The 288358-nt window shown below is 41.5% G+C and overlaps 2 protein-coding genes across 6 annotated transcripts; one reads left to right on the plus strand and one right to left on the minus strand.

Moving 5' to 3' along the window:
* Positions 1-2180: 2180 nt before the first annotated feature.
* LARGE2 (LARGE xylosyl- and glucuronyltransferase 2) lies at positions 2181-7158 on the plus strand. Its single transcript, XM_052652967.1, has 13 exons — positions 2181-2489; positions 2823-2905; positions 3086-3209; positions 3417-3588; positions 3715-3819; positions 4283-4395; positions 4466-4591; positions 4683-4838; positions 4980-5140; positions 5556-5834; positions 6069-6218; positions 6320-6515; positions 6949-7158. Exons 1-13 carry the CDS (start codon positions 2181-2183, stop codon positions 7156-7158), a joined length of 2184 nt encoding a protein of 727 aa, XP_052508927.1.
* Positions 7159-11908: 4750 nt separating this feature from the next.
* On the minus strand, positions 11909-198164 carry PHF21A (PHD finger protein 21A). Of its 5 annotated transcripts, none has more exons than XM_052652709.1 (18): positions 197950-198164; positions 169415-169455; positions 162394-162536; positions 158522-158554; positions 156323-156388; positions 53749-53952; positions 47432-47680; positions 45278-45367; positions 41042-41335; positions 29178-29276; positions 26555-26606; positions 25667-25806; positions 25213-25273; positions 22510-22673; positions 15765-15920; positions 14437-14512; positions 14025-14128; positions 11909-12494 (listed from the first exon to the last, which is right to left on the minus strand). In XM_052652709.1, exons 3-18 carry the CDS (start codon positions 162445-162447, stop codon positions 12228-12230), a joined length of 2109 nt encoding a protein of 702 aa, XP_052508669.1. In that variant the 5' UTR covers positions 162448-162536; positions 169415-169455; positions 197950-198164; the 3' UTR covers positions 11909-12227. The 5 variants fall into 5 exon arrangements, with proteins under 5 accessions (XP_052508669.1, XP_052508671.1, XP_052508667.1 ...); XM_052652711.1 differs by having other exon boundaries at positions 25727-25806; positions 47432-47683; XM_052652707.1 differs by having other exon boundaries at positions 47432-47683.
* Positions 198165-288358: the final 90194 nt, after the last annotated feature.

The following is a 288358-nucleotide window of genomic DNA, read 5'->3' on the forward strand; positions in this document are numbered from 1 at the left end:
GCCTTTGGGCAATTTGGACCTGATCCTGTCTCCTTCACTCTGGCCCGAACCACAGGGGAAGACAGCTAGACCAGTCCAACAGGTATACCGAGGTGGACACCGAGGCCCAGAGAAGGGGCCTGGGTGGTCTAAGGTCACGTAGAAAAATCCTGGTAGAGCTAGGTCAAAGGAGGCCTCTGGCCTAGAAGACCAGCATCCTTCACACGCCCATGCCTACCTCCCTTTCCCCGCTCCACACCCCAGAGGAACTTCTTGGAGGCCCAGCAAGGATCTCAGCACCTCAATATCCCCCTGAATGATAGTGAGGGGTAGGGCCAGTACCGTGAGTGACTACTGTCATTCTGCAGACCCAGCTCCCTGCACAGACTCCCCGATCAGGCCCTCACAGGGTACCCTATCCACTCCCCCGCAGTCTCTGCTGAGGGGCCTGGGAAGGGATTCACTCACACTCATCCCAGCTCTAGGCTAAAAATGAGGCTCAGGAGACTGAAGGTTAGAAGCTCCAGACACATCAGCAGACTCTACCTCCCTTCATCGCTCAATTCCCAGATGTATGAGGAGCCGCATCAGTCTCCATAGTAACCACTGCCCCTGGCCTCCAAAGGCCCAAAGCCAGCCCTTCCTTGCAGACCCCCATTTCCCAGAGAAAGGCATCCTGGCCTCACAGAGGGGGGAACTTGAGGCGAGGGGGGGGTGGTCTCAGGCTGGGCTGCTCTGCCACGACTTCTTCCCGGGCTGCGGCCTCTCAGACCCTCACTTGTTACAGCTGGAAGTTGGGCTGAAGGACACTGCCCCGAACCCTCCCTTTCCAGGTCACACTGCGGCCCATCCGTGTTCAGCACATACTCACAGGCCCTGGTTGGGTGCTAGAGGCCCAGTCCGATGAGCAGCTACCTTGTAGGGGAGACACAAGCTATAAACAAGTCAGTGAGGTTTCCTTTCGAGAAAAACTAGGAAAACAACAAACCAAGGAATGTGGAAGGAGAGGCCTACCTTGTGAGCATCTGATAGAATCCAGGAGCAGGAACCTCAAGGGCAGGTGCTGGGACAGGAAGCCTTAGGGAGGAGCGGTGCTCTGCAGGGTAGGGCCTCACGAGGGTGTTCTAACTGGTCACTTCAGCTCTGCGTGGAGAACCCCGCCGGTGTCACAGGACTGACATGGTTGATCGCTGCGAGGCAGGGGAACCTCAGCACAGGGCCTAGGGCAGAGGACAGGCATTCCAGCTCCATCAACTGTGATGGGTTGTTGGCGGCCCAGAGCGCCCCCCAATCCCTCCAGGGCAGGAGAAGACAGAGATCCAGGCTGGGGGGTGGGGGCCTGGCACAACCACGACGGTCTAGGCGAGGGCTGGGGATTCTCGGCGCTGCCCAGGAGGCCCCTGGCCAGCTCCTGGGCGGGAGGGGACCTTCACAAGGCGGGTTTCTGCCGCCAGGCCACCTGCACTGAGTGGGGGTGGAGCAGACCCGGAGGAAAGCTGGGACTCCAGGTGCTCCGCGGCTCCTGGGCGGGTCTTGGCCGCCGGCCCCGCCTCCACCCCCAGAGCAGGTGTCCGGACCCCCCCTCCACCAACCCCCACCCCGCCAGGCCCTTCCTTCCATCCCAGTCCCCTTTCCCTTATTCTGGCTATTCCTTTGATCCTGGGCCTGGGGACCCTGCCCCTCCCGCAGGGGAAGGTTCAAGGGGCAGGGAAGAGGGGGATGGGCTCAAAGCAGGTAGTTTTGGACTGGTCCTTCACGGGTGGCTGCCCCCGAGCCCTCCGGCCACCCCGAGGGTTCCCGCATTTCCTTCCCCGGTGTAGGGGCTCCTGGTAGCGGGGGCAGGGCAGCCCTCCCCTCCTCCTCCCCTTGGGGGGGGTCTCCCCGCCCCTTCGGACTCAGCCAAGCGGAGGTGAAACCTGAACCCAGGTTGGGGGCGGGGCTGGCTCCTGCTCGGACGGGGCTGGCCTACCCTCCACCTCCCGTTTCCCTGCACCCCAGCCAGCTTCTGAGAGAGTAAGGTTGGGGACCCTACGCCCCTGGAGCAGGTGAGGTGGCGACTCAACGGCGGGAGAGAAGACCGGGTGGCCGTCGGGCCCCGCCGCCCAGGGCTGACCTCTCCTCTCCCTCCCTGGTCCACAGGGCCCGCGATGGAGCCCACAGCCCGGGGTCGCGCCCCGCCGTGAGGACCCCTGCCTGCAGTCATGCTACTCCGAGGGCGCCCCCGGGCGCTGGGGGCCGCAGCGTTGCTGCTGCTGCTGCTGATCGGCTTCTTCCTGTTCGGCGGGGACCCGGACTGTGAGCTCGGCGGCGAGCGGGAAGCGAGGCGGGGCGGGGGTGACCCGGGATCCGTACCCGGCTCGCCAACGCCACGTGTACCTCCAGACGGGCGGCCGCGGTCACGGGGGGCCGTTGCCTTCGATGGAGACCCGCCGGCAGACCCCGGGGGCCACAACAGCTCGGACTGCATCCCGCCGCCGCCGCCGCCGCCGCCGCCGCCGCCCAAGTGCGAGGTAGGTAGGTGCGCACGGCCCCTGGCGGCGGGAATGCCAGGGTCCCCCCGCGCCCCCAAGCAGGGACCTGGACACCTGTGGGAATCCCAACACCTGGGTTCGGCTCTGACACTGACCAGCCAGCCGGGGGCGCCTCGGGTTCACACCTGCCCTTCTCCTGGCCCTGGCCTCCCTGTTTGGGAAATGAGGGGGGTGTACCCCGGCTCCCTGGAGCCCCCCTCCACACTCCGGCCTAGCTCCGATGCCAGGTGGGGCTCCACTGCCCTAGGCCGGGTCAACCCAACCCCAGGTCCTTCTCGTCTGGAGCCCGCTGACCTGCTGTCTCTTCCCCAGCTCTTGCAGGTGGCCATCGTCTGTGCGGGACATAACTCCAGCAGAGATGTCATCACCCTGGTGAAGTCCCTGCTGTTCTACAGGTATAGCCAGGAGTGTCCCTTTCCTCCCTGGAAGGAGGCTGTAAGAATACCCTGAGCTGGGCAGGGAGAAGCTCGTGATAGCAATCAGTGCTTCCACTTCTGAGCCCCTCAGGGCGGGGCTCTCGTCCCTTGTAGTTCCTTCTGGGGCCCATCAGCTTTCCTCCCTTGTCCTTCCTGAAGGAAAAATCCACTGCACCTTCACCTGGTGACCGATGCTGTGGCCAGGAACATCCTGGAGACGCTCTTTCACACGTGGATGGTGCCTGCTGTCCAGATCAGCTTCTACGATGCTGACGAGCTCAAGGCAGGAGCCCCAGCCTTTCTGCCCCCTCGTTCCTCCCAGGGTTGTGGGTATCAGTGGGAGGGCAGGCTAGAGCTGCATGGGACCCCCAGTCCCATCACATCTACTGAAGCGCCAATCCTTCACCCTCCTGGGCACGTCACCCCGAGTATGTCCGGACACTGGTAAGCCCTTCTCTTGCGGGCTCATGCCCTGTGCTTCCACCCACAGCCCCAGGTCTCCTGGATCCCCAACAAGCACTACTCTGGCCTCTATGGGCTAATGAAGCTAGTGCTGCCCAGTGCCCTGCCCCCCGACCTGGCCCGTGTCATTGTCCTGGACACAGATGTCACCTTTGCCTCCAACATTGCAGAACTCTGGGCACTCTTTGCTCACTTTTCTGGTGAGAGGTCTGGAACCCCACCCCAGTCAGCCCCCTTCCCTGGCCCATCCAGGCCTCCCTGTGGCCTAGCCCTGAGCTGAGGTCCAGTGGCAGCCTCAGACAGCTCTCTCGTGCCCTCCCTCCCAGACAAGCAAGCGATTGGTCTCGTGGAGAACCAGAGCGATTGGTACCTCGGCAACCTCTGGAAGAACCACAGGCCCTGGCCTGCCTTGGGCCGGGGATTTAACACAGGTGGGGACAGTGTTGGGGGTGGTGCAGGAGGGCAGCCACTGGTCCTTGGGCCCCTGGGGCTGGTTAGAGCATAGAACGCATGGGAGGCCCCCAAGAACTGTTCTGTAGAAAGAACACTGGGAGAAGAGCCAGAAATCACAGTTCCAACCTGGGATGATGATGCTGGATGACTTTGGCCAAGTCACTTGATTCCGCTGAGCCTGTTTTCTCATCCTGGTGATTTTCCCAGCCCTGGGACCACTGAATCTGAGAAGATGGTTGTGGGGGTGCTTTGTAAACTGTGCTTTGCCTCCCCTTCACCCCGAAGAGGGTTAGTTGTGGACCCAGCGAGTCCACCTCGCGTCTGAGCAGTCAGAAAATATTAACACGGCACAAAAACAAGCATTCAGAAGACACCTTCAGGAGCCTCGGCCCCAGGAGCTGGTCATCCCAGGTGGGCATGACGGCCTCTCCCCCCGAGCAGGCGTGATACTCCTACGGCTGGACCGGCTTCGGCAGGCTGGCTGGGAGCAGATGTGGAAGCTGACGGCCAAGCGGGAGCTCCTCACCCTGCCTGCTACCTCGCTGGCCGACCAGGTCTGGGGGCGCTGGAGGGCGGTGGGGGCGGGCTCTGGGCCGAGGTGTGACGGCGACGGTCTCTGCCCAGGACATCTTCAACGCCGTCATCAAGGAGCACCCATGGCTGGTGCAGCCCCTGCCCTGCATGTGGAACGTGCAGCTGTCAGACCACACACTGGCTGAGCGCTGCTACTCGGAGGCGTCTGACCTGAAGGTGAGCCGGGCAGGGGCGCTGAGTGGTGGCGATGGGCTCCCGTCCCCTCTCGCCACCCCCCGGCCCCTTTCCATGCCCTCCCTGATCCCAGGTGATCCACTGGAACTCACCAAAGAAGCTTCACGTGAAGAACAAGCACGTGGAATCCTTCCGCAACCTCTACCTGACCTTCCTGGAGTACGATGGCAACCTGCTGCGGAGAGAGCTCTTTGGGTGCCCCTGCCCGCCCCCTCCTGGGGCCGAGCAGGTGAGAGGGAGCCACCTTCCCTTCCCTCCCCTCGGGGAGGCTCTGCCCCACCCACCCCCTGCTCCCGTGGGACCTGGCCTTGTCCAGGGCTTGTCCGCCTGTCCCACCCAGCCCGCCCTCCTCTCCCCGACAACCTCCCAGCTGCAGCAGGCCCTGGCACAACTGGAGGAGCAGGATGCCTGCTTTGAGTTCCGGCAGCAGCAGCTCGCCGTGCACCGCGTGCATATCACCTTCCTGCCCCACAAGCCGCCACCCCCCCAGCCCCATGACGTCACCCTGGTGGCCCAACTCTCCATGGAGCGGTGAGGAGCCGAGGGCAGCCACACGGGGCCCGGTGCGCGGTCTGGGAGTTTCGAGAGGAGGGTTCCACTTGGTGGAAGGGAGAGCTCTTACTGCCTGATGCTTGAGGAGTTCCAGGAGCTGGAGACACTGGAGAGACAGTAGAAGGAGCTCAGGCTGTGGGGATCACCCAGATGTCAGGAAACTGCCCTCTGTAGCTGCGGAACCATGAGCAAGGCTTAATATCTCTGGCCCTCAGTTTTCTCATCTGTCAAATGAGAAAGTACCCACCTTGTGGGGTAGCTGTGAAGATGAAATAAGAACAGTTCAAAAAGTGCTTGGAAGGGGCTCAGCAAGCCACTGGAGGGGGCTGTCCGTGGCCGCGAGCACGGGAGGCAGCCTGGTCCTCCCCTGGGCTGACCAATCCCCTCACCCCAGGCTGCAGATGCTGGAAGCCCTGTGCAGGCACTGGCCGGGCCCCATGAGCCTGGCCTTGTACCTGACAGACGCAGAGGCCCAGCAGTTCCTGCGTTTTGTGGAGACCTCGGCGGTGCTCTCTGCCCGGCAGGACGTGGCCTACCACATGGTGTACCGGGAAGGCTCCCTCTACCCCATCAACCAGCTCCGCAACGTGGCCCTGGCCCAGGCCCTCACGCCCTATGTCTTCCTCAGCGACATCGACTTCCTGCCCGCCTACTCCCTCTACAGCTACCTCAGGTGGGCCGGGCCGGGGGAGAGCCACGGCACATGGGTGGGTGTGGACAGGGTCGGGGGCACCCATGGGCCCTGGCAGGGGCGGCTCTGCTCCTTCCTGAACCCCAGCCCGCGCTTCAGGGTGCGCTGGCCCCAGAAGCTGGGTCCTACATCTAACAAAAAGAGAACCCCTGGGCCCAGTGCTGGAGGCAGAGCCCCGTCCAGTTCTCTCTGGTGCATGGGGTGCTCCCTCCTCAGGGCCTCCATCGAGCAGCTGGAGCTGGGCGGCAAGCGGAAGGCGGCCCTGGTGGTGCCTGCGTTCGAGACCCTGCACTACCGCTTCAGCTTCCCCAGTTCTAAAGCCGAACTGCTGACCTTGCTGGACGCTGGCTCTCTCTATACTTTCAGGTGGGAGAGGCCACTGGCCTGCCCCTTCCTCCCAGTGCTGCGGTTCCCCACCGACCCCCATCAGCCTCCAACTGGCTCCCCGTCCTACCCTGCCCCCACAGGTACCACGAGTGGCCCCAGGGCCATGCACCCACAGACTATGCCCGTTGGCGGGAGGCTCAGGCCCCGTACCGTGTGCAGTGGGCTGCTGACTATGAGCCCTACGTGGTGGTGCCGCGTGACTGTCCCCGCTACGATCCCCGCTTCGTGGGCTTTGGCTGGAACAAGGTGGCCCACATCATAGAGCTGGATGCACAGGTAAGGGGCGCCCTGCTGTCTCCAGCCTTGCTCTGAGAATACCTCTAGGCCCAGAGAGGGCTGCCCCGTTCCCGGGTGGCTCAGGGGTAAAGAAACCCACCTGCCAATGCAGGAGACACAGGCTCGATCCCTGAGTTGGGAAGATTCCCCGAGACCTGGAGAGGGCAGCCCACTCCAGTGTTCTTGCCTGGGAAATCCTATGGACAGAAGAGCCCAGCGGGCTCATCTGTGGGTTCACAAAGAGTCAGACGTGACTTAGCGACTAAACAGCAGGCCCAAGGGGCTCACTAAACAGTGGCACACTGTACCGTGAAGGGCCCTCTGCAGAACTCAAGTTTCTGACTTTGGATGAATCTGCTCTCCCTGCCCCAGAGCTGCCACCCTCCCCCAGCCTACACAGTGACTGTCCCCGCGCCCTCCCCTGCGCCCCCAGGAATACGAGCTCCTGGTGCTGCCTGAGGCCTTCACCATCCACCTGCCGCACGCCCCAAGCCTTGACATCATCCGCTTTCGCTCCAACCCCACCTATCGTGACTGCGTCCAGGCCCTCAAGGACGACTTCCACCAGGACTTGTCCCGCCACTACGGGGCTGCTGCCCTCAAATACCTCACTGCCCTGCAGCAGCCCCGGGGCCCTGTCTGACCTCGCGGCTGCCCGCTGTCGTCTCCGTGGCTCTCACACACACTCCCTGCTGACCTCAGGAGCAACCCTGCCGCCACCCCGCCCTCCTGCTATTTAAATTATTTAAGGTCTCTGGGGAGGGGCTGTGGGGGGGGCATCTGTGGCGAGGCCTGGGGCCTCCGTCTGCTGCTGCTATTCAGGTGGGTCTAGCGTTCCTCGGCCCCAGCTGGTCTGGGGCTGGTTTCTATACCCTCTCAACCGTAACATCCCTTTTTCGTTAAGTTTTAACAGTTCCTTTTCTCGTTCCTCTTGGTTTGGGGCGTGAGGCAGTCAGTAAGCCTGGGGAGGCGCTGGATCTGGCAGAAGCCCAGCAACGGGGCCCCCCCTGGAGGCTAGGGCTGGAGTCTGTGTGTCCTGTCCACCCTCCCCTGCCGCAAACCCAACACCATGAGTCTGAGAGACTTTATTTGGCTTTATTTAGTAAAATGTTAAAATAAATAAATACAAATTGATCAGCTGCTCTGTATCCCCCCCACCCCCTCAAAACAAAACTCAAACAAACAAAAACAAAAACTTTGAAGCACAAAACTCCAAATACAAGTTCTACCAAGACTGAAATCACAAAGGGCTTGGACAAGAGACAGGTTGGGAGCTGGCTGGCACTTTTCTGCTCAGAGCTCACTGACCTCCGGTGGTCCTGCCTGACTGCAGCGTACCCTGGGCTGAGGATCCAGCAACCCCAGAGAGAGGGGCAGGGGTCAGAGGCTGCTGTGGGGCTGGTGGAGTCCTCAGGGAACAAGAGCCTTTGCGAGCGGAGAATGCAGAGAAGTTGTGAGCCCTGCTCTTCCTTTACAAGGGCTATTTTCAGGAGCTCCAGTGGGGCTCTCTAAACAGGGAAACTCTCGGCTTCTTCCCCTGTACTCTGGTGGGAGGGTCACCCTTTGCCTCCTGGAAAGGAGCTGACACTGGGGACGGCTCTAAATCGGAGAAAAGTGGGTCTCCTGTTTCCTGCCAAGGGTGCCCAGCTGAGAGGTGGGGGTGAGGTCCACGGTCTTCCTTTCTACATAGAGCAAGGTCACCTCCATCCAACAAAAGCCACCGAATCTGGAGAACCCAGGGACTGGAAGACGTACCCGGGCCCCCATTCTTCCTCCTACCAAAAAGCTTCCTTCTCCTGGGGTTAAAGTCTCCTAAATTAAGCCCTTTGGATAAATGAGAAAGACTAAGCCCTAAAAGGGAATGTAGGGAGGAAACTGCTATGAGTGTGCTGTGTGGGTCGTCGTGGTTGGGGATGAGAGCCCAAGAAGGCTCTGCTGGCCCCAGGAGTAGGTGGCAGAGATGGCTAGAGAGGCGACTCCACACGCAGAGACTGCAATGAGCTGGAAATGTGGTCGCCCGCACGGGAGAGGCGTGGGGCGAGGAGCTGCGCCCCACTCACACGCCCTGTTGAGCCTGAGCCAAGAAGCCACAGGGACACAGCAGGCCTGCAGGGACACTGGGCGCTGGGTGCGAGCCAGAGGCCGCCATGGCCAGGGTACAGGCCCCACAGGCCAAGGCCCGTGAGGGGCTGTCTTGAGGGGGGCCTCCCTGTCAGGCATGACCGACAGCCTTGCCCCAAAAGGGCCCAGTAAGGAAGGAAGGAAGAAAGCAGAACTCTGGATGAGCTCAGCAGAGGTGAGACAAGACCCAGCAGGCTCTCAAAGAAAAAGGGAGCTGCAGGCCGCACTGGCAAGAACACGAGCAGGGAAGATGACAGCAACATGACCTCACTGCCTCCAGGGCACGTCACCTTGGCCCGGGACTGACAAGAGGCCCCTTGATCCAGCCCAAGCTGGCAGCTGGATCAGTCCCAGCCCCAACCAGTCACTCCCCTGCCCTCAGAAGTTGTCAGTAGAGGGAAAGCAGCGGAGAGGAAGAGGGAGGTGGGGCGGTCATGAAGGTATGTCTCGGGTGGTCACAGGGACCCTCGGGTCTGGAGGGACAGGGAGGCTCTTCTCTTGGCAGACCATGAGGAGGAGGACACTGGTGACCAGGGCCTTTTCTCTGCAGTGAGGGGTGTCTGGGAATTTGAATCCAGAATGCAGGTTTGGGGGCAGGGCTGCAGTTTTTCACTCCGTCATCCTAGATGACTAGCGCAACAGCTTACATCTTAACTTGAGAAGAATCCGTACCCTCAAACCCTCGGCAAGGTCAGAGTGTGACTGCTCACAGCAGCCTGCAAAACCCTGGTCAGTTAGTTCCTAGCCCGGCCACCCACCCCTGAGAATCCCCGGTGGCTCCTTCCTGAGCAAAAGCCTCTTCTTTCAAGAAGACAGGTATTAAGCGGCCACCTCCTGTTTCTGGGCCCAGACAAGTCTGATGGGAGGGCTCCAAGACAGGGCGCACAGCCCACCTCTGGGCTCTGAAGCTCCGCCAACCATTCCTCCAACTAGTCCAGACATCTCCCAAAGCTCCCTGACTAGACATAGCACCTTGGTTTTTGCATGAGCAACGGGAGCGCCTTTCTTTCCCACTCAGGTAACCTTGCAGCCAGGCCCTGACTCTCAAAGGGCCGGTGCAGCCCCCTTGTCATCCCCTCTTCTAACAAACATCCCAGGAAGAGGAACGGAAACTGTTGGTAGAGAAGAGACACGTTTTTACATGAAAAGGACTGCTCTGTGGCAGTCGCCTTCAGGGTCCATCTCTGTCTCTCTGGGCCTCACTAGGTGAGGGAGAGATGACTGGTCCCTTTCTGCCCCCTCCTAGACTCTGGCCCTTACTGGACACTGGGTGGGCTTGGGGGAGATGCTCTGGGAGTGTCCAGGCAGAGTCTCTGTTTCTCTCCTGGGGCCAGATGTGTGCCATGGGCAAAGGTCTCCAGCAGGAGGGCACATGTGACAAAAATTATTTTCCCCACAAGGCAAAAATGATAGAAATGGTCCAAGCCTTTCAGAACCCTGGTTTTCTCAAGAAGGCGACAGGCCAAGCAAAGGCAAGCACAACGTTCTAGCCAAAGGTCACCCAGGAAGCTTGTGGGTGGGCAAAGTGGGGTAAGACTCCCATCTCCAGTGACCGGAGCCAGCAGGCAGAGAAAGCAGCTGGCGATGCAGCTCTCTCTTCAAAGGTGTGATGACACGAAGGCCGCCCAGGGACTCCCTCATCTCAGAGACACCCTGTCCCCTCAAGACATCTCACTCTCTCGTCCTCTCTAAGCACCAAGGGCTGATGCAGCCAGCCTGCTCCCTGCACCTGTCAAAGCCGGGGTGTGTGGGCACCAAAGGGCTTCACTGGCCATTTCCTTCAAAGCTGTCCCCCAGGCACTCGAAATGCTGGTGGCTGAAAGACCAAGAGCAGCACCAAAGGAAGGGATCTTATTTAGGCACCAGCCTTTTGCTTCAGCAAAACCCGAGGAGACAAGAAGCAGGGCCCTGACACCATCCGCGCTCCAAGTGGGCTCCAGAAACAGGAGCCCCGCTCCCTGCACCCAGCAGGGAGGACAGTCTTTTCCGAGGAGGGGAGGATGGTGGGAGAGCTCAGCCCCTGCCTATCAGGGCTGCAGCCATCTGAAGGACAGAAATCACGGAGACTAGCCCACCAGTCTTGAGACACAAACACAGCAAAATGTCATCATGATCAGCAGGTTCTGTGCTAAAAAATTATAACTACACAGCATTTTCTCCAGTTCTGACACCTTTTTAATAGAAATCACTGTTTTTAGGAAACAAATAGCACTTTTGTAATTTTTTTTTTACAATGTTTCTTACCTTGATCTTAATTTAAGTAACACTAGGAAGACCTCAATATCTTTTATTTTCCTTTTTAATTAAAAAAAAAAGAAGTTGTTGTTGTTGTTGTTTTCCCCAGATACAAAGATTTTTGCCCTTGCATAAAAAAACAGTGCCCCGAACGATGACACAAGGACTCACACAGACTCACTGGACCTCACTGACACTATGATTCCTATTCTACCATGCAAGGTCTCGACTACCCTTAATTGGACTGTCAGCCTGAAAAACAGCTTTTCTATTCCTTATTTTAGTTTTTGTTACCAAAAATGTAAAATAAACAACAAAATAAAACTTTTTTTTTTAAAGAAAAAAGGAACAAAAACAAAAATTTAAAAAAAAAAAAAGAGAGAAAAGAAACATCTCCATTCGATTCACACACACCTGGGTCGCGTGCTGCTTCACTCAGGATCTTCTCTTCTTATAAATATAGAAAAGGGATGGAGCTTGTTTTCAAGTAAAATCACTGATCCACCGTTTTTCCTTCCTCGACACACACACACACCCTTCTTCCCTGCCCCGGGCAAGGGCCACCTGAGGCCTGGTTCTGCTTGTTCTTGGAGAGGGAAGGTAACCGGCTCACCCATGGGGATGGCACCAATTTGCCAAAGCAGGGAAGGAACCTGGGGAGTATGGGGGCGCCCAAGGTTGGGAGCGGGGTGCTCCGGAGAAGAACCGGGTGGCTGGTTCTTGGTGTCCGTCTCTCCGGGCACGGTGCCCCCTCCAGACACTATGAAATACTGCTTATTCGGTACACTGTTCCCACCCCGGCTCCCTCCCCTCCCCTCCTCCACCCCTCCTCTGGGCACTGGGGTTGGTGAAATCTCCCTTTCCTCTTTTTGGTTTTATAGTAGTGAGAGTTTAGAAACAGAAAGCCCACGCACTCTTTGGACTTGTCTCTCCACCCAGACAGACGGCTCGGCAAACAAGGGTCTGAAACCTGCTCTCCCTCCGCCCGGCCCTGCTTCCCCACCCCGACCAAACAAAAACAAACCCATCGTGGCTGTGGAGGCTGCTGCAGGCACACACTGGTGTATAATAGAGAGAGTAAATATATTATTTCACTTGGCATGGTGCTGGCAAAGAACCTCCAGCTGGCACTATTTCATGTAACATGGTCCAATCTTTGCATGTACACACAGAATAAGAAGGATCAATTGGCAAACTCTGGTGCCACCTGGCACAAGCATCTTCTCTCTCTCTGGAACCAAAGAACCAAAAGAATTCTGTACTTTCCAGAAGAACTCCGGCTCGGCTCTGCTAGAGTCTTCAGTGTTTTGCTCTCCTTGCCGCCGGGATCTCGTGGCTTATCCTAGCGGGGCTCTGTTATTTAGTCTCTTCCCCCGGGTTACAGTTCGCTGTGCAGCTCTGGGAGGAGGAGGAGGGCGGGGAGGGGGCCGGCGTGGAGGTGCTGGCGTTGGCAGGGGGCGTGCAGTCCGGGCCGTTGGAGAGGGCCCCCACAGTGGCCTCAGAGTCTACAGGTTTGGAGAGGTCGATGCCATGGATGAGGCGGATCAGCTGTTTCACCTTCTCCAGGGAGCTGTGCATCTCCTTCTGCCGGGCCAGGATGGTGTTCTTCATTTCCATGCATTTCTGCAGCCAATGAGAAGGGCAGCGGCACTGAGCCTCCGGCTGTCCTGACAGGCCCAGCAGCCCTCTCCCTGTGGGCTAGGGTGCAGCCCTACACCTCGCTTTGCTCCACCTCAAGCGGGCAAGTGGGCGCTGCTACCCAAGGGAAGGAGCAGGCCCGAGAAGCGAGAGAGAAGGAGCGAGTGAGTGGTTTCAAAGCCCACTACTTGACACGAGGACTTACAGCCAAACATGAATCACCGCTATAATACTGTAAAATGAAAGGCATTTAAAACAAAAGGGCTCTCACAGCTGAGCTGAAGCTGCTTCGAGCAGGCCTGGGTACGCTTCTACCTTGCTGATATGCTCCGGACTGGGGTGAGCTTTCCAGGATAGACACAAGCCAGTGGTATCCGGATTCAGTTTAAGGGCCTACTGAAGACCACTGGGACAGTAGGAGTTCAGAGGCAGGGCCCTAAGGCGGGATATTCACTGATATTTAGGAGAGTCAAAGACTCCAGCCAAGAGAAGGCCTTCTGCTCGGTCATGGACAGGTAGCTGTTTGCTGTGTTGTATGAGGGCAGGAGGAGAAGGGGACGACAGAAGATGAGATGGCTGGATGGCATCACCGACTCAGTGGACATGAGTTTGGGTAGACTCCGGTAGTTGGTGATGGACAGGGAGGCCTGGCGTGCTGTGGTTCTTGGGGTCAGAAAGAGTTGGACACAACTGAGTGACTGAACTGAGCTGAGCTGAACTGAACTGATGAGGCCTCCCACACCTGCTGGCTTCTGTTCTAGGCAGGGAAAGTGATGTGAAACCTGCCCCACAATGGGCAGTACGATGAAGAAGGACAGCAAGACTGCCACCTGGCATCCATGAAGGCTGGGGCCACATCACTGCAACAAGAGGACCTACTCAGTGGAAAAGGGACCTACTCAGTGAAAAAGAAAGCCTGCTCCGGTCAGGAGGAGCCTCTGAATCTCTGCGGCAAACACAGCTCTCCTTCCCACCTGGTCAGCCAGGCTGGGTGGTGTTTACTTCCAGTACTCATCTCCAGAAAGCGCTCCTTCTCGAGCTGTGCAGGGGACCCTAGAGAGGCGATCAGCAGGGCGTGGGAGAGGGGACAGGAGGGAAAGCCCTGCGGACGGGCCCGCTAGCTAGCTAGAGCAACTGGGAAGAGTTACACATGGGGACCTGGTCTGCTCAGGTGGCTCCACACTCCTCCCAACACGCTCAGGAGCTCACTGGGGTGCTGGCTATGCTCCTATAGCTGCTACTTGACCTCTTCAAGTAACAGAGAAAATATGGAGACTGAAAATCTCTCAGATCAAAGCCAAGAGGATGCTCCAGAGCTTGGCTACGGCACCATGCACCAACTGGCCCCCTGTACCTGAGGACCAACCTCTAACTGGAGGCAAACTGTGACCGCCTAAGGTAGCAGTGTCAGTAAGCTTGAGGAATGCATCAACCCTTGAGAGCCACACATCCTCTGACGCACATGTAAAGTTCTGCATCTCTGTACCTGTCACTGAAGGCATGAGGTTGACTTACACTTATAGAACTGCTGAGCTGTTTCACCTTCTGCTCTAATTGTTCTCGTTCTTGTTTTAAATCTGAACTCCATTTAAGTAATTTCTGTTTCTCTTCTTCTTTTGCTGGGAAGGAAAAAAAAAAAAAGGAACTTAGTCCCATGTGCCATCAGTACACAGAACCTGCTCACCTGGACTTTCTGTTCTACATGTAAAAGGACGCTAAGAAAACTGTCAGTGGCTTGGGCCTGGCATTACATATAAGATCTCACTTCAGTTTTCCTTCCCCAAAAGTACTATAACCAACTTTTTATTTCATTCAATAAAGCTTTTCATGTGTAATTTTAAAGTTCCCTTTGAAAACATAACAAATACTGTCACTACTTTTAAACAAAGGCAGGCTCACTCAAAAGGTAGTATGGATAATTCTTTACCTGCTTTATAGGCGATATAGGAATGAACAATTGCTAAAGTTCCAGGCCATGGAATTGCTTCTTCCTTCTTCAGCATCTGAAAAGATTTTCAAATTTTATCCTTGAGAAAGAAGTATAAGCACACATCCCCTGTGTAACAACAAGCAACAGTGTCTGTCGCTACTGGCAAACAAAATCCAGGAAGGATTTATGGTGGCAGTATGGCAAAACCCATGGTATAGTTTCTGGACTACGAAGTTCCAGTTTACCAGCATGAGAGAATAAAGGTCACTGGCAGGAAGAGCCAAGCCACCTGAGCCCCAGCATAGGCACAGGTGGGGACTGCGCTGGGCGTTCCCAACTTTTCAGACCTGCTGCATGACCCTCAGCTACGGCCTATGGTCAGAACCATCAGCACACAAGCTGCACATCTGCGTGATGGCAGCACCACAGGTAGGATCATCCCTGACCTGACACGGGCTGCCTATCTCAGTTGTAGCTTGTATGTCCCTCAAAGACAGCCTGATCGAGGAAATTAAATATCAACCCCAAACACTGAAGTATAATCTAGAGCCTATGAAGAAAATTATCAGAGGGTCACAAAGCAGCATCAGTGTGAGGACTGTCTCTACTACATCATGGAGACAGGAAGGACGAAGACCAGAGATTTAAAGGGGGAGACCAGAAGTCTCTCGAATCAGGATTCCAAAAAATCAAGCAGGGCTCCTAAAGCTTGCTGAGTACTGGGCTTATTTATTTACTATTTATATGCTTGCCTACTTTCAAAAAGGTCTCAGGACAGCTTATCATAAAAACATAAAGACATACATGAATCATTGAGAAAAAAAAATCAGAAACTAAACAGAAAGGGGAGGGAAGGAGCACTGTTTCTCTTCTTTCAAGTGCATTAAATATTAAGACAGTACTGTGCAGTTAGTGCTCTGATCCTGATGAGAACACGGGTTAAAAGTAAAACTGTTCTTATTTGAACTAAATGATCAATTGCATATTCTCCTTTAAGGATTTTACTTCCAGAGTTTCAACCATATGCTAAGTTTGGACCGTTTTTAGAGAATGAGGCAGACAGTACTGTGGAGTTTTAAGGGTAACGGTAATAAAAAGATACATCATTTCAAATAGAGAGAAGCAGTTAGGGCTTCTCCGCCTTACATGAGTCACTGCCTCATGAACTGAGGACCTCGGAGAGGAGAAGCTATGCAGGTGAGGGCTTGTCCTGTAGGTATGGCAGACGTGGCCTGGAGAGCTACCGGAGCAGGAAGAGACCCCCTGTCATCTGGGGGTCTTTCTCCTCCTCTGTCTCTCGTCCTCTCTGACCCACCCCACAGTACCTGGTCCTGACATCTGGGACAGATCCACATGCCCTTGGGAATCGTTTTCAGAGGAGGGTCTAAGCAGTCCAGATGATATACACGGGAACACGTGTCGCACATCAGCAACTGGCCACTTTTTCTGCAAACACTGCAAAAATCTTCATGGATATCACCCTATGACATTGTGAGGAAAGGTAAAGAAAGGACAAAAAGGTAAAAGCTGAATGTTAACATGCACGTTCTGAATACACATAATAAATGTTTTAGGACAATCAGCTGTGTCCCTCCAACTCATTACAAGAGTGCTCAGGAAAAGCAGGAATTACCAATGGTGCAAGCCCTGACCTGGTCCATACAGTTGGGACTCTCCAGGTGGGGCCGGTATTCTTAAGAGTTTACAGGAGACTGTAACTCTGTAGTCACCCAGGCCAAAATGAGCTTTAGAGGCAACAGCTCAGCATTTATGTTTTAGTACAGTCCAACCCACAAATCATAAAGTTGAAAGACCTTGAAATCCGTTCATCAAAGTGTTCCACAATACGATAGCAAAAATTCCAATTACCTATCGTTTTTCAGGGGAGTTTAGAAAAATTGGAAAAGACAGACAGACAAGAAATGGAGGCTTTTGTTAAACACTTTGGTTGTTCTGGGAGGAAAACTACAGTCAAAATTCACACGGGAAAGGATTAAGTCAGGAGCATGTTAAACTCCTATGAGCATTCTAACACGAAGAATTAAAAACACCAAACACCTGACGGTGTTCTCTTAAAACCAGCACTTGGCATCTGCTGTGCAATGGCCCATTCTATTCCGGGAGGCCTTATTTCTCCCTGTAAGATGCTTCACCAGATGGAAGAAGAGGAGCAGCCTCAGTGCGCTCTGCTAGTCCCCCCTCCCCCCCACCAGCGACAGTTCTGGTACTCAGGTGAGTCTGCGGGAGCCCTCACGACCAAAGGCACCATCAGGAAAAAGCAGATCTATTTAAAATTCGGAGAGAACACATTTTTTAAAAATGAGGTATTAAAGAAGTGGTCTCCAGCGAGTCAATCCCTGGCCCGTTCTCTGAACAGGATTAATGCTGCTGCTAAGGACACCAGGGAAGGGAAAACCGAGGGGTCATGCCAGAGGTTAGCTAAGAAGGCAGTGCCACAACTTGGGGCAGACTCCTTTTCACTTCCAGTGTGTTGTTTTAGAATTCCAGGCTATTCTGCCAGAAGGTCTAACACAGAAACTTTGCACAGGAAGCAAAGACAGAGCAATGCTCAGTTCTTCCTTTCTGCGATATAACCTTTCAGCCACCGCTGCAGAAAGGGAAAGTCGCTCAGTCGTGTCCGACTCTTCGTGACCCCACGCACTATAGACTCTGTGGAACTCTCCAGGCCAGAATATTGGAGTGAGTCATCTTTCCCTTCTCCAGGGTATCTTCAGGAATGTTATCTTCTCAGACCTACAATTTCTCTCCAAAGGAAAGGAAAGGAGACTACCTGGCAGTATCTACATATCTAGGGTATCTGGTGAAATAGAAAACTGGGTGCAAAAAGTTGTAAGATACATCAAAGTGTGGATGGATGCTAATCTTTTTTAGTAAAACAATGTTACCTTTGGATAATTAAAAAAAAGATACTTGGTACATGTGCAAAAATACTGCAGGAGAAGGCAGCCAAACAGTTTAATTTCAAAGGCACTGAAAGACATGAAGGTTTCTCTCCTAGATTAACTGCGACTTTCTTCTTTTGTTCTTAAGATCAGGCTGAGGGGAGTGCTCCTCTAGACAGCTCATCTTTCTTAAACCACAGCCACATGCTTTAAGTCTGTGACTTTAAGGAGTTTAGACAAATTTTAAGGTTTCTGAAACTCTTTTACATGAACCACAGGTAAAATTATCAGTGATGAAGTAAATGAGGCAAACTGGACATCTTATCCCAAATACCTATCTTATTCTTTGGGTAGAGTTCTTGTTCACTTCCCTTTGCTACTGAGTAAGGAGACCATCAGGAAGTGGAAGGTGGAGAGTACATAAAATAAAGGTTAAGTAATTTCTTTCCAGTTCCTAAAGCAAAGAAAACTCTTACCTTATTTACTGCTATCTTATCCTACAGCAGCAGTCCATAATCTTTTCAGTGCGAGGACCCCTTAGTAATTTTAAGAATTAATAAGCACTTCTGTCTACCTCAAACTGCTCTTGTTTACTTCAAAGTGCTTTTTTTAATGTGAGTTCTACCTATTGCTGTTTATTGTACTAAAACTTTTAAAGCTTTTTAATTTTGAAATAATAACAGAATCACAGAAAGTTAAGAAAATCATGTACTGAAAAACGTTAAAACCCAAGAACACACAGGTACACCTTTGGTTAGCCCTCAGTGATGACGTTATTACTGATCACGTCAGATGTGGAAAACGTCACTGTCCTACGCTTGAGAGAATGAGAATGAAGACGGCAAATAACATTTTAGTGCTCTCATGAGAACACTTCTGATTTTATATTTTGATTGATACTATATTTGAAAATACGTATTTTGAACCCCTGAAAGAGTCTCAGGGACATGCAGACCACACATTGAGAACTACTGCCCATCAAAATGGAATATAAAATGCTAAGATATGTATTTCAGCCACACAAAATTGATCCTTTGCTTAAAGAAAGCAGAGGAAGTCCCACAGAGGTGCTGCCCCAGGTCCAAAAGCTTATTAGGCTTCGGTGACTGACCAAATTACTACCATAAACCAAACAGCAAGCTGAATGATGGCTGACCCAAGAGTCTGCTAGGAGCTAAGGGGTGTATGTTTTTGGGAAACACCCTGGCTATATCAATCACAACTTCATCATTTGCTAAAAGAATTTTCAACCATGTCAACATATCTTTTCTTCTCACAAAAACGATGACAGTGGCAACAAGTATATCCTAAAGATTAGTGACCGGCTGGGTCTTATATCACTAGCTCCTTCTGGATGATTATTGATCCCCAGGAAAGGCTTGCCTCTCGACCGTGATTGTTTAATTAACGTTGTTGGGGTTTACGCTACCTGGAGGCAAACACAGATAGAGCCCTGTGTGCTGATTTTAATCACTGCCACTGTTGGGACACTGAAAAAGTAGAAGTCAATTATCTTGAAAGAAAACCCATTCCACTAGGGTTTTTATTTACTTGGTTTCTTTGGGTCTTAGTTGATGCATGTACGATCTAGTTCCCTGACCAGGGCTTGAACCAGGGCTCCCTGCAGTGGGGAGCATGGAGTCTCAGCCACTGCACCACCAGGGAAGTCCCATTCATTCCACTAGGTGTAACCTAGAAGGTTCTCAAAATATTTAGTGGTTTTAGAAAAGCTTTATTTCACCTTTAGTTTCCTGGAAAGAACAAAGTTTGTATTTTAAGATGCAACTTGGCAGAAGCTTTTCAGTTTGTGATTTGATCTGAATGGATCCTTTGGGTTCAGTCAAATAAAATCATAAACGCTCTAAGTCAAAAGTCATAAACATAGCATTCTTTAGCAATGGTAACTCAACGGCAGATCCACAGTCGCCTGTTCACCACCATTTGTGCACCACCTTGCGAAGGATCCCTACCACGAAACTGTGAGCTGGCAACACCTTGGCAATGCTTCAACTGAGGAAAATGGAGACCATCCTTGGGGCCAACAAACGGCTTCTGCCAGTCTCCTGGTACTCGTTAACAGGACAGGCAGAAAATCTGTGTCAACCAGTAATGCCAAAAGCCAATGCTGAATCTTGAGAGTAAGTCTAGGCCTGTAGCCTTGGTTATGTCCAAGGAAGGAAACCTGCTCGAGAAGACGACTCCTCCATGACCCTGGTCCTCCGAAGACAACGCTTACTTTGCTGCTTCTGGAACTGTAACTCATGCTCTGCATACGGTATTCTTTTGCTCTTTGGAGAGGAGCAGACCACTAATAGAGTAGGGCATGGCAACCCACTCCAGTATTCTTGCCTGGAGAATCCCATGGACAGAGGAGTCTGGTAGGCTACAGTCCACGGGGTCGTAAAGAGTCAGACATGACTAAAATGACAGCATGCATGCGTGCAGGTCATTAATAAGTACAAAGAGAGACTTCAAGCTGAAAGGACATTTTACCTGAAGATGTAGCTTCAGGTAAAGACAAGCTCTGTAATCCACAAAAGAAACGGGTCATGTACAAGATTAACTCCTTGGTCTCTCTTCTCAAACCTGCTCTTGTCATTCCAGTAAACGGCAGCGTCATCCTTTCAGTTGTTTAGGCTAAAATCTTTGGCTATTCTCTTTTCTCTTACATCCCCTTATCTAATTCTGCTCATTCTTCAAAACAGACACGGACCCTATCAGTTTTCTCCACCTCTGCTTCTGACACTCAACTGGGCCAAGCCATCGTCAGCTCCTGCCAGGACGCCTACAACGGCCTCCTACCTGGTCTCTCTCTGTGCTTCCACCCTGCCCTCCTCAGTCTCCTATAAAATCCAAGTAAATTCTGCAAATGCCTTAAAAATAATAAATGCAGGCAAGCACCATCAAAAGACGCTAAAATCACTGAGTAAGACGGCTGTCAAGGCTATGGTTTTTCCAGTGGTCATGCATGGATGTGAGAGTTGGACTGTGAAGGAAGCTGAGAGCCAAAGAATTAATGCTTTTGAACTGTGGTGTTGGAGAAGACTCTTGAGAGTCCCTTGGACTGCAAGGAGATCCAACCATCCATCCTAAAGGAGATCAGTCCTGGGTGTTCATTGGAAGGACTGATGCTGAAGCTGAAACTCCAATACTTTGGCCACCTCATGTGAAGAGCTGACTCATTTGAAAAAACCCTGATGCTGGGAAAGATTGAAGGCAGGAGGAGAAGGGGATGACAGAGGATGAGATGGTTGGATGGCGTCACTGACTTAATGGACATGGGTTTGGGTGAACTCCGGGAGTTGGTGATGGACAGGGAGGCCTGGCGAGCTGCAGTTCATGGGGTTGCAAAGAGTCAGACACGACTGAATGACTGAACCGAACTGAAGACTGCTGGGGTATTTTTACAGACTCAAAGCTATCTGCACTTAAGGTAACAGGCACCTTTACGAGTAGAGACATCTGATGGCGTCTACCTTAGAGATGAAAGCTAACATCAACAATGAGATAGATGGACAACAAATGCCTCTTGAGATGCACTGAGAAGGGCTCATCAGCATGTATTTAGTGCTCCTGCAAAAATGCACACCTGGAATCTATTCTTGAGGAAACAATCAGATCATCCAAATGGAGGGACACTATACAGCACGTGGCTTATCTTTTAAAAAATGGTCATGTCATGAAAGACAAAGACGGGCTGAAAAACGGTTCCAGAGTAAGGAGACTAAAGACAAAGCACCATAAAAATTAATGTCAAAAGTGATCTTGGATTGGATCCTGGAACAGAAAAAAACAAAGTGCCACTAAGGCATTTACTGAGACAATTGGAGAAGTCTAAAGATGGGCTGTATATCATCATAATAATGTTTTATCATATTAAAGTTCCTCAATTTGATAAGTTTATTGTGGCTATGTCAGAGAGTATCTTTGTTTTTAGGAGATATACACTGAAGTATTTCGGGTAAAGCTTCATGATGTTTGCAACTTCTTAACTAGGTCGGCAAAACAAGTGTGTGTGGAGGGGTGGGGAACAGCAAACGTGGCAAAATTGTACCAGTTGGTGAATCTAGGTGAAGGGTATACATTTGTTCTCTGTATTGTTATTGAAGCTTTTCGGTAGGTTTGACATTTTTTCAATATAAAAACTGGAAAGTAATGCCACTTTTCTACTTAAAACCCTCCAGCATCTCCCGTCTCGTTCAGAGTTAAAGCTGCAAGGCCCTGCATGGCGGGCCCGGGCCTCTGAAGTCTCTTCTCCCACAAGCTCTCTTGCGTGCTCGCCAAGAGCCTCTCTATGCCACGCGCACTTCCTCCTGTGAGCAGGGCTTCTGCTCTGCTGTCCCCTTGGGGTGGAATGCCTCCCCAAAGATGTTCCCACCTACCCCATTCCCATCAGAGACTCTCTCTCACTGCTCTCCATAAAACAGGACCTCCTGCCGTAACTCTGATTTTGTGCCCCTTTTCTTCACTGCACGTTTCATTACCTGACATTTAAATGTTCATTTGCTTAGCCGCTGCCTCTGGCCTTGCAATGTGGAGTTCCCTGAGGGCAGGGATTGGTTGTGTTCCCTGTTCTGTCCCCAGCCTCAAGAGCAGCACCTGCTCAGCAGAGGGTGTGCAGTATCTGTTAGGTGAGGGGGGGGGGGGAGCGTGCAATTTACACGCCTGCAGCCTCAGGGGCAGGCTGATGCTTTCTCAGGAACCTGTTTCTGATCAATTCTGCTGAATAAAGTTGCTCGAAGGAAAAGTTTTCCATGCCTTAAATTCTACTTGAAGCCAAGAAACAAGGACTGCTGGGGGAAATGTGCACCTTTGTCCATTACCCCCACTCCCCAAAACTGATGACAAGACGCCTGCACACCTCTCAGTTACAGGAGCTGACTTCCCCACCCCATCCCTCTTCCTGAGAACTCCTTCACTGCGGATAAAATCCAGACTAGAGCCCTGACTGAGCTTCCTGACGTGTTATTTAACATGATTCTGAAGTTCATGGCAGGACCTGGGGCCCTAGCAGAAAGCTGCCTCACATGGCACGTACTGTCCTGGAGGGATGACTGCTATTCCAGGATTAGTCAAGGAGATGCAGCTGGTAAGGAGACAACATATGATAACGGTTTCCCCGATTTCACGTCTGAGAAAGAGAGTGAGCTTTCCCCAAGTTACTTACGTCTGTGGAGGTGGGGCTGGGCAGGGACACAGGCTGAACAGATGCAGGGAAAGTGAATGTGGTCTCTGTCTTTTCATTTTCAGGGGAGTCAGGATGACTGGATGGGGGGGATGTTGGGGTAAGGGCTCCAAACCCCAGCACTGCATTGTATTTTGGAGGACGACCTATATACCGAGAGAAGGGAACAAAAGGGGAAAAAGGGGGGAGGGAAAGAAAGGGGGAAAAATGGTCTTACATACCTTTGGCCAGTGTTCCTCATTGGCTAGCATGGAAAAGGAAGTGAGGTAGCAGACAGAAAGTTAATACAAAGTCCCAAAGAGAGGAAGAGAAGCAAAGATTTAAATGTCATTAGAAACAAATGCATGAGTCTCGAAGGGAGGATAAGAGAGCCTCAGAGAATGGCAGGAGATTCTGGGTCATATGTTAAAGGTCTTCAACTTGGGCAGATTATAGAGACACTCCTCAACTATTACAATCTGAGATTTCTAATGGGAAAACAAGATATCAAAGCTCAATGGGAGTCAAGGCCAGGGATAAATATTTATTTTCCTGTGTCTTTTGCACGTTGTTCCCTAAGGTTTTTCTGCAATTGCTATCCATATAATAATATTAATGATTCTCAGTTCCGAGAGATATTCTCGAGGATTTCTGATTGTCCTTTTCTCTCCTATACACATTTTGGTCACTTCACTTTATGAGGGTGGAGAAAGGCGAAGGGAAGAGGCAAAATTCAAGTTAACTACTCTGCCCCTTGCTGGCAGAGCTAGTAAGAGATATGTTCTGGGAGCAGCTGAAACCTAACACCTAAAAAGATGTTGTGGGCCTAACAATGACTTTAAGTATGTCTGGACTCAGATACCCTCCCCAGTTGATCAAGGAGTGCTCCCTGCTTCCATCACAAACATTCTGGTGAACTACCTGTTCTAGCGTCTCAGGTAAGGCCCTGTCATCAGTAACACTGCTCACTGAGAGAGCTGGTCTGAGCAGGAGCATGTTGCATCAAACTTCATGGCTACAGAGAATCTACAAATGAGTCCTAATGGGTGTCAGAAGTCCAGGCCAACCCCTCTTGCCTTATGATATATCAAGTCAGGGTCTTTGTCTTCCAGAGGCCAAGGTCATAGCTTCTAAGATGTCATGTGATCAAAAGTGTACACTCAGCGTACCACAGGCAAAAAAAAAAAAACCAGGTACACAACTGCCTACGAGTACTGGTGAATGGTATATGGCATCATGACTTTGCCAACAGTTATTATTTATATTAGAATTATGTACAAGAGTCATGATTCTGTCAGATATTACACAAACATTACCTATCTGTGTTAAACCGGCACTGTCTGCAGTACAGAGACAGATCATACGGTTTGTCTTTTCTAAGGTATTTAGTGCTGCTAGAAGGGAAAGTGGAAGATGAATGCTCTTTGTTTACCCACAGTAGGCACGTCCTAGGTATTGTGAATGCAGGCTTTCATCCTCTGACCTTGGCAAGAGATGCCAAGGTCTTTCTGGCTCATTTAACCCCTATCCTCTTAGCAGATACTGCCCACTGGCAGGCCAATTAACTGTAGCTTCTGGCTGGGGGCTCCTCTCTGAGAATTATGTCAGAGGTCACTAAAAATTGCCAAAAACAAAACAAAACTACAGAAAATAACCCATGACACTGTGGCCTAGGGATTAATACGAAGCAATCCCAGTGACTCCGGGACTCCCATCTAAGTGTGTTTTGGCTTCCAGAGGAGGGACTGATGAAACACTGGAACGGGTCACTAAGGCGGGTGTGCTATCTCTCTGAGGGGAAGAGGTGGGCATGGTATAGTTGGAGCCCTGCCTAAGGCAGACAAAGGGTCGGGGTGACCGCCTCAGCTTCCAGCAGCCCTGAGACAGCGTGTGCACGCACACAAATCAGCACACTACTCCACTCGCTCTGCAACCTTCCTGGCCTAGAAGTGTAATTCAGGGCCACATTATCATGTGGAGAAAGGGACCTTGGGCTCTATTACTGCCATCAAAGAACAATTCCAGAGCCCTGTTTATGAGCTCGAACTCTGAGCCGTTAAGACCTATTCAGGCCTCCTTGTGCTGAGAGTAGAGACTGCCCTGAGGGTGAGGCGGGGCGGGGGGGGGGGGGGGGGGGGACAACTGGGGGATGGAGCTCTTCAGGAGTTTCTGCTTTGGGGAGCCTGTTTTGACAGTGATCTTTTCTTCCTTAGTTGGAGATGCTCTCTTCTCTCACATTCTAAATTCTCAGTGTGGCTACCCCCTCCTTCCTAGGAAGCCTGCAGCTCACAGACGCTTAAGAGTGATGCTCGGTCCTCACTGTGTCAGGACCATTCAGACACTACTAAGAACACCTTGGCAACAGCAGCGTTCTGTTTGGCTCAATGATGCTAAAACGCTTCCTCTTACAGGGTGTTCTGTTCACTGTGCTATTCATCAACAGCCTGGTGGGCCTGGGGCAGAAATGCTGCATTAAGCCATTCCCCTGAGCCAGCTCTGCCAGAACTCCAGGAAGGCAGCTTTGATCCAGTCTACAGACCTCTAATAAGAAATCTCACTCTCTTTTCCCCCCATTCTCAGAGAACAGCAACAAGACTATTTTCAAGGGGTACAGGAATTAAGACAGGACAATGGGAGGAGGGAGGGGAAGGAAACACACACAGAAAGCAAAAGCAGCAGCCAGGGGAGACACAAAAAGGCACTCACCTCTCTTCCGGGTCCCGGGATGCATTGTACTGTTCAGGTACGTGACTGCACTCTTCTTGCGCTTTGGGGAATGAAGATGGAGAGGTGACTGGCTGGACAGCATGGTTATTACTAAACTGGCGCAAGCTAAAGACCAAGCACTGCAGGCCCGCCAACTTGCCAGCCAGTTAGTGCCGGTCACCCTAAGATGCGGGGTTATTACATGTGCTTGGCTCTGAGAGAATACTCCAGAGAAGCCTGTCTCTGCTTCAGGAGACAGTCATACTCAGATGACAGGATGAGTTAAATTTTTAAGGTAGGTTTGTAGCTACTTGAACTTCGGGAAGAAATTAAGGGGGAAAACAGTGAGAAAAATGATATAATGGGATCGGCCAGAGAAAAATCCACCATTTTACAAAGCTGGCCAAGCACAATCTGGGTACTGCTCTTAAGCAGGTTTTCAGAGGGGACGCACCGAACGAGTTGTGAATAAAACTGAACGTGTGAAGGAAGGGCCGAGTGTTGACAAGAGTACCTCCGGCTCAAAGACCGCACCACTGTACACCGGATTCGCTGTTGTTCTTCTTTTCCGTTCTTGCCTCTTGCTTTGGATTTCTTGGGAAAGCAAAAGGTTTGGATTAGAAGAGAGGCACGGAGAAGCCCACCAAGCTTGACTTCCCTGTCTACCTACTGGTCTTCCCATGACAAGTTAACAAATGAGAGCAAGTCTCTTGGTTCCCCTGCAGCCTCAGCCAAGGCCACCACGCGGCTGGGAGCAAACACGTGGGACCGTTTCCTCTTGCCTCTTGGAGGGCAAGGCCGTGCTGTCCTACAGGGTGGTTCTCTGTGGACTGAGAGCTTAACAGTAGACCACACTTGTCAACAGCTGTCCTGGTCTACTTTTAGGTCACTATAATACAGGTGTGGATGAACTTTATCCACAGACCTAGACTGAGTAATCATAGTTTACCATTCTTGAATTAAATAACTAAGAGAGGTACAGCTCTGCAACTATTCCTAAGATTCTGATAATCAAAAGGGACAGAAATTCCAAGACTTGTCAGAGGGCCATTTGCTACTTTGTGCTGCCAGGAGAAAAAAAAAGTAGTTTCTCTAAGTGAACAGCAGTCCCCTTAATCCAGGCAAGTAGGGAATTTCCCCAGGACAATAGTGTGGATAAATAAAGACAGGAGAGAAGCTGAACATTAGCTAGAAGGAAGGTAGTTTACTCCAAAAAAAAAAGTCCACACTGGTTGAATCACACTGTGTTCCAATTTTCAAGTCTAACAATAAATTGAACACTGTTTTTGAGAACAAAGCTCTAGGCCAGAAGCAAGGCAGCACCATGAATGTCTTCTCTTACCTTCTAGATGGTCATGTGTTACCAACCCTAGAGACACCATGAAGGCAAGTTTCTGTGCCAGAGAAACAAAAGAAGAATATACTTCAGTTTGGGTTCTCACAAAGCCAACTGCATGTTCCCAGTTAGACTCCTAGGGAAAGCCACCCAATGGCTGGTGGCAGGAAGAAAGCCAAGTTCAGGTGAGCAAGGAGCAGGCACCCTCTGCTCTGAGAAGCTATGAAGCTGCCTGGGAAGCTTTCTGATCTTACAGGAATCAGAAGAGAAGGAATGGGGCCTATATCTTCTACTTTCTCAATGGCAGAAATCACAATCTTGAACGATCTAAGTTTTCCCAGAAAAATTCTCTAAGAGAAAAGAGGACTCCACACTGAAAAAACAAACAAAAAAACACACGGAGAGTGTTCCACAGAGCTTCCCATACAACAAGCTCCAAATTCTAAGAACTTCATTTGTGATACCGGGTCAAGAGTTCTTGTATTTTTATTACCACTGACTGGACAATGAAAGTTCAGTTCAGTTTTCAGGACACTGAAAACTCAAAGCTAAGAGTTTTAGGAATGATAGCAAGTGGTTGTGCTTAATACTGTGACTTTCCAATCAACCATGGACCTATAAATTATCGAGTGATGATTTCTCTCTGATCACCACTCTCAATGCTCCATTGGAAGCTAAGCTGATGAGAACACTGGACTCCAAGTCTGGAGCATTCATTGCTTAAACATGGAGTGAGCAACAGATTGATTACTACTTTGGTGTTTGGTTGGATTTGAGTCTGGAAAGTATGTCTTCATTTTCTGCTATAGCACTGCATGCAGCTGCTAAATATGCCAAATGATAAATCATCAATTTCTCTAACTGATGAATAAGGAAACATCATTAGTTGACACTCCTGCAGAATTATTAATACCACAATTTGGTCTTTGAAAATCCAGACATTTTACTCTCAACATTAAACATCATGATATTCTGGCCTGAACTGACAGGTTCAGGCTACTCAAGTTACTGAGTGTTTTATAAAGATAATCTTGAACAAGCCACTTGAGAACACAGAAATGTCCTTTACTGGTATTCTCAGCATCCTGAAGAAATGTTATTATTTTCTTATTTCAAAAGCAGGTGGGCACTTGTCCTCCCAACAGCCTGAGTGCTTCAGTAAGGAAAGCCTTGGACTTGGTGCCCATTCTATACACTGCATACACTTTGCAGCTGCCAATTAGCTGCATTCCTAATTTTCACTTATTCCTTCAAAACTTAAGATCAGAAGACTGTCTCCCAACTGTTCTGTTAATAAAGCAGTGTGTGAACTAACATTCTGATGCACCTTCTTTTAATCAAGTAACAGCACCCTTCTTGGCCACTCACGTCCAACTCCTCTTTGCCAGTCTAGATCAAGCTCATAAAAGAATTACTACATGGGAAAAAAAAATCTCTTCCATAGAGCTGATTTTTAGTGATAAATAGAATAAAAAGTCAAGAACTCTGGCCTTACCTATGTATCACATGTGTACCAAAAACTAACTTATCCTCTTTATGAAAGTGATTCTGTCCAATTAGAAATACCTGTTATTATACAAGGGTACTTGCCTGTCTCCATGGTGCTACTGACATAAGATATCCTTCAGTTTCTTCTGATAAGGGAATTTTGCTAATAATCTGCTCTCTTTTTCACCCTTCAAGCCTAATACTTGACACTAATTTTGCAGATGATTTTGTAAGTTTCTCAGCAACGTGCGTGACTAGTACTTCTTTTTGGTTCAAGTTCTGGTCTCTTCTTTAAAAAGCAGATTAAAAATTAATTCATTTCATATCATAAAGAATTATAATTTGTACTTGTAGAAAAATCTGAACTGGCTTGATAAATCATTGCTCTAAAAAATGACATGAAGCTTTGATGGCTTCATGCCACTATCTGACATGGTTTCATTACAAAGAATGCACTGAGGACAGAAGGGAATGGACTGCTGGTCTAGTAACATCCAGCTATCAGACATTCGCCATCATGTCCACATTTCTCTTTTAGAGCTGCTTGTACAAAAGCATCCACTATAATATTCTATTGTCCAAGGACACACAAATTCACAATCTGTGTTTGTACCAGAGTTCTGTTTGCTATCTAAGTTTATAAGTCTATATTCAGTTGCAGCACAGATGTTACTGTTTTCATCCCTACTTTTGCGCTTCAATGATCTACTTTCGAGCTGCTGATTCATCTGGGATTTGGGGATCTAACAATACAACAGTAATAACAAAAATGCACATGTAACAAGTGTAATCAACAACACAGATAGACGTTAACTGTGAATGGGACAGCTTATAGACGCTGGCTGAGACAAACGGAACAGAATGATCATCAGGAATGCAGGGGGTACCTGGGGAAATGGTCACGAGCCACACAATTCAAATCTGTGACACAGCTATGGAATCTCTGTCTGTCAGCTCGTGAACCCTACAGGCCACACTCTTAATCTGTCCCAGGCCGACCTGATTTGGCAATAACATCACTGAAGAGTGAGAAAGCACAAGAAGAGGAAACCAAGTGATTCAGAAAGCAAGGGTCCCCCCTGATGTATGAGAGTAAGTCACATCTCAGAGCCTGAGCCATGCCCTGGAGGGCTGGGCCTACCTGAGGGTTCTCCTCCCGTTTTGGTTTGGGTGCAGCAGGCGGAGTGACGGTGCGGCTCTCCGTTTGTTTTTCATCTGTTTCTGTGTGGGATTTAACCGTCTAGAAGAGGAAAATTAAATGAAACTTCAGAATTCACTTTTTATTAGGAGAATAAAAGCAAACATACTTTGTTGCCAACAAGAAAGAAAAGAACATACTCAAACCGGAAACATTAAAAAAGGAGGTAATATGGACTTCAGGTTAGAAGGGGGAGGGACTTCCCTGGTGGTCCAGAGGTTAAGACTCTGTGCTCCCAATGGAGGGGGTCTGGGTTCGATCCCTGGTCAGGGAATAGATCCCACATGCTGCAACTAAGACCCAGAGCAGCCAAAAAAAAAAGATTACAATAGTCTATTTCTATGTACTTTAGGATGCAGGAGTAGTTTCCCAGAAATAAGTCCATTCTTGTTACATATAGGTCAAGCTCTGGTTCACAGTGTGCTTAAGATCTGAATGATGTTAAAAAAAAAAAAACTCTTACATACACACTTTTCTATTTCAGAAGAATTCCAATCACAGCCTTAAGAGAGGTTGCAGAACTCCCCTTACTCAGGACACTTAAAATCTGCCTGTATCATCCATTAGAGGAGAGATGCAATCGCCGAGGAAAGACTATACGGTAAAAGGCTGACATCCTGATTGCAGCCAACCTCACCTTCCAGGTGCATTCATTCAAACAAAACACCACCAGTAGCATTACCATCTTCAGACACAAGAGGAAGCTAGCAAATTGGTAGACTGGGGGCTGGGTTGGCCTTTCTATTCTTATCATGACCCAATGGCTAATTCATGTTATGAAACCCTCTGTAAATACTGAAATGATATTAGAACAGTGGATACAAAACTATAAACACAAACCTAATTTACTTTTTCAAAATTGAAAACAATGCAGATGCAAGTGGTCTTTTTGTATGGCGACAAGTAATTAAGGAAAAGTGAAACTCTCTGATTACTGATGAGAAGGAGCCAAACAAAAGCCCACTGTAGAAAGAAGGTTCTACAAGCAGGATATCAGAAGATCTCAGAAATCATTATGTTGTGAAATATTTTACTAGATCTGAAAAACAAACATCATAACAAAGACTTTTCACTTTACTTCCTGGCCACATCCATTATTTTCCTCTGCTCCTCACATTATTCCTTTAGGAAAGTTTGAGTTATCTGCCTTATCAGAACTGTGGCAACCACTAGGGGCATAAATGCTACTTTGTTGTTTTTTTTTTTTATCACTGTATTATTTCCACCTCTGGACTATACAGAGGCCACTTGAGAGCAGGATTGTTCTACACACTTCAGCATCCCTCTGCACCCAATACAGGGCCTCACCATAGAGCAGGTATGCTGTAAAGAGGTGCTGATCTTCTGAGTGGGGAGTAGAACCTACCGGGAAGAATCACTTGCTCTCCTCTCTCACACACTTTTTGTTTTAACCAAAAAGGACACATTTCCCCCATAAAACAAACCACCAAACACACCTACAAAGGAACACAATGGGAGAGTAGTTTCTAGCGGTAGTTTTAAGGTCCTGCGTGCCCAGGAAGCTTATTTCATAGCTCTGTGGATCGGAACAACAGGAGTCTGATGGGGGAGGGAGAAGGGGTCAATTACAAGGGTTTGCTGTTCTACTCCAAGGCTGTGTGAAGTCTCTTGGGGTTTCTTATTTCCATCTCTAGGGCTGAATAAAGCAGGTAGTGGTAATGCCTCCAGGGAAGATCAAACCAATTCCTCTTCGCTAAGGAATTATCCAAGGTTCAAATTTTCTCTCGTGTAAGAAGAGTGCGGCTATCTCAAGGTTACATAAGGAATACCAAAATCATCCAAGAAAATAAAGATAAAGTAAACGCAACAACAGGAAGGGGGACTTTCCTGGTGGCTCAGCGGTAGAGAATCTGCCTGCCAATGTAGGACACACAGGTTCAATCCTTGGTCCAGGAAGATTCCACATGCCAAAGGGCAACTTGAGCCTTGACATGACTGCAGTTCTGGCCAACTAATCTGAATGCAAATTTGTCAGGGACCTTGAGCCAGGACCACCAAGCTGAGAGGCAAACTGATTTCTGACCTCAAGAACCATGTGGGATAATAAATTTTTGTTGTTTAAAACTGCTTACAAGAAAAAAAAAAATTAGGGGAGGGGAGTGCCATCACAGAAATGGCCGGACAGGGAGTTTTATAATCATTCCTTTCACTGAAACAAACATTAAGCTAGCAGAAACAGACAGAATCAACTTTTTAAAATGTTGGGATCTAACAAAAAACTGAGAACAACCAGTGAGACACATACTGAACAGAGAAGCTGCTAGATTTTGTTAAGAAACGATTTTTCCCTCCCTGCCTACAAAGCCATCCGCTAGCTCAGCAGAGGCTCTGGAGATGGCAGCCTGTGCTCCTGGTGTGTTTTGCTGGACCTTGTTTTCAACGTGTGGCTCTGTATTCTGACCTGTCTGGTAATCCCCTGAGGACTGGTACAGAGGTTGACCTTTGTTTGCCTGCCTAAGGCTGGAGTGGCTTTCCAAGTGCCATCTGATGAAAGCATCTAAAGATATAAGCTACTCGCAGTTATGTGTGCAAGGATGCTGGATGGAGTATGCAGCAGACAGACTCAACGGCCTAGGAAGAAGGAAGCTGAGGAGGAAGATTCTTAGAGGAGTAAAGGCTTTAAATGGCTATCCCATACACTGAGGAATCCAGAGTGCATAGAGCATTACCGGGACTAGATGCATCCTTAGAAGAGAGCTGAGAGAACCCTAAGCTTGTACCTCTGCTGATGTTTGAGCTCTATTCAAGAAGGAGGTGAAGTCTAAGACAGTTACAGGTGGCCTGTTTAGCACTGAAGGAATGCCCCTGCTCAAAGCCAATCAGCAAAGGCCAAGAGAGGGTTTTCTGTTTTTGTTTTAATTTACTTATTATTACCTTTTTCTTCTTTTTGGCTCCAGTTGTTTAAGTAAATCTAATAGGACCAGAGATTTCAATAACCACAGATGACAAGAAATAGTATTTGTAAAAATAGTCTGGAAAAGGCACTACACAGAAAAACAACAGAGGCTCTCAACAATCAATAACAATAAACCCTGGGGTAGGAGGAGAATCTAATTTCCAGAGTTATCACGCTGTAATTTAAAAGTGAACGTTTTTCACAATTAGGAGGCACACAAATAAACAGGAAAGTATAGCTGTTTCACTGGGGAAACACAATAATAAGACACTGGCCTTCAGGAAGCCCAGACATCAGACTCCCACTGTCTTAAATATGCTCAAAGAGCTAAAGCAAACCATGGCAAAGAATGAAAAAATAACCTGGGAGAACAACAGCTTACCAAAAACAAAATATTAATACAGAGACAGAAATTATTTAAAAGCAGCAAATAGAAATCTGTGACTGAAAAATAGTTGAAATATTCACTAAAGGAGTTTAGGCAAAAGAAATAATCAGTGAACCTGAAGACAGGACAACTGAAATTAACCAGTCTCAGGAGCAGACACAAAAGCGAATGCAGAAAAATGTACCGAGCCTAAGAAGCCTGTGAGACACTACAAGCATACCAACACATGTGTCAGAATTCCCAGGGGAAAGGAGAGACAAAGACACAGAAACGGTCTTTACAGAAGCACCAGCTGCAAACTTCCCAAATTTCATGAAATACAGGATCTACAGGCAAACCTTGCTTTATTTACTGCACTTCACGTTATGGGATTTTGCAGATGTTGCATTCTTTACAAACTGAAGGTCTGTGGCAATCCTGCCTCTATGTCACATCTTGGTAATTCTCACAATTTTTCAAACGTTTTTGTTATTATTATATCAATAATATAAATAAAGTGTTTTGCGATCAGTGATCTCTGATGCTACTACTATAGAAGATTATAACTTGCTAAAGGCTCAGATGATGGTCAACATTTTTACCAATAAAGCATTTTTAAATTAAGGTATATGCATTTTTTTTTTTTGGACATAATGCTACTGACACTCAGTAGACCACAGTATAAACATAACTTTGATATGCATTGAAAAACCAAAAAATTCACGTGACTACCTTTATCTGCTTTATTGTGGTGGTGTGGAACTGAACCCACGGTATCTCCGAGGTTCACCTGTATACATCTAAGAAGCTCAATGACCTCCAAGGAGGATAAACTCAAAGAGGATTTGTACTGAAACTGAAACACAACACAATCACACTGTCAAAAGCCAAAGAGAATCTTGAAAGCAGCAAAAGCAGAACGATGCATCACCCCTTAGTAAGGGGTCCTCACTAAGATTAACAGTCAGTTTCTCATCAGAAACCAGAGACCAGAAGGCAATGGGATGACATGTTTAAAGTGCTGAAAGGACCTCCTTGGTGGTCAAGTGGTTAGACTCCACACTTCCACTGCAGGGGCACAGGTTCAATCTCTGGTCAGGGAATTAAGATCCCACATGCCATGTGGCATGGCCAATAATAAATGAATGACGTGCTGAAAGAAAAAAGACTACCAACCAAGAACTCCATTTCCTGCAAAAAGCCAATGGAGTTCATTGCTAGCAGGCCTATCCTAAAAGAACTCCCTTTAGATTATTCAGGATGAAATAAAAAAAACCTTAGACAGTAAACTAAACCCCTTCCCCCAAAACAAAAACTTCAGTAAAGGTAACTATATAGATTAATGTAAAATCTAGTATTACTGTAGCTTTGGTTTGTAACTTTCCTTTTTGCTTCCTATACGATTTAAAAGAGAAATGCATAAACAGAAATTCTAAATATGTATTCATGGCTACACAATACATAAAGATGTAACGTGAGACAGTAACAACGTAACGGCTGTGGGGGGCGGTGAGCAGAGCTTTTGTGCACTACTGAAGCTAAGCCGAGATCAAATAAAATCAAATCACATTGGTCCAAAAAGATGTAAGGCATGTAGGTAACACAAAGACACAACAAGGTATCCATCAAAGAATGGAAAAAGACACTGCATGGAAACAGTAGTCAAAAGAGTACAGGGATGGCTATCCTAATATCAGACACTTAAACTCACTTTAAGTCAAAGATTGTTATAAGAGACAAAAAGGTCATTATATATTGACAAAAGAGTCAATTCATCAAGAAAATATGACACTTTCAAATACATAGGCACCAAACAACAGAGTCTCAAAATATATGATGCATATACTGACAGAACAGAAGGGGAGAAATAAACAGTTGTATAATAATAACTGAAGACTTTAATACCTCACTTTAAATAAAGGAAAGACCATGTACACAGAAGATCAGTAAGGAAATTGAGGACTTAACGCTATAAACCAGCTAGACCTAAGAGACATACAAACAACAACGTACTCAACAACAACAGAATACACATTCTTCTTAAGTACATATGAAACACTCTTCAGGACAGACCATATTTCAGGACACAAAACAAATCCTAATAAATTTTAAAAGACTGAAATCATATGAAGTATTTTTTCTGATAATAGAAGCCAGAACTTGATACAAAGCAATACTGAAAATTTTTAAGTAGGTAGAAATTAAACAACATACTCTTAAACAACCAGTGGAACAAATAAGAAATCACTGGGGAAATTTTCTATCTCCCTGAAGAATGAAAATGATAATCGTACACACCCAAACTGATGAAACACAGTGAAAGCACTGCTTAGAGGGAAATTCATGGCTGTAATGGTCTACATTAAAAAATAAAAAAACATTCCAAATCAATAACCTAAATTTATAGCTTAAGGAACTAAAGAAGAACTAAACCCAAAGCTAGTGGAAGGAAGGAAATAGTAAAAATTAATCTCCACATTAGAGTGGAGATAAATGAATTGGAGAATAGAAAAATAACAGAATTAATGAAAGCAAAAGTCGATTCTTTGAAAACATCAACAAAATGACAAGTCTTTAGTTAAACAGGATAAGACAAAAAAAGACACAAATAATGAAAATTAGAAATAAAAACGGCGACATTACTATGAATCTTATAGAAATAAAAAGGATTATAAGAGAATACACTGAACAACTGTACACCAATAGGCTGCCAAAGGGGAGGGCCTTGCAGAGGGGATGGTTGAGAGGCTGGGGTAGCAGATATATATCCATCCTATATACAGGATGGATAAACAACAAGTTCTTATGGTACAGCACAGAGAACTACATTCAATATCCTACGATAAACCATAATGGAAAAGAATATAAAGATGAATGGCAACTGAATCACTACACTGTAAATCAACTATACTTGAACTTAGAAAATTTTTAAAATTGTACGCCAAAAACAGATAATATAGATGAAATGGATAAATTCTTATGAAGATACAAATTACCAAAATGGACTCAAACAGATAATCTCGACAGAATATACAACTAAAGAGATTGAAACAGTAATCAAAATACTCTCAAAAAAGTAAGTCCAGGACAGACAGTTTCTCTGGTGAATTCTACCAAACATTTAGAGAACTAACACCAATCTTCCTCAAACTTTCCCAAAAAACAGTTATCTATTATGAATATAGATGCAGAAATCCTCAATAAAACACTAGCACACCAAGTCCAGCAGTATATTAAAAGGATGATACACAATGATAAAGTAGAACTTATCTTAGGAATGGAAGTTATTTTTAAAAATCATTGTAATATACCATGTTAATAAACAAAGGCAAAGAAAAACAATATGATCATCTCAGTTAATGCAGAAAAAGCATCTGTGAAAACTCAATACCCATTCATGATACAAACACTGAGAAAACTAGCAAGAGATGGGAATTTTCTCAGCTTTATAAAGGACACTTATGTGAAACCACAGCTAGCACCATACTCACTGGTGAAATACTGAAAGCTTTCCCTCTGAGATGAGGAACAAGAGAAGTATGCCCACCTTCACCACTGCTATTGAATAATGTAGTGGAAACTCTAGCCAGAGCAATAAGGCAAGGAAAAGAAATGCAAGGCATCCAAACTGGAGAGGAAGATGTAAAACTCTATTTGCAGAAGACCTGATCTTACATACATAAAATCCTGAAGATCCACAAAGCAACTACTATAGTTAATAAATGAATTCAACAAAATTGCAAGATCCAAAATCATCGCAAAAATCAGCTGTATTTCTAACACATTGTAACTCATAATAGCAGTGAACAATCCTAAAAGGTAATTAAGGAAACAACTCAATTTACAATATCATCCAAAAGAATAAAATATCTAGGAATAAATTTAACCTAGGAGGTAAAAGACTTGTATATGAAAACTAGACAACACTGCTAAGAAATAAAGAAAACCTAAATAAATGGAAAGACACCCATGTTCAAGTATAGGAAGATTGAATACTGTTATTAAGATAGCAATACTATACAGTCTATAGATTTAACCCAATTCTTATCAAAAGTCCAACAGCCCCTCCCTCTTTTTTGTTTTGTTTTTTTTTGCAGAAAGATTGGAAAAGATAAATTCTCAAATTCATGTACAAGGACTCCTGAAGAGCCAGAACAATATTGAGAACGAAAAATGTTGGACTCATCCTTCCCAACTTCAAAACTACAGCAATTAAGACAGTATGGTTGGTAATAGCATAAGGACAGACATATAAGCCAACAGAAGAGGACTGATAGTCCAGAAATAAACCCATACATCCATGGCCAACAGATTTCCAATAATGATGTGATGATCATTCAAATGGGGAGAGAACAGTTTCTTCAAAAAATAGTGCTGGGAGAACTGGGTATCCACATGGACCCTTGTTTCACATTATATATGGAAAATTTAAGTCAAAATGGATTACTGACCTACATATAAGAGCTGCTGCTGCTGCTGCTAAGTCGCTTCAGTTGTGTCTGACTCTTCGCGACCCCATGGACTGCAGCCTACCAGGGTCCTCCGTCCATGGGGTTTTCCAGACAAGAGTACTGGAGTGGGTTGCCATTGCCTTCTCCGACATATAAGAGCTAAAACCATGCAACTCTTAGAAGAAAAATTAGGGTTAAATCTTTGTGACCTTAGATGTGACAATGGTTTCTTACCTATGACACCAAAAAGCACAAGGAACAAAAGTATATCTCAAAATCTCTCCAACTATCTGGATTCCTGGTTTTTATTTCTGGCTGCATTAAGTCTTCGTTGCTGCACAGGCTTCCCTCTGGCTGTGGCGAGCAGAGGCTCCTTTCTAATGGCAGTGTGCAGGCTTCTCACTGCAGCGGCTTTTCCTGTGCAGAGAACAGGCTCTAGAGCGCACCAGCTTCTCTTGTGGCTCCCAGGCTCTACAGCGCAGGCCCCACAGTCGTGGCACATGGGCCTAGGTGCTCAGCAGCGTGTGGGATCTTCCTAGATCAGGGAGCAAACCCATGTCTCCTGCACTGGCAGGCAGATTCTTTACCACTAAGCCACCAGAAAAGCCCTCTGGCTTTTTAGAGAAGTTTTCCATATGATAAAAATTGGCTACCGTCAAAAAGTAGCTGCCTCCTTGAGACAGAGTATATTACTCTGCAGTTTACCGCAGTCTTTTCGATTTTCTATTCTTGACACCAAGGCCAAAATGTCAATTTTGTCACACTGGTCCTACTATTTCAAAGATAAATTAAGAATACAACTGGGATATTTCTTGTATTCATGTTCCCATTGAAAGTGGGGGGAAAAAATCCATTTGTTTACTCCCAATCTGTCTTATTTATTTTTATTTCCTACTCTGAACCTGTACGAATTTGCAAATCTTGTTCTTTTTTGGTTTTAAAAGATAGAAACCAAGAACTCTGAAAAATACTAGAACTAAATTAGCCACATATACCTCTTAATTACAAATTCACCTTCTGAGGCCATGATGTATGAATAATCAAAGTCAGACACCTGCAAAGGTTTTAAATGTCCAAATGGTTACACCAATCAAGGTTAAAATTTTGATTGAGAGCAAAGCAAAATCCATCTTTTGGTCACTTGGCTCTGTTTTCCCCACTGGAGGGCAAAGAGTCACTTCCTCAAATTTCCTTAAAGGGAAGACTGGGATTTGAAGATAATGTATAGGATAACATTCTCAACTTGGAAGTACTTTTTTTTTTAAAGAGGATACTGCGTAGGTTTCTATATAAAATAATAAATGCAAGTAGGGGAATGGGTAGCAATCTGACAAATTTTCCCATAGAACCTGTGATTTTTTTCAGCAGTCTAGCCTTGGGAAATACACAGAAGGCTTTGCAGAGGATGGGATGGGATGGCATGGATAAAAAATGAACATTAATTCCTGGGAACTAACTGTGCCAGGCACAGTCTAACAGACTTTAAGTGCTTTATGACTTTCTAGCATCCACAGGCGTTTAGCCCCATTTCACAGAATGCTGGAGAGGACACAGACATGAAAGGAAGCAGAGTGGGGGCTCCAACTGGCCTTACCTACTTTTCTGCCTTAAATATGTTTCTAGCCTCAAAGCTCTTCAAATTTTACCACTCAGTTTCTCAGAGCCACAGAGTAATATGCTTCCAATAAGAGGTAAGACAGGGGCTCTTTCATCTGGGGTGGATAAGAAGTTGCAGATGCCTAATGGGGGCGGGGGGAGGAGAAGTGAGACAACTGCTGTTACAGCTGATGTTACCTCTTTCCTTTCCTACAGGGAAGCCTTTGCAACTACCCGACCTGCCGTGCTTCCTCCTGTGAAGGCAGAGTCACAGCACCTCCCCAAATGCTCTAGAGACTGAGTTTTGTGATGGCACAGGCTTTAACTTACCAACTCTCATGTCAGTACATGTATCATAACAGCTGGCATGGAATCAACACATTTTTATTAAGTGACTGCTATCATCCTAAACAAAAGAGCAGAAAGCAGAAAGGAACCTATCTAGCCTGGTCACATACAGAATGTTAGGATACAGGTTTGGGTATCTCTCTGAATAGGCTCTAAGTGGTACTTCCGTGGCTACATATTGCCTATCTATGAGATCTGTTAAACAGCTCTAAATGAGATACTGGAAATGAAATATGAAGAGAAAGGGGGAGAGTAGAAAGATCTGAAGATAATCCTGAGAATGGAGTCTAAAGAGAATCCTTGCTGACGGAGCTTGATAACCTCTAAGACTGCTATGCCAAGTGGTCTGCTAAACTAGAACAGCAATGACTGCATTTGTTTATTAGATCAACAAGAAGGGAGCCCATGGAATTCACTGCTGGAAAAGTTTTTTTAATTTATGGAATTATAATTAACATGAAGAGCTCTATCAATATGTATGGCTGAGGAAAAGATATTCAAGATATTCAAGATCTAATACGGAAAAAACAAGTTACAAAGTAATATATAATCTGATTTTGCCTTTTGCTTTAAAAAGAAAATATGGAGGAATATGATGCGAAACTGCTAGTACCAACTTAGAAGGAAAAAATTATGGGAGAAGTTTACTCTCTTCACAGATCATGAGAAAATGCACTTTCTACCATACGTATCTCTGTAAATGTCTGGATTTTCTTTTACAGTGAATATGTATCATCGTTGTAATCAGAAAAAAATAGGAAATGTAAAAATGAAATGAAATGGAAAAGATTTTTGTCTCCTAAAAATATCTTGATCAAATAAGAGGTCAAAGAGAAATAACATTCTAAAATAATGTTTTGAAACCACATTCTTCTTAACTCTAAGGCTCCTCAGAGGTCTGAGAGCCAGCACAGGATATGACGGCAGATGGTCTACAAACATGACTCCACTCAAACTCCTAAGCTTGGGCATCTTACTTTCCTTATTTCATACTGAAGTTCACTGATAATAAATTTGAAAACTTCTGATCTAAAATGCATGTTAAATCATTTATCTCTAAATGTTCCTCAAAGCATTTCCTAGGGTTTGAGTAGGCTCCCCAGGAATAGATACATGTTTTCACTTGTATTTCCTAATATAAGATTGTGGTACCCAGATTCTTAGTGCCAGATTAGCAGCATTTATGAGCTGCCTGGGTAGAAAGCCGGTATTCCATGCATAAGGCTCCTCTGTTGAAGGCGGCCAAGGCAGCAGGAAGCCTTCTCATTTCCCACCATCTGGCCAGCCTCTCTGAATCATGGTCAGCCACCCAGAAGCAGAAGATTCAGGATCACCAGAGACTATTTTCAGATGAATGAGAACTCAAGCCTGAGCAATTAGAAATAGGTCAATGACTTTTTAAAGCAACCTTCTTAAAAGAGCTTTTCTTTGCAAAATTCTCTCTTGTCATTGGTTTTTCTTTAAATGGAGTATGGTGACTGCCTATAAATCCTTCTTCTTGGTTTTAGAAGTCTTTCTGTCATAGAACCCTTATGTAATCTTGGAGGTTTAGTTCTACAGACTTGGATTTCTGACAGAAAATCTGATTTTAGAAATATAAATGAAAGGCTTCACTATTTGAGCTAAAATGTCTGTAACCTCTGGAGTTAAAAGAACACATTTTAGAAATCTTAATTTTCCATTGGTTCCTCATTATCTGTAAGAGACAGGGAAAATCTTTGTAATGAAATTCTTTTCCTTGTTTTGTTTATTCTTCCTGACTTTTATAGTGATATCCTCATCTGGATTCTCACTGGGCCGAAACAAACACGGCATTTTCTGTTTACTCCTTATCTGTGCTTCCTGACTGAGGGCAGCAGAACTCATCTGTGAATTTCCGCTTCTGAACCAGCAGGGGGAGCTCACTCACACAAGAATCAGAATCCACCCACAAGGAGATGGTGGGTAAAGCAACCCCAACTTTCTTCAGTAAGAATGGCCCTTTTGTACTGTGGATAAATTATCTCCTGATAAGCAACTAACAATGGTGCTGAGATAAAGAGCCTTTGAGAAGATCAAGACCCCTTACAGGCTGCCCAGCCTCAATGGCAAAGCTATTGCCCAAAGCAGGTGCATACTGTGCCTGTACCTGTTTTTCAAGGCTTGGCTTGCTAAGCTGTACAGTCTGAGGTCCAGCGAGTCTGGTCCCTGGAGTAGCTATCACAATGCTGGTGAGCTGGGCCATGGGGAACGTTTTGGCTATGGTTGCAGTCTGCCCATTGACGACACGGACGGGGTGGATAGAATTCTGGGAGGTAGGGAGGGTCGTGGGGGTGAACTTGGTCAACATGACGGGCCTCTGGATAAGCTGAGGAGCTGCAAGCATGGGAGGAGGTGCTGGGGCAATAGGAATGTTATTCTGGGCCACAGGCTTGGGTCGAACCTATGGAGAAAGAAAGAACAATTATCGTATTACTTAAACTTCTCAAGTCCTATAACCTTTAGACACTGCCAGACCTTCTACACTATATATGTGAAATGGTATTCAGTACAAATATTTATTGATAGCCACTTTAGAATTATCAATTCTATAGATCTCAGGATATGTAATATTACAGAGATGCATCAGCTCTTAAGAAGATCCAGATGCTATCCTAGAATGTAGATTTTCTGATTCCAAACCATAGCTCCCTCTCCTATACCATGCTACCTCTTCAGGCTAAGGTCAGATGCCTAATCCAGAGACTGGTCCCACCCAGAACTTGTGCCTAGCGATGGCAATCACACTGCCAGCACCCTGAACTCGCATCCTAACTTTCTTCACGCCCACAGCTTCATCTCTGGTCCTCTAACTCCCCGTTCTCAGCCAGTCCTTCTCTAGGTCTCCCTTGGGGCTTCCTCTGCCTCTGCTCAATCCAAAATATAACTATTTCTCAGGGTTTTGTCCTGGAACCCCTTTACTTCCCAATGTCCTCACTCCTGGGAATTCTCACGCATCCTATGGCTACAATTACTATCTACATACTGAAGACTTCCACACTTGGATCTTAGGACCAGGCATTTCCTGAACTTCAGAATCATTTGTTCATCTCTCTGTTATACATCTCTATTTGGAAATTTCACAAGAAGTTCAAAATCAACATGTCTAAAACTTATCAACTTCTTCCAATCCCTTCTTCTTATAATCATTACCTCAGTAAATGTCCCTTTCTTACTAGGAAAAAAAAAAAAAACCCACTTCAGAATCATTCCTAATGCTTCCACTCTGCCTCTGCTTCCTAAATCCCTTCTCAAAGATGGCTACTTTTCTATCCTCACTGCCACTACTCTAGCTGTGTCATTTTACTGAAACAGTGGCAGAAAACTGTGATTAAAAACATGGGATTATCCTTGCCTGGTTCTACCACTTACTAGTTAGCTGTGTAACCTAAAGTAACATACCTGATCTCTCTAAGCCAGTATTTTTTAAACTTTCTAAATTGTGACCTGGAGGCAAAATCCTTTCTCCTTATACATAAGAATTTGACCTTCAGTTAACTCTAGCTGTACACCCTTGGAAGCCTGATAACAGAAGAATGCCAACTATGTTAGCTGGAACACTGCTTATGGTAAAAATGACCTCTTGTTGCTAAATCTAATCTACTATTTCCATTACTTGCAAAAAGCATAGATAGAAATTTGCTATAAACACTTTTGAAAAAAAAGATCAGACACCATGCTTTGGGTTTCCTAAAATGGGGTGACTCTTGTAACGGGGCATGTCCACTGTGCGGACCTTGAAAGCCACACCTATTAATTGTTGCAAGATACACTGGGCTCTTGAAAGGCATAAGGCTTCTGTGCCAGGCTCTCCCACTGTCCTGATGAAGACCTCATTTGCCTGTACCTGAGCAGTCCCTGGACAGCCAGAGACTGTTGTATGGACGCCTGTAGGGACTCCTACTGAAGAAAAGTGTCTGATGCTATCTTGCTGGCAAGCGCTAGTTTTGGTCCAATATCATTTCAAGTGGACTGGTGCAGAGAGTGGCCTTTAATAGTCTTGTGAGTCTGAATACTTAGCTGCATCTAAGACAACCCTATAGCGTGTGCTGCAGATACATAATAGGAAATATGTTTTTCACTGTAAACATAGACATTTATCTATACCTAGACATTTACCTATACATCTCTATGTTTAAAAAACCTCATGAAACAATACTTATGTGCAACATACTCTTAACATTTCCTTTCTGTTTTCTTCATTTACTTAAAAACTCTGGTTACAGTCCACCAAATTGATTTCACAGTCTACTAACAGGTCATGACCCACCCTTTGAAAAACAGACTAAACCTTAGATTCTTATCTAAAAAAAAAAACACCACCTACTTTCACAGAGTTGTTGTGAGAATTAAAACAGATAACCCATGTAAAATGCCTACTACAATAAGTGGCATACAGTAAGATTCTCTAAATATTAGCTATTGTCATTGTTGACACTGTCCTAATGGTTTTTCCTGCCCCCGTCTAGACAATCACCAATCTATTCTCTACACAGTGTTAAGGGGGAATTTTCTAAAACAAAAATATAATCATGCCAAGCACTTGTTTGAGAATAACTTAATGGATCCTCACTGTTCCTAGGTAAGGCCCAATTCCTATACAGCATCCAAGGTTCCAAAGGCACTGGCCCATGGGCTTCTCCATCCCCATCTCTTACTCTAGCCTGAGTCAGCTGTGTGGGCCACACGCTCAGCCACACCAAATTTCCTTTGGTTCCTTAAGCCTACGTGTCTCTCGCCATTGTGGACTTGCATACACGTTCCTCTTTCTGCCCGGCACGTTTTTATTACTCCTCTATAACTATGTCAAATTAACATCATTAGGACTTTAGGTCTAAGATTGAATGTCAACTCTTCAAGAAAACTTTCTGTAATACTCCAACGATGAGCTGGGTGTCCTTCTCATGTGTTCTCAGACTATATGGTACTTCCAACAATTGTACAGTAGCTAAATTGTATCCAATTCTTTGCAACCCCATGGACTGCAGCACACCAGGCTTCCCACCTCCTGAAGCTTGCTCAGACTCATGTCCACTGAGTCAGTGATGCCATCCAACCATCTCATCCTCTGTCACCCTCTTCTCCTCCTGCCCTCAATATTTCCCAGCATCAGGGTCTTTTCCAGTAAGCTGGCTCTTCGCATCAGGTGACCAAAGTATGGGAGCTTCAGCTGTAGCATCAGTCCTTTCAATGAATATTCAGGGTTGATTTCCTTTAGGATTGGCTAACTTGATCTCCTTGCTGTCCAAGGGTCTCTCAGGAGTCTTCTCCAGCACCACAGTTTGAAAGCATCAGCGGACACAGTGATGGCTGTACATGTGTCGGAAGCTGCATGAGGCTGAGAACTATCTTGAAACCCTCATATCCATAGTTCTTAGGGCCCTTTTGATACCTATAGCATTAAGGATTTACCTGATAAATTACTGATTTATCTCATGTGAGCACTGCCCATCCCCCTCCCCAAGGCAATTCAGAAATCACTAATGGCCACTGACCACACACTTCCTTCCCCTTCTCTCTTTGTCTGAAAGCTGAGGCCTCAGATAAGAATACCCAGTCTTTCTACCAGGCAAGGCAACTCCCCGTCAAAACCCACACTGGGACAATCCTGGTAGTCTGTCATGAGAATGGTGAGCTCAGCCCAGTTGCTGAAAGAGTGCTCTCATGAGAATATGGGCAGTGCTGCTTGGGTCTGGGCTCCCTAGTAGCTCCCTAGTCTAAGTCTTGATTAGCGAGACTTTGGGTTTCAGTGCAATGCTCAGCGCCATCTCTTCCCAGGGAACAGAATGCTTTCTCCTAGTTGGGTTGCTACTGTCTCCTCCCCACTCTCCTCAGCATATGGGGTTCAGCAGTGGGGGAGAGAAGTGACAACTGCATTCCTTCCCCATTGACAGGCAGTTCTGGCTAAGTTCTTCCAGTAAGTCAATGTCATAAGGTTGAAAATGGTGCTATCTTATTTTAAACTTAGACTTAGGACAATTTCCCTTTCCATACATCCCTCTGCTACAGTCTTTTGTCATTGATAAAAAAAAAAACGCCCTGATGACAACATAAGCTTCTTCTGAGGGACTTCCCTGGTGGTCCAGTGGTTAAGACTCCGAACTTCCACTGCAGTGGGCATGGGTTCGAATCCTGGTCAGGGAACTAAGATCCCACATGCCGTGCAGCCAAAAAGAGAAAAACAAAAAGGCTTCTTCATGGTATAGGGATCTGCAGCTAGAATCTCTTGCTAAGTGGGATCTGAATACAGTTGAATTGACAAGTACATTATAGGCTGCTTCAAAAGGGTCCACAAGGATTCTTGTCTCACCTAACCCATCACTGGGCTTGTCACTGATTTACTCACCTGCGGAAGAAAGTTTGGACGTGGAGTGAGTCTAGGAGGGGGGATAAACTGTGGTACTTTGATGGGCTGAGGAGGTGTTGCCTGAACCTGCTAAAAAACATGAGAAAGACAAATCAGAGAAGAAAATAATTATTTAATATAAAATAAAAGCTAGGCATCCTTTTCTTTTTTAAAGAGTATAATTGCTTTACAATGTGTGTTAGTTTCTGCTATACAACAAATTGAATCAGCTATAGATACACACATCCCCTCCCAAGCACCCCTCCCACCCCGCAAGGTCGTCACCGAGCACCGAGCTGAGCCCCCTGTGCTGTGCGCAGCCTCCCACTGGCTCTCTGTCCTATACACGGTCGTGTATGCATGTCACTGCTACTCTTCCGAGTCGCCCCAACCTCCCCTTCCCACGGCCACATGTCCAGTCTCTGCATCTGTGTCTCATCCCTAACGTGTAAACACATTCACTGGTACTACTTCTCTAGATTCCAAATATATGTGTTAATATGTGATACTTTTCTCTTTCTGACTTACTTCACTCTGTATGACAGACGCTAGGCCCATCCACGTCACTATAGATGACTCAATTTTGGTTCTTTTTACGGCTGAGTAACATTCTACTGCATACATGTACCACATCTTTATCCATTCAGATGTCGGTGGACATTTAGGCTGCTTCCGCCGTCCTGGCTATAGTAAATAGTGCTAAAGCTCAGTATCCTTAAAGAATTTTCAGTGTCACTATTCTCTCGACCAGACAATATTTTCTACAAGCTTTCATTGGAGAATTAACCATCTGAATTAACATCACCTTAAGAAACTTTCTTACTCTCCTGCTTGCATGCTTTGCTCCATAAAGTGAACCAATCACATTTGTTTCCTTATACCTCTAATGTAGAACATAACAGACTCAGCAATCTTAGACGATTTCCTCTGACATTCAAGAACTCTTGCACTTATGTATTTTAAAAGTCAAAACTCATTCCAAAGTAAAATCAAATTTGCAGCCTGGACAGATGGGCTTTTTCCTAATATAAGAGTTTTACCTAACAGTGAATGGCTTTCTTCCTACAGAGAATTCTCTAACTCTCAGCATCTGGCTGAGTTATCTGGCTGCTTCCCTAAAGATTCCTGGGTAAGAAGCAGAGCTTCCCTTTAAGGCCCTCTAGCTTCACTCACCACTGGTCATTATTCGAAAGCCACCAAGAGCCCTTAGCTTCCACTTTAAGAACAGACCTTTAAACTGCAATTTGGATATATTCTGAAAACACTGGTTTTCAGACGGTTTCACCCTAGAAATCTCAAGAACAATTTTTGTTCAAGAACTTCTTCCTTCCAGAGGTCGTTTTTTTCTGATGGACCTTGGAATGGACACTGTTATTTGTGTGTCTTAAACATTTTTAAAGTGCCCCAACTAACTCCAGTACTTCCTGGGTGCAATTTCAAGGAAAAGTGAACTAAAGAGATGGAGCATGGCATCTCCCCTGAATCAGCAGTATAGCACCAGCGCACCCAAGTTTCACAGGGAGGACTGGATAGGACAGAGGGAGAGATACATGAAGCCACATAAATGCCTCTGTGAAGGGCATTTTTCCCCTTTAAGTCAAGTCATATTTTGGCCATCCTTGGTGTCAGGACACCTCTACAGTTATTTAGATAGCATGTGTGTGTTAGTTGCTCAGTTGTGTCCGACTCTTCACAACCCTACTAACTGTAGGCTGCCAGGCTCCTCAGTTCATGGGATTTTCCAGGCAAGAATACTAGAGTGGGTTTCCATTTCCTTCTCCACGGGATCTGCCCAACCCAGGGATTGAACCTGGGCTTCCCGCACTGCAGACTCTTTACTGTCTGAGCCACCAGGAAAGCCTCAAATACTAGAGTGGGTTGCCAGGCCCTCCTCAGGGCATCTTCCCAACCCAGGGACTGAACCCAGGTCTTCTGCATTGCAAGTATATTCTTTACGGTCTGAGCCACCAGGGAAGCCCCTATAGATAGTAGGAATGCCATGTTCCCTCGTCAGCCCCAAAGGGTGAGTTTGGTATGGCAGAAGACTGATGGAGACTGAAAAATCCAGCAGGAGCGTAACATGGATATAATTCAACAAATGCATATCCTGAACCCTCTCATGTGGGCACACATGAGTAGCAGCTGCTGGCTTACCAGAGTGACTGTGTTTTTTGCCACAATTTGGACAGCCTCTGCCCCAGGCCCAGTGACCTTACTAGACGTCTGGAGGTTGACCGGTGTGTTCTGCACATCAGTGCTGAGCACAGCCTTCTGACTGTTGATGGCGGTCACCATAGCAATGGTAGGTCTCTGGCCCACAACAGAGGCAGGCATGGTCGCAGTTGCTGCTTTCAAGACGAGAGGTAGTGTCTTTGTGGTAATCATAGAAGCTGTAGTTACAGTCTTCTAGGAGACATGGAGAACAGATATTAGGACACTGAAGTGTCATCCCACTAAACAAAATGCTAACCTCCAGAAGAAAACAAAGCAATGGTTCTCATAATCAGCCAAGCTTTTTGGTGTAACATTTCTTTTGTGTACACAGAGCACAGTTCTTACTACAGGGCAAGACAATATCAAGTTTGCCAGAGTTCTCAAATTTAGCTTCAAGTCTGTTTATAGTAAAAACTGCAAGATAATATGGCTGCAGGATTTTTAACAAGGAAATGAGTGGGTTTACAGATACAGAATATAACTATTTCTTCTGTTTTTTTTTTTTTAATTTTTGCTTGCTCTCAATTTAAACTTTGTAAAAGTTGCAAATCAGTGAGGTACACACCATCTCTTTAACTGTTACAACCTCATCAATATGAAGAAACTTATCATATAATTCTGGTTATCTGCCTTCTGTGACACAAAGGCTGGGATAGAAGGACAGTCAGTGTGTTTTAATTCTTTTGAGTGTCACCTTGAAGAGGAGGAAAGGAAACTCACATGAGAATTAGTACAATTTGTTGCCTCAAAGGCAGTAAATCCCCAATTCTAGATAATGAAAACTATTAACCAACTAGTTTAGTAAATACCAGCTCTTGATACCAAAGGGATATGAGTCACTACCAATCTTCTCTGGAGGACTGCTGCTGAAGTGATTAAAGACCCAGAAAAAGGCGATGGGGTGGAAACAAACACCTGAGTTTCAGAAAGTCTGATAGATCAGAGTCTGAACTAAGGCGAGAGGACTTCACTGATGCTCCACAAGCACTACTGCAGCTTTGGAGCTGTATTTTTCTAGATTTTTCTATTAGCATAATTAAAGGAGCCAGCTACAAAAGAAGAAAATATAAACAATCTCATGTCATGGGACATACATCTATCAAATGCTACTAGTCACTCAATATAGAGATGTTTCAGAAACATGAAAATATACTTGGTCTAACTTGTTGGTTCTCATTTTAATTATCATATTTCATCTTTTTCTTCTTACTCTGTACTTGCCCTGTTCCATTTTGTAGCTAATAGCCACATGTAGCTATTCAAATTTAATTAAAACAAAATAAAAATATCAGTTCTTCAGTCACACTAGCCACTCTGAAAGTATTTATAGACACATGTGACTAGTGGCTACCAAACTGGCCAGTGGCGTTTTCAATACCACAGAAAGTTCTATTGGACAAGCACTGCCCTCAACCAGGGTGAAGGACCCCACTCTCCCTGAAATAGATTTGAACAAATTCCTTTGTGAATTTCTATTTCAGTGTTTATGCAAGTCCTTGTGTAGTAAGTCATTTGGTTCTAAGTAATTTTTCTGCCTTAAACACTCACATGACAACACACTTGCATGTATTATTTAACTTTTTAACACTTTTTTTAACCAAAAAAAAGGTAATAAGCTGACCTCATCTATCCCATATTGAGAATAATTAGCGATCCTTATTGATGCCTACAATTAAAATCACCCAAATGTCTCCTCTTCCCTTAGTCAATGATACAAGATGGCTTATTTTCCTTGCCACTGTCCTCTCCAGTGTGAAACGGGAGTAAAAGGGGGAACACTGATAATTATTATTTATCTTGGGAGGTAGCAGGCCATCCACTGCCTATCAGTGATGAAAACCAAATAAAAGCGAAATGCTATTTATCATCAGAAATGTTACAGTGGTATAGCAGCAAGGACTGACTTTATATTACCAGCTATCTTAATATCTGTTTTTAACCCAGTGTGATATTAGTCCTATCTTTCAATTTAAAACGTTCAAATACACAGAACTTTTGAAGTGGCGGGCAAGTCACACCAGATGGCATTCAATCCTGGTACCACCACAAGTTGTGGAAGGAAAGCTATAATCAGCAGAACTCACTGACACGGATCTTAAAAACGTTTGTGCATGTTGTACTACTTTATAAGAGGGTCAGTATACTTCTGTTTGAAATATGCTTAGTTCAGGTTAAGTCCTTATCAATTTTCTGAATAATTATTCTTAAAAAGTGAGTAAAACCTCAAACTAACCTGAATTATATACTTACCATTAACTGCAACACTAAAAAGCACTGAATTCCAAGTGTGTTCACATGTTAGCATTTTTATTCTACTTTAGAAATATCTAGTTGTAGCTAGTTTCACTCCATGTCTTCTAGCAGCTACATAACTCTCTTTGAATATAAAGGCACAAGACCTAGTACTGTATGTTCTGATGAAAAGCTTTTAATGAATATATTTGCTAACCATTTACTGACACCAGGTACTGCCACAGGTACTGGTTAGCGCTTTACTCCTGGCCTGGTGCTTATTCTGTTCCAAGTGCTAGGGAACATAAACCCATCCTGGAGTTCTGAGTTTAGATGACAAAGAGAATCTTAAAATTCTGATATCTAAACCTAATGAAAATCTCTGAGTCGTTCTGGCAAGAGGAAGAGAAAGACACAGAGAGGAAAGGTGCCCCAAAACAAAGAAAGTTATTTTCATGGAAGCTGTGATTAGTCCTTGGCTGGTTGATGCAGTCCAAGTATGATCTCTTTCAAGAGATGACAGTAGTTTTCCCAGTTTCATAAAGGGGTTCTTTATGGACAAAACCCAAACTGCATGAACTAGAAGTTAATGCAGAAAATACATGGCAAGAAGTACTAACAGCAAAGTCTTTTTATTTTTTTGCTAAGTTATTGGTTTTTTACAGTCACATGTGGATAGTGGCTGCAAAGCATAAGGTACTGAATTTAAAAAGACTGGCTCCAATGTACAAATCAGAACTTAAGAGGGATTATTACTATGGGCTCTAATTAACTTCCACATCTATTTCAGATTGTTGGTTTAGTTTTGAATGGAAGGTAACCATTGTACACTTGGACAGCTATCAGTAGAATTCCACTCTCTTTTGTCTGTAAGGGTTTCTGTTTGGTTTTATTAATTGCATGCTTCTTTATACCTGTATTCATTTAAAATGACAGAGTCGTGAATATAAGTTGAAGAGTACACCTGTGTTCAACTGTTCTTTCATTGTTTTCTATAGATTGGAAAATTTTCAAAATATACATACAAACATGAGCTGGAGTTAGCTAAGTAAAAGGGAACTGGTTTCCTTCCCCGCTCCCTCCCTCTCGCCAGCCTTGGTACATGCTAATCACCCAACTTAAAATAAAACGCTTGCTCTTTCTAGCGTCTCCTCCTTGCTTACACAGATCGCTACATTTATAGTTAATCCTTTCTGGACTGAAACATTTAGTATATGCCATATATTAAACTTCCCATTTGTCCCTAACCTCATGAACCTTTAATGACTCCCTATGACTGCCAAAAACCCCCAAAGTTCTGCCACACTGGAGAGCCTCCACAAGCTAGCCTCTTCCTACTGGCTGGCTCTATCTCCCTCTCCACCACTTCCTGGAATCCAAGTTCCAGCCGCATCAGCCTCCTTGCTATTCCCAAGGCATGCGTTTCCCTGCTGTCCATACTTCTGTTCGCACTTCTCTCTGCACTGTGACACTCTCTCCCCTCTGCTCCATCACTGAACTCTCTTATCTGTCAAGGCCCTGATCAAAAGCTACCTTCTTTATGTAGCACTCTCTGATCCCTCTGGCCATTACTGTCCTCTGGTATTTTCACAGCTCCTCATTGGCGTTTTCATTTTTTTCTTACTAGCTGTTTACATCTTCCTCTCTTCTCAATTTTTTAAGTTCTTGAAGACAGAAACCCTGTCTTATTTGTGAATCTGTCCTCTCCAGTGCCCAGCACTGGGCTTGCATATAGCAGAGACTCAATATTTACATAATTAATGAAAATAATTATCATAGTTTACCAGATTCTAGGCAGGGACATTGTTGTTGTTCAGTTCCCAAGATATTACTACCTCTCTGTATACTAAAAGCTAGCATATAAGGCTGCTGCTGCTGCTGCTAAGTCACTTCAGTCGTGTCTGACTCTTAGCGACCCCATGGACTGCAGCCTGCCAGGCTCCTCCGTCCATGGGAGTTTCCAGGCAAGAGTACTAGAGAGGGATGCCATTGCCTTCTCCGAGCGTATGAGAAGCACCCAATAAATAATGATGGACAGTTTACTATCAAAACAAAACCCCCAAACTTGAAGATCTTTTGGCTTTTATCATTAAAAAAAAAAAAAAAGGCAATATAAAACAAGCTTAGCTAAATCAGTTAAATTATCAGACAGGCTACCAGATGGAGAGGCCACGGTTTTGGGAATAGCTCCAGGCCCCTTACTACTGCCATCCCAAACCAGTTCAGAACTCAGATTACCAGGGAAGGGAATAGCTATTGTTTAAGTATTAGGTAAGTATTTTCTCTGATTTGTGCAATATGGAATGGTACTTGAAGAAACAGTTTCCATGGATTAATAGAGAAAACTCCTAGTACCAGGAAACAATGAATTCTAAAAAACTCCTTCCATGTAAACACTTTCTGATCAAACTGTACTTTGGAAAGATAACAACCAATCCAACTCTGTTAAAAACTCCAAAAGAAGTAAACTGATAGGCAACCTTTTGGAAGAAATGCAAGACCTGGTCAGGGGGGTTTTAAAGTCAGTTTGAATGCCTCATTTCCAAATAGTCTTAGAGATCAGGGTAAAAATGATGCAGGCCACTCTAGCTACCTGATTTACAATGGGGACTCTTCATTTTTCCTTCTTTGGCCTTTTACATAATGTCAGTATTTCTCTTTTGGACATTGTATAGCAGTTTAGAGTAGCAAATGGACAGGTTTTTCAGTCAGAATGTCTGGGTTCAAATCTTTGCTCCACCACGTAACATTCACACGATTTTCGGCAATTACTAAGTTCTCTGTGCCTTAGTTTTCTTCTCCACAAATCAGATATAATAATAATAATATTGTCCTAGGAAGGCTGGGGTGAGGACTGTGCACATTGTACATGTAAAGCCCTTAGGAGAGTGCCAGTATACTGTGACAACCTCTATCAATTGTATCTTCAGTATTCCTATAAGTATTTTTTTGCACTTGCAAAATATTGTATATGAACCAGTCCAATTGTACATAAACAGTGACTAACCAAGTAAACTATAATCTTTCGCTCTATATATAAAAATATGGTAGAGATGGTGTTGGTGGGTGAGCAGTGTCCACGCTTAGGTTTCAGAAGATCCGCAATCCTTGAAACCATGTGCAAAAATGACTGTATTAAGTGTGAATGTGTATTTTTTCCAGGGAGGGAATCCATGGCTTTACAGAGTCTTAGAGGAGTCTGTGACCTCCGAAGACCAGGAGCCACTGTTGAAGAGTCCCATTTTTCAAGGTATACCCACACTACATATAAGAGTGTAGAGATCAAGCTTGCTTACTTCTCTTAATTGAATCATTTCTAAATACATCCTTTTCTGTGTGTCTTGAATGCCTTAATATCCTTACATTATGTGGTAGTATAAATGCCCTTTTCAGTAAAATCATTTGTTTGCACAGCTACACCAATTAGAATGTTCTTAAGCTTTCCACTCCTCAGCACTATTTTTGACTTGTAGCTTCCATTTCAGATTTCCTTCATTGTATGAGAATAAATACAAATTCTCATATGAGATGAAAATGAACTTGGAAGTGAATATTTCATTTCTATGAAATAGATCACCTTCTAAATGCCTCTTTCTACTGGTCCCATGGGCATTGATCCTGAAATATTTCCACACCAACTGCTAAGCATTTCAGAAAAACCATTCCCGAGGATGTCAAGTCACAGAGACATTTAGAACAAGTGTAAATAAACATTTTCGGAAATTCAAAATAAGACTTTAATTCTGCCCTAATACAGAGACATGACTTTTCTTTGATTACCTTCTCCCCTTCTTTGGACACATGGGAAATCATTTTAACTTTTACTCCTTGGTAATGTTATTTCTTTCTGCCGATGAATTCCAAGTGATTGTTATCCCAGACACAGTATAAAAAAGTAAGCAAAAAAACTTTTGTTCAGCGCTAGTTCAGCTTGTTAGTACAGGCTGAAACAGGACCTCGTTTTCTGTGACCAGTGACAATTCAGCCCACAGCACGAAGCGCGGGCTGCCCCGTGCACACGCTACCTGTGACGCAGTCAGGCTGGGGGAGGATGCGGCCGACTGCGCGTGGTGGTGGTGGTGGTGCTGCTGCTGCTGTAGCTGCTGTAGTGGTTGCTGCTGTGCTGTTTGTAGTTTGTTTTCAGATTGTGGCAATGGCTGTATTTGGAACTTGTCTGGTTGTTCTTGCTTTACTATCAGGTTCTTCCGTAGCTGTTCAACTACTCTTTTCTACCAAATGAGGACAAAAAAGAATAAAATCTATTAGAATATTGTTCTATCAGCTGTAGAGAAATAGGCAGCAATTATATGCCCCTGACAACTTTTCTGGAACCAGCTAAATCTAAGATTTGTTACATTTAAAATTTAGACAACAGATAAGACAACTGAGAAGAAACCCATGGCATAAGAAACACTTCATATATAAAGGGAAGCTGAGCCACAGATGAGAAGAAAAGCTAAGGGAGGGCACACAGCAGAGCTGAGACTCCTTGACTATTATTACTTGGTGTGCCGGACTGAAGGACAGTTTAAAGTAGCAATAAATACATGATTCTGGAGACACACTGCCTCAATTCAAATTTCAATTCTGCTACTTACCAGTTATATGACATTGGTCACGTCACATAACCTATCTGTGCTTCAATTTCCTGTTCTGTAAAATGAGGTAATTAACAATAACCTTAAGACTCTTACAAGTACCAAAATGCCTCATGTAAAGTACTCAGAATTATTAGTGGTGTACATTGTTGGTCATCTTTTTTCTTTTGCATCTGATAACATAGATATGAGTCATACTAATTTTTATTAATCAAACAAACATCATGTATGTACCCCAGTTTAAAACATTAAACAGACTTTAAGAAACCTCGATCCCAGCACTATATACACAAGAGACTTTAAATTACTGAAACAGGTAACTCATGTAACAGGATTACAAAAACTTGGTTTAGGCAGAGCAGGGTTTTGAGTACATGGGATGAAATTTTCAAATAAATTTTTTTCCCTGACTTTATTGAAATCAAAGAAAATGGTGTGTTCAAAACCTTCATTACTATAATACTACATTTCAACAAAGTTATGCTCCACGGAGGCGCAGACTTAACTTCGTTTGCAACTAAACTTTGCATCTAGAACTACGTGGCTAAGTGAATGTCTCTTCACATGATGTCTGGAGCGGTGGAACTGAAGGCAAACGGCTCAGAGAAAGTTCACTAACCATTTGGGGCCTAACTTGGGCTCTGACTCTCTGGCCCTAATGGCTGGAAGAAAGTCTAAGCAGCACTCCTCATTTACACTTTTGAGGTGAGTTCACTAGCTGAGGTTTGTTACTTCTGACAAAAGCAGATAGCTATTTTCTAATATAGATTTTAAATAGAGAAGAAGTAGTAAATAAAGATTGCTAAATGAGGGGTTAAGTGAAACTATAAGGGCCAGGCTGATTTTCATATTCCTGCTTATGACGCTAACCAACTTCACTACACAACACTCTCTAAAGAAGCCAAACCTGCAGGTTATGTGCTTAACCTACTTGAACATTAAGATATTTACAAAATGGACTTTTTTAAAATGTTAAGACAATACAAAATACATTCTTGACGAAAAAAAAATTTTTTTTTACTGACTCTTTTTAGGTAATGAAAATACCGTATAAAGGCCGGTGAAGGGTCAGGAGGCTGTACTTTACACTCGGCTAGCACTGCCTCTTTGAGAAGTTACACATTAAAAAGAGAAAAGAAAGATGCAGAGTTCAAAGTATTTCCAGAAACCCATCTGCAGAATACGAAAAATGCAAATTAATAAAAATATAAAATTCTTATAAAAATAACTTTCAAGTCTTCAAAATCCTATTTCTCAAATATAGAAGGCAGAGTAATGGGACGGATATAGTTTAAGAGAAGGGGAGTAATAGCGGTGGTGCTATGGATAATTCTGAGCATCACATGCAATTTTATTATTTGGTGACTGCCACAACATTTAGACATTGAACAATTAAATAATTATTTAGAGCTGCTTTCAGTCCCCCTCCCCAACATATTAATCAGCATTAATTAAACATATTAACAAACTAGCTAAAGTGCAGCACTGGCAGCTAAAGAAAGGGACTAGAGAATCTTTACCAAAACAAAAACAAACCTCCCAGCTCAGATCAGCGGGAGGGGGAGAAACAATACAAACATAAGTGTGATATCTGCCAAAAAATAGACTTTGAACAAAATTAGCACCGGAAACTAAATCATTACTATACCAGGCACAAAAGGAAAGGGTGTTTTTCTCCGCGCCAGCCATCCTTGGGAAATACACTGCGCTCTTCCACTTACTGCCTAACCGGGTTAAACTAGAAGCAAGAGACAAAGCTCAGAACCCACTCCTCGTGTTTTGTACAACAGAAGGGAACAGTAGGGGAAAGAACAAGAAAGGGACGCGGGCTAGAGTACTCTGAGCCATATGGCTAGAGCAAGGTGACGACCAATCAGAACCAGAATCAGGACCGTGGGAGTCAGTGAGTCACCATGCATTCACAACTGTTCCTCCCCGGGGGCCTGAAACAGAGAGAGGAGGGGAGGTGGGATCATAATACCTGCAAACTTACTAGTCTTTGAGAAGAGGGAAAGAAAGAAAAAACAGAGAGCTGTGCAGACTGGACACAGGTCAGATCATATGAGCTGTGTAATGCTTCCTTTGAAAGAAGGCGCTAGCATATTTCAGAGAGCCGCTCAGAAATGCACTGCCCTGGCAGTCCTTGCTGTGTTCACCAGAAGATGAGACGAACATCCAGCATATAGTTGTGCACGTCTATGGATTTTTTTTTTTTAAATCAAGGTTCAGGTTGAGTCTTTACGTCTATTAGTTCTGGAGTGGAGGTGCTCCTTCTTTATGAGCACAGAGACTCTGCACACTCTTTTAACGGCCAGCTAATAAGGGAGAGCTGCCCTGTGCAGTAGTTGGCTCTTCTAGGTTCCACATCCAGGCCTGTTCTAGTTCAGTCTTGTGAAAGTGAAAGGGAAGTCGCTCAGTCGTGTCTGACTCTTTGCGACCCCATGGACTGCAGCCTATCAGGTTCCTCTGTCCATGGGATTTTCCAGGCAATAATAATACTAGAGTGGATTGCTGTTTCCTTCTCCAGGGGATCTTCCCGACCCAGGAATCGAACCTGGGTCTCCCGCACTGTAAACAGATGCTTAACCGTCTGAGCCACCAGGGAAGTGGCAAATAACGATAATCACATTAACTCCAGTAAGACCCTGATCTAGGCCTGTACCAGTTTTGGGTGGCAGTGAGGGAACAGAGCTACAGTGTTTCATAAGTCTTAGCCTGTGGTGTCAAACAAAGTTCTTAAGTAAGTAGTCTCTCATCTTCACAGGTAGTGAGCCTATATACTCTTGCTATTGTGTGTTTTAAACAAAGAAATCATGATTTCTGCTGGTTATAGATGAAGGTTATACTGGCATAAGCAACTAGGTATTTTCAATGTTATTCACGTATATTCAACTTAAACATTGCTAATTATCTTAGAACATTATCCTGAAGCTTCAAGAAAAGGCAAAGTCTCACAAACTGGCTATTCGTCACTCACTAAATGCTGGAAAAGACTGAAGGCCAAAGAAGGGGACAGCAGAGGATGAGATGGTTAGATAGCATCACTGACTCAGTGGACATGAATTTGAGTAAACTCCAGGAGATAGTGAAGGACAGGGAAGTCTGTCGTGCCGCAGTCTTGGGGCTGCAAAGAGCTGGACACGACTCAGCAACTGAACAGCAACAAAAAACAAGTTAATGAGAGCTAAAAAGGAGGGAGGAGAGGAAGGACAAAAGACCTGGAAAAGGAAAAGCTGGGAAGAATGAAGGCAGAAAGGAGAGAGAAAAAGCTAACAATTTGCTATCTTCTCTCCTTAATATATTTTCTATAAACAACAGGCCGGTGTGCCAGACATCCAGAATGGCTAGTACTGCCCCCTTCAATTCATCTGTCAAGAAGTGCTCCAGAAACCCAGCACATGATTCCACACCTCTGATTCCCTTGACATTCACATCACTAGGTTTCACCAGGGCTTGTTCAGGCAGAAGGGTTCAGAGTCCCTGACACGTGAAGTCACAGTTTCTGAGACAGGTAGTCACTGTGATAAATATTGTGATGTTCAGCAATACTATCAACGTGCTCACACGACAGCAAGACAGACCCCAAAGAAAAACACAGAAGTTTATAGGCTCAATTCAACAGAAAATCAGGTTCATTTTTCTGCTATGTAAGTCAATCACTCCAAGTGCCATGACCTTTGTCAATACAGGAGGGAGATGTAATGGGGGAAGAACAGCCTCCTCTTCCACTCAATTCACCAATTTATTCCCATCAAACCCTCACACAAATTTCAGAAAGCTTCACTCGAGAGCAACTCCAGGCACAAGCCCTGCCCTCCACAACTGGACACTGTGCTTCAAGGCTCTGTTTCCCCACACAGCCACTCAGCTCACTTGTGTCCACTCAGCATTACCAGTTCATGTAACAGTTATGAGAGGGCTATGCCCACTCAATCATCTTCTCACACAGCATTGCCTTAAAACTTCGTCTTTTTTCCTCTGTGATCAACCACACAATCAGAAAATATAACCCTGATTCTTCATACCAAAAACTGATAGAGGCACGTAACTTTTCACAAATCCAGAAAGTCAAGAAAAAAACGTTACCCATCTTCATACCTAAAATGCAATGAAAAAACGTTGCAGGTCTTCAGACATACCAACTGCACAAATGAAAACAGGATACTAAATTTTTTGTGTGCAGAAAAACTAACGTGGAGAAATTTATATTTGTTAATAAAATAAGAATTTAGAAAGAGAAAAGAGGATTAAAAGAACCCTTTCTACTGTCCAACTGAGAATTAATCAACGGTATTTATAAGCAACACCAATACTCAATAACAATGAAAAGGTAAGAAAGATCAGATGAGTCTTCAGAATGCTGCCATGTAATTATTCTCTAAAGAACAGGGTATGTTACTGGCATAACATCAATGACAAAATTACAATCCAGAGTAAAAGCTACATGCTATTTAAAGGAAATAGAAAATTAAGTGACGATTCCACTATTTTATCAACAACAACAACAACAAAAAAAAAAAAAAAAAAGGAAAAGAAGCCATAAACACAAAATAAGTTCCTTCTTGATGTTAAAACTGAAATTTAATGGGAAGATACATACTGAAGTTATTAGAGGGAACGCTCAGGGGAGAGACACAGAACAGAATTCTGACAGAGGAGCAGAAGGAGGAATATTGGGGGCAGCAAAGAATATTTTCCTGTGCAGAAATCTCGTATAGCCCAGATTCTTCTACCTCTGTTAGTGGTTCAGGGCCATATTCTGAATATACTTGGGGGAATTCCTTGGTGGTCCAGTGGTTAGGACTCAGGCCTTCACCACTGGGACCCAGGTTCAATCCCTGGTTGTGGAACCAAGATCAAGTAAACTGCAAAGAACAGCCAAAAGAAAAATATAGATGGATAGATAAAATACACACATATATTTAAATATTCATATATACTCAGATAAAAATGATTCCATTTCATTCACTTTGTAAGGCACTAGGAGGTTCCCCCCAAACACTCCGACATTCAGTTACAGCATTAGAATTAGACAAATAGCATCTAACCTTACAAGCCTCTTTTAAAAGGAATATATTCTTGAGAAACACTACCTGTTTGGCCACATAGTATCTACACCTCATCTAATACGTGAACTGTGTATATTGTCTACTAAAGAGGATTTGTTTGGTCTTAAGAGAGTTGGGAACACAGATATTTTACAGTTCTGCAAGGTGTCACAGAATTTGTATAGTACAATTTAGATGAATTAAGGAACAGCAGCAGTTGGAATTATCAGGGTTTTTTCCTGTAAAGTTTAAAATTCTCTACATGGATGCTTAACAGATGGTAGAGAATGCATATGTCATGATAATGATTAGACTTTGGCTTTCTTAATTAAAAAAATATTCTTTGGGGTTTACTCTTCCTTCAACACACACACACACACACACACACACACACACACACACACACACACACACACACTGATATTTAAATCAATAGATTTTATATTCATCCCTACAGGAGATTAGACCTTTTATTCATATCAATGGGATTTATATCCCATTTCCATTGGGGATTAGATCTTTTATTCGACAGCCTGATTGTAATGCAGTTTACTTTTTTCTTATAATAGTTCATTCACGCTCTAATAGGTAAACTCAACCCCACCTTCCCCCAACTCCTTATGCAGGACTATAAAAGACTGCCAAGACAGCTATAGTCAAACTTTGTCTAAATCTATGAACCCTTCTAATAAGAACCTGAGAACTTATCTTTAATTTGCATCAAACAAGAAAGAGTGTAGCTGTTTACTCAAGAGAGAATAGTCCCTGGAGAACTACAGTGTTTCAATATGTAACACACCCAGATGCTAGGACAAAACAGTATCAACAGAGACTAAAAAAGAGCACTGCATGCTGGGAATGGTAGTTATAATATATTTATCCATAATAAAAGAGGAAGGAAGCCAAAACCAGAACCCAGTTAGCTTGCATTTAGGTTCTCTATGTTTCTTTGATGTACTAAACTATACTGTCCTGCCTGCTCCAGAAAAATGCTGAGGATCAAATGAATAAATGCTGGGGAGTGCTTAGGAAATTGTCAAGGGCAATGTGAAAAGCAGAGATGATAACCAATGAATAATACAATTTCTCTCATATGAGTTTTAAGCTCAGAGCAACAGCTAATTAAATGTGATTTTTCTTTTCAATGTCAATTATCTTTCAATCATTTTATTTTTAACATCTAGCCAAACCCTTTATGCTTGTTCAAACTATGTTATTTTCTTAAAAAATGAGAATCAAAAAAAAAAAAGAGAGAGAATCGCCAAACAAAGTACAGGATTCAGAAAGAGAATGCTACCTGTTGCCCTTTTATCTCAGAAATCAAACACAGTAAAGAATTTTTTCCTGTGCAGAGATCTCGTACAGCCCAGATTCTTCTACCTCTGTTAGTGGTTCAGGGCCATATTCTGAATACATACAATAGATGTCCAATTTAAATGTAACCTGACCTAGCAAAGACCCTAGATACAGTAATGCGAAGAGTAGAAAAAAACCCGAAGAACCATTTATAATCTGTACAATTTAGCTGCTTGCTAATATTAAAAAACTGCCTGAATCATTGTGTTTGTACCACAGTGAGATATGACACACAGGCTATTAATCTGTAAATTAAGCTCCAGTTCAGTACAACGCGTAGCCCTCTGTAACTATCTGTTACAAACCTGCACGTACCACCAGCCTGTCCTTCGTCGTTCCACGGCTCTACCCCACAACTTTAAAGGCAGCACTGCCTTGTTAATGTCAGAGTTGTCCCATTCACCATAGAAATCCTCTCACTGCTCTGCCCTGAAGCTGCTATGGTTCTCCTCACAAAAGAAGTATGATTGGAAATGGCTGCACAGTAGCTGTCCCTGACAAGTTGGATATAAAAATACAATTTAAGCACAATAATGATCCTAAGATGGGGGGAGGGAAAAGGAAGAACAAAACCAAAAACCTCTATTATTTTACAGAATACTGCTCAGATAACAAGAGGCTGTTTTGGTGACTCAAGCCCTGGGTACAATTTGAGATAATGCAGGAAGCCTTTTTTTTTTTTTTTTTCCACAGAAACATACGACAGAATCAGATTCTAGGAGAGCAAACCTAACAGGCTATCTGACCAAATTCTGAGCAGAATACGCGCACTGAGTCACAGATCAATCAATCCCAAGGACGAAGATATCTTTTCACAATCCTCAGTTTTGCAGCTTTTTTCTTAAATGAAATAAAAAGAGAAGAGTATTAGAATACTATACTGTGTCAGGCAGGATATATCAGGTGTAAAATACTTCTGATGAAATGTAATGCTTTCCTCACACTGAAACAAAAGTAGGGCATATAAACCACTAAACACTGATATTTCACATTGGTAAGTATTTAATGAAAGTACAACCTGAACAGCGTATTTTTTTTTATCATCTACCATAATAGCATAAACACACAGATTAAAAGATTCCAAAGCTACTAAATGAATATCTCTTAATTTCAAAGTGTTCAGCTTCAGTATTTTATCACCAAGTATTTATTATAATCACTTAAAGAAAAAAATGAACAGTTTATAAATATACTTTCTGACAAGACCCCGAATAAAACAACAGAGGAAGCAGTTCTATCACCTACGTAGGCTGCCAAGATGAGGGACAGTTAACTCCAAGGGATTGGATCTTACAAGACACGTGACACAGGATGATTTGCATTACTCTGTATTTAGGCTGAGTTTTCTCCAAGAGACAGAAGAAACCCGAACTCATCTTTCACAATTTCAGCGCAGGTTTGGTTTTTCTTTGTTTTAAACGGTCAGTACTAGAAATTTTAATTAGACAGAGAGAGATTTAGCAATACAGGAGAAAAGCATGAACAACGCACTTCGTTAAGAAATTTTAATTCGTATTAAATCTTAAGGATGAAGAAAAACATTTTTCACAAGCTATGAAAATGACTAAATCCAATCCACAAATCTCTACACAAGTATTTAAAGTTTTTACACACACACACACACACACACACACACACACACACACACGCAAGCACATAATTCTAAGTTTTAGAAAAGATGGGATGGCCACAGCAGAAATGATTTGTTGCTTTATCATCTGTTAGCATACTTTTCAGTCCTAAAGGTGTAGCTCACTCTTTGGCATACTGTTCTCCAGTTTCCACATCCAACAAAATAGCGAGGGTCAAAAGAGAAGAGGACACTTCACTAAACACAGGACACGTCTCTTGGTTTGTTTCTGCTGTTGTTGTTTGATTTTATTTTTTAATCTTTTTTGTTTGCACCATGCAGCATGTGGGATCTTAGTTCCCTGGTGAGGGATGGAACCCTCGCACCCAGCAGTGGAAGGGCTTGACAAGTTGGATATGAAAATACAATTTTTTAACCACTGGACTGCCAAGGAAGTCTCTCCTTGATTTTCTTTAAATAGACTTAATTTTTTGTTGTCGTCTCATTTATATTTTTTAATTTACTGAATTTACTAAAGTATACTTGATACACAATATTATATAAGTTACAGGTGTATAATATAGTGGTTCACAATTTTTAGAGAGTATATTCCATTTATAGTTATTATAAAATATGTGCTATCTTCCCTGTGCTATACAATATATCCTTGCAGCTTATTTTATACCTAATAGCTTGTACCTCTTAATTCCCACCCCTATACTGCCCCTTCCTCTTCCCTCCTCCCACTGGTAACCACTAGTTTGCTCTCTGTATCTGTGATAGACCTAATTTTTTAAAGCAATTTTAACTTCACAGTAAAACTGAGTAGAAAATACAGAGAATCCCTATATATTACCTGCTCCTCCATCCATAGCCTCCTACATCAACAGTCCCATCAGAATGGTACATTTGTTAAAACTGATGAACCTATACTGATAAATCATTACCACCCCAAATCCACAGCTTATTACCAGAGTTCTCTCTTTTTATTAAAATTGCAGTATAGCTGATTTACCATGCTGGGTTAGTTTCCGGTGTAAAGTCATTCAGTTATATACACAAATTTTTTCCCATTACAGGTTACTGTAAAACATTGACTACAGTTACCTGTGCTCTGCAGTAGGACCTTGTTGTTCATCTATTTTATACATAGTAGTCTGTACCTGCTAATCTCAAACTCGAACTGATCCCTGCCTCTTCCCCTTTGGTAATCATAAATTTGTTCTCTATGTCTGTGAGTCTGCTTCTGTTTTTTAAATAAGTTCATTTGTACCATGTTTTAGATTCCACACATACATGATATCATGTATTTGTCTCTGTCTGACTGACTTCACTTAGTATGATAATTTCTAGGTCCATCCATGCTGCTGCAAATCATATCTTCATTCTTTTTTATGGCCATACATTCTTTTATATGTATGTATATATACACACACCACATCTTCTTTATCCATTCATCTGTCAATGGACATCTACACTGTTCCCAGGCCTTTCTGGATATTGTAAATGGTGCTGCTATGGACATGGGGTACATGGATCTTTTCAAATCAGCGTTTTCTGCAGGTATCTGTCCAGGAGTGGGAGGCTGAATCATATGGTAGCTCTCATTCCAATCATAGGTAGTGTTCATTTCAATCCCAAAGAAGGGCTACGCCAAAGAATATTCAAACTGCTATACAACTGCACTCATTTCACATGCTAGCAAAGGAATGCTCAAAATTCTCCAAGCTAGGCTTCAACAGTACATGAATCATGAACTTCCAGATTTTCAAGCTGGAATTAGAAAAGGCAGATGAAGCAGAGATCAAACTGCCAACATCCACTGGATCACAGGAAAAGCAAGAGAATTCCAGAAAAACATCTACTTCTGCTTCATTGACTAAGCTAAAGCCTTTAACTGTGTGGATCACAACAAACTGAGGAAAATTCTTACAGAAATGGGAATACTAAACCAACTTACCTGCCTCCTGAGAAACCTGTATGCAGGTCAAGAATCAACAGTTAGAACCAGACATGGGACAACAAACTGGTTCTGAATTGGAAAAAAAGTACATCAAGGCTGTATACTGTCACCCTGCTTATTTAATTTATATGCAGAGTACATCATGCGAAATGTTGGGCTGCATGAAGCTCAAGATTGCTGGGAGAAATATAAAAAACCTCAGATATGCAGATGACACCACCCTTATGGCAGAAAGTGAAGAGGAACTACAGAGCTTCTTGATGAAGGTGAAAGAGGAGAGTGAAAAAGCTGGCTTAAAACTCAACATTCAAAAAATGAAGATCACAGCATTTCGGTCCCATCACTTCATGGCAAATAGATGGAGAAACAATGGAAACAGTGACAGACCTTATTTTCTTGGGATCTAAAATCACTGCAGATGGTGACTAAAGCCATACAATTAAAAGACACTTGCTCCCTGGAAGAAAAGCTATGACAAACCTAGACAGCATATTAAAAAGCAGAGACATTAGTTTGCCAACAAAGGTCCACTTAGTCAAAGCTATGGTTTTTCCAGTAGTCATGTATGGATGTGAGAGTTATACCATAAAGAAGGCTGAGTGCCAAAGAACTGATGCTTCTGAACTGTGGTGTTGGAGGAGACGCTTGAAAAACCTCTGGACTGCAAGGAGATCAAACCAGTCAATCCTAAAGGAAATCAATCTTGAATATTCATTGGAAGGACTGATGCTACAGCTGAAGCTCCAATACTTTGGCCACCTGATGCGAAGAGCCGACTCATCAGAAAAGACCCTGATGCTGGAAAAGACAGAAGGTAGGAGGAGGAAACAACAGAGGATGAGATGGTTGGATGGCATCACCAACTCGATACACATGAGTTTGAGCAAGCTCCGGAAGATGGTGAAGAACAGAGAAGCCTGGTGTGCTGCAGTCAACGGTGTCGCAAAGAGTCAGACACCACTGAGCTACTGAACAATAAAGTGAAGTCGCTCAGTTGTGTCCGACTCTTTGAGACCCCATGGACTGTAGCCTATCAGGCTCCTCCGTCCATGGGATTTTCCAGGCAAGAGTGCTGGAGTGGATTGCCATTTCCTTCTCCAGGGGATCTTCCCGACCCAGGAATCGAACCCGGGTCTCCTGCACTGCGGGCAGACGCTTTACCATCTGAGCCACAAGGGAAGCCCTGAACAACAATGGCAGCTCTATTTTTAGTTTTTTGAGAAACTACCATTCTGTTCACCATAGTGGCTGTACCATACACTCTCACCAACAGTGTAGGAGGGTTTAGCATTCACTCTTAAATGTTGTACAGGAGTTCTGACAAATATATAATAACATGTATCCACTATTGTAATATCATATGGAATAGTTTCATTGCCCTAAAAATCCTCTGTGCTCTAACTCTCCAGCCCTCAACCCCTGGCATCCACTGATCATTTTACTGTCTCCATAATTTAGGCTTTTCCAGAATGTCATCTGTTGCAATCATACAGTAGGTAGCCTTTACAAACTGGCTTCTTTCACTTAGTAATAAATATTGGTTTTCCATGTCTTTTTGTCCCCATATATAATATTCCATTGTCTGAATATACCACAGTAGTCTCTTGATTTTTAGATACGGTGTAATGTGAGTGATTACAATAAAAACAGCAACAACAGTATCAAATAGCTATTACCTGCCAGGTAAGACAGTAAGGCTCTGAGCATCTAAGGGACTGGACCTAGGTCTCAAGTTAGGGGCAGAGTCAGACTTAAAAGTTTTAGTTCCTGATACCTAATTTCTATCTTTCCTCTCTCTCACTGCATTATTTAACTTGCTGGTAAGGACCTGAAGTTCTCACATCTATTAATATACAATTTGTTTGTGATCTTGGGTAAGTTATTTACCTGATCTTGGAACAGTTTCTCCACTCAGTATTCAATATTTTCTTCTGTTTATAAATCTGTGAATCTCTAAATGGCAAGAATACAATCTCATTATCTTTACTTTTCATCTCTATAAGCACAGTACACAGAAAACTAGTAACGCTCACAATGATGATCTTGACACACTACAAAGAGGCTAAATCATTAAAGAATAGTTTCATTCAAGGGTTAAACATTCACATGAACAAGGGTCAAGCAGGTAATGCATGTGAATGAAGCAGGCCAGCTATGAGACAATAGAGAGTGTTGGGGACTACAGTCAACTGGAGAGGGAAGGACCTATCTAAAAGCCCTAACGCAAGAATTGCTTTTACACTGTTAAAATATCTTTGTTACTTAGATTAAGCCCATGGGTTACCAGTATTCAACTTTTAGACAGTAATTAGATCTTCCTGGTGGCTCAGAATTACATTCACTGAACTATAGTTACTAGGAAAGGGATCAGTCATTACTTAGGAAATTTTTCAACAGTAAAAGGATAGCAAAAAGAATTTCAGATAACCCCAAAATTCAAATGGCTTTCCTGTTAATCAAAATCTTATTTATCATTGTTAAATGGCTGGGTTGAGGCTTCAGTGGGAAGAAGCGCAGATATAAAAGCAAGTGATAAATGGGAACTGAGAAAAGTATCTTGAGAAACAGACAACAATACACAAAATATAAAAGAACAAAAAATTTAGTAATAATTTGTTCCATAATTGTGGCAATTTTATCCAAATAGCTTCAAGTACTTTGTAGACAATTTACCCTCCGCCCCATCATGTAACACCAACCTAAGAATGAGCTGGAATCGGTTTCTCTACCACTGAACTGCAGCTGTCTCTAGGACTGAAGAAAGCAGCTGTTTAAACAGCCACACTGCAGAGGTCAGAAAAATGGAAACCACCTTGTTGAAGCTGCCCAGGGAATTATAGTAAGCAAAATGCAATCATCAGACTTGGAATCAACCACAACACCAGAAACATCTCCTATACTTAACTGGCTCTCACTTCTGAGTACTCCAGATTTTTTTTTTACTAAATGATTTTTTAGTTTACATGATTAAGAAAAAGGAATCCATGTTATAAACATATGTATTCATTAATAATTTTTCAAGAATCTTACTTTCTGAGTGAACCATAAATGAAAAGTGATTCCATTTTCACAAATATTTCCCTAATGGTGTGCTTCTTTTAGCTTAAGCAATCATACATTCATACAGCACTTTGTATTTGTAAATTCTCATACCCTCTTATCAAATAAGATTCTCACTACTGTGTGGGGTGAATTAAGACAACTGTCTTTGATTAGACAGGGACACTGAGGTGATTGATGGCTAGCCAAAAGTTATGCAGTTACTTCATAGTAAAAAGGGCACTAGAATATGGACTTCCTCTCCCCTAGAAAACTAGTCTGAATGAAGCTCTGTTCACTGAACAAAGAGCTGAAGCTCATTTGTCTGAGCCAGTCCTTCTGGGGTTGACAGGAGGCTGGGTGACATCCAAGTGGACTGTCTAAAAGTGGAGTATCTTTGAGATACTGGACTGTCTAAAACTGGTGTGGGGAGATCAGCCAGGGGGAGAAACGTCCTCTGCTGGGCATCAATCTCTAGATATAGTAACTGCCAGGAAACAAAGACAGGCCATTGAAAGCCAAGGAAGAAGAACAGCCTGCACAACAACCTGAAGGGGCCAAGCAGGAGAGGTACCCGAGGATACGGTCAAGGTGGGAAATGGGACAGTCAGAGATGAGGCATGGATGGCTCATAGGTGGGTCTGGAGCAAACTGCACAGAGAGTGACCCTTCTTAGAAAAACTTCCTATAGGCTCTGAGCATCAAAAGAGCTGGGAATGTTCTTAAAGGGATTGAGATGTCCTAGATAACTTGCTCCAAAAGGCCAGGAGACTGTAATTCTGTCACCAAAGATATTCTCTCTGGCAGCTGAGGAAGGATACATGATGAACAACCCGACAAGAATGACATGCTTCCTTCACCTATGGAGTACGACAGACAATTCCAAGATACTGTTGCTAACCTTATACCTCAAGCCAAAAACTTTAATTCTGGAGCAATGACTTCAATTTAATAAATGTAATGGGCTTCCCTTGTGGCTCAGCTGGTAAAGAATCCACCTGCCACGCAGGAGACCAGGGTTCGATTCCTGGGCTGGGAAGATCTCCTGGAGAAGGGAAAGGCTCCCCAGTCCAGTATTCTGGCCTGGAGAATTCCATGGACTGTAAAGTCCATGAGATTGCAAAGAGTTAGACACGACTGAGTGACTTTCACTAATGGATGTTGGAAACATGTATGTGCGTGCGTGCTAAGTTGCTTCAGTTGTGTCCAACTGTTTGCAACCCTATGAACCACAGCTCACCAGGCTCCTCTGTCCGTGGGTTTCTCCAGGCAAAAATACTGGAGTGGGCTGCTGTGCCTTCCGCCAGGGGATCTTCCAAACCCAGGGATTGAAGCTGCGTCTCTTACATTTCCTGCATTGGCAGACGGGTTCTTTGACTACTAGTGCCACCTGTGAAGCTTGGCAGCATATATACTGGGTAAAACATTGGGTTCCAGAATTTAAGGGAGTAAATCACAGCAAACTTTACACACCAGCCACTAATATCAAGCTAGGTTTAAAATTTTTATTCACTAACAGATTTATCCTACTGCCATTTAAACTATACAACTATTTTGCCTTTAAAATAAAGCACAGATGACCAAAATCCATATGCAAAGGGGCTGGAGAAATAACACTACAAACCAAACAGAGAGGTTTTCAAATCAGCCTCCCTGCTTTCAGAGCTGCTTCTAGGAATCCTGGCTGCCCCTCCCCCACCCGCCATGCAAGACCAGGGCTCAGTCAGTAAGACGGCTGTGCAAGTGACAGAGCCATCACTTCTGCTTAGTCTCCACAGGCCTAATGTATGTGATGCTGAATTTACTTATCTCAGTAGGCAGCACAGCCACGCCAGGAGTGGTAATGTTTTAGACTCGGTAAGAACAAGATGTCAGGGGTTTTGTTGTTGTGGCATCATTCTGCAACACCTTATTTCAACTCTGTGCTGAGCTGGCAAAAACACTCAATCAACCCGGCTCTATAATTCAGCTCCGCTTACCCTTCAGATGTTCCAGTAGCAGGATGGATTCGCTATATTCACCGGCAATGTGACATACGAGTAACACAGATTTGTCCATTAATCACACCCTTTGAATGTCTCCTTGGTCCTTTTCTGTCCTTGTACCTCCCAGCTGTCATTTTCCTTTCTAAACATTTCCTGTGGTATTTTCATCCAAAGGACCTAAAGATCTAACTCCATGGCAAGCCCACAGAAATGTGCGTTGTCACTGCTATATGGACATCCCAGGAGAAAGACCCATCAGACAGCATCCGGGCTTCCTACAGCCTCCTCTATTCAGCTGAGAACGAGAGGAGACGGCCGTTTCCATCCCCTTTGGAAGGACGCAGTTGATTTAAGGACAGCGGTGAGGGCGAGCATGACAGACCTGCCCAGAGAAAGCAAGGATGTCTGTCGTCTGATGGATACAGTGGAATGGACCTAGTCGTGCGCAGGCTGTCAGTCTTGCCACTAATCAGAAGGGGGAAAGCATCTTCAGGAAAAGAAAACGGAACAAATTGAGTGGAAAAGAAGAAGTGACATGAAAGTACAATGTTTAACAAGCAGCTTTTCTTGGTGGTTGAAGGTGCTCCTTTCCCGAGAATTCCTGTAACAGGAAGGAATCATTCCTACACAGGGGTACATGCCTATACGTCACGGGGTGTTTGTGTGTGTGACAGTTATACTGTCATAATTTTAGATGGTTAAACCTCTGCTCCAGGGTTTATAGAAGCTCAGAGCACTTGTCACCCTTGGTGCAGGTAGAGACAGATAGAGTAGTTGAGCAGTTCATTTTTCTTTATAATTACACTCCATTAACCTTCCACATGAGAGCTCCCCTGTGCTTTCATACCAGCAGCACCAACTGGCGGCATTTGATAAGCCTCTACAGAGTCTGCAAGACCAGCACATGCAACAAAAGGAACACTTCAATACTGCAGACTTAAGCAGAAGCTGAACGCGGGTCTACAGCTCCTCTACTTATTGGCACACACATTCAGCTCAATTATACATGTGTAGCAAAAACAAACCAAAATCGTAAAGTCTTGGAACCAGCAAACAGATGATGGGAGCTCATTCAAACCAAAAGTGACTCAAAATCTTCTGATAATCTTTATAATATTAAAACACCAAATTTATTACTATTTTTCTAATCTTGGATAATGTGGCACCCTATAAGAAATGTGCTCGATAAACTAAAGCTTGCAGGGTGACACAATTACTGGGTGATCTCTCTTACAATTAGATCACACTGGTGACTACAAGCTGCCTGTTTGTGACTGTAATTTACTCACTTAAGTATTTCTCCTTAGGTATCTCTCAGTAACCCGTTAAAAAAATTCATTAAGAACTAGCACTAAGTCAGTCTTTATCCTTCTTGACAATGCACACATAAGTGATTTCCTTTTTCCCTTTTTTGAAGACAGAGAGAGAGAGACGGAGACCTAGCCCATTAATAATGCATTCTCCTGCAGTTTTTAATGCAGTGCCCTGAATGCTTCTTTCAATACGTACAAAGGTAGATTAGTGCTCTTCCTACCCTAGCAAAGACCAGGTATTACATGCTTGAGCCAGTCTGGGAAATAGAGGCTGGCACAGTTAATCATGAATCATCATTTAGTCACTCAATCATGTCCAACTCTTTGTGACCCTATGGATGGTAAGTAGCCTCTGTCCATGGAATTCTCCAGGCAAGAATACTGGAGTGGGTTGCCGTTTCCTTCTCCAGGGATTTTCCTGATGCAGGAATCGAACCCAGGTCTCCTGCATTGCAGGCAGATTCTTTACCGACTGAGCTATGAGGGAAGCTCCCAATTATTGGAAACAAAAGAAGCCAAAATTCGTACCTTTGCCCTAACCAATGGCATCCATAGCCCTCACAACATTTCAGAATAATGTTTCCATCATTGTAGCTTGTGTTTCTGGGTATATTCCCTAACCACAGTGATCTAAAGAAGGGTACAAGTACCCTGACGATGCTGCTCACTACTAACTCTCTTTCTTTGGCAAACTTATGCACTAAGGATATTGGTCTATGGTAAGTGTAATCTGACAATCAGAAGACTAAAGTATAAGAATTCAGAGGTACAGCATATTCTTCATCAAATGTTACATTTAAAACACTTTGTTTAGAGGTATAAACTACAGCAAGACCTTGTTTTTGAAAATTAATGAGATTCTTAGTACTTCTCAAAGTATCTGGCAGAGAAATGATTGTTTGCGTTCATAGTCTGAAGATGGATGATTGGATCTGGGTGTTCCGCTACACTTTTTTTCTTCTATGCTTTATATTTGAAACTGAAAGATTTTTCCATTAATATTTTTCTTTTGCTTAATACCATTACAAACACATTACTTTTATATTTGCAGGCCACTTACCACCATGGTATCCTTTTTAAAAAATGCTTTTCTTAGCCCAAATATCAGACTTGTGCTTGCAACTAAATAGTTCATAATTCTTTGAAACCCAGTATCAAAGACATAATTGTAAGATATTCTTGCTGCATATTAAATGCTGAAGTATTCAGCATACTGATGCTGAATGACCAAATGCCAAAAGATAAAGCCAGCCCATGCCTATAGGAAGCAGCTCCAGAAAATGTTGGGTTTCAATGTCCAGATCCAGCGACAGTCAGGTTTCTCTTCTGCTTAATACGCATATTTTTCATTTCCTAATGAGTAGAATTTCTTCCCCCAAGTACTTATATTTCAGTTTTAAAAGTGGTAGACATTAACTACTGTCTATAACCACGCCAAGAATTAGGCAAAAGCCAATCTACCTGCTCAGACCGTGGCTCTGACTCATTGTTGGGCCATCTGTTTATGTGTGCTGCTCGTCTCACGGTGCAAATCAACCTGCTGCTGGGCAGATCTGCCTCACGCTGCAAACGCATTCTGCAGTTTCAGCCTCCCTCACCAGCAACTGGTCCTCTTATCGGAATCTAAAACTACCACTTCAATCAACTAGAGTCAGACCTTATTCTACTGCTCTTGTACCAAAAAATGATACACCACAGGCCCATGTACAAACAGGTCATCTCTGAACACTGGGCTCATGAGGAAGGTGGCAGCACAGGTTTGTTCCTATCAAAACATTTTAGTACCATCAGCAGCAATCAGCCTGCTACCCAGAAATATACATATACGGCTGTGGAGAGGCTAAAAAGATTACTGAATCCCAGTGGACAAGAGCATGAAACACAAATACAAACCATTCTGGGTCTTCTTTGTTTTAAAGATTGGCAACTTATCCAGAGATGGGTTTCTATCTGTGTGATTAACGCACAAATTTAAAGCAGCATTAGAAAAGGTTCTCAGAACATTCTCTGAAATCCACAACTACCAATTTGCTTGCTATTTTGCACACACTTTGCTAATCATTCTTTCATCTTAGATTTAAAAGGATGTTAGGGCTATAATAGGTAGTCAAGTTTTGACGACATTATTTATTGAATATACTTACAAAGTGTGTAGTACAGTATTAGATTTTGTGGCATAATATTAAAAAGCTAAATTCTTTAAGGAATTTATGTAGCTGTTTTAGAAAACAGAAGATGTGTGTGTAAAACAGCTATAACATTTCTTATAGATTAACAAGCAAAATTATTGGAAGACTTTTAAAAATATGTGAACAAAGCAGAGAGAAAATAGAGTCAGTACAAGTAAGAAAGTCAAACCTGGGAGTGTACATTTTGAGCAGTGACAATCCAAATGGCTTTCTTGAGACAAAAACAATTAAACATGGGGTATCAATAACAATTTAAAATTTTACTTTGGAGAAATACAGTACTACTGCAAGTTTAGACGCTAATGTTTGATTTATGTAAAGAATTTGAGAAGACTGTTCTTTGAGAATAAAATATAGAATTAATCTATCTTGTTTCTAACAAATGCACTTGGAAATGCAGGTCTATTTTTAGAAAGGAAATTTTTTAAATGTATATGTAGAGGACTAAAACATGTGTAATTCTGAAGGAGCTGAAAAGTTACTAGATTGGTGGTTAGAGGACATGAAACTATGTCAATGATGTGTAGAAACTGACCTGAAAACACAGACTTGAGAGAACCAAGTATTGTGTTGCTTATTAGCAATAGGTATTTGGGGATGACAAAGCACAGGAATGAGAGACACTGATACCTTCCTGAGAATTTCTGTGTCTTTAATGGGTGAGCAATTCATCATGTTTCATTTTGTTCAAGGTACTACTGTCTCCAATATACACAAACATCTTAACTTTTCTCCTAAGCATGAGTTACAGCAGTGGTGAAGAGAAATATCTGCCCCATCCCCCTGTGCAAAGTCACAGCTTCCTACGAGACTGGCAGCAATAGGACTTCTACTAAACAACTACCAACATTCTTAGTTTTTTTTTTTTTTTTTTTTTAAGACACTGATAAATAGAAACAATCTAGAGAGGATTCTGGAGAAGGCAATGGCAGCCCACTCCAGTACTCCTGCAAGAACACTGGAGTGGGCTGCCATTGCCTTCTCCAGAATCCTCTCTAGATTGTTTGATCCCATGGGTGGAGGAGCCTGGTGGGCTGCAGTCCATGGGGTCGCTAGGAGTCGGACATGACTGAGCGACTTCACTTTCACTTTTCACTTTCATGCACTGGAGAAGGAAATGGCAACCCACTCCAGTGTTCTTGCCTGGAGAATCCCAGGGACAGGGGAGCCTGGTGGGCTGCCGTCTATGGGGTCGCACAGAGTCAGACACAACTGACGCGACTTAGCAGCAGCAGCAGCAGCAGCAATGATATGGCCATTCAAACTTCCGTATCAATGAACTTCTATTCCAGTGAATTACTGCCATGTACTTAACCAATGGGCTTGTAGGTTTTAATGAGATAAAACCACATTCACCTGACCTGAGACCAAATAATGAAAGTCACAGTTGTGGTGACTAATCAGTGCTTCAGCCACGTGTCCCACAGCTTCAACAGAGCAGCTAATAACACAGGGAAGAAAACAAAAACACTGCTAGCTAACACTGCATTTCTGTATAAGAAAAGAGCAGGAAGGGGATTAGCGGTAGTCTCTCTTTCCCCCTGATGCTTACATTTTTAAAATTCCATTAGTATCTTGCCAGATTTTCAAGAGAAAGACTGCATGCATCAGAGTTAACTGCTAAGATAGGCCATGGGAGAATAAAACCAATAAGAAACCTTTCTGTTCTGCACTTCACAGGGCTGTCACTCGTACTAGAAAAACGTCACTTTGAAGCCCTGTTTGCATTCCATTTTTAACTAGAGGGAAGAGGATGGAGGTCTTTGGTTTCTATGACAACCCAGATGGGCCACAATACAAGATACTTACAAATGTTCAATCGCAGGGATGCCAAATCAAATTAAGGCAGAGTTAGCACTACTTCATAAAAACTAGACGGGGGAGAAAACAAAATGCTTACGGCAAAATGATGCCATTTCTAGAGGTGGTTCTGCAAGATTTCATGCAGAAATATAAGAGAAAGAGGGGCTATTTTTAGTAAAAACAAATAAAGTGGCAAAACAATTATACAAAAATAAAGCTCCAATTTACATGAGTAAATGTTTTCATTAAATTTGACTACTGGAAAATTACTACCTCACTTAATGTTTTAAAAAATTCCTCTCAAACAACATGAATTTCATTAGTGATTTAAATCATTACAGTCTGGCACACTGGCTGGGCTTTACTGGTAAGTTGAGCTCCTTGGAGCAACTTTTTCCCTTCCTTCATCCTCAAGATTTGTTTCTATATTTGGCTTTCATAACTAGGTTACTTAGACCTCAAAATAATTGTGGAATGGCTAATGTTTTTCAGAAAGGAACTAATCTGTAACTTGTACTTACTATAACCTGTGAAATTTAACTTTCCAGTAGAACGCAAGAGTAATCTATTGGATTTCTTTCTGTTTATAAATTATGACTCCTCAGCAAACACTTCTAGCTTTTAAAAGTACTGTTCTAAAAAAAAGATATTTACATGTGGCCCTCTTCATTTCAGGAGAAAAAGGAAATGCTTTATATTCAATCTTAGTAAGTGATCTGCTTTAGATCATGTATCTCACCAGTGGGGCAACATTTTTAATACCCTTAATATCATAATGAAGAATTATGGTCCTCACCTCCAAAAATGTCATAAGTACAAGAATATATACACACATATTTTTGCACCTATTTCAGGGTGTTGAGTCCCACCTCACTTCAGACAGCTTCCAAGGGCTAGTTAACATCCTTATTCAGGTACCTTCTTCCCCAAAGCCAAAATCACACACTTGTAATAACAGAAGTCTTCCCTTAAAAAAACTTATTTTCAACAAAAAGTAGACTGATGGTACATTTCTACCTAAAACATAGGTCAAATAAAGTGGATTTAAACAAAATTCATTAGTTTAGTAAATATGTACCTGCTGTAAACATTATGCAAGTTTGAAAACTATTGTTTCAACTCTTTTGGACTTGCAATATCAGGTAAGTTTGTCTCTGGGCTTTTTTCTTCTCCCCCAAATGGCACAGACCCATTTAAAATTATTTTTTAAAATTCTGAGGTAAAAGAAGGCTGTAAAACCAGAACCAGAACAAGTCCCTCAGTAGAATCTTTTTAAAACTAAGATGCTCATTGTTTTGAAAAGAAAAATCTGTATGCGAAGAGCTCCATTTAAACAAAAATAGCCCTGAGAACGTTGTACCTGATGTACTGTACAAGGGAAGAGCTTGGGTTGAAGGCTAAAACACATTACCAGCCAGGATGCTGGCTTCCCTTTCATCCCATCTATATGACTCTGGTCAGTACTCCACTTTAATATTCAGTTCAGTTACTCAGTCATGTCTGACTCTTTGTGACCCCACGACCTGCAGCACGCCAGGCTTCCCTGTCCATCAACAATTCCTGGAGTTTACTCAAACTCATGTCCACTGAGTCGGTGATGCCATTCAACCATCTCATTCTCTGTCATCCCTTTTTCCTCCTCCTTCAATTCTGCAGCAGGGTTTTTTCCAAAGAGTCCATTTTTTGCATCAGGTGGTCAAAGTATTGGAAAAAATCATCAGTCCTTCCAATGAATATTCAGGACTGATCTCCTTTGAGATGGATAGGTGGATCTCCTTTCAGTCCAAGGGACTCCTGAGAGTCTCCAACACCACAGTTCAAAAGCATCAATTCTTCGGTGCTCAACTTTCTTTATAGTCCAACTCTCACATCCATACATGACTACTGGAAAAACCATAGCTTTGACTAGACGGGTATTTGTTGGCAAAGTAATGTCTCTGCTTTTTAATATGCTGTCTAGGATGATCATAGCTTTTCTTCCAAGGAGCAAGCATCTTTTAATTTCATGGCTGCAATCACCATCTGCAGTGATTTTGGAGCCCAAAAAGATAAAGTCTGTCACTATTTCCATTGTTTCCCCTTTTATTTGTTATGAAGTGATGGGACCAGATACCAAGATCTTAGTTTTCTGAATGTTGAGTTCTAAGCCGACTTTTTCACTCTCCTCTTTCACTTTCATCAAGAGGCTCTTTAAGGGTGGTATCATCTGCATATCTGAGGTTACTGATATTTCTCCTGGCAATCTTGATTCCAGCTTGTGCTTCATCCAGCCCAGCATTTCTCATGATGTACTCCACATGTAAGTTAAACAAGCAGGGTGACAATATACAGCCTTGACGTACTCCTTTCCCGATCTGGAACCAATCTGTTGTTCCATGTCCAGTTCTAACTGTTGTTAAACTTTAATATTAGTTTCCTCTATAAAATTAGGATGATAACTATCTATAAAATTAGGATAACACCTATCTGTTCCCTACTTCACTCAAAGAAAAAAGAAAAAAACTTGCTTTTATAAAATTAGAGTTATGAAATACTCAGAATCCCTAGTACTAATAATGACATTAAATAATGAACTGACAGTCTAAAAATGCTGATGAACTTGATTGTTAAAACACCATAAAGCTCCCCTACTGCCCATTATTATGATGACATTTTCACAAAGGGCAATGAGAAAAGGCTGCAATTCTCTCTAGGATGATGACTAATACTTACAGAAGATTAAAAATAAGAATGATATATGGTGTATAACAGTAGCAAAGTGAAAATATAAGCATGGCTCAGTGTACTATGGAGAATACGGTATTTAATTTGAAAACTACTGACACAACATGTAAATCAACTATACCCCAATAACAGTTAAAGGAAAAGCAAGACAGTTACTGGCGAGACCTTGCACAGAGGTCCATACAAGTGCCTTCAAAAGTTGCATTAGACTCTGTGGATGTGTGCCCTTCATCAATTGCTTCCTAGGTTAGGATTTCCTTTGAAGAGTGTTGCAACCGAATAGTCTTCACCCAGGCAACAACAAGCCTGTTTGGAAAGGTTCCCTATTTCAGAAGCCTCAGTGCTATTTCCATTTGGAAAAACACATCTTTATAAAAATATGTATCATCCCCAGAACTAAAATGCTTAGATATATTAAGTTTCAGCTGTAAGTGATATTTTTAGGAAAGTGGTAATTTCAGAATCTCTACTTTAAAATTACAGAGTTGGTTTGTTTTTTTTTTAATGGAGTCACAAAGTAGAAAATTAAAAACATATATCAATGATTAAAGGCCTCTCCTCTCTTTTTAGTACCATTTTACTTAAAATTTAAAATTTTTATTTCCCTTAAATTTTAAAAAAAATCACCAAATTATGCATACTACTAAAAAGTTTAATCAGATATTCATCTTCATAAAACAAAATAACTCACTGAGAAAGAGCTCTTAACAACAGTGTTCTCAGAAATGATCTGAAATTATGGACAGTGTTGCTGTACAAAAGTGAGTCAACCTGAGATGCCTTGCTTTGCATAACGCAAAAAAAATTCTACCTCTAATCAAAGGAAAAGAATTTCACTTTTAATAAATAAGAAATTAAAACACTAGTATCAGTTCAGTTCAGTTGCTCAGTGGTGTCCGACTCTTGCGATCCCATGGACTCCAGCACACCAGACCTCCCTGGCCATCACCAACTCCCGGAGTTTACTCCCACTCATGTCCACTGAGTCGGTGATGCCATCCAACCATCTCATCCTCTGTCGTCCCCTTCTCCTGCCTTCAATCTTTCCCAGCATCAGGGTCTTTTCCAATGAGTCAGTTGTTCACATCAGGTGGCCAAAGTATTGGAGCTTCAGCTTCAACATCAGTCCTTCCAATGAATATTCAGGACTGATCTCCTTTAGGATGGACAGGTTGGATCTCCTTGAAATCCAAGGAACTCTCAAGAGTCTTCTCCAATATCACAGTTCAAACGCATCAATTCTTTGATGCTCAGCTTTCTTTATAGACCAACTCTCATCCATACATGACTACAAGAAAAACCATAGCCTTGACTAGATGGATATTTGTTGGGAAAGTAATGTCTCTGCTTTTTAATATGCTATCTAGATTGGTCATAAATTTCCTTCCAAGGAGTAAGTGTCTTTTGATTTCATGGCTGTAGTCACCATCTGCAGTGATTTTGGAGCCCCCCAAAAATAGTCTGTCATTGTTTCCACTGCTTCCCCATCTATTTCCCATGAAGTGATGGGACTGGATGCCATGATCTTAATTTTCTGAATGTTGAGTTTTAAGCCAACTTTTTCACTCTCCTCTTTCACTTTCATCAAGAGGCTCTTTAGTTCTTTGCTTTCTGCCATAAGGGTGGTGTCATCTGCATATCTGAGGTTATTGGTATTTCTCTTGATTCCAGCTTGTACTTCATCCAGCCCAGCATTACTCACGATGTACTCTGCATGTAAGTTAAATAAGCAGAGTGACAATATACAGCCTTGACACACTCCTTTCCCGATTTGGAACCAGTCTGTTGTTCCATGTCCAGTTCTAACTGTTGCTTCCTGACTTGCATACAGACTTCTCAAGAGGCAGGTCCGGTGGTCTGGTATTCCTATCTCTTTCAGAATTTTCCACAGTTTGTGGTGATCCACACAGTCAAAGGCTTTGGCATAGTCAATAAAACAGAAGTAGATGTTTTTCTGGAACTCTCTTGCTTTTGCTATGATCCAGCAGATGTTGGCAATCTGATCATTGGTTCCTCTGCCTTTTCTAAATCCAGCTTGAACATCTAGAAATTCATGGTTCACATACTGTTGAAGCCTGGCTTGGAGAATTTTGAGCATTACTTTGCTAGCCTGTGCAATGAGTACAATTGTGTAGTACTTTGAGCATCCTTTGGCGTTGCCTTTCTTTGATATTGGAATGAAAACTGACCTTTTCCAGTCCTGTGGCCACTGCTGAGTTTTCCAAATTTGCTACCATATTGAGTGCAGCACTTTCACAGCATCATCTTTTAGGATTTGAAATAGCTCAACTGGAATTCCATCACCTCCACTAGCTTTGTTCGTAGTGATGATTCCCAAGGCCCACCTGACTTCGCATTCTAGGATGTCTGGCCCTAGGTGAGTGATCACACCACCGTGATTATCTGGGTCATGAAGATCTTTTTAGTATAGTTCTTCTGTGTATTCTTGCCACCTTTTCTTAATATCTTCTGCTTCTGTTAGGTCCATACCATCTCCGTCCTTTATTGAGCCCATCTTTGCAGGAAATGTTCCCTTGGTATCTCTCATTTTCTTGAAGAGATCTCTAGTCTTTCCCATTCTATTGTTTTCCTCTGTTTCTTTGCACTGATCAGTGAGGAAGACTTTCTTATCTCTCCTTGCTCTTCTTTGGAACTCTGCATTCAAATGGGCATATCTTCCTTTCTCTGCTTTGCTTTTCACTTCTCTTCTTTTCACAGCTATGTAAGGGCTCCCCAGACAGCCATTTGGCCTTTTTGCATTTCTTTTTCTTGGGGATGGTCTTGATCCCTGTCTCCTGTACAATGTCATGAACCTCCGTCCATAGTTCATCAGGCACTCTGTCAATTAGATCTACTCCCTTGAATCTATTTCTCACTTACATTGTATAATCAAAAGGGATTTGATTTAGATCATACCTGAATGGTCTAGTAGTTCCCTACTTTCCTCAATTTGAGTCTGAATTTGGCAATAAGGAGTTCATGATCTGAGCCACAGTCAGCTCCTGGTCTTGTTTTTGCTGACTGTATAGAGCTTCTTCATCTTTGACTCCAGAGAATATAACCAATCTGATTACAGTACTAACCATCTGGTGATGTCCATGTGTAGAGTCTTCTCTTGTGTTGTTGGAAGAGAGTGTTTGCTATGACCAGTGTGTTCTCTCGGCAAAACTCTATTACCTTTGGCCCTACTTCATTCTGTACTCCAAGGCCAAATTTGCTTGTTACTCCCAAATGTTTCTTGACTTCCTACTTTTGCATTCCAGTCCCCTTTAATGAAAAGGACATCTTTTTTTTGGTGTTAGTTCTAGAAGGTTTTGTAGGTCTTCATAGAACCATTCAACATCAGCTTCTTCAGCATTACTGGCTGGGGCATAGGCTTGGATACCGTGATACTGAATGGTTTGCCTTGGAAATGAACAGAGATCATTCTGTCGTTTTTGAGATTGCATCCAAGTACTGCATTTTGGACTCTTTTGTTGACTATGATGGCTACTCCATTTCTTCTAAGGAACTCTTGCCCACAGTAGTAGATATAATGGTCATCTGAGTTAAATTCACCCATTCCCATCCATTTTAGTTCCCTGATTCCTAGAATGTCAACGTTCACTCTTGCCATCTTCTGTCTGACCACTTCCAATTTGCCTTGATTTATGGACCTGACATTCCAGGTCCCTATGCAATATTGCTCTTCACAGCATTGAACCTTGCTCCTATCACCAGTCCCATCCACTACTGGGTGTTGTTTTTGCTTTGGATCCATCCCTTCATTCTTTCTGGGGTTATTTCTCCACTGATCTCAGTAGCATATTGGGCACCTACCAACCTGGGGAGTTCATCTTTCAGTGTCCTATATTTTTCCCTTTTCATACTGTTCATGAGGTTCTCAAGGCATGAATACTGAAGTAGTTTGCCATTCCCTTCTCCAGTGGACCACATTTTGTCAGAACTCTCCACCATGACCCATCCGTCTTGGGTGGCCCTATGTGGCATGGCTCATAGTTTCTTTGAGTTAGACAAGGCTGTGGTCCATGTGATCAGATTGGTTAGTTTGCTATGACTGTATATTACATGCCAATTACACTTTGATAAAAACTATACCAGTGCCAAATCATTATATCATACACCTGAAATACTGTTATATATAAATTATATTTCAATGAAAATAAAAAAGAGAAAGAAAGAAGAGACATCAGGGTTGGGTGACAGAGAAGAGAGGGAAAATTCTTAAGAAGACAACATAGGCGAAACCCTAACATAAATCTCAGTAATATCTTCTTGGATGCACCTTCTAGAGTTAACGAAAAAAAAGAACAAAAATAAATAAATGAGACCTAATCAAACTTAAAAGCTTTTGCACAGCAAAAGAAACTATAACAAAACAAAAAGAACTCACAGAATGAGAGAAAATATTTGTAAATGATGCAACTGACAAGGGACTGATCTCCAAAATATACAAACAGCTCACACAGCTCAACATCAAAAAACAAACCCAATCAAAACAATGGGCAATGCTATATAGGCATTTCTCCAAAGAAGACATACGGACGGCCAAAAACACATGAAAAGATGCACAACCACAGAACTAGAACAAATAATTTCCAGATTTGTATGGAAATACAAAAATCCTCGAATAGCCAAAGCAATCTTGAGAAAGAAGAATGGAACTGGAGGAATCAACTTGCCTGACTTCAGGCTCCACTACAAAGCCACAGTCATCAAGACAGTATGGTACTGGCACAAAGACAGAAATACAGATCAATGGAACAAAATAGAAAGCCCAGAGATAAATCCACACACCTACTGACACCTTATCTTTGACAAAGGCAAGAATATACAATGGAGTAAAGACAATCTCTTTAACAAGTGGTGCTGGGAAAACTGGTCAACCACTTGTAAAAGAATGAAACTAGATCACTTTCTAACACCACACACAAAAATAAACTCAAAATGGATTAAAGATCTAAACGTAAGACCAGAAACTATAAAACTCCTAGAGGAGAACATAGGCAAAACACTCTCAGACATAAATCACAGCAGGATCCTCTATGATCCACCTCCCAGAATACTGGAAATAAAAGCAAAAATAAACAAATGGGATCTAATTAAAATTAAACGCTTCTGCACAACAAAGGAAACTATAAGTAAGGTGAAAAGACAGCCTTCTGAATGGGAGAAAACAATAGCAAATGAAGCAACTGACAAACAACTAATCTCAAAAAAATACAAGCAACGTATGCAGCTCAACTCCAGAAAAATAAACGACCCAATCAAAAAATGGGCCAAAGAACTAAATAGGCATTTCTCCAAAGAAGACATACAGATGGCTAACAAACACATGAAAAGATGCTCAACATCACTCATTATCAGAGAAATGCAAATCAAGACCACAATGAGGTACCATTTCACACCAGTCAGAATGGCTGCAGTCCAAAGTCTACAAGCAATAAATGCTGGAGAGGGTGTGGAGAAAAGGGAACCCTCCTACACTGTTGGTGGGAATGCAAACTAGTATAGCCACTATGGAAAACAGTGTGAAGATTCCTTAAAAAATTGCAAACAGAGCTGCCTTATGTCCGAGCAATCCCACTGCTGGGCATACACACCAAGGAAACCAGAATTGAAAGAGACACATGTACCCCAGTGTTCATTTCAGCACTGTTTATAATAGCCAGGACATGGAAACAACCTAGATGTCCATCAGCAGATGAATGGATAAGAAAGCTGTGGTACATATACACAATGGAGTATTACTCAGCCATTAAAAACAATACATTTGAATCAGTTCTAATGAGATGGATGAAACTCAAGCCGATTATACAGAGTGAAGTAAGCCAGAAAGAAAGACACCAATACAGTATAGTGACACATATATACGGAATTTAGACAAATGGTAATGATGACCCTGTATGCAAGACAGCGAAAGAGACACAGATGTATAGAACAGACTTTTGGACTCTGAGGGAGAGGGAGAGGGTGGGATGATTTGGAAGAAAGGCACTGAAACATGTATACTATCATGTAAGAAACAAAGTGCCAGTCTATGTTCGATACAGGATACAGGATGCTTGGGACTGGTGCATGGGGATGATCCAGAGTGATGATATGGGGTGGGAGGTGGGAGGGGGATTCAGGATTGGGAGCTTGTATACACCCGTGGTGGATTCATGTCAATGTATGGCAAAACCAGTACAGTATTGTAAAGTAAAATAAAGTAAAAATAAAATTTAAAAAAAAAAAGATGCACAACCTCACTAATTATTACAGAAAAGTGTAAGTGAAGTTGCTCAGTCATGTCCGACTCTTTGTGACCCCATGGACTGTAGCCCACCAGGCTCCTCAGTCCATAGAATTTTCCAGGCAACAGTACTGGAATGGGTTGTCATTTCCTTCTCCAGGGGATCTTCTCGACCCAGGGATTGAACCTGGGTCTCCCACATTGCAGGCAGACACTTTACCATCTGAGCCACCAGGGAAGCTGAATTAGTACAGAAATGCAGATCAAAACTATAATAAGGTATCATCTCACACCAATCAGAACAGCCATTATCAAAAAGTCTACAAACAATAAATCTGGGGAGGGGGTGAGGGTGTGGAAAAAGGGAACCCTCCTATGCTCCTGGTGGGAATGTAAACTGGTGCAATCATAATGGAGAAAACTATGGAAGTTCCTTAAAAAACTAAAAATAGAGCTACCATATGATCTAGCAACTCCACTCCTGGGCACATATCCAGAGAAAACCGTACTTTGAAAAGATACCTGCACTCACGTTCATTGCAGCACTATTTATAATAGCCAAATGTCCATCAAAAGATGAATGAATAAAGAAGATGTGGTACATATATACAACGCAGTATTACTCAAAAGAATGAAATGAGGCCACGTGCAACAACATGAATGGACCTAGACATTATCATACTAAGCGAAGGAAGTCAGAGAAAGGCAAATATCATATGACATCACTTATATGTAGAATTTTTAAAATGACCTGGTTTACAAAACAGACACAGACTCACAGACTTAGAATGCAACTTACAGTTACCAAAGGGGAAAGGTGGTGGTGGGGGAATAAATTAGGAGGTTGGGTTTAACATATATACACTACTACATATAAAACAGATAATCAACAAGGACCTATCGTATAGTAAAGGGAACTCTACTCAATATTCTATAATAACCTATATGTGAAAAGAACCTAATTAACAAAGCTGTGGTTTTTCCAGTAGTCATGTATGGACATGAGAGCTGGACCATAAAGAAGGCTGAGCACCAAAGAATCAATTCTTTCAAACTGTAGTGCTGGAGAAGACTCTTAAGAGTCCCTTGGACTGCAAGGAGATCAAGCCAGTCAATCCTAAAGGAAATCAGCCCTGAATATTCATTGGAAGGCCTGATGCTGAAGCTGAAGCTCCAATACTTTGGCCACCTGATGCAACAGCCGACTCACTGGAAAAGACACTAATGCTGGGGAAGATTGAAGGTAAAAGGAGAGGAGGGCAGCAGAGGATGAGATGATTATATAGCATAACCAACTCAATGGACATGAACTTGCACAAAATCCAGGAAGCCATGCTGCAGTCCATGGCACTGCAAAGGGTCGGACATGACTTAGCGACTGAACAACAAAAACACAACTAGATGAATCTGCTGTGAAACTAACGCAACAGTGTATACTCCAATATAAACTAAAAACTTACAAAGAGGCAGTAATACACAGACAGTGGACTATTACTCAACCATAAAAAAGAAAGAAGTAACGCCATCTGTGGCAACAGAAACGGGCCTAGAGATTATCATACTAGGCAAATTAAATCAGATTGAGAAAGACAAATATCATATGATATCACTTATATGTGGGATCTAAAATATGACACGAATGAACATATCTATGAACAGAAACAAATTCAGATACAGAGAACAGGGAAGGAGGGAGGAGAAGGGAAAAATTGGGAGTTTGGGATTAGCAGATGCAAACTATTATATACAGGACAGATAAACAGTAAGATCCTACTGTATAGCACAGGAAATTATGCTCACTATCCTGAGATAAACCGTAATGGAAAAGAATATGAAACAGAATATATATCTATATAACCGAATCACTTTGCTGTAGAGAGAAATTAAAACAACACTGTAAATCAACTATATTCCAATAAAAAATTTAAAAACATTATTTTGACTCTACTGGCAAAAGTCTTTTTCTCTACTTTAAAAAACTGTAACCAGTGAATAAAACTATTGGCAATCTTCTACCTTACACTGGAACAGTTAAACATTAAGGGACCCATCAGCACCAACCACTTACTCCCCATGAGCAATGAATAAAAGAATAATATTTGTAGCACAATTAAGCTTCTATGGCTCAAGATGGATCATCCCATCAGTTCTGAAACAATTTTATTCTAGCTGCATGAATATGATCATAAAGAAAAAAAATCACTTCTAATGAAATGTGGAAGGACTTCCCCCCCCCACTGCAACATATTCATCATCATTTCTTTAAAAAATTTAATGTCAGAACTCTTAAGAACAGAAAATAAAATATATATGGAAAATAGCTTAATTAATTATTTAGAGCCTACAAACGCCTGTGGAAAAGCACAATTTTTAAACCTTGAAATGAACTAATCTGTAATATAAAATGGTCATTGTAGATAATAAGTACTTCCCATTCACACAAGAGAGAATTAAAGAATTGTGATGTTTCTTTTATTTTACATTTATGACTAAAGAACCATAATAACCCACAACGGACCACTGTTGATCTCATCGTTACAAATAAGAACCAAATGATTTAATAAATCTGTTAGAAGCTATATGCTTTAAGAAGTATCTGTTTCCCGTTTTTCGATCGTTTTCCAGCATTTCCAGAAGCCCAAACAAGAATTACAATATAAGGGCAAAAATATGAGGAAATATTAAGTTCTGAATCTTTTAGCTGGATATACAATTAGGGCAAAGCTAGTATTTCTACAAATAACTTCCACAAATCACTATATAAATAGCAAGGAGTCTAAGAATATACTGCTACACTCAGCTTCTAAAGATACTCAAATCAGTTCAACTACATAGGAGGCTGTCTGTTTAAGTTAGAGGATGAAGTTATCACTTAATGAATTGACGCCATCTAGTGGGATCAGTGAGATTTCAGCTGAATCTGGTTTGCTCCAGGTTACTGCAATCTATTCAACTGGTCAAATATCTTGTTTTAAAATACACATTTGTGGAACTTCCCTCGTGGTCCAGTGGCTAAGACTCCATGCTCCCAACGCACGGGGCGAGGGTTTGATACTTGATCAGGGAACTAAATCCCACATGCTGCAACCAAGATCCAAGGCAGTCAAAACAACAACAACAACAAAATATATATATATGTACACACACACACACACACACCCACACACAGTTGTACTAATAAGTGAACTATTCTGAATGTCTATCGTAAGAATGTGGCAAAGCTGCCTACAATAAAAATAGCACAAAAATATTTTAAGACCTGCAACCCTCACTTAGAAGGGAATAATTTTCTATTCTTTCCTTCAAAGGAACAAAATACAAATCAACATGTACTAACAATATGTATTTTCAAAGATCAGAAAAAAGTGAAGTCAAAATCAAAACAATATTTGGTCATAAAAATGTTTAAATAACAACAACAACTATTATTATGGAAACCGTGTCAGACTTTATTTTTGGGGGGCTCCAAAATCACTGCAGATGGTGACTGCAGCCATGAAGTTGAAAGACGCTTACTCCTTGGAAGAAAAGTTATGACCAACCTAGAGAGCACATTCAAAAGCAGAGATATTACTTTGCCAACAAAGGTCCGTCTAGTCAAGGCTATGGTTTTTCCAGTGGTCATGTATGGATGTGAGAGTTGGACTGTGAAGAAGGCTGAGCGCCGAAGAATTGATGCTTTTGAACTGTAGTGTTGGAGAAGACTCTTGAGGGTCCCTTGGACTGCAAGGAGATCCAACCAGTCCTTTCTGAAGGAGATCAGCCCTGGGTATTCTTTGGAAGGACTGATGCTAAAGCTGAAACTCCAGTACTTTGGCCACCTCATGCGAAGAGCTGACTCACTGGAAAAGACTCTGATGCTGGGAAGGATTGGGGGCAGGAGGAGAAGGGGACGACAGAGGATGAGATGGCTGGATGGCATCACCGACTCAATGGACGTGAGTTTGAGTGAACTCCGGGAGTTGGTGATGGACAGGGAGGCCTGGTGTGATGCAATTCATGGAGTTGCAAAGAGTTGGATACGACTGAGTGACTGAACTGAACTCAACTGAAGCATACACTTAGAATGCCACAAAGTTTTAATCTTTAAAGCTATCTTGCAATATAGTTCTAAAGCCAATTCCCTGTTATGAAAACACTTACATCCTGAGTGACTAATCAAAGTAAGTGATCCTTCTTCCCTCTAAACATGATGTGAATATCCCATCTACTGACATTACCTCACTGCATACCTACTATATGGCCAGAAACATGCCAAGAGATGAGGAGGTTCTAAAAGAGTCCTGGTCTTTGAAGGAGCTCAGGCTTGGCTCTGATTCCAAAAATCAGTAGCACTTTACAGAAGACGCTTACAATTGCCTTTTATCATAGTTTTACTGTTAATTTTTTTCACATTGAAATAAACTATTAGCGTGAATGGGCTTCCCCAGTGGCTCAAGCAATAAAGAATCTGCCTGCAATGCTGGAGATGCAGGATCCATCCCTGGGTCGGGAAGATCCCCTGGAGGAGGAAATGGCAACCCACTCCAGTATTCTTGCCTGGAGAAGCCTATGGACTGGGAAGCCTGGTGGGCTACAGTCCACAAGGTTTCAAAGAGTCACACACACCTGAAGCAACTGAGCATGCATGCACACACACACTAGCGTGAATATTAAATCCATCATTATTTTGACTCAGTGACGTAGTTTAAACCAAAAATCATTGAGAAAAAGATGTGCATCCTTCATATTACCCAACAACAAAAATATCTGTACTTTCACTTCCAGAAATATGATTTATCATTTGAAAGTCTTACGATAATGCAAGACTTCCCCCTACGGTACAGGATCTATTGCAACAATCAGCATTATTCAAGTTATTTACATTCCTAACAGCATATCTGCTTCTACTCTTTGCATTTCTTGGGATTACCACATTGCAGGTAAGAAGAGAAAAGAACTTCAAGTAAAATGTGTTCATTGTTTCTCTGCTCAGTGGTAGGTAGGAAATTACACAGAGTGAAGTTCATGTAAGTAATCTGCAAACTATTCCATTTTCTAAGTGGGAATGTTAATCTTAACATTTCACCATCTTCCCCTAAACTGTGTATCAGTCTACACACACACTCATTCCTACACTCTGCCATGTCAAACATTAGATTAATGTATAATAATGTCCAGATGATAATTCAATTTAATTTAGCAAGTTTTGTAAAATATTTAAGGGTATCAAAAATTTCCTGTGTGTGTTTTCTTATTAAAGAAAGTACAGAGCAGAGTTCCATACTATAACGCATATCTGGGGCACCACGAATCATACATGGCCTCAGTTCTGAAAAGAACAGCTAAATTTAATCAAACTCCCTTTTTTTCCGAAAGAGTCAAGAATTGGGCGGCATATATCTCATCTTGACCCGATTTGCTTCACTAGAGAAGTACCAATGGCCTAAAGACCACTCCATGGGTCAAAGGTAGAAGAAAAGGGCCTACCTGACTGGCTGAGTTATTAAATCTACCTGTACCTCTAGCAGAGGTGGGGAACATCTAGCAAAGAGAAACAGCAAGGTAGGGAGGAACAGGGCTGGGTTTGGGATATGAAAACCTGATGCTGCTGGACAAGCTAAATGTAAATGTAAACTGCAAAATGCTATTTTCAGCCGAATAATCTTATCTACCCTATCCACTCTCATCCCACCACCTATCTGAGCAATATTTACCCTCCATATTACCCAGATCCTTTGATAAGACCAGTCTCTTCTCTGCTAAGTGAACTTAACAAATTTGGTCCCATTTTAAAGCTTTTGTTGATGACATTCCCTGGACCCAATTTACCTTTCTTTCTCTCCTCTGCCTTCGTCCATCTACCCTTGAAGGTCTGGTAAGCACCATCTCCTCTATAATACTTTTCTTGACTCTACCTGCCTAGAATGATCTGTGAAACCCTATTACATCAAGTGTCTGAATCATACATAATATAACATCTAAACATATAATAATAACAGCAGCTGAAAACACAGAAGTCCTTACTATATGGCAGGCATTTCTAAGCGCATTAACCGTGTATTATGTTATTTAATCTTCAAAGCAATCCTATGAGATAAGTTCTATTCAGTTCAGTTCAGTTCAGTCTATTAGTATCCCATTTTACAGATGGGGAAAACACGTTTCCAAAGGTAGTAAGTGGCAAAGCCAGAGAGATTCTAACTCAGGCAGTCTGGTTCCAGAGCCCATGCTGCTCTCCATCATACAGTATGGGCTCGGCTTGCTCAATGTTTTACATGATTTTGTCTTTTGACTCGGAACATATGATTCCTAAGGATAAGGGCATTTCATTTAGTGTAACCTTTCCATAACCTTGTATTTTTCTGGGCTGTACAATTACATGCTCAGTGTTACCTTGAAAGTCGAGATGGACTATCAGTCACTTTACATTCTGGGGAAGGGAGTTCAGCCTTACAACGAATCATTCCAAACTTCAGTGTTTTCACTAAATAAATATACTAATTTGTTAGGCTTTTGATAAAAGATTATTCCTGCTGCTAGCCCAGAACCAAAAAATTTAGGGATGTCTAAGGAAAATTAATTTAGTCACTTAATAAATGACTTTAAAATGGTGAAAAACATGCCTAGTGTGAGAGTCAGGAATAAGGATAATCTTCTAAAGGTGAAAACGAAAGCTCTCTCCTGATTTATACTCACAAAGCAGTCTCTTGAGCATTTGTAAAGAAAATTAATAATGGAGATTTAATAATTCAATGATTAAGTCACCTGAGATCAGGTATAGTACAAGTCTAAGATACACAACTATTTTTAAAATGTCAGCATTCTGTAACTGATATGGTTTTAAAAAGGCTTTTCTTTTAAATATATTGTTATTTATACCTCACAACAATCCTGTGAAGATACTTATTTTAAAGAAGAGTAAAGCAAAGCTCAAGGAGATTTAGTGATCCATCTATAAAATTACACAATTACAAGACAGAAGGGTGAAGTCGCTCAGTCGTGTCCGACTCTTTGCGACCCCATGGACTGTAGCCTACCATGCTTCTCTGACCATGGGATTCTCCAGGCAAGAATACTGGAGTGGGTTACCATTTCCTTCTCCAGGGGATCTTCCTGACCCAGGGATCGAACCCGGGTCTCCCTCATTGGAGGCAGATGCTTTAACCTCTGAGCCACCAGGAAAGCCAGGATACAAATCTATGATTTCTGATTCTAAGGCCTAAATTCTTTTCTGCTTTACAAAGTTGTTGGGAAAAGCAGTGTGGATTAACTCAAAATTAAATCTGGAGTATGTTTTTTTGGGTCTCATCTTTTGGTAATTCATAATGCTGCAAGTCAACAACAATCATAAAGCAAAAATAAAAACAGTCTTGACTCTGGAAGAAACAGCAGGTTTCCTAAGCCACTGTGCAAAGCCCTGGCCCAGAGAAGTTCGAGAACAAGAGGTCAAAATATATATGTGTCTCAGAGGACAGACAGAATGAAAACCACAGTCACAGAAAACTAATCAAACTGACCACATGGAACACAGCCTTGTCTAACTCAACGAAACTATGAGCCATGCCATGTGGGGCCCACCCGAGACAGAAGGGTCATGTGGAGAGTTCTGACAAAATGTGATCCACTGGAAAAGGAAACAGCAAACCGCTTCCATATTCTTGCCTTTAGAACCCCATGAACAGTATCAAAAGGCAAAAAGATATGACCCTGAAAGATGAAATCCTCAGGTCAGTAGGTGCCCAATATGCTACTGGAGAAGAGTAGAGAAATAGCTCCTGAAAGAATGAAGAGATGGAGCCAAGGAAAAAACAACACCCAGTTGTGGATGAGAGTAGTGATGGAAGTGAAGTCCAATGCTGTAAACAATACTACATAAGAACCTGGAATGTTAGATTCATGAATCAAGGTAAAATGCAAGTAGTCAAACAGGAGATGGCAAGCAAAAACATTGACATTTTAGGCATCAGTGAACTAAAATAGACTGGGATGGGTGAATTTAACTCAGATGACCATTTTTATCTACTACTGTGGGCAAGAATCCCTTAGAAGAAACGGAGTAGCCATCACAGTCAACAAAAGAGTCTGAAATGTAGTACTTGGATGCAATCTCAAAAATGACAGAATGATCTCTGTTCATTTCCAAGGCAAACCACTCAATATCACAGAATGCAAGTCTATTCCCCAATCAGTAATGCTGAAAAACCTGAAGTTGAACGGTTCTATGAAGACCTACAAGATCTTTTAGAACTAACACCCAAAAAAGATGTCCTTTCCATCATAAGGGACTGGAATGCAACAAGTACAAAGTCAAGAATCACCTAGACTGTTGGCAAATTTGGCTTTGGAGTACAGAATGAACAGGGCAAAGACTAACAGAGTTTTGCCAACAGAACATGCTGGTCATAGCAAACACCCTCTTCCAACAACACAAGATAAGACTCTACACATAGACATCACCAGATGGTCAACACCAAAATCAGATTGATTATATTCTCTGCAATCAAAGATGAAGAAGTCTATACAGTCAGCAAAAACAAGACCAGGAGCGACTGTGGCTCAGATCATGAACTCCTTATTGCCAAATTCAGACTTAAATTGAAAAGCAGAGAAAATCACTAGACCGTTCAGGTATGACCAAAACCCTTACAATTATACAGTAGAAGTGAAAAACAGATTCAAGGGATTCAATCTGATAGAGTGCCTGAAGAACAATTGGACAGAGGTTTGTGACACTGTATAGGAGGCAGTGATCAAGACCATCCCCAAGAAAAAGAAATGCAAAAAGGCCAAAATGGCTGTCTGAGGAGGGCTTACAAATAGCTGAGAAAAGAAGAGAAGGTAAACGCAAAGGAGAAAAATAAGATATATCCATCTGAACGCAGAGTTCCAAAGAACAGCAAGGATAGATAAGAAAGACTTCCTCAGTGATCAATGCAAAAAAAAAAAAGAAAAGCAATAGAATGGAAAAGACTAGTGATCTCTTCAGGAAAATTAGAGATACCAAGGAACATTTCCTGCAAAGATGGGCACAATAAAGGACAGAAATGGTATGGACCTAACAGAAGCAGAAGATATTAAGAAGAGGTGGCAAGAATATACAGAAGAACTATACAAAAAAGATCTTCATAACCCAGATAACCATGATGGTGTGATCACTCACCTAGGGCCAGACATCCTGGAATGCAAGGTCAAGTGGGCCTTGGGAAGCATCACTACGAACAAAGCTAGTTGGAGGTGATGGAATTCCAGTTGAGCTCTTTCAAATCCTAAAAGATGATGCTGTGAAAGTGCTGTACTCAATATGCCAGCAAACTTGGAAAACTTAGCAGTGGCCACAGGACTGGAAAAGGTCAGTCTTCATTCTAATCCCAAAGAAAGGCAATGTCAAAGAATGCTCAAACTACTGCACAACTGCATTCATCTCACATGCTAGCAAAGTAATGCTCAAAATTCTCCAAGCCAGGCTTCAACAGTACATGAACGATGCATTTCTAGATGTTCAAGCTGGATTTAGAAAAGGCAGAGGAACCAATGATCAAATTGCCAACATCTGCTGGATCATAGAAAAGGCAGGAGAGTTCCAGAAGAACATCTACTTCTGCTTTATTGACTATGCCAAAACCTTTGACCGTGTGGATCACAACAAACTGGAAAATTCTTAAAGAGATGGCAACACCAGACTACTTGACCTGCCTCTTGAGACATCTGTATGCAGGTCAGGAAGCAACAGTTAGAACTGGACATGGAACAACAGACTCATTCCAAATAGGAAAAGGAGTACATCAAGGCTGTACATTGTCACCCTGCTTATTTAACTTATATGCAGAGTACATCATGAGTAATGCCGGGCTGGATGAAGCACAAGCTGGAATCAAGATTGCCAGAAGAAATATCAATAACCTCAGATATGCAGGTAACACCACCCACGGCAGAAAGTGAAGAAGAACTAAAGAGCCTCTTGATGAAAGTGAAAGAGGAGAGTGAAAAAGTTGGCTTAAAACTCAACATTCAGAAAACTAAGATCATGGCATCCAGTCCCATCATTTCATGGCAAATGATGGCGAAACAATTGAAACAGCGACAGGCTTTATTTTGGGGGGCTCCAAAATCACTGCAGATGGTGACTGCAGCCATGAAATTCAAAGACGCTTACTCCTTGGAAGGAAAGCTATGACCAACATAGACAGCACATTAACAGAGACATTCCTTTGCCAACAAATACCCGCCTAGTCAAAGCTATGGATTTTCCAGTAGTCATGTATGGATGTGAGAGTTTGACTATAAAGAAAGCTGAGCGGCGAAGAATTAATGCTTTTGAACTGTGGTGTTGGAAAAGACTCTTGAGAGTCCCTTGGACAGCAAGGAGATCAAATCAATCCATCCTAAAGGAAATCAGTCCTGAATACTCATTGGAAGGACTGGTGCTGAAGCTGAAACTCCAATACTTTGGCCACCTGATGCGAAGAACAGGCTCATTGCAAAATACCCTGCTGCTGGGAAAGACTGAGGAGAAGGAGAAGGGGACGACAGAGGATGAGATGGTTGAATGGCATCAGCAACTCGATGGTATGAATTTGAGTAAGCTCTGGGAGCTGGTGATGGACAGGGAAGCCTGGCGTGCTGCAGTCCATGGGGTCACAAAGAGTTGGACACAAATGAGTGCCTGAACTGAACTGACCTCTGTTTCACCTCTATTTTGGAAGTTTATGGTTCCCCTCCCCTAACAACCCCCACCCCCAACCCAGAGGACGGGGGTGATACAGTTGACCAGTTGATTCTTAGACTGAGTTGCTAGGCGCACTGGAGCAATAGACATAACCAGACAGTGAACAGTATCTCCCTCTTCACTGGCTTCTTTCCCTCCAACTATCAACAAGCACGCTCTGGTCTCGTCTATAAGAAAACAAACACACTCTCTCTCCCCAAGCTGCTGTTCTCTCCTCCTTTCCTGAAAGGTGACAATGAAATGTGTGACAAGTAGAGGGCCCAAAAGAAAATGGGCATCCACTAAAGCATATTTCTCATTCCCCTTTATCACTAAACTCTTTGTTGCTGTTGTTATTTTGAAATACTGATTATATTAGAAAAGCATTTGATAGTTCTATTGGATTATACTGATATAATCAGTCACTTAGTTTTAAAACTATGTGGCCTGAGGATATCTATTAAAATATGGGTTTTTTCATTCATTCAACAAATATTTGAGCATTTTTACTAAATTTCTTCATGGAGTTACTGGGGGTCTTTGACCTTCCCACTAGACTGTGAACTCTTTGAAGGCAAGAATAAACTGTTTCAACTGGTAACTTTACTTCTTAGCTGACCGGTAGTAGGGTGTTTAAGTCAATGAATCACCTACTGAAATAAAACTGCAATTCTTAAGACACTTCCTGGCTCTCGAAGACTAGGATTTCAAGACATCTCCCACTTGGTACTAAGCATTGCTTTTCATTTCTAAAGTCATGAAAGTTTTGGCTGAGATCCTTTTTCTTTTCTGACTTCTATAGAATAGAGATGTTATTTCAGGCAATGTCTTCAGCTAACAAAGTTTTCCCAAAGCAAAAAATGTGGATGCCCATGAGTCTGGCATAGCAGAGTCTTAGAGCAGTTTTTATTCACTGATTGACTTTCAAAATAAAGGAATTACTATGAATTTTTTACTTCTTTTAATTTAAAAACCATATATGCAGCATACCAAAACAAAAAAGAAAGATTAAAGCTTCTTTAGTATAAAATTAATTTTAAAACCTTGTACATAAAAATTAGAAGCAAGCTAAACACTGTCGGTCCTTCACTCTGTCTCCACTGGCAGACACTCGGTCATGGCGTCAGTACTTCCCCTACATCCTGGGATCTACACTGAACTACTTCCACTACACTCTCCCTTGCACTATTTTTTTTTTTTTGAACTTGACAATCCTTATACCTGACCTGCTTATTACCACTGGAAAGAATCCTTAAACCAGGCCACAGGCTCTGCCTGAAGTTCATGCCATCTTTACCCTCACCTTCTGGTCACCCTTAGTGATCATCTATCAATTTCCCTCAAAAGCTATTCAAATCTTTGTCTTCCTTGACTTCTTCGCACAAGTGCACTGTTGACCATGCTCTTCCTGGGATCCTCTGTTCACCGATCACTATTACTTGCAATTATTTAGTTGTTGCTCGTTCCCACAGCCCTGAAAGTTCCTTTAGGCTTAGATCTTTTTACAGTCATATACTTTTTAAAGTTCCTATCCTAGACCCTCTTTATCCCCCTCTCTACACTCATTTCCTTGGTTATCTTCATTCAAAATCAAATTCAAAATCTCCCTTATCAGACAATGGAAGACCATAGATAGAATTTTGGTCCTTACGACTAGCATACTGTATGGTCTCAGGCAAGTTAATTAACTTCAATCTGTTTACTCACCTCTTAAATGGGGACAGCAGTATCTATTACACCTTACAAGGCTACTGTGAATATTAAGTGAGGTAACAGTATAAGGTACCTACCTAATAGTCATGGCCTCTCCTGAATCCCCACACACACATAAATAAATTATATGATAGATACCTTACTGCTTCACCAACACTGAAGAGTTGGCTAGCTCAAGACCAAATGCATCCCTGTCTTCCTGCCTTGCAGTTTCCTATCTTAACAACACCCTAATAGCTCAAGCTGGGAACCCTAACCACTCCTTCACTTTTATGCCTAATTAGCCCTTGCACTGTCTTGCACTTCTATGCCACTGCCGTGAGTCAGGCCACTTACTAGGACAATTTGTAACATTTTCCTAACTGGTATCTCTCCCATCTAGAGCACATAGGTCCCTTTGCTGATAGAATACTTTCTCAAAAAGGGATCTCACCATGTCATTTCTCTGCTTAAAATTTCCCGTATCTTCTACCCAGTAACTATGGAATAAAGCCTAGACTCCTAGGTGAGGCATTAAAGGCTGTTAACAATTGTACTTCATTCATTCCTTCAGCCACTCTGAATTATCTGCTTGATAAATGAAATGCTTGAAACGCTTCTTCCTGCCTCTGTACCTTTGCTTAAATCAGTTCTTCCTTTCCCTCAGACACCTCTCCTACCTGTCTATACACCTCTCATTCCTGAAGACCTAAAACAAACACTGCTTTTTACACAAATCTTTTCCTAATTCCCTACTCGGGATTAATATCTCCTTCTCTATGTTTGCAGAACACCCTGTTTATAACTCTATAAAGGCACGTACCATAATCTACTTTGTATTTCAATTTGTATGTTATACATCTCTCTCTTCTTCTATGCTACCAGTGACCTGAGAACAAGGAAACCAGGTCCTAAGCATTCAGTAGCCCATTGCCTGGAAGCTGGTAGTCCTCACAGATGCTTGTTAAACTGAATAGAATAACTGCATGATTCTATCATCTAGAATGCAGAACCGTAGCACTTAAAAAAAATAACAAAACAGAGACTACCTCAACCGTTCATCAAACTCAGCATCACTGATAATGGGGCAAATGGTCATGCTATGCCCTCCTGTGATAAAGGCATAAAGTAGTGTAAGAAGTATTCTTAAACCAAGAATGTTTAATGTGGATTTAATCATGAGGAGCTAAATCAGATAAATCAAGATCTCAGGACATTCAGTGCTGCAACCAGGCCACAGGCTCAGCCTGAAGATCATTCCATCTTTACCCTCACCTTCTGGTCACCCTTAGTGATCACCTATCATTTTCCCCAAAACTGATTTTTCTTCAAAAATTTCAACAATGTACCTCTCCCCTTTCCCCTCCATGCACCCCTCCCCCCCCCCCCCGCAAAAGGCCATGAAACTGTTGTAGATTAAAAATCAAAGAAAAATGGCAACCAAATGCAATGTGTGATTCTTGACTGGATCTTAGATTAAAAATACAAAGCCTTCTAAAGAATACAGTGGTCACCTACTAGGGAAATGTGATTTTGAGATTAGTGCTACCCAAAAGTATAGTCCATGGGCCCATGCTGATCTGTAAACTATTAATGATAAGTAGTGAGATAAGTATAAAACTTGAGAATGTACATTTAGAAATGTTTAGAGAAATGGGACAGTAATTTTATGTCTGTTTAATAATAAAGCAACTGGGCCTGTGCTTTGTCCATATGATGTTTTTTGAAATTTCATTTTTTCTAGTAATCCATTTTGTCATATATCATAAAAACTTTATTGATGAATTGGAAGTTTAAAAACAGATGCTTTTCCACAGATAGTCTGAGAAGTACGCTATTAGAGAAAATCATCAATCTTAAATTCCCTGAGTGTGATCCTTATGGCTATCTTGGAGATAAATGTCTATAAAAAGCAGCAAAAATCAATTTAAATAAACATGTGTACAAAGAAAGTATACAGCTATATAGAAAAGTTAACTAGACTTTTACATCCAAAACATGTACATCTGGTAATCTTTAAATGATACATTTGCTATCCTATAGCTCTAGTACAGTGACAAATGAGATTTTTATTAGCGCTAAGAATGAAGAAAGAGGCAGAAGATGTCAGAGTATACTGAAAGCTATCAAGACTACACCCCACTGCTTGCACAGAGTACTTGGATTTATTCCCTTCTTGCCCTGTGGGTGTGGACTGCAGATTCTCTGTCTACTCTGTCTGCAGTGGTGGTGTTCTATGAAGCTGTTTCGCAAGATGAAATTCTTGACAATGAAAAGCTCCAGGTTTTTAAGTAACATGTCAAGATTTGCTCTATTGAAAAAACCCCAAAACTAAACTGGGAAAGAAATCATTATCCTTACTATACTATTTTATTTCTAATTTCTATGCAATTAACAAAGATTATACAGATCAAAATGCAAGTGGGTTTGTCCCTGAAAACTGTTAATTATAAACGTGTACTGGTTAGGAAAAACTAATCTTCTCCTTAAAAGTAACCAGGGTTCAAAAGAAAAGACCATCAGATAAAGAAGGATAAGGCTATCAACTGCCTGAATTGTATGCTGCTGTACTTTTTCTCTATAACTTTCAAATCTCAATTAGTGCAAAAAAATTCTTTTTGCTATTTTGGCTAATTAAATTAATTACTCTAGCGAGCTGTAGGGGTTTTAGAAATATGTCCTATGCTTATTCTGTGCTGTGCTGTGATATCCAACTCTTTGCCACTCCATGGACTGCAGCCCAAACCAGGCTCCTCTGTCCATGAAATGCTTTTTTTCAGGCAAGAATACTGAAGCGAGCTGCCATTTCCTATTCCAGAGGATCTTCTGACCCAGGGATCAAACCTGTGTCCTATGGTTAAAGCTTCCTTACAAAGACATCAAAATATAACACCTAAGAATGCCCTCAAGACCTGTTAGTTGGGTATCCTGAAAGTCTGGACTCAAGCTCACTGTTATCTTCAGAAGAATGCACACTGCTGCTGCCGCTGCTGCTGCTAAGTCGCTTCAGTCGTGTCCGACTCTGTGCGACCCCAGAGACGGCAGCCCACCAGGCTCCCCCGTCCCTGGGATTCTCCAGGCAGGAACACTGGAGTGGGTTGCCATTTCCTTCTCCAATGCATGAAAGTGAAAAGTAAACGTGAAGTCGCTTAGTCATGTCCGACTTCTAGCGACCCCATGGACTGCAGCCTACCAGGCTCCTCTATCCATGGGATTTTCCAGGCAAGAGTACTGGAGTGGGGTGCCATTGCCTTCTCACACACTATTACCGTTTAACTTTTTCTAATTGGGCAATCTATAGGGGAAAAATAAATGCATCTTCCTAAAATTGAAAGAAAATTGTCAGAAGACTTCATCTCTTGTCACTTCAGAGAAAAAACAGCTATGCTGAAATGGCCATCAGTGTATAATTTAATTTATGTGCCTTTAAAAATCTCACTAACATATTTGACTCAATTTCTCATGGAAGAGATTTCACAGAATTACAAGTATATATCACATGACTCCGAAAAAGACAATTTGACAAACCTGAACAAAATCCTGAAACAGACACCAAACCGAAAAAAAAAAAAACCAACAGAAACTGAGACAGCAATTGATGCTTGTAGAAAAAATGATGATGCTGTGCTGAGAATGACTGCAGGTAGGAGCAGATGGTGATAACTGGCTTAATGGCACTGCTTACTGCATACCATGCCACACTCTCACAGATGCACACCACCAATCTCTAAAATAACATCTCAGGGCAATGCAATCCAGTGCAAGACGTTTTATGACAAAATCAATGTATCATCACTGTAAGCAGCCGAACACACAAATCATGTAAGAAGCTAAAATTGTGTTTAAAGACAAACTCATTTGGTCAAAAATAAGGCAAGAAAAAGAAAGGGAGAGTAAAATAAGACTTTCCGATTCTGGAAGCTTAGTCTACTTTGGGTTTTTTGCTTAAAAAAAAAAAAAATTTGGAGACTGAAACTCACATACTCCCATTTTCGAACTTTTGTGGATGCTAATTTCTCAGTTATTGGTTTCTGCTCTATTTTCTCTGAAGAGGCAAAGAAAGAACTGCTTTTTAATGTGTTCCAGGAGATGGGAGAAAAGACTGTCAGCTTTTAAACTTGGCAGGAAAGGTACTTTTTGATGACTGTAGGATCTAAGTTTCAAACAAAGTCATATCAAAATTAAGCATAACATCAAATCAATCTCAACTGTTTTCACTTGAGATTTAGACTAACCTAGAAGCTAACTTTTATTGATAAATATACATGCCTGTATACAGCCTTTAAAAACTAAGTAGGAATGAACTAGGCCCACACAGTACTTGGATATGACCAATTCTAGACAACTTCTGCTGAAAGTAGGTATCAGAGGAGTTTAAAGGCATTCTGGTATACTCCCAAGTAAGTTCTTGAGTTGGTACTACGGAGTATCATGCTCTTATTGATGCTATAAATTGCACTTTATCCACCAAAACTAACTTTTTCAAGACCTAAACATTTCACTTTTGTATTAACTTAGGCAGTCAGACTACATTCCAATCCTGGTAATGAAATTGAGTCTCGTCGCCGATTTGGATTTGACTGGCTCTTTTATTTTTTGTATTTCAGCTTGAGACTTAAATAGCACTCTGCTCTGTAAATGCTAGCATGACACTGAAATATGGGTCACATTTCCTAGGTAGCAAAGGATAAATAACCAGAAAAAGCAGGAAAACCAGTGTGCTCGACTTTCAGGGTTCCTGATAAACTTAACCATCATGTCACAGCATTTCAAATCTTTTTCCTTTAAGGACATATCATTAATCCCTACATTTTAACTCCCTTTTTTGGGGCTATCATTTTGGAAGAGACTGCTTGACCTGAATGAGGGGAACTCAAGCAAACTCTGATAAGCAAAGCTACTCTAGTGAGAGCAAGTCTTCTCCAACTCCATTTTATTCATTCTGGTTAGTTACTACTACTAGCAAACAGGCAATTTTGCCATTCATAAATACTCTGATGGGAAATATGACTGCCTTTTCTGGGGTCTGGTCCCTATTTTGTGGCATCAGTGATGTCATTTCCCAATGTCCTCCTGTGTTGTCTGTTGACATTCTCAGACATGGCATTTCATTCACACATATTGCATGTGTAGAGTAAGATCCTGTGACATGTTTGGGGACGACACTAGAATTCCCTGAAGTGCCTGCTGCTATCCTGCAGCAAACCAATTTTTCATTAGAACTGCCACAAGGAGCAAGAGAGCTGGCTTTGACACTGCTTGACTGGTCTGCACGCAGCGGCAGTGGGGAGCACCCATCTCTGCGCAGGAGGTAAGAGTCCTTTCTAGGCGTGGGTGCTGTGGCTGTGCCTTTAAAAGTAGGCCCTTGGCAGAGCTGGCTCCCACTTTCCCTTTTTTCCTGCTCTTCTTGTGTCTCAGACCATCTGATCATCTAGAATATAAAACACTATCCTCAGGACTTCCCTAGTAGTCCAGAGGCTCCCAATGTAGGGGACCTGGGTTCAATCCCTAGTCAGGGAACCAGATCCCACATGTCACAACTAAGCCCCAGTGCTGACGAATAAATAAATGAATAGCTAAAAACAAAAACAAGCAGCAAAAAACTATTATCCTCTTTGGTCCTATTTACCTCCAGAAGTTATGAAATTTCTCAAATATGAACATGACTCCTAGCTCCCTATCTCTTTACCTTATCTCCAGGCAACTGCACCAGCTGAAACTGCTTCCACATTCAAAAGTGTCTTGTTTTGAATGTTGATATGCTGATAAGTGCATGACAGTTATAACTGGAAAAGATTACCCCAAATCTAAGCATACATGAAAGGGACCATTAGATTGGTAATAGTTAGATTACCAATAGTCCAATGATAGACTGGACCTAGGCATAAATCTACCTCCCATCAAATTATTATTTTCTCTGATTTTCCCAATTCTCCCACTGACTTGTCTAGGCTATCAAAACTTTCCTTTCTTTCCTCCCTTTTTATCTTCACTCTCTTCTAACTTCCTTTTCTCGTTAATAGTCCTCTTTCTTCCAAAAAAGTGCCTTCCTTTGCTTTCCATGGGTAATAAGCAGTATCATTTCTCTTTCATTGAAAAAAAAATGCAAGTCACTGCTCGTCACTTAATACTAAGTTTCACTTTGATGTTAACCATCTAGTTCTGCTGCTGCTACTGCTGCTGCTGCTAAGTCGCTTCAGTCGTGTCCAACTCTGTGCGACCCCAGAGACGGCAGCCCACCAGGCTCCCCCGTCCCTGGGATTCTCCAGGCAAGAACGCTGGAGTAGGTTGCCATTTCCTTCTCCAATGCATGAAAGCGAAATGTGAAAGTGAAGTCACTCAGTCGTGTCCGACTCTTAGTGACCCCATGGACTGTAGCCCACCAGGCTCCTCCGTCCATGGGATTTTCCAAGCAAGAGTACTGGAGTGGGGTGCCATTATTTCACTTTGATGTTAACCATCTAGTTCTGCTACTCATCTATTTTTCGTCTGTGATTTACTTATATAAGAGTTAAGGATTTCTCTAAGATTTAACCTGCTGTTCTGATGATTCTCTAATCTCCATTGTCTCTACCATGACTCCCTATCTCCAGACTGGTCTATGAAGCCATTATCCCTTATTACTAAACATCCTTTCCTCATAGGAAGCTGTCCAAGATGAGCATTATGCTATGCTGTTCCATCATTAGATACTATTCATCAGTAATATAGTGGTGTTCTAGACACTTTATGAAAACAAGTACACACTGCTTACGCACAAGTTTTCTTCTCTGAAAGAGACAGCACTGAGGTGGATTTTCTCTCAGACACATGTATAAAGTTTTATTTTTAAAATCTTTTCTCTATCTCCCAATTATGCCATAGATTTATTACGCCCTAGATTTTAAAAAGGAAGGCATTTCCTTATGTCTTAACATCACTAGGTTTCTTCTTCGCCCAAATTTGTGTCCCTTTCACCTGGACACGACCAATCAGTAGGCAAACATTTCAACCGTTTTTTTAGATAAAGGTCAAATTCTTACTGATAAAGTAGATGTCCCCCTCCTTCCTATTTTAGCTTTAAAATTAGACCTTTCATGATAATAGATTAAGTTAGTAAAGATGCCATTCTCCTGGTAAGACAATAATAAAACCCCAATCACTTGTAGTTCTCGGCTACAGAAAATCATTTTATCTAAGGAGTCCTGATACCCTGAGAACATTCTGATTTGATGCATTACATTTTTCTTACAATCTCTATTTATTTTTTCTTTTAAACTTTTCATTCTGACATAATTTCTGACTTACAAATAAGTTTTAAGATGGCAGAGAGTTCTCATATAACTTTCACTCAGATTCCCCAAATGTTAATTAACTCTGACACATTTTATTCTTTTTTCTTTTTTTCTCCCTCACACACACACATACATGCTTTCCCCCTGAACCATCTGAGAGTAAGCTGCAGGCATTATGTGCCTTTCCTATTTTGCAAATAAATAAACACGATAGAAAAGATAGGTAAATAAGATGGATATATGAGCAAAGGTGATGAAGCAACTATGTACAGGTAACGGGCATAGTTAGACGTTCACTATAGAATCCTTTAACTTTTACTGTATGCTTGTATTTTTTCATAATAAAATGTTATGGGGAAAAAACTCAGAAAATAGAATACTATTTTCTTCAGATCTTATTGAAATAAATTTTGCCAATGTCCCAGTAATGTTTTAAGCAAAATAAAATCTTAATTTTATTTAATGTTTGCTTAATGTTTTAAGCAAAATAAGATCATGCCATGTAAGTTATTTAAATGTCTCCTATTTCTCTGTTTCTCTGATGGGCAACAGAGGAAGTCAGCTTTCTAATTATTCATAATTATGTGAGAGACCTGGGCTAAAGATTAACCAAAATGCTAGAATATCCAAAACTCTGTTACATTTGGTTCTTAAATTGTCAGGCTTTTAAATGGTCTTGTGGGGGTTAGATAAATCTATATAATTAGGTTTTGAGCTTTAAAATTAAAATTCCATTAGAATGTTCTAAAACACCCAAGCTCAGCGGCACAGGAAATGTTTTTGTAGTAAAGTATGCCTCGAGGAAAACTGCCTTTGGTGGAAAATGTAGTTGCAGACAGCCTATGACGTAGACAGCATGACCAAGGTGTGTGAAAGCTGACAAGACACGGACTCAAGGATGCCATTCCAATGTTTTACAATCCTTTGCAAGAACAGGTGTTGATGTTATTTTTATTAATATATCTCTTTTTTGGATCCTTAAAATAAACCTAAGGAAGGGTACTGAGGAGGATTTTTCCCCCTTCTCAGAATAAAAATGTGGGAAACCTTTAGCTACCTCTTCTATACCCTGTGTGCCGCTCAAACAAGTTTATGCGGTAAACTGTCTCCATTCTGAATGGCTGACTGCTTTTTATAATCTGAATTTTAAAATGCAAAAAAAAAAAAAATCCTTTAAAGTCAAACAGTGGAATTAACATATGAGCAGAGCTCCCGTGGGCATTTAAATCCGTAATTAAAAAACCTGAGACACGTTGGCTTGGCAATCGTTATTGTCTAACGTGCACAGATAGCCAAAAGGCACTGAAATGCGACATTCTGTCCCACATGACTCACTCACTCAGCAGAGGCAGCCTCATGAAGAATGCCGAGCAGGCCTTACATCTTTAAATGCCTGGCCCACCAAAAGTCTTTCCCCCAGCACTGAAAAATGCCCAGAGGTCCTAGGGAGAAGACTGCTGAGTGTTTAGAACTCAGAAAATCTGCTTCTGCTAGTATGTTCCATTTCTATGCAGGAAAAGGAACCCTTTCCCGAAAAATTGGAAGTCTTAGAGTAGAAACACACGCGCATACGCACGCAAATCATCATTCCTTTCTGATGTGTGAGAGCACAGCTCACAGCACAGCAATCTAGCTACGAGCCTCCTGGATTATAAACAGGCTGCCAATCCAAGCAGCAGCTGTCTCACATCACTCTGCTTTTTCTCCCCTATTTTATTATATGTCAAAGATGAAGCACAGATTTCTACAAGTTTTCTCTGTGTTAACAGGTACAACATGTATAGGCCAAGGAAATTTGTTTTTAAGATTATTCACATCAAACAATATTCCATGCTAATCTGCCATTGTTTACCTTATTTATACATGTAGAAGGGGTTTAACAGGTTTGCACTTCTGCATTTTCTGTTATAAATTAGGCCCTGAGTATTATAATTCTGCACTCAATCGCAGTCAACCAAGAAATTGCCTTTATAAAGGCAACTGAGCACCCTGCCCTTTCTGGACTTCGAAAACAGTACTACCTACACCTGAATGCAGACGCCTGCACAGAAAACACACAAAATACAATGCAATCTGATGAAGTCTTTAACGCATACAATTCTTTCAAGAACGAAGCAAACCAATCAGCTAAACGTACTGCTTAAGATCTTTATACCCAACTGCTGAAGCCATTTCCAGTTCACCTTTCACCAAAGGACTAACAGCCAAAGCTACTGAGAGAGGCCTTTTGTTCCCATAGGGAAAAGCTACGTTCTCAGGAATCAGTATTCAGAGGACCCCTTTTAAAGAATGACTGCTATCTTCTCCTTACACAGTTTTCACCATATAATTCACTTTGGGAAGATACTTAATAGGCAAAATGGCCATTATTTCACTTTCTTGTTTATGGTCAGTACATTAAGAATTTCTACTTGGCTGTCACAGAAATGTCACTCCCCACCCATGAGGGATCCTACATTACACCGAGGGAAAGTAGCCAGAAGTATCATTTTCTTTGTCAACAAGGAATTCACTTCAGCCTAATAACACAAACAGGGTAACATTTCACTATGGCTGGAATTAACAGGCTGGTAGTTAATTCTCTAAATGCTTGAACTGGGAATCTCTGAGGACACTGTTTTTTGAAGGGTAGGCTTTGGAGGAATATAACAAAAAATGATTCGAAAAAGCTGTCTTATCCAAAAACACTTTTATTGTTCATTATCCTGAAAACTTCAACTTTTCAGCGTTTGATGTCAGAAAACAAAATTATTTCAGTTTTCAAGGACATGCACATACAGCTGTCATTCCTGAAATTTTAACTGGAAAATCTTGATTCCTTCAGAACAACCTCACATTCGTTTTTTAAAACATGAAAATACTAGGATTTCCCTGACAGTCTAGTGGAGTTAAGAATCTGTGCTTCCACTGCACGGGGAATGGGTTTGATCCCTGGTTGGGGAACACGTGCCATGTGACAAAAAAATGAAATAAAAAAAAATTTTTAATAGAGTACATCAAAATATTGGCAGTTCAGTGCAAACCTTGCAAGCAATATTTGCTTAGCAATTAATTGCTCTGATAACCGAATTAATGTATTAATTGAATATATTATTTTCATAATTAGAATAATAATTATACTATCTACTATGTTTTAGGAAAGAAATGTTTTCCCCTCCTTGCACTTTAAGGCTTCCTAATTCAGTTGTAAGGCTCACGTTAAAGTCTATATGTTAAAAAATACTTCCTTACACTTTAAAAGCTTGCCTTTTAAACGTGTTTTTTTCACTTGTTTTAAAGTGTGTTTTAATACATCCCTGAAGGACATGTGAACACAGGATGAATCCTATTGGATCCTCAAATTGAGTAGAAGTCCAATGTTGATGCAATCATGGTTTATTAATCTGAACTTCACCTTTCCAAAATAAAACAAAGCTCCTAAAAGAGTGGTATCTGCCCTGATGAACTAAACTTTGAGGATATCAAAGAATTATTTCAGGAAGTCAATGATAACTTCTTGTCCCATGATCATTTGCAAATTTTTTGCACTTAATGTTCTGAGATGCTTTTTACCAGGTAATTCTACTTGATACTGAGTTTCTCAAAGTCTAACAACGACCTGGGTTGAATTTTTCCTCATATGAGAGATTCCCAAAACAATGTATTCTCTATTGTTTAGTATTGCCCAACAAAATATCTGTTTTGAAAACCAACTTTTTCTTCCCACTTAAGGTGCTCTTTTTAAAGTTCAAAAAACTCTTCACTGTCTTCATTATTAAGCTATATTTCCTTAAATATAACTTAAAAACCCAGCAATAAATTCTGTGTCATTTCTCATAGTACACTTGAAATAAAAAATAAATCATCACTGGAGTTCTTTTTGTTAAAAAGTATTTCAACTTCACTCAACCTTACCTATGCCACAGTTACACAGCAAAAATAACAATAGAAGGAAATAAAAATGTGAACTTGTAAATTCTAAGAGGAGATGGGTAAAATATTCTATTTATGAAAATGCTTTAAAAGACTTATCCTTTGAATGGTATTTTACAACTTGATTTGATAATTATCCTTTTCACTGAAACTTATTCTTTTAACTGAAATGTAATACTACCTACTACAAGAAGAAAGCCCTGACACACACAACTGATACAGTGAGTTGTTATTCATATTAATAACAGCCTTTGGACATAGAATCAACAAGAAACAATAGAGCAAACAGCTGGTTCTACCAGGTTTAGAATCCCAGCCTCTGTAAAGAACTATCCAGAGAATATGGCCAAACAACATTTTTGATTTCTATTCTCTGATTTCCTTGAGTGAGTGTCAAACAACCAAAAATTATTTATTCTTTCCAGAAGCTCTCCTACCCCAATCAAGAAAGCTTCTTTCACTAGAAGAAGACATTGAACAGTTTATTACTCTAATCATATTATTTGCCTAGACTTTTAACATTTGTCTAACATGTTCATGAGATTCTTCTTTGAATCAGTGGGGGATTAAAATCTGATTTCAAGAAGAGTCTTAAAACATAATCTGAAAACAGATGATAGGAAAAGCATTCTTTTGTCAGCTGCAAATTATAAATAAATTACTTTAGTCTACTACTCTCTGAATGTTACTAAAATTTAACTTTGTAACAACCTTGAACACAAAACTCAAAAAGATCTTTAAACCCCACAACACTGTAAATCAACAATATAAAAATTAATTTTAAAAAATCTTTTAATGCTAAAAGACAAATTCTTAGATTCAGAGAAACAACCTGCATCATAAACATAAAATTTTATTCAAATAATATTTTGTTTTCATTCAACCATTTTTGCTTCCATTTTTAAATGTGCAATTTTTAGAACTTGAACATCATTTCTTCTAAACTGCATTTTGTGAGTGAGTGTGCGTGTTTGTGTTTATGCAACCAATTTTTACTATTTTGGGGTGGGCTGGGACTGACTAGAAAAAGTGCTGATTTCAAAACGGTATCATCTATCCGTTATTTGCTCACAAGTAAATAAATGTTTTAAATAGCAGAACCATAAGGAGCTAGACACTATATTAGTGAGTGGAGTTCTACAAGAAATTTTTCTAAGGGCACACTTAGTAAAGAAGGGCCCCTGTGCTGTACATTTTTAGCCTCCTTAGCTCAAAGTCTCAGAATCATCTCTCATTCTTTCTTTCTCTGCCTTGTGGCCCAGTTTCAACCAATTCCTAATCCTGTTCATTCTTGTTCTGCATCTGCAGTCCTATTCATTCCAAACCTCTCTTCCTCATACTTCTTGCCCCTTACCTGGGTCAGAAATAATTTCCTTATCCCTAAACTACAATAATATGATTCTAACTGTATGTCTGTACCCCATTTCTCCCTTTCTATACAGTGCTGCCAGATTAATTTCAAGAAAGCATAACTCAAGATTGATTATGTCACTTCCTTGGCTAAAAAAAAATCCAACAGCAAAGAATCACAGACTATTACAGTTGGAAGGGGCCCTGGTGGTCCCTGAAACCATCTGCTGAGAGAGCGGGGGAAGGGAAGGTACGGAATCGAAGCCTGGAAACAGGAACCCGAAGACAAACAGTCCACAGGACACAAGGAGGTGGAGGCCTGGCAGGTTCCAACCTAATTGTTCATGCAGATTGCACAAATTCATTATCTTTCTAGAAAGTTTGTAAGAAAAATGCGTAACAAGGCAGTATATACTTTAAAGTGTTTAGTTAGGTGATTCTTTTCTTTTTAGATTAATACGCACTCTGAGGCAGGTCAAATCAAAGGGGTTTGGCTGGGGCTCTTCCTCTGGTTTTGTCTGTAAAGCCCAACAGTGCCTGGCAAAGGATGAAACAATCTTGTTTCTTTCTGATACTTTATTAACACAATACTCAAAAGCTGGAATTATCTGCAGTTTTCAGGAGTGACACTTACCCACAGACTGTGAAAATGGGGTGAGATATAAATGCTTGATTGAAGTTAGCAGCACCATTGTGAGTCCAAGGTTCTGAACTGGACTGTGTCACACAATTACCCAGCTTCTCCCAATGCGTGTCTTTTTCCTCCTTTTTCCCAAACCAAAATGAAAACCATAGCTCTATAAGCTGATTGCTTACATCACAGTCAAAGCCAAAATCTGAAGTGCTGATTTAAAAAGAAAATTGTCCTAATCTATAAATTCTCCAAGGAAAGATACTAGAGTTTTACTTAGACTAACTCCATTGTAACGTCCAGTGTCCCAAGGATCCTGCTAGACAAAATAACATCAATCTCACAAGAACAGAAAAGGCTGGGGGTGGGGGAATACCCTCATACTTTTCCTGTTTATAAACGTAATACAACTTCATTTAAAATTTTTCAAAATAATAAAATATCAAATAATTACCTGTCTGCCTCAGAGATAAGCACTGTTACTTGATTTATCCTTTCTGATGTTTTCCTAATTTTACATAACAGTATTGGAACTGTGTATCACACTGTTCTGCCCTTACTTTAACAAGTCATGGATGTGTTCCACATCAATATATATTACCTACTTCTTTTTAACAGCTGTACTTACAAATACACCATACTTCATTAACCAATCTGCTACAATGAAGGTTGTTTTCAATCCCCCACTGTTACAAAAAATGAACATCTTTTTTCATTTACCTGAGTCTTTCCTGAGAATAAATTCTTAGAAGTTAGGTTGCTAGGTTAAAGGGTAAGCCAATTTAAAACTTGGATTCCTATTCCAAAACTGCTCTCCCTAGAGGCTGAATATTCTCATCAGTAGTATGTTAACTGCCTGTTGTCTATTCCTTACAAATACATGGACGTAACATCTTCACAATACTTTTACCAGTTTGATACACAAAAATATTTCATTATTGTTCTAACAATTATTTGATTAGTGAAAATGAGTATCACTTTGTATTTACTGGCCATTAATGATTTTAATACAGCGAATGATTTATACAAGTGTGTGTACATATACATTCATATGTATGTGTGTGTGTATATTCTCTAATAAACAGGTCATTATCAATATCTTTGCATCCCTGAGCACCTCTCCAACTGCATCCCTCTCCTTCTGCAAAGAGTTAGTTATTATTGTTTTTAAATATTCTTTTTCCTTTATAACTTTACCACTTATGTAACTATCCACCAACAATCTTTTACCAGTTTTAATATATTTTTCTGCAACTCGTATTTCTTTTTTTGCCCAATATTGTGAAATTCTCCAGGTTGATACATATGCATTTCATTCATTTTTTAAAAACATATCCTATTCTGGAAACTGTGTTGAAGCTGAAGCACCAATACTTTGGCCACCTGATGTGGCTGACTCATTTGAAAAGACCCTAATGCTGGGAAAGACTGAAGGCGAGAGGAGAAGGGAACGACAGAGGATGAGATGGCTGAACAGCATCACCGGCTCAATGAACATGAGTTTGAGTAAACTCCGGGAGTTGGTGATGGACAGGGAGACCTGGCGTGCTGCAGTCCATAGGGTTGCAAAGAGTCGGACACGACTGAGCGACTGAACTGACTGACTGACGGACCTATTGTGTCAAAGGACATCTAGACTGGTTCAATTTTCTGTTATTATTTTAAAAGTTTCTATGACTATTCTAGCCTAAGAGTGTCTCTAGAGCTGCACTGTCCAACACAACATCCACTAGCCACATAGGGTTATTGGGCACTTGAAATGTGTGTTGTAAACAGCAAAATATAAACAACCAGATTTCAAAGGAAATATCTCACTGCCAATTCTTAATATTGATTATATGTTGAAATGAAAATATTTTAAGTATATTTGTATCTAAATAAAATTTAATAAAATGTATAGTTAAAACCTAATTAAATAAAACATACATTTAATTAATCATTATATATAATCACAATTAATCATGTTTATTTTTTTGCAATGTGGCTACTAGAAAATTTTAAATTATATATGTGGCTTCTGTTCTAATAGACAGCGCTGCTCTAGATTTATCTAGGAGTACAACTGGTGGGTCACAACATCAACATATATTCAAAGTCGGTAGAAAACACAAAATTGTTTTTCGAAGTGGCTGAACCATCTTACTTTTCATCCAGCAATGTACATGGCTTCCTGCTATTCTATCTTTGGCAACAGTTGTGGCTGTTGGATATATTTTAATTTTTGCCAATCTGGCAGAAGCAAAGTGGTATCTCACTGTGATTTTAAATCTCATTCCCTAACTACTAGTAAGTACATTTGTCCATTGATACTTCCTTCTCTGTACATTTATTAACATGTTTACTTCTTTTGTGATTTGCCTACGCATGTCCTTTGCCTAATTTCTCTTGGGATATACATCCTTTCCTTAGAGATTCATAAGAACTCTTTAAATGTAAGACTAATATCCTCATTGTAAGACGTGTTGAAAATATTTTTCTTAATTTTTTTATCGCTGCTCTCAAAAATTTTGTTTTTACTATGTTTTTACAGGTTTTTCTTCTTTTTCCCACTTATGTTACTAAGTCTTTCCCTGTATGGTTTCTGTTCCTATCATGAAAGAAAATCTTCCTCACTCCCAAGACTTTTTTTAAAAAATGAAGAAAACTGTTTTCTTCTAGTATTTTTATACTTTCATATTTTATCTCTCAGTTCAGTTCAGTTCAGTCGATCAGTCGTGTTCGACTCTTTGCGACCCCATGAATAGCAGCATGCCAGGCCTCCCTGTCCGTCACCAACTCCCAGAGTTCACTCAAACTCATGTCCATCGAGTTGGTGATGCCATCCAGCCATCTCATCCTCTGTCGTCCCCTTCTCCTCCTGCCCCCAATCCCTCCCAGCATGAGGGTCTTTCCCAGTGAGTCAACTCTTCGCATGAGGTGGCCAAAGTACTGGAGTTTCAGCTTTAGCATCAGTCCTTCCAATGAACACCTAGGACTGATCTCCTTTAGGATGGACTGGTTGGATCTCCTTGCAGTCCAAGGGACCCTCAAGAGTCTTCTCCAACACCACAGTTCAAACGCAACAATTCTTCGGCGCTCAGCTTTCTTCACAGTCCAACTCTCACATCCATACATGACTACAGGAAAAACCATAGCCTTGACTGGACAGACCTTTGTTGGCAGAGCAATGTCTCTGCTTTTGAATATGCTATCTAGGTTGGTCATAACTTTCCTTCCAAGGAGTAAGCGTCTTTTAATTTCATGGCTGCAGTCACCATCGGCAGTGATTTTGGAGCCCAAAAAAATGAAGTCTGACACTGTTTCCACTGTTTCCCCATCTATTTCCCATGAAGTGATGGGACCGGATGCCATGATCTTCGTTTTCTGAATGTTGAGCTTTAAGCCAACTTTTTCACTCTCCTCTTTCACTTTCATCAAGAGGCTTTTTAGTTCCTCTTCACTTTCTGCCATAAGGGTGGTGTTATCTGCATATCTGAGGTGATTGATATTTCTCCCGGCAATCTTGATTCTAGCTTGTGCTTCTTCCAGCCCAGTATTTCTCATGATGTACTCTGCATATAAGTCAAATAAGCAGGGTGACAATATACAGCCTTGACGTACTCCTTTTCCTATTTGGAAACAGTCTGTTGTTCCATGTCCAGTTCTAACTGTTGCTTCCTGACCTGCATATAATCCAGTTTAAATCTATTTTTAAGTATAATGTGAAATAGAGGTAAGAGCAAACAAAAATTAGAGTGACCCTCAATTCATCACAAGTTCCTCAGTGGCTGCGGGTTTGCTATCCACTTCCTTTTTTTTGAGGAGGAGGAGGTTTTCTTCTTACCATCACCCTCCTTCCAACAAACACATATACCTCCACAGAGACCAATACCTACTCAGTGAAGGAGCTCACATTACCTAGACATAGCAATTGCCCAAAGCCTTAGATGGGGATGGAGGGCAAGCAATGTGATCCAAGCCATATAAATCAAAGTACTTCCTCAGGGATATTAAACAGGCAAATAAGACTAGAGAGCACTTTCCTCTGAAAGGTGACAAAAGTTTTGAGCCTGGAAACTGCTGAAGGCTACATTCCCTGCCACACAGTTAGTCTACCTTAGAAACTAAAGCTAAGAACATAAGATGTAAAAGATAGAATATCATAGCTTTCAAGTCAGTGAGGGCTGAAGAGGTTTGCTGCTTCTTGAATTCCTAAAGTTTAGTTGTTCAGCTACTCCTTCCTTTCAGAGGTATCTTTAAATTCTTCCAATAAATCTTTTTGGCTTAAGCTAGTCTGAGTTGAGCTTGTAATTTGCAACCAGAACTGTCTGAAATAATATAGGAGTCTCACTTGAAACTTATCCTTAAGTGGATACCCAACTGTTCTGCTATCATTTATTAAATAATCTATCTTTCCCTACTTCTGTAATATTTTAAATTCCAATTTATATTAAAGTTTTGTTTTTGAGTTTGTTTTGTTCTGATGATCTGTTTGTTCCTGCCAAAATATTACGATTTCACCAATTATAATTTCCTGTAATCGTAATAATATGATTTCACCTATTACGTTTTCGTTATTTATTTCACTGCACACATTTATTGAACACATTATGCTGTGCAAGGCACAGAAAATACCCCCTTGTATAAAAAGATGTCCTAACTCACAGAGTTGAAAAATCTAGAAGCAAGAAAAGATGGTTACAGTAAAATAAAATGAATACTAGAGTAAAGGGAATAATAGGCTGTACTAGGTTAACATCCAACAGTTGGGCCTAACCTGATCTAGAGGCGAGAGAAGGCTTCCAGGAGGAAGTGGTTTTTACACGGACACCTGAGGATGCGTATGAGTTTGCAAGGTGGGAAGAACAGTACCTCAGAAGGAAGAACATTTAAATCCAAAGGCACAGAGGGATCAGGGTCCATAGTTAGCGAGAGAAGCCCCAGATGGCTGGCACTTGGAATGAAGGAAAGAGGAGAATGAAGAAAGGTTGGGAAAAGCAAGTGAGGATCAATATAGGTTTTTAAGTCGTTTTGGGATTTTGGACTTGGTCCTAGGAGAAAAGAGAAGACACTGAGGGGTTTTATGCCATGATTCAGATTTGTGTTTTTGAAGACTCAGTCTAGTTACAGCAACTGGAAGGGAGGAAGCCTGGAAGTAAGGGGATCCACAAAGAGGCACTTTCAATAAGCCAGGCAAGAGATGATGATGGCATGGACTAAAGCAGTGATTATGGAAAGAAGATAGACTTCTGAGAAGATGTGCAAGACGACTGAATTTTGAGATGAGTAAAAGGTAGCAATCAAGGATGCCTTTCAGGTTTCTGGTTTGATTATTACAGTAGATAGTGGTAATATTTACAGCAATAAGGAACATCAGGGGAAACAAACTAGAGAGAAGATAATGAGTTCAGCTTGGGACATCCTGGGTTGGAGGAATCTGTGGGACATTTAAGGGAAGTTGTTCCCTAGCAGCTGGCATACAGGTGTGGACCAGAACTGAAGCATCCCTCATCATTCTTTTCCAAAGTTTCCTTGGTTACATATGGGTGAACTTCAGAATCAATCTGTCAAATTCCTCAAAATATCCACTGGAATTCTGAATGAAATACTATTAAATTTCTAGATTTCAGAAGAATTAACTTCTTTAAGATGCTGACTCCATCCAAAAAGAAGGTATAGATCTTTCTTTATTCAAATCCTTTTATATTCCTAGGTAAAGATAAAGGTACACATATTATACATTTCCTATTAAGTTCACTTCTGTCTTTTAAAAGATTTCTTGCTTTAGTAACTAGAAAATTCCTTTCCATTATTATTTCCTCACAAAATACTGCTGATATAAAGGAAACTTCTTAGCTTTGACTTTGGCCTGTATTTGGCCACCTTATGGGAAAGACTGAGGGCAGCAGAAGGGGGTGACAGGGAATGAGATGGCAGGATGGCATCACCACATCAGGGGACATGAGCCTGACCAAACTCCAGGAGATAGTGAAGGACATGGAAGTCTGGAGTGCTGAGTCCAGGGGTCACAGAGAGCTGGACACAAGTGAATAACAACAACAGTTGTAAGCAGCAGTAATGGCCACTGATTTTCCTGGTTTCTTTAGGTAGACCAGCACATCGTCTGCAAAAATGAAACACACATCTATTGTTTCAACAGTATTTTTCATCTCCTTTTCCTATGTTAAGGAAATACTACCTAGAACTTCTAGAATAATGAACTCTTTTCTCCCCTTTGTCAGAATAGCTAATGATTTGTTAATTTTTGTTCGTAACTTCCAAGAATTTAACTTCTAGTTTTTGTTTTCTGATTCTTTAATTCTGACTAATCTCATTGAAGCACATACAATTGGTTTCTCAGACAAAAACTTTTTTCAAAAGGCTATGTGAAAAGTATGGACGGAGAAACCTGGTAGGCTACAGTCCATGGGGTCACAAAGAGTTGGACACGACTGAGCAACATTTACTTTACTATGTGAAAAGTATGCTTTTTGAATCCAAAAAGGCCTTTCTTTAACCCACACACTTAAATTCCTTTCCTAAATACAAAGTTCTAGTGTCACAATCTTGTATCTTTATGTCGATAAAAAATGTAATGTTTATCTGGTTCTTATCCCCTTATAAGTAACTTTTTTGGCTGTCATTATTACCTATTGAGAAGTCAATGTGATTTTTCTCCTTAAGTAGTTAATATTTTTGGCAATAGGATGAGTCTGTTTTTAACCAAAACAATCTTACCTGATGCTAAGAGCTTTACCTCAAGACCTGAAGTTTTTTTTTCAACTTAGGAATTTTTTTCTTCTGAAAGCTTTTTGATCAGTTTTTCTTTTGAAACTCCTGTTATATAGACAATATATAGTAGATCTAGTATCCATGTTTATTTTACACCTCTGACTCTTCCTATGTCATAGGAAAATTTAATTGGTGGCTTAGTGGTAAAGAATCCTCCTGCCAATGCAGGAGACGCAGATTCGATCCTGGGTTGGGAAGATTCCCTGGAGAAGAAAATGGCAACCCACTCCAGTATTCTTGTCTGGAAAATTTTATGGACAGAGGAGCCCGGCGGGCTATAGTTCACAAGGTTGCGAAGAGTTGGACACAACTTATCACCTAAACAACAACTTCTGGCAGAGTCCACTGTGCTATCCACTCCCTCTGTTATGTTTACTTTTGAATACTCCTATTTACTTCAATTGATCAAAAGCCATTTACTGACTACCTACCATGGGCCAGATGACACTCCAGTCTCTTGAGGGAGGTAAACGAGTTAGCTGTGTGCCTGTTTCAGAGCTTCCCAGGCAGAGAGAATGGCCATTATAAATCCCAAGGGTGTGAACAGCCCAACAGGTACAAAACGGCAAGGAGCCCCCAGTGGCTTGAAGGGAGTATGAAATTAGGACAGGTCAAGAGACCTTATGGGCCATGTTAACTGAGGGTAACAGGGACAGCCTGTTTTGTTTTACTGATGAAATAATATCTTCTCAAACCTCAGTGAGAATACTAATGAAAAACTTAACAAGTTACCTCCTGTTTTCTTGAATTAGCTGTATTAGTAGAGGTGGGACGAGGGGTTTGGTTTGATTGCTCGGCTTCATTCTCCACTTTCAAGCTGTTTATTCTTTTCATATAATTAGCGATCTTTTCTTGTATGCTTATACTTAAAAATAAAGGCTGAGTTAATCGATATATGCGTGGCCATGCAAATCCAGAAGGCGGCTTTGTCCCGGGCACAGTGAGCGTTTGGGGACTCTCAGAACACACATGTAAATACAGGGCCCATCTTGAAAGGAGGCAGTTCACTGCAATTTTACTGTTATATGAATTCTCAGGAAGCACGTAATGGTCCACACCGGGAGCTCTAACTTAAAGTCAGAGACTGTACTCTAACTGTCATATGCTTCATGTGAAAGTGAAAATGAAAGGCGCTCAGCTGTCCCCAACTCTTTGTGACCCCAAGGACTATATACAGTCCATAGAATTCTCCAGGCCAGAATACTGGAATGGGTAGCCTTTCCCTTCTCCAGGGGATCTTCCCAACCCAAGGATCGAACCCAGGTCTCCCACATTGCAGGGGAATTCTTTACCAACTGAGCTATCAGGGAAGCCCTGCATATGCTTCTTATTAGTCAATAAAATCTTAAAAATCAAGATAGGTATAGGCTCACTTGTAGATTATAAAGGCTGAATTCAACTCTGTATCTTCTTAGTAGTAAAGACAAAAGGTCAATATTACAAAGAGCAAACTAAAATTACAGAACACTATCAGGATCTCAGTCAAAACTGCACAAACTGCAGCTTTCTAGAGTCCTTGACTAAAGTCAGAGAAAATAACTTAGAATTTTTCCTATGATTAAAAATATCTGCATGAATGAAAAATACTGAATGCTTATCAATCTGTTTCCTTTTCTGCATCTCCCCGACACTTTCAAGTAACATATCTACGAAAAGCCCTCAAGTAAGTTTATTCTTACTTGATACGGACAGTATTTTCTGGGAAAAAAAGAGATTAGACCTTTTATAAGCCTACAGCACACGCAACGGAAAATGTTCCAGGAGGAGAAATTAACCTTCCGAGTCTTTTTGCGCTGCCTCTGAGCATGAACTATGCCGGATACAGCAGGGTTACTAGACGTGGTTTCTTCTGAACAACCTCTGGCAGTAATCTCAAGTGACTTTTCACTCTACTCTTGTATTTTAGTGGGTAGAACATAATACAAGTCACATAGGAAACAGAATTCTATTAAACCGGGTGGTCCGACCTCAGTGGTGAATGGAGTTGAGATGGAGGCACAGTTGGCTGGTAGTGGAAGAAAATACCCACACTACACTTCTATGCAAAGAAGAACACTGTATTACACAAACTATAATAAAGTCTTTATTTTTTAGGGTTCTTTTATTCCAAAATTATTTAGCAATATATGTAGAAGACATAATTTGTGGATAGTGATCTTAAAAAGGTAACAAGGGAGAAGGCTCGGGATACCAGAGCCCTTGTACCATCTAAGATGATTCTGAGAGTAAAATAGTCAGAGTACTCATTGTAGTATATTAGGGCTTAGCAACTAATACGACTTCAGTTCAGTTCAGTGGCTCAGTCGTGTTCAAATTTTTGCGATGCCACGGACCACAGTACGCCAGGCTTCCCTGTTGATCACCAACTCCTGGAGCTTATTCAAACTCATGTCCACTGAGTCGGTAATACTATCCAACCACCTCATCCTCTGCGTCCCCTTCTCCTCCCACCTTCGATCTTTCCCAGCATCAGGGTCTTTTTTAATGAGTCAGTTCTTCACATCAGGTGGCCAAAGTATTGAAGTTTCAGCTTCAACATTAGTCGTTCCAATGAATATTCATGGCTGATTTCCTTTAGAATGTACTGGTGGGATCTCCTTGCAATCCAAGGCACTCTCAAGAGTCTTCTTCAACACCACAGTTCAAAAGCATTAATTCTTCGGCACTCAGCTTTCTTTATAGTCCAACTCTCACATCCATACATGACTACTTGAAAAACCAAAGCTTGGAAAATAAGGTATGTGCTAAAGGACTATATTAGGAGGCCCTGCTGGTAAACACTTGCTCACAATTCAATACTAAAGTATCTTATGCAAAATTGCATATTATGGCAGGGAGTGGAGGAACCTACATATGTTCAAGTTTAAACACTACTGCAATTTTTTTTCTTATAGTTCTCATTCTCTTTCGATTAAACAGTTAAAAACCCAGGAAAAGCTCCCTTTTTCCTCTCTGGCTAAATGTAAATCTATTTACCCTTAGGACTACATTGATTAGGGATCAAAGCAGGATACTACACACCCATACCTACCCACCTACCACACAAGGGTAAGGTTCTTGATTCATCAAGAGTAAGGATTTCCCACGGTGGCAGCATCCTTGGTCAGTGTACCAGATTTAAACATGCCTGTATTGCTGATTTTTCACGGTGAAGATAATATAGTGAACACTAGATACATGCATTCATTTTTCTCTCTCTTCTTTAAAACACATATAAAAATCCAACCTATTCTCCTTCATTTTTTCATTATCTCTTCCCCACTGCCCCCAACACAATGTGAAACATAAAAGTGAATACACACAGATGCTTTTCTGAAAACACTGCAAACGTCACTAAAAAAGAAAAAAAAAGTCAGAAAGATGGAAAAGACAAGTCGTTAACAAATGAGATCTTAGAAACATTTGGGCTGTAGAAAGAAAAGTACTATGCTGACTATTAATTTGAGTGTTGTGGTTATTTCTTTGGAGCAACGACTTTTTCTGCTGCACACTACTAACCACTCTGAAAATTGATTATTTTTCAGCCATCTGGGTCAAATTTATCTTGGGAACATTAACCAAGGGGTTAATCTGAAATTTAGAGGTTTCTTTACCTTGGTTTCAATTATAGGCAGGCCAAGATTACCTGCTTCTTTCACGGTGGGTGAGTGCGGGTTATGGTCTATTTGGTAAAGTATGCATGTCAGGATTCTGAAGATACGGGTGCTGCCCAATTTGTTGCTTTGTAAGTATACCTAACGTATGAAGACCCAGATTTAAAATAAATTAGGAAGCATTTCTTATTCTTATTTGTATGACTTTTTACTTTGTAAAATTTCAAATATACAGGAAAGCTCAAGAATAATACAATGATCTCTTTTACAAACCAATTATCCACCTATCCTTCCACCCTTCTCCAAATCATGTATTTTTTTTCCCCATGAACTATCTGAAAGTAGACAACACGACACCTACTCCTTGACCAGCTCAGTAACAAGCACTTCTATTATAGAAAGACTGTGCATTATAGTCAAGATACGCTCCAGAAGATCCATGAGAACAGGATTCATCTAGTATGTTTTTTTAAATCTTGTACATCAGTTTAACTATTAAAATGGCCGTTTCCCCTATTATATTTAATATGGCTTTAGATTTACAGAACCATCCTTTGGAACACACAGTCTGAAGAAAGGTGAACAACTAACTCCTCAGAATTACCAACCCAATAATATTGAGGTTATTTTCCAAGGTGTCAGGCAAATAGATACAGTGCTTATCATTTTTAAAAAGGCAAACACATCTTGGGTCTGTGGGAGAGCTACATGACCGACTATATTCCTCAACAGGGCAATTTCAAAATGTTAGGGATTTCTGAACCAAACTTTCAGATCACTGGACAAGTTTGAGGGCATTTTAAAGTGGGGGGCCTAGAATTTGACAATGATCAAGAAGATCCTAGGAGAAGTCATATTAGCCTGTGAGATGAATGCAATTCTGGGAGAATCCACCACTCTGTGAGTTGGTCTAAGATAAGGTGTTAAGACAGGCCACGGACACATTATAAGACTGGACTGAAACCATCTGCTCATTTTTATAAATACTGGAGAACTGAAAGAAGAGACTGGTGAAATGGAGTAACAGTTCTCCTGGGCGAGTAATCTGAATTTTCTCCGTCTCCCTCATGTCCTATGACTAAGACATGGATCTCAGTCACAAGATCTCCAGAAGTTCTCTCTCCCTCTCTAGTACTTCCTATTATTCTAATACTCCCTTTCTCATCCTACTGTCCTATCCCTCCTTTCCATAAAAAAATATTAAAATTTTTTATTTTGTGAGGATAATAAAAAGACATTCATGTTTAAAATGCATTTTGGGTCCCTTTGATATAAGAAACTCAATCAATATAAAGTACATTCTATATAATCATTAAGCTTAAATAAACGATGTAGGAATAGGATTCACAGCCTAACAACGATCCCATTCTCTCCAACAACTTTCTTTTAAAAGTTATCATATTTGGATAGAGAAATAAAACAAATTTATGCAATTATGGAATTTATTCCAAAATATCATGCATCTGAAGATACAGGCTACTGCTGTTTATTTACATTGACACCTTTAACACTCATCTACATCTAAAAGTTTTTTTCTCAAATGAATCCCCTCTGGCTAACATGCTACATCTAGAAAAACATATACAAAGGCAAATAAGCCCATATTATAGTCTTCTGGCTATTAATATCTGCAATGCTCTCTCTTTACACTGGCCTAGTGAAGTCTTGGCCCCCGAAGTGATAAAGATGAGCTCTGCCAAACTATTCCCCAGCTCTAAGGCAGTATTAACACATTGCAAAGTGCCAAAAGGGCCATTAAAAAAAAAAAAACTGACCCACTTTTAGAAGTCAGCAGCTTTTTCCTTCTGGTGAAGTATGAATATTTAAATCAGGCAGACAAGTCAAGGAGCAAACGTTCCATCCTGAATGCAGTGTGTGCATCCCCGGCTCAGAGCCGAAAGGATCCCCGTCAGACACCAACATGGAGATGAATGCTCGCTTAGGACTCCAGAAGGGCAGTTTTCTAATCATTCTGCTGCCTTTCAGATTCAAGGTTCCATATTTGGATGTGAAGGCAGAAAACAGTAAAAGATGGATCACAGCAACTGCTTTAAATTATATACTTAATGATTTAGATCAGGCATAATATAATTTAATTTGTAATAAATCAAGCAAACTGAGAAAAGGTTAGGTTTGTAGTTAACAACTGTAAATTTATTTTTACCTTCATGATATAGTAACAATGCATTAGAGGAATACTTGATTTGAGAAGATGGTAAACTTATCATAATAAAATTGATGAGAATCAAGTTTCAACCTAAGCACTACTGTTTAAATGAGATAAATAATAGCAACCATCAACACAAGATACAGGAAAATAAACTGTAAAATACACTTCTATTCAAAAGCCTACGTACATTTACAGGTATAGGCTCCTTCTGGCTTTACCGAGAATATATTATTACATGAAAATGTACTTTAAACAAGTGGAAAAATAAATGCTGAAAATTTGCATTAAGATAAAAGATACTACTGGAAATTTTAGGGTCATCTGTTCCTATTCAAATCTAAAATACAATTTACAACAGAAATTCCCAACCTTGACACTGCCAGGGCACCCTGAACTACATTCCTCTCTCCCCTTACTACCCCCACTTGGATCTTGTATTTTATCTTTCAAACAAATCAGATTTCTATGTAACTTGTGCAATTTATCGTAAGAAAGATATCTCTTATTCCTTCAGGCAATCCCAGATCAGGAAGCAATGGTATAAGTCAATTTGCTTCTGCAACAGCTATCCAAACTCTTTTAAACCCATTCTTTCACTCACAATCTCATTTATAACCAAACAGGCTAAGATTTCACAACTAGGAAACAAAATTCCTTTCAAGGGGAAAAACCCTGCTCCCTTAACTTTCTTCTACAAGACGGGGAACTGATTTAGTTCTGTGAGAATGTTGTTTTGGCAAAACAAAGAAAACAAGTCAATGAAACCTTGTGTGTGTACTTAGCTGCTCAGTCGTATCCGACTCTGTGCGACCCTATGATCTCTAGCCTGCCAGGCTCCTCTGTTCATGAAACCTTAACTTCCTCCAAACTCATTCCACCCTTCAAATGCTAAAGCATTCCATTCAAAAGATAGATACTGACCAAAGTTCTCTGTGCAAGTCTAGTCCTAGGCTGGGGACAGGATAGTCAATTAAAGCCTTCAGACACCAGGCCCTATCACAGCCACTCAGTCTTCATTTTCATTGTTTCCCAATATATTTTATGAAAAAAAATCTCAGCAAACAGTAAAGGTCTCGTTTGTTTCTCGTGTATCACATTCCTTGCTACATCCCTGCATCTGCTCACGTGCTTCCTCTTAGAATGCCTCCACTCTTTCTGCCTTTCTGGATCCAGGTCTCATCTGGGTTCCCTGCCCTCTCACTAACTCATTACCTATAACACGCTGTTGTTTTAATCACTCAGTCGTGTCCGACTCTTTCGCGACCCAATGGACTGCAGTCCGTCAGGCCCCTCTGTCCGTGGGACTCTCCAAGCAAGAATACTGGAGTGGGTTGCCGTATCTTTTTCCAAGAGATCTTCCTGACCCAGGGATGGAACCCATGTCTCCTGGCACATAGTAACTCCTTTTATGCAGTATCCTGTTCTGCTATTGATATGTATAGGGTTACTCCCGTCTCCCTACTAAAGATCATAAGCATTAGCACACATACTAGAAGTGAACAGAGGAGGGCTAAAAAAAAAAAAAACACTTCCTGGTTGATGTTAAAATCTGCTGAGTGGAGCTGGGATGGATGAGAAAGAACAGAGAGGCTGCCTGATTCAGCAACTACTATGTTTCTAAGACTCCACTGCTACCCCAACCTGATTAACTTGCCTATATTTTACCCAAGAGGAGGATTAGAAAAGATTCATTATTTTCTTATATAACCTTTTTAGGTGCTAATAAATAGAGTCACAAGAAGGATTCAAAGCACAACAAAGTATTTTAAAGAAGAATAGGTGAAAATCAAGATTCTCTCTCTGTACATTTAGTTAATGAAAAAGAGTAGGGGCCTAGCTCCAAAGGAAATCACTATCTGTTCAAAATGTGTCAGTTACTAGACTTTTTCAAAGTCCTACTCTCACATTCTGTGAATTCTCTTTATGCTGCAATGAGCATATAGCACCCATATATCTTAGGGAGAAGACTCTGGACAAGGTTTACCTTCTTGGGAAGTGGTCACCAGAGAGAGGCAGAGAAACTCCACTTTGGGTTAGACCCAGTGGCCCGTAAGTGCACCACTGGCTTTGCTTTCTTGCTCAGAGAGATAAAGTACCATATTAAAACTCAATATATTTGGGGAAGAAAAGATAAAAACACAAAAAGGGCTTGTCTTATCTTCAGAAATGCAATTCTCAGCTTTGTGAGCTCTGGCATTCAGTTAGCCAGATTACCAAGCTTATTTAATAGCTGAAGGCTTTCCCCCAACTTCCTATTTTCCTATTTCCAGGGTTTGTTTCCACGAGTACGCCTGAGCTTGTGTACATGTGCTTCACTCAATTCACACACATCAGTGAACAGCGGCAGCAGAAACCCAGTCCACAGCAGGAGGTTTAATTAACTGTACAGAGGACAGTGCCCACAGCACTGGGGCCACCTCCCCTGGGGCAGCATGCCAACAAAGGCTAATATGAAGGGAAATCTGCTTCTGAGGGGAAAAGGTGTACCCCCATCAAGTAAGATGAAAGATCAATAAGACAAAAAAGAAACTCCTCCAAAAAAAACCAAAAAAACAAACAAAAACAAACAAACAAACAAACTTGCCAGAACAACCTCAGTGAGGAACTAGAGCTTTTCTCTTAACTCAAGAAAAGAAAAAAAAGCCAGAATTCAGTATTTGCCAATAGATGGGTCAGGCTTCACTCTGCTCTCTGGTGGGTTATTAGAAGCGACCCTAAGTCAATCTCTTGCCGGTCTTTCCAATCATCTGACACATTCCTCCCATATATATTCTCTGTCAAAGGGTTGGTAATGGGACTAAGCCGTAAAACCAAAATACCATTAAATGATGATGGCAATGGTGAAGGTCTCGGTTGTAATCCAGATGGTAAATGGGCTTGCTACATGTAAAGAGACCGTAGACCTCAACAACTTGGAAGTCTGTCTGTCTTCACTCTGTTAAGGGTGTCTGGACAAATGAGAGTCATTTCCAAAGACTCATCAGGCTTTCTCCTGTCTACACGGCAAGACACACAGTTGGTACCACACCCCACAGTGAATAATAAAAAGTAGACATTCAGGAGTCTTGCACAGGTTCCTAGTCTAGATGAAGAATGACATAGTCAGGTCAAAGTAAACAGTTTTATACCCTCAAAAAAGTTAAAGCTGATCTAAAATGATTCCAGAGGGATATTCAAGCACTGTTTTCATGTTTAACAAGTGACAAGCTCACAGAGAACATACGTAATCAACCAAATAAATATCACTAGGGGGAGAATAAATGAGCAATTGGTATAGTGTAGACCCAGACTGAAATACAGGCTTCACGCAAGTTACTTCACCTCTCTGTACTCCAAGCTCCTCTGATACCAGCCCTCTCTGTAACGCACAGAGAAATAGGAAGGATTAATTTGATAATGTCTGTAAAATGCTTTCAGCTCCTTAGAGAAAAGTGATATAAGTGGTTATTATAACATCTCACTGAGGCTGTCAGGTTGTACAATATAAAGGAAAGGAAAAAACAAGACTCTTTGATAGTTTATTATGAAGAATTTTTTATAGCTTGGCAAGATATTTCATAATTGGTTTTTTGTTAGTTTTTATTATATGCCCATGAGACAGGAAACATTCCCAGCTCCCTCCTCTAGATAAAGGAAGTTAAGTGACTTTTGAGATGGGAGACATTCTTATCTTTATCTTCCAGATAAGGAAAGCAAGACAGAGAAATGGAGTGACTTTTCTAGTCATATTCAAGAGGTGAAAGGTTAAGCATAATTAAGAAACTGGAAACCATCAAGGCTCACACCATTACTTTCTTTATAGTTCTGACACTGTTCTGACCAAAGTGCCCTGACTAGGACAAGAACGCCTGAGATGAAACATTCATTCTACCATTTACTAGTGCTATAATCTTAGATAAGCCAGTTTTTCTTTATGTGTGTCACTTTCATCTGCACGCTAGAGTTCAGTGGAGATCAAATTAGATGAAGTATGTGAAAACTAAGGGCAAACAAGTTATTACTTTTATTAGACCGATGTTCTTATTGGGAATATGGGTTCTTCTAGCCTCTCCAACTTTAGAGAAGACAAACCAGTGCCCTCACACGAAATGAAATATATAGTAATAAATTTTAAAATAGATTTATTGAGACACAATTCACATACCATACAATTCACCCATTTAAAGTATACAAATCAATGGCTTTAAGTATATTCACAGTTACACAACCACCATCAAAATCAATTTTAGAACATTTCATCAACCCCCAAAGAAAATTCTGAACACATTAGCAGTCATTCCCCATTTCCCCACCACACACACACACACACACACACACACACACACACACACACACACACCCCACCCCCACTGCCTTGGGCAGTCATTAATCTACTTTCTGTCTATATAAATTTGCATCTTCTAGACATTTAATGTAAGTGGAATCGTATAATATGCGGCCTCTTGTGATTCGATTCTTTCACTTAGCATGTTTTCAGGACTCATTCATGTGGAAGCATGCCTCAGTACTTCGTTCCTTTTATTGCCAAATAACAGTCTATTGTATGGGTACACCACATTTTATTTAACCATCTGTCAATCGATGGGTTGTTTCCACTTTTTGGCTATCATGAATAATGCTGCCAAGAACATTTTGTGTATAAGTTTTCTTTGGACATATGTTTTCATTTCTCTTCAGTATATACCTGGAGTAAAATTACTGAGTCACATGGTAGTTCTATGTTTAACACTTTGAGGAACTGCCAGATTGTTTTCTAAAGTAGCTGCACCATTTTACATTCCCACCAGCAATGCTTAAGGAGAAGGTAATTGAAGGGAGACCATTAACTGGGTGCCTGTTCAGGGAATAGCTAAACTATTCACTAAAATGATAATTTGTGTTGCTGACAACAAGGATGAAAATGCTTCGCATCAAGTTTTAGAAAAAAGGGATACTGGCTGGTGGTGTATCTTCCTCCTTTCCCCCACTCTTGCCTAGGCCCAGGTTAAGACCAAGGAACATAAGCAGCTTTTCACACACAGACACGTGGTGCTCCCATCTCGAACAGAAAGAGATGCAGAACTTGCAGAGTCAGGCTTTGACCGGTGTTCTACCATTTCTCGGATTCAGGTAACAAGGTGTGTCGTCTTTTTTTGTTCAGCAAGTAGAACTGGTGCGTAAAATCTATGAAATTTTATATACCGGGCCCTCACCATTCCCTTCAGTTCGTCAGGCCAAGCCCCGCCCAAATACATACGTTTAGTACGGGTCAAGCATACGCTAGCTCCAACACAGTGTATTTCTGTATAGTGGCATCTGCAAGCCAAACAGAACTGGTAGAGGGAAACAGATGGCTTCTAAAAGGGGAAGAGAAGAGAAACAGAAGGTCAGGTAAAAGAGGGTGGGGAAAGAAGGGAACAGAAAGAGGATAAGAGAAAGGAGAAGCATATTTTCTGGTTTTGCTCTTCCCACCTGTCACAGCACTCCCCTTGCTGGTTGCCAGCATGCTCCCTTGCAAACACAGCTGCAAGTGACAAAGAGCAGCCACTGTCCTACGCAGGGGGTCCCTTCCATGTTCCATGTTGTAAACTGTACTGAAATGCCAGCTGCTTACAAGAAAGGGAATTATACACCCATTAGAGCCACGAGTAGCAAACTGCCAACCATATCCAACTAATTAGCATCGAGACCCATAGGTTCCCTACAAAATAACGTTTAAGACTATGTGGAAAAGAGTAAAAAGCAACAGAATCAAGAGATAAAATACTTTTTTTAAATGTGGCTTTTTTTAATTTTGTAGATTTGTCAGACCTGTTATGCAATCAATGTAAGACCATACTGTCATATATTTCCTGTAGTCACCACATGTTCAGTTTGCTGTGGGGCTCTGCTCTTTCACAATTAAAAGAAAATTACCAAGTCTTTCCCCAGCAGAGTTAGGGGTTGCCACTAGGGACTGCCAACAGAGGGAAATGCTCCACACCAAGTTTTACAATGGAGAGATACTGGTTGTCTGGGCACTTTCCTTTTTCCTCCCCCCTTGCCGAGGCCTAAGCCAAAACCAAAGCCAAGGCAAAGGGAATATAAGCAGCTTTTTACACACAGACTAATGTTGCCAGCAGCGTTCCAGTGGCCTTGCTCACGGCAGGAGAAGGCGTAGTGACTAATACCGCTGGGTCTTGTTGAAGAAAAGTGGCTGGCTTCCTTTGATCAACTGAGTGGTGTGCTGATCAGTGTGATTTCCCTGTTCTGCTGACTGTGAGCATGTTGGGGAGAGCAGGAGAGCTGGCTTCTGAGAGGCCCATGCAGGGAAGCAAATTCCATAGCTGCCGAATCACAGAAAGCAACAAGAAATGAAAGAGGGCTGAGCTGGAAGCAGACACCTTAATTCTGCCAGCATGTTCCTCACTGATATAAGGATCTCTGGGAAGGGAATGAAGTAGGTGCCTCTGTAACTCTAATTCATCAATGGCAGTACTACAGGTAACTATTAAACACAAGGTTCAAGATCAGAGTCCAAGCTCCTGAGACTATAATTTAACAGAAGTTTTAATCAGTTCATTTTGATAGGTGAGGGGAAAATTGGGAATTACAATTTTTTAAAAATTAAAATGGATTAAAAAAAAAAAAAACCAGGAACTCATCAGCATATGTGACTCCTGGCACAGTTTTTGAGACAAAGGAAGTACATCCAGCACCTGAACGTGTGTGCAGGACTACAGCTGTATACCCACTCTTCTATTTGCCAGAGACGCAGCTGCTGGATTCACATGAGTTAATCTGCTTGCATGCTATACAGAATTTTCCCTCGTAAATTGCAAAATTTACCTAAAGATAAATATAGCATTCTTCTAGTTCTCTCCTCCATTCAGCTGCTGCTGAGAAACACTTCTGTGATCTCAAGTTTCATCAGCAGATTGTACTCCTTCCTGGGGAACAGCAGCAGAAAGTAGCTTTCTAAAAGCATAGTCAGTCTCTGAGGTAAACTACACCATATTTAAATGACTTCTTCCAAAAAGGGTAACTTCCCACCTTTAAAGTTTTAATTCTTGATAAAGTATGTGATTTCTTAAACTAGATCTAATCATTGCTGCTTTAAAGAGTAAATAGTCAATTGCAAATTGAACAAATTGCTTTGGCTATCCTAGTACCAGAAATTAAATGGATTAGGTCAGCAGGTGGCATGTCATTTCAGTGCTGCCTGGGGGCCCAAAATACAGTTAGGTCATTTTTATTCTAGTGACAAGCAGCAATGAAAACCAGAGCATCTAACAGTACCTCCTGCCTCCATTCTCATAGACATCTTGGACAGAAGAGTTTACAGAAGCCCCTGCATCTCCAATACTTAGCTGCTTCTAAGGCCTCCGAGCTACCTGAGCTGAAGGTTCCCCAAGAAGCCTGGGACAAGATCCTCTGATTGTGGTCCTCAGAGTCACAAAGCTTCTCGTCCACACAAGGAAAATGAGTTATCCTTCACAAGTCTTAATCGTATCAGCATATACTCTCGTTCTGTGGTACTTTACTTAAAGGAGGAGACTAGTTAGTATGTCTCTACTCAGGGGGAAAGGAAATTGTCCAGCTTCCGCTCCCATGGCGGGAACGACTAGACAAAGGAGTCAACTTAAGCCAACAAAAAGAAGGGTGATAGGGGGTGGAAAGACAGGCAGGAAAAGACAGGGTGAACTGGGAAGACAGTTCTTCTGTCCAGAAGTCAGAAGCAACTTGCAACGTTGAAAAATTTAAACAATCCAACAACAGCTTTTATGTTAAGCCTCCTTTCCTCCATATGTATTTCAAACTATTAGTAAAATTCCAAAACTAGTAGCCTTCAAAGCTTGTTCCTCTGATAACAGTCAAAATGAGATCCGTTTATTTAGTAGTGTTTAGTCACTACACTGTTATGAGATGACAATATTCAACTTGCAAGGAAGGAGGAAAATGTTTTGATATTAAGCAATCTACAAATCTCAGATTTCGAGATTTTTATGTCCTTTAGATAATTTTATTTATTTTGTGATTGTACTTCTTTTGCTATTTTTAGTAGCAGAAAACTGAAACTAACATCAGTTTTAGAATCAGAACTCCAGAACTCAGTAACTTATTGGGGACCTTATTTTTTTGCCTTCTCAGTATCTTTTTGGAGAACTACTCTTCCCCTATTCTCAGTATATGCAGTTCTTCCAGGGATGATGTCAATCTTGTTTCTAGGGTGGCATGTGACCCAGGGCTGGTCAGTGGGAAGGCTCCAGCATCTTGGCCATGGTGCAGGATGACTGCTTTAAGAATGGACCTGAAAATCAAGTCTATGTTTTGTGCTGATATTTCTAGAAGGGAAAAAAAATTTTTTTCTCTTTTCACTGGGGTTGATAAAATGGCAGGTTGTAAACTAAGAGCTCCCAGAACAACTGTTGCATACAGGACAGCCTCTGTGCAAATAACGCCGAAAAGGAGAGAGCACCCTAAAACACAGCTTAAGCCCCAAAACAGCCATGTCTGAAACCAGCCACTACTTTCAACTTACTAGCCCTTTAAGCCAATACGTTCTCTCTCTCTCTTTTTTTTTTTTTGCTTTAGCAACTTGAGTTGTTTCTATCACTTGAAACCAAGAATGTTCATTAATGCACCAGCCAAATAACCTTGGACAAGTCAATCTCATTGCGTATCAGTTTTCTGAACTCTAAGGAGGAGTGAAAAAACATGTTTGTTTACCTGACAGAATCAGAAACTGCTAAGCACTACATAGGAGGCATTGATATTTTAACTAACGCAGAAGGTAAGGATGGAAGGAATAAGATATTCATGGGGCTAAACTACTCTTAGCTGCTACTGCTGATAAGATAACATTTTATTAGTTTTCTCATCATTTGCCCTGATGGAGCCTATGAAATCTTTATCAAACCAGTTAATCACCTAGTAAGTCTATTCCCTTTCCTACTAAGTCTTTAAGTATTTTCCCATTTACTTTCAGTTGACAATATTTTTCCATCTTCCTAGACATCTTTGATCAAGCTACCTAAGTAGTTTACCATGATGGATAAGCAAAGGGATTACAGAAAGGGAAAACTAAGAGTTTCATCTTCAAGTGTGTGTGTGTGTGTGTGTGTGTGTGTGTGTGTGTGTGTGTTAAGTACACGTGCTGGGAGAAGAGGTAAAGCAGCAATTCTCACACGAAGGCAAATCAAGGGTGAAAAGAAGCTACCTCTATACAAGATGAAAATCTGAGTGCTTCAACTAACGTGCCAGACCATCTCTTCCCCCCAAATACTAGTATTCTAAGAGTAGAAATGAACTATTAAGATTAAATTTTCAATTCACAATTCATAATCAAATGTGTATTTTGAAATTTGTTGTAATATCCTGATAAATGCTTGGCTTCAAACACCACCAGATCACATCTCTTATGGATACCAGAAAGAATAAGAAACTTTCTGTAAGAATATATCTGATCTATAAAACATCAGTATCAAAGGATTTTAGTGAAACAAATACCTGAAAGTACTAAACTTTGGTCCACTTTTGAGTGATACAAGTGAGAAAATAAGCAAGAAGAGCACAACTACATTTTACAAGAGCAAGGATGAAAAATAATTAATGCACTACACTTTAATTTTCAAAGTTTCTGGGCCTAAAGATCAACTAAGAATGAAATCATTCTTAAGAGGAGGTTTTATTTTAAGATGTTTTCAATCCCTTTGACACCAATTAGTTTTTGTTCATCACATGTAAAATTATAACTACATGCTATGACTGGTTAAAAGAACCCTATGGCTTGGTATGCCCAAACCTTAATCAGTGTTTCATATAAATGTTCATATAAGCTGAATATTAATATTCTAAAGCAAATAAAAGATATGATGATTTTCTCAAGATTTCTCACCAAAATATTTCTGAAAGCTAAAATACACTGGTAAAAACTGCATACTTCAAACTACAGAGAAAAGTCAAAGAAGAATTCCAACCAATTCACTCTTTCTTAAAAGTTTTTTTCTCTACAAGGAAAAGTTGAAAAGTCAGATTATTAATATGACAGTTTGTCTACAATGAGGTATCACACCTCACACTGGTCAAAATGGCCATCATCAAAAAATCTACAAGCAATAAATGCTGGAAAGGGTGTGGAAAAAAGGTAACCTTCTTGCACCTTTGGTGGGAATGCAAACTGATACAGCCACTACAGAGAACAGCATGGAGAGTCCTTTAAAAACTAGGAATAAAACTACCATATGACCCAACAATCCCACTACTGGGCATAAACCTTGAGGAAACCATAGCTTAAAAAGACACATGTACCCCAATGTTCATTGCAGCACTATTTACAATAGCTAGGACATGGAAGCAACCTAGATGCCCATCGACATGAATGGATGAATAAATAAAGAAGTGGTGGTACATAGACACAGTGGAATATTCAGTTCCGTTCAGTTCAGTCGCTCAGTCGTGTCCGACTCTTTGCGACCCCATGAATCGCAGCACACCAGGCCTCCCTGTCCATCACCAACTCCCAGAGTTCACCCAGACTCACATCCATCGAGTCCGTGATGCCATCCAGGCATCTCATCCTCGGTCGTCCCCTTCTTCTCCTGCCCCCAATCCCTCCCAGCATCAGGGTCTTTTCCAATGAGTCAACTCTTCACATGAGGTGGTCAAAGTACTGGAGTTTTCAGCTTTAGCATCATTCCTTCCAAAGAAATCCCAGGGCTGATCTCCTTCAGAATGGACTGGTTGGATCTCCTTGCAGTCCAAGGAACTCTCAAGAGTCTTCTCCAACACCACAGTTCAAAACCATCAATTCTTCAGCGCTCAGCCTTCTTCACAGTCCAACTCTCACATCCATACATGACCACAGGAAAAACCATAGCCTTGACTAGATGGACCTTAGTCGGCAAAGTAATGCCTCTGCTTTTCAATATGCTCTCTAGGTTGGTCAGAACTTTTCTTCCAAGGAGTAAGCGTCTTTTAATTTCATGGCTGCTGTCACCATCTGTAGTGATTTTGGAGCCCAAAAAAATAAAGTCTGACACTGTTTCCACTGTTTCCCCATCCATTTGCCATGAAGTGATGAGACCGGATGCCATGATCTTCGTTTTCTGAATGCTGAGCTTTAAGCCAACTTTTTCACTCTCCTCTTTCACTTTCATCAAGAGGCTTTTTAGTTCCTCTTCACTTTCTGCCATAAGGGTGGTGTCATCTGCATATCTGAGGTGATTGATATTTCTCCCAGCAATCTTGATTCCAGCTTGTGTTTCTTCCAGTCCAGCGTTTCCCATGATGTACTCTGCATATAAGTCAAATAAGCAGGGTGACAATATACAGCCTTGATGTACTCCTTTTCCTATTTGGAACCAGTCTGTTGTTCCATGTCCAGTTCTAACTGTTGCTTCCTGACCTGCATACAGATTTCTCAAGAGGCAGGTCAGGTGGTCTGGTATTCCCATCTCTTTCAGAATTTTCCACAGTTTATTGTGATCCACACAGTCAAAGGCTTTTACTCAGCCATAAAAAGGAACATAATTGCCTCAGTTCTAATAAGATGGATGAACCCAGAGCCTATTATACACAGTGAAGTAAATCAGAAAGAGAAAAACAAACATCATATATTAATGCATATACATGGAATCTAGAAACAAAATATTGATGAACTTATCTGAATGGAGAGGCAGACACAGAGAACAGACTGGTAGACATGGAGAGGGTGGAAGGAGAGGGTGGAACAAACTAAGCGAGTGGCCCTGGAACATATACATTACCATATGTAAAATCAGATAGCCAGTAGGAATTTGCTGTACGACGCAGGGAGCTCAAATCCGGTGCTCTATGACAATCTCTAGGGGTGGGATGCGTGGGAGGCGGAAGGGAGGTTTAAGGTGGGGGGGGGGAACATATGAATAACAATGGCTGATTCACATTGCTATATAGCAGAAACCAACACAATTTTGTAAAGCAATTAACTTCCAATTAAAGATAAATAAATTGTTTTTAAAATGTCAGTTTCTTCTCTAGGAAGATTCAAACAAATCATTAATTCTGACAAACCATATCATATAGATTTGTCCCCAGATGATTCAAGAATAAACATGCTCTACCAAACTGGCTTAGGGTTATCAGATCTAGTCTGGGCAATACTGAACTACTTTTAACTAAACTCAACTTGCCTTTCACACACATCTTTGTATGTATGGGCCCCACTCCCAGAGATTCTAACCTAACTGGTTTCTAAGATGGGGCCCTAGAGGTACCATTTTCAAAAGCTTCCCAGGTTACTTTAGAGTACAAGTTAGGGTGGAGAACCACTAGTCTTCAGGTAGATGTGGCTTTGGCCTTCAATACAAAGATTAGATTCTATTTTGATAACTATTCTATAACTATTGAGAAAAACATTAGTATTCCAATCACTATACTTTCACTAAAATACCACTAGCCTATGACAAACCATAAAGGAAAAGCATATTTAAAAAAGAATGTGTATATATGTATAACTGAATTACTTAGCTGTACAGCATAATATTTTAAGTCAACTATACTTCAATTTAAAAAATGCTCAGCACAGTATTTTTCTTAATGTCTTTGTAGTAAAAGCCTCAAAAGGATACAGACAAGCAGAGTAGGTCTGTTTTGCTAATTCACAATCAGCTCCCATTTGGTAGGTGTCTCAAATGAGGACACTCTGGTAACAAAGAACTACTGCCACCAGGAGGCTCTGCAACGTACCTTTTACTGAAACCCTTGAAATTTAAAGTATTCTTGTTTCTTTACAGCTAATGTGATACCTTTTCAAATACACAATTTTCCATGGAAACTTTTTAAAAAATACAGTTATAGCATTCCCATGTACTACTCTCAGGAAACAGGACCTCAGATTTTGAATTTTATCATATAGGAAAAAAGAGAACTATTTAAAAATCTTTTAAACTTGGCAGCAATTTTGTTTTTATTTATGTGTTTCCCAACAAAGCTGGTAACTCCAACTTTATTCCATGGGAAACCTGGCAGAAGACTTTGAGAGCAAAACAGACTTTAGTAGTTTCGTTGGCTTGGGCTCTATGGGCCAGTATCTATGACAAATTAACATAAATTATATGTTAAATGTAAAAGTAATGAGAATGACAAAAGGGTAAATTTTCACATTAAAGATCTATAAACCTGGACTGTTTTCAAATTAGTCTCAGCTAGTGTATCACAGTCTGGAGAAGGAAATGGCACCCCACTCCAGTACTCTCGCCTGGAAAACCCCATGGACGGAGGAGCCTCGTAGGCTACAGTCCACAGGGTCACTAAGAGTCGGACACGACTGAGCGACTTCACTTTCTCTTTTCACTTTCACGCTTTGGAGAAGGAAATGGCAACCCACTCCAGTATTCTTGCCTGGAGAATCCCAAGGACAGGGGAGCCTGGTGGGCTGCTGACTATGGGATTTCACAGAGTTGGACACGACTGAAGCAACTTAGCAGCAGCAGCAGCAATATCACAGTCAAGATTTTAAAACAAGGACCTGGACTTTCTAAACAACAGGTCCTTATTAACGTTATTTTTGAAAAGTAGAGTGGATAAATTTGCTAATCTGTCAATTTCTAAGACTCTGAACTTGTTCAAGACAAACGTTATCATTTCATTTGTCCACAAAGCTTTTCTTAACCTGTGTGTTTACTTCACCAATAATGGCTCTCTCAACGAATCAGGATTTAGTTGCAAAAATACAATATGAATTTCATAGATGCTCCTGTTTAAAAGACCTTTAGACAGGGAAATGTTAAGGTTAGTTACAGAATCCTTGTGCTCTGTGTTAGTAAACAAGACAAGTGCTTGTCCTCTTCCCCAGGGCTCAGTTCCATAAAAGAGTTACATTATTTACAAACAGAATAGTTTTTTGCCTTGTGCTGGGCTGATAGGCTTTTCACTTATCTATTCTAAAAACTAATCAAGCGCCACATCTTATCAAGACAACTGATTTTATTTGCTTTAAACAGAGTAAAAAAAAAATCAAGATAAAGTTCTGAAAAAGACTGAAATGTTAGCACACGCAAAAAAATGTTATTGTTATTAATGTTTTGATTTACATGAAAACTGTAACTGCATTTTATCACCTGCCCCCCAAGTTCATACTGGACTTGATTAAAGGAAACAGCAGAGTAGATATTTTCACTAGATCATGGTCAGCAGGCTATTAATGCTTGAGACTTCTTTGTTTCCCATCTTCAAATGACATAAGCAGTTACCATATCACTGCATACTCATACAGCTGTAATCTTTGGCTGTCTATGAGTTTTAAGGGAGAGGGCTTCTTATCATTACAGAACAGCCTTTTTCAACCAGGATTCCTCATTTGAACCACAGGACACAAACTTATTTTTATGACTATTTCCTCAATTACTACAAGATAGTACAAAAACTAGTACCATTCTAGACTCATAGGAAAGTTAATACATATAATGAATACCAAGAGCATTAGGGCTTAATTCTCTCACTTAACCCAGGTTGGTTTAGAAACTGCAAAACTGCATAAAATGTCTTGAATTACATATACCACCACACATATAGTTTATTATAATATAAATACATAAGAAAGCTTACACTTCTTGTTCTCCATATTGTACTTCTAAATAGAGAAAAGAGAAAACTTGCTGTCTCTTTAAAAATGTCATCTGTAACTACTGTAATCATTTTGCAATATACACAAATCAAATCATTATACTGCACACCTGAAACTAAATAATGTTATATGCCAATTATATGCCTCAATAAAAAGAAATATTATTTTTTGGAAAAAAGTGCCATCCATAATATGGCTCAAGTTGAAATCAACTAAAACTGTAAATCCAACAGCAGCAAGGAGTCTCACAAGTGCAAACAGGCAGCAGCAGAGCTGTTCTAGAGTCTGCCCCCATGCACTGAAAAGGAAGTTTGCCCCATCCAAACTGAGATCAGGTCTCCCGAGAAGGCACTACCCACTAACCCTGGCTTAAATGCAACAGATTTTCCAGGTGAAAGCCAACTCGGAGCAGAAAAGTATAAAAATATGATTCTTAGGAGGAATTTTCCTCTAAAACACCAAGCTTGCACAGCACATTTTCAAGTTTGTCACTGGGTGACTTACCTCTTAACTTGACTGACAGGTACAAAACACAATCTGGAAAAAGTCTAATCAGTTTTTGATGTAAACTCAAAACATAACTCTTTCTCTATTTTGCAGAGGGTTTCTGTCAGGTAATTTTCCAACTTCGAGAACTCTAGTCCTCGAACATGTCACCTCTGAGAGAGTCTTGTTAAATGTGAAAGATCTCATTTAAACCTGCAGGAAACAGAAACTAGAGACACACAGCCTGAATACCACCACTGCCCTACCACAGAGGTAGGGGAAGGAGGAAGGATAAACTGTCAATATTCTAAGATGTCAAGCAGCACAACCTCACAACTTCCTATCACTCACTCAGAAAAAACTAAATAGATATCCCCAACAGAGGAAACATTAGGGGTGTTTCCTTTTTAGGCTCAAGTGTGCTTTAACATCAGTAAAATGAAATCTGATTCAGACTCTGATTGGCAGTTCAAAGTGTTTCAAACTTCTAATACATGACTAACAGAAAAGCTGCAACTTACAGGACTGATGGGGCTTCCCTGGTGGCTCAGTGGTAAAGAATCTGCCTCAGTGCAGAAGCTGCAGGAGACTTGGGTTCGATCCCTGGGTCGGGAAGATCCCCTGGAGAAGGGAATGGCAATCCACTCCAGTATTCTTGCCTGGAGAATCCCAAGGACAGAGGAGCCTTGTGGGCTCTAGTCCATACGGTCGCAAGGAGTCGGACACGACGGAAGCCACTTAGCACGCATGTACGCACAGGACTGATACACAGCTGACCCTTAAACAACGTGGGAGTTGATTCAACCAGTCGCAGATCATACAGCACTGAAGTACTTACTACTGAAAAAAATCCACGTGTAAGTGGACCTATGCAGTTCACACTCATATTGACCAAGGGTCAACTGTACTGTCAGCATCCAGAAGGGTGCCTGGCATACAGGAGGTCCTCAATAAATACTTGCCAAATGAATTGATTGTTAAAGCTTTTCATTACATTCAAGATAGAATTTCATCAAGCATGTTAAATACAATAGCCAGTATATCCCTGGCTGTAAAACAAGTAAAAATCCCTGGTTTTCATGGAATTTATAGTTAGGGGGCTTTGAGTATATCACCTAAGGGCAAAAGAGACATTATATCCTATGGGGCTGAACTCATCAGTAGCAATATGCTTTTATTATGTTTCATTATTATATTATTATTACTTCATTGTTAGAGCCTGAAACTATTAACCCATCCAGAAGAGAAGAGCAACCAACTAAAGGGCCAGTTTCTCTCTTCTATAGATTCCCAAGGAACACCTTAACCAAATTTTGGAGTCACGTTATGGCCTGTACTAATAAAAATGAAAAGGACGAATTTATGAGCCGAAGCACAGTCCCTAACTGTCTGGGATGGGATGGGTGGAGGCCAAAGACTGAAGTCAAGAGATGACCTCCCTCAGGAGTCCAGGGTAATTCCACAAAAACTAACAAACATCCCATCTAAAAAGTCCAGACTTTCATTTTCCTGTTTAGCTTTTTAACTGAAGCAAAATATATATATAATATAATATACACAGCTTTAAAAAAAATACTACTACAAGACTTACAATAAAAACAGCAGTCCCTTGCACCGACCCTCTCCAGCTCTCTAGCCCGATTCCTTTTAGGAAACCACTTTCAACTATCTCAGTGATTTAAGTGTCTATCTTATCTTTATATTATATATATATATATATTTTACAATTATTTATTATATGTTTTATATAGTCATTGTGATTTCTTGATTTTTCACTTTAATCATTACCTACTGAATTCCTACCACAGATAATTAAAATTTAGTTTACTACTTTCCCCTTTCCCACTTCCTATTCCCACTGCAGTCATCTCACAATTTTTAGTTAAATCCCTATTTAAGGTTTATAATATTAGAATATACTATTAGAACCATGTAAGTAACATTAACTAGTAAGACAATGACTACTAGAGTTATACTTATTTTTTTGCACATTTTGTTATTCCTGAAACTAAAAATGCTCTTTGTCATTTGCTTAGTTTTCTATATTCCCATCATTAATTCTACCCCATACTCTCTAAAGAAGTTAGAAAACATCTCTAAATAATGGCTCCAAACACATCATATAATCTATCAGTCCATTTCTTTCTTGGCTACATCTTTCCTAGAGACCTCCATCCTTCTGTTCAACCTAAACTGGTTGCTCTCTAAACCTACTGTACAATAGTCATCTGTGTTTTTCCTTCATCAGATAGGAGATTTTCTTCATCTCTCTTTTGTAGTGGATTCCCTGTTTCTGGATCCATGTTTTCATCTTCATTGGTGTATTTTCTTGTTTTGATAGAGAACATCCTTCAATAGCTTCCTCAAAAGGGTGCATGGGAGGTAGGTTTGTAATCTTGCATGTCTACTGTGTCTATTCTACACCTCAGACTTATCATCAAGACTTGGGATGGGAAATAACTGTTTTTCACAAGCAACATTATACTGAATTTTAGCTTCCTGAATTGCTGCTGAGAAGGCTGATGCCATTTGATTCCCAATCCTTGGGTTTTTTCCCCCTCCCTTTAAGGAAGCATTCAGGAGCTTTTATTCAAAGTATCTTTCAGAAGTTTCACAGTAATGTGCCCTGGTGCAGGGGCTGGGGAGGGGGGAGGGTTAGTCTTTTTTCACTCATAGTTTCAGGCAGTCAGTAAACTCTAGAATAGGAAATGGCAACCCACTCCAGTTTTCATGGCTGGAAAATTCCATGGACAGGAAGAGCCTGGAGGGCTACAGTCCATAGTGTAGCCAGAAAAGAAAGAAAAGAAAGTGAAGTCGCTCGGTTGTGTCCAACTCTTTGGGACCCAATGGACTGTAGCCTACCAGGCTCCTCTGTCTATGGACAAGAATACTGGAGTGGGTTGCCATTTTCTTCTCCAGATCTTCCTGACCCAGGGATTGAACCCGGATCTCCCGCATTGTAGGCAGACGCTTTACCATCTGAGCCACCAGGGAAGGATCACCAGGAGTCGGATACAATTGAGTGAGCACGCAGCACAAACTCTTATTAATCTGGAAGGTATGCTCTCCAGTTCTGAGAATTTCCTTATATTCATTATTGGATGATTTCCCCTTCTCCATTTTCTGTCCTCTTGCATTATAATTGCTATTAGTCAGGCATTAGACCTCTTGGATTGATCCTTGAAAATTCCTCTTCTCCATCACTCATCCCTTTGTCTCTTCATCTATTTATTGAAAGATTACTCCTTTTGCATCTTCTAAACATGTCACTTTTTATTATCAAGAATTCTTTTTGGTATACCTGAAACGAACACAACACTATAAATCATCTATACTTCAATTTTTTTAAAAAAGAACTCGTTTTGTTTTCTAATGGTTTTTTCCTAGCATCCTATTCCTGCTTCAGGGATGCAATATCTTTCTCTTTCTGATCAGAGGATCTAAAGTTATAGTTATTTTTAATTGTCCCTTCCAATTCTCTGGATCTGCTAGTAGCTTCCCTTAACTAGCTGAGATTTTTGGCTGTTATGTTTAAAGTGTTTAAGAAAAAACGGCTAAGGATGCAGAGCAACTCAAATTCTCATACACTGCTGACAGGAATGTAAAATGGTACGACCACTTTAGAAACGTTGTGGCAGTTTCTTTAAAAAAGTTAAAAATACACATACTCTACCACTGAAGCCACACCTAGGTATTTACCTAGGAGATATGAAACCTATCTCTACACAAAGACTTGCATATGAATCCTCATCAGTTCAGTTCAGTTCAGTTCAGTTCAGTCGCTCAGTCGTGTCCGACTCTTTGCAACCCCATGAATCGCAGCACACCAGGCCTCCCTGTCCGTCACCAACTCCCAGACTTCACTCAGACTCACGTCCATCGAGTCCGTGATGCCATCCAGCCATCTCATCCTGGGTCGTCCCCTTCTCCTCCTGCCCCCAATCTCTCCCAGCATCAGAGTCTTTTCCAATGAGTCAACTCTTCGCATGAGGTGGCCAAAGTACTGGAGCTTCAGCTTTAGCATCAGTCCTTCCAAAGAAATCCCGGGGCTGATCTCCTTCAGAATGGACTGGCTGGATCTCCTTGCAGTCCAAGGGACCCTCAAGAGTCTTCCCCAACACCACAGTTCAAAAGCATCAATTCTTCAGCGCTCAGCCTTCTTCACAGTCCAACTCTCACATCCATACATGACCACAGGAAAAACCATAGCCTTGACTAGACGGACCTTAGTCGGCAAAGTAATGTCTCTGCTTTTCAATATGCTCTCTAGGTTGGTCAGAACTTTTCTTCCAAGGAGTAAGCGTCTTTTAATTTCATGGCTGCAGTCACCATCGGCAGTGATTTTGGAGCCCAAAAAATAAAGTCTGACACTGTTTCTACTGTTTCCCCATCTATTTCCCATGAAGTGATGGGACCAGATGCCATGATCTTCGTTTTCTGAATGTTGAGCTTTAAGCCAACTTTTTCACTCTCCTCTTTCACTTTCATCAAGAGGCCTTTTAGTTCCTCTTCACTTTCTGCCATAAGGGTGGTGTCATCTGCATATCTGAGGTGATTGATATTTCTCCCGCAATCTTGATTCTAGCTTGTGCTTCTTCCAGCCCAGTATTTCTCATCATGTACCGTGCATAGAAGTTAAATAAGCAGGGTGACAATATACAGCCTTGACGTACTCCTTTTCCTATTTGGAACCAGTCTGTTGTTCCATGTCCAGTTCTAACTGTTGCTTCCTGACCTGCATACAGATTTCTCAAGAGGCAGGTCAGGTGGTCTGGTGTTCCCATCTCTTTCAGAATTTTCCACAGTTTATTGTGATCCACACAGTCAAAGGCTTTGGCATAGTCAATAAAACAGAAATAGATATTTTTCTGGAACTCTCTTGCTTTTTCCATGATCCAGCAGATGTTGGCAATTTGATCTCTGGTTCCTCTGCCTTTTCTAAAACCAGCTTGAACATCAGGAAGTTCACAGTTCACGTATTGCTGAAGCCTGGCTTGGAGAATTTTGAGCATTACTTTACTAGCATGTGAGATGAGTGCAATTGTGCGGTAGTCGGAGCATTCTTTGGCATTGCCTTTCTTTGGGATTGGAATGAAAACTGACCTTTTCCAGTCCTGTGGCCACTGCTGAGTTTTCCAAACTTGCTGGCATATTGAGTGCAGCACTTTCACAGCATCATCTTTCAGGATTTGAAACAGCTCAACTGGAATTCCATCACCTCCACTAGCTTTGTTCGTAGTGATGCTTTCTAAGGCCCACTTGACTTCACATTCCAAGATGTCTGGCTCTAGATTAGTGATCACATCATTATGATTATCTGGATTGTGAAGATCTTTTTTGTACAGTTCTTCCGTGTATTCTTGCCACCTCTTCTTAATATCTTCTGCTTCTGTTAGGTCCATACCATTTCTGTCCTTTATGGAGCCCATCTTTGCATGAAATGTTCCCTTGGTATCTCTAATTTTCTTGAAGAGATCTCTAGTCTTTCCCATAGTAGCTTTATTTCTAATAGCTAAAAACTGGGAGGGCTCCCCTGGTGGCTCAGTGGTAAAGAATCTGCCTGTCAATGCAAGAAAGGTGGGTTCAATCCCTGGGTCAGGAAGATCACTTGGAGGAGGAAATGACAATCCACTCCAGTATTCTTGCCTGGGAAATCTCACGGACAGAGCAGTCTGGTGGGCTACAGTCCATAGGGTCGCAAAAGAGTCAGACCCAACTCAGTGACTCAACAACAACAACAACAAAAAGACTGGAAAAAAAAATCCCCAAATGTACATACTGTATAAATATATACATTAAAATTCTAAAATGTATAAAACAATCTAGAGCGACAAAAAGCAGACCAATGCTTGCCTGGGGACAGGACTGGCAAAGTAAGGAAGGAAAAGAAGGGTTCCCAGGAATACATGGAAACCTTTAGAGGTAATGGGTATGTTCATTATCTTGATGATGGTGATGGTTTTACCTCTTTAAAACTTACACTCTTTAAAAAAAAAACTACATAGTTTATTTTATATTAATTATGCCTCAATAAATCTATAAGAGAAAGGAGAGGGAGTAGAAAGGAGGGAGAAAAAAATCCAAACAAAGCAGCTTTTAAAAAATAAACTGAAAACTATGGGGCTGGAATGTATGCATATAAGAGGGCCTTTTCATTATTCGGTATACAAACTGTTTCCAGTGTGGCACTCACTTTTGATCTTCACTGTTATACTGTGCCTACTACCTCTCAGTCAAGTGCCTCTCTGGTTAAATTTCTCTCAAGTTGGCAAACCTTTTCTATAAATGGGCAGATCTCTGTTGCAGCTACTCAATTTTGCCACTGAAACCCCAAAGCAGCCAGAGACCGTATGTAAATGAAAACTAGGTGGCTGTATTCCAACAACATCCCCCAAATGTTGGCCAGATGTGCCCAGGTATAGGCCATAGTTTGCTGATCCCAGCTCCAGAGATTCATACCACTCTTTCCATCTTTGGAGAACTAATCAATTTCTCTTTAGAAGTCATGGCTATAAACTTCTTTGTAACCAAGGAAGACAATTAAGCAAGTTGAAAGAGGAAAGGAAGTCACAAAGAGAGAATACTGGAAATTTTAAAACTTGTAGATATAATCTTATCAGCTATTAGCAGAGGGTGAGGCTCAGGGGCAGTACTCTGATAACTTGCCAACAGTCTCATCTGATGAACTCACATCTGGGACCAACAGAAATCAGAGTAAACAGTTAAGTGTCTTCAGAAGTTAATATGACAGATGTTTATAAATGACCTCTGTTACTTTTGTCTACCTTGACTTTAGTTGGGGATTTGGGGTATGAGTAATAGTCTCTAAGACTTCACTGCAGATGAAAAAAATCAAACAAACATTCTATGGAAAAGGTGAACTTCTGAATAATTTATGTTTAAAAAAAAAGTAAGACTGCCACCTCATTCTTAATTAAATAGAAGTGATGGATTAACTCAAAATCTTCATAAATCTGTCTCAAATTCACAACCAACTTCTACAATCTGTAATAAATGAGGCACACTCAGAAAAACAAATTTCCATTCCTGTCGATTAATACACTCCCCAACTTCACTTCAGGAAATGCAACTTTTCATTGTAAGCTTATCTGTGCCTCTTGACTCCATAGGAAAGGCAATGTTAACTTCTTCTCCAATCACTATATTAGATGACAGAAGCACTAGATAAAACAGGATTAGCAATAATCATTCACTGCTCATAGGAGAAGTAAGCTCAGAATTGATCTCCACCTTTAGTGTTCTTCTTGGTCAAAATGATATAATTTGTTTTGGCAAAAGGAAGAGGTTTTTTAAAAGTGGAAGTGGGAGTAGGACAAAAGGTGACAAATTAAACACATTAGTTGAAGACTGCTAAGGCCTCACTTTTCAGAGCAAAGGAATATTTGGTGCTTAACTGACAGAAACTAATAATCACTCTGCTGTTTTCAGATGAAGCTAGTATGAGAGAGGTTAGCCGATCCCTGCTGATTCACACAAACATTTGCTTCCTGAACTTAGAGAAAAATCAACTTTGGGGAATGTGTCTTCTGTAAAGACGATCCTGGAGGGCAGCCTGTCATCTAACCAGCCGCCAAATGAAGACAAGAGCTCAAGAGCACACCTGTCTTCCCATCTGGCTCTCCCCGCCCTGTGCTCAGTTGCTTCAGTTGTGTCCAACTCTGCAAGCCCGCCACCTGTAGCCCACCAGGCTTCTCTGCCCAGGAGATTCACCAGCAAATACTGGAGTGGGCTGCCATGCCCTCCTCCAGGGGATCTTTTCAACCCAGGGATCAAACCCATGTCTCCTGCATTGCAGGTGGATTCTTTACTGCTGAGCCACCAGGGAAGCCCCTCTCCTACCCTAATCGGTAAAAAATAAAAAACGAAATGAAGTAATCTGTTGATTTTGCCTGTCATTTATAGTGTTCAACCTTTTAAAAAACTGAAATCCATGAATACCATTGGGTTTGATAAAACTCTGGCTTTTCTGAAGAATGCAGGTGGGTAAAAGGAATTGTTAACCAAGAGACATCAGGCTGCCATGCTTCAAAGGCACAGACTATAATATTAGTAACAGTGATGACGATGATAGCTTATAGAAAATAAATTTTAAATATTGAAAAACTTCAAAATAATTTACAGTTCATATTTGAAATAAATTACACTGCTTTCTGTAAAAGATTTACCCTTACAATAATATACTATTGATACTCTGGCAAACAGCAAAATTATTTTTACATTCCTTGACCTAAAGCAGGTTGTTAGGTAAGCTGGCAAAGGGAGACCTTTCTAAAACAATCTATGAAACCAGTAACAAGCGCTAAGGGCTCACATATTTTCAAATATATATTATATTTAACTTACAATAGTAGGGACAACTGTTATATAGATGGAGACAGACAGATACTGTTGATTGCCTTTTCAAATCCATTACTCTCTATCTCTTCTGTTTACTTGCTAACAAGAAACTAATTTTTATATCTAGTGTTCAAATGTTTGAGAGGCGAATCCTCAGCTCCAGGATATAAATTAGTCTTGGACCCACTCTTTCTGCCAGTCACTACTTTAGACACTAGTATGTGGCAAAAGTGTGGTCAACAGGATGCAAAATCTGCTGAATAATTTCTAATTAAGTTCTTCTTTGCTCTTAAGAAGAGACATACCAGAAGAACTGGAAGGATGTAAAGCCTGGAGCAGCAGCAGTAGCAACACTGTGACAACAAGCAATGTTTGCTGACTCCCTAAGGGTGGCAGAGCAGAAAGAGGACCAGAGCATGTGTTCTCATGGTGTTGCTACGATGCTGAACTGGTCAACTCTAGCAACTTACTAGGTGAATCAATAAGTCCACTTACTGTTTCAGCCACTTTCAATTGCGTGCTCAGTTACGTGCAGCTAAAAGTATAGGATGGAGAAGGCGATGGCACCCCACTCCAGTACTCTTGCCTGGAAAATCCCATGGACAGAGGAGCCTGGTAGACTGCAGTTCATGAGGTTGCTAAGACCTCAGGACTGAGGGACTTCATTTTCACTTTTCACTTTCATGCTCTGGAGAAGGAAATGGCAACCCACTCCAGTGCTCTTGCCTGGAGAATCCCAGGGACGGGGGAGCCTGGTGGGCTGCCGTCTATGGGGTTACACGGAGTCGGACACGACTGAAGCGACTTAGCAGCAGCAGCAGCACCAAAAGTATAGGAGCTGATGCAATCATAATGACCATATTAGAGATAAGGAAATCAGTTCAGAGAAATTCAGTAGGCAAGGCCAGTAAATATATGGCACAATCTAGAACACAGAGACTAGAATGTATTGCTTTTCTTTGACAAATGCTATTTAAGTACCCACTGTGTGTGAAGCACTAAGTATATACTGGATTTTAAGGATGGAAACCCACACTACTTAGGGAATCACAATCTAGAAGGGAGATAAACATACAAACAATTAATGAAATGTGATAAAAACAAGAGAGCAAGGAACTATCAATTCACAAGAGAACACATTTAACAATGCCAAGAGATTTTAGGGTGGGTATATCTAGGAGATGACAAACTTGCCTACTGAAATTCTTCAGTGATATAAAATTTTAAAAGACAACTTACTGTGACTCTCTATATTTTAGTTTTTAAGAAAAACTTCCAACAGACACAATCTCATAAACATTATGTTGAACAAAGTAAGCCAGAAAGAAAACAGAATACCTTATTTGATTTCATACAGGCAAAATTAATCTAAGCTGTTAGAAGTCACAATAGTGGAGGTGGGTAGTGAACTGAAGAAAGCACATAACATTTTCTGTGGCTATGGTAATGTTCTGATACTGATATGGGCGCTAGTTACCTGGGTATTTCAATTTGTAAAAATACATTGGAGCCATATGCACATACATATAGAGTGTGTGTATATATATATATACACACACACATACATACACGGGGGGGTGTGTGTACAGTTTTTGTATTTATATTATACTTTTATATTTTAAAAAATTAGAAATGAATATACCAAAAAATAAATCATCATAAATACATGCATACAAACAAGATTTTTAACTATTTTTTATTTTAAATAATGAATCATATTGTACATCTGTTTTAGAATTTATTTTTTTCACCTTCCATTCATCTTTCTATCCAGTTAAGCACCTCATAATATGCATATATAGCTCCTGTATATTACTTGCTAATTGCACCCTGATTTATTTGTAGTTACTTTCAGTTTTTATTACTGAACTATTACTGAACTACAATGCCCTGAATATTAGCTTACTGGGTCAAAGGGCAGATGGTGACTCCAGGTTTGCACTAAGCAAAGAAGATGAGAAAGAACATTCCAGGTCAAATAAAAACAGCATATCCAAGACAATTTAAGTATGCAGCGAGTCTGGAGGAAAAGGTATGTATAAGTTAGGTAGAGAGGCAGCCATGGGTGACATTATGAGGGGTTTCTGAGCCATCATAATGCATTTGGACTTTTTCCTAGAGTACGAGAAAGTGAGCTACTGACTGAAGGATCTCAAGCAGGAAAGCAACATTCAAGGGTTTGACTTTAGATCAGCCTGAAAATAGTGAAAAGTTTGAATCAAAAAACATAGTAACTGGATGCAAGGTAATACCATGGAAAGGGCACTAGGAAGGTACTGAAAAGGGGGTGGGAATATTGAGGAGCCTGAATAAACAGGACTTTGTAATCATGGATAAGACAGAGAAAGAACTTCATAATTATTTCCAAGTTTCTGCTTGGCTACTGGAGGAATAGGGTATCATTAACCACAAAGGGAAAGAAGGAGAAGTAGGATGAGATAGTTGGATGGCCTTACCAACGCAATGGACATAAGTCTGAGCAAACTGTGGGAGGCAGTAAAGGACAGGGCAGCCTGGCGTGCTGCAGTCCACGGGGTCGCAAAGAGTCGGACATGACTGAGTGACTGGACAACAACAACAAAGGAAGTTGAAGAGGGGTGGATACCGAGATCTGTTTCGAGAATACAGAGCTTTGGGACATCCAGTAGGAAGAAGCTGAAAATACATATCTGTCCGGAGGTCAGGAAAGAGAGGAGAAGACAAATAAACATTTGGAGGTCAGTGGCATTCAGTAGTGGTTTAAGGCACGATATCACCCACCAGGGGAAAAAATAGGAAAAGATGAAAAGGATAAAATACCATGGAATATTACTTCTTAAAGGGCAGACTGAGGAAGAACTGTTTGAGAAGGAAACTGAGCAAGTTCATTCAAAGATGTAAAAGGAGACCAGGAAACGAAGCTTCTTGGTTCTCTGAAGAAGACTGACGAATGCCATCATTAATATGAAATACTACTTACTTCAAGTAAGAAGTGTGAAAAATTTCCTTTAGATTTGGCAATTATGTTAACAGAAGTTCCAGTGAGCTCAATAAAGTAGAATGAAAATGGAAACTGACTATAGTTAGGCTGACAAGGACCACAAGGTTATAAAAGAGTAATATAAAAAGAGCCTGAGTTGAATAATATTTCATGGTTTAATAAGTTTAATAACAAAGGAATGGGAAGAAGAGAAAGACAAGGCAATAGCAGAAAGAAATTAAGCAACAAAGGAAGGAATTTTGTTGTTGTTTAAAAGAATATGAGACATGTAAGCATGTTTTATAAAGTCGGGGGAAAAAAACCTAAAGAGGACTTGGAGAAAGTACAAGACAAAGAGGTATGTGACGTAGCAACACTGCAGAAGAGACTGTTTCTAGATATACTGCATTCCTAGATAGCTGGACCCAGGCCCATTTACTAGTTTATGCTACTTCACCTCATAAAAGTTTTCCTTTCCTGCAACTAAGATGAAGCTGCTCTGAACTAGAACACAGGTTAATAATGTCAGTGTTCTTTTTTAAAATATATTGAGTGCTTTTAAAGAATTAAGTAGGAAATAATATTGAGAATGTTTTTCCCCAAAAAAGGGGGAATTGAACTATATGAATGGCAATCTCCTTTCAATGGTAAAACACCTTAGTATGGAAACCCAACATACTGGGCCACCTTACTAGACTACTAGCTTCTTGAAAGCATAATGAATTACTACATTAAAAAATGCTTGCTACAAATCTGCCACGGTAGCCTTGAGGGGTATAAACATGACAAGACACACTCCCTGTCCTGGAGAAACTTACAAATATATAATTACAATACAACGTATAAGTACAAATAAGACAAGCAGGCACAAACACCAAGGGTACACACAAGATGGATATTTAACTCCTTCTGGAGAGTGGGCAAAAGTCAAGGGAACCTTTTGAGGATCTTTGTTTAAACTGGGTCTTCAGAGGATAAGCAGGAATTTACCAGGCAAAGAGGAAAGAGAATTCCAGCTGTAGAAAACAGCATGTACAAATGCTGTTGGGAGACCAAAAGTATTGAGAGAACCCAGTGAATAAAGGTGAAAACCGAAAACTTACAGGGTATGTATGTACGGCAGGAAAGGATTAAAGAGAGGAGATCAAGAATGAGTTATCAAAGGTATCAGGAAAAATGAGCTTGCATCTTTTTAGCTCATGACCAGTCACAGGTAAGGAACACTGTAAAGTTTTCATCCTCAGCATTTCCCATGGGCCTAGGACAATGCCTTTCACCACAGAAAACTTTCAGTAAATGGGTATGGAAGAAACAGATGAGTCAGAAACTTAGAATGACAAAGAAATTTGAAGGAAATAAAAAACAACAACACACAGATCCTAGGGAGAAGGGAATAAACTAGAAGGGGCTGATTATTTAACTTTACTGACATGCAACACCTGATGACAGGATTAAAATTTTCATCTGATTATTTTTAAGTCACTGCATTTACAAGTACCAAAAATAAATGATTAGGATGACCTGAGAAGAAGATAGCTCAGAAGCAGATGGTTGCACTCGGTACAAGTCACCAAACTTACCTGATATTCCTCCACCGTATTCAGGTAAAATGTCCTACAATAACATGGCACGGTATTATTAAAATACGAGTTCCTTCAATAAGCTTTTCTATCTCAAACAGTCAAATCATTGACCGGCAGGTTGCAACTTCCAGCCAAAGAGACAGCTGAACTCTGAGAATAAAGATTAAAAAGAACCAGGAGACAATGCAGCCCTGGGAACCAGAGCCATATCACATGCATACAGCTTCCCAGTCGTTAGAGACTTGATGTTCCTGTCCTGTATTTCTCAGCCCTTCATTCATCTCATCTTCGCTGAATACAAGCCAAAAGGATTTCACCAGGAAAAATTTGAAATAATACACTTCCTATATTTGAAGCAAGGGAGAAAGCACCGATGTACACAAGAAGCAGTAAAACCAACAAATAGTTGGACTGATAGTTTCACATAAATATTTAACAGGAGGAATGAACTAGTTAAGTCGTAGGAACTCCTAAACTTTGGATGAAGATGAGGTCAGATTCCCATCATAATTCAAGGATCTCTAAGAAAACGACCTTAAATTCTAATACGACATGCCAATCACATTAGTTTGGATATGGATGAGACGGGGTGACTTTCTACGGTTACTGCTATCAGAGGCTAGAGACAGTCATGTGTCAGGTTACCAATATGAGACGACAAGAAGCAATTTACTTACATGACTCCAAGGCAATGAAGCTTAAAGGCAATGTAATTATTGTGCCTAATGTCCTATTTCAAAAAATATTTGATAGATAAAGGTTCAGAGAATAATTTAAGAATATAATTTACTAAATAAAACTGAACAAATAGTACAGTGATCTGGATTCTAGTCTTGAATCTGATACAATTAATTATATAAGTCACAAATAGTTCATGTCCCAGTTTATGTATTATGATGATGTACTCATGACTGAGTTAAATGTGAAATGTTCTAAGCTCCTTTAAAAAGTAGTACTTTACTTTTAAGATGAGGGAATTACATATGAGATGAAGTAGACCAGCATGACTGAAGCTAACAGTTTCCATTTAAACAGAACGTACCTTCAAAACTACTCAGTGCACTCAATAGATACATGTTCATTAACTCATAAAAGGCATTATTCAAACATTCCATAAATAATGAATTAGACATATTAGATTATTTGATAGCTCAAAAATCTACCAACAAGTCTGTCACAGAGTAAGGAACAGAATCAAACTCTGCGTCCCCTTCCCGACTCCCCACCCAGCCCACTGTTCACGTTGCCCACTTAGCTTAAATTATGTTGTTCTGTGCGTCAGAAACATAATTAGTTATGGCAGGACAGAGATTTCTCTCCCAAAGGCCTCAGAATTCACTTTACTACAATATGTTCAGATTTTAAATGAGAATAGTTCCATGAACAGCAACTATTTATTAAACCCTCAGAAAAATGTTTCATCTTGTATTAGGTTAAGTAATCTGTGAGGAAAAGAGACTATGATTTTTACACACAGATTCAGCAGCAAATACCAAAGATTATGAAGGACTCTGCCTCTCTTAAAAGGATTAAGAAAAATCGTGGAAAGAGTGAAAGAAAAACCAAAAGGTAATTTTATGGAATACTATGTAATATGTGTACCAGGGACAAATGGCATGAAAAATATATTTTCAGATAAGCATCAGATACATATTACTCCATCTTCAAAATCTGCACAGTGCTTCCCCCTACCCTGCCTCCTCTCAAGGTATCTCTTAGGGAGAACTTGGTACTCTCACTAATGCTGTTAATCTGATTAGCCTTTTCTGGAGGCTATTTAGAAATAAGTTGTTGTTGTTGAATATTTTAAAAGCTTTTTATACACTTTGACCAAGAGTGGTAGATGGATTATTGCTCTCAACTCCTCATACTTCGTCATAAAAGTATACATTCACACCCTTTGTCATATAATTTTGCAAGGTATGACCACACGATTTGTTTTGGCGATTTGCTTTGACAATGCCAGCAGAGGCTTAAAATGTGTTTTGGTAGCCTGGCTTGTGTCTTACACTCCAGTGATAAACCATGACATGGATATGCTCCAGGTAGCTGCTGCCCCCTCATGACTGGCCTCAGAACAAACAAACTTAGAGGAGTCTAACCCACCTGACAGCCTGAGGCAAGCCAACTAACCCACAGACTGAAGTAGATGTTCCTGGTCAAGCCAGCGTAGATCAGGAGGATCAACAGACCCAGTGTGAAACTTAGTGTTGTAATTTAATAGAAGACTGGTTTGTTATGCAGAACTGTTATGGCAATAGCTGACCAATACATCCAATAATCTCACACCTGAGAATGTATCCTGAGGCAATTAGAACAGATTCACATATAAGGGTATTTATCATAACAATATTTATAAATAACAAAAAACCAAAATATCATCAAATAATAGAGTGAATAGTTATGAACAAACCAGACTATTAAATATTCAAAGCTATTAGAAGTTTCATTCTTAAAGAACATTCAAAAATGTATGAAAATGTTCATAGTATTTTAAGCTTAAAAAATAAAAAAAGCAAGATGCACCATTTAAAAAAGTATCTACAAGTACAGAAAAAGATCAGGTATATAAAATAATTCACTTAAGAAACATAAATGCCTTTCTGTGCTAAATATTATTTTATGCTAAATATTATGCTAAATACTATACTTGGAATAAAGAGGTAAGTATGCTCCCTGACTTCTCGAAACAGTCTAGTGAGGACAACAGGTATTAAAAAACAATAACCATATATATGTAATTATAAATTTTGATAAACTATTGTGGCAAAAATTGCTAATTATCCCCAGGATTTATTTCCTTCTTGCTCAGTACCAGAGTCCCTGAACTTTATCTGCCCATGGCCATCTGGAATAGACTATACTTCCCAGCCTTCCCTGCTTCTAGTGGGGGCCATGTGACCAAGTTCTGACCAATGGGATCTAACTGGAAGTGAGACATGAAACTTCCAGTAAAATCCTTAAAAATAAAGGGCTTGTTTTCCCCCTTTTTGCCAGATGGAGCAGCTATTTTGGACTATCATGTGGAAGCTTCACGCTGAGGATGGCAGAGCAAAAGAATAGGAGGAGCTTGGGTTCCCTGGCACTGTGGAACCACTATGACCAGCCTTACTACCCCCACAGAGCTTTCACATGAGACAGACAAAATTCTACCTTGTTTACGCCATTTTCACTTTGGGTTTTCAATCATTCACAGCTGAACCCTAATCCTAAGTGGCATAGCTATGCAGGAAAAATGAAGGGTTGGATGAGAGATTATAACAGAAACTGTTGGTTTTGACAGGAAGAAGGGGTTTCAGAGATCGGTCCTCTGAGGAAGTAACTTTTAAGCTGCAACCTATCTGATGTCTGGCCAGGAGAGCACCAGGGGAGGGGAGGGGAGGTGGCAAAGCCCTCCAGCCAAGTAGTTTCAAAGATGAAAACCTCAACTGCAATCGGAATAAGCAACAAACTCTGGGATGCAAGACTGCTTCTATTGTAACAATGAATGAATTCGAATGAGAGCAGAGCGCTAAAGCAGCTAAGTGCATTGGGCTCCACTATTAGAATCTCCACTATGACAAGTAAAAGACCACATATGCATGTCAAAAATGAAAGGAGAGGGGTGCAGAATGAAAACGAATCCTGTTAAAGAAATTAATAGCTGCTTCCACAATTCAGTATTTCTAGTGTTTAAAATAGTTGGATTCTCTGACTGGAGTGGTTCATATACCATAAGGAGAATGTCATTAGAGTTTTAAAGGCTAACTATCCTTGGAAAATATAAGACTTTGGTGTTAAAATTTTTTTTAGTAGTATTTTCTTGCGTAGTTCTGATTTTAAAAAAGAAACATTTATTGTGGAGAATGCAGCAAATATACATAAGAATATAAAGAAAAAATAAACTACTGGTAAATCATCACTTACCAACATTTTATACTGACACTGTTTTTTATACACACTTACATGCCTATATACATGTATACACACAATACACACAAATGGGATTGTTAACACCTATGAAGTTCATGTGTTTTTTCACTTATTTATCATAAGTGCATCCCTATATCATTAAAATGTTTCTGAAACCATGATTTTAACTATATTACATATAATTTATTTAGCCAATCAAGTCTGGGCTAAAACTGACTTTAAACTGTCGACCACAAATTAAAGTCCTGTGGGGCAAGAAGATGACTCCAAAAACGGCCATGGGGAGTTTCTATTCAGAAATCTCAAATCACAATTTGAAAGCACTGGTACCATCTAACTAAGAATTCACTGAAATTCACTGAATTTTAGCCATGAAGAGTGCTTAATAAAGACCATATTTTCCCAAATGGAGTGCATTATTTTGTAATTGGTCTTGAGAAAGAAATAAAATAAGTACCAAAGACTGAGGTAGCAATAACAAATAAGAACTAATAAGTGCCTACTGTATGAATTAGTGACTATCTGCAATGTTTTATTTTTTTAATAAAGCAAAATAAGAGAACATATGCATTTATTACTTCTATAATTAAATTTTCAAGTGGGTTTAAAAAATGAATATGGAAAAATGCATATAGAAAAAGAATGGAAACATATGACAAAGGGTTAATAACTTAATTTTGGAATATGACATTCTTTGAACTTTTGTTTTTAAATTTCACAACCAATAAATTAATATTAAATTAAAATATTAACTCATGTGAGTGAGGTAATTCAGATTTCAGTTATTAAAGTGGAAGGAATATCAGTAAGTTTTGCCAGAGGCTAAGCGGATCTTTTGAGAAGGAAAAACGAAAAGCTGAGTACACAGCGTTAGGAGTTTGCTCTAAAATAAAACTATTTTAAACAAAATATCATAAGTCTGAGGAAGGACTAGCTTTTGAATGTCATAGCTGTGCTTCCTTCAAGTACTATCCTACCTAAAAAATGACAGAGTTTCTGTTCTATCAAAAATGTTGTTCCAATAGTTAAGCAAACATTTTAGAAATGGCGAGATTGCATTTTAATTTCTTACACTGGTTTTCTTTACTTTGTAAACCCAAGGTTTTCCTGATGCTACACCCATTTTTAAACTTCTGGTTTCTAATACCAAAACTTAGTTCAGAAGACAGAGTCTGTCACTTGATGAACCATCTCACTAAACATAAATGGTTGCAATGTTCTATTAAGTGAGGTCTCTAGCAGAAAAAAAATTAGAAAGTTATAGAAATAAACCAAATGTTTACATCAGTTCTCACAATGGTTTCAAATAAATGTAAATTTTTTAGAATCATCCCATTTTCCCCAAATGTAGCCTTAGGTTATCTTAACTTTGTGACAGCATCCCCCATCCCCTACTCCACAATCGGTTCTCACCTTCTTTCCCTGATAGAACACGTGAGTTTTTCAGCAAAAATGACTCATTCATTGGCATCTTGTCAAAAAAAAACCCTGAAACTTTAAGGCTCAGCGCTAAAAGAATTCTAAAACTAGAACATTTCACTAACACACATCATTTTAACTTCAGAGAACTGAATCACTTTCAGAGTCAAATACATCTAATGAACGCTGTTTATATTTTTCCTTACAAATTGGTCTCCACCACGCTACGTACTCAAAATTCTAGTTTGGCAATTCCCTAATCTAAATCACCTCTTCTCTCTGAAGAAGACAAGACAGAGGAGTGTAGAAACATTCGAATAAGAGGTGGGGGAAGCAACTGTTCACGCAGCTTGGAAAAAGATTCTATTCTGAAACATTAATGACTCACATTTATTCCACACAGTTCTCAAAATGTATTTCTCCCATTAGTTAAATGAAAACACAATACAATACATAATATAAATGCAATCAGAAATCTCCAGGAATAAATTACTCTCATTGCTATTATTTCACTAAATAAAAGTTTAAAAAAATATAACACAAAAATCAATTATTGAGAACTATATAACTAAAAATCTTCAATAAGCATGAACTATCAATTGAAAGTCACCTTATCATTTTGGTTCACACATTCACCTACTCCAAAACCGCGCCTTTTAACCAGAGGGAGAATGGTGGGAAAGGAACAAGAAAACAAATGCTTTGTCAGATTAACTTCCCTGGTGGCTCAGATAGCTCTGTCAATTGTCACACTCCACCTGGTGGCAGGAGCTGCATGAATTGGTGAAGTGGAGGTCATTCTACAAGAAATTCCAAAGAACACTTGCTAGATGTACTTGGGGAAGAATGCAAGATGTTCTTTTTTTTTTTTTTTGGTCCTACACAGAATATATCTAACAAGCCTCCACCAAAGTTTCTTTTCACATAATAGCAGGTCAATATCCAATAAAGATTAACATAAAGGAATGACAATAATCAGAATGGGAGAGCTACATTTATAGCAATCTACTTAAAACATTCTCTCCACATTAAGTTAAATGTCATCTCAAGCCTTTAATACAGGTAGCGAGGCACATCCAGCAACTTTAAGATTCTCTGTCACACACTCTAACATTCTTTGCCCCCGTCTTCTACGGGTAAACTATGGAGCTTAATTATCACAGTCAACAGCAGCTTTGCCACACGGCTGTTAGATATTTGCCACTAACATATACTCATGGGATACTCTAGAGACTGATTTCAACTGAAAATAAAAATAGATAAACAGAGCTCAAAAAAAATTAAAACTGAGTCTGGCTGCCCACACTTATTTTCACACATGAAGAAAAATAGCAGTTCTCCTAGAAGCCTCCAGCAGACATATCTTTAGAACACAATGTTAAAAATATGCCCCCCCCACCCCTTCTCCCCTACCTGTTTCTCACTCAAAGCTGTGATTTTGGCTTGGAGTTCATGAAGCTGTTTCTTTAAATCAGCATTCTGATTGGAAAGAAAAAATATCTGTGAGGAAGATATTTCATTTGTTAACAGGATAGTAGCAAGGAGACTTTATGCATACTGTATTACAAATGATGAAGCAACCTTAAAGCATTTAACCAATCATATTTGTCATGCATTAACCTGTAGTCATGTTACCACCACCTAGTGCATAGATCCTAAATGTAGGCTGCTAACACAAGGACAGGGGTAAATTCCTTTGTGATTATTTTAACTTAAAAGATATTTTATATTTTAGCATTTTGTAGTGTAATAGTACTCCTTTCTACTAAAATAGCTATTCTTCATAAATAACAGCTGACAGAAACCCTAAAGTTCCACTCATCAGACAAAAGCAAAAAAATGGAATTTATAAGGATGAACAAACTGGATGCTTAATAGCATTATCAATAAAAAGAGGTTTTTCTCTGCTTGCCCTCTCCCTTATTTAGTAGAGTACATTTGTTATTTTAGCCTAGATTTGAAAAGCTGTCAGTGCTGCAACTGCCTTAACACTACATCATTCAAATTAACATACTGACTACCAGGGCAACTTCTCAGTTCTAAAATGTTAGGAATCAAAAAAGAATACTATTTTAAATGAGATACACTGAGCATGCTTGCCTTTTACTCACGTGGGAGAAAAATCCAAAATTAAAGTTTTCAAAAGCTTAATGTAACAAGATAGCCTACTTACTAGCAGACTGAATACCACCTCAAAGAGAGACTACTTTTCCTTTTTCATTTCTCTTGAAATTCTTTCAATTCACTCTACCTGATTTTCTGACAGGGTCGCAGCATACATCCTCCCTTCATGTTTACTCCATGAGGTCTTTTTTGTGACAGTGTGTAATATAAGGCCTCTCTAATGAGATCGCTCACAAGACTGTCCAGCAACTTACTGCCCCCTCAGATTCTCCACATTAAGATTGCTCTGTTATATAACTCCCAGCTATGTCAGAAATGCTACAGTTTTCTAATAATATTTCAGTTGCTGATAATATACGTTACCATATTAAATATAAAAGAATCTATTGATTGATCTACTGCTACTTGGTTCCTTAAACCTAATTTAAACTATCGTATATTTTTAAAAATTAAAATGGAGAAACTTCTCAAAGAAGTTGGGCTGTCAAACAGGAGTTAAGTGGCTATCAATGCCAGCTCAGAATCAATGGATTGTGTTAAAAATACAATAGTTAAGCTGCTAGGGGCTAAATTTGTAGAAATGAATACTATGTCCCACTTCCAAAAATCAATCTGCCTCAGCACCATTCTTTAATCCAAGAATCTATTTTACGTAACTTTACAATGAGGCATGTACGGTGTGTTTAACAAGGTTAAAAAAAAAAAAATGTGTGTGAGTCTAGGTGTTCTGTGAACAGATTATGAGTACACAAATGCAAGGGAGAAATCTTGAGAATGTCTGATACTTTGACCTCATTCTTATGGCCCACTATCTAATTGCTGCAAAAAAGACACTGCCTGAACCATAAATATATTAACAGTAATTAAAGACAAGGTAAGTTTTTAGGAAATTTTCTCTTCAGGGATAGGGAATAAAATACCTGAGCCAAAAATTCCTATGAGACATTAAAGAAAACGTAATACTTGATGGATTACTGTATTAACACAAGGTTCTTTAAAACCTTCCTTAAGGGCTCTTTCAAAAGAATTTTTTTAATGCTTTTTAAAAATTATTCTAAAATTCTACTCTAAACAGTGAGATTAAGCATTTAAATGTTCTATACTATAAACTATAAGAAAGTAAAAAATGGTTCTGGGCTATGTTCAATAATTTTGAGAAAGCTTCACAAACTCTGATTTCCAGTAAGCGGGCTTGTGGAAACTAAATTTAAGCTAAGTACTTAATATACGTATTAACTCTCAATTTTTTCCCAAAATACTCAAAGCAATTAACTTAAAAGCAAAATAACAGTAACAAAGATGAAATAATAGCTATATTAGAACAGAATGACTGGATTTTTCTTAATTCTTAAAACATGAAGACAAATGTGCTAAAAAAAACTGCTATAGAGATGAAGTAGTTTTTAAAACCTAAGAAACATCTATATTTTAGTATTTTACAGTAACTTTATCTTAAACTGTTTTAAATGAGTAAAAGTAGTATTTTACCTGCGGATCCTGCTTCATTTGAGCAACCAGTTTCTGATAATAAAAAGAGAAAAAGAGCCATCAGTCTTACATATTAACTCAATGTCACTAACAATGTCAATAACAGGCTTGGCCCCCCAAATCTCAAGTTTTAAATCCACACAGACATACACACACACACACAAAACAAGCAATACCATAATCAGAACAGACCAAAAGCTTCTGTGATCCATGTAAAAGATTAATGAAATACTCTTAATAATTAAAAAAAAAAAAGTATTGCTTTATATTTGAAATAAAGAGGTTCCTGCTTTTAAACAAATCTGGAGATGGGATGGGGGAAAGGAGCTTTTAAAAGACAATTTAAACTAACAGAATGCTTCAAAAGTCAAATGTCCCTTGAAAATGTTGTCATTTTGTCTAGAGTCCCAAGAAAGGCCTGGGAAGAAGCTGCTCTCATACAAAAACAGACCTGTTTGTATACAGCAAACAGACTTGGCAAGTCAGTTGGTTTGGTTCAAAGAAGGAGCCTAGTGTCAGATGTGACTCTGCCACTGTCCCCTCTGTCGGGGAGGGAAGGTACCCAGTGGAGCAATGCTAGTACTTGAGAACGAGGAAGTGAAGAACAGTAATGCAAAATTCGACCTACCTGGGGTTCCTGGGTGAAGAGAGTTCTACCAGAATACTGAATGGAAAGACCTTAACTAAGGAAAACATAAGTCCAAAAAATGAAAAAGGAAAATGGATGTCGACTGACCTACCCAACTTCTAAAAGCGTCACTGCCCAAAGGTAACAATAACCATAGAGAGAAGAAATTGAAGCATAAAGGAATATCAGAAGACTGATTCCTGAAGGTATCTGGGAATAAGCTGTTCTCCAAGTGATTTTTTTCATATAACTGAAAAATCTATGCCTCTCTTTGGGTGACAAGACACATTTGAAGTTTTTAAGTCATAAAATAAAAACTTTCTAAAATATATACTTATCCACCTTATTAAGTAAAAAAAAAAGTCAGCATTTAATGATATTTAATGATAGAGGCATGATTACATCAATACACTATTCTGCAAACAATACAATAAGGTCCTTAAATAAAGACCCCAAATTGCTGTGTTCTAAACAGTTCTTTCAGTTTTTTCATCTACTCCTTAAGGTCAAACAGGCAGCTACCAAATATTGCTACTATCACTATGCCTCCCTCTAAGAGCCCCTGAGCCATAATTCAAATTTGCTACTTCTGATCTGCTTTGTGATATGCTCAATGAACTAATTCTAAGATGAGCAAATATCCTAAGAAATCCCCCTTGAGTAAAACGTACAATCTTTGGTGAGTGACTTTTGACATTTCTTCTAGCTTGTCAAAAGCCTTACATTAGGTGCTAAGACACAGTCGGGATAGCTGAGATTGCCAACCATGTGACCTTCAAATACACAAGGTATATTTTTACTGTACTCTACTTCAAATAAGACAGTGGTTAACTCTTTTATATCATGGTCTTAATCTACAAAATAGTAATAACATACATTTCAAAAGTTCAAGGATATAAAAATACAAAGTTTTACACATATACATTTTTACTAATGCAGCTTAAAGGCTAGTCACATTCTTCAATGAAAAAAAGCTCTTGGTCTTCCTTTCTGATTTGGTACCAGAGACTGGAGTACTACAGTAAAGTTGTCTTTTAAAGCTGAAAAAAGTTTTTCTCCATGACACTGGAATTTAAAAACTGACCAGCAAACTCAGTCTCCACCTCCGGAGGAAATAAATAAGCCAACTTTTCTACCTACAATCACTCAAGCTTCATTTTAGACCATTACAGGCAGGACAGAAAAGCTGGGCAATTCAAACATTCAAATCCCCAATGACTTTAAGGTGACATTGTGTGTTATCAAAATTGTTACTTTCTAATTCAAGAATGCAGCAGTTTTTCATGAGGATATAGTTCTTGCCAAAGGTTGGCAAACTACAACCCACAGGCAAATCTGGCTTACCACCTGTTCCTACAAATAAAGTTTTACTGGGACACAGCCACACCCACTCACTTATATACTGTCTATGACTGCTTTGTCTATACAGCATCAGAGAAAAGCGGTTGTGACAGAGACCATAAATGATTCCCAAAGTGTAAAATACTTTACCCTCTGGCGCTTTGCACAAAGTTTGCTAATCTCTGCTTTATACTATTCTCTGTTACATGTAGGGTAAATACTCTAGAAGTTTAAATATAAGTTGCATCAAATCCACACAGGAATATTCAAAAAGGCAATTTCTCAAAGAAAGATGAGATGCCCATCACTCTTTAAACATTCATTCAACATCAACCATGTGCATGTCGCTAGTTTTTAAATCATTTCCCTGTTCAACAAGAACAAAAGTATACTTCTACCACAGCAGTACTAGGTAGCTTCATAAACACAGTTTCTATCCAGTAAGCTCCTTTTCAGCCCCAGTTTCATTCCGTAAGTGGAAATGATGAAGGGCTGGCTTCTGCCCCAAAATCTAGTTAAATGTACAATCTGGCTTTGGCCTCGGCCTAATAGCCAGTGCCTACTTTGACGTCATTTCTGGCATCCCTGAATTTCTCATGATCATGTAGGTTAACATGTACCCAATCAGAATAACAGCATCAGATTTACATCAAGGCATGTCATTTGTATTTCCTGTTAATACTTATTTTTTAGGGGAGGGCTGTATGTCACGCATGTGGGATCTTAGTTCCCAGATCAGGGATCCAACCCATGTCCCCTGCATTGGAATGCAGAATCTTAACCACTGAACTGCCAGCAAAGTCCCTACTGTAAGTACTTAAATTTTTTTCTAATAGGAAAGGATTCTAAATGTAACTCTAATAAAATATATTACATTCTATATAAGTTAAAATACTACCAACCAATGTTGATAAACATAAATGTTTATTACCATACAAAGTGCTACATTAACAGTTAAGGAAGAATATAAAAGCTATTAATTTTATGCTAAAAATAGTTAAATACACAGGAAAATAATGTGACTATTAAGTGATAACTTCAGAAGAATATTTTATTCTTTTTGAGTCAATAAATGTAATTTTAAAATTTATATTATATTTTAAAACAATAAACATCCAATTTTTTCATAACTTTTATAAAATTGGTATGCTTGAACTAAAAATATGAAACTAAATAATATTTAAGAACTCTTTAAATTTTGTGATTCAGTTCAATTATTCATGAACCTTTCAAAAAAAGTCTTATTTGGACTTGCTCATATCTTGTGAGGATGAACCAAAAGCTGAATGTTAACTATGCCATCCCAAAATTTCCTGAGAGGAGGAATATGTCCAAAAATCACATGTGAGTAACTTTGGTATACATGATAGTCAATTGAAACATGTCTTATTTTTTAAAATATGTAAGTAAACACAGGGAATTATATTCAGTATTTGGTGATAAACCATAATGGAAGAGAGTATGAAAAAGAATGTATATATGTATAACTGAATCATCTTGCTGTACAGTAGAAATTAACATAATACTGTAAACCAACTATACTTGAATAAAATAAATTTTGAAAATTAAAAAATAAATAAAATATGCAAGTGAAAGTCACATGAACAAAGTCCCTCAGATTAACCAAAAAACAGGGGGAAAGGGTTTTGTTTTTTTTTAAACACACTCAGTATATGGAAAAAATATTTTTAGTTCTTTTGCTTAGAGGTCAGTGTTTTTAAAATTCTCAAAAATATTATCAATGAGTTTGTTGGGTAGTGTTATAAGGCAAATAACATGATTCTTGGACAACTGACTGAAAAAATGATTAAAAACTGTACTGAAAATCAGAGACAGCAGGTTGTTTACTAATTTAGCCATTACTTAATAACATGATGTGGGAGAAGCCATGAATGAAACATACCTGGTGAACCTGAATTTCCACTTTAAGAGCCTCCTGTAGAGTCTGCAACTCCATCCTCTACCTTCTCCACTTTTTCTATGTCTGCTAATTCTACAGTTTCTTCAGCCTTTGTTTAAAATAACAAACTCCTCTTCTCACTGCAGCTGTAGAGATCATAAAATGTTTGGGATCATTATGCTGGTTATAAAGGAAACATACATGTTAGATAAAATAAATTACATTAGGCAAAAAATTAGCCAAATAAACAAACTTTCCCCAAACAGATTTCTTTCCAAAATGAGTAGATCTGTAATGAATTGGTACCAAAACTTTCTGAGTTTTATTCTGTGAGCATTCCTCTACAAAACACTTCAAATAAGTAAGATATGAAAAAAAAAAAAGTGTTTAATCTGGTCATGAAAACATCCAAGCACTTACTACGTGCTCAGCACCATGTAAGATACTACTTTCTGAGGACACAGAGCTGAACAAGACCACTTCTGTCCTAGATGGGTCGGGAGACAAGAGGAGGAGAGGACAGCCATCCAGGACACACTGTTCTTGGAAAGAGACACACAACAGCATGGTCATACATTTTTAACCATCACACAGAGTGAACTGGAGAGCTCAGGATCTCTCGGAAGTTAAAGAAGGCCAGAGCACTCTCACTTGGATGGACTTCCACAATATTTAAAAAAAATAAACTCAAAACAGGGGAAATTCTGATACAAAGCTTTACATTTAACAAATTAATACTTAACCACATACAATGGAACTCTGCTTTCCACAAAGTTATGACAGAGATGTTAACAAATAAATCTATCGTGCACAATAGATGAGGTGGGTCTATACAACAGAAGAGACTCTTCACCTTTATACCACCACCTTCTTTTCCAGCTTTGGCTTTGGCCACATATAACTACACATGGAGACAAAGTCAAAAGTCTAGATTTGTGAATGTGAACCTTCTGCTCTGCTCACCACTACTGCAACTTAAATTAACTCCATAGCTAACTTTTCTTTCTTTTCTTTTTTCTTGAATGTGGCCTTAGACATGATTTCAGGTACTCTCCCCAAAGTAAAACTTTAATTGAATAAACATATATATATAACTTGTAGTTAGAGCAGCTTTTCAGCATTTTTACAAACTGAGAAAGGGGACAATTAAGAAGTTAGAATAACTGCTACTCCTATGCTAATTCAATGAGACTCATAATCTTTAAACCTCTAAAAACTATTTATCTATGGATAAAATTCATAGTTAACTTGAAAGAGTTAGTCGCTCAGTCATGTCAACTCTTGAACTCTATGGACTATAGCCCACCAGGCTCCTCTGTCCATGGGATTCTCCAGGCAAGAAAACTGGAGTGGACAGCCATGCCCTTCTTCAGGGGATCATCTCAACCCAGGGATCAAACCTGGGTCTCCTGCATTGTAGGCAAATTCTTTACCACCTGAGCCACCAGGGAAGCCCCACAGTCAACCTAAGGTTTCTTAAAACTTCTTTAAAACCGGATTTAACAAAGCTATAATGAAGTCATTAACTTCAGGCTGTATTCGTGTGAGTATTAGTCTTCATTATATTTGTTTAATCTTACTAGGCTTAAAACATCACTGGCAATCTCTCCCCTAGGGCTTACATACTATGTTATGTAATATCAAAATACTCTAAGCTTTTTTTACGAAAACAATACATTTCCAAAGTGTAAAATTCCTTCAAACTTACATTTGTGGAGGCTAGAAAACGGTATTATTGTACAATGATATTGCCCACCAAAAATTTTCATAAAGGTAGTATGTTTAGGGGAGGTAATTTGGAAAAGATGATATTGATGAACAAACCCAGGTTTTCCAGATATTTATTAAATCTTTAAAAATTGTTGGAACTACATAAATATCAGAATCATTAAGTTATTGGTTTTAGACCAAGGTTTTTGTTGTCATTTAGGTTTACATACTAAAGCAAATGTTAAAACTATGCACTCACTATAATTTTGAATGTTAAAATAATCTCCCTAATCAAATTCCTGACTTATGTATTAGAGGTCTTCCTGAAAACAGTACTTAGTTTTCAGCCTATCAGAAAGCATGTCCAAAAATGATTCCCTACCATTTTCATTAAATTAAAATCACCTTGAAGGGTATTTTCAATGACAGAAAAGCCACACTTTATTTTACTAGTAGTTACATATAACATCATAGCTCAACTCAATTCATAAGCTCTAGAAATAAACAGGAACATAAAAACATGAAGAATTTACAATATACACAAAGGGTTAACATAATTTGTACAGTTATAGAGTACAGATTAATTACAAATTTAATTTTTCAAAAGCTATGAAAAAGCAGTTCACAGAAGAAGATAAGAATGATCAACACGAAAAAAAATCTATTTTCAAGACAGTCATGTAAAGGTAAACTTAAGACACATTTTTGTCAAACTGACAAAGATGTGTAAAAATAATAATACTCTGAGCTGTCTAGAGTTTGCATCAGGTGGCACTTTTATAATTTGCTATTAGTTATATCTGAGTGGTAGCACTGAGGGTTATTTACTTTCTTCTTTTCAGAGTATCAATTATCTCAAAATTTTCCATAGAAAATATGTACTTATTTTTATATAACAAAAAATTAACTTAGAATTGCTAGATAAAACATCAGAAAAATGTATACTGATGAAACACAACGTTCAGGAACAGAGTAAGTAAAGCCAGGGTTTAACCTGGAGGTTCTAAATGTCAAAGAGTGCCTCACAGGATAAGACGCCTGCAACTCAAGTTAATGAGGAGCTGACAGCTTTTACTTCCTTCATCAGACTGTTGTCTGCTTATTAGAAACACACAAAGGCAAGAAATTTTATTCGGCAAGGACTCTAAAGGCCAATTACTCATTTTATTTCAAGATAAAACTGAAGGGTTAAAAAAGGTAGTGACTTCTTATAGAAAAATATATGAAGGATTAGAAGATTCATTTAATATTATTTCTTTTTCACAGAAGCCTCTTTCTGCATTTTTAAAAGACTGATTTCTGCCTAAAGAATAAGTTATATACATATATATTCATAGCCTACAAAAAACAATGCAAGCACGTGTTGAATCCTTTTAAAAAATACTTTGGAGGCTTAGACAATGCATGCAGCCATCATGTAGTGACCATTTGGGGGCAGTTTCTAGTATTATAAAGTAATATAGAAGGTAATATAAAGTATTATAAAGAAGGCAAAATTTATAAAAAGATGAGTTATCATATTTTGACAAATTCTAATAAATTATAAATAACAAATCCACTTCTGCAAGGTAAATATAGAGAGACTTACAAAATAATTTACTGAGGAGCAGAGCCTTTTGCTGCCCATCAGTTCTAAGTACTACCACCAGAGAAGGCAAGTGCTTAGCACAAAATACCAACATTCACTATATTCAAGACTGGATGTGTCAAACCACTGGGACACCTAATGGCCTCCCACATTCAAATTACAAAACACATAAATAAAAACTCCACAAACCAAATGAGCAAGCAAACAGACAAAATAACCAAATCTCACTAAAAAAAAAAACCAAACAAGGGCAGATGTAGTGTCTGAAAAGAACATTCACTGTCTCAAAAAAAACCCACACCTGATTCCATTTACTCACTGTGCAACCACTCTCAGCTTTAGGCTTGTTTGCTTATAAATCAGAAAAAGGGGAACAGAATCATCTGTTTCACAAAACTATTATGAGGTTTAAATTAAGTGAAGTTATATGAAAAGCCATTTGTAATCTGTAAAGTTCTATTCTTTTAACATACTTAACTCATACACACAAACTTTTGTATAAACTTCTCAACACAGTATATTTCTGAAAAGAGTATGTAAGCTTTCTTATTTCCAACTTCTCTAAGAAAGGGATTCTAACCATTTTCCTGGTTACAGTTCTGCTTGGAGATGTATGACTGCTAGATCTTTCATAATGATTCTAATAAAGCATTAATGCTACAACTCTGAATTTATTACCAAAATTACTGCTCTGTTCTTGAACTGATATAAATCTTTTCCCAATCAAAACTCATTGCATCAACCAAGTTTACTTAACTACAGGAATTCTGTAATACATTGTGCCCCCACACTGAATTCCTTAAAAATGAACAGCTCAGGGGTCTCTATACCATGTATCTACTTGGTGTAAGACTTCATTTTTGATCTATACTCTCAAAATAGTGTTTCAAGTACGCTTAATTAATTTTTTAAAATATGAAAAAGTAGAGTCTTGTAGATCTATGTATCCTTACTTGTCTCATGCTTATTACTAAAATACTAAAATTAAACTACTACAACACGGAAATAGCTCCTCTGTCCACGGAATTCCCCAGGCAAGAATACTGGAGTGGGTAGCCATTCCCTTCTCCAGAGGATCTTCGCAACTCAGGGATAGAACCTGGATCTCCCACATTGCAGGCAGATTCTTTACCACCTGAGGCACCAGGGAAGCATTATTAAAATATCAGGTTTCAATTTGTACTGAATACTTACTGATTACTATGTATCTAATATGCTAATAGATAAAACATATCTTTAACTTTTAACAGTGCTAAAAATGATCACAAATGTGAAAAATTTAATAACTTATGAAAACTAACATTTACTAACATGAATCAATAAGATGACATTAAAAAATATATATAATGTTTATTTTCTTATTTTCATCTGGTATTTCTTTGGTAACACTCCACAGGTCAACAGGAAATGCTACTTCACAAAGAACTTGATATTGGAGGCTACATTTTAAATCTGGCAAGGTTACTATGCTCAAGTACTGCTATTACAGGTGTTGACAAACCTGAGCTAGTAAGACTGATGCTTCTTAACCACTGAATTCACACACACACACACACACACATACACATACAATTCGATTAATGATATCTGAAAGTATGAATGCCTTTGAGTATAAAATATGCATCTTTCCTTTGGTTTCTTGGGTGGAAGGGGGCCAGATCCTTGTTAAAAAGAAGAAAAAAACAACAACAACAAGGAATACCTGCACAAGTCATACTATTCCAGCACAAGGGAGTGGTATTTTTGGTCGAGTCAGGGTTTCCCCACAGCCCCCTCTTCTGCACACGTCTGCTGCAGTGAGTGTCCGGCCCCACTCCCTACCGCCAGTGTTCATTCTAAGACACAGTTTCTACCTCAGCTTCCTGGCTCCAGGCCTGGCAGACACACATACACTCTTCTGCTACTTTTCTTTACAGAAATTAAGCATGTCTACTAAACTCTTCCCAACTATACCCAACAACAAGAACGCTGAAGCAAATTCAAAAATGCACAGAAATTCAAAATGAAGGAGGCTGAAGAGAAGAGTCGTATAAGAGCATAGTGACAATGAGGTCAAGATTTTAGAAATGGTTGCCGTATTTACCAGAATGCTTTTTAATGATAAATATTTTACTACACAAAGGAGAACATAAGAGAGGACGGTGGTCTTGGTATAACTAATAAGTACTTAACAGAAGTGGAAGTTATGGGAGAGAGATTTCAGATCAATTTAAGGAAGAGCTAAGGATTAGAGCTGTACAAAAAAGGAATGGGTTACCTTATGAGGTAGTGGGCTCCCTGTCAATAGAAGTATTCAAGAATGCTGCATATCATATCCCCCTCTTGGAGATTCACAATGCACATTAGCATATTAAAGGTTCTGAGAAGTCCTGCAGTAAAGAAACCTGTTTAACTTTGTTTAAAGCAGCATTTTCCAAATTATTTGACCACAGAACATTTTCCCCACCACCCCACCTCAATAATATTTATTAATTTCTGTGGAAATTATAGTTCCTCAGAACACATTACAGAAATATGAGCTACATTCTTTAAAATGTAGAATTTAATACATCAGGGATATATCTGAATAACAGTATGTCAGGGATATAAGAGAAGAAACTGCACACCTGGTAAACGGTTCAAACAGAAGGCCCTTAACATTCCTTCTTCTTTAAGAAATGTATGATTCCATTGCATCTCAAACTAAATGGCTATGGGATCTTGACTATTTATTTTTAATGGTTCCATGAGAAAGGCAAGTAGATAAAAAGGTAGTATACTCTAAGATTAACTGGTTCAAATGCTTCCCTTTCATGTTCAAAGCTCAATACCTAAAAGGTAAGAGATACCTCAATGACCATTAAGTTATGAAAGAAGCCTCAACTAAATATCTACTCCACCCACTAAATGAATTACCATTTGAGAGAAAGAATTAAAAAAAAAAAAGTACCTTGCAATAGGGGACTACCCTATTCCAGTTATCTTGTTTGAATTTAATTTTTTATCATAATACATGCTGTCAATACAAGGTTGATGTTTGTCTGGTCTTTAGACACTGGAATGCCCTGTGTAATCTGAATTATACACTCAAATAAATTATTAAGGGTGATGATTTATAAGCTGTTAAAGTAGACATTAAAACTGATACTATGGAAAAAACATGTTTGCCTATACGACCCACACTGCTACATTTCTCTCATTTTAAGAACTTTTTCCTCTTCAAGAATTATACAAAACATACACTGAAAATGCAGGATCAGACATGAGGCCAATCCAACACTAAATTTAGTAATATAAATGCTAAGAGTCCCCAAATTTCAAAGTCAAGGTTCCTATAACTACATTAACTTAGCCTTTTTGCACATATACTAAGGCCATCAAATTAAACAGTGTATTACGTAATACAAGACACAATGGGAACCTTAACTTTTGAATTTCCTGGTTTCTGAATTTTCAGCCCTAACCACTGCATTAAGGACATTTTCCGCAAAGGGGACCTTTACATTTTAAGAGGTTATCGAATGTAGGAACATGCAAGCCTAGCAGCATTATTAGAAACACAAATGAATTTGAGGTATGGTTATGTGAAATTAGACAAAAATTCACGTTCACTCAGTACAAACAGTGAAGCCTTTCTCATTTCTGGGAGAGAGCTTTTTTGCAAAAAAAGAAAAAAAATCACTGAATATTTGAGCTATCATCCAACGAGCATCAGGCACAGTGTGCCTGCTTGAAAAAAGTACTTACCAATTTTGGGGAAACTGGCTCTCCTTCAGTTCTCTTGTTCCCTATGAGAGAAGAAGGGGAAAATGGAATTAGACTACAAACACAGACTTATGACAAGTCATCAAAAGCTGATAACGTAAAGATTTCTATCTCATTTCCAGTAGGAAAAAACCAAAACACACAAGAATCTCCAAAGCTTTAAAACCCAAAAGAAAAAAATAAGGAAAGAGATAGGTAGTTTCATTTTTACAAGAGAAGAACTCAAGGGCAATTGAATATCTAATTTTCCAGTTGTTTTTTTTTTTTCACTTTTCCACAGCCTTTTCAAGACAAGAAAAAGTAGTTGACAGTTTCCCTTTCCTAAGAGACACAGAAATGCAGAAATACACCCACATCCCCAACAAATGACCTTCACTGTTTGCTGCTTTATTTTACAAATTAGGCTAACATCATTGGCCCTTAGGCTGATCTACTTAAAAGGCTTTTTTTTTTTTTTTCAATTAATCTTGAAATGGACCTGTCTTATAAGGCTATAAAATTCAAGCATCTTATATGTATAGTCATAATTTCAATTAAACTTTTCATTCTTAAAGTCCTACCAGTTTAAACTGTGAACCACGTAACACTAAAGTGACTTTCCCTATGCCATATCAGTGATAGAGCCAGGGGAAAAAAGAAAAATCAAGGTTTTGGGATCCCAATCTATGCTCAGTGATGCTTTTATCAATTGTGGTTTTTTAAGATTATCTAAACTCCATTAAGTTGATTTCAAGGTCAGAAAACTCATGTCAAGCTATATTGTTTAACTCGTCCTTGCCCCAAACTTTTCTAGTTAAAAAAATTAGTGAACAAAAATTAAAACTTTTTCCTTAGTATTTTAGTATTAACTTATTTAAACTCAACATATCATGCTCTAAATCTATGTCATCCTATGCCTTAAACATAGTACATTTGTCCACTGAAGTCACTCCAATGGTGTGATGTAAATTCTCATTTCCTTAAGGGATATTTTAAAAAATCTTCATCCAAATCACAAATTTGTATTTAATCATGCACAGTCATACCCAACATATAGTAAAATAATTTTAAAGGGCCTCAATTCATGCAGTTAACATTCATTTCCAAAAGAAATTCAATTTGCTGTTTTATCCTGCCTTTCTTTTAGCAGCAGCACTTTTCTAGAGTTCTAAAGTCCATATAAATGGCAATTTTAATCACCGAGATTAGAATGATTACCAACCAAAAGAAAAATCTATAAAATGATCTGTAGAATGATGTGGTTATTAAAAAGTAGATTCTTGGGAATTCCCCGGTGGTCCAGTGGTTAGGACTCTGTGCTTCCACTGCAAGGATCATGGGTTCAGTCCCTGGTTGGAGAATGAAGATCCCACATGCCAAAAGGTACGGCCTCCCCCTACCAAAAAAGTGGATTCTCACTAAGAAAGAAAAATATCTGACTATGCGTGATGTTCACAATACACACCCATATCAAACCATTATGTTGTACACCTAGAACTAATATGATGTTCTATGTCAATTTTAAAAAGTGGATTCTTAGTACAGATTCTGTACTACTCAAAGACTACCAGGCAAACAGTAAAGGCTCCTTAGAGAGAACTCCCTAGAAGTCCAGTGGTCATGACTGGGCACTTCAACTGCTGTGCTCAGGTTCAGTCCCTGGTCGGAGAACTAAGATTCCACAAGCCAAGTGGAGTGACCAAAAGCAAAGTAAATGGTAAATAGATATTTGTTAAATTAATTAATTGACTGAGTGGAACCTTAACTTTCAGTTGCTGGCTTATTTTCCCTACTAGGCATTTCTTGTTAGCTCTTTCATGCTGGGGATAATCTCTTATGTATCAATCTTCCACAGCATTATTTGTTAAATGAGTGACTTTGGATAAAAACGGTTGATTGCCATTTTAAAATATAATGAAAAGGAAAAGATAGATATATTGGATCAAATAAAAATTAGGAACTTCTGTTCATCAAAAAGAAAAAAAAAACACCATTTAAGAGAATGAAAAAGCAATCCACAGAACTGGAGAATTATAACTGCAATACATAACAATAGCTTATACTCAGAATGTATAAAATATGTTGAGACTCAAAGTGGTCAGGATCGGATTGGGATTTCAACTTTTACACAAATGGCATTTGAGAAGTATAGTCAAATAAACTCTTCTGAAAATCATATTCAGTAAGAAAGGCAATGGATGCACCTTATCTCTGGGGCATTTTCTCCAAAAATAAATAGCAGAGTCAATCCCTAACTGACAAGGAATTTTACCATGATATCACAAAACTACTTGTAACATTGCTTGCAGGGACTGCAGAAATCACAACGGAAATCAAAGTCTGAGAGGTTAAGTGACTTCCCTGAAGGTCACACAGCTAGTTGGTATCAAGCGAGAGAGAAGTATACAGACCCTGAGATTCCTTTGACTAAGCTGGCCTTTCTACTAGATCACACTTTCTCTTATCCCGTTTCAGCAGTTACTCTCTTAAGAAACTAGGATAAATACTGACCAAATATTTTGGGGGAAATCCTCATATAAAATTTTAAAGAAAAATCACGTAAGTAAGCTCTCTAGGGCTGGTTTTAACACTTGAGCTCCTTTATGCCTAAGGGATCCCCATGAATAGGCTTCAGAGGGGTTTGCCAACTCCACAATACTATATGCTAAATTGTGAATGTAAGAGTATTCTGGGAAGAAGATCCACAACTTAAATAAGATTCGCAGAGGTTCAGATACCCAAAAAGAGTAAATTATTTTTAGACTAGTGACTCTTAAACACTGCATTAGAACTACCCGAAGTGTTCCTTCTGAAGACTGATGATTAACTGACTACCATTGGGATACTGATTTAAAAAAAGAAAAGCAAGTATTTCTGTAATTTAATAAAAATTAGTTAGCAGCAAAAATATTTACATGTAACTTGTACTTTTTACACTATACATATGCAAAATGTATGTAAGTCTGAAATGCAAGTTTGACTTCCTCAGGTTAGGTTGATTGGAAAATCCACATAACTTCTCACATACATTTGACACTTGCAGCTAAAGTAGTTCAAAATTTTAGCCTTACTTGCTTAAATTTTTAAAATAGATTTGTTCCTGAAAAATACATTCAACACACATGAATCGGAGTAATTATTTTTACTTTTAGAGATGAATACTATCTTGTTAACATAACTTCACTTGATTTTTTGCAAACTAAAGATTGTTCCACCTCCTCTCTGGAACTTCACAGGTACTGTAGCTGCTTTAATTACAGCCAATAAAGAAATGAATCATTCAGAATTCTGATACGGTTATAAAATTTTTAAATATCATCAATAAATCTAAGGCGATTCATAACTACTTTGTAAATATCTTTTGTATATAAAACCTTCGTGTATGAAGAATATAAATAAACCAAAAACAAATTTTGCAGAGGAAACGTTCAAAACTAGATTATGTCTTAAATTAGGCTAAAATCCACCCCATTACAAATTTTGAACGATTAAGTTTATAGTCTGTGCTCAATCATAAATTTTGATAAGGGACTAGAATAGCACAGATAATTGTCATTCAAAGACACTTTAAAATGTCACCTTACACAGAAGATTCAATCTCTTCTACTACACCAAGCTGATACACTAATTTCATATACAATAAGTTTTACTGCTTTTTATCTGTCTTTCCTAACTTCTAACAGAGAGTATAATAAGTTTGAAATAAATTTAAATGCAAATAAATGCTCAGATGAAAAAGCAGAATCCTGCTAAAGGAGATTTAGTCCTTTAGGTGCGGCCCAATATCATAATCATCCCTCTTGCCCCGAGCCCTCTTAATCTCACCCTCTCAAGGGCATCCCTCTCCCCTCTCTTTCCTGAAGCATCAAATTTTCTTTCACTACTGGATCATTTTGCTTCTTTTATCTAAAAAAAATAGCCTTCCAAAACTCCATATTCTTCTGCAGTTATTGTCTTCTGTAATTATTATCTGCACTGCAACTTGTAGCAAAACTCCCTGAAAGAGTTAACGAAAGTCACTGTCCCCAGTTCCTCTCCTTTCATTCTCTACTGCACCCACTCCATTAGGGCTTTTGCCTCTTTCAATCTTGTCTGGAACAGTGACCTCTCTGTTGCTAAATCCAACAGTTAAGTCTCAGCCCTCATTTCCCTGTTCACACAGTATTATCTGACCCTGCTGATCATCCCTTCCTTCATGAAATCCTTTCTTCTCTTGACTGCCAGGACACCAATCACACTTGACTTTCTTCCCCATCTCTTTCGGTACTCTTCTGGGTTTCTTCTGCTAGTTCTTTCTCATCTCTCAAGACCTGAAATGTTGAACTCCCCCAAGGCTCAGTTCTTGGAACTCTTCCCATTAGGTAAACTCATCCAGTCTCATAGCTATAAAAGGATCTGTACACTGGTGACTCCAAAATTTGTTTGTATCTCTGCCAAGACCTGTCCCTTGATTTCCAAACCTACATATCAAACTGCCCATTTGACACCTGTCAAATTGGCTTCTCAAGCTCAAAAATCTAAAACTAAACCCTTGACTACCTATCTCCCAACTTCCTCCCCAGAGTCATCCTCATTTCAGTAAATGGAAACTCCATCCTTTCAGGACAAAATCTTCAAGTCATCCCTGACTCCTCTTTCCCATATCCTACATCCAGTCCAATAACTGAACTTCTTGCCTCTGCCTTCAAAATACATGGGACTGTGACCACTTGTCTCAACTCTACTACCACCTCCTTAGTCCAAGTCACCATCATCTTTCACCTACACTATTGCAATAGCCTCCTAATTGGCCAGCCTCCCCACTTCGATCTTTGTCCTCCAAAGTCTAGTCTGTCAGTAGCCTTTTTAAAAGACAGATCTAGTCATGCCTCTGCTCAAAATCCTCCAATGGCTTCTCATCATGCTTAGAGAAAAAGCTGAATTCCTCTACAACAGCCACAAGGCCCTAGTGATGTGGGCCTCGGTTACTCTTAGACCTCACCTTCTTCCCTCTCCCCATTCCTCAATTTATTCCAGCCACCCCGGCCTCTTTTCTGTATTTCAAAAACTCCTAACAAGTTCTCTTCTCAGGGCTCTTCTGGAACACTCTCTCCCATCAAATACCTTCAACAGTTCACTTCCTCAAATGTCAGGAAACCTACAGCAGCTGCAAGAGTAGAATACTAAAACAAAGATTAAAACATTCATCAGAACTGTCCCCCTCCCCAAACGTTCACTTTAGGGACATTCTTTCTCACACCAAGAATACCCTTTTTTTATCTTCTCTCTGCCTATCCAAGTCCTACTCAACCATTAGCACCCAGATGAAGACTCATTGATTAATAGCCTTTCCAACTCCCAGTTTTCCATTTTTTTAATTTGCGAAGTATTTATCATCTTTCTCATTCATCTTAGAATTTAACCATGTACTATTTCACACTGTAACTTACATGTCTCATTTCCCTAACTATACACACACACACACCCCTCATTCATCTTAGAATATAACCATGTACTATCTCACACTGTAACTTACACGTCTCATTTCCCTAACTATACACACACACACACCCCCACATGTGTAGAAGAGAAATAATTTCCTGTACAAGCAGTTCTCAAACTTATATCAAGGTAACTTTAAAACTTCAAAAAATGTATAGATTCACATGCTCTACCCTTAAAGATTCTGAATTCATTATATCTGATTTAGGGCCTAGATATCTGTAATTTTTTTAAGTTCCTCCAGAAGATTCTGACACATAGCCAAGATTAGAAACCACTGCATTATACATCTCTGTTACCTTCAGGACCTAGGAAAGTAGGCCTTCAAATAGCCTAAAGCTAGAATGGACACCCTAGAGCACCAGATCCATACTTTCATTTCAAGGGGAACAGTGGTCCAAAAAATCTAAATGTCTAGCCACAAGCTATAAAGATTATAAGAGGCAAAGCCCAGTCTAAAACCCAGATTTACTGCTCTCCATCTAGGAATCCTTCCATTACACTGTGTATAAATAAAGTAATAAAAATCCACAATTCAGATAGGCATAGTAAACAGTGATTATCTAATACTTGACCAGTAATTGCAATGCCCACGCTCTAAGACAGTGCACATTATTAGCTTCTATATGCTTGAAGAATGTTAGCAACATTAGCTGACAAGAGTCTTAAAATGCTAGAGAGTAATTGTGTTAAGGCTTACAAATTTTAAAAAAAGTTACTTAAATTCTTAGAATACGTACAAAAACTTGTAAAAATCATTTGTTTTGTAGTAATATATTACAAAAAAATCAATGGAAAGGAGAATTCTTGCTTCATCATGCTATAAAGTACAAAATTCCTTATTCACAAGCTTCCACAGTGCACAAAGGTGTAAATGTTTTCTGAGTCTAATCATCATAACATAACCTTCTTAACTACAGATCAGACTTAGTAAATCACCCCATATCCCAAGACAGCTCAAACTCTTATTTTAATAATCAGTTAACCTCAGGACCAAAACTCTAGCCATCATCAACGAAAAACAACTGAGGTATCTATAAAGCATTACAGAAGAGCTTGTATTCCTCTTGGTGTATAGGGATTTAAGCCAGTGCCTCCTGTTAACACTAATGGGAGTTCTGGGTGTCAAGTAAGGAGGAGGATCAACGCCCAGCACCGAATCTGTGAAAACCCTTTCCGTGGCACTAACTGCAACTACTGGGACTTGTTCTCTCAGAGATGGGATAATAGACCCAAATTCCTATGTCTCTAAAGAATAAAGATCATATAAATAAAAGTGACTAAGGAAGGTCACTGGTAAACACTTGATTTTAAAAATATACAAGAAAAAGCTAAACTAAAAGAAAAATTACTGCATAAGGGAAATTTTATAAAATAGCACCAATATGCACAGGTGGGAAAAACAAAACAAAACTAGTGAATTGCTGGAGATAAAGTATCTCACACAAAAATTCAACAGGATTAAAACAACTAGAATTGTCTACATTAGAGCACAGGAAGCCCAACTGTAGGAGAAGCTTGTCCAAAGAAACACACACACAAACAAAACAAAAACTCCTCCCCCGATGGAGCCCTAAGTGCACTGCAATCCTTGCCTTTAAAAAGCACAGAAGAAAACTCCTGCTGCACCGACAGCCTGGAATAATCACAAAGCACTTCCAGACAAACAGATAACAATCACAAGCTGCCAAAGACAACCAAAACTAGAATAAAAACTACAGCACCTTACTGTGTCTCATACTGCCTCACTTCTCACTTCACTGCTGTACTCACCAGGCTGAAAAATGAGCAGGTGTGTTTCAGGCCACAGAAAAATTAGTGAGACACACACATGCACTCACACACACACCCCAACCACAAACACACACACAAAGGGAGTGATATTCTTTCACATGAAAGGGCTTTAAAAAAAACCGCAAGGCTTTGCTGAAGGCCTACAAAAACTGAGAGTAGGCCTTACCGGAGCAGTAAGGAAAAAGCCAAGGTTTATTCCTAATCCACAGTTACTAAAAGAATTAACATTTATTTCAATTAGAAGGGCTTTGGCAACAATCCATTTTTTAAAGAAAGAGAAATTAAGATTTTCCCCATTTCTATCCTCCAAAGAAAATTAAGATTTTCTTCTGATCTTAGCTCCGCAACACAAATGAAAAAGAACCCTGACTTAAGGCCTGAAAACTAAATGGTTCCATAACATTCACAGTTAAAAAAAAAAAAACTATGTAGTCCAACATATTGATTCTTTATCATCACTGCTATCATTAACGAACATTTAGCTTTTTATCTGTACTCTGAAATGTCAATGAGAAATTGAAACAGCTATAATATGCTGGGGATTTTAACTTTTGAAACAAAAACCACAAAGAAACATGACTATGAAGCATAAAGTCTCAATCATGCTGATAAGTAAGTGGTCCTAAAATTTGAAAGTGAAAGCAATACATACCAAAAAAGAAGTCTGCCTGATATTAAAGCTAGCCTTTAAAACCAAAAATATTTTCTGTTACAGAAGACTGAAATCAGGGCTTCCATTAACCCTGTTTAAAAAAAAAAATCCCATGAGCATGGATTTTTTTTCCTAAGTCTCTTCATCAGAGCAGCATGGGGTCCCATTAGGCACCCTATTTTACTTCCACCTTATAAATAACGTTAGCTATTCGCTATTTCCATGGAAACCAAGTACAGAGAAACCCACTTAAATGAATACCGGTTAAAGGAATAAGTTTTATTTTAGTAAGGTTTTGCGGCTCTAGATGAACTCTACTGGGGAATACTACAAAGTCTTCTTAAGTATAATTTTTTAAAAGACGTCTTTGGTGTAGTGGGAGCTTATTAAGAGTCCTGTTAAATAAATGCACTCCTTGCACTAAACTAAATATGCCAAACAGCATCATAACATTAAAAGCTATCTTTCCAATGTACTGTACATGGGTTTAGACGCACAACCACCAATGACTGCTTCCTCATGCACTGGGGTGGCATAATTACCCCTACGGGTCTAATTTAAACTAATAAAAGCAAGGAAATTTAGAAATAAGCCTACCATCACCTTGTAGTCACTGCTAACGAACAGCACCCACAACTGCAGACACACGCACAACTTGCTACTCCTCCAAAGAGAAATGAACAGTTCTAAGTTCTTAAAAACTGTTACCGGGTCCAGGGATAGCAGGGAGTCAAAATTCCCTCCTCAAAAAACTATTTCACAGTTACAGTGTATATTCCCTAGTCAATCAACACATACATTTGGGTGAAGTACAAATAGAATATGCAAGAGAAAGTGCCGAACAACACTTGGCGATTTTCCACTATAAGCTGACAAATACTGCCCAACATACACTAGAAATGGCCATTTGTGGTGGTCCACACAAAAGCTGCAGACAGGAAGTGCTCATGAAATTAAATGCAACTCTTAAGAACAATAAATTCAAAACTAATCATCTTAAGTTTCAAACGACAGAGAAGAAAACTAAAATCTTTCCAGTAGATATGGTTCTCTATTAAGCTGATGGTGGTTCAGACATCTTCAGTAAGTTAAAAAACAAATGAAAACAACATTATCCTAAAAGATGATTACCAGTATTAAATTTACAATGTATGTAAAGAGTTAACATTCCAGGACACATACTTTTCATTTGAGTATACCAACATATCTATTGTAATACATGTTCTAAAAACATAAAATTATTTTTCTTATATGTGAAGTTTGGCAAATGTTGATAATTGTTAAAGTTGGATTAACAGGTATGTAGGGTTTGCTAATATTCACTCTACTTCTGTGTATGTTTTTAAATTTCCATAAAAAGTTTTTAGAAAATCCTATAAAGTTAAGGCTCTTGTCTCAAATATGTTTTTCTCTATGTGTAACTGAAAAAATGGATGAAATGCTTGGTACAGACCTTAGAAGCCACTGATTTTAAATCAAACATACCCATTACATGTAACCACAACTAAAATTTCCAAGTTTTACTTTTCTTACCAAAACAATTCAGTTAACAGTTCAAAAATCACAGGAGAAATCTGAAAAGGAAAGGGTCTGCTATTGTGTAATTACCAACAATGAAATGAAAACAATCAATGCCTAATAACAAGGTATCTTTAGTCGTATTTTGTATTTTACAAACTAAAGAAATTCTACTAGCCCTCTCTCTACTAATAAATCAAAATACTTCCAGAATAAGCAATACCAACTTCTCCATTTTCTTCTCCAATTAGGTCCACAGGACTACAGAGGGCAATCTAACAAATTAACGCTTCCTATTTCTTTTATCTTGGTTAAGTAACAAGGTTACCCCCTTCCTTTCTAGGATCCCAGTTCACCTCCTATCAGAAAATAATAAAGCAACTTTTGAGGTAAAAAGGTCTTTTTCTATTCTCTCCCTTAGTCCAGATATGAAATGTTTCACAAATCTTCGGTTACTTTGGAAGTGATTTTAAGCTATTATCCAGCTCCTGGCTGAGGGGCCAAAATGCAGAGGTTCACAAGCTGTCAAGCTTTGAGGTCTATGATAACAAGTCTCTCTGTTTTAAAACTAATCATTGAAATAATGTTCTGTTTTTAAGAGAAATAGAATAAGATGATGGTTGCTTTGGAAGGAGTGATGAACAGCAGACAGGGAATGGCATAAGCACAGATGAAAGTTCAAAGATAATAAAGAAGGGGGAGAGCAAAAGAAATGGAGGGGGTGACGGCAGCATCTCTCTGCAAAGTAGCTGACTTACCGTGAACCAGACAGGCTCCTGCACAAGTGCGCTACTGCTAAGTTGCTTCAGTCGTGTCCGACTCTGTGCAACCCCATAGACGGCAGCCCACTAGGCTCCTATCTCTGGGATTCTCCAGGCAAGAATACTGGAGTGGGTTGCCATTTCCTTCTCCAGTGCATAAAAGTGAAAAGTAAAAGTGAAGTCGCTCAGTCATGCCCGACTCTTAGTGACCCCATGGACTGCAGCCTACCAGGCTCCTCCATCCATGGGATTTTCCAGGCAAGAGTACTGGAGTGGGGTGCCACTGCCTTCTCCAAACAGCAGTCAAAAGTAGCCCACCTTTTACAAATGAGGCAGGGACATGATTTTGAAAATTGTGTAACTCTTTAAATCAACCCCAAAGAGGCCATTTAGGGTCCACTTCTAACCCCCGTTTGTTAAAATACACTTCTAAACTTTTTACAATTCCATTCACCCAAGAGAAGCAACTTTTACAGACCCTGAATACAGACTGAAATAAACTAAACACAGAACACACAATACACTTGCTATGCTAATTCTCAAAGTACAAAACTTGACTTCCCGAAACGCTGGCTATTGCAAAGTACAACAAGTTTTTAATTGAAAAAAAAAACTACACAACCTGCTATAAAATTGCTTAATTTTAAAAAATATTTGTCGAGCTAAAGTACAACATTTTATCAAAGCAACCTTGTTGGAGTTTCTGCTCAGAAAGCAGAAACAACATTTTAGGAACACAGACAAAATAAAATTGAATAAAGACTTCTATCCACCTACTAGGCCTTTATCAGTGATGCAGTTGGTAAATGAGAAAAAAAAAAGTTAATGAAAGCTATTATTCTATTTTTTAACTCAAATGCTCACTACTGGCAATATATACTGTATTTAGGATGTCTGGTAAGCTATTACAAACACACTTGTTGATCCCAGGGAAAAAACTGCACAGACCAAAGACGAAAAAGGTTTCAGATCTAAACTGGCAATAAATGAATAAAATTAATCCTACTTCATACTGAATGATCATTCCCCTCAATTGGTTTCACTTAACAGATACATACATACCTATAGATATACTTATATGTACCTACATACTAATGAATATATTTAAAACTCAAAAGTACACTTAAAAACTCAAAAACCATTTAAAACTCAAATTATTTTCCAAAAACTTAACTCTGAGATCACTGTAAGGCAGAGACAAAGTATGGCTTTTCTCACAATCAACTTGTTCTCAGGCCCAGTTTGTAGGCTCAGTATAGGAAACGTATGATGATTAAATATAGAAAGAAAAAATCAGGCACCAAATGAGAGGAAATTTCACAAAGGAAAAATGCTCAAAATAAAAAGACAAATAAACTGTGTCCATCATTACTAGAAAGTATTCCTATGCCACTTTTATATCTTTGAGGTTCTACATTTGTTTCCATGAGTTATGATACCAAGCATGTGTTGTTCTCCAGTTGTCCTGGGCTGTAGACCCAATGGACTGACCAGCTGATTAGAATTCTGAACTTGTGAGTTGTAATACAATGCCTAATCTGCTACTGCCTTGATGCTAAGTGACCTACAGCAAACATCAATATCTTGGTGCAAAAATAATCTTTCATCACTAAGAGTTTTAAAAATATAAAGTGCCCTGAAATACTTTTCAAAGTCTCTGTAATAACTGACATACTCCCATGTATTTCATACTTCTCTTAGCAGTTTCCACAAACAAGAACTCATTAGGTCACTTTTCCCATCCATATCTTTTCTCATGACATTTCAGGGAAAAACTCTCGTTTCTAACTAAGTTGTTCCATATTTACCCTCTTCCCATAAACTTTTAGTGGGACTGTAACAATAACAGCGGGCTTCTCTGGTGGCTCAGTGGTAAACAATCCGTCTGCCAATACAGGAGACCTGGATTCGATGCCTAGGTTGGGAAGATCCCCCTGGAGAAGGAAATGGCAACCCACTCCAGTACTCTTGCCTGGAGAATCCCACAGACAGAGGAGCTGGCAGGCTATAGTCCACTGGGTCACAAAGAGTCGGACATGACTTGGCAACTAAACAACGACAGTAACAATGATAATCAAGCTTATGAAGTATCTTAAGACAGCCCCACTTTATCTTCATGTCAATCCAAAGAGGTCAATATTATTGTACCTATGTCGTCAGTAAAGAAAGTGAAAAGTCCAAGTGAAAGCAGAATGCTTGGTATGAAGCACTGGTACCCAAGTGCATATAGTACCCTTCCATCACCCTTTCTTCTTCTTCCTAAACACATAAAAAACACAGCAAAAGGAATGAATGAATGTACAGGAGACATATTTGTTAAAAACAGATTGAATAATCAGTCCAAGGTCACACACTCAACTTGAAGTGGTTGTACTGAGAGTCCAGGGGCTTCTCTGGTGGTTCAGATGGTAAGAATACACCTACAATACAGGAGACCTGGGTTTGATCCTAGGTTGGGCAGATCCCCTGAGGGAATGGCGGCTACCCACTCCAGTATTCTTGCCTGCAGAATTCTATGGACAGGAATTCCTGGTGGGAGAGGAGCCTGGTGGGCTACAAGTCCATGGGGTCACACAGAGTCAGCTATAACTGAGCAACGAACACACACACACACTGAGATTCCAACCCATAGGTCAGACTTCCAAGCTTAGGCTCTTTGCCCATTATGCAACATTTGTCTCAAACCCTGAGAAGAGAACAAGTCTAGAATTAAGGTTCACTTCACTTCACTTCAGTCGCTCAGTCATGTCCAACTCTTTGCGATCCCATGCATCGCAGCACACTAGGCCTCCCTGTCCATCACCAACTCCCAGAGTTCACTCAGATTCACGTCCATCGAGTCCGTGATGCCATCCAGACATCTCATCCTCTGTCGTCCCCTTCTCCTCCTGCCCCCAATCCCTCCCAGCATCAGAGTCTTTTCCAATGAGTCAACTCTTCTCATGAGGTGGCCAAAGTACTGCAGTTTCAGCTTCAGCATCATTCCTTCCAAAGAAATCCCAGGGCTGATCTCCTTCAGAATGGGCTGGTTGGATCTCCTTGCAGTCCAAGGGACTCTCAAGTCTTCTCCAACACCACAGTTCAAAAGCATCAATTCTTTGGTGCTCAGCTTTCTTCACAGTCCAACTCTCACATCCATACATGACCACTGGAAATACCATAGTCTTGACTAATAGCTAAAAACAGCTACCATTTATTTAGTGCTTACTATGTTGTCAGGCACTTATTTATTCCTTCTAACGACCTCAGAGAGTACTCTTATTTATTCAAACTTTACAGATGAAGAAACTGAGGCAGAGGCACAGCAGATGAAGTGATCTATCACAGAGCTAATACAAATCCAGACTGCGCAGAGCACAGCCAGGATTTGAGCCTATGCGACTGGCTCCAGCTCCAGCGCCCACACTCTTAACCACTGTGCTCTACTGCCATGCTAAAAAACTTCCCTTCGTTTGAACTGCCCGAAAACAAAACTTTTAACCTTTTCACAAAATTAGTCAATTGTAAGACTTCATGCTTCAACTAATTCAGAGAAAACTAGTAGTGCTTTTCTAAGCACGCTCACCAGACTTCTTCACAGGCACAGAAGATATGCCGCTGGTGACTAGATCACTGCAGCGTTCAGGAAGTAGCACACTGTAAATCAGGTTAAAGGCCCCCCACCCATCTCCCTGCATGCTCAGACCCACACTAACCATGCACTGCAAAATACAGGTGATTCAGAGATGTCCCAGTGAGATCCTCTATAAAATGAATGTCACTCTGGAAGTACCCAAGTACATATAGTACACTTCCATCACCCTAACTTCTTCTTTCCAAACATCATAAAAAACACAGCAAAAGGAATGAATGAATCTAAGCTACTTAAAAATCATAGCAAATGTCCAATGATAACTACAGATTTAAATGAGAAAAAAATGCAAAATTCTCATAGTTTTGTAACTTGTCCAAATTCTACATTCAAAAAGCAGTAGGCCTCTTTGAAAGCCTCAATTCTTAGACTACCTTATTATCATATACGTGCCTTGAAGGGTGTCTAGAAAAGTCCATTTTTGCCTCAGATTGTACAAATCTTGATATGCATATTTAAAACAAGATTCATTACTGTTGGATTACAAGTTACTGGCTTTTACCCTAATATCTATTAATATGACAATGTAGTTAATAATATAAACAAAAATATTAAGCATGGATTTAATATTTGCAACATTAACATGGAATATACACAGAAAATAAACAGAATAACAGGACTGGACCTGGAGGTACTGAGAACTTGACACAATAAGAACAGGAACTATTGCAGCTCCCTCCATTGACATCGTAAAGTTGCCACATTTTCTGGGCTCTCTTTTGAATTAATGTGGCATCTGTTCCAAGTACAGCATGCTAACATTTTACTAAAAGATATTTTCATTCTACATTTGTATCTGGTTTGCTTTTTATTTGAACTGCTGTTTTATTTCAGTGGTCATTATTTCCTTATACCAAGTTGTCAATTTGGCATTCCTGATCTATCTCCCTTGAGGACAAAAAGGGTGGGGAGGAACCATCAGCTTAAAACCCTCTAACAGCAATAATTACAATATGCTTTGCATATACATTAAATAAAGAGAATAAGCAGCAGAAAGATTTTTGTGGGCTTTTTAGTATCAGGTCCTGATAAGCTAACGGCATCTGTTCCTTTCAGAAAAAGAATTCTGCTCTGAGTTATGTGGGGGGAGGCGGGGGGAGTAGAAAACAAATACTAAATAGAATAATTCAAGTTACAAAGTTTGGTCTTCGTGAAATGATGATTTCAATAATTTGCACATATCCAACCCTATCGAGTGATAATTGCTTTTTAAGACAGCCTCAAAACTGCTGCAGCAACAAGCCAAATACAACCACTTGTACTTAACATGCATGCTGCATACTCCACAATGTTACGTCATATCAGGCACAGAGAAGACGCTTACCAAGCTATCCTGCGTTCTATAAACTGCCTAACAACAACAGAAAAAGGCACTGCTATCTCCATAGTGGGAGTAAGAGCTGTCAGGGTAGGCCAGCCTTCTCCCTTTGGTCAACTCTGAAGAAAACAAATAAGGCCTATATTTCTGTCTTTTAAGCTAACCTCTCTCAAGGCCTTTACTCTCGATCATTCAGCCTTCACAGAAAGAAAGGCTGTTGCTTTAAAATTAAAAAGCTATAAAAGAGCCCCACACCTTGTACTAATGGTCCTCCAGGTGTCCCCCTGGCTACCTCTTCTGCAGAAGAATGGCCTATCTAGGCCGCCAGTCTCCAAGTGGGTGCACCCACTCTGGGGAAAGAAGAGGGCCATCGGAAGAAATTACTACAACTTATATTTTTAAATCTCATCCTTTTTAAAATTTCTAATTTCCTGTATGTTTTATAACATACATAAAATACTAGGTTCAGGAAATTATATATAAATACACATTTAGGGGGGCCATAATATTTAAGTTTGGGTACTACAGGTTAAGAAGACCAAAACTAGAATAAGAAAGCCAGGAAATTTAGTCCCTGCTATTAATATCAACTTACTCAAATTCTTGTCTCTGCCTCAGTTTTACCATCCATGACATATACTGAGTCCTTTGTGCACTTATCAAATTATGATGAGAAATAATAAAATACTCTCCAGAGCATAGTCTAAGCCACACAAAATGAAAAGCACCTAAGAAGCTACCAATGAGAGATAACCTTCACTTGGCTTCTTAAAACTAGTTAACTGCTACACCCTATCAGACCCAATTCTTAGAATTTTAAGGCCATGCTCTAGGACTTCACTAAATATGGATCTAAAGACCTACAAAGCACTTTAGATATGAGCACATTCTAGAATTAGAAAGACACTTTTTAAACTTTTATAACGAAAAACTTATTATCCATGAAATAAAAATTTTTAACTTAAAAATTACAAAGGTGAATTATTAATATAACCTTATCAACAAGTCAAAACTCTCAAAGCTAGAATCAAAAGATATTTACTGCAGATTATAAGGTCTTCAGTACGCTTTCTAAAATATAAATAACACCAGAAAAAATGAATTATTGGTACTCATTAAATTATTGGCACTTCCAATTATTTACTTTTCTTTTCTTTTTTTCTTAACTGCTTTGAAAATTGCTGGGTTACCAGAATAGCATTCAAAGGTGATTGAATAAGTAGGGTTAGGGATGAAGGTGAAGTCAACCAACACTAACTCCTAGGCAGGATATCTGTATGCCATATCTGTATGCCCATTAAGCAGTACTGGTTTGAGTTTCTATTTATTAAAACAGCACAAGTATTTTCTTGGTTTTAAAACTCTACTTTACTGTATAAATGTTGAATGAACCCTTCCTAACAATCAGAAAGAGAGACTACAATTTTTTTTTAAAGTTATCTGAAACAACAACTGATCTCATTATAAATAACTACCAGAATAAACTAACGGAATTTATTTATTTATTTTACTTTATTTTACAATACTGTATTGGTTTTGCCATACATCAACATGAATCCGCCACGGGTGTACATGAGTTCCCAATCCTGAACCCCCCTCCCACAAACTAATGGAATTTAATTCTGAAGTGGTATTTCCTAATTTACTTGTGCAGGACAGAAAACAATGTTGTCATTTTACTTAAGATGACATTTTAAATTTTTAAAAAATAACGACAACCATTTCTAACGGTGGCACAGTGGTCAAGAATCGGCCTGACAATGCAGGAGATGCAAAGAGACAAGGGTTCAATCCCTCTGTTCAGGAAAATCCCCTGGAGTAGGAAATGCCCACCCACTGCAATATTCTTGCCTGGGAAATCCCATGGACAGAGGAGCCTGGCGGGCTACAGTTCTTGGGTTCGCAAAGAGTCGGACACAACTGAGCACGCATGCAACTCAACTCAAACAAAAAGAACTTAAAATGCTTTCTGCCCCACAGGTAATAATCAGTCTAGGGCATTAGAGGTTTACGTCTTAATATACAAATCTTACCTACCTCTCTCCTTCCAACCTCACTACCATTTCCCATCTGAACCTTATTTTCAAAAACAAGCCAAAGTTTTTTAAATAGCCACCTGAAAAAAAAAAAAAAACTTTGAGTATGATGGTATAATTTTACTTATTTTTAAAATGTATATACATTACACATGGGGCTTCTTTGGTGGCTCAGTGGTAAAGAATCCGCCTCACAGTGCAGGAGACATGGGTTCAGTTCCTGAGTCAAGATCCCCTGAAGAAGGAAATGGCAACCTGCTCCAGTATTCTTGCCTAGGAAATCCCATGGACAGAGGAGCCTGGCGGGCTACAGTCCACGATGGGGTTGTCAACTTAGCGACTAAACAACATTATACATAGTTAAATACACAGGAAAAATTTAAAGTAGATGAGAATGGGCTAACTTCTGTTTTCTACTTTACACATATCTGTATTGCAAGTATTACTTTTATAACTCCAATTCTCTGCCTTTTGATATTTTTAAAATAATTAAAATAAACTATTAAAAAAAGGACACTTACCATCCTACCCTCTAAAATGCTGACAGTTCTAAGGACTGATTGACATAGCTAATGTAAACCATCTGCACCTACCAAGAAAATGGATAACCTACCATGCTACAGTGCCCAGACTGCAGCCTTTAAGAAATGGGTACTAGACCCTACTCCATAACAGGCACTGTGCTTTGCAATGGATACTAGACCCTACTCCATAGCAAGCACTGTGCTTCACAATGGGCACAAAGTGATGGACAGGACACAAGCAGTGTGCGCTCGGTCGTGTCTGACTCTTTGCAACGCCATGGACTGTAGCTCACCAGCCTCTTCTGTCTACGGAATTTTCTAGGCCAGAATATGGGAGTGTGTTGCCATTTCCTACTCCAGGGGATTTTCCTGATCCAGGGATCGAACCCACATCTTGTGTGTCTCCTGCATTGGCAGGTGGATTCTTTACCACTGCGCCACCTAGGACAGGAAATACACTTATCCCAAATGCCTTCATTTCCATTCCATTCCACTGCTTACTATTTCCAAAACATTCAACCTAACCCAACAAAATCAGATGAAACATTCATCCTTAAAAGGATATGTCAAAGCTGTGGCCATTTCGGTAGACTGAAAACTCCTTTACGAACGCACTTGCTAAGCTTCTACAGGAATTACAGAGCTTCGTACAGCATTACAGACACTTAAAAGGAAGGGCTCTGGAATCAAACTCGGGCTTGAATTAACATTGTATCACGGCTATGTATGCGATCCCAGGGAAGCCTTCATTTCCTCATCTGTAAAATGGGGGTAGGTTAACAGCAGCAAATCCTCAGAACATTGCTGTGAGGACTAAAATTAACTGAGATACTATATGTAAAAAGGCTAGTACTTAGCATACTCATAAACACACTAAACATATAACAACAGATAACCCCAAAATAAAAAAACTGTTCACCACTTGCCAACCATTTAAAATCTTATATGCATGCCCTTGTCTAAGAACAAATATATGTATTTAAGTTTGAATATTAACACATAAGAACATTTTTCAACATAAAAGGCCATAATTGAAACTTTTCAATAATGTAACACACAGTACACTTAAGATATTTTTATATATATACACACAAACACAGCAGTGCATATTGTCAAAAACTACACTGCAAACACATTAAGAACTTGTCTGTCGGCCATGGTGGGGGAGGGTGATCCATACCACCAATTATGATTCTAACTCATATATTTAAATTTTGTAAATATTAACATTGTTAACATAATACAGACAAATATCTTAAAATTCAGCCATCTATTAGTGATTAAAAACTCAAATTTTTATGTACTTCTTTAGTCTATAAAGTACATCCATGAGTATTATTTCATCCTTTTAGGAAAACAGTGAAGCAGGCTTTCACCATTATCCCGATTTTACTACAGTACTGGGAAAATTAAAGCTCAGCTAGGATGAATTTCCCAAGAGTGTACAGCCAGTGACAGGACTGGTCTTAAACCCAGGTCTTCTGACACTATCACAACTGTTTCATTTACAAGTGGTCTGGGACACTTCATTTAAAAAAAGATAGAAAACTGTGCTCAATAATTTAGGTGTGTCAGAGGACTCTATAGATAATTACACATGGCTGCCCAGGTTCACTCCTCTTACTTCCTCTCCTTATTTCCAACTTTAGAGCGTAACCATAAAATGTAGGTGAGAATTCATCCAAACCTCCTGCAGGCCAAGTAACACCAGAGACCATTTTCTCCCTTACACTTAGCCATTAGAATTTAACATCTTTGTAATCACTGAATTAATTTCATTTTAATATTAGGTCTTGAAAAGATGAGTTAATATAAAATAAATAAAACCATTCATAACGTAGAACCATATCAGACCAGATTCCATAAATTTATGACATTATCTAAAAAATCTATCTAATGTCTAAGCTACAAATATTAACAAGTTTCAGTTCACCTTTATGAGGAAAAAAAAGATTAATATTATTACAGTGGAATGGGTTGTAGTATAAATAAATACTTGAATAATTACTACTAAAGGCAGAGCTTTCTTAAATAAACACAGCAGCCCTCACCAACAGCATTCGATGAACTCTATCTAATAGACAATGGTCAAGGAGGTAACAAAGACACTTGCCTGATTCTACACACACTCAGACTAAGGCACATACACCACAACTTATGCCTACATTTTTCAATATTCCCAGGTGTCCCTTTGTTTTTTAAAAAAGCTAAAAGCCATATACATAAAAAATTACCCTCAGACAATTTCAAGAGCTGAAAAAAAGTTCATGTCCTAAAAGAGAAAAATAACGTGAAGACTTATGACTTCTTTGAACCTAACATTTTAAGTACATCCCACAGACCTGAAACTACATTTTCTTTTTGGGGCTGCTCACTGGCCTCCAGTACATCAATCCTGTAACACTGTGAACTGTGGTGATAGACTGTTTCATGCTTCTAAACACGACAGAATTTTTCCAAGGTTACATACACTGTGACACGAAGAAATGTTTACAGCATCTTATTTTCATTCATCAACTAGTTTGGATGTTCTAACAGTGCAAACATTATTAATAAAGAAATTTTCATTATCTTTTGAACTTTCTAAAATCAACCAAAGGCCATGGCACAGTGACAAAGAGTTCTGAATAGGCAAAGCTGAATCCTAGTGAAGATTCTGCTACTAGCTGGTTGTCTGACTTGGGGCATATGTCACTCAGGGAGAAACTGAGGTGTGAAGACATTTTACGGCAAAAAATCCTAAGGAACTGCCACATCATCACTATAGACCAAAACTCTCAAGGCCTGTTTAGAACATCCTGAGTTTCTGATCAAATAAATAATAATCCAAAAAGAGAGGAAAAATGTAAATCATTATATTTTAAAAAATAACAATAAACACTACTACTAAACCTACTACTAACCATATATATTTATTGAGACTTTATTATGTGCCAGGCACTGTGCTAAGCACTTTCACAGATTTTAACATTTAATCCCTACAACAACACTGACTCTAGTTAAGAAAGTGGAAAGTATTAGAACCCTCAAAAGGACAGAATTTTTAAATTTACAAATGAATATATAAACAAATTACACTTTGTTTTTATAACCTTACGTTTTTCTCTACCTTTCAGCCGTTAGCTTTGAGTATTAAACTTACACTAAAATAACAATTATTTTCAGGACTTTGTCTTTCATTTAAAGAATACTGAGACTCAAGACGTTGACAATCATTACAGAAGAATAAAAATTTCTACTTAAATTCTGGCACAAAAATAACCCTTCATCCAACTTAGCTGTCCTCATTCAAAGAAAGAACTGCATATATATCAGGCCCTACAATAACAGTCTTCTAATTCTAATGCCCACACTAGCAATCAATTAATGCTGTAATTATAAAGAAATCTGTATCATCACAAACAAAAAAAAAGTTACAACTGCTAAGTCAAGTTTTGAGTATATATACATATGTAGGCTATTCTACATGTAAATCTTTTAGCAACTGATTTTAAAAAACAGTTAATGCATCTAAGGTAAAATCACACTAGGGTGTTCTGAAGACTCACTTTAGAATACTAGCAGCATAATAATCATGACATTAGCAATCAAACTTTACTTAGCAGAAAGTTCTTAGAGGCTTTGGGAAGCTGTGTATAAAATGGAGTAGACAGGAGGGAAGGGTTCCCTGTGCTGTTAAAATCAACTACAGGTCCCAGCATGCAATGCTCTATTCTGGAGCTAGGCAAAAAACTGCACTGCATCTTGGGATTTGTAGTAAGTAAACCATTTCACCCTATCACAGTAAGTTTTAAGAAACTCTGAACTATCTAGCACAATCTGACTAGATCTTATTATCAGGGCCTAGTCAAATCTACATATAATTTGTTTGTTCTCTGCCCCAGCACAGATTCTTTACTATATACAGATAAAAAGTATCAATTAACATTTACATCAACATTTTCACCTTAGAAAAACAGAATAATTTTATAAAAGAAATCCTTAAAAAGCAAAAAGATATGACACAAATTTTAAATGATATTTAAAGATACAACTTTTAAAACAACTGCTTCAATTTTATCAGTTTCAGAGCTTTCCATTCCCCTATACCGCAAAAAAGTTTTAATTGTTTTATCAGGTTTTCTCTTAACAGTCTTTCAAGTTACATTTTATAAATAATTTTTCTGGAAGAAAATTCTCACAAGAAAACATTTTCCATACTTTCATACGGCCCACTAGGCCCACTGGGAAATATATTCTTATAGTATACACATAAAACCATCATACACAACAACAACACTACTACTTAAGTCCCTCTTTCGTCCAGTCCTTAGTATTTACCCCCTCCACTTCTCACCCTTCATTTCACATACAGATCTGTTTGTGAAAAGAACACTTAGAAAATACCAATTACAGATCCATTTCTCTATACCACTGACTTTTTCCAAAAACACAAGGTTTGTTTTTTTTTTAATAAGCTATCAATGACATGTCCAAACCCAAGTGGATAACTTTGAGCTGTAATATATGTATATAATTTCTACACACACACTCATTTTCTGCAACACTGGAGGAGGAGGCAGGGAAAGAACTAAGTGCAATCTGCATTAGGAGGCCTAACACAGGTGGTGGGTTATTTTCAGGCAACAGCACCTTCACAAACATGTTGTGGAATACAGTCCAAGAAATTCCTAACAAGGAAAGATAAGCTGGCGGCACACAAATTTAACACAATCCAGCTAAAAAGCACCTGCAACACAGGCTACTACCTTTCACCATGAAAGTGACAGGCTACTACAGGATCCGAAGCTCCATCAATACAACATACTGTCCATAAGGCCAGAGACAGCGGTTGCCATGGTTACTATCACCCACTTTTATCAGGAAATCATTGTCATTACTCTGAAGTTTTTGGTACTTATTTAAAATTTTAAAAAACAGTCTAGGGTTCTGACTGTTAATTGAGTCAGAGAATCAACTCCTGTTTGATTTGTAAGTATGCTGCTTTAGAGATCCACATGGTTAACAATACTTGGATCTGCAGCAGAAAAAAATCAATTCCTTTCTGCTGCTCCTTCTCAAGTACTGACAGTTTGTATTCTCAATGCAGCCAAAACAATAAAACAAAACCCATCTTTTTGGCTTCTGTGTTTAAGTTATTTTTCTCCCCTAGGCCCACAAACAAAGTCAAAATATAACCTAGATCATCAGTCTGTTAGGCCCCATCCCTTTCCTATCTCCAAATTATCAGTTCACTTTTTTTGTTTACTTTAAAAAGCAGAAAAACATTTCCATAGATGATTCCAAAATATAGGAAAGAATAGTTTCCTCCAGCTGAGACCTGCTCACTATTTTTTCTTTAAAAAGGGGGCAGAGGTGTGCAGTCTGCAGTGTGTTGGAGGGAGAGAAATGGAGGGGCATTCAAACTGCCTAACAAGTGTCTAGTGTAAGAAAGTTGCTTTAGAAAAACTCAAAGGACGACTGAAACGCAGATTATCTCTTAAGGGGAAGAGTTCACCACCTTCCCAGTTTAAGACTCAACTGATAGACAAGCAATATAAAAGTTATTCCTAACAAACGGTCTATTTCAACATTCTCACCAAAGGTAACTGTTCAAAAATTCAATACACAAATAAGATGATATGAAAGCCCACAAAACAGTATGGCCACATGCACACACATGATACAAAGAAGGAAACATATGCTATTGAAGAAATAATTATCAACAATAATTTTCATGCAGTATTAACATATTACTTCAAAAAAAAACACCTCAAAACAGCAGAAATATACACCTGGTAAAGTTAGAAAGTGATCAAAACACATTGCTATGCTCCTAAAGAATATTTAGGGCCTACGAAAAAAAGCCCATGTACAATAAGTTCTGAGAAGTCAACATAAATCATTAATATTTCCCAGCACAAATTAATATGAAGATTCAAACATGTTTCAAGAAATCAGCTCTGAATATAGATTATAAATGATTTCTGTCAAAGGTTAGAGACCTAAAACTGTAACCCCTTCCTTTTCTCCCTTTCAACAGTAGTTAAATACAAAAGATTTCAGCAATAATACATTAAGGATCCAAAATTTAAAAACACATGACTAAAACCTTAATATCAGTATTTCCTCAAAAAAAAAAAAAAACTTTAGTGTTCACTGTCTAGGATGAAAACATTAATATTATACCCTGAGAAGTTTCATTTTTATCTTAACAGTTAAATGTTTTTCTCACCCTTCACTGAAGTAAGTTTCTATATTTAATTTCTAGTTGCAGTTATTTCATAAAGACTAGTTAATTCTAAAATTTAGGATACTATACCTTTTGATATGCTCACAAAATAGGAACTCCCCATTATCTATATGTTACTTTATTTCAGTCCAAATTTGAGTAGAGTCTAGTAAGAAAGCCAGAACTCAAAGTTCTGAGTTTTAAACTTCTAAGTTGTTTTGACACCAAAAATATTTCAGTGCACTCCTGTGTGTGAGTAGTCATTTCCTCACGCATCCTTCTCAATTAGAAAAACAAAAATGATACACACAAGTACCTAATACTAACACATACAGACACATGTCTTTTTCACTCTGAATCAAGTTTGAATGGTTTAGTTAGCAAGAATTTTTCAGAAAGTTAGCAGGATCAGTCAAAACAATCAAAATATTAACTATGACATCTGTTACTCTGTGTGTTACTAAAAGTCTATAGAAAAATACAGGAACTTTAAAATAATCACGAAAATCAACTACTATCACATCAATGGAGAATGAAGAAAAACTTTAACAGGAGATACACATTTCCCAGAGTCTACAAAAGGAAAAAATGATCTTTTTTTTTTTAATTAGGGGAAACTGCCTAGACAGCATTTTTAAACAAAGCTTCAATATTCTAACAAAGAGCTTTTTGGTAACCACAGCAGTATTAAAAAAAAGTTCATAAAGTGTTCTGGGTGCACTTTTAATGCACTCATTTCCCAAATCATATGAAGATAGTTAATATTTTAAAGCCAGGAGCTTCTGCCCATGTATTAATTAGCCACCTATCTCAACAACTTAACATCTGCATGGCTTCTGACAATTTACAAAGAACTTTCACATGTATTATATCATTTGATCTTACTGAGAAAAAAGTACACCATTATTTCCAAAAAACAAACAAAATTCAAAGCAAGTTCATCAAATTTTCTACACATTCTTAAGTTTTTAAAACTTTGATATAAAGCTTTACAAGCCACCACAGTACCATAATATTTCCAGTGATAAATCAATTCACCTAACACTAACAAGAGTTTCAAAGGACCATGTGCTATAAATGCTACGAAAATACTTCCATCTTTATGCACTTATTGTTAAGTGTTACTAACAGCCATATCAGCAATGACCTATACCCACAGACAGAACTTTACTTCTAGTTCAAGAATCTCAGTCTTCGCAAGCCAACTCAAACACATTAACTGCATGTATTTATAAAGCTGAGGGCCTAAGAATTTATCTATTAGGATTACTGTCCACAGATGGGAAGAAAAAAACACAGAAAGTCTAAGAATTTTTCCATACAATATCTCCCTTTCCAACAATAGTTCAAGTACTCTATATCTCACTCAATATTATAAAGATGACCTCAAAGTCAAAAGTCCCAAGTCATATTAACTACTTTTGTTTATAGCCATCCACAGCACTTAATTTTTAAAAACGTGTTCTAACAGTACTCTGTACCTAAGGGCAGCATCCTTCAGCTGTCCACCATAAGCAATTTACTCTGTGTAATATTGTAAGCAGGTAAAAAGCAGTCACAAATTTCAGCTTCTAACAGCAAATGGAATTTTTCAATGGACTTATTCAAGATCTTTCTGGAACTTTAAGGTGTTAATCCTGTTGCTTAGCTGAAGCTAAGTAGAGCTGTAATAAGTAGTAAGACCCTTACAATTCAGAGGTTACCTTTATCTTGCTGCAGCACCTCCTGCTGGATAGCATTTAGAGTTCTTCATGTAAGCAGAAGAAGAGTATTTCTGAGGCAGCTCTTTCCAGATGACTGAATGGGAAAAAGGATGGACCCTTCAAAGCTAAAAGAAACAGGGGCCACCCAGCACTTACACCTCTTAAAAATAAAATCTGACAGAGGCAGGGGGCTTTTTACTTTTCCAGTTTCATAAAGACTCGCCTGGGAGTTCTAAGTGCAATAAGCTTAAATAAAGCTTGCAAAATTATCTTAAAACTATGTTAAAAAGCCTTCTGAAGCATTCAAGCGAAAAGACTATTAAGACCATCCAAGCAACCTTAGTCATACTGCAAATGCTATTACCTTAAGAAAAGCAAAAGTATGACATAAAGAAAAGCGTTAGCCAGAAACTTGTTTGAAGAATTTTCTGCACTATTACTATACTCTTCATTTAAGGATAGTTATACATCTACAAAAGTTTGAAGTACAGAATTTTTTCATAAACATGAGCATAACTGCAAACAAAAACTTCCTGTTTGCCATCAAAAGATGTCCTGAGATTTTAAAATGCATTCTTCAAACATTTTAAATGGACCTTAATAAGCCAGTTTTAAGCCCACAACGTAGATTCCATATATAAACATAAAGAGAAAAAAAAACAGAAAAGGACTTACCAAAATCAAAATGAATAATAGTATTTCCAGTAAAAATGTAGTAACAGTTTCCTACAATGCTGTGAAACCAAGTAAATTGTGAAACTTAGAAAAAAAAAGGGGGCTGGGGGAGGGGGCTAGTCTTCAGAAAGCAAAAGAAAAGCTGACCTATTTATTTCTACCGCCCAAACGTGAGTAAACATCAGATGTAAACAAACAACATAAACGCTGAAAAGTACACTTCGATGTCTTAGCCCCCGTTTCAGTCCCTTTAGCAGGCCCTCAATGAAGCTACAGATGTTGGTAAGTATCCTCTCTAAAAGGAGATATTCAAGCTCTGCGCCCTAAAGAAGCCCTTTAAAGTGTGCCTATGAAAAGGCTTCCTTCCTAGAGCGCATAACTGCTTTAAAAAAAAAAACTTTCATCAGTCCAATTAATCTGATTCTAATATTCAGCTATCAATTATTAATATATAAATGTTCTTCCTTCTCCAACGTCCCCAGCTCAAGCATCTACATTCCTGACACTAAAATCCACAGCTCGCACCCCAGCTATGGAGCAAATCTTTGAAAACCAAAACAGAGCCACAAAGTTCACTGTCAAGGCCAGTGCTGAGGCCCGCACACGCCCGGACCTTAACTCAACTCACACTTTAAATTCTAGAAAGCCATACTTGCAGAGACATCATTTAAAAACAACACAATGTGGACGTGCGGAGTAAGATCCTCTACTTCAAGACCTAAACAAAGAATATTTCAACATATGATCGGAATATGATGACACCAGATTCACCAATGAAAACAAAACCTGCCTACCATTAGCAGTCGTACCCTCATCTCGACAACTCAACTACTTAGAAATCACTCTCGGCACATCTGCACCCCACAACCGGCGTGTGGCCTTCTCCGGGGGTGCAAGCCACAGACAAAGTTGAAAAGAGACATTCTTCGCCCCGGTGCCCAATCTCGACATCGACCCCTCCCCTGCCAGGACCACCTTGCTGCTACCCACCATCGCGAACGTGTTCAGGGGAAAAAAAAAAAAAGAAAGAAATCCTAGCAGCACCGCTCAGCAGAATAAAGAGACCAAAGAGAGGATGACGAGAAGTGTTGGGAACTGCGTGCACGACGGGGCTGGACCAAACGGAAAGAGTCCCACTCCGCGCGCCCCTCCCCCCGGCGGGGGCGCGGGCGGGGGAGGGGCGGCCGCGGCCCCTCTCTCGCCGGCCCCGGCCCGCTCGGGGTACCGGGGGCGCCCCGCGGCCGCGGGCGGCGGGGGCGAGTGCGGGAGGGCCGGCCCTGGGGTGAGGGGTGCAGGCAGACTCTCCGGAATAACAAGTTGCAGAAGAAGAAGAATAAGCGGAATTTCCCCAACGCTGCTCCGGCCACCCAAGACAAATGCACCAACACACACACACATACACACACACACTCGGGCCCGGCAGCGTCAGCAGCCGCAGCTTTTTTTTTTTTTCTTAAACCAGATCCCTCAGTCATCAAACAAGATGGTTTTCCAAAAAAAAAAAAATTAAATAAATAACCATAATAAAAACTTCCCCCCGACAGCATCCCGAGGGGGTGGGGGGTGGGGTAGTGAAAGAGCCCCGGCGACCATCCCCGGGCCGAGGGGAGAGCGCCCAAGGGGGCGGACGAGGCTCCGCGCCCCCCGCCCCCGCCGGCCACCCCCCCACTCCCCGGCCCCCCGCCGGGACAATGTGACACCCCCCCCTCCCCGCCACCCCCGGCGCGCCGCCTCTGTCACCCGCTCCGGCCCAGCACTCAGCGCCCAGGCTCCCGAGGCTGCTCATAAACTTACTTCCAATTTATCCTGGGGAGGGGTGGAGGGCAGAGGGGAGGAAGGGGGAGACCAGGTTTTTCCATTGTCTTTTTTTGGGGGGGTTGGGGGGGATGGAATAGGAAGGGCACGCAGGGGGAGGGGGCGCCCCGAAGGGGAAGTTATTGCTCAAATCTCAAGTTGACTGAGGGGTCCTGGCGAGAACACCCCCCGCTTCCCTCCTCCCTCCCACACACCCCTCCCCTCCCCCTCCCTCCTCCCCCCCCCCCACAACAAACTCCAAGCAAGCAGCCCCCTGTTCCTCCCAGAGACAAACACCAGAGACAAGACAGGGAGAGAGCAGAGAAGAGAGAGGGGGGAAGGGGGGAGGGAGGGGAAACAGAGCTACTCCAGAAAAAAAAAGAGAGAGAGAGGAGAGGAGAGTGAGGAGAAGAGAGAATGGAAAAGCTGGGATACTGCACCCTCCTGCTGCTGGCTGGCTGTCCCCCCTGGCAGCTGGAGGCAGGAACTCTGAGCAGGAGAAGCAAGGAGGAGGAGGAGGAGGGAACTCTTCTTCATGGGGAGGGAGGGAAGGCGCTGGAGCGGCTGCTGCTGCTTCTCTGCTGCTCTGGGCCTCTCGCACTTTTTAGATATTAGTGTGTTAAGATGGTAGGTTGTTCCCCTCTCCCTCCTCCTCTCTCTCTCCCTCTCTCCCTCACTCACTCTCTCCCTCTCTCTCTCTCTCTCTCTCTCTCTCTCTCTCTCTCTCTCTGGGCTGTTTCTTTCCTCCTCTTCCCCAGGCAAGGGGGGGTGGGGAGGAGGGGGTGGGGGGGGAGGAACTGGATCCTCCTCCTCGTCCAGGAGAGACACACACACACACACACACAGGCCCCGGGCCGGAACGGGAGGGCAGAAATCAGAGCAGCAGGAGAGAAACTGTGGGAGACAAACAAGCCCAACTCTTCATCCTCCTCCTCCTCCTCCTCCTCAGCAGCGGCGGCGGCGGCGGCGGCGAGCACCACCAGCCCATTCACCACCCGGCCCCGGGCCGCAGCACCTCCGCCGCCTCAGCCCGGGGATCCCTCCGCCCAGGCCCAGACACACTCTCGCCCGCGCGGGAGCCCGCCGCGCGGCCCCGCCGGCCCGCCGCCGCCGCGGCCGTGCGCGCCCCCGCCGCTCCCGAGAGCCGGGCGAGAGGGACTGAGGCTGAGGAAAGCGGGGACGAGGGCGGAGTGGGGGGGGGGGGCGAGGGGAAGAGAGGAGGCGCCGGGGTAGAGGGGCACGGTCGGGGGGGCGGGGGCCGCCGGGCGGAGTTGTACGGCGGCCGGCCCGGGCCGCCCCCCCGCCGCACCTCCCTCCCAGCAGCTCCCGGGGAAGCACGGGCCCCTCACCTCCCCCGGGGGGGTTGGGGGGGAACGGCGGGAGGGGCGGCGGGGGGCCCGCGGCGGCGCTCGGGCGGGCGGACTACTTGACGTGTCGGTGCGGCGAATTTATTTCACTTTGCCTAAGGAACGGGGTGTGCTGCGGCCCCCATTGCCTAGGGAAAAAACCCGGATGTAAAGTGAGTGAAACTAAACTAGAGTGAAGTAGGGCAGCGGCAGCCAAACTCCAGTGCAGCGGCGGCGGCGGCGGTGATGGGGCTGAGCACCGAGCGGCCAAACTCCGGGGCCGCCGCAATGATGGGCCCGTGCAGCGCTGCAGCTCGGCACCCAAGGAGCTGCAGCTGAGGCGAGGCCGGAGCCCGCTGCGGCCGCCACTCCCCCCGCAACCCCCGGCACCACCACCACCACCAACTCGGCGGCCCGAACCCAACTCCCCCCTCCCGTCGGCAGGAGCTGCAAAAGGGGCTTCGGAGCGGCCCCAACTCCCTCCAGTGCAACAGCAGTTTGGAAGGGGGTGGGGGGGGGAAGAAAGCCGTGGAGGGCAGGGACGGAGAGAAGCGAGGGGGGAAGCACTGCAATGGGGAAGCGTGGTCCAGGCAACAGGAGAAAGATGCCACCTCAAGTCGAATGCAACATGCAATCCCCGGCCGCCGCTCGCTCGCTCGCCCGCTCCCTCCCCTCGCCACCCCGCCCCCTTTCCAAATAACTACCCTTGAACCACTTTATTAGCCACACTCCGTCCCACACTCGCTTCGGGGAGGGGCGGGGGCCGGGGTCCTCGCTCACCTTTATTTATTGCCGCTTTCTCCCCCCCCTCCATGTTTTTTATTCCTAAGTTCTTTTGTTCTAAGGGGGATGATGGCATTTACTTTTCTGCTTTGTGTAGCAGGGCAATCACTGGGAATCGGCCACGTATAATCCGGCGGTTTGTCATATTTTATTAGTGAAAGTATTTTATGCCTATTCTGCCTCCAAGGACTGTAACATGGAGAACTGCAGGGAGGAAAAAAAACATCAGAAGAATTCTTGTTTTGAGAGATTTCTTGGCGGGGCGGGGGAAGGCTTTTTTTTCTTTTCCAGGGGGTTTATTTAGATTTTCAAATCGATAGTTTTCAACTTAGAGCTGAATGTTTTTGTATGGATATATTACTAGATTCTAAAATAACACGAAAAGGAAAAGATAAAAGTCCAAAAATCTTAGATTTTTTTTCTTAAAAAAATCCTACTGGGCGGTGATTATTATCTCTTCTGTTCAGCACGCTGGACTTAACGTAGTGTTGGCCTTCGAATGTTAAATAACAATAAGCCCCAACCTCAACTGAATACAAATGGGGGGTGGGGGTGGTTTTGTTTTTAAGGCTCAGCACTTTTGTAGCATCTGCCACTACGCATTTTTCAGGCATTGATTAGCCATGCAACTCCCATAGGCATGAAGTCCAGTTTTTGCAGATAAAGAGCAACAGTGGTGAGACGATTTGCTCAAAGTCAGAGTGAGTCATTGACAAAACCAGAAATAGTCTTGGACTGTGTTTGTTACTAGTCACATCTTTTATATTAAATACTACTTCCCTCAAGAAGTAAACAGTATTTAAAAATAAATAGACATTCTTTATCCTGTTTTGTATTTCCACCAGAGGTGCTTTGAGATCCCTGGACTTGCAAGCTTTTTTTTTTATTTCTGCAAAATTAAGTTTCATTTCTCAAGAAAAAGCAATTTTTTCAAATTCTGATTTCTTAACGCTAAAGGATAAATAAAATTATGGGCTTTATTTTACATGTGTAGCCCATTTAGTGCTCTGAGCTTTACATTAAAAAGAATTTTCATAGCAGAGTGTAAGAGTTAGATCGAAAATGAAAGTCCCTATAAATGATTCACAAAGCTTGGATAAACTCATAACGTTGTGAAACTAAACCTGTAATGCAGTCAGTATAAATGGACTGGTTGGGTAGTAAGATGCAGCTTTACTGTCTAGAGATAACTCTGATGTCTCTTAAAGATGAGTGAAGGCAGAGGTCTTTCAAGAGGGACCCACTAGGTAGGCACTGGACCATAGTCTAATGGTGTCATTTCAAATCAGCCCAGGCTGTCAAAATTTTTTCAGAGCAAGACTGCTTTAGCGTTCTTTCTGGCAGGAAAAAAAAAAAGTTTAGAATGTTTCAGAATTTCATAGAAAAAATTCAGAAACTCGCTTTGTGCCTGAATGTGTAAATGCTGTAGAACAGGGGTCAGCAAATTTTTTTTCGGTAGAATCCCAGATAGGAACTATCTTAGACTTTGCAGGCCACATAGTCTCTGTCTCAACTTCTCAACTCCATGCAGTTGTAACACAAAGTAGCCATAGAAAGTAGGTAAACAAATGAGCCTGGCTGTGTTGTAATAAAGCCTTTATTTGTGGGCCATGACATTTCAGTTTTATGTACTTTTCATGTGTCAGAAAATATTCCTATTTTTTTCACCCTTAAAAAAAATGCTAAAACATTCTTAGCTCATGGATCTCAAGAAACCAGTGGGTGGGCAGGATTGGGCTCATGGGCCGTCCTTTATCAACCCAATTTTTGAAGACTAAAGCCCCTGAACTTCTTGTATAAGTGCTTGGTTACTAACATGTTTGAATAGCAATCAAACTGTTGTCCACCATGCTCCTCTGTCCATGGAATTCTCTAGGCAAGAATATTAGAGTGAGTTTCCATTCCCTTCTCCAGGGGATCTTCCCAGCCCAGGGATTGAACCTGGGTCTCCAGCGTTGCAGCCTGATTGTTTACTGTCTGAGCCACCAGGAAACTTCCCAAATATTTCTTACTAAATCCATAGCAATCAAAAATGAGTGCCATAAAATAGCTGCTGTATAACATAGGGAGCTCAGCTTGGTGTTCTCTGATGACCTAGAGGCTGGGTTGCGGGAGGTAGGGTGTGGGAGGAAGGCTCAAGAGGGAGGGGATACATGTATATATATAGCTGATTCACATTCTGCTGTTGTTGTACAGCAATTATACTCCAAAAAAAAAAAAGTAAACTCATGTTTGATATTTACATTTTACTAAAGTATTTTAGCTAAATAATTGTCTAATAACATACATCAAACTCTATGAAAAAGAATTCCTTAGCTTGTGATTCATTATGCACCATGTTTCCATTTATATACTCTTCCTCACTCTAAGATGATGAAGAGGAGTGGAACCAACGACCTTGGATTCTCACACCTAAGACATATCACTGCTTCTCAACTAAGGCACCTTAGGCAAATAACAATCTTTCAGAGCCTTAGTTTTCCTTTCTTGTAAAATGCAGCTCCTAATACCTACTTTTTAGGACTACTGAAAAAAATTGAATGAAATGATTCAGAAAGTGTGCTCAGCACAGTGCCTGGCACACAAGGCCACATAAGACATCTTTTCCTGTGCCTTCAGATTCATTTTCTGAGCTAATGTAACCGGATAAGGTGAACACATGGAGTTCCAATACCTCGTCAGTGCTAATGTGGCATATGGTATCCAGGAGTCTTGGGGTGACTCAAGGCTGTGCTATATTTCCGTGGGTCTTTCTCAAGCTCTATATGTCCCTGACACGAGGCACTCAGTAGACCCTCACTAGCTATGTGGCCTGAGAAAAATACTTAGGCCTTCTGAACCGTGGTGTTTCTCGTAAAATAGAATACTTTGCAGGATTTTTGAGAGGGCTAACCGGCATAAGTGCTAAAGGGAAAAAATAGAGCAATTAGTGTAAGTTAGTGAAGATCCCAGAAATAAGCTGGAAATTGAAAGCTTACCACCAGAAGTTCCTTTGAGGTAAACAGTTCAGACACGAATGACCTAATAATAATAATGATGGTAGGTGCACAGTGACTTAGAGTTGCTCTCCTACCACCTAGTTAGCCTCCATTCTCATTTATTAGTCCTCAGAACCCTGCTGAGAAGAGGTAAAACTCAAGTTTTGGATGTTATTAAATATTGGAGCATAGTCTTTAACTTTTACTTATTTATTTGGCTGTGCTAGGTCTTTGTTGCAGCACGGGCTTTTCTCTAGTGGTGTCGAGTCGGCATCTACTCTGTAGTTGCGGTGCCGTGGCGTCTCTTGTGGAGTATAGGCTCTAGGGTGCGGTCTGAGTAGTTTTGCCACGTGGGCTTAGTTGCTCTGCAGCATGTGGGACCTTCCTGGACCAGGGATCAAACCCATGTCTCCTGCACTGGTAGGCAGGTTCTTTACCAGTGAGCCACCAGGGAAGCCCTTTAATTTTTATATAAGCAGTCAAATCTGTCAGTGTTTTTCCTATGTATTCCTGCCTTCCATCCCATTGCTTCAAGAGGTCACTCAAAGTCCATGATTAGAAAAATACCTACAGTTCTCATATTTTTATGATTTCTATTTTTCACACTTATCATATATGTATGTGTAGGTTAGGAGGTAGGAATCTAAATAACTTTCATTGGACAGAAAATATTTTATTAATATTGGGATTCTCTTAGAGAATGTAAAGTGAAAGTGAAGTCACTCAGTCGTGTCCGACTCTTTGTGACCCCATGGACTGTAGCCTACCAGGTTCCTCTGTCCTGGGGGTTTTCCAGGCAATAGTACTGGAGTGGATTGCCATTTTCTTCTCCAGTGGATCTTCCCAACTCAGGGATGGAAACCCAGGTCTCCTGCATTGTAGACAGATGCTTTACCACCTGAGCCACCAGGGAAGTCCATAGAGAATGTAAAATGTCATTCAAAATGATAAAACAGCTAGCTCCCTATAAAGGTGGTCAGTCTAATGCAGAGATACTGTAAATATAGGAAAAATATAAAGAGGCATTACGTATTACAGTGTCATAGAGGAACATTATATATTAAAGAATAAAGAAGTGTCTTTGACATTTTCTTATTTTACAGTTTTATGGTAACAATACATGCCATACCCTAGATATTAAGGTTTTTATACCTATAACTGTATATGATTGTCTCTGATATTCTGGAATTTGACAGTATTTCAAATAACATAATGAACCTGCCCCACAAAGGGCTACTTGAATAGCTTTCTCATCCAATCTCCCTAACTCCTTCCACTCCTTCACTCCAATTCTGTCCTTTTTTCTACTCCAGGTTGAAAAGTAACCCCATTGTCTTTTAAAAGGTCACTCTAAAGAAGATTTTAACACTGGAAATCTGAAGGTCCTACCTCTTCACTGAGGCAGGGAAGTAACTGCCTGGTTTGTACCAACAAAATACTTAAATAAGTACAGAAGATATATCAATGTGATTTTTAAAGAATTATGACAGAAAATCCCCAGTGACTAGCAGAAGCTGAATGTATGTTCTTTCTCCCCTCTGTCTCAATGGTTTCTGATCTTTTAAAAATCTCTGTAACTCTCTTGTGTGTGCTTTTATGGTAAGCTGAAATTATCATTGAAAATGGGTCAGATATAACTGGTATATAAATAAATATTGGTGAATAAGCAGTCAACCTTCTCAAGAGTACTTTCAATTTCACTACCTTGTCATGGTCACCAAATAAGCAGTTTAATCCTAAGCAACTTCAGGTATATGTGTTTAGTAGAATTGACTAGACTAGGGCTCTTCAACCTCACACCATTGACATTTGGAACCAGATAAGTTTGTGTTGTGGGGGGGGGGGGGGGGCGCAGATATTTAGCAGTGTCCTTGGTCTCTATCCACTAAATACCAGTAGCACCTTGGCCACGGTTTTGAAAACCAAAAATCTCCAGACATTGCCGAAAGTCCCCTAAGTGTGTATGGGGCCAGAAGAAGGAGGGGTAAAATTGCACCAGGTTTGGGGGGGAAGGTAGAGGATGAGGGATTGCAGGTGGTCGGGGTTGAAAACCACTAAACACCATGGATAGATGTAGGTGTGTATTTGCATATGTATGACTCTGCCCTCCACAGAAGCAGATCCCAATTCTTTTCCCAAAAAGTAACTGGGGTTGATCAGGGGGCTTAGGCTGGATCTGTGGTTAAAAATGAAAATGGTTGCAATTAAGAGCTGTAATGTCTGCATTAGAGCTGCTGAGCTGCTAAAAGTATCACAGGGAGATCCTCCAAGACTAGGGATGTGGAATGAATTTTATCATCTTCTTGTGTGCACCTTTAGTTTATCTATTATCAACGTAAATAAATTGTATTGTGGGCCTTGAGCAAGGACATTATCTGGTGGAAGGCATTCCCAGATTCAGAGTGTGAGAACCTGAGCTTGGGTCTGGGCTCTGCAAATGTCTAGCTAATCACTTTATCTCTCTGGGCCTATTTCCTTGTCCAAAATGGGAGAAACAATAACACTTAATCCACTGGATTGTTGTGAAGGTCCAGGCTGTTAATGAGAAGTAGCAGGGCTTGTTCTTGAGGAGTTAGGAACACTGAAATTGCACAGTCTTGGCTTGACCTTGGGTAAATGACGCACTGTTGTAAGTCACAGTTTCCTTGTGTGAAAAATACAGAAATAATCACATGACTTCATTGTTAATGGAGGTTAAATGATATAAGATACACCATATGTACTGGATAAATATTATTGTTATTGGTCTTTGGTAAACTGTATCACATTGCACAAATACATATCATTTTATTGTTATTTCTTTCCTGTGAACACTGAAACCTGGAAATCTGAAGAACCAATTAATGTATCTATACAAGTGAAACCTTGTTATAAATATATGGCATCCCAAATTCCAAAACAAGGAAAGCAGCATCAAACTGTAGTATGTAACCTTTCATCTTTCAAGTTAAATCAGTGTACAAGTTTGTTGCAATAACATAAGGTTCTCCTCCCCTTATTGAAATAATGTTCTAATAAGTTTTTTACAAACTCTGTACCACATAAAACACATAGGGTCAGACCTAGTATGCCCAGCTAGCACAATGTATGTCCAATATAAATCTGACTTGGTGCTGTTGCAAAACTCACCTTCCCCCATAGCATTGGCAAATTGCATTGAAGTCCTAATAGGGTGCAGGGAGGTGTCTGAGGGTATCTTTTATATAAACTGTTTAATTAAATTATAACATACAGAGAAGCACACAGATCACAAATTGTACGCAACAGTAAATTTTCACAAAATAAACACACCTATGTAATCACTGGGTGTTTTTAAAGGTTTGAGAATTCTGTCATAAACGTGTTTTATCACTAGGATATTAAAAAAAAAAGGTTTATTATGAATTTGAAAAAAGACAGCGATTTCCCAGAGGACACAGTAATGCCTTTCCTGTCCAAATTTGATTTTAAATGATCACATGGCAGTTTTGCAAAAAGATCAATTGAAATCAGATAGTAAAAGTCCTGTCACCATTTACCACTTGCTATATGATTCTGGACAGTTAGTGTCTAGTCCCTCAGTCTTTTCATCTGTTAAATGGGGATAATGATAGAATTGTTGTTACGATTAAATGGAATAACAGTGGTAAAGATTTGGATGAGTCTGGCACCTAAACTCTCAAAAAATGTAAATTATTGCCTATTTAGAATGATGCCATGGGACAAACAGGAAAGAAGTTACAGACATCTCCATAATTCTTTTAGAAAAAAGGAAAATTTTGCACAGAAGAGACGTTGGATCAAAATAGCTAAGAGGTGCTATCACTGAGCCTCAGGACCAGCAGGGAGGGTCAGTCTGTGGGAAAGGCTGCAGAATGAAACCTGAGAAAACGCAGGGGACCTGGAGGTGGCAGGCAGGGTGCTGAACCAAGGAGCTGCAAAGATAGTGCCGTTCTGAACAGAGAGCCACAGGGGTGTGCCTGGCATCCAAACAGGACATGACCTGATTTTTCAGAAACCAGAGTAAGGCCTAGGAGTGATAGTTTGTTTGATGTGGGCCTAGAGAGAGGAACGAGAAGAAGGAGCAGCCACAGGAATCATAATCCCGGGGGTCAGATCCTTGAAAGGCCTGGGCACTGAAGGAAGGGGACTCACTGAGGGCTTTCTCCACGGCGAGGAGACTGGAGCAACTCAGAGCTTGGAATGACCTCAGATGTATCTCTTCAGGCCTGGCGTTCCTTCACACTGAAATGCGATGGAGGGATGCACTTGAATCAACTTGGATGCTGATTAGAGAAAGATACACTGCTAAGGAAGAAAAGAAAGGAGGCAGGCTGAGTTTCAGAACCCAGACATGGCAGAAAAATCTGCCCTCCTGGAAAACAGAGACAAGGAGTTACCCCCAATCCAGCCAGCAGCCCAATCTCTCACAGCTGGACCGTAGAGTGTCCTTATTTCTTCTTCATTATCTCTGTCTTGCAAATGGCTTATTATCTCTCTAAGTGTCTTTGAAAGGAAGCAATTTGGTTTCTTTTTCCTTGATCAGTTGTAGGAGATGCGTCAGAGTACAGGATTCAGCAGGACAATTTTGGTGAGCAAATGTGACCTGGTGGGCTCACTTTGAGGAAACCTCGTCACTGATGGATAAAGAGGATGAAATACCCAAGTCAGGAATGGCAAATTTGTGGCCTGTGGGTTTCCAGAGCCTGAGCTCGGCCTCAGAATCCTTCTCAACTCAGAGCATCAGCCATCACCAAATATTTGGAGCTTGCTCAAGATGGAAATCCATGTCGTCATAGATGGACTTACCCCTCCATCCCGTCTTATAATCAATGCACCTATCCTAAGCCACTTCTGCTTAAGCCCAACACTGAGAGAATCAGATACACAATTTACTTGGCTTCAACCCAGCTTATTTAAATTAAACCCTGGATAGGTAACAATTGCCTCCCTATTTAGGGACCTGGGCTCATATTTCTGAGTTTATAACTGATTTATGACCTATAAATAGTCACATCAACCTCGTTGCTGAATAATTTACGTCCTGAGGTCATGATCTCTGGATGAACCTGACACCCATTCTTGTTAAACTCATCATCTGTGTGCATCCAAGCTAGAACACAGAGAACCACACCCTAGAGTGGTGCCAGTGGGGAAGCAGAAGCCCTCGACTCTGTTCTCTGCTTTCAAGCCCCGTCAGCCTGCTTTCCTTTAAGCTTCATCTCTGAAATGGGAAAGTATTTCGCACAGGTGGTAATGCTAAGAAAACTATTTGAATAATAACTGTTTTTAAGGCTCTCTGAACTCAAAGCATTATGTCTATAGATGTCTATTGATGAAAGCTGTATCACTCCCTCCCCAGGGCTAAACAGAGGTTGGTCATTTGTGTTTTATACTTCATTGGCATGAATAAGTCAAATCTCCTCCACATTATAATGTTGATGAATGGGAGAGAAGTTGTTTTCAGCTTTGATGTACAGTCCACTGTTATTCCCATCGGTAAAATGGACACGCCATATACTGCTCATGTCTCTCTCTTTGCCTGCAGAGAACTGATGAGATAGAAATGGCAAAAGACTGCGTTTACTGAAAACTAGTGCTGTTAGTGGAGAAGGCAATGACACCCCACTCCAGTACTCTTGCCTGGAAAATCCCATGGACAGAGGAGCCTGGTGAGCTACAGTCCACGGGGTTGCTAGGAGTCAGACACGACTGAGCGACTTCACTTTCACTTTTCACTTTCATGCATTGGAGAAGGAAATGGCAACCCACTCCAGTGTTCTTGCCTGGAGAATCCCAGGGACGGGGGAGCCTGGTGGGCTGCCATCTATGGGGTCGCACAGAGTCGGACACAACTGAAGCAACATAGCAGCAGCAGCAGTGCTGTAAGTGAAAGAAAGAGGAATTCATTAAATTTTCATTTTAATTTAAAATAACACTACTTCTACCATCCCAGCATCTGAATGGGGGAATGAAACTGGAGGCAGTAGTGGGTTACGAACTTTGGGCTAAGTACTGCACTGGTGGACAGGGAGAAGTAGGGACCAGAATCAGCAATATGTTCTCCTAACTTATTGAGAGTGAGAATTAAAAAAAGAGAAGCATTTTCCAACAGCCACTTGGGGACTTTTGACTCGCCGAAGGTACAGGGATTATGTGTCTCAGAGCCACAAACATTTTATTTTAATATTACTTCCTCAATTAGCATAAGTGCAAATTTCTTTCTTCCAAGTACATTGTGTTGTTGATGTTCACCTAATAGAAAAGAAAAACTCATTCCAATTCCAATCTGGGTGAAGACTACATTTCCTATGATAAACGTCAGTGGGTTGATGGGAACAGACTCATTCAAAGGTGAAATGCTCGAACCTAAGCTTCATGACTAACTGCGCCTAAGGGCAGCTCATTTCATCCTGGAGCGTCCTTGTCTCCGCAGTCTAGGCAAAACCAAAAAGATCACAGAGCAGAACCAACTGAGAGTCCAACAACGTTAGCATGGAGAGCTTATGTTCTCCATGTTATGGGAACCTGAGTCGATTTCCAAAAGAATGTTGTTTTAAGGGAAAATGATTTGGCCTGAGTAATGGTGAAAAAGGAAAAGTAAACAAACAAAATATGGTAGTGGGTGATACAAGTGGGCCCTGCTTCTAGTCACATTTTAGACCTAACTTTTAAAATGAAAGTTTCTCATTTTTGCATTTTACCAAACTTAAATCTCAGAGAAATTTTTATGATCCCTGCTGACTGGATTTCAACGGGAAAAAGCTCCCAAATTTTAAATCTGAATTTCTCTGCCTTCTCAGGTGCATTTAGCTATTTGACACCTCCGAGTGTCTTAACTTTCTGTGAACTTAGAATCGAAGTCCTTCTGCTATTTGATAGCTGTACATTGAAAGAGCCGCTGGCTTAACAGGTTTCTATTTCTTCATCTTCAACACAAAAATACCATGTCTTATCATACTAGGATAGTTGCTGCTGCTGAGTCGCTTCAGTTGTGTCCGACTCTGTGCGACCCCATAGACGGCAGCCCACCAGGCTCCCCCGTCCCCGGCTTCTCCAGGCAAGAACACTGGAGTGGGTTGCCATTTCCTTCTCCAATGCATGAAAGTGAAAAGTGAAAGTGAAGACGCTCAGTCCTATCCGACTAAGAAGCAACCCCATGGACTACAGCCTACCAGGCTCCTCCGTCCATGGGATTTTCCAGGCAAGAGTACTGGAGTGGGTTGCCATTGCCTTCTCCGACCAGGATAGTTGGGGGGATTTAAAACAGGGATCCCTAAAATTTTCTTGATAAGTTTTTTTTTTTTTCTCCATGAAAACATTGTTAATCATTAACAGTGAAAAATAACAGCTGCCATTTACCAAGCATTCTGGGCCAGATGTTTTGTACATACTTAAAATTTTATAGATAAGAAAATTGAGGTACAGAGGGGTTAAGTAAATTGCCTAAAGTCACATAAATAGTAAATGGCAAAACTGGGATTCCTGCCCATGGCTACTTACATTCAGGTTCTGCTTTCTAATGGGAATTCCCATGAGCCAGGAGGAAGCAAATACAGGGTAGGGCTATGCTAAGAGATTAATCAGGCAAGGCTTTAGAAAGAATGAATTAATTCTGAGACAGAAGTCTCCAAAGAAAAGCAACTCACCCACTGCTGGGCAAAAAGAGAAGGAAGTCTCTATCCCAGAAAGACAGATGGTATAAAAGAAAATGTGGAGTTTGGAGTCAGAACAGCCTAGGTGAAGAGTCCTGGTTAAGTGACTATTAGCTGAAGGGCCTGGGGTAGGTTATTTAACCATTCTTAGCCTCACTCTTCTTATCGGTGAAATAGGGCTAATACTCCTTGTAGAGCTGTTTTGGTGATTAGAAATATCCATGTAAAGTATCTTGCATATGGTAGGCATACACTGTATGGCAGGCAAAATATCAGATCCTATTATACGTACCTTGGCAGCATTTCCCAAAGTATGTTAGTAGACTTTAAGTAATATAAAGGGAAAAGACCAAAGAAATTTTGAAAGGACAGCTTGGCAGTCAGGTAAACTCAGGAAATGCTGTTAAGCAAATTTATCCTGTTTTCTTAGTGCAGGGCTTCGTAGAAACTTTAAATTGCAAAGCCCCTATCAGAATCTCCAAGAGGAAGCACTTTCTTATTTTATTTGATTATATAGCCCAGGTTTTTATTTTATTTTTTAATCTAGCATCTTACAGGACTGATGTTGCTGTGAACTCATGATAGGAAACAGTGGTCTGGTGAGTTTTGGAAGAAAAAGCTGGGCTCTTCTGGTCCAGCCCTGATGATGCATTCACTATTTTGTAGCCATCTCGCTTCTCCATTTATTTCTCCCTAAAATAGGACTTCTCCTTTTTCACAAATGTCACAGAATGAAGCTCTAAAGAGTGATTTCCAGCATCCATTCAAGCGAAAAGTTCAGCTCCCAACAGGACCAGGCGACATCCACAAAGCAAACCAAGGCAGGCCCATGGGGCCAAGGCATTATTGGGCCTCTCAGGATGGCAGGATATGGCCGCTTCTTCCTGCCTGCCAGGGAAGCTTTCAAAGTGCAGGTTACTCCACAGACCACCAGAAGGCACTGGCATGGGACAAAGGAGAACCCATGTCAGCTACTCAGCACAAGGCCAGCCCATCCAGAGTGGCCCTGCTTAGGCACCTGTCAATGCAGTTGTCAAAGGCCAACCCAGCCTAAGGAGGGGGAAAGAATTAAACAGAGGATCAGCTTTTTATTTTCATGTAAAAGCACTTGCCCTCGGGTTATAAATGTTATTGCATTTGTGTGGCACTTTACTGCTGCCGTCAGCGTGCAAGCATCACAGGACCCCAGTGGCAGTACTTTTATAACCCTTGATCAATAGCGTATTTCTATCGCCTTCAGTCCCAGCTGCCAATCCGTCCTGTATAATGTGGGAGGCAGACTTTGCTGCTCTCCAGCTGTACACGTTATGAATGTAAACTGTGAGGGTAACATATGTATGGGCATTGGGTGAGGGACATGGGATTTTTTCAACAAGGGTTGACAAAAATGGACCCCTTGTTCTGGGAGACTACCGCAAAACTGAGAGTTTTCTCTCTGGCAAGATCTCTCTCTCTCTCTCACAACACACTTGGTATTCTTTGGTGGGTCGAGAGAAATGAAACATGATTCTTTTTGTGAGTGTTTTCATTTCATGTACATTGGAGGGTGGCAGTGAAAAGTTGTATGGAAAGACGTAAAATGTTCCAAGGGCCACGACTGTCTTGTTCATCACCCCTGTATTCCCAGCCCCTAGACAGAGCCTCGCACAAAGCAGGTGCTCAGGAAATATGTGCTGACTAAATGAATGCATTCCAGTTTGCAATGGGAAGGGAGGAGGTGAGTCCTAGAACATTCTCCAGGGGCTGCTTGAGCAAAGAACAAAGGTCAAAGCCCTTTAAAATATTTTATTTATTTATTTATGTGGTTGGGCTGGGTCTTAGTTGCTGCACACAGGATCTTTAGTTGTGGCCTGTGGGATCTAGTTCCCTGAACAGGGATGGAACCAGGAGCTCCCTGCATTGGGAGCTCAGAGTCTTAGCCACCGGACCATCAGGGAAGTCCCTAAGACAAAGGCTTTGTGTGGCCGGCAGCACTGGGAACCACAGACAGCTACTGGCACAGCTGCTTGATTTAAGGGCTCACTGCTGGGCACTCTGGGAACCATGGAGAAACAAGATCTCTAAGGCTAACCAGCTTCTACCGTTCTATTTTTCCACAGGGCAGAGTCAGCCAGGTGACCCCTGAAAGGACAGATACCTCGCCTCACCATCTTCACCCCACTTCAGAAACCAGTTTTAGGACCAATCCGCTCTGCGAGAGGAGTTGAAGCAGGGCCCCGAGGTTCCCTACAGGAACAGGACTCCGGCTCACAGTGAGAGGCAGCCAAGCCTGCCCTTGTCTGAACCTGCGTCCTTGAGACTCAGCCAAAGCTCTCCCGGCTTGGCGGAGGGATGTTGAGGTGACATTCTTCTCCCTGCCACTCAGCATCTTTTAGACAGTCCTCCTCCACCTTGGGAGAATATGCATGAACTCAGTGCAGGCGAGGGCCTCGAAAGCTGAAAATTCCCTTTGTCCCTGGGAGGGGGGATTCATCGCAAGGGAAAAATAAGAACCTGGTTGCCTGCAAGTTGTCCTAAAGTTCTTCTGGTGGCCCATGGTAGAAAGATAGCCGCTTCAGGCGGAGTCAGTGAACAAGAGACCTTGTTGGAAGGATGAGTGTCTCCGGGGGCCCGACCGGTGGGCTTCAGAAGGACCTGGACTCAAGCCCTGGCAAGGCTGGAGAAGCGGGTGCAGCGACTCCCCACGTCTGCCTGCTGCCAGCTGCCCTCGGGTTTCCTCCTGCGCGCAGAGTTCACAGCCTGGGGGCACGTGGTGGGAGGGGAGCGGGAGGTTGGCACAAGCCCTCTTGGCTGTAGACCACACTGCCTGTAGTGCACCATGAATTAATATTTTGAATAAATCCTGTAATTATCTTGTGAACAGATCATTTTTGTGGCACTCTATTTTTTTTGGTGTTAAAAGCATTAATTTGTTCAATATAAACATTAAAAATATACCATCGTTTCTGTAGCATCATTTCTTTATTTCTTAAGGCACTGGGAACCTCATGACATAGAAGTGAGCTCTAAGGCCCCCCAACCTAAGAGGTGTTCTCAGCCCTGTGCAGCCACCCCAGGAGGCCAGCCGGACTCTGGCCAGCTCTCAGGCCCTTTCTGAATGTCTAGGAGAGGCTGCTCTGCTCCAGCTGGGCCAGAGGTTCACCCTGGCACAGTCCGCTGTGATACTGCCAGGGCCCCTTAAGGAGGCAGAAGAAAGGGAGTCCTTCTGGGCAGGACAGACACCCACAGTGTATCAGTGTCTGCTCTCCTCTTCGTGGGTTCACCCTGTGCAGGTCCCAGGATGTTGGAAGTCTCCAGCTGAGAGACAAAAAAAAAACCCTAAATTTAAATAAATCTCAGGAGCTGTATTGAAAGCCATCAAATCCACCCATCTTGTAGGTTTCTCAGGAAACCGCCCATCAGTAGGTTTCCTAACTGTCCTCCAAGAGGGCTTGGACCAAGTTAAGTTTGGTTTGTGCATCCCTCCTTTCCCTCCCACCTTCCTTCTTTCTTTCTTTTGTTTTTTTAAGAGTAACATTTTTTTTTGAAAGTTAACAAATATCTTTCAAAAATATTTTTAAACAGGGAAGTATCACCAATAAAATAAAAATCATTCAAATTCACATCATACCTCCGCCCCACCATGCCCCTCTCAAGAGATAACTACTGTTAACATTTTGGTATACAACTTTCCAGGTAATTTTCAATAAAATTAGCTCCACTCTTAAAATAACCCTACGATAACATTGACTTGTATTCTGTTTTTAAACTTAGCAATACATCATATGCTTCTTTTCATATCATGGCATATTATTCTGGAAACACTTTATTTCCTAAACTGGAATCAATTTTGCTTTTTCTGATGTATAAAAATTCAATCAATACAGAAAAATAAATGTTCCCTCATAATCCCACTTCCTAAAGATGATCACTTATTAAGAAATAAATCCTTCAAGTTTTTATTTATATGTGTGTATGTATATACATTTTTATGAACATACATTTACATAAATGGAATCATAACAGAGTGTTTTGTAACCTGTTTTTTCTTACTTATTGCTAGATCATGAATATCTTTCCATATTAATATATATAGTAATGCATCATACTTCTTAATGGCTACATAGAATTCCATTCCATTGAATGAATGCTTGTAATTAATTTAACTCATCAGTTATTGTTGGAAACATCTGAGTTATTCCTCCCCTTTTTTTTTGCTATTTTAAGGAATGCTGCACTAAACATCATTGTATACACATTTTTGCCACAAGTCTGATTATTCCCTTAGAGACAACTCCTAAAAGGAAAATTGCTGAAAAAAATAGGATACGTTTTAAAATTTGATTCATAGTAATAAATGGCTCTGTAGAAAACTACCAATTTACATTTCACCTACACGTAGGAGATAGGATTATTCTCCACACCATCTCCAGCATCGGCCATTATTACTCTTTTTAATCTTTGCCAGTATGATGGCTAAAAATGATATTTTATTGTGGCTTCAACCTGTAAGTCTTTGATTATTGGTGAGGTTGAGCATATTTTCGTGTCTTTGTTTGTCAACTGAATTTAATTGATGAATTATATGTTTACGGCTTTTGTACATTTTATGGTATTAAAGCATTTCCTTTTTTCTTTGTGGTAAGTAGAAGGGTTTTTTTTATTAAATGATAGCCTCTATTAAGTTTGTTAACCTTGACATCAATGTTGAAATTGTATTTTTTCACTTAGTTCATTGTGTCTTATGCCATGGAATGTTTTTATTTTTATATATCTGTATCAGTCCTAGGGAACAGATAACCAGGCTTAGGTAAGGTAACCAGGGTTTAAACCAGTTAAAATACTATTTAATTTACTGGAAATCTAGAGGTCGGTAGACTCAGAATTGGTGTGATGGCTCAGAGATGTCATTATTCCCTTTACATGTCTCAAATTTGCCATCTACAATGTGTTGACAGTGTCTCCCCTTGTGAAATGAGATGGCTACTACACCATCAAGTATTCCATTGTCATGTGCCAATTAGGAAGGAAGAGGATAAGGACAGATTTTTTTTTCTTCTCACAGATCTGTTATCTCCTCAGGAAGAAAAATCTTTCCCAGTAGTCCCCAGCAGATTTTTAGTTACATCTCATTGGTAACCAGTAGTGTCTGCCAAAATAGTCAAAGCTGTCAATCATTTCCTCCATGACTTGTGGCTTAGTGCCATATTACCAAAGGCCCTTCTCACCCCCAAAATTCTTTTAAAATGTGCTCCAGTATTATCTTCTTGAACTTTTGATTTTTTGGTTAATTTTCTTAATTTCCACATCTTTATCTGGAGTTTGTTTTGGGGTGTGGTTTGACATAACTTTATTTTTTCCCTAAAGATTTTTGATGATACCAATAACTTTGATTAAATAACCAATTCTTTCCCTCACCACATTGAAATACCATCTTTGTTATATATGAAATTCCCCTATATTATGGGCCTATCTCCACAAAGTTTTAATCACTATAGTTTTATAGGTTATTTTTCTATCAGGTAGAACAATTGTCCTTTTTCATTATTTTCTTGGCTAGTCTCCATTCGTTTATTCTACTAAATAATCTTTAGAATTAGTTTCACTAGCCCCCTCCCCCCTCCAACAAATGTTCTCTCTTGGCGTTTTTATTGGAATTACATGAAAAGTACAGATTAATTTTAGAAGACTTCACACTTTTACCAGTATTTAGTCTTTCATTCCAGGACCATAGAGCGTTCCTCTCCACTTTTCCAGGCTTCTTTCATGGCTTTTAGCAAGGTTTTACAGTTTTTTTTAATAAATATCCATTTTGTTAAGTTTATTCGCATTTATTTTTATGCCAATTGTGAATGGGATCTTTCATGCCAACAGGAAAGCTGAGTAAATAATGACCATTCTCGCATTCCTTAAATAAATCCCATTTAGTTATGATTATTCTAAAACATTGCTTGATTCAATTTGCTAATATTTTATTTAGCATTTACTTCCATAAGTTTAGTTCAGTTCAGTCTCTCAGTCGTGTCCAACTCCAAGAGAGTCTGGGTTATAATATTTTTATGCCTTGAAGGATTTGTATAACAAAGTGTACAAGGTTTAAAAATGAATTAGGGGGAAATCCGTTTTGGTCCAATGGCTAAGACTCCAAGATCCCAATGCAGGGGTCCCCAAATGCGATCCCTCGTCAAGGAACTAGATCCCACATGCCACAGCTAAGGGCAACAAAAGATTCTGCACGCCACCACTAAGACCTGCCACAGCCAAATAAACAAACGAGTAATAAATATTTTTAAAATAAATAAATAATGAATTTGGGAACCTGCAGTCCTTACCTTATTTTGTTGTTGTTAAGTCACTCAGTCGTGTCCAACTCTTTGTGACCCCGAGGACGGCAGCACCCAGGCTTCCCTGTCCTTCACCATCTCCCAGAGTTGGCTCAAATTCATGTCCTTTCTAGAACCACTTTATTCAATACAGTAGCTACTAACCATGTGGGCAACTGAGCACTTGAAAGGTGGTTACTTCAACTGAGGACCTAAATTTCTAATTTAATTTAAAATAATGTATATTTAAAGTTAAAACCTGATTCTCAATCCAGTTACTGGAAATTGCTTAAGTATGTTTGGAACAACATGGGTATTTGCCTCTACTTTTCAACTGTAAACTTCGTGAAACCTTAATCTTTAGAGATCAATATTTCTGATAAAAATTTAGCACCTGAATTGAGACTTGCAGTAAGTGTAAAACACACACTAGAGTTAAAAAAATTAGTGTGAAAAAAATTTTAATGTCCAATTAATAATTTTACATGTTGAAATAATTATGTTTGATATATTGAATTAAGTAAAATATATTATTAATTTTACCTGTTTCATTTTACTATTTTTGTGGTTACTAGAAAGTTTTTAATTATATATGAGGCTCATGTTATATTTCTATCAGTCACCACCATTCTAAATTTTTAAATAATAGCAATTATCTGATCCTTAATATTTGATAGAACTACACTTTTTTCTTTTTATTTAATTGAACTATAGTTGATTTACTAGGACTACAGTTTCTTTTAATATCTACATATCTTATCCAATGGATGAAATAAACGTTTAACCAAGCTGTTCTTGTTGCATATTTATTTCTTCCTTCCTCTCTTTCTTTTTTCTTTCTTTCTATAATTATATAAAAAAATTATGTTTAACAATTTGGTGACTGGATCTTTCTGTAGGGGAATGACATGATCAGATTTGCTTTTCAAGAATCATTTTGGTTATATTGTTGAGAACAGGCTGGCCAAGGCCAAGTGTGGATCCAGCCAGTTAAGAAGCCACTGCGAAGTTCTGGGTAGGTGGGGCATGTGGAGATGGAAAGAAATGGACACCTTCCAGAGATATTTAGGACAAAGGGCCAATAGGACTTGGAATGAATTGAATACTGGAATCATGGCAAGGAGAGCATCAAGGATGAGTCCTTCGGGTTTTTATTGGGCAACCAGAAGTTGGTGAGATAGTCACCGAGTTGGGAATCCCAAAGGACTAGTTTGGGGGGATAAGCTCTTGAGTTCCGGTTAGGAATGGTGAGTATAACATGCCCTTGAGACATCCAAGTGGAGATGTGAAACAGACAGGTCTAGAGCAAGAGGAGAGGAGAGGATGGAGACAGAATTTGGGAGGATTGGCGTATAGATAAAATCTGAAGGCAACAACAGCCTGAACGAGATTGTCTGTGGAGAGAATGTGGGTTAAGAGATCTGCATGTTTAGGGGAGCAGGTGAGAACGACGAAGACCAAAACTTGAGGAACACCAGTATGTTTTAAATGTTATTTTTTAAACTTCTTTAATTTTGGCTGTGCTGGGTCTTTGTTGCCACGTGGGTTTTTCTCCAGTTGCAGTGAGCGGGGGCCACCTTCTCGCTGTGGTTCGAGGGTCTCTCGTTGCAGAGGCCTCCCTTGTTGGGGAGCACGGGCTCCGGGGTGTGCAGGCATCAGCCAGCGCTGTACATGGTCTCAGCAGTCGCTGGTCCCAGGCCCAGCAGCTGTGGCGCCTGGGCTTAGGAGCTCAGCCGCACGTCAAATCTTCATGGACCAGATATCAAACTCATGTCTCCTGCATTGACAGGCCAGTTCTTTACCCCTGAGCCATCAGGGAAGCCTCAGGAACATCAGTATTTAAACTCAAATGGAGAAGGAAGAAGTCAGGAACAGAGAATGAGAGAGTGTGACCAGCGGTGTGGAAGCAAAGCCAGGCCGGTGTGGAGGTATGGACTGTCACAGGAGCCAGGGAAAGGGAGCATGGTAGGGAAGTCTGCTGGAGACAAAGTTAAAATTTTAAAGTGCTTATTGCTCACTCTCACTAATCATCAGAAAATACAAATTAAAACAAGATATCACTGTTCAACCACCAGATGGTTCCGATTTTTAAGATTAATAATCTTCAGTACGGGCAAAGGTAGGGAGGGGGAAGGATTCCTCTCACATCTTCTTGGTAGAAATGTCATGGTACCAACTTTGGGGGTTGTCTTGACAGCATCTATAAAAATATAAACTATCTACACTATTTAATCTGACAATTTCTCTTCTATGTATCTATACACAGGAAACGCTCCCTCATATACAAGAGGTGGTGATTACAACACTGTTCACTGCAACATTGTTTGTAAAACTGAAAAACTGCTGAAAACGTAAATGTCTTTTGGGAGAAAGAAAACAATGGGATGTATTATTGAATACTGGGCAGCGGGGTAAAAGAATAATGTACATTTATAGACACTTAAATAGAAAGCTCCCTAAGACAGAGTGAAGTGCAAAAGTAAGTTGTAGAAGAATATATATAGTAAAATCTTATTGGTATACATTTATAAACCTGTATGCTTGCATATGTAGATTTTTATGAGCATAAATGCATAGAAATATGTCTGGAAGTATATCAAGCAAACTGCTAACAATGATTAACCTAGAAAGTGGTTTAGAGTTGATATAATAAAGGAAGACTCACTTTTACTCTGTATACTTTGAAATGGTTTGCATTTTTCAAACAAAAATGCACCGGTGAATTGTTTAAGTTTTTGTGTTTTAATGCCCATGGAATGGAGGAACCTGGAGATTACTGGTGGTGAATTAGGCAGGTTGTCTCAGGGATAAGTGATGGGTGTGAAAGCCACATTGGAAAGCTTTTCCTCTTTACTTCGGTGCTATTTATTAGACTATTACCCCCGTTAGATCTGTGATAGCAGAGCCAGGCTCTGGCAGGGTTGTGGAAAGCATGTGAGCTCAGCGTTAGAAGATTCAGATGGAGATTCCGGTCCCGACCTGTACTAGCTGAGGCTTTTCTTTTCTGTTTGTTTTAAATTTATGTATTTTTAATTGGAGCATAATCGCTTTACAATGTTGTGTTGGTTTCTGCCATATAGCAACATGAATCAGCTGTGGGTAGCTGAACCTTTTCTTATCTGTTTAATGGGAGCATTCATTGAGTTTTGTGAGGATTATGAGATATTATATCACAGACACCATTCAGGTGTTTGTGAATTATATTACTATTGCACCAACCATAGGGCCACACAGCTCATACGTTGTCCTGCACCTTGACCTCTTCAAGTGCTTCTCCCAGGCTTCTGGGAGTGCTTCTCCCAAGTTTGCCCAGGACCTGGTTTTACGTCAGCGAGTCCATACGTTACCAGCCTGTCCCAGCTGACTGGTAGCGGCACCTTGGGAAACTATGTTGAGAATAATGTTCAAGGCCAGCAGGCGAGTGCATCACAGTCTATCAGCAATGTCCAAGGTGGATGCAGGATGGAGGAGTGGACACACAGACCCAGATAGGCAAACAGATGGACACACACACCTCCTATTTACACAAGGCAGTGAAAGAGATTTGGCCCCTTTTTCTTTCCACTTTTCAACCATTCTCTTACTATCAACTGGTTCCATCTAATCTTTTCTGAGGTTTAGCCTCTCTTTTGTCTCCCAGGGATATCTGTGTTCATGAAGGGCTTCTTGAAAACAGAAAACCCTTCAAAATCTCCCAAAATGAATCTTTAGCAGTGAACCACTAGCGCAGTAAAAGGTAGTCATTGAAATCATTTTGAGCCCAGTTTTATCTCGAACTTTTAAATCACACCTCAAAGGAAGCCTCCTCTTCTGCTCCTTTTAAAGTCAAAAGGACACTCGAGCAGTGTGATGACTCCTATGACGGCATCCTTCCAGCCAGCCCGGTCTGGCCCCACGGCCTGCCTGGGTCCCAGGGCAAGTGTGACCTGAATACCACCTGGAAAAGCCCCATGGATGTCAGCCTTTGCCTTCTGGGACCGCTGGCTTCTCACTTTGTTTCTCTCAAACTCTAATCTCATCCCTATAGGCTCTTAACAAACAAGACAGCGTATGGGACATAAAAGGGTTTGTGTGCCCATTTAACGATGATGACAGTGATGGCAGCTTTTACAGGGGCCGCCTGGGACCAGGGTACAGCACCTGTGCAGGACTTGAGCCTTTTCTTTCCATCTTTCACCTAGAGCAGTCCCTTCTCACACACCCTCCTTTCAAAGATTTCTTAATTGTAAAACTGACTTTCCCAGAAGGATATCCTTTCCTTTTGCCTCTATTGGTAGATTTTTAAAAATAATGATTATACATTATTTTTATAAAGAGGCTGTTGAGGACTTTCCTGGTGGTACAGTGCTTAAGACTCTGAGCTTCCAAGGAAGGGAGTATGGGTTCAATACCTGGTCAGGAAACTAAGATCCCACATGCCCCACAGCGCAGCCAAAAAACAGGAAAAAAATAATTTAAATTAAAAAAATAAAAAGAGAATTTTTTCCATGGGGGGAGGGAGTAGGAGGAACAGATTTTCTAATAGCTGTCTCTGCCTTCATCCTTTACAGCTAAGTCATTTCCCACTTACTTGAGTTTACTGGATGACAGCTATATGTGGTTTGAATATTTGTCCTCTTATCCACAGCATTTGGTATGATTAGTTCATTAGCATAACATACAAACAACTTTACCTACATTGTTTGAAAGGCTTTAAAGTGAGGAGGTAGGAACACTGAGTGGCAAAATCCCAGTTCAGTTCAGTTCAGTCGCTCAGTCGTGTCTGACTGTTTGCGACCCCGTGAATCGCAGCACGCCAGGCCTCCCTGTCCATCACCAACTCCTGGAGTTCACTCAGACTCACGTCCATCGAGTCCGTGATGCCATCCAGCCATCTCATCCTCTGTCGTCCCCTTCTCCTCCTGCCCCCAATCCCTCCCAGCATCACAGTCTTTTCCAATGAGTCAACTCTTCCCATGAGGTGGCCAAAGTACTGGAGCTTCAGCTTTAGCATCATTCCCTCCAAAGAAATCCCAGGGCTGATCTCCTTCAGAATGGACTGGTTGGATCTACTTGCAGTCCAAGGGACCCTCAAGAGTCTTTTCCAACACCACAGTTCAAAAGCATCAATTTTTCGGCGCTCAGCCTTCTTCACAGTCCCACTCTCACATCCATACATGACTACAGGAAAAACCATAGCCTTGACTGGACAGACCTTTGTTGGCAAAGCAATGTCTCTGCTTTTGAATATGCTCTCTAGGTTGGTCAGAACTTTTCTTCCAAGGAGTAAGCGTCTTTTAATTTCATGGCTGCAGTCACCATCTGCAGTGATTTTGGAGCCTAAAAAAATAAAGTCCAGTTAAGAAACCCTAAAGCTGGATAAGAATGGCATTTTGCATTTGTTTGGAAATGAAGCTATTGCATTCTGTTTGTTTTAAGCTGCCTTTTCCTTTGTTTATTGCTGTTTTTTTTTCCATCTCTATTAGTTCTATTAGTTGCTGCATGATAAATGATCACAAATTTAGTGATTTAAACAACATCAATGTATGATCTCTAAGTCTCCCTAGCTGAGCATGGCTTGGCTGAGTCCTCTGCTCGTGGTCTCCTGGATTGCAGGGCAGGTGGTGGCCGGGGCAAGGGTCTCATCTGAGGCTCAGGATCCTCTCTGAAGCTTGTGTGCTGGTTGGTACAATTCACTTCCTTACAGCTTGCTTCTTCAAGACCAGCAGGATCTTCTGTGATCTCAGTCAGTTCAGTTCAGTAGCTCAGTCATGTCTGACTCTTTGCGAACCCATGGACTACAACACTCCAGGCTTCCCTGTCCATCACCAACTCCCAAAGCTTGCTCAGACACAGGTCCATCAAGTCGGTGATGCCATCCAACCATCTCATCCTCTGTCATCCCCTTCTCCTCCTGCTTTCTATCTTTCCCAACATCAGGGTCTTTTCCAATGAGTCAGTTCTTCGCATCAGGTGGCCTAAGTATTCAGTTCCAATGAATATTCAGGACTGATTTCCTTTAGGATTGACTGGTTTGATCTCTATGCAGGGCAAGGGACTCTCAAGTCTCTGATCTCAGGGAAAGCCTAAGTCTTCTCTTAAAGGGCTCACCTGCATGTGTCAGTCCCACATAAGATCATCTCCCTTTTGATTAACTCAGAGTCAGCTGATTAGGAACTTGAATTACATCTGCAAAAATCCCCTCACCTCTGCCATATGTGTAACCTATTAAAGGAGTGGCAGCTGTCATATTCACACAGCCCACCTACACTTCAGGGGAAGGGATTATACAAGGGTCACTGGAGATCACTTTAGGATTCTGCCTATCACATCATATTTTAATACTGTGGCATCATAGATAAATGAGAAAATACAAGTAAGCAAAAAGAAAAATACATTAAACACTTGGAAATTCTACCACCTAGAGATAACCTCTCTTGGCTTATTGACTTAGCCCTCTACACGTTTTTCATATGAATATGTATTTGTGGCATACATACCATTCTGTTACTAACTTTTTCTCACTCTAACAATGTCTTCAAACTATCTTTCTATAGCCACACATAAATGTCTATTGCATCTACATGGAGTACATTCCATTTTATGATGCAACTTTGATTTATTTAAGCAGTCCACAATTTGAGGGGGAAGTTAAATAAACTTTTCATATTTGAACAGTTATAGATTTACAGAAAAATTATGAACCTATACGGACAGTTCCCATAACCTCACACCCAAGCAAATAATAAGTGCCCTCATTATTAGCATCTTACATGAGTGTGGTACATTTGTTGAGATTAATGACTGTACATCGATCCATTTGCTGTTGGGCAGTCGCTCAGTCGTGTCTAACTCTTTGCGACCCCGTGGACTGCAGCACAACAGGCTCCCCGGTCCTTCACTATATCCCGGATGTCCATTGAGTCGGTGATGTTTATTGATACATTGTTATTAACTAAAATCCATATTTTATCCAAATTTCCTTGCTGTTTTTAACCTAATGTCCTTTTTCTGTTCCAGGATCCCATACAGGAACCCACATTACACGTAGTTGTCATGGCTACTTAGGCTCCCCTTGACTGTGACAGTTTCTCAGATTTTCCCATGCTTTTGATGACCTTGACGGCCTTGAGGAATACTAGCCAGGTCTTTTGTAGAATGCTTCTCAATTGGGATAGTTTCCCTCATGATTAGATGGGGGAAGGTGTTGGGGAAGAAGGCCACAGAAGTAAATGGGCATTTTCAGCACATCATAATGTCAAGGGTACATACTATCAACACAACTGCTCACCACGGAAGTCGACCTTGATCATCTGGCTAGGCAATGTTTGTCAAGTTTCGTCACTGTAGAGTTACTCCCTTTCCTCCTTTTCCATATTGCATTTTTTGGAAGGAAGTCACTATGTGAAGCTCACACTTCTGAGGTGAGCAGTTAATCCCCCTCCTTGTGGGCAGACTACCTACATCAGTTGTTTGAAATCCCTCTGCAGGAAAGATGTGTCTCTTCTCCTCCACTTATTTATTTATTCAGTTATCAATATCAGTATGGACTCAGGGGTATTTATTTTATCCTTTGGGTTATAATTCAACACTATTTTGTTCCTCAAATTGTTTCGCTTACAGCCACTGGGAGCTCTTTCATTTGATTCCTGCATTTCTTTGACATTCCATCATGGTGGGTTTCATCTTTGTTCTTGAGCACTTCCTTACTTTCAGGTGTTACATGATGCTACAGGTTTATCTCTTATTTTTCTTGTCTCCGTTCTAGAATCAGCATCTACTATTTTTTGACACTTGGATCATTTCCAGGATTTTTAAAATTTCTAAACAATAACACAATGAATATCCTTGAGAACACATAAATAGGTGTATTTATCTGACGTTTCATTTGAGTTACAAAAGGGCAAAAGTTGGGACTTAAACAAGACGAGTGAAAGGATTTAGACCAAACTGTCCTCTGTACAGCCACTTTGAAAAATAGCTTGGCAGTTTCTATAAAAGTAAATACACACTTTCCATATCACTGGCAATTGCAGTCCTAGATATTTACCTAAGAGAAATGAAAACATGTCCATCAAAACACTAGCACTAAACAGTCACAGCAACTTTATTTGTAAAAGCCAAAAAGTGAGAGTCTAAATGTCCATCAACAGGTCAATGTATAAACAAACTGAAGTTTCTCCAGACAATGGAATACAACTCAGCAATGAAATAAACTACTCCTCTGTGTAACAACATAGAAATATCTTAAACATATACTGAGTGAAAGAAGTCACAAAAGGGTATCTTCATTATGATTCCACTTATAGGGAATTCTGGAACAGATGAAGCTAATCTATAAGGATTAAAAAACAAACCAGTGCTTGGGGTGGTAGGGAATGGGTGGGGGAGATTGACTGCAAAGTACTCAAGGGAACTTTTTGGGGTGATGTGAATGTTGTATGTAGTAATGGTTACATGAGTTTATACAGTTGCTAAGTGCACTTAAAATGGGTACTTTTTTGGTATGTAAATTACACTGTGACCAAGCTGATTAAAAGAAAACAATAGCTAAACTGACCAGGTTGCAAAAAGAACCCAGAGAAGAGGAGGTTAGGCAGGGAGGCCTTCTCAGGAAAGGGGACGGGCCCTTTCCTGACCATCCTTCATTATCTGTGCTGTGCTTAGTGGCTCAGTTGTGTGCAATTCTTTGTGACCCCATGGACTGCATAACCCACCAGGCTCCTCTGTCCATGGGGATTCTCCAGGCAGGAATACTGGAGTGGGCTGCCATGCCCTCCTCCAGGGGATCTTCCCAACCCAGGGATTCTTTAGCATCTGAGCCACCAGTGAAGCCCAAGAATACTGGAGTGGGTAGCCTAATCCTTCTCCAGGGGATCTTCCCAACTCAGGAATTGAACCAGACTCTCCTGTATTGCAGATGGATGAGTTACCAGGGAAGCCCTGTTACCTAGAGAAGCTCATTCTGCTTCTGAAATGGGCCCCTTCCCATATCTCAGGGATCCCTCACCTGAATCAGCCCGGCAGCAGAGTCTGGGCATGGAGAGAATGCACAGACATAGAGTAGATCCTCCGTACCCAGCAGCCCTAAGACTGGAGGTGCTTTGTGTCTTGTCTGCTTGCTGGGGTGCAGGGGAAGGGCTAGAATATGTTGACATTCAGGCAACTTTCCTGCAGGACACTCCCAGATAGAACTAGATGAAAGTCAGGGTGCCTCACTGCCTGTGCAAACGGGCGGAGGGCTGCAGGCCTGAAATTACCTCAGCAGCAGGGTGATACCCCCAAGTGGAGGCAGCATTTGGGGCCAGGGAGGAACAGACAGTGCAGGTGACACTGCAGGGACAGCTCCTTGGAGGCAGTCAGGGAGGCCAGGGTTTGTGGACTCTGGTCTCAAGAGGCATGCCTGGGTGTCCTCCTCCACCCACTGAGAGGGGTGGTGAGTGAGGACCAGGACTTCTGGAGACTTCAAGGAGAACTTCAGCTGCATGGGAGAGTGAGACACTGGTCCCACTGCCAGTCAAGCAGAGTTTGAGATCCGAGATATTTTTGTAACGTAAGTTCATTCATTCCCTCACGAATCTTTGTTTCGGGCCTTCAATGAGTCAGATACTGATTAGTCCCGGGGTGGGCGGGGCGGGGGGCGGCAAATCAGAAAAATGCCTGCTATCATGGGAGTCACCTTCTCTGACAGTTCCATCCTGTCATTTCAGCTGGAGGTAGTGCTTTGAAGAAGACAAGGAAGGGTGAGAGGGAGGGGGAGCCACTTGAGAACAGCCCTACGGACCCAGGGGCTAGAGAATCCTGGGACAGACTGGTTACCAGATATATTCCTACCAGGGCAATCTCTGGGCCAGAGAACATGAACATTCTAAGGCTTTTGATAAACTGTTGCTGTGTAGTCGCTAAGTCGTGTCTGACTCTACGACCCGGTGGACTGTACCCCACCAGGCTCCTCTGTCTGTGAGACTTCCCAGGCAAGACTACTGGAGTGGGTTGCCATTTCCTTCTCCAGGGGAATCTTCCTGACCCAGGGATGGAACCCACATCTCCTGCATTGGCAGGCAGATTCTTTACCACTGAGCAACCTGGGAAGCCGCCTTTTGATAAAAAGGTACTGCTAAATTACTCTCCAGAAAGTTTCCAAGGTTGTCTTTTTAAAGAGAGGAGGAGGGTTTTAGGAGTGCTCAGAGAGTTTTAAAAATGTGCGTATGTGTGTGCGTGTGTGTGTACAATGTCACCTTTTCCAGATGCCACCCCAGAAGGTATGGTTCAAGTCAGTTCAAGTCTGTTTCCCACTCATGTCAGACCTAAGTTTGTTTTTTTTTTTTAATATTTATTTATTTGGCTGCCCAGGCTCTTGACTGCAGCACACGGGATCTTTCGTGGCAGCACACAAACTCTTAGTTGCAGCGTGGGATCTAGCTCTCTGACCAGGGATCAGACCTCGGCCCCCTGCATTGGGAGTGCACAGTCCTAGCCACAGAACCACCAGGGAAGACCTGGACCTAAGACTTTAGAAGCTAAACATATGAGTAGTTGAAACGCGGTCAGAAAGACCTGCATGTGTATCCCAGCCTTAGCACTCACCAGCTCTGGTATGACTTTGGACAACTATTGCTGAAAGTTACGTAAGCATTGGTTTTTTCATCTGTAAAATGGTCCTTCTGATAAACTTAGCTCTAAGGGTTATGCCAGTGTCAGACAACGTAAGTGAGGTGCTTTGCAGAGTACCCCGCACACAGTAGGTGGTCATGATTCTTTTCTCTGCAAGGTCAGCAGAGCCTCCTGGCCCAGGGTTCAGTGCTCCCACAGGACACCAACACACCACAGGCCTGCTCTGTGCTTGCTTGCAGACACCAAATCAATGGTTGTCCTGTAAGATTTCCTATCTAGACAAAGTTCCCCACCCAGGTATGCATTAACCTGACTTTAAAAGACCCGAGATGATATGTGTGTTTGTGTGTGTGTGTGTGTATTGTGTGATTTGTTTTTTTTCTCCCAGAAAAGAATAAGGATTTTTCCACACTCTCCTAAGCAAAACCAGATGAGCAGAGTTAGGTCAAACTTCTCAGAAACAATTCACCTCTGCACTTAGACCAGATATGGAATGCTTCAACCCCAAAGTATACTTGTGTGTGTGTGTGTGTGTGTGTGTGTGTGTGTGTGTCTGAGAAACCACAAGTGGCTCGGAACAGGGTCAGAGTGAAATCACGGTGAGCCCAAATACCCTTCAGCTACAGACGTATAGATGTGATGAGTTTTAATGTTTGCTAGTGTTTTAAAACATAACACAACAAAGTCAACTGCAGATCCAGCCATTATTTTACCTGGAACTCAGACAGGGCAGTTCTGCCTCCTCTTGAAACTTAACACAGAAAAATGCACAGCTCCTCACCCTCCACCTACCTCTCCCCACCTCAGGGCAAGGTGTCCACAGCAGGAAAGGAGTAGCTGGGAAGACCTTCTAAGCTGTCAACGGGGGGCAACAGCTCCCAAAAGCTCATAGCACCAAGTTTCTGCTCATCCCTGGTGAGATAAATAAGAACAATGCAGAGAGGTTTTCATAAGATGAATGTATTTTTAATTCTTAAACTATGTCCTCTTTATTTATTTATTTTTGCTTCCAAATACTCTTCCATAAAATTTAGTGACAAGAGACGGAGGTTAGTTGTGTTGTTTTACAGTGTTCTTTCTTGGCAAAAGAAAAAGTCAGCCAACTTCATGCTCATCACGGTGTATTTTGAGATTTCCTAGCCTACAAACCCCCAAAGTCTGGGGGTCGCCTGGAGAAGGAGCCAAGTGCACAAACAGAAAAAAAAATGCATGTGAACGAAGTACCTGCTCCGTGCTGTGCTGAGATGACTCACTTCAGCCTATCCTTACAGCAACACTGTGGAGCGGAGCGGGTGATAGTATTTCCATTTGATGGATCAGGAAGGCAAGGTTTCTAGAGATTAAGGGACTTGCTGAAGGTCACTCCAGTAGAAATGGGGAGCAGGGAGGCTGTGGTTTGAACCCAGGCTGCATGAAACTAGATCCAGAGTGCCCTCCTGCACCTCACAATGTCTATTCTAGAATGCACACCTGCAACGGGAGATTCAGAACAGCATCGAAAATTGAAGTAGGTGTAGAGTCTTATTCAGAAGCCACTGTGAGTAAATACATTCATGGATCAGGAACAACCCTGAGGGCTGTTGTGAGGGGTGGGGTGGAGTGGGGGGTGAACTATGGTATCCCAGGGTCGATGCACTTTCAATAAACACAGTGGCTGGAATTATGAAAGTGTTAAGGGCTGACCAATCCATCAGCGACAAGCTGATTCATAATGGGAAAGGGCAGGGGCGGGTCCTGAGCACATTAACTGCCCTCTTCAGACCGCTGAGTCCCCAGAACAGGAACCGGACCCGGCAGCCGCTGCCTCATTACCAGACAAATGTAGAGAAAGTGACAGTTTAGGGAAAAACAAGAGTGATTAAGGGATGGAAGAATCCATGAGTAAAGATGAAGAAATAATTACGGCACAGCTCTGCTAACTCATAAATCAAGGACGATCACAAACACCTGGCAAGGTGAATAGCATCAGGGGGAGATGGGCTATTTAATGTGCATTAAATAGTGAAACAAGGGCTGGAATTAAGAGAGTGTTAGAAGCTGAGAGTAAGGACAAGTGGACTCGCCTTGAAAAGTCACCTCCCCCGGGGGGGGGGGCGGGGGCGGGCGGAAGCGGCCAGAACCCCAGGAGGGCTGAGACACCAGAGGTGGGACTCCCGGGCAGAAAAGGCCCAGGAGCGAGTGGCCCCCTGTGGGCTCAGAGACGTGACCTGAGTCTGCCCGCAGCCCGGCCTTCCTCTTACGGCTTCCACCCCCACCCCCTTCACCTCAGGAAGGCGAGATGGCAGTTTGAGGCGGGTCAACAAATATCGCAAGGCGTCGTTACACCAGCCCACGGCCCGCTTTTGAAGTAGGGCGGTGGCCGGGGCGCCGTGCTTATCCCCAAGAAGCGGGTCCCGCCGCCCGGCGATCCCGCGCCAGGAGAGCCCCCCTCGCGGCCTCTGCCCTGGAGCCTGCAGGCCTCGGGGGACCAGGCTTCTTGATCCAGAACCAGCTGTGTCGGGATTTACCGCCGGCTCGCGAGGGGTTCCCCCATCACCGCAGGCACAGGAAGGCGGCCTTTGGGCAGGGTTTGGGCCTCTTCAGCCTCGGGAATCATCTTCTGCCTGCAAGGGCCTGAGGGCCCTCCCTGTGGCCTGGGAGAAGACGGAAGACCAAGGATTCTGTTTCCTTTCCACCGGGCTCAAAAGCCATTTTAGCCCAACCTGTGAAGAATGGGTTCTTGCCCTGAAATGCCTCCCTGAGCTTAGAGGACCGAGGTCCGGGAGTCAGGTGTGGGTTTGGGAAGAGGCTCCTGTTCAGCGGTGTGGAGGGAGCAGGGAAAGGGTGGCGCCTTCTTGGGAAACACACCGAACGCCAAGGGAAAATCCGGAAGCAACGCGGGAGAAACGGAAGACAGAGAAATCCAGAGTTTGAATTATAAGCCCTCTGGGACCTAATTCCCCGGTGTCTTACATTGTCGGGCATTATTGATGCTCCACAAAGGTTTATCATGGACACTGCAATTAAACAAACACAAGAAACAAGGTGAGAATGTTGATGCTGGCCATTCCTAACTCCATTGTGGCCTTGAAAACCAGGATCCCACAACCAAAATGAAAAAGAAGACCAGAAGCAGCGTGAGGAATGGCATGACTGCAGGAGCTCAGTAAGGCTTGTGGCATAAATTACAAGCTTATTGAGGGCAGGGGGCTCTGTCTGCAAATCCTGCAGTGTTTTCTCCCCATGGAGCTCCGAGCATTGAAGGGATAAATGGCTCCAGTTACAAAGTCAAGCATTTTAAAATAGTGACAACCCCCATGAGGTGAATTTCAGTCCTTTTTCAATTTCTCTCCTCGGTCTCTTAGAGATTTTTTTTCCCCCTCATAAAACAAGCAGTCCAAGTTTTTAGTCTGACATGCTTCCCAGAACAGCCTGTTGGCTTTAAATAAGCTAAAGGGAAGTCATATAAAGCCCTAGTTTGGAACATCGGGTCCAGCCAGCGACGATGTGGCCAAGTGGTGTGGCTGGAGAGTCCTGGACCCTGGCTCTCCATCTCAAGGGCCACCTTTTCATGTCTACATTGATTCACCGAGCACGGAGCCAGCAGGTATATATGGGCAAGGCATAGTACTGGCCTTTGAGGGAGAAACCAAAATACACAGAACACAAGGAACGGAGGCCGTTGAGGAATGGAGAGGAAGACTATTCTTTTTTTTTCCCCTTTCCCCTCAGTATCGACCCCTGGAAGAAGGATACTGCAAGCCACCGCAAGTGATTTACTACTCAGTACACAGGAAGGCTCAGAATGAGGTTCGTGTAAAGGTTTTAGAGAAAGAGAATGAAAGATAGAGCCAGGAAGACGGCATGGTACATAGAATGAAGAAGCACAAGTCAGAGTGAGAAGGGGAGGGCCCGACTGGGAAGACCAGAGGAGCCGAGACAAGTCATATAACTGCATTAATTCATTAAACACACACACAAGACAAAACTTCCTTATGTGTCACCTAATGGAATCAAAGATAAAGTTACAAGCTCAGACCCTTGGGGGTGATCGTGTGCATGCAATTACACAGGAGGCAGAAAACTATGACCAAATATCTATAACACAGTGTGATGACTGTTACCCCAGTAAAGTTAAATAAAGGTGTGTGTGTGTGTGTGTGTGTGTGTGTGTGTGCACGCTCAGTTATGTTCCACTCTTTTGGACCCAACAGACCATAGCCTACCAGGTTCTTCCATCCATGGGATTTTTTCAGGCAAGAATACTGGAGTGCGTTTGCCATGTCCTCCTCTAGGGACTGTTCCTGACCTAGGGAACAAACCTGCATCTCCTGCATTGGCAGATGGGTTCTTTACCACTGAGCCACCTGGGAAGTCCTTAAAGAAAAGGATAATGGATGAACTTTTCTTTTTTTGGGGGGGTCACCCCACACCACATGTGGAATCTTAGTTCCAGGGATCGAACCCATACCCCTGCACTGGAGTGCAGAGTCTTAGCAACTGGACCACCAGGGAAGTCCCTGGATGAAATTTTAAAATGAACTGTGGATTAGAAAATGTATTTTTCTCCATGATAAATACCCTGATTTTGATGACTGTACTGTAAGCTCTGTAAGAGAATATCCTGATCTTGGGAAACAATACACTGAAGTAGTTCAGGGTTGGTTTGTTTGTTTTTTTAAAGATGTTTGTCTTTTTTTCAATAGGCACATGTATACAACATCTGAAGAACACAGCAGATGAAAGGATGACTCCAAGCGGGGAAGGAAAGGAAGGAGGTGAGTAGGGAGGAGCTTCACCCAGCGTTTGACATTTGAGTACAAAGGAGAAGACAGAGAAGGAGTTCATTTGGAGAAGAAGAGTTTGGAGAGAGGGTAGGCTAGGAAAAGATCATGGGAAAGGTGTGGCATGAAGCATGGAGGACTTCCCTACTCAGAAACCTCAAAGAGTGAACCTACCTAGAGTTCCCAACGTGTGAGGGAGAATGTGGATGGAAACACAGCTGGACAAGACTCTCTGGGCTGGTGACCGGCAGGTTCTGCAATTGGAAAGTCAAAAGAAATTCCTCATCTACTAAATAACCGCTATTTGCCTTGTGAGACAGAGCCTATGCCTGTAACATGTACAAAAAAACTCAAGACCAGTTTGGAAAAAGCAATTTTAAAAATCGGGGTCACCTGAGCCAAGAAGCGCAAAGAATTGGGTTGCATCAGATGGTAAAGAATCTGCCCCCAATGTAGGAGATCCAGGTTCAATCCCTGGGTCAGGAAGATCCGCTGGAGGAGGGAATGGCAACCCACTCCAGTATTCTTGCCTGGAGAATCCCAGGGATGGGGGAGCCTGGCGGGCTACAGTCCACGGGGTCACAAAGAGTCAGACTCGACTGAGTGACTAACGCACACACTAAACTCAGTTTCATAAACATTTATGAGCAACGGCAGTGTGTAGGTGTTATGCTGGATCTCGGGCATATGGAGAGAAAAAGATGTGGTCCTGCCCTCAAGGTAGATCACAGGCTAGTAATCAAGAGAGCTTCTCGGACAAAGTGAGTTTTGAGGGGAGAGAAAGGATGTGAATTGACAACCAACCAAGGGTTTGGTTTCTTCAGGGCTGCCATTGACCTTCAGACAGGTGTTTGGCCTCTACTGTGGTTAGTACCCAGGCCTCAGTGCATTGATGTGGGGAGGGAAAACCAGAATGGGAGGCCATTTGGTAGCCAGCAGAGGTTTTCAAAAAAAGCCTTCTATTAATAAATTGCAGCTAATTGACTTGTGCTTAGCCACAATGACAAATTTCTTGGAGGAATGTAAAGAAATTAAACAGGTCAAGAAAATTAGAGGCCAATATCATTTCTTCACCTAGATGCAAAAATCCAAGAAATTGAATTCAGTAGTGTATAAAAAGATAATGTACTGTGATCATTTTGGGTTGTTGATCCTAGGAATACAAGAGTGATTTAACATTCAGTTCAGTTCAGTTCAGTCGCTCAGTCATGTCCGACTCTTTGCAACCCCATGAATCGCAGCACACCAGGCCTCCCTGTCCATCACCAACTCCCAGAGTTCACTCAAACTCATGTCCATCGAGTCAATGATGCCATCCAGCCATCTCATCCTCTGTCGTCCCCTTCTCCTCCTGCCCCCAATCCCTCCCAGCATCACAGTCTTTTCAAATGAGTCAACTCTTTGCATGAGGTGGCCAAAGGACTGGAGTTTCAGCTTCAGCATCATTCCTTCCAAAGAAATCCTAGGACCAATCTCCTTCAGAATGGACTGGTTGGATCTCCTTGCAGTCCAAGGGACTCTCAAGAGTCTTCTCCAATATCACAGTTCAAAAGCATCAATTCTTTGGCACTCAGCTTTCTTCACAGTCCAACTCTCACATCCATACATGACCACTGGAAAAACCATAGCCTTGACTAGATGGACCTTTGTTGGCAAAGTAATGTCTCTGCTTTTCAATATGCTGTCTAGGTTGGTCAAAACTTTCCTTCCAAGGAGTAAGCGTCTTTTAATTTCATGGCTGCAGTCACCATCGGCAGTGATTTTGGAGCCCCCAAAAATAAAGTCTGACACTGTTTCCACTGTTTCCCCAACTAGTTCCCATGAAGTGATGGGACCAGATGCCATGATCTTCGTTTTCTGAATGTTGAGCTTTAAGCCAACGTTATCACTCTCCACTTTCACTTTCATCAAGAGGCTTCTTAGTTCCTCTTCACTTTCTGCCATAAGGGTGGTGTCATCTGCATATCTGAGGTGATTGATATTTCTCCCTGCAGTCTTGATTCCAGCTTGTGCTTCTTCCAGCCCAGCGTTTCTCATGATGTACTCTGCATATAAGTTAAATAAGCAGGGTGACAATATACAGCCTTGATGTACTCCTTTTCCTATTTGGAACCAGTCTGTTGTTCCATGTGCAGTTCTAATGTTGCATTAGAAAAGCTGTTAATATAATTCATATGGCAAGAACACTGGAGTGGGTTGCCATTTCCTTCTCCAATGCATGAAAGTGAAAAGTGAAAGTGAAAGTGAAGTCGTGTCCGACTCTTAGCAACCCCATGGACTGCAGCCTACCAGGCTCCTCCGTCCATGTGATTTTCCAGGCAAGAGTACTGGAGTGGGTTGCCATTGCCTTCTCCTATATTAATGGATAAGGGAGAAAAATCATATAGTTATCCAAACAAGTGTAGAAAAATATTTGCTAAAATTTTAAATGAAATTTCCTACCTAATAAAGACTTTTTATCAAACAATTACAGTAAACACCATTCTTCAAGGTGAAAGTTTTGAGAGGTCCTTTTAAAATCAGGAACAAGACAAAAATGTCCACATTAGCTCTTCTTTCCATCATTGTATTGAAGTCCTATTCAGTGCAATAAAAAAGAATAAAATGTATAAGTTTTGGAAAGGAAGAAATAAGACTAATGTCTTTATAGATAATATAATTGTTTATTTAGAAAACACAAAAGACTATAAGTTGTTGGAATTAAGTTTAAAAGTTTAACAATGTGAGTGGGTAATATGAATTGAAAAACACTGGACTGGAAGAAACACAAGCTGGAATCAAGATTGCCGGGAGAAATATCAATCACCTCAGATATGCAGATGACACCACCCTTATGGCAGAAAGTGAAGAAGAACTAAAGAGCCTCTTGATGAAAGTGAAAGTGGAGAGTGAAAACGTTGGCTTAAAGCTCAACATTCAGAAAACTAAGATCATGGCATCCAGTCCCATAACTTCATGGGAAATAGATGGAGAAACAGTGGAAACAGTGGCTGACTTTATTTTTCTGGGCTGTAAAATAACTGTGGATGGTGATTGCAGCCATGAAATTAAAAGACGCTTGCTCCTTGGAAGAAAAGTTATGACCAACCTAGACAGCATATTGAAAAGCAGAGACATTACTTTGCCAACAAAGGTCCATCTAGTCAAGGCTATGGTTTTTCCTGTGGTCATGTATGGATGTGAGAGTTGGACTATAAAGAAGGCTGAGTGCCAAAGAATTGATGCTTTTGAACTGTGGTGTTGGAGAAGACTCTTGACAGTCCCTTGGACTGCAAGGAGATTCAACCAGTCCATTCTGAAGGAGATCAGCTCTGGGATTTCTTTGGAAGGACTGATGTTGAAGCTGAAACTCCAATACTTTGGCCACCTGATGCAAAGAGCTGACTCATTTGAAAAGACCCTGATGCTGGGAGGGATTGAGAGCAGGAGGAGAAGGGGACGACAGAGGGTGAGATGGTTGGATGGCATCACCGACTCGATGGACATGGGTTGGGTGAACTCCGGGAGTTGGTGATGGACAGGGAGGCCTGGCGTGCTGCAGTCCATGGGGTCGCAAAGAGTCGGACACGACTGAGCAACTGAACTGAACTGAACACAAGACAAGTAAACAGAGAGATGAACTAGGTTTGTGGATAAGAAGTCATAATATGAAAATAATGTCAGCCCTCTTCACATAGATCTATAGAGTTGACCCAACTCAAATCCTTATCTAATTCCAAAATTTACAAGGCAGAGGAGAGTCCTAAGGATAGCCAGTGAGTGAAGGCGCTCAGCTGTGCCCGGCTCTTTGTGACCCCATAAACTGCACAGTCCATGGGATTCTCCAGGCCAGAACACTGGAGTGAAGAGCCTTTCCCTTCTCCAGCTGATCTTCCCGACCCAGGGATCAAACCCAGGTCTCCCACATTGCAGGCAGATTCTTTACCAGCTGAGCCACAAGGGGAGCCCAAGAATACTGGAGTGGGTAGCCTATCCCTTCTCCAGGGGCTCTTCCTGACCCAGGAATTGAACTGGGGTCTCCTGAATTGCAGGCAGATTGTTTACCAACTGAGCTATCAGGGAAGCCCTAAGGGTAGCCAAGACATTCCTTAAAAAAAAGAATAAGGTGTTAGGATCTTCTCTACTATATATAAAATCATACTACAAAGCCACAGTAAGTAATACAGTGTGATATAGGTATATGTGTGTGCTAAGTCACTTCAGTCATGTCTGACGCTTTGTGACCCCATGCACTGTAGCCCACCAGGCTCCTCTGTTCGTGGGATTCTCCAGGCAAGAATACTGCAGTGGGTTTCCATTTTCTTCTCGAGAGGATCTTCCCAACCCAGAGATCGAACCTGCATCTCTTGTGTCTCCTGCATTGGCAGGTGGATTCTTTACCACTGTGCTGCCTGGGAAGCCATGATATAGGTACAAGGACAGACAAACTGACCAATGGAACTGAACAGAATTCCCAAAAGTAGAACTACACATATATGGAAACCCGACATCACAGAGATGGCACAGCCAACCACGAGAGAAAGGAGAGATTATCCAGTAAATGGTACACAATTGTTCTTCACATCGGGGCAGGGGGCGGGGGAAGACGGATCCCTATCTCATGCTTCATCCAAAAGTAAATCCTTTGAACTAAAAGCGAAATGTACAAGTCAACACTAATATTTTTAGAAGAAAATAGAAAAGAATTTCTTTATCACAGCAGGAGAGAAGGATTTTTTTATACAAAATACAAATTGTATTGACCACAAAATATAAGATTGATATAATAGATTATATTAAAAATAAGAATGTCTCTCATCAAACTACATCTTAAAGAAAGTGAGATGGCAAGCCACAAAGTGGGAGAAGATACCTGGAATGCTGATAAACGAATACATAAGATAATTTTCCTACATCTGTCTGCATGCTCATTTCCTGCTCTCCTTCAGAACTTGCTCACAGGTCATGTTTTTCAGAAAACATTCCCTAATCACTGTTTAAAAAATTGCAAGCTCACTTCTACTCCCTGCCCTGCCTATAGCACTTCCCTGCCTTACTTTTAGCCATAACATTTATCATTACCATACCTACTATACAGGTTAAGGAAATGATGATTGCCTCCCATCCGTCTCCTCAGAAGACTATAAACTCCTAAATGAGATAAGGAATTTTGATCTATTTTGTTCACTTCTGTATTCCCAGTGTATAGAAGAGTGCCTGGCACACAGCAGGTACTCTATAAATATTTGTTGGTTAAAACCTCCTACCAATCAATGATAAAAACACGAACAACTCAATAGAAAGAAATGAGCAAAAGGCTTAAACAGGCATTTCAATAAGAAAATGAAAAATGCAACTTGTCAATAAACATATAATGTACTGATCATTAGGGAAGTGCAAATTAAGACTGAAATGAGATACTATTTTATATTTACCGGACTGGCAAACATTAAGAATTCTGACTATACTAAGTCTTGGCAAGAATGAGGAACACAGGAAACTCTTAATACACCTGCTGGTGGGAATGGAAATTGTTTCTCTCTTTAGAAGACAAATTGGGATTATCTTATAAAGGTGCACATGTGTGTAGCCTGTATGTCAGTTTGTCTGTTCTTAGATTTATACCCAGGAATAGTGCCTCTAAAAATGCAGTCCACAGACTGGTGTCAGTATGTAAAGGAACGGTCTGTTATAATTTATCATGAGACAAGTACAAAAATTGACAGTGAGAATTAAGAAAACTTGATAGCAACTTGACATTGCCATCCTATATTTTTTAATTTTTTAGACTTTTTTATCATGGCAAAATATATATAACTGAAACTTGACCATTTTAAGGATACGATTTAGTGGCATTAAAAAATACATTCACACTGTTGTTCAGTCATCACCATCATCCATCTCTAGAATTTTTTTTCATCTTTCCAAACTGAAATTCCATATCAGGACTGCCCTAGTGGTCCAGTGACTAAGCCTCTGCACTCCCAATGCAGGGGACCCAGGTTCGATCCCTGGTCAGGAAACTAGATGTAACATGTCACAACTAAGAGTCTGCATGCCACGGCTAAGAGGTTCCTCATGCCACAGCAAAGACTGAAGACCCTGCGTGCCACAGCTTGCTAAGTCGCTTCAGTCGTGCCCGACCCTCTGCGACCCCGTGGCCTGCAGCCCACCAGGCTCCCCGTCCATGGGATTCTGCAGGCAAGAATACTGGAGTGGGTTGCCTCTTCCTTCTCCAATGCCATAACTTAAGAATCCCAATAAAAAATAAATAAATTTAAAATAAAATTTCAAAATGAAATTCTATACCCATTAAACAATAGCTCCCTCTTCCCCCTGCATCCCTACTCCTGGCAACCATTTTTTTCTGTCTATGAATTTGACTAAGTATCTCATATGAGTGGAATATCATACAGTATTTGTCCTTTCGTGACTGGCCTATTTCACTTAAGCATAATGTCCCCAGATTTCACCCATACTGTAGCATGTGTCAGAATTTCTTTTCTTTTAAAGACTGAATAATACTCTACTGAATGGATATAACTAACACCTTTCTGTTTATCCAGTAATCCAGTGATGGACATTTGGGTTGCTTCTACCTTTTGTCTATTGTGAATGATTGTCCTACTATACTTATTAAAATATAATTTTTCTGTTGACTATAATAGTTAAAATTGGGCTTTATGTTAGGATGTCTTTGAATTTTTAATAATCTAATTTTCCAAGTAATTCATTTTTATGGTATTTTACAAAAATCATCTGTGACAGCTGTAAAATTTTCTAAATCTACCCACAGATAGTTCAATAAGCACCACCCTGAAGCAGAGGCTTCCAAATTGTTTATAAGACCCAAGAGTAAGAAAAACTCTTCCCATCATAACCCAAGACACATGAACACAACGAAAACAAAAGTTTCACAAAGCCATACTTAATCATTTCTACAGGAAATGCACTAAGGTAGTTATTGCTTTGTTTAATTTTTTTAAAATCTTGGTTGAATCTATTACATTGATTTTACAGCCCACCAAAAATCGTGAATCCCAGTACGAAAGCCAGTGCTCTTGAGAAATTTCTGCATATGTATGTCAGCAGCCATATAACGGAATGTTCCCAGTAGCATTATTCATAAAAGAAAAATAAAAACCAACCCAAATATCCATCAATAGGAAACTAAATGAATAAATTGTGATATATTCACCTAATACAATATTACTGGGTCTCAATCAATGTTTATTGAATGAATTAATAAACGGCTGTGAAAATGAAGTATAGCTACCTGGAGCAGTTTGGATAAATCTTAGAAATACAATGTGCAGTGGACAAAGCAAGTCACAGTTGATATTATACTGAACAAAACCACTTTCTAAAAAGCAAACAAAAGAAAACACACAATATTGTTTGAGGACCCATGCTTGTGGTAGAACTACCCTAGAAGTCAGGAGAACAATAAACACAAAATTCAGGACAGAAGTTACCTCGGGGGAGTAGGCAGAGGGTGGGACTGGGGAGATCCCAGGCAGCTAACAGCATTGGAAATGTTATTAAATTGGGTGGTTTACAAATGTTCATTATTATGCTTTGTACTTAGATATACATTGTGTATATTCTTTTATTTATCATAGTTCGGTCACTCAGTCGTGTCCGACTCTTTGTGACCCCGTGGACTGCAGCACGCCAGGCCTCCCTGTCCATCACCAACTCCCGGAGTTTATTCAAACTCATGTCCATTGAGTTGGTGATGCCATCCAACCATCTCAACCTCTGTTGTCCCCTTCTCCTCCCGCCTTCCATCTTTCCCAGCATCAGGGTCACATTTAAAATCTTTTAAAAAGTAGAAATGAAGTTGATGGAATTGGAGGAGAAAAATTCTAGCCACACTGAGCAAGCCATTGACATACCAAAATATCGGTAAAATAGGGCCCCTTGACTTTCTTCCAAGACTGTGAAAAAATAGCTGATAAACATTTTATCAGGCTGAAAAGAAGGGTATCCAGACAAGGTGTTGAATTGGCTATCGTTTCCCCTTATAGAGTAGCCTACTCTCACCCCCTAAATACTTCCACAAGCATGGAATGTTCTTCTGCACCCCTGACTGTTGGTTGATGTTAGAATTCTGAGTTAAGGGTCTTGGGTAGGCAATAGAAGAAGAGGGTGGAGGCCAAGCCTTATTCATGTTTATGTCGCTCACTTTCAGCCCAGTGCCTGTGCAGAGTAAGTATCAGATAGCTGTTTCCTGTGGAAATGAATGAAGCACTTACTGAAAGAATAAATGACTATTGCAGTTAGGCTAAGGATGCTATACCATTTCTGTCACTGCCGATAGATGAGGTTATTTCAGGCTGTTCTGACTCATGATCTAAGCTGAGACATAGTAATGGGCGTGGCTTCTCCAAAGGTATTTATGAATTAAAGATCTGAGGGAGAAGGTAAAACGAGGTCATGGGATAAAAGTGGGGAAACAGTTAGTTTTAAAATAAAGATGAGAAATCTTGGGAGTTTTCAAAGTCCAGTTGGGCATAGCAGTAAGTTGGTGATTATCACTTTTATCCCCACTTTAATTTTTATCATGGTTAATTACAAAGCGTCATGGAGCAGAGTGCAGTGGTTAAGATGATGGAATATGGAGGCATTGTTTGGGTTTGACTCCTCCACTTACTGGGTAAGCTCAGGGAAATTACTTAACTTCCTTGTACCTCAGTTTATCATCTGTAAATAGGGATAATGATAGCACCAACCTTGGGATTTCCCCCATGGTCCAATGGTTAAGACTCTGTGCTTCCAATGTAGAGGGTGCAGGTTCGGTCCCTGGTCACGGAACTAATATGCCACACAGAGCAACCAAAAGGAAAGAAAACATCAACCTCATAGAACTGTAATGACAGGAAGTGATTCAGTGAGGAGATATTCATAAAGGGAACAGCACCTGGCGCGCAGCAAGCATCAATGTTGTTAAATAAAATCTTTATCTGGATTGACAATATACTTGTGTGCCCGTGTGCTTCCTGCACTCTGGGTTAGCTGCCGTGTGGGTACTCAGACTTCTATCACAGCAAAACAACTTCTGTGGCCTCTTCCATGGAAAGCCCTTGAGAGATTTCATCTCTGTGGAGCTTCGCTATAGGATCCTCTGCTTAATTAGCACCCTTGCAATCCTATTGTAGATATCATCTAAGCTCATTGTCTTTACTATACCTATCTAGGTTCCCGACAGTCTGCCTTCAGAATGCCTGTCCCATCGTTCTCTCTTTTCCGTTCCCTCTGTCTCTCTGCTTCCTCTGCCCTCTTGGACTCTTGCAATAGCCTCCTAACAGATTTTACTGCCTCTAGTCTTTGTTTTAGCCAGTTCATCCTTGGCCCTGGGGACACACTGAATCTTCCTCGAACAACCCTTTGCACGCGTTATTCTCATCCACCAGCTCTGATCAGAGCCCTCCACTCCTTTGCCTCTGTGTTCAAATTCCTTAGCTTGACCATCAAGTCCTCTCCAGTCAACTTCAGCCTCACTCTCCCACTTGATCTCTCTCTGCCTTTACAAACTTTTTTTTGCAGCCAAATTAGCCTATTAATTGCTCGATATTGGTCATGCCTACGCCCACCCCAGCAACATCATTTTCTCCACTCTCAAGCCTGGAATGCTCTTCTTGTGACTTCACAGCTTGGAGAAGACACTCGAAGAGGTGAGAGAAGGTCATCGAAACGGAGATTAGGGAATATCAAAAGCAGATTTTTTTCTCTTTCAAAAAAGTCATAAAGCATGAGGGTTACGGGTATGAGCTCTGGCTCTGTTATTTCCTGGCTGCACAAGGTGCCTCTGTGCCTCAGTTTTGGTCATCTGCAAAAGCGGTACCTTTTGGAGTGGATATGGTGATACACCACACAGGTCCCTCTTCAAGGCTGAGATACATATTCTCCCAGCTGTAAGAATGCTGGCACTAACCCTCACACTGAACCCCCTCCAGGAATTGCCCTCAACCAAGGGAAACTGCAGGCTTCCCAGGTAGCTCAGATGGTAAAGAATCTGCCTGCAGTGCAGGAGACCTGAGTTCAAACCCTGGATCGGGAAGATCCCTTGGAGAAGGAAATGGCAACCCACTCCAGTATTCTTGCCTGGAGAATTCCTCACGGACAGACACGCCTGGCAGACTACCATCCAAAGGGTCACAAAGAGTCGGACACGACTGAGCGACTACCATAACGGAAACCCCGAAAATGCAGCCCTCTCCGGGGGGCAGCCTGCATCCAGTGCCACGTCAACAAGAAGTACAAAAGCCTGGCCTCTTCGCCTTGATTAGACAGTTCTAAAGGGCCACTCCAGCTTCTGATCCCCCCATAAAGTTCACTGAGGTCTCTGTTGTGGCTGCATCAGAGCCCAGCTTCTCTCTGCCCAATCCAGCTTCCTTTCCTTCCCCTCACAGCTGCTGTTCCCCCAAACAACTCCGCCATAGACTACACACATGCAAAATCTCTGCAGAGTCTGTTTCCCAGGAAACCTGACCTACAATGGTTGGCCTAAGAAAGCAGTCCCCAAAATGAGATTTCGGAGCAGCATCACTTGCTGGCTGACTGGCACTGAGGCCCTCATCACTAGTGGGAGCGGGACGCAGAGAGCACCGGGCATGGGGTTCGGGTGCAACTGCTAAAATTTTCACTGGTGTTGGCCTGGCATGGGACACAGTTGTACGTGACTGCACTGGGGGTGGCAGATTACCAAGTGCTGGAGAGGTTCTGGGACGAACTCTTTGCAAATACTGTAGAATGAGATGGCTGGTGCTGGGGGCAAGGCGCGGGGCAAGGGACTGATTCACTGAAGAAAGACAACAAGAGGCCCAGAGTGATTAATCACCAGTATAAGGCAAAGTGTAAAAGCTTGAGGGTGGCCTATATAAGGCAGAGTATAAAGAGACTCTTAGCTCCTGTACCAGAGGGCAGAGGATCAGGCCCAGAACTTAATTATAAGAAGATTGAATTCTCAACGCTAGCAGATCTGCTGTGCTGAGGTCAGGGATCTGATTGGAAAAATGGGCCCCCGAGACTCTCAGGAGGCTGAAATCAAGATATTGGTCAGGGGCTGTAGTCATCTTGAGGTTCAGCTAAGACTGGAGCATCTGTTTCCATGTTCACTCATGGCTTTTGCAGGGCTTAGAAGAGCCTTTACTAAGCTTATTCCTGCAATTGCAGGGCAGCCTTAGGACCTGGCCGTGTGTCCTGAGTGTCCGCACCACATAGTAGCTGGGGATCGGAGATAGAGAACCAGAGGGTCTCCCAAGACAGAACCCACAGCCTTTTTGTATGCTGATCTTGGAAGTACCAGCCGATCGTACCTGATGTTTCCTAGGCATTAGAAGCCAGCCATGGACTTCCCAGGTGGTCCAATGGATAAGAATCTGCCTTGCAATGCAGGGGACATGGGAGTCGGATCCCTGGTCCAGGAAGATTCCACATGCTGTGGAGCAGCTAAGACTGTGTGCAGAACTACTGAACCCATGCGCCCTAGGGTCCCATGCTCTCCAGCAAGAGAAGCCAGTACAATGAGAAACCTGTGCACTACAACAAAGAGTAACCGCTGCTCGCTACAACCAGAGAAAGCCTGCACGCAGCGGTGAATGAAGACCCAGCGCAACCAAGAATAAAAATAATTTTAAAAAAAAGAAGCAAGCCACTAGGTCGAGTCCATCCATGAGGATAGGAGAATACACACAGAGTCTGTGGCAGGACTCGGGGGTCACTGGGGAGCCTCTTTCAAGCTGCTTCCCACAACCTGGCAGAACTTTGCAGGTTCTGGAGGCGTGTTCTACACTGGAGGATATTGTTCTGACCCAATTATTTGGTGACAAGGAAGACGGTCAGCTTGCAGTGGGGCCCAGAGCAAGAACGGGCTCTGCAGCAGGTGCAGGCTGTGGTGCAATTGCCACCGTGGTATATGAGGCATCTATGGTGCGAAAGACACTGAAGGCAGTTTGTGACAAACTCCGAGAGGAATCACATCCTAGATCCCTGGAGTTCTGGACACAGGCCATGTCATCTACAATAGAGAACTGTATATCCCATTCAAAAAACAGCAACCAGGGTTGTGCTGAGCTCTGGGAAACACAGAGCATCTGATTATGGGACATTAAGTGATCTTCCAGCCAGAGCTGCCCATCACAAGATGGGTTCTGTCAGACCCACCCAGTCATAGAGTCCCATGGCCTGAGAGCTCTCCATCATCAGATACAGGTGGTGTATCCAGATGCATAGCAGAGAAGGTGTGGTGGGTACCAGAAATAGTGGAGAAGTAGCAAGTGGGGAGGGGGCACCCGGGAGAAAAGTCTCTGTTCTCTGTATGTTGAGGGTGGCAGCCATGAATCTCCCTTTAATCTACCAGCACCAATCCCCATTCCATCATAGTTGCCTAATAACCTTGCCATTCATCTAAAACATGAGAGGGCTTCCCTGGTGGCTTAGACGGTAAAGCATCTCCTTGTGCAATGCGGGAGACCTGGATTTAATCCCTGGGTGGAGGAGATTCCCAGTATTCTTGCCTGGAGAATTCCACGGGCAGAGGAGCCTGCAGGGCTACACAGTCCATGGGGTCACAAAGAATCAAACTGAGTGACAAACACTTAAAATATGAGAAGTGCGGCTTGTGACATTGAAGCCCAGCTTTCACACAGCTTGTTTGGCAAAGCAAAAATTGTTTTCCAAGTTGGGTCCCAATCTTCCTGCCTGGATAACTCCAGCCATGGGGTTAAGACACCCTGAGTCTTCTTGTTTTCTCCTTCCCAAGTCCTTGAGCAGTATCTCAAAGTCCCCTTCCACCCACATTCCCCTCAATCTGACCCTTCATTTTCTTAAGAGCTTCACCAGGTCCCACATCCATCCAGGCTGTGAGGTCCCAGGGGAGAAGGCAGCAGGCTGGCACACACTGACCCAGGGACCGAGAAGAGCACCACAGCGCATTCACTCACCCCAGCTCATCTTGACAGAAAGGGGCTACAGGAGGCTGATCTCCCCATAATTCTTCCCTGCTTCAGGTAGCAGTCTTTGGTTGCAAGCAACAGAAACAACCTTTGGCAGACTTGAAGCAAGGGGATACATTGCGAGGATGGGGCCATTCACAGAATCAAGAGACAGCTGAGAAGGAGGCTGGAAGAGCTGGGAACAATGATAGCTATGACATCCTGGAACAGGAGCTAATTAACCAGCTTGTTAGAGGACTGCTTTGTGCACAGTGTTATCTGTTCTTCAGCCATTTTGGTTAAGATCCCAAGTCCTTGAATCTGATTGGCTTGGCTTGAGTAAAACGCCCTCTCCTTTGCCACCTTGATCGACAGCCCAACTGAGACTGCAACCACTGGGGTAGAGGCAATTGTCCAAAACAGAAATTGGGGTTCTTGCCAAAATAAGGGAGCAGAATGTTGGGCAGCCAAAAACCACATGTGTTCAAAACACCCTCATCTCTCCCTGATTACAGTCTACTTGTCTACCAAGATTCCGGGTGCTGTGTATGAAAAGCTGGCAGAACTCTAAACTAAAGCGAGTAATAGGCAGGATTGAAATCCGTGGAAGGAAGCTCAGTGTGAGGAGAATTCGGGCTCTTTTGGATCAGAAGATCTGTATACTAGTCCTAGCACTGCTACTAATTGAGACCTCTGTTTACTCATCTAAGCCATGGAGTAAGCGGTGATCTATCCGGTCAGGCATTATAAGCATCAACATAGATAATGTGCTTGAAGGCACTTGGAAGGCTGTTAAACATGCAAACCTGGGGGCTGTTATTGGTCATTTGGGTTTTTCTAATTTACTTTGCAGATCGCAGCATATCACCTCCTTAACCCGAGATTGTGTTTGGCTAGAAGCAGGCAGTTCTGACCTTAGCTGGCAGACAGGCTGCAGTGAAGCGAGATGAAGGAGAGAGAGCTCTGCAGGTAATGCAGTGGGCAGTCTTATTTCAGCCTATTTTGCAATGCAATGATCTTGAGGAAATATTAGGATGCAGCTCATAGAGAGTCCTCACTAACTCAGAAAAATCAACTCCAGCGAGAGCCAAGAAATAGAAAACTGCCAGAGTGTAGGAAATAGCCATTTGGAAGAACGCATCAGATATTCAATATTCAACACAGTGGCAATGTAGCATAGTCGTTCAGAACACGAGCTTTGAGTCATGAAGCCCTCAGTTTGAACCCATCCTTTGCCTCATCTATGTGAGTACAGTAATAACCCATTAAACAAATGTTTACTGAGGACTTATTATATGCCAGGTATTCTTTGAGGCACTGATAAAACAACAGTGAGCAATACATGTGACAAACCTCTGCTGTCCTCACAGGCTTCACATTCTAGTGGGAGAAGAAAGTAAACAAACAACCAAAAAAGGGGGAAATATGTGGTGTGTTAGCTAGTGACAATGGGCTTCCCTTTATCATGAGACGGCAAAGAATCTGCCTGTAATGCAGGAGACCTGGGTTCGATCCCTGGGTCAACAAGATCCCCTGGAGAAGGGAACAACAACCCACTCCAGTATTCTTGCCTGGAGAATCTCAGGGACGGGGGAGCCTGGTGGGGTCATGGGGTTGCAAAGAGTCAGACACGACTGAGCAACTAACACTTGCACTTTCAGATCGTGATAAATGCTGTGGAAAAAACAAATCTGAGAAGGAAGTCAATGGGGTGATGGGGGAAGAGTTACTATAATCTATAGGGTGATTAGGTGATAACCCAGTGGTGACACTTGTGATAGCGACATTCAAACCAAGCATCGTAGAGAGAGACAGACTGTGCCAGGCAGGGGCCTGGGGGAATCCAAGCGGAGGGAACGCAGGGGCAGTGGTCTGCCGCTGACAGCACTCTTGGGAAGTTCACGGAACAATGAGCGGGGCAGCCAGGATGGCTGGAGGGGACCCTGTGGCTGGAGAAAAGATGGAGATGAGGTCCGAGTGCTGACGACAGGGCAGACGCCTGGGGCCCGGTCGGCCCAGGACTTTGGCTTTTACTCTGAAGGAGATGGGGAGCCACTGGAAGGTTTCGAACAGGAAAGGAACACAATCTAACCTATATTTAAAGTGTCATTTGAGCTGCTTATGCTTAAGTGAGGACAGAAGAGGAAAACCAGTTAGGGGGCTGTAGCAAAAATCCAGGTGACGGGGCTTCCCAGGTGGCTCAGTGGTAGAGAATCAGCCTGTCAACGCAGGAGACAGGGGTTTGACCCCTGATTCAGGGAGATCTCACATGTCGCGGAGCAACTAAGCCCACGTGCCTCAACTGTTGAGCCTGTGGTCTAGAGCCTGGGAGCCGCAACTACTGAGCCCATGGGCCGTAATGAGTGATGCCCCTGGGCCCTGGAGCCTGTGCTCTGCAAGGAGAGAAGCCCCGCACACCGCAATCAGAGTGTGGCCCCGCTTGCCCAACTAGAGAAAAGCCCACACAGCGATGGAGACCCAGCACAACCGAACATAAATAATTAAATAAATTTTTTTAATCCAGGTGAGACTTCTAGTTTCTGATCTAGCTGTAAGGAGCTTGGGAGTTATCATTCTGTCCTAACAAGTAAAAATCTGAAAAAACACAGCCCTTCTTAGATTCATCAGAGAAGTGAGGTCTCAAGGCAAACTGCTGCCCCCACAAGTCTGGACAGCCAGCCAGAACAATGCTTCGAGTCACCACTTAGAGCAGAGATCACAGGCAGGAACCTCCAAGGGAAGCAGCGCTGGGGCAGGAAAACCTGAACTGTCATTGACAAACTGCTGGAGGCTCAGCGTGCACAAGCCGAGAGTTAAAACCTCTGGGGAGGGGAGGGCCCAGTTAAGGACAGGTGCCTACAATTTTGTGAGTTTTATCTCCAGGGACTCAACCACATTCTCTTGGTGAATATTGTAGAAAAACCCTTCCAGCTTCTGGTGTGGTTTAAGGAAAAGGAACCGTTTTGAAATATGGCGAGCATTCTGCTCCTCTTAATGAGGCTTGCCCTCGAGAGAAGTTATTTTACCAGAGTTTAAACTACTGGGGAGCGTAATACTAGAGATCATACTAGAGCATAATCAACATGGAGAAAGGGAAACGCCCAACTCCAGCCCTCTCTAATTATCCTTTGCCATTTCAGGAGGAATCATGGGGGAAGAGGCTGAGAAGAACTTGTGAAATTCACAGTCCAGGGGTACAGACCCACTAAAGACTCAGACCTCATCATGAGACTATAGAATGCTTTCTTTCCCCAACACCTTACCCTATATCACTAAAGGCCTATTTACTGCAGTTCCTTTTACCCAATACATCACGTCCTGCTAACAAGAAAAAACTTCCAGACTATCAAATAGCAAAAAAAAAAAAAAACACTTGCCTTGAAGACACAGAACACACATCAAAACCAGACTCAGAGATGGCAGAGATGATGGAATTATCAGGCCGGGAATTTAAGACAACTATGCTTAACATGCTAAGGGTTCTAATGGATGAAGCAGACAGCGTACAAGAACAGATGACTAATGCAAACAGATGGTGGTTACAAGAATGAGTCAGAAAAAAACACCCAGAGGTCAAACACACTGTAACAGAAATGATGATTGCCATTAGTGCATTGACTACATGAAAGCCTTTGACTGTGTGAATCACAACAAACTGTGGGAAATTCTTAGAGATGGGAACACCAAACCACCTTCCCTGTCTCCTGAGAAACCCGTATGCAACTCAAGAAGCAACAGTTAGAACCCTACATGGAAAAACTGATTGGTTCAAAATTGGGAAAGCAGTATGACAAGGCTGTCTATTGTCATCCGGTTTATTTAAATTATATGTAGAGTACATCAGGCAAAATTCTGGGCTGGATGAATCACAAGCTGGAATCAAGATTGCCAGGAGAAATATCAACAAGCTCAGATATGCAGGTGACACCACACTTACGGCAGAAAGCAAAGAAGAACTAAAGAGCCTCTTGATGAAGCTGAAAGAGGAGAATGAAAAAGCTGGTTTAAAACTTAACATTCAATAAACAAAGACCATGGTATCAGGTCCCATCACTTCACGGCAAATAGATGGGGAAACAGTGGAAACAGTGAGAGACCACTGCAGATGGCCACGAAATTAAAAGACTCTTGCTCCTTGAAAGAAAAGCTATGATAAACCTAGACAGCATGTTAAAAAGCAGAGACATTACTTTGCTGACAAAGATCTGTGTAGTCAAAGCTATGGTTTTTTTTCAGTAGTCATGTATGGATGTGAGAACTGGACCATAAAGAAGGCTGAACGCCAAAGAATTGATGCTTTTGAACTGTGGTGTGGGAGAAGACTCTTGAGAGTCGCTTGGACTGCAAGGAGATCCAACCAGCCCATCCTAAAAGAAATCAATCCTGAATATTCATTGGAAGGACTGATGCTGAAGCTGCAGTTTTAATACTTTGGCCATGAAGAGCCACGGATGCAAAGAGCCGACTCATTAGAAAAGACCCTGGTGCTGGGAAGGTTTGAGGGCAGGAGAAGAAGGGGGAGACAGAGCATGAGATGGTTGGACAGCATCACTGACTCAGTGGACATGAGTTTGAGCAAGCTCCGGGAGATGGTGAGGAACAGGGAAGCCTGGCATGGTGCTGTCCATGGGATCACGAAGAGTCGGACAATATTGAGCGACTGAACAACAATCAACAGGAGGGGGCTTCCCAGGTGGCTCGGTGGTAAAGAATCCACCTGCCAATGCCGAAGGCACAGCTTGGATCCCTGGTTAGGGAATATCCATCCCTTGGAGGAGGAAGTGGGGACCCGCCCCAGTATTCTTGCCTGGAAAATCTCATGGACAGGGGAACCTTACAGGCTACAGTCCACGGGGTCGCAAAGAGGCAGACACACCTGAGCATACATGCAATCAATAGGAAAAAATCAACAAAACCAAAAGTTGGTTCTTTGAAAAGATATATAAAATTGATACACCTTTATCAGGTCACATAGAAAAGAAAGAGGACACAAATTAGTAATATCAGAAAAGAAAGACAATGTTACGACAGATTCCATGGACATTAAGAGAATAATCAAGGAACAGTATGAACAACCCTATGCCCACAGATTTGATAACCTAGATGAAATGACCCAATTATTTGAAAGGCACAATTTGCCAAAAGTCTTACAAAAATAAGTAGACAATCTGAATAGACCTATGCATATTAAAGAAATTGAATCAGTAATTAATAGCCCTCCAAAACAGAAAGTACTAAGCCCAAATGGGTTCACTGGTAAATTCTACTAAAACTTTAAGGACAAAATTATGCCAAACCTATACCATCTCTTTTAAAGTATAGAAGCAGAGGGAATACATCCCAATTTATTCTATGAGGCTAGAATTAGCAATACCCTGATATCAAAACTATATAAAGACATTACGAGAAAACTATAGACCACTATCTCTCATGAACAGAGATGCAAAATCCTCAACAAAATATTAGCAAATCTAATCCAACAATATATAAAAAGAATTATACACCATGACCAAGAGGGATTCACCTGAAGTATGTGAGGCTGGTTCAACATTTGAAAATCAGTTAATGTAATCCATTACATGAATAAGCCAGAGAAGAAAAATCACATAACCATTTCAATAGATGAGGTGAGAGTATTTGACACAGTGAAATACTCATTCATGACATTAGGAAAAAAAAAAACTCTCAGCAAACTAGAAATAGAGGGGAACTTGCTCAATTTGGTAAAGAACATCTGTAAAAAATTATACTTAATATTATACATAAATGGTAAGAAACTGGAAGCTTTCCCACTAAGATCAGGAACAAGGGAAGGATGTTCCTTCTCACCACTCCTTTTCAACATCATCTTGGAAGCCCTAACCTGCAGTAAGACAAGAAAAGGAAATAAAAGGTACACAGATTGGGAAGGAAGAAATAAAACTCTCTTTGTTCGTACATGACATGATTGTCTATAAAGAGAATCTGAAAGATTCAACAACAACAAAAGACTCCTGGAACTAATAAGGGATTATAGCAAGTTTGCAGGATACAAGGTTAATATATAAAAGTCGACTCCTTTCCAGTATATTAGCAATGAACAAGTAAAATTTGAAATTAAAAATACAATACCATTTATGTTAGCACCACAGAAAATGAAATACTTAAGTATGAACCTAATATGATATGAATAAGATTTATATGATATACATATACGAGAACAGATGGAGAGACAAGAAATAGACCAATATAAATGTCATCAACTGATCTTTGACAAAGAAGCAAAGGCTTCTTTGGAGAAAAGCCGTGGAGAAAAGATAGTCTTTTTAAAAAATAATGCTGGTACAACTGGACATTCACATGCAAAAAAATCTAGAAACAGATCTTGTACCTGTCATAAAAATAATCCCCAAATGAATCATAAGTAGTTTAGGACATTTGAAAAAATGAATCATAGCTCTACATGTACAAAGTGCAAAACTTAAAACTAGAAGATAACAAAGGAGAAAACTTAGACCTAGATCATCTAGGCTTTGACAATGACATTTTAGCTACAGCACCAAAGATGCCATAAAATAATTGACAAGTTAGACTTCAGTAAAAAAAAAAGCTTCTGCTCTGTGAAAGACTCTGTGAAGAGTATGAGAAGTCATGTCCTCTGGAGAAAATATCTGCAAAACATATATCTGATAAAGACAGTTATCCAAAATATACAAACAGCTCTTAAAACTCTATAAGAGTAAGACACTGAACAACCAGATTAAAAAACAGACTGAAGACTTCGGCTCACATCTCCCCAAAGAAGACATACATAAAGGGCAACGAGCACATGGGAAAAGTGTCCTTGTTACAAGTCATTAAAGACATAAAAAGTCATTACTCATTAAACCAGTAATGAGATTCCACTGCACATGTATTAGAATGGCCAAACCAGATTACTGACGACAGCAAACGCTGCTGAGGCTGTGAAGCAACAGAAACGCCCCTTCATTGCTGGTGGGAATGCAAAGTGGTACAACCGCTCTGGAGGGCAGCGTGGCGGTTTCTTAAGAAGCTGAACAGGGACTTCCCTGGTGATCCAGTGGCTAAGACTCCATGCTCCCAATGCAGGGGGCCCTGGATCCCCTCGTCAGGGAACTAGATTCCACACGCCACAGCTGAAAGACACCACGTACCGCAATAAAGATCAAAGCTCCTGCATGCTGAAACTAAGACCCAGAGCAGCCAAATAAATAAATATTTTACGGAAGCTAAACATACTCTTCACATACGGTCCAATAGTCACGGTCCTTGGTATTTATCCAAAGGAGGGGAAACATCTACGCAAAAACCTGCATGCAGATGCTTAGAGCAGCGTTACCCAAAATTGCCAAAACTTGGAAACAACCAAGATATTCGTCAGCGGGTGAGTGGATAAACAGTGATATTAGTACATTCAGGTAATGGAATATTATTTAGCACTTAAAAGACATGATCTACCAAGCCTTGAAAAGGCACGAAGGAAATTTATATGAATTATTACTAAGTGAAAGAAGCCAATTTGAAAAGGCTACATACTGCTGCTGCTGCTGCTAAGTCGCTTCAGTCGTGTCCGACTCTGTGCGACCCCATAGATGGCAGCCCACCAGGCTTCCCCGTCCCTGGGGTTCTCCAGGCAAGAATACTGGAGTGGGTTGCCATTTCCTTCTCCAATGCATGACAGTGAAAATTCAAAGTGAAGTCGCTCAGTCGTGTCCGACTCTTAGCGACCTCATGGACTGCAGCCCACCAGGCTCCTCTGTCCATGGGATTTTCCAGGCAAGAGTACTGGAGTGGGGTGCCATTGCCTTCTCCGAGGCTACATACTATATGATTCCAAATATATGAATTCTGGAAAAAGTAAAACTATGGAGAAAATAAAAAGATCCGTGGTTGCCAGGAGTTGGAGGAGGCAGGGATGAATAGGTGGTGCACAGAGGGCTTATTTTTTTAGGGCAGTGAAATTATTTTGTATGATACCCTTACGGGACACATGTCATTAAGCGTGTGCGCATGCTAAGTCTCTTCAGTCGTGTCCCACTCTTCGCAACCCCATGGACTGTAGCCCACCAGGCTCGTCTGTCCATGGGATTCTCCAGGCAGGAATACTGCAGTGGATTGCCATGCCCTCCTCCAGGGGATCTTCTAGACCTAGGGATCGAGCCCATGTCTCTTGTGTCTCCTTCGTTGGCAGGTGAGCTCTTTACCACTAGCACCACCTGGGAAGCCCTTTACATTTGTCAAAACCTACAGAATATACACCACCAAGAGTGAACTCTAATATAAACTACGGATTGGGGATGATAATGATATATCGGTATAGCTTCACTAATGGTAACAAATGTACCCCTCTGGTGAGGGATGTTGATAATGGGGGAGGCTGGAAACGGTAGAGGATAGAGGGGGCCCCTCTGCACCTTCCACTCAATTTTGCAGTTAAACCTTGGTGGTAGTTTAGTCACTAAGTTGTGTCCGACTCTTTTTGACCCTGTGAACTATAGCTTACCAGGCTCCTCTGTCCACAGGATTTCCCAGACAAGAATACTGGAGTGGGTTGCCATTTCCTTCTCCAGGGGATCTTCCCGACCCAGGGATCAAACTCAGGTCTCCTGCCCTGCAGGCGGATTCTTTACTGACTGATCCATCAGGGAAGCCCTTTTTCAAAATGCTCTAAAAAATCAAGTCTATTTAAAAAAAAAAAAAAGTAAGAATTGATGGTGGTTTGCCAAGAGTAGCAGCTATAGAAGTGTGGAGAAGTGGTTGGATTATATGGATTTATTTTCAAGAAGAGCCAACAGAATTGCCAGTGGATGGGATGCGGAGTATGAGGACAAGTGAAGATTCAGCCTACGTGCTAGACAAGACGACACATGGCAGTGACTGCACACAGTGCAGAGGGGAGCAGGAGGAGGACTAGCGGTCGCTTCAAGAAGATGAGAGACACCAAGGGAGCATTTCACGCACAGACGGGCACAATGAAGGACAGCAACGGCACGGCCCTAACAGAAGCAGAAGATATTACGAAGAGGTGGCAAGAATGCACGGAAGAGCTGTACAAAAAAGATCTTCATGACCCAGATAACCACAGTGATGTGATCACTCACCTAGAGCCAGACATCCTGGAATACAAAGTCAAGCGGGCCTTAGGAAGCATCACTACAAACAAGGCTAGTAGAGGTGAAGAAATTACAGTTGAGCTATTTCAAATCCTAAAGATACTGCTATGAAAGTATCGCACTCAATATGCCAGCAAATTTGGAAAACTCAGCAGTGGCCACAGGACTGGAAAAGGTCAGTTTTCATTCCAATCCCAAAGAAAATCAATGCCAAAGAATGCTCAAACTGCTGCACAACTGCACTCATCTCACACGCTATTAAAGTAATGCTCAAAATTCTTCAAGTCAGGCTTTAACAGTACATGAACCGTGAACTTCCAGATGTTCAAGCTAGATTTAGAAAAGGCAGAGGAACGAGAGATCAAATTGCCAACATCTGTTGGATCATTGAAAAAGCAAGAGAGTTCCAGAAATAAATGAATAAAGTTCATAGTCAATAAAGTTGCCAAAGCCTTTAATTGTGTGGGTCACAACAAACTATGGAAAATTTGTAAAGAGATGGGAATACCAGACCACCTGACCTGCCTCCTGAGAAACCTGTATGCAGGTCAAGAAGCAACAGTTAGAACTGGACATGGAACAACAGACTGGTTCCAAATCAGGAAAGGAGTCCGTCAAAGCTGTATATTGTCACCCTGCTTATTTAACTTATATGCAGAGTACATCATGAGGAATGCTGGGCTGGAGGAAGCACAAGCTGGAATCAAGATTGCCAGGAGAAATATCAACAAGCTCAGATATGCAGATGACACCACACTTATGGGAGAAAGCAAAGAAGAACTAAAGAGCCTCTTGATGAAAGTTAAACAGGAGAGTGAAAACTCTGGCCTAAAACTCAACACTCAGAAAACTAAGATCATGGCATCTGGTCCCATCACTGCATGGCAAATAGATGGGGAAACAGTGGAAACAGTGAGAGACTTTATTCTTTGGGGCTCCAAAGTCACTGCAGATGGGGACTGCAGCCACGAAATTAAAAGACTCTTGCTCCTTGAAAGAAAAGCTATGATAAACCTAGACAGCATGTTAAGAAGCAGAGACATTACTTTGCTGACAAAGGTCTGTGTAGTCAAAGCTATGTTTTTTTTTCAGTAGTCATGTATGGATGTGAGAACTGTACCATAAAGAAGGCTGAACGCCAAAGAATTGATGCTTTTGAGCTGTGGTGTGGGAGAAGACTCCTGAGAGTCCCTTGGATAGCAAGGAGATCCAACCAGTCCATCCTAAAGGATATCAGTCCTGAATATTCATTGGAAGGATTGATGCTGAAACTCCAATACTTTGGCCACCTGATGCAAAGAACTGACTCATTTGAAAAGACTGATGCTGGGAAAGATTGAAGGTGGGAGGAGAGGGGATGACGGAAGATGAGATGGTTGGATGGCATCACCGACTCAATGGACATGAGTTTGAATAAACTCTGGGAGTGGGTGATGGACAGGGAGGCCTGGCGTGCTGAAGTCCTTGGGTTCACAAAGAGTCAGAAATAACTGAGCGACTGAACTGAACAGAACGGCACACAGTGCCAAGCACACATTAGATATTTAGCAAACACCAAAATCCCAGAAAATTTCAGAAGAGATTATGGTCTTCAGCAAGGTAATATCTTAGATAACTCATGGGGTAGGGTTTAGGACACAGAAGAAAATCGAAAGAAGAGGGTGACCAAACGCTCTTGTGTTAGTCGCTCAGTCGTGTCCGACTCTTTGCGACCCCATGGACTGCCACAGCCCACCAGGCTTCTCTGTCCGTGGAATTTTCCAGGCAGGAATACTGGAGTGGGTTGTCATTCCCTTCTCCAGGACATCTTCCTGACCCAGGGATAGAACCTAGGTCTCCTGCACTGCAGGTGATTTCTTTATTGACTGAGCCACCAGGAAGCCAGGCTCTAGTCAACTCTAATAACTCAATGTTTTCCTGGGGTCGGTAACTTAGTTCTAGAAATAGGAGATAAATGGAGTAGGAACAGAGGAAAACAAGAATGATTCATCCCAGGACCAGTACATAACAATAACTTCAAAATAAATAACAGGGATGTGATGTACAGCGTAATAACTTTGTATGGTGTGAATCTATAAAGATATCAAATCACTATGTTGTACACCTGAAACTAATATAATATTGTAAGACAACTACCCTTTGGTTTAAAAAAAAAAAGAAAGAAAAATAAAATACTGTCAGACTTCATAAAAATGATAATAATGTCAAAGGTTAACACTTGCTAGTAATCACAGTGGCAATATTAGCTAAACACGTGGAATGTTGTATTTTTTGGAGCCTGTGCTAAGCCAGCCTCTTCACTGCAATGCATTTAGCTTGAGGTAAATGGGGAGTCATTTATGCTAAGTTGTGGGGAAAAAAAGCAAAAGTAGTTCTCCAAACATTGTCAATTTCCAAAGGATACACTCTAGTTTAGTTGGAATGTATTTATCATTTTCTTCACCCCTACTGTACATCACGCACATATACTTTTCTAGTGCTGAAATCGGCCCAGCGGATTTCAAGGTATATATTATTGTATCCATTTTACAGATGGGAAGAGAAAGGCTTATATAAGGTGATCACTAGCTAAGGAGTCACGAACCTGGATTCAAACCCAAGGCTATGCATCTCCAAAGCCCCTGCTCAGGCCACGCCGCCTCACTTAAGTTTTGTTAACAATGACCCACCTTCGCTGAGCACTTACCTCAAGCCAGGCCCCAGTGTTTCACAGCTATGAATATGTACTATTATCACCCCATTTTAAAAATGAAGAAATTGAGGCCTAGAGAAGTTAAGAAGCTCACTGTAGACCCCTCAGCTGGTAAGTCAGACAGTGTGGTTGTAAGTTCTAGGGTCTATCCTCTTATGTCTTTATAAAAGTACTTTTAAAAAATACAGTAGTGATATACATTCATGGTAACAACTTTAGAAAATACGACTAAGAAAAAAGAAAAAAAAATCACTATAATCCTACCATTCTGAGATAACCATGATTATCATTTTAGTAGATAACATTTGAATCTTTCTCCTATACACACACACCCACACTTTTTTTTTCTTTTTTTACAAAAATAAGACTGTGGGACTTCTCTGCTGGTGCAGTGGTTAAGAATCCACCTTGCAATGCAGGGGTTGCCTTTGACCCCTGGTTAGGGAACTAAGATCCCACATGCCATGGGGTAACTAAGCCTCACACCACAACAAGAGATCCTGTGTGCCACCGCTAAAACCCAATGCAGCCAAATAAATAAATATTAAAGACAAATGTTTTAAAAAATAAGATTGTACTATGTTGGCTTTTGACCTCTCCTTCATCCATTTAATAATACGTTGTCAGCATCTTTCTGTTTTAAATATTTGCTACAATGGTGAATTTTTTCACTCTCTTGAGTCATGCACCTATTTAAGAATCTGTAAGAATTCTCCCTTTCACCCAAAATGTGAACACACATACACAAAAAGTTTTACATATGATTTCAGAGACTCCCTGAACCATGGATCCTGAGAACTCCAGTTCTACATTATGTCTTCTTTTTTTTCAAATTGAAGTATAGTTGATTTACAATGTTGTGTTAATTTCTGCCTTACAACAAAGTGACTCAGTTATACATAGATATATACATTATTTTTCATTATGGTGTTTCCCAGGATACAATGTTATTTCTAATGCCTGAACAATATTCCATCATGGAAGGATGCCCTATAAGTTATTGAACCAACCTAAGTCAGTCCCCTAAGATTGGACATTCAGATTATTTCCAGTTTTTCACTATTATAAACAATAGCACAACAACTGTTCCTATGGATAAATCTTTGTGTGTAGTCCTATTTATTGCCTTGGGATCCATTCCAAGAGTACGATCACTTTTAAGGCATTTGATAATACTTCCAAATTGCCCTCCAGAAAGGTTGTATCTATTTATGCTCCCGCCAGCAGCATCTAAGAGGGCCCATTTCCCCACATCATTGCTCACATCTGGTCTTATAAAACATTATATCCTGTCCCTCTTTAACCCTGGCTCAGAGCTTTTCTTTCTCCTTTTGCTGTCTTGAAGGCAGAGATTTCTGGCTCAAGGAACTGGAAATATCAGTCTTTGGGGAAGACTCCGGGTTAGGAATTGCGATCTTTCCCAACTTCAGCAAAACCACCAAGGCTTCCTAGGTTTAGCAGAAGACCCTTCCTTGCAAATCCCATGTCTTTGGTAGAAAAACCTTTACTGGGTGAGAAGAAATAAACAGGCGAAACTTTAAAAAAAAAATCTTGGTTGATTTTTTAAACCTTTGTATTATGAAATGTTTGTCCCCAAAGGAACCAGGAGGGCTCCTTTTAGTAGATCTTAAAATTCATAGACAAGTAATTCTGTAATGTGACTGCTCCTTCTCTCCCACTTTAGACAGCCAAATCTGGCTTCTGATGTATACAGTTTACTAGAAAAAAAAAAAAACTCATTTTGGCTCAAGAACTCCACAAGCGTGGTTATAATGAGGAAGCTCTTGCATATAGTAGGCACTCAATAAATGTTTGTTGAATTGCACTGGAAGACTGTGACATGCACCCTGGAGTAATAGGGGATTTCGTGTACGTGTTTAACTACTAAAGCTTTCATTAACTGTGGCAGTGTTAAATACAGCCGGTACTAATGAGGGGGAGTGGTGACCTGAATACACCAAAACAGAGGGAAATCCCAGATCAACTCTATTTAGTCTTGAAATACAGTCCATGATTTTTTTTTCCTCCAACAAATGTACCTTTCCAATTCTGTTTGGCTTAAGCAAATATTACAATAAGCTTATCCTCCACTGTTGGAGAAGACTCTTGAGAGTCCCTTGGACTTCAAGGAGATCCAACCAGTCCATCCTAAAGGATATCAGTCCTGAATATTCATTGGAAGGACTGATGCTGAAGCTGAAACTCCAATACTCTGGCCACCTGATGCGAAGAACTGACTCATTGGAAAAGCCCCTGATGCTGGGAAAGATTGAAGGCGGGAGGAGAAGGGGACGACAGAGGATGAGATGGTTGGATGGCATCACTGACTCAATGGACATGAGTTTGAGTAGGTTCTGGGAGTTGGTGATGGACAGGGAGGCCTGGCGTGCTGCAGTCCATGGGGTCACAGAGTCGGATACGACTGAGCGACTGAACTATCCTCAGTTAGTCCACAGAGAAGACTGTGCTGGGACAGGCAGTTTTTGGGCTAGATTAAAGTGCTGGAAAAAAATTTTGACTTGTTAGATGATATAAAAGAATTGTTAATTGTCTTAACTATATCGACATTATTTTAGCTATGGAGGGATATGTTCCTTTTTTTAAAAAAGACACACCCTGGAATTGACAAATAAGTTATCACAGACCATCTACAAAAGAGATAATGAAGATTTGACTATATTATAACAATAACTACTGTTTACGGGAACTGTTTTATGCAAGCCAGTTCAGTTATATTAACTTGAATCCTACACTAAATAAACTTCTGCCAGGCAGGTATCACTGTCCCCATTTTGCAGATAAATAAACTGAAACTCAAACCAGTCAATCCTAAAGGAAATCAGTCCTGAATATTCATTGGAAGGACTGATGGGGAAGCTGAAGCTCCAATACTCTGGCCACCTGATGCAAAGAACTGACTCATTGGAAAAGACCCTGATGCTGGGAAAGATTGAAGGCAGGAGGAGAAGGGGATGACAGAAGATGAGATAGTTGGATGGCATCACCAGCTCAATGGACATGAGTCTGAGCAAGCTCCAGAAATTGGTGATGGACAGGGTCATGCTGCAGTCCATGGGGTCTCAGAGTCGGACACAACTGAGTGACTGAACTGATACTGAGGCTCAGAGGCAGTGGTGAATATCCAACTCTGCTTCAGGGAACTCCTCTCCCTCACTGATGAAACCGAAGGCCAAAGAATCCTGCCCTCCTGCCCAGAAGTCCAGGACGCAGGGCTCTCCTGTAATCCCTGGCCTGCATGGAGTAATGCTGAGGCCAGCGCTGGTGAGCACTCTGAAGAGGACAGCCATTGGCCCCTTCTGAGGTCAGGGACTGGGGCTCTGCAGTCCATTCTCTGACCCTCCCCATCTCGAGGCAGCCACAGTTGGTTTCTATTTACGCAACTATAGAATACTGACCATCAGAGAAATATTTCTGACTCTCACCCCAGACAGCCCAGCTGGGGAACACCAGCACAAGGATTTGACCTCAGGGCAGTCTGATGTCAAAGCCTCATGCCACTTCTCAAAGGACATGCATAAGGGGGTCAAGTTCATGTGTCTTCCAAGTCTCTGTCATCTGCGTCTTCCCTGTGAAACTCTTCCACACTTACTTCCATGTCTCTGCCCACAGGGCGTGGCAGTTCATTGCTGCACGAATGTAGCTACACCTCCACGTGGGGAACCCAGTGTTTAATTCAGCGATTAATGCACATTCCCCTAAATTAACCACCTGTTACTGCTACTCAGGGCACTCTTTGTAATGAGAAGAACACTGAAGGGGAGACAGGAATGGGTTGTCTGGTCCAAGCTCCTGCCTCAAAGGAATGCTGCCGACAAACCAACAGCCTTCAGTCATGTGACGAGGTCACTTTTGCCATCACCACTGAGACAAGTCAACCTTAAGAAGCACCACATGCTCTCCTACCCCAGAAAGCATAAGCCCGGGAAAGGCAGCCTAGAAGAGAGAGGGGCAGACAGCCTCGGAGCCCGAGGGGGGTGAGAAGACTACCGCCTCTGCAGCCAGGGAGATGCATCTTGTACCAGGTGTGTAACCTTGGACTTCCCTTCCCTGAGCCTCAGTTTCCTCATCTATAAAATGGGGAGAGAAATAACAGTGCCCACCTCACAGGCTTTTGAGAGGCTTGTATCAGATGACAGAGTTAAGCTGCCTGATACACTGTAGGCGCCCACCCTGTCGGTGCTTCCCTTCCTAAAGAATTTAGGACAGTTGATCTCTTATTCCTATTTTTAAAGATCTCCAAGGAAGGAGAAACGATAGCATCCCTTGCTAGCTGGTGTCTGTGTTTCACAACCCACTTAGATGATGTGTGAATATAGCACAGAGGCCCACATCCAAGGAGGCCGGTGGAGGCTGGGAGGCATGCCAAGCAGTTTGCTGGACTGCTACCATCCTATCCCTTCCCCCACCATCGGCTCCTAAATATATATATTAGCTTAGCCATCCTTCACAGGCCGACCTCCTTTTGGAAACCCTCACTGATAATCCCCTGGTTTGAAAGGTTTTAAGTCTCCTAACTGCTGCAACACCTGATGGCTGTCAATTCTTCAGGCATTTTCCAAAAACAGGTTAGAACTATTTACTTAATTGGTTAATTCAATAAATATATATCAAACACTTCTATATTGCCAGACAGTGTCTTAGGCACTTGACACACGGAAATAAACAAGACAAATGTGGTCCCTGCCTTCGTAAAGCTCACATTCTAGAAGAAGTCAGGGGGACAGAAAATAGAGTATATCTGTTGCTCAAAAGTGAGATGGAGGGAATTCCCTGGCAGTCCAGTGGTCAGGACTCCATGCTTCCACTGCAGGGGGCTTGAGTTCAGTCCCTGGTCAGGGAGCTAAAATCCTGCTCTCTGCTGAGCCAAAAGGAAAAAAGAAGTGCAGTGAAGAAAATGAAATCAGGGTTGGGGTGTAGCTATTCCGCACAAGAGGAATGCCAAGACCTGGCACCTTCCCACCTCACCCTGGCTTCCTCTCATTCCCTGGGCCCCATGCAGCCTTTCTCTCAGCTTGTCCCATTCACCACACTCCTTCCAGCCCCAGGACCTTTGCTCCTTTTGTCTGGAACACTTATATACTCCCTGTCCCCCCTCTTTTAGATGGTAACCCCTCTTATAGATGAAGTGACATTAGAGTCAAGACTGGAAAGCAGTGAGGGGACTACTTACATATGTTTGTTTTCTCTGAGCAACTAGAAGCTCCTGGAGAGGAAGAGGAGGCAGAGGAGAGCAGTGGGTAGAGATGTGCTTCTGGAGTGGGGCTGAGCTTCAAATCCCAGCACCACCACGCTCTAGCTGTGTGACAAGTTCCTAATTGCCCCCAAGTCTGTCTCTTCAGGAAAGTCACGTAAGAACAATATTTGTCTCACAGGAATATTGTGATGATTCAGTTAGATCATGGATGTACAGTGTTGGGCACCAACGGCAGATATCCCCTGAAGCTAATGGAACTTCAGGAGCTCCTCTTAGAGGGGCCCCAGCAATGGGTTCAAGTGGTCACGCGCTTCTGTCAAATATGCTGACAACAATCAGTTAAGACTGCTGTCTCAGGCTTCCCTAGTGGTCCAGTGGTGAAGAATCTGCCTGCCAGTGCGGGGGACATGGATTTGATCCCTGGTCTGAGAAGATTACACATGCCACAAGGCAACTAATTCCATGAACCACCACTACTGAAGGCCACGCCCCTAGAGCCCGTGCTCCGCAGCAAGAGAAGCCGCCGCCACAAGAAGCCCCCACTCTCTGCAACTAGAGAAAGCCCACGCTCATCCACGAAGACCCAGCACAGCCATAAACAAATATAAATAAACACATTTTTTTAAAAAAAAGCCTGCTATCTCTTCCCACTTCGACACCCCTCTGTCATGAAGTGAAAAGCGAAAGTGTTAGTCACTAAGTCATGTCCAACTCTTTGCAACCCCATGGACTGTAGGCCCCCCAGGCTCCTCTGTCCTTGGCATTCTCCAGGCAAGAATACTGGAGTGGGTTGCCACGCCCCACTCTCTCATACTTCTCCTCAAGTCAAATGGCACAAGAGAGGACACAGGACTTTTGTATTCACAATCCAGATGGGGAACTCAACCACTGCACCCCAGGAGGACAGGAGATTGGCCTTCCTGGAGGACAGCTGGGCTCACCACTGAGGATCCCTCCAGAGAGCTAAGGGCTCTCTGCCCATGACTGCCCCCACGCTGGAAGAAGCAGGCTTGGGGAGCAGGACAACACCAACCCCATGAGATCTCCAACTCCAAGCCTTCTGCTCAGAGCTCAGGACACTCTGGGATCTTCCCGAGTCATCACTGAGAGACAGTCAGCCCCGGGGTCAGGCCCTTCGTACATTTAAGCTGAAAAGCTCTTGAAACTTACACCCAGCTTGGGAATGTGCTGTTTCCTTCTTCTAAGGGTTGAAAACACCTCATGACCATCTTTCAAAGGAAAAACTTCTCCTTACTTCTAAAAGCAGTTATAAAATCATGTCTCAGCCTTTCATTTCCCAGCCAAATGATGCCAATTACTAATACCAAAGGGAATGAATGTGACTCATGGATGTTCCCAGTTCTGACAGCTGATTGCCATAAATTCCCAGGTCCCTAGAGTTTGCTCCACCTTCTCCTTTCTGACTGGTCTCCAAAAATCATCGCCCAGAAAGTCACGCTTCCTTCGTGCTTTTCTCCGGGAGACTTCTGAAAGGACCTCCGCAGACCGACGGCTGGTCTGTTTACAAGAGCACACTCAGTCCCTTTGCCCATCTCCCCGCCAGACTCAGAGAAGGACTTGATTTTAGTGTCCTCATGTGCATTTTTGCATGTATGGGCATATGTTTTTCTAGTATCTATTAAACAGGTAATCTTTGGCCATCCTTGCCTGCCCCCAGCCCTACTCACTGTCCTCTCCTGCCTTCCCCAGGGTTGTGTCTGCCCATCATAAACTCAGCGGGTCCGTCATCATGACAAGCCCGCAGCGCCAGCAGGCAGTAGCACGCTAGCCTGGGATACACCGCTGAAGCGACATTCTACTCAGAAGGAAATGACCCCCCGATCCCTCAGCTCCCAAGAGCTTGAGCCTCATCCTTCCCTCTGCTTTTCTGTCCATCCCTAAGATGAGAGTAGGACTCTGGACTCAGAGGATCACTTGCTCTTTCTGAGGGAAGGAGGGAGAATAAATTCGATTGCCCGTGAAATATTGTCATGGGCACTGAACCCATGGCCCCACAGCATAAGGACACATGTTTCGTGCGATCATGCAGGACTTCCCTGGAGATCCAGCAGCTAAGACTCTGTGCTTCCAATGCAGAGCGCACACTTTCCATCCCTGGTCAGGGAACTAGCATCCCACATGCCACAGGGTGCAGCCAAAAAACAAATAAATAAACAATCAAAGTGTGAGCATGCTTTGGTGAGGATGAGCCAGGGGAAAGGAGAGCTCTCACTTAAGTAATCATTTCCCCCTGACTTTCTGAAACAGGCATATTTTTCCTGAATTGAGGCAGTTTGTTTGAAGTGTAGTTAAATGTGATTGGAATGTATAGCTTTGTACAGATTCTAAAAAAAAAAAGTCCTTTGTCAGACCATGTGCCCTGATTTGGGATTCAGAAAACATGATCCTTGTAACAGGAAAACACTGTATCCTCAAGTCCGGCCGCTGCCTTGATGAATTCAAGGAGCTGAGGGCAGGGTGGAGGACGTGAAAATACTTTGTAAAGACCTTCCACGATACAGATGCAAGCGTTGTATCATCATCTTCATATCATCATTATTAGCAATAACAAGTGACTGGGGGGGGGGGGGGACCTTTTCAAACGCAAATCTAGACACATTGTGCCTTTCATCCGAGGCCTCCCCTACCCGGGTCTTAGGACAGAAGCCAGAGCAGCCGCAGCCCTCAGGCCCTGCGGGGCCTGGTGTCCTGCCTGTCCACCCACTCCCTCACATTCCCTGGGCCCCCACGCAGGCCTTCTCTCCCCTTGAATCAACCGCACTCGTCCGAGCCCCAGGACCCTTGCACACTTCTTTTGTCTAGAACTTCTGTCCCTGCCTCCTGGTTACCTCTCTCTTTTCGTCCCAGCATCACTGTAATCACATTTCCTCAAGGAAGCACTGTCCACCTCTCCCAGCTGGGTGAGTCCTTCTCTCCTACAGTCTCAGCGAGTTGTATACAGCCATCCATCTGTTCGTTAATTCATACTTCCTGAGTGTCTACTGTGGGTCGGACAGTACTCCGGAGGCTAGAAATATACTGGTGAAAAAAAAGAAGGCCCTGGGGAGCTTCCATGCTAACAGGAGAAGAGACAACAATCAAATAAACACATGCAGTGATCAGTGCTAAGAGGAAAATTCAGCTGGGTAAGGACTGGTGTGGTGTCAGGGGTATGGAGTAATTGGTTTCAATAAAAGCAGTAGAGAGGGACTTCCCTCATGGTTGGTTCAGTAGTTACGAACCTGCCTGGCAATGCAGGGGACGTGGGTTCAATCCCTCATTGGGGAACTAAGATCTCACGTGCCTCAGAGCAAGCAAGCCAATTCCCCACAACTAGAGAGTCTGTATGCCTCAAAAAAAAAAGACCCCGAGGGCCACAACTAAGACCCAAGGCAGTCAAATAAACAAGTATTTAAAAAAAAAAAAACGAGTGAGCTTCCAGGTGGTCCAGTGGTTATGAATCCACCTTGCAATGCAGGGAGCACCGGCTCCACCCCTGACCCAGGAAGAGCCCACAGGCGGCAGAGCTACTAAGCCTGTGACCCCAACTACTGAACCAGGGCTCTAGGGTCTGTGAGCCACAACTACTGAGCCCACGAGCTGCAACTACAAAAGCCCGAGCACCTGGAGTCTGGGCTCCAAAACAAGAGAGAAGCCACGGCAACGAGAAGGCCAAGCAGGCAACGATGGGGAGCCCCCGCTCCCTGCAACTAGAGAAAGTCCGAGCAACGGTGAAGACCCACCACAGCCCCAAATTAATAGATCTTAAACCAGAAGAGAGAGAGAGCCGCAGAGGAAGCCTTTTTGAGCAGATGACATTTAAAGAGAGCCCTCAGTGAAATGAGGGAGCAAATCACGCAGAGGCTTGTGGAAAGACGACTCCAGACAGAAAGAACAGCAAGGGCCAAGGCCCTGGGGTGAGCGTGGCGAGTCTGAAGGACAGCAGCCGGCCAGCGTGGCTAGGGTGGAGACAGCAAAACGGGAAAGCGCTCAGTGAGGCTGGAGGACTTGCAGACAAGCCTTTAGAGGAATTTTGCTCAAAACAAGGAGCAGAGAAATAGGGCAGGAGTCAGGGGCGCACATGAGCTCTAGGGAGAGTGTTTCTGGTTTGTTCTTTTGTGATAAGATGGAGAGTACTACAGCCTATCTCTATGCTGAAGGGAAGGCTCCAGGAGAGATGGAGAGTCACACTGGCAATTCACGAAAGAGGAGATAACTGTAGTCAGTCCTTGAGTAGGTGAGGGTTCCCTGTAGCTCAAACGGGAAAGAATTTGCCTGCGATGCAGGAGACCAGGGTTCGATCCCTGGAGTGGGGAGTTTCTCAGGAGAAGCGAATGGCAACCCACTCCAGTATTCTTGCCTGGAGAATTCCAGGGCAGAGAAGGACAGAGAAGCCTGGAAGGCTACAGTCCGTGGAGTCGCAAAGAGTCAGACACGACTGAACAGCTAACGCACACACATACACTCGAGTAGGTGAGGAAGAAGGCAGTTCAGGGCTTAGGCAGAGAACGTGGTGTGACACAGGCACAGAGATGCCTGGAAATTTGCAACAAGAGAGAGGGCAGAGCGAACGTGTATGGACGCGGAGGTCAGGGAGCTTAGTGGTGGGGAAAGAGCCTTCTGATGCCCTGTTTGCCCTGTGAACAGGAAGATGAGTTCATCAGCTGAAAGCCAGGCAGGAAAAGGGCAGAAGAGCTGGAGAAGAGAGGAGAAGGGACAGTGTCTTGGAGACTGGCAGGGTGACTCGACGCTGTAGCAGGGTTGCTGGGCAGTGCTGAGGCAGTCCGCTTATCTGTGCACTTAAATGTAAAATAAAACCTGCCCGGGCTATTGTGGGTGTTTTCTCGAGCCATGCTCCTGCGCCCAGATGCAGGTGCAAAGGAGGTGCTCTGCTGGGTGTAACCAAGGCGGGAGGTTTGGCAGTGGACACGGCAGAGCAAGGGAGGTATGGAACAATCATACTATTGATACCAGGCTGTGGAGTCCAGGTGGGATGAGGAGGAAAGGGCGGGCCTGGGTCAGGGTTGGTAAAGGGCGGTGAATACAGTGATCGAGGAATTGAAGCTCTCGACAGGATCAGAGAACTGTCGGAATGGGAGTCAGGAAAACTCAGCGGGGACAATGCATGGTGATGGTCTGACGGTTAGCATGGAAACTCCACAGGTGGTGTAGCTGTGGCCAGGTGTGAGTGTGCCTCTGTGGTTGAAGTGGACTGGGGGACAGGGATCATGGTGTTGAGGCGTCAGGAAATGAGAGGCAGGGGATAGATGATCACCCTGTGGCTCTTACAGTCACTGCGGACAACGCGGGAGGAGGGGCTCAGAGAGAGTCAGGGAGTCAGATGGCCAAACAGTCAAGAAACACACAAACAGGAGGTCGGCGGGGCTAGCACTAGACATGGTCTCATGACCGGGTTCATACTTTTCACCTTTATATGATTATTTGACTGATGTCGATTTCGCCCACTACACTGGACATTTCCATGTTTGTGTCCACTGTGTTATCTGCAGATTCCAGCTCAATGGCTCGCTTGTAACAGGTGCTCAATAAAGACTTTTTGAACAAATACTATTCTCTGGAATTGGAAAAAGAGACAGGATGGGAGGCTGTGGTGCAATCATTTGTCCTCCTCTTCCCATTAAGGTTTTCAGTATAGTCCTAATTTTCAGACATTTCGGTCAATAGTGACTCAACTAACATTTAAGAAATCCCTGTGACGCGCCAGTGCTGCGCTACGTGCTTCAAAGAAGAAGATGTGATTTCAGCTCTTGGATGTATTAAACTATTTCCAGGCAGACTCATGAATAAGTAACTTTGATACCATATGGATAGAAAGTGATAAATTCCATGTGTGGCATGCAGGCCACACTAAGGGATGTGAATTAAATCCTGTGGGCAATGACGAGTTTCTTAATACTGTGTGTGTGTGTATGGAGTGGGTTGCCATGATCTTCTCCAGGGATCTTCCCAACCCAGGGATCAAACCCTGGGTCTCCTGCGTTGTGGGCAGATTCTTGACAGTCTGAGCCACTAGCGAAGCCCAGAAAACTATAAAGATCTGAGCAAAATGACCAAGAGCCCTGATCTGACTGCATGGGGGAGAGGAGAAGGATGTGGATTCAGATAATATTTAGAGAATGAAGATGGTCAGCAACCAAGACAAATGGAAGTCAGGAAAAGGACCCGCCTTTCCAAAGGTAGGGATGAGAAAAGCTTGGTAAACTGAGAAGTCTGATGAAGCTAAAAATGTCATCTGACTCTTATATTTAGGGTCAATTGGTTTGAAGTAGTGCGCTAAAATAATTCAATGAGAAAAGAATAGTCTTTCTAACAAAAGGTGGTGGGACAACTGAATATCCGCATAGAAAGAGTTGAAGTTGGACTCTCACCTCACATCACATACAAAGAGTAATTCAAAGTGGATCAAAGACATAAAGGTAAGTGTTTAAACTATGAAACTCCAAGAAGAAAACCTAAGTGTAAATCTTCACGATCCTGGATTAGGCCAAGCAGTCTGAAATTCTAAAGAATAAATGAAGCATAAAACAAAAGAAAAATAGATAAGCTGCACTTCATCAAATTTCTACTTATATGTTTCAAAGGAAACCATCAAGAAAGTAAAAAGACTACCCATAGAATGGGAAAAAGTATTTTCAAATTGTGTATCTAATAAGGAACCAGTGTCCAAAATATACAAAGAACATTTACAACTCAACCACGAAAAGACAAATAACCTCATTTTTAAATGGGCACTTTATACTCACTAGGATTATTATAATAAAAAAAGACAGACATTAAGAAGTTTTGGCGAGGATGTAGAGAAATTAGAACCATCATACACTGCTGGTAAGAATGTAAAATGGTGTAGGTGTTTTAGAAAATAGTCCCTCAAAAATGTTAAACAATGAGTTATCATATGACCCAGTAATTCCATTCTTATTTATATATGTCCAAGAGAACTGAAATCACGTAGACACGAAAACTGGAATGAATATTCAAAGCAGCATGAATCCCAACAGCCAAAAAGTGAGAACAACTCAAATGCCCATCAATCAATAAGGCAGAAACAAAATGTGGTATGCTGCTGCTGCTAAGTCAATTCAGTCGCGTCCGACTCTGTGCGACCCCACAGACGGCAGCCCACCAGGCTCCCCCGTCCCTGGGATTCTCCAGGTAAGAACACTGGAGTGGGTTGCCATTTCCTTCTCCAATGCATGAAAGTGAAAAGTGAAAGTGAAGTTGCTCAGTCGTGTCCGACCCTCAGCGACCCCATGGACTGCAGCCTACCAGGCTCCTCCATCCATGGGATTTTCCAGGCAAGAGTACTGGAGTGGGGTGCCACTGCCTTCTCCGAAAATGTGGTATAGCCATACAATAGGTATTACTTGGGAATAAGAAATATGGAAGACTGAGCCAAGCCCTAGCATAGGTGAATCCTGCAATACTATGTTAAGTGAAAGAATCAGACACAGAAGGCCACACAGTGTATGATTCCATTTGTATGAAATGCCCAGAATAAATTATTAGAAACTGAAAGTAATAGATTAGTGATCTACAGTGGCTGCGGAAGGGCAAAGTGAGGAGCAACTGCTAATTGGTACAGGGTTTTGGGAGGCGGGGAGGGTGATGAAATATTCCAGACATAGCTAGTGGTGACGGTTGTACAAGCTAGTGGTGACAGTTGCACAACTTCGTGAACGTACGAAAAACCACTGAGCTGTACACACGGAGAGGGTGGATTTTATGGGTGGAATTGTGTGTGTCCAGTCCTCAGTCGTGCCTGACTCTTTGCGACCGCGTGGACTGTAGCCCACCAGGCTCCTCTGCCCATGGGATTTTCCAGGCAAGAACACTGGAGCAGGTTGCTATTTCCTAGTCCAGGAGATCTTCTTAACCCAGCTCGCTTACATCTCCTGCATTGGCAGCCAGGTTCTTTATCACTAGCGCCACCTGGGAAGCCCTAGTAATGGGCTAGTAATGTAATGTAATGTAGTGTGTGTGTGTATAATGTAATGGTGTGAACTGCAGCTCAATTTTTAAAAATGTCATCTGGTGTCCCTGTGGCATGTAGGCCATACTAAGGGATGTGAATTAAATCCTGCGGGCAATGACGAGTTTCTTAATACTCTGTGTGTGTGTGTGTGTGTGTGTGTGTGTGTGTGTGTGTGTGTGTGTGTGTGTCCGCGCGCGCACCTGTATACACGCACACTCACTCTTTTCCCTCTATAGCTGGAAAATCAGGAAGGCAAAATCAACAACAACAAAAATCCCACAATCAGGATGAAAGTTTGTTGTATTTCATTATGCTCTTATTTGTGTCTGTATCAAGAGTATGTTTTATATACAATTTGGTATGCTGCTTTTTTTGGTTAGTCACCATACACTTATTCTAAGTGTTACTTAAAAATAAAATTCCTATCTAATTAGAACAGTTATTTATGGTAGAAACCTTGGAAAATATATAAAATTATAAAGAAGAAAATTAAAATGATCCATAATCCCATCAGTTAGAAGTAATCATTACGAATATTTTAGTTTATATTATTTTGTCTTACTTTTATATGAGTAAATGTCACTTTTAATGGCTGTACTATAGGCTATCCAGTATCATAGGTTACTTCTATTGTACTGTACTTAGGTTATTTCCAGTTTTTCTTTATGTAAATAATGCTATAATAAATACCTTTGTGCATGAAGCTTTTTCATAGATGGGGCTATTTCCTTAGCTTCTCAGGAATGGAATCCCTGGGTCAAAGACTGAATAGATTGAAGCTCTTATGCTGCATCCTTGCACCGCATTCTATAATAATTGGACAAAATGCATTTCTATTAGCAATAGACGAGATTGCCTGTTTCGCAGCATCCTCATCAGCACTGAGAATTACACTTTTAAAAAGTTCTCCTCGCTGTTATTTTTATTCTAGCAGAGGTTTCATAAGAAAGAAACCAGCACACTCAGGTCTGTGTTCTAGATGATAGGGACTGGGCTGAAGGAAGGTGAGAGAGTGGAGATCAATGAGGAAAATGTTGTGTTAGTGAAAAAAGAGAACTGGCACAGCCAAGCAATGAGGATGTGTGGGTTTAGATGTTTAAGGTCAGGAAGACATTTCTAAGAAAGGATGGTTGGATGCGTGACTGGTATGAAACTGGCAGGAGAGAAGCCAGTGTACAGTGGTTAAGGCTCTGCTTTCTAATGCAGGGATGTGGGTTCCATCCCTGGTGGGGGAACTAATAGCCCGCATGCCACAGGGTGTGGCCAAAAATTTTAAATAAATAAATTAAGTGTCAAGTTTCACTCCCAAGTGGAGGCAGAGTGGAGGGTGATGGTATTAGGCAAGACAGGGAGAAGGGAAGGAGGAGGGATCTAGAAGGAAAAACAAAGTTTCCTGTTTGCAACATGTTACCTCTCAAAGGTCCAGATGGAGTTGTCAAAGTACCCATTAACAACCTGAGTCTGGAGCTTGGAAGAGAGGACACTGGGGATTAAAGCTGGGAAATCGCCACCATGTAAATGGTGATGAGTGAGATCACTGAGTTTATCTAAGGAAAACCTGCATTTGCAAGGCAGAAGTGGAATGAAGGAAGGAAAAAGAGCTGTTTAGGAAGTAGGCGGGAAACCAATAGACCCCGGTGCCAAGTGCCAGTGGGAAGTTCAAGGGTACAGAACGGCGTTAAATGCCTCTGAGGCTACCAGGGACAGAGAAGGAAGGCTCCCAGGGAGGAGGGTAGGGAGGAACGCTGAGGAGGAGGTCAAAGGCGGGGGCCCAATCGGCGGTGCAGTTACCATGAGGCAGTTTGGGGGCGTCAGGAAGGTGTGAGAGAGGATGCTAGCCTCAGTGGAAAGTCATTCTCAAGATTTTCTCTCTCCTTTCATCGCAGCGAGAGTCATCCCATGAGCTCACCCTTGACTGCTCACCCGAGGGCACACCTGGCGTGGACCGGAGCTGAGGAGGGGGCTGGGCAGCCCAGTCTCGGTCTTGCTCTGCCGTCATCTCGCCACCTCTGATTCACCCTTGACCTTTGATCTGCTCGCCTACAACATGAAGGAGTGGGTGAGTACAAAGGTGCCTGAAGCTGGTCTTCATTCACTGTGGATTCGCACCCAAGGTTTCACAGGACAGCAGTGAAACGAGAAAAATTAGGCCAGGGTTGTGTAATTTTCATGAATGACGCTAACTTCTTGCGATGTGAAAGACCGTCCTTTATTCCGAGATTATGTCTTTCATATATATATAAATAATTTCAGAATAAAGGACAATCTTTCACATTGCAACAAGTTAACCTCATTCATCACTGTGCTGACAAAAGTCCGTATAGTCAAAACTATGGTTTTTCCGGTAGTCATGTACAGATGTGAGAGCTGGACCATAAGAAAGCCTGAGCTTGGAAGAACTGATGATTTCAAATTGTGGTGCTGGAGAAGACTCCTGAGAGTCCCTTGGACAGCAAGGAGATTAAACGAGTCCATCCTAAAGGAAATCAGTCTGGAATATTCATTGGAAAGACTGATGCTGAAGCTGAAGCTCCAATACTTTCTTTGGCCACCTGATGTGAAGAGCTAACTCATTGGAAAAGACCCTGATGCTGGGAAAGACTAAGAGCAGGAGGAATAGGGGGCAACAGAGGATGAGATGGCTGGATGGCATCAACGACTTGATAGACATGAGTTTGAGCAACTCCAGGAGATAGTAAGGGACAGGGAAGCCTGGTGTGCTGCAGTCCATGGGGTTGCAAAGAGTCAGACATGACTTAGGGACAACGTCTCTCCTATTTTTCTAATGGTAAGCCATCCTTCTTTTGTGAAATGATGGCCTATGGGAGCTGGGATTTTTCCCCTAATGTTTCTTTTTCATGTCTTTTTTTTGGGGGGGGTGGGGTGCTGAGTTTTTGGAATGTGGTTTTTGAGATCTTAGTTCCCCAACCAGGGATCAAACCTGGTCCCCCTGCAGCAGAAGCATGGAGTCCTAGCCAGTGCGCTCCCAGGGAATTCCCATCCTTTTCACGTCTTTATTTAGCAAATAGGAAGCGGTTCACTCTCTGTGAACCCACCACATCAGCTTGAGGATGTTACTGATTTATGAGTTGCCAAAGTGTAGGAATGAGTGACCTAGATATTTTGTAGGGCTCTAACATCCTAAACTCCCAGCTCTCTGAAGATAGTCCTAAGAAGGAAAATAGAATGATAGAGCTCAGCCAGTGCTGGGTGGAAGGGGCATCACTGCTCCGCCCTACCGCCTCCCCCAGGCACAAGCGCTTTGGTGTGGGGCCTTTGCCCCCTGATGGTACCCTCCCAGGCTCGCTTTATCCCATGGTTGTCTGTGTGCTCCATGGGTCTGTTTACCCAGAGCCATGGCCCCCAGCATGGCAGCTTCTGCCCAGCGGGCATGCTCAGTGCAAGGCTCATACCCACAGTAGATGAATTCCCATCTTATCCATGAGTAAACTAACTCATCCCCACCCTTCTACCCCTCGAGCACAGAGATATGCACCCCCCAGTATGTGACAACAGCGCTGGTGGGTGCTCAGGGGTGTTTGAGATTTGTTATTCTCCTGACACCACTCTGCTAATATGCAGCAGAAACTAAATTTGAACCCACAATCCTTTCACTCTAGCCCATTACTCTCTTTCCACACCGTCACTGCAGAATGGTGGGACACCCATCACCAATAGGGATTTGTGGGTGGGACAGCCTTGCCAGGGCTCCTCAAATCACATTCAGCGAGCAGTGTAGACAGGAGCCAAGTCTTACCTCCGGCCATGATTTTATTCCATTCACATTGGGTATGGGGGAAGGGGTGAGTCTGAACTGTCTCAATGTGGGATACAGTTTTTAAACTTCATCTTTGTTTTTCTCAGTGTCACGACTGCTCCTGGTTTAAGAAGTAAAATTGTCCTAAATACACCTTTTAACGCAAAACAGCTCATCTTCGCCCCAGAGGCAACAACCATCAGTCTTCGGTGCATTTCCTTCTGGTACTGACCTTCATATGTCTAAAGAACAAGTGTAGAGGCTACGTCCTGATCTGCCACATTTATCCATCAACTCTTGGCTAGCATGCTGAGGGAGGAATTAGATCTTCTGAACCACTACCTGTTGCCCTCTTTTGCTCAGTGTAGTTCTAACTCTTGCTGAAGTTAACACCTAGTTTAGTTCAGTTCAGTCGCTCAGTTGTGTCCAACTCTTTGCGACCCCGTGAACCGCAGCACGCCAGGCCTCCCTGTCCACCAACAACTCCCAGAGTCCACCCAAACCCATGACCATTGAGTTGGTGATGCCATCCAGCCATCTCATCCCCTGTCGTCCCCTTCTTCTCCTGCCCTCAATCTTTCCCAGCATCAGGGTCTTTTCAAATGAGTCAGCTCTTCACATCAGGTGGCCAAAATATTGGAGTTTGAGCTTTAGCGTCAGTCCTTCCAATGAACACCCAGGACTGATCTCCTTTAGGACGGACTGGTTGGATCTCCTTGCAGTCCAAGGGACTCTCAAGAGTCTTCTCCAACACGACAGTTCAAAAGCATCAGTTCTTTGGAGCTCAGCTTTCTTTATAGTACAACTCTCACATCCATACATGACCACTGGAAAAACTATAGCCTTGACTAGACGGACCTTTGTTGGCAAAGTAATGTCTCTGCTTTTCCTAATGTTCATTTTATTATGATATTTATTCACTCGAACTAGATATGCTTCTTTTCTTGGACAACTTTTTGCTTACCCTTAAGTTAGTGATTGGTCTTCCCTGGTGGCTCAAATAGTAAATCATCTACCTGCAATGCAGGAGACCTGGGTTTGATCCCTGGGTCAGGAAGATCCCCTGGAGAAGGAAATGGCAATCCACTCCAGTATTCTTACCTGGGAAATTCCACGGACAGAGGAGACTGGTAGCCTACAGTCTATGGGGTTGCAAAGAGTCAGACACAACTAAGCAACTGACACATTCTAAGCTAGTAATTAGGTCTTTTACATCTTATTTGCTTATTTATTTGTTTGTGCCTGCGCTGGCTCTTCATTGCTACTGAGGGCTTTCTCTAGTTGCAGTGAGTGGGGGCTACTCTCCAGTTGTGATTCGTGGTTTCTACAGTGAAGACTTGGTAGATGTAGTCCCCCGGCTTGCTCTGTTGCTCCAAGGCATGTAGGGTCTTAGCAGACCAGGGATCCAATCCGTGTCCCCTGCATTGGGAGGCAGATTCTTAACTACTAGGCCACCAGGGGGAGAAGGCAATGGCACCCCACTCCAGTACTCTTGCCTGGAAGATCCCGTGGACGGCGGAGCCTGGTAGGCTGCAGTCCATGGGGTCACGCAGTGTCGGACACGACTGAGCGACTTCACTTTCACTTTTCACTTTCATGCATTGGAGAAGGAAATGGCAACTCACTCCAGTGTTCTTGCCTGGAGAATCCCAGGGATGGGGGAGCCTGGTGGGCTGCTGTCTGTGGGGTCGCACAGAGTCTGACACGACTGAAGTGACTTAGCAGCAGCAGCAGCAGCAGGCCACCAGGGAGTCCCTAGCTCTTTCTTTCTCATGTGCTCAGTATTCTGGATATCTAACAATAACTTTTCTTACACCTTCTTCTAGCAGCCTTTTAACATTTTCAGACACCAAGCAATCAGGTTACCACCCCTTCTGTTTTATCTTCTCGAAGACCCCCTTCCTGGAATCCTGTTTTTCCCCGTCCGTTTGGACTGGTTTGCTTCCATTCCCATCATCCTGGAAGTTTCCCCAGCCACTGTCCTAATATAGACCCCCCTGAATCCTACGTCACTCTCTTTCTTCGTTTATTCTAAGATAAGCCTGCATGTCTAAAAATGCCTTTACTTCCCCTCAACACTTAATTGATCATTGAACTGATTACAGAATTATAGGTAGGAATCACTTTCCCTCGGGATGTTGATACCTTGCTCTATTTTCTTCTAGCTTCTGATGTTTTTATGGAGCCACTTGAGGCAATTCTGATTGCTGAACCTTCATAAACGCCTACTTTTTTGTGTCTCTAGGGAAGTTTTCAGGATCTTTGCTGTATCTCTGAGGTTCTGAAATTTCACCGTAATGTGCATTATGGGGTCTTAAATCCACTGTGCTGGATACCCAGTGGACCCTGCCACACTGGAAACGTATCTCCTTCAGTTCCAGGGAAGCTTTTCCAGATTATTTATTTTAGTAATCTCCCCTCTATTTCTGTTCTCTCTTTCTCAAATTAGGCAGAGTGAGGAGGTGGAGAGTAATGGGAGATACTGTTTTGGACAGAGTGGCCAGCAGAAGTCTCCTGATGAAGTGATATCTGAGCAGAAATTGGAACGAGCACCTTCTCATCTGTCTAGGGAGTTGCTATACTTTCCTTTTGTTCCTTGCACTGTCTCTTTTTCTTTCTGGTTTCTTCTGTCTACCTCTCTTGATCTCTCTGTCCTGCCAGGAGGCTTTCCTGACATGTCTGGTGATCTTTGGCTGAACAATCACATTGGCAAAGAGAGACTAAAAACTGGTGAGCAGCTGCCGGTATGACTGGGCTTGTCAGTGGTGACGGTCACTCTTAGGTGACCAGGAGGCACGTCGGCTTTTTCACTGGGGAGTTCCTTCCTCCAGGATTGCCGAGCTTTTCCAGAGAAGAATCTTCTAGTCTCCTGCCTGGAGGTGGTGGGGAATTGAAGTGCCAGGGGAAAGCAAAATCACACATCAGTCATCCGCGCTTTCCCTGAACTCCCCTCACGACACCTTCAGTGGTTCCGTGGAGTTCCTGTGCCTTTCTGGGGTTCCGCAGAGCAAGCTTTTTGTCTTCTCATGACCACCTGCCTCTGCAGGCTCTGCACTATCTGCCCCTTCACCCCCCTCCTGTCCACTGGGGTCCTCTCTGCCCACGCCGTTCATCCTTATCACTTCCATGGGATTTTAAGGCAGCAGGCAGGGACTTCCCTGGTGGTCCAGTGGTTGAGACTCTGCCTTGCAATGCAGGGGATGCAGGTTCAATCCCCAGTTGGAAAACTAAGATCCCACATGTCCTGGAGCAACTAAGCCCAGTACCACAACTCTGGTACCCTGGCATTCTGGAGCCTGTGGGCCACAATTAGAGACCCCAGGTGCCACATCTAGAGAGTCTGTGCACCTCAGCAAAAGATCCTGCCTGATGCAATGAAGATCTTGTGTGCCCCAACTAAGATCCAGTACAGCCTAACTAGTTAATTAATGAATGAAAATTAAAATCAATCCTAAAAAAAAAAAAAAAAAGACAGCTGCAGGTAAACACATGCTCAACCTACTATGTTTAACCAGAACAGAAGATCCACTGTGAAACAAATTCTGCAAACAGATCACCCAAAGAATAATTTTGTAAAAAAGAAAAAGAAAATCCTTGCAGGGTGTCTCTACTGAGACCACTGTGCTCGACAATCGCGGACTTCTACGGGTAGTGACTTCAGATGTCATCTATTCACAGTGCTTCATTTTACAGACACAGAAAATGTAAACCTACACAGCATAAGTCTTGCCCAAAGTCACAGTAGAGAAAAGAGTATTTCTCTTTTCCACATGTAATCCTATGCCTTTCACGCTCCCATTCAGCCTTCCTAGAAAAGCCCCTCAGGCAGCAGAAAGATTTTTCTCCTTATGGGGCTTCCAAAGCAAATGCCTTTTTGCCTTCTGGCCCATTCTGACCCTGATCCATCCCATCTGGAGAAGGACCATGACAATGGCCTAGACACTGTTTCTCAGCAAGACCTGGGGTGTTCCTGGCATTTAAACAGAGATTGTCTCTTAAAGGACAGAGTCAAGATAATAAATCCACCTTAAAACAAACCCCAAGTCGGACCACCAATTAACACCTAAATGTATTTAGTAGAAATAAGTTTAATTGACTAATTAATTTTTCACCAATTAAGTCCATTTTTACATGTTGCTTTTTACACTGGCTTGGCAATGAAAGTAATTGGATCCCTTTACAACCATTTTTCACTTCCTGATTTGCTGAGTAGTTCAATGCTGTTGTCTACAGAAAGTATGCATGACTCCAAACTAGTCACACTGCGATTTTCTGAAGTTCATAATGTATCGGGGGATGGGTGGGGGAAGGAGCTGCAAAGATGAAAATGACAAGGTATTGTATCCAGTGGAAAAGGTGCCCTTGGTAGGCAGCTTCTAACACGGTCCCCAGTGATTCCCTCCTCTCGGCTTTCACACGCTTGTGAAGGCCCCTCCCCTAGAGTGTAAGACTGACCTAGTGACTCACTTCCAAGGAGTAGCACATGCCTGAATTGATGTGATGGAATGTCATTTCTGAGATTAGGATAGAAAGAATCCCATCTTGGTTGCTTTTTCTCACTTTTCCTTTTCTTCTTCTCCTCTCTCTCTCTCTCAGATCCCTCAATCTGGGTAAAGCTATGTCACGAGCTGAAGCTCCAGCACTTCGCCCACCTGATTCATAGAGCCGATTCACTAGAAAAGGCCCTGATGCTGGGAAAGATTGAACACAAGAGGAGAAGGGGACGACAGAGGACGAGATGGTTGGATGGCATCCCCAACTCAATGGTAATGAGTTTCAGTAAACTCCAGGAGTTGGTGATGGACAGGGAAGTCTGGTGTGCTGCAGTCCATGGGGTCACAAAGAGTCAGACACGACCGAGCCACTGAACAACAACAATGTCACAAGCATCCCTATAGACAGGGACTGAGGGCTCCTGCCAAAAGCCACGTGAATGAGCTCGGAAATGGAACCTCCAGTCCCTGTCAAGCTTTCAAACCCTGCAGTCCCACCCAACAGCTTGAGCGCAAACTCTTGAGAGACCCGAGTGAAACCACCAGCTAAGCCCCTCCCAGATTCCAAACCGTCAACAACTGTGTGAGATAACAAGCCTTTACTGTTTTAAGCAGCCAAGTTGGGTGGGCTTCCCTTGGAGGCTTAGATGGTAAGGAATCTGCCTGCAAGGCTGGAGACCTGGGTTTGACCCCTGTGGTCAGGAAGATCCCCTGGAAAAGAGAATGGCTACCCACTCCTGTATTCTTGCCTGGAGAATTCCATGGATAGAAAAGCCTGGTGGGCTACAGTCCATGGGGTCACAAAGAGTTGGACACAACTAGGTGACTAACACTTTCACTTCAAGTTTAGGGATGATTATTTTACAGGGGAATTATTTGGAGGAAGACCTAGATATGAGTTCTGACTTTTCTACTTCCTTGCAAAAGTTTCTTGTGTGTGTCCCTTAACTTCTCTTAATTATGCCTGCTTCCTCATCTGTAAAAGGGGGATAAAGACATTACCTACTACACAGAATTGCTGTAGAGTTCAAGGACAAGGAAATTTTAAATGTTGGTGAGGCATTAGGCATTTTTATCTAAGCTATCTCATTTAATTTCTTCCAAATGGAAAAAAGCACATGTGAAACATAGCCAGTAAATGAGAACACCATGCTAGCATTATTAGAGCCAATTCGTTTTTTGATTTATTAAAACATTGTTTAAGCAAATATCAATTTTGGATCAACCTTAAATAAACCATATGCCTTTTAGAACTGATGGGTTTTAATTAGTTTCTTAATTAGCATGTGAGAAGTTTGTAAACCTGTTAGTTTTGCCATCAAATTCAGAAGAACAAGCTTTATACAGTTTCCAAGGGAGGGGCGCTTCAGAGCTAAGGCCACAGACCCTTCAGTTAATACTTCCCAAGCACAGCTGTCTTCTGCAACCCTCTTCTCAATGAGCTTCATTAATGACACCACCATCCCCCTAGTCACCAACCTGGAAACCAATGCCACTGTTTTCGTTCAGACTAATCTCATCCATGTTTAATCATTAATATTCTTGTAATATTGTATAATTGTAATACAATTAACATAATGATGTATGATTATGCTATTATAATAAATATTAATAAATGATATCTATTGACAGTGCATTGTGTTTCAAAGTTGAGCTCTGCACCAGTGATCAGACTTGCAAAGGCCCACCCTTCACTTTCCCCTCCCCTGTCTTCATGGAGTCAATGGGCAGCTTCATTCAGCTTGAAGTGAAGTGAAGTTGCTCAGTCGTGTCTGACTCTTTGTGACCCCATGGACTGTAGCCTGCCAGGCTCCTCTGTCCATGGAATTTTCCAGGTAAGAATACTGGAGTGGGTTGCCATTTCCTTCTCCAGGGGATCTTTCTAACCCAGGGATCGAACCTGGGTCTCCTGCATTGTAGGCAGATGCTTTTACCGTCTGAGCCACCAGGGAAGTCTCATTCAGCTTTCCAAGGGCTAAACTCAAGGCTGAGTTGGCTGCCTCAGTCTAAATCTTGGCTTTTTCACTTACTGTGTGCCCTTAGACAAGTTATTTAACCTCTCTGTGCTTCAGCTTTCTCATCGGGAAAACAAGGATAACAACAGGACGTACCCCACAAAGAATTAAGAGAATTAAAATATTTGAAATGCTTAGACCAGTGCCTGGCAACCAAAAAATGTTAACTATTATTCTTTTTGATCTATATCATGTTTTCTCCACCACCTATCTCTCTGGAGGCTAAAGTGTCCTTTTTTGAGCTGTCTGGCGCTTCTTCCTAATAAAGCATTTAACCAGGCCATTCACTAGCAAACAGGAGAAACATGGGCTGTGGCCTAGCCCACCTTTCCAGCTCACCCTCTACTTCTCCCCACCCCCAGCCCCCACACACCTGCCCACCATATGTTTCACCAATCCCAAAACACACCACTCTGAGCCTGACTTTGGGTCTTCGTGCCAAGATAGAGTGGCAAGAGGACAGCTTGATCAACTGGTGGCAAAAAACAGCACCCAAGATGGCGGCTGGATGCTTGCACTTCTCTTTCAAGCTCTGTGAAGAAAAGACCAAAGTGGGTTGGAACTGGAATACTTCTTTATGGCAGCGGAGCGGAGTGGGGAGTGGAGGGGGGGTGGGCAGTAGCGTAGGCCTTAAAATGGCCGGGGCGGGGGATGTTTACCACCAAGAAAAATCAGAAGAAAAGGAGTTCAACTTTTTCTTACCTTCCTTGGGACCATAGGACTGCTTCTGCTATCATCAGACAGAAGAGAAGAAAAGAAGAGAGAAAGAGCTTGGGTTTAAGAGTATTGAGACCTGGGTCTAAATCCGAGCTCAAGGGGCTTCCCTGGAGATCTGTCAATTAAGACATTGCCTTCCAATGCCAGTGGCTTTGATCCCTAATCGGGAAGCTAAGTTTCCACATCACTCATGGCCAAAAAACCAGAACATAAACAACAGCAATAATATGGAAACAAATTCGATAAAGATTCTAAAAATGACCCACATCCAAAAAATAACAATAATAAATAAAACTGAAAAGAATAAATCCTGGGTCTATCTCTAGCTAAAACAAGCCCAGTACCCTCAGTTTCTTGGGCTGGAAAGTATGTGTGTGTGTGTGTGTGTATTCAGTCACAGTCGTGTCCAACTCTCTGCGACCCCATGGACTGCAGCCCGCCAGGCTCCTCTGTCCATGGGATTTTCCAGGCAAGAGTACTGGAGTGGGGTGCCATTTCCTTTTCCGGGGGTTCTTCCCAAGCCAGGGATCAAATCCACGTCTCTTCCTTTGGCAGGCGGACTCTTTACCGCTGTGCCACCTGGGAAGTATAGGAATTCTAATCAGATAGCTACCTTTGCCGTGTTGCTGTGAGGATTAAATGAGAAAGTGAGAAAGCACGTGCCAGGCTCTAGGTTAGCCGCTGCCTTGCCCTCGCCTCCTTCTCTGTGTCTGTGACGTCTCCCTGCCCCCCTGACCCTGCGTTCCTGGTGAACTCTCACTCCACCAGCTCTCAGCTCAGTGTCACCCTCCCAGAGAGCCCTTTGCTGGCTGTTTCAGGTAGAGCTCACAGCTCCCGCCACGGTCTTCTGCCGAGCTGGAAACTCCTTCATAGCAGGAATCACTACTTTTAAACACCTTTGGAGCCTCAGAGCCTGGCATCATTCAAAAAATAAACATCAGGTAGTGTTTTACGAGTTCCTTGTGAAAATGAAGTATTCTTAGGTGCTTTAAAATATTTTTATTATAGTAACTGTTTGTAATAGAGAAAATTGGGAAGTTGCATTCATGTCTAATAATTAGAGGTTAAGTAAATTATGGTTCCTCCTTAAAATGCGGTGGTATGCTGCCATTATAATCATCTTGTAGAAATGTGCTGTTGACATTAAAAAAAAATGTTCTCAATATACATTGTGAGAGAAAGAAGCAGTTTTCAAAACAGTACTATGTACAGAATGATCCCGTTTTGTGATAAAAATATAAATGTTTGTGTATGCATAAAAAAGGTCTGGAAGGACCCAGTGGTTGTCTCTGGGTGGGTGGAATTTGCATGTTTCTTTTCCTTCCTTATGGTTGTATGTATTTCGTGATTTTTCTATAATGAGCATAAATTACTTTTGTAGTAAGAAAAAAAATTTTTTTAACTACCAAAAATTGTTTTTCTGATTGTAATGCATTTTCATTGTAGAAAATTTGGAAAGTCTGAAAACTATAAAAAAGAAAAGCTAATTATGCAGGTTGTTCTACCAAGGGAGTCTGTTAACATTCTAATATATTGCTTTCCAGTCCTTTTTTTTTTAATGCACATATGAATTTTTTAAACTACTTGAGATCAAACTGATCTACAGTTTAATATCCTGCAATTTTTTACAAAATTGTGAACATTTTCAAAAATTATTACAAATTCTAACTATTAGATGTCTTACAAAAGGCTAGAATAACCAACTATCCTAGGAGAAAAAAAAAATTAGGAGAACTAGAAACAGGGTTAATGGCATTTTAAAGACTTTCTCAGGCCCTAGAGAGGCCTTATGTTGTATAAAATACCTAAAATACTCCATATTAACAATTTTAACTATAAAATTCTTGAAAGGGCTTTTAATACTTTTGCTACTGAATTTGGCTAAGCATACTCATTTAATTTACAACTGGTGAACAACTCAATTTACAATTGGCAATAATTTCTCAGTAACTACTGTACATACTGGGGAACGCTTAGAAAGTAAACAAAATCCAACCTATAAACTGTTTTCAAATATAAAGAAACACTAAATTTTAACAAGTAATGAAGTTAACACAGTATTACATTTTCAAGATTTTTAATTAAACACTTCCTGATCTTAGAGTTTCTTTTCCTATTTTAACACCAATCATGTTTTCCAGACTTCACATTTTTCCCCAGGCCCTTGAAAAGTCCCTAGGCCTTGGGTTCTGTGTCTGCCCTGCCTCACAGAGGAAAACATCCTGCCTGAGACTCTTCAGCTGCTGGGCAATCGTGGCAGACCGGTATCAGAAACTTCCAAGCAAGGGCAGAAGTCACTGCAAAAGCCAGCAATGGGAAAGGCCAACGTATGCAAGCAGAGTTGTTTTCTCTGTGCCAACAAACCAAGTACAAAGTGGGAAGGTTTAGGGGACTTCCCTGGTGGTCTAGTGGCTAAGACTCCAAGCTCCCAATGCAGGGGGACCGGGTTCAATTCCCAGTCAAGGAACTAGATCCCACATGCCTCAACTAAGAGTCGGCATGCTGCAACTAAAAAAGATCTCGCGTGCCCCACCTGAGACTCGGCACAGACAAATAAATAAATACTTCTTTAAAAAACAAAGTGGGAAGGTTTGGACGGGGGGATTCCACACAGGTTTTTGCCTAAGTATAGCAAGTAAACTGGGGAGAAGGGGCAGAGTAAGGAGGGAGAGGCAGAAAAGGAAGAACAAGAAGGAGAAAGAGGGAAGGAGGGAGGGAGAAACAGGGAGGAAGTTGTCATTCATTCATGGCTTGGTGCTACCCAGCACGGAGCTGAGCGCCTTACACACTGCATTTCATTCAGTACCCAGAACTATCCTGAGAGATTAAAAACCGTTGCCGCTCTCGTTTTACGGTTAAGGCTCCTGAGGCTCAGAGAAGTTAAGTCATTGGCCAGAGGTCACACAGCTTAGAAAACAACAGAGCTGGTCCAAGACTGTTCAACTCCATATCCTGTACATTAACCCCTATACCACTTGGCTTCCCCAAACTCACCCTGTCCCATCTGGCCCTCCTCCTAGCTCCAGAAGGACGGAAATTCAACTGGAGGAGCCTCGTGAGACGGGCTCACCCTTCCCGTCTCTGCCTCTCCCGGAGCACTGCTCCCAAGGAAAGTTCTGTGCCCTCACTCTGCTGAGCCAGGTCCTTGCCCAGGGGCACCGTACCTGGCCCAGGAAATGTGCTCAAGACTTGCTGGCTGCATTAATGAAATAAATAAATCTCTCATTTTGCTGAGAAGGAAAGCCAGAGAAGGAAATGTGAGGACTTCACAACGGGGGTAATTTGCCCGCGGTCATCGAGCACGGTAGGGACACCGGGTCTGGGATTAGAATCCCCACCCCTGCTTCTTACACTGCTTTACCTGAAGGTTACAGGGTTTCCCACTTGATGTGATCTCAGGTCATTCTCACAACAACCCATGTGATTATCACCATTATGCCATCAGATCTAAGATCACCAATAGGACACACCACTATTTTATGTAACAAAAAGAAAATTTTAAAAAATTTAAAAACCAGCACTGCCAAGCATCCCTGAGCGACATCAACTGTAAGCTGCATCCCTAGAATGTGAAAAACATGTGATGTTATCCGCCCTTTATAGACGTGCAAACACAGGCTCAGAGGCATAAAGCAGCGTGGCATGCTCACATAATCATTAAGGGTCAGGCACCTATGATTCAAACTAGTCCTGGGCTCTATTTACAATCGTACCTCAAGGCACAAAGATCTGATGGTTCTTTTGTTTCGGTTTGTTTTGGTTTGTTCCTGCCATCTAAGTGTGAATCTTATTTAACTGATGACACTTCTCTCCCCTCCAGGATTGTAAGTGCTATTTTCCCGGCACCTAGTACCATGGCTGACCCCAAGCCAGCTACCAAAAATTGTCTACGAGATGGAGTGGTGGGTCACAGCGTGAGGCAACTCAGAAGTCCCGAAAACAGGAGCCCGAGTTGGAAGTCCACCAACCGAGGCCGCTTCTCTGCTGCTGACACCAGGGGAGGCAAAAGGCAGGGGCAGAATGAGAGTGGGCTGGGCTAAAGGCCCCCTGGGGTGACCAGACCTTGGGCAAGTTATATCATCTCTCTGAATCTCTGTTTCCTTGTTGGCAAAATGGGAATAATGCAATATTACCTATCCTGTGGGATGGTGTGCAAATAAATGAGAAAAAAACACAGAAAGAGTTTAGCACAAAGTCTGGCACGTGGAAACAACTGATCACAGCAAAGGCCAGGGACACAAAGGAGTGTCTTATGTCATCTTGAACAAAAAAGTCCAAGCTGGATGGTCAGGGGGAGATTTCACTCTTGGGTACCCTCAGCTTCAGACTGGCTGTCTAAACAGGCAGCCTTGCAGTGGAAGATTCCCTATCAATTTTTGAAAGAGCGAATACACAAAATAAGAATTGAGAGCTGGGAAAACACCATGGACACCAAACTAATTAATAAAATCATAAGCAGTAGGTTGGTCAACCCAAGCCAAAATGGTTAAAAGCCCTGGGTTCAATGGAGAATTCCCTAGGAACAGAGAAAATATTATGATGAATTTCAGGAGAGTTTTAAAAAATATACTCCAAAAAAACTGAAACTAACTTTATACTATAGGATAAATTGAGGACTTTTCAAAGAACTATATCCTCCAAAAGTGTCAAGTCCAGACGGTTTCATGGGTGAATTCTACCTGCTATTTAAATTGTTCCAGAGCAAAGAGAAAGCAGGAAAACTTCCAAATTCTTTTTATGAAAGCTAGCATAACACGGTGTGAAATCTGACAGAGAGAACACAGTAAAAGAAAGACTCAGGTGCTGACAGCTGTCTCTCTGCAAAGTCTGTAACCAGAAGCACTTCCCGTAGAGTCAGGAACAAGGCAAAGATTTCCACTAACACCATCATTATTAACACTGTTCCAGAAGTGCTGGCCTACACAATTAGACAACAGAGAGAAATAAGAAGTATTAAGGCAAGAAAGGAGAAAGCAAAAGTATCATTATCTTTAGATGATATGACTGTATACCTAGAAAACACAGGATAACTCATTCAGAAATTATCAATAAAATCATCCAACATCAATAAAATACGATGATGTTACACGACTAAGCAGGAGTGAGCAGCTTTCTTACATGCAGTCAGCAACCAGTCAGAAAACATAAAAGATTCCACTCATAGAAGCAACAACACAAAACACAGCTACTTCAATGTGTTAAATCAATAAGAAGAATGCTTTACAATGCTCCTGAAGGACATAATAGTCTGAATAAACGTAAAGACGTATCCTGTTTCTGAATAGGAAGCTATACGGTTGTAAAGATGTCAGTTCTCACAAATCATTCATATATACAGTGATTCCAATTTTTAAAACATACTGAAAGAATTGCTTTTGGAACAAGATGAGCTGATTCTAAAGTTCACGTGAAAAAAATAATCATACGAGAATAGCCCAGGGGGTGGGTGGGTAGGGAGAAAGTGGGGATAGACTCTTTGCCAAACATTAAAACATAATGTAGTTTCTTAGATATGACACCAAAACCACAAACAAAAGGGAAAACTTGGACCTCATGAAAATTAAAACCTTTTGTGCCTCAAAGGACACCGTGCAGCTCACAGAATGGGAGAAAATATTTGCAAATCTGATAAGGGTCAAAGTTCTTACAACTTTTATTGAGTTCTTACAACTCAATAAAAACGACAAACAACTAAATTTTTACAAATTTACAAATGACAAAGGATTGAAACAGAAATGTATCCAAACAAGATACACAAATGTTCCATAAGCATAGGAAAGAATGTCTTACATTATCAGTCATTCAGTTCAGTTCAGTCGCTCAGTCGTGTCCGACTTTTTGCGACCCCATGAATCGCAGCACGCCAGGCCTCCCTGTCCGTCACCAACTCCCGGAGTGCACTCAGATTCATGTCCATCGAGTCGGTGATGCCATCCAGCCATCTCATCCTCGGTCGTCCCCTTCTCCTCCTGCCCACAATCCCTCCCAGCATCAGAGTCTTTTCCAATGAGTCAGCTCTTTGCATGAGGTGGCCAAAGTACTGAAATTTCAGCTGTAGCATCATTCCTTCCAAAGAAATCCCAGGGTTGATCTCCTTAGGGAAATGCAAATCAAAGCCACCATCAGATACTACTTCACACCCACAAGGATGGCTATAATCATAAAGACAACTATTTACAAGTGTTGGTGAGGATGTGGAAAAATTAGAACCCTCATAGAGTGCTGTTAAGAATGTAAAATAATGCAGCGAGTCTGGAAAACATTCTGACAGTTCTTCAAAACATTAGACACAGAATTACCATGTGACCCAGCAACTCCTCTCCTATATACATGCCCAAGAGAACCGAAAACATAACATCTGCACAAAAACTTCTACACAAGTGTTCATAGCAGCACTGTTTACAATAACCAAAAAGTGGAAACAGTCCAAATGTACATCAGCTGGTGGATGGATAAATAGAAAGTGGTAGAGCCACACAGTGGAATATTATATGCCACTAAAAAAGGAGTGAAGTGCTGACGTGTGGAACATGAATCAACCAGGAAAATGTTACGCTGAGTGAAAAAAGTCAGCCATAAAATGCCACATACCACTTAACTCGATTTGTATGAAATGTCCAGAAGAGGCAAAGCCATAGGAACCAAAACAGCATGGTGACTGCCAGGAGGCAGGGGCAGGAAGGAGTAGAGGACAGCTGCTAAGGGGCACCAGGTTTCTTTGTAGGGTGATATAAATGTTGTTGGACTGGATAACAGTTACACAGCTCTGTGAATATACTAAAAAGCATCCCATCCTCGTCAGCCGGCTGAGTTTATGAGTGGCTTTGTCTGGGCTTCCCTTGTAGCTCAGCTGGTAAAGAATCTGCCTGCAATACGGGAGACCTGGGTTCGATCCCTGAGTTGGGAAGATCCCCTGGGGAAGGGAAAGGCTAGCCACTCCAGTATTCTGGCCCTGAGAATTCCATGGGCTACACAGTCCATGGGGTCGCAAAGAGTTGGACACGACTAAGTGACTTTCACTCACTTCACTCACTGAATGGTATGCTTACAGGGATGAATTTTATAGTATGTGAATTATATCTCAATAAATCAGTTATTAAAAAAATAATGGAGGGACTTCCTTGGTGGTCCAGTGGCTAAGACTCAGCACTCCCAATGCAGGGGCCCAGGTTCAGTCCCTGGTCAGGGAACTAGATCCCACATGACGCAACTGAGATCAAAGATTCCGTGAGATTCCAAAGAGCTGGTGCAGCCAGACAAATAAATATTTTTAAAAAAAATAATGGAACAGCAGTCAGCTCAAAAGACCAGAAAAGACACAAATACCCACTAGAATTTAGTACACAGTCAAGATGGCATTTTCAATAAAAGGAAAGATGTTTTCTACTGAAAATGATACTAGAACAACTGTCCTTGATGGGTTACAATGTAGGGTGGGGGCTGGAGGAACAGCATTTGGAATCTTACCTTGCTCCTTTCTACTAAATATATCCAGATGTATCCAGGACTTATATGTAAAAATTAAAGCCATATAAACA

This window comes from Budorcas taxicolor, chromosome 15 (assembly GCF_023091745.1).
Source record: "Budorcas taxicolor isolate Tak-1 chromosome 15, Takin1.1, whole genome shotgun sequence".
Lineage (NCBI taxonomy): Eukaryota > Metazoa > Chordata > Mammalia > Artiodactyla > Bovidae > Budorcas > Budorcas taxicolor.

Coding starts and splice junctions, on each gene's coding strand:
- LARGE2 (XM_052652967.1), top strand. CDS start 2,181: ATGCTACTCCGAGGGCGCCCCCGGGCGCTGGGGGCCGCAGCGTTGCTG. Junction 4,839..4,979: donor CCCCTCCTGGGGCCGAGCAG/GTGAGAGGGAGC, acceptor ACAACCTCCCAG/CTGCAGCAGGCCCTGGCACA. Junction 5,835..6,068: donor TCCCTCTACAGCTACCTCAG/GTGGGCCGGGCC, acceptor CTCCCTCCTCAG/GGCCTCCATCGAGCAGCTGG.
- PHF21A (XM_052652707.1), bottom strand. CDS start 162,447: ATGGAGTTGCAGACTCTACAGGAGGCTCTTAAAGTGGAAATTCAGGTT. Junction 29,277..41,041: donor AGCCAAGCCTTGAAAAACAG/GTACAGGCACAG, acceptor TTCCTCTTCTAG/ACGGTTAAATCCCACACAGA. Junction 15,921..22,509: donor CCAGCCCCACCTCCACAGAC/GTAAGTAACTTG, acceptor ACAATGTCATAG/GGTGATATCCATGAAGATTT.